The following is a 286,641-nucleotide window of genomic DNA, read 5'->3' as shown; positions in this document are numbered from 1 at the left end:
CAAAAACCTTTATGAGGCCGATGAAAAGACTGCAGAAGATGTGCACGTTTTCGAGGTCTCGAGATCCCCTCATCAGGTAGATCTGGCTCCATCTGCTGGTTGAAGAGATCAACCAGCAGCTCTTCAAGGCCCAGCAGCCACCTTAGTGTAATGCCTTCATCACAAAACGCTTGCACATGTTTTGTGATGAAGGCATTACACTAAGGTGGCTGCTGGGCCTTGAAGAGCTGCCACCGATGGGCAGAGACGCCAACGGGCCAAGGCAACCTCAAATGCTCCGAAGTATCAACGCGGTGCAGTGGCGGCCAGCTTCTTCTGTGCTCTCACCCTGTGTTCCCATCAACAGCTTGAACTGATTCCGGAGGGGAAACCGTGTCAGTCTGTTGCAGCAAGACCACGCTCTGTCCCAGAGGCTGAAAGCGTGTCGGGCTTTAAGCACCTCTGAAAGACGTGTGTGTTTATACAGACTTTCTCTGCCTTTCTCTCCTGTTCCATGCTGTTATTGTTTTCTAATGTTTTGAAGTATGTATTGCTTTCATTGTTCTTTTACTGTTTTTATATTGGCTTTATACTACATATATAATCACCTGCTATATACATATATAGAGATCTTGGGATATGAAGTGGTAAAAAAGTGGTCTAGATAAGTCCAAATAAAGAAATAGTCTTGTGGCACCGAGAATCAGTTTTGTAATGGGGACAATCCAGTCATACTTCTTCCAGGTGTCTCCTTTTTCCTTCCCACTAGACACTCTCTCCTTGCAGGGTGTGTGTGTGTGTGTGTGTGTGTGTGTGTATGTGTGTGTGTGTGATCTCCAGGCTCTGGGGCTGGCTTTCTGCCTGGGGGCTGCCCGTGGGGGGCTGCTGCCCTCCGTTGGCTTTGCAGGGCAGAACCAGCTGTCGTCTCCAGCTTATTCTTCCCTTCCTCCAAGAGGCCTCAGATCTGGGCTCTGCCGGCACCTGTTCTCTGCCAGCCTCCTGCAGCCAAGCCCTGAACTCTGGCCAGGCCCTGGGCTGTTTCCTCCTGGGGCCGCTGCTGTCTGGCCTGGAATAGGCCGGCACTTCCTGCCTTGGTCCTCCCGGCTCGGGGCTGTTTGCACCAGCCTTCGCCGACCTGGCGCCTGCCCTCCAGATGCATTGGGCTCCGTCTCCCAGCTGCTCTCAGGGCTCCAGACAAGGCTCCTTCCCAGCTCTCCCTGGAGGCACCAGGCTGGCCCCGGGCCCTTTGCACACCAAGGATGTGCTCCAGCACGGAGTGATCCTGGGCCTCCCCAAGGGGCGCAAATCCAGTGTGCGTTCAGCGAGGGAGAGCGAGGACTGGCACACGCTCTGGCGGGAGGCAGCGGTGGCTTGAGCACCCACTTCCAGGGCGCTTGTTTTCAGGGCCAAGGACAGATGCAACCCACGCCCACCGCACCAAGCCAGGCGCCAGTCTTCCCCACCCCAGGCAGTCACATGAACAGCCTGTCTTCTGCCCTGGCCAATCCATTCTCGTCGTGTGATGGGAGGTAGGAGGCTCGTTCCTGACCCGAAAAGAAATGCTTGTGCTGAGTTTGTGCTCAGGCACCTCGTCCTTAATTCTAAGCAGATGGGAGCCCCCCACCCCACCCCAAGACACTGGGCCGATCTACATTGCACCCACCATTGCAATGAATTTGGTGTCCCGTCGGGTTAAACGCTCTCGCATTAAAATGTGATTATTCACACCCATTTTCCCCGTTGCAGTGCTTCATCGAATGCACGAGCTCGGTTCACACTCGCGTGCTTGTCTGATCTCGGATGCTAAGCAGGGTCGGCCCCGGTCAGTAGTTGGATGGGCGACCGCCTGGGAATCAGGCTTCCTGCACTGAGCAGGGGGTTGTTCTATCCCTTCCAATGAGAGTAAGTTTTACCCCCTCCTATCCCCCGCTCCCAATGGTTTTTTTTTTTAAATTAAGGCGTTATCCTCGCAGAATCAAGTTTTTTTTTCTAATTCAGGCATGATCTTCGAAGATTCGAAGCTGTGAAGCTTCACAACTACTGATTGGGGCCGACCCCACTTAGCTTCTGAGATCAGACAAGCGCGCGCACATCCAGCCCTTTGCTTGTTGCTGAGGAAATGGGGGCTGCTGAGGAAGCTATGCGTTCAGTAGCCGGAAGAAGACATGGGGCTGTCGAGAGCTGTGATCGGACAGGAGGGAAATACAAACACCGCCGTATATGGACAGGCGGGGGAGGGGACTACAACTGGATACGGTAGCGAAGGCGGAAAATCAGAGCACATTAAGGGGAAATACCGGGATATTAGGGTATTGAAAGCGGGAGCACGGAAGTGGGAAATTCCAGTTCCAATTCGAGGCGGGTACTGCATAGTGTGAAAGGCGGGTGGTGGAACCTCATTGGAAGCTAAAAAAGGCGGTAAGTGTAGATCCAGCCACTATCTAGTAAATAGTTCCATTTTTGGAAGAAGCCTGGTGTGTCCTGCTGTTCTTGCATATACAGGAGCACCTATCGGATCTGTCACCTTGGACCCTCAGGGCAGTGGCTTTACAAAGTCCGATAGGAAGCCCGTTCCCAGAATTCCCTGCAGGCTCGCTGGACTGCTGCAGTGATTCCTTGGCCGGGGACTGTTAAGTCGGGACAAGCTGCTGCCCTGAGGGGCCTGGGAGGAGGACTACGCCCCAACTCTCCGTTGCGCTGTGCAGAGAGAGAGAACGGGAGATAAGCGGCATGAATTATGAGAACGCTCCATGGCACCCCCTCAGGTGAGCACCGCTCTAACGAGCTGAAGCCAAAAAGGATCGCCCAAGACCTGCCGCGGGGCACGCGAGGCGCAGCCAGCCTGTTCTGGCCCCAGCAGGAAGTAAGCTTGCTAGGCAGGTCTCTCCCGGTGACCTGGGCGCCATCCGATGCACGTGGGACTTCTTCCCTGCCTAACAACTCCCAGCAGGCCCCAGCCAGCCATGCTGGCGTCTTGCGCTGCAACGCCCGTCCACTGACAGCAGGACGGCCCCCGGGACGGGCAGGCTGCTATGAACATACGGCCTCGCGTAAAAAAAAAAATGTTTACATAGACTAAGACGTGACATTCGTGGTGGGGGGGAGGCGCTCCGTCCCTCTCCACTGAAATTCTGGCTGGGGGGGAGGCGCTCCGTCCCTCCCCCCCGAAATTCTGGCCGGGGGGGAGGCGCTCCGTCCCTCCCCCCCCGGAATCCTGGCTGGCTGGCTCCGCAAATGGCGGCTGCCGTAGCCGCTGCCATTTGCGTCCCTGCAGTCAGCCATGATAGGCTATGTAAATGTTTACGTAGCTTATCATGGCTGATTTAAAAGAAAAAAAAACGCGCGTACGCAAATGGCGGCGCCCATGGGCGCCGCCATTTGCATTCCTTATTTTGGCACGTCTTAGTCTACGTAAACATTTATGTAGACTCAGACGACGAAAATAAGGGGAACGCAAATAGCGTAGACGCTACGCTATTTGCGTTCCCCTTATTTTCACCATCTTAGTCTACGTAAATGTTTACGTAGACTAAGACGTGCCAAAATAAGGAACGCAAATGGCGGCGCCCATGGGCGCCGCCATTTGCATACGCGCATGTGTTTTTTTTCTTTTAAATCATCCGTGATAGGCTACGTAAACATTTATGTAGCCTATCACGGTGTTTTTTAAAAATCTAGCCATGATAGGCTACGTAAATCTTTACGGAGCCTATCACATTTTTTTGTTGTTTTTGTTTTTTACTGGAAATGGCGGCGGCGGCAGCCGGTCGGAAGACCGGCCGCCACAGCCACCACCGCCAAACCGCCGCCGAACCGCCGCCAGAGCCACCGCTGCCAGGAAGATCCGCCCAAGGTAAGTCCCGTCCCAGGGGGAGGGGCGGGGGGGCAGACTGTTCTGCCACCGATTTCGGGGGGCTGAATGCGCTGGCATTTGGCCTCCCCGAGATTCGTGGCAAAATTCTCTGACATCCCTAGTCCTGGCACTTACCTTGTGCGAATGTCCCTGGCGGTGGTGGCGGCGGTTCGGCAGCGGTTCAGTGGCGGCGAACCGCTTCCGACCAGCTGCCACCGCCGCCATTTCCAAATTAAAAAAAAAAAACACGTGATAGGCTACGTAAAGATTTACGTAGCCTATCACGGCTAGATTTTTAAAAAACACCATGATAGGCTACGTAAATGTTTACATAGCCTATCACGGCTGAGTGGAACACAAAAAAAACCCCGCACGTACGCAAATGGCGGCGCCCATGGGCGTTTCTTATTATAAGGCGTTCCTTATTTTGGCACGTCTAGTCTACGTAAACATTTACGTAGAGTACGGCGAAAATAAGGGGAACACAAATAGCGTAGACGCTACGCTATTTGCGTTCCCCTTATTTTCGACGTAGTCTACATAAATGTTTATGTAGACTAGACGTGCCAAAATAAGGAACGCAAATGGCGGCGCCCATGGGCACCGCCATTTGCGTACGTGCGGTTTTTTGTTGTTTTTTTTACTCAGCCATGATAGGCTACGTAAATATTTACGTAGCCTATCACGGTATTTTTAAAAAATCTAGCCGTGATAGGCTACGTAAATCTTTACGTAGCCTATCACGTTTTTTTGTTTTGTTTTGTTTTTACTGGAAATGGCAGCGGCAGCAGCCGGTCAGAAGACCGGCCGCCTCAGCCGCCGCCGCCAAACCACTGCCAAACCACCGCCGCAGCTGCCGCCGCCAGGGAGATTCGCCCAAGGTAAGTCCCGTCCCGGGGGGGGGGGCAGACCATTTCGCCACCGATTTCGGGGGGCCGAATGCGCTGGCATTCGGCCTCCCCGAGATTCGTGGCGAAATTCTCTGACCTCCCTACCTGGGGGCCGTCGAGCGAGATGCAGACGACAGGAGAGCCGAGTGGAAGGAGTCCATGGAGTGCCTGTGGCCCAGTTCTGCATTTCTGAGTGGGACAGCTAGTAGCCTGCAGACCCTCACAGAGGCCATTACCAGGCAACGGGTCATGACCTGCAGCAATAGCGCCAGTCCTGTCCCCTCTGAAGTAGTTGGCCCGAACAGGACCCACTCCCCAGCTTCTTTGCCCTCTGATATGAAAATGGCTGATCCGGCACGCATGCCGAACAATGCCAGACTACTGAGAAAGAAAAGGAAGCGGCTTCACAAAAAAATTGAGTGTGGCCCCTTATCCTTGGCTGTACGTGGCGACAGTGCTCCCAGCCATGTTCCAGTTGCATCCCCCCCCGGCCCCCACTTCCAAGGCAGCTAGAGGCGCTAATGCAGGAAAAGCTGTGGGGACCCCTGGCCCCGGACACCCACAGTTGCATGTCAAACCACTTTCAGAACTGAGAGGATCTTCAAGAGCATTTTGTGGTAGGGCGTGGGATTTGCTGTTGCAAGGGGAACACAGGCTTGTGAAAGTCCCTGTGGCCTTGTCCAAGCAGATGTGCGCCAAGCAGAGGATCTCCTGTCTGTGAAGCAAGCGGTGCCGCTGATTTCACAGGTCCTGCACAGACATTTGTTTCACTCTTACCTCATGCTTGCTCAAACATAGCAATGCGGCCGTCTGAAGAACAAGGTTGTTTGTGTCACACGTACAAACCAGATATTATTTTGTAGTTATTTAATGCAGTTCTGCAGTTTGTAATGTGCAGTTTTAATGTGTTATTGAGAAGGGATTTTTAACTGGAATTCCTGGAGCGAGAAAGAAATAGAGTTGGAAGCTTACTTGCTTCTTTTGTTGTTGATGTTGATCTGTAAACTGCAGCATACATTGAGGGTACAGAATAATAATGATGATAATGAAAACATGATGTCTCTCTCTAATCTGATATTTACCATGACAACACCAATGGGTTAATCAATATGATTAACAGATTACCTTGTAAAACAATACTCAGAGAGGAATTTTGCCTCACTGTAGTTTAAGGCAGCAGGGCAGGGACATAGGCTGCATTCCTGGGCACACTTCCTTGAGAGTAAGCCCTATTGAACTCGGTGGCACTTACTTCTGAGTAAACACGCGTAGGATAAGGCTGGGAGAGTTTGTTGGATATTGGGAGGGATCCGGTGAGTGTGAATCAAATCCTTGCTGCCGCTTGCACATTTAGAACACCCTGCAGTCCTTTTACATATTTACTCAGAAGCGGGTTGTTGGACTCAAATGTGCCTAAAATGTTCATGTGTTGATTTATGTTGGCGTATGCAAATGCAGAAGTAATTACTAGAACTTACCGACATGGCTGCCTCGGCTGCTAAGAAGAAGCCCACCCCCATGAGAAACCTTATTTCATCCTCGGATGCCTGACACCCCAGCCCTGCCCCCTTCCTCCAGCATGAGCAGGACCTCGTCAATGCTAATGTGGACCTTGCTTAGTTCTGTGGGTGTGGGACGGTGTGGGACGGCCACCCACCTCGCCTGCCCGAAGGCCAGGAAGCGGCAGGGTAACTGCAAGAACATCCCTTCTTCTGCAGTAGAAATAAAGATGGAATAAGCGATGGGAAAACACGGGAGAGGTACAAGGGGAAGACGATGTTGTCTGGAACCCCTGTAAAATTCTGTGCCTGAGGCAGGGCAGTGGCCCAATAAATGCCCCCTCAGGAAGCCCCTGACACATCCTAACCCATTCTAGGGGATCACGGAGAAACCCACACCTGCCCACGGAGGAAAGGGAGCGGCTGCTACAACCAGGCGTGCTCCCACAGAGGCAGGTCACAGACACCACGTCTTCTTCTGCCACTGCTGCCCACAAGACAAATGCAGTGGCTGCTGCTGCGGGAACGGTGGCGAGGGCATCCACCCCCCTGCCCATGGAGGCCCCCGGCTACGACGCAACATCATCACATTGACACAGCCTGGAGATATAAAGGCAGGGCTTAATCTTATTTGCGTAATTTGAATTTCCCAGTTATATGGACGGTGTGGGAGCACTTCTCCCAAGGCAAGGGACAGTCCTGAGTTACAGACGGCCCTTATGTTTCGGAAATTGCTTCTTTGTTCCCGAACGTGAGGTGTAATCTGGTACCTGAAACACCTATCGCTGACTAATTCATTCGGGCCGCAATCTCCATTTTAAGACTGAGTCTTAAAATTATCACTGACAATCACTGTGTTGCCACATAAATATATTCATATTAATAGGCTAGATGTTGAGATTGAGCATTTAAGTGAGTTTACGGGATTAAAAAAAACATGTTTTAATTTATGGCTCTTATACTCCGCTGTTCGTATAGGGAGTTCAAAAGATTTTACACCTGGTTCCCAGCCCATCTCCTACGCATGCAGCCAACACTAATTCACATGGCATGACAACCTATCATGGGTAACTAGCCATGGTGGGTTGTCGTGTCATCCGAACCTGGACCGCTTTCCGTAGGATGGCTTCTGTGGGGGCAACAAGCCACTCTAACAGCCCATGGCTTGTTCTAGGTGCTGTTGAACCCACGTTGGGGTGGCGTCTCAGCCGAACCCAGCAGAGCCAGCTGATCATGGGCTGGAGCAAATGGTGAGAGTGCTGCTCAGCTAGAGCAGTAAAAAACACTTCCATGCCCACCTGTGCCACCTCGAGCCTTTGCCTCAACGGCGGTCCCTCCAGTGATGGTCAAATGGCACTTTAGAGGGGCTGCCACTTGCTCGCCAACCCTTTTTTAAAGAAAAACTTGGGTTCTGAGAATTTGCTCACATGAGTTCGTATTTTTATTTTTGACAGTGTTTCGCAATTGCACACGAGTCCACTTGCGGCTACCCTATAGGTGTAGGGTATAGGGTAACCCTATACCCTATACTTGTCAATATCTTTGTCTGTTTCAGCTGTTAAACAGAATGCCATGCGGAGGGGGGGGTGTCATCTTGTTGTTGCTCTTGTTAAACAACTGGAGTGAGAACTCCGTGCTGATTTACTGCGCATCACCCAGGGATTTATCAGCAGATCTACCTTCTGCCCACCCTTGGGCTAAATGACCTCCAGATACTAGTTGCCAGAATGTGTATATGTATGAAAGCCAAAATCTGGGCTCAGTTGTAGGATTTATTTCAGCGCAGTTCTGAGAAAAAGTCAGCAGTAACCTTCTCGCATGCAGTGCGGGCTTGTAACTGTTCGGCCCAGGCATGCGATTGAGCTGAGCCCCGGACGTGCACCATTTTCCAGGGTGCCACGGATCCTCTCCCCAAAAGCCATTGTGGCAGGGCAACTGAAGGAAAAGGAGCAGGAGCAGGTAACCCTTTATCGCTGCCAGCACCAGTCACGACTGAATAGAACAGAGAGCTCTGGCTGTTAGTTCTGCCCCTGATGCCCCAGGGTCCAGCAAACCTGCCCCTGACCTCCCAGAGCTTCATGCAGCTATTGCAATTCTTCAAATCCAAATTGGAAACCCTAGTTTTTCAGACTTCGTCCATGCCCAAGCACGTTTAGTGATGGGCAATGTTTGGGGGAATGGATCTCTGTGCTCCATCCACCTCTGCTCAGACATCTCAGGCTGGATTAGGGCTCCCAGCAGATACTCTCCTCTTTGGAGCCCGTCTACCCACCCACACATCCAGCATCCAGCATTGATGGAGATGGCAGAAACACCGTGTGCTGACGCTCTGGTGAACCCAAATCAGAAAGGACCATGGAGTAGATACCGCTTTGCTGACCGGAAAAATTACCATTGTGATATGGACACGTAATAGTGGTTGTGTTCAATTATACCAGTGAGTTGGTCACATATTAGCAGTGGGAGGGGAGTTTTCTTATTGCTTCCTTTCCTCACTGTGGTGATTTACCACTTAGAATATGAACAACTCTTTATGGCCCAGTCTGATTTGTGCTACACTGGACGATCCCGGGGGCTGCTGCTTGGTTCTTCCTCTAAAGAAGTCGTATCAAGTCCATCAACATCACAAGATCATGCCAGGGGGACACAAGACGTTCCTCATCTCTGGCAAAGTGTCAGTGATTCACTCTTTGGAGAGTGTCATTCCTTTGTAGCCCAATCCTGGAACCTCGCAGAGGGTCCTGAAGGCAGAGGCTCCAGGACCCGCCAAGCCCACCTGTTTGGAAGTCCGTCCCATGTGACTGACCCCTTCAGGACTGGCAGGCCGCTGAGCCAGCAACAGCCCGCAGGTGGACTTTTGAACGGCGTTCCCAACGGTCCTTGTTGCCACAACGGCCGGTTGGCCAGAGCGAGGGTTCCGGCCTGGCTCTTTGTGGCAGTTGGCGCTGGTGCGAGCGGAGGCGTTTCTTCTCCGCTCCTCTACTTCGTTGGGTTTTACTTTTGTGGGGTTTACGTTTTTTGAATCTCTCGACGCGAGAACACCTTAACGTAAGTGGATTTTGCCAGCTTCACAGCAAATCTGAGTCTGAAGTAACCTCGAATGGCCAACCGAGAAACCTCAGGTGGAGGAGTGTGGCGGGCTTGAACAGGGGGATTTCGGGGGGAGGGGGAGGTCTTGACATCATGGGGACCGGAATGGACGTCCCCACCCGCTGACTCCCCTTGACAGCTTCTTGTCCATTGGAAGTCTTGGGGGAACTGGGACTAGCCGTAGGTCTCACCCCCCTCCACCCCTCCGACTGTACTGGTGTTTCTTGCTGGTACCTATGTGTAAATACTGGGACAGGGCGGGCTTCAGACAAGCAGCTCTAGGGCCGGGACACATGGCTTGAGCTTAATACCAGGGCCTGAATGTCCCACTGGGGGGCCAGAAGGAACGTTTCCCTCTACATTCACAGGAGCTGACAGTTCTGGACAGGACGGGGCTCCCTCCAGGGCAGGAGGCCGCCTCTGCCGCCTGCCCCGGTGCCCTGGCCCGAACTCCCCATGCACAGCGCTGCTGCCCCTGCCGCCACTTCACAAGGAGCACGAGGAGGTTCCGCCCCACACGCCTGGCTCCCCAGCAGCACGGTGCTCCCGCAAGCCCAGCTCAGCGGAGAAGCAGGGCGTGCGGCTTCCCAGAGCAATCCGTGACTCCGCAGAGGATGGCTCTCCCCACGCACCTTGTCTTCCTGCAGAACTGGCTCCCGCAAGCCGCCAGACAGCGGCTTCACGCCCCCCCTTTCCCAGCAGAACCGAGTGTGTTGGGAAAGAGAAGCGCAGGGGGCGTCACCCCACAGGCCTTCTTTCCAGCAGGAGTGCTGGGAGGAGGCAAGGCTGAAGCCCCTCCCTCCGTCCAGAGCTCTGGACCAGAGTGTGTGAAGTGGCGTGCGCATACGTGGGGCCACCCAATGCCACATGCAGCCTTTAGGTCCGTACAAGTGGCCCACCCCTGCTCCAAGGTGCCTGCTTTGGCTCTTGGGCTCAGTGTGCCACAGAGCTGGGGGCACGTTTAAACTCCTGGAAACCAGCATGGCCATCTGGGGAACCCAGGAGGGCCGGACTGGGACCCCAGGAGGGCTGGATATAGCCCCATGGCACCCCAGATAAGGGGGTTGTGTGGACAGTCCACCACCCAGCCCTCCGTCTGAGGCCAGGCCAGAGCTTTAAGCCTTAATTCAGGAAGCCCACGCTCCCTGCCTAGCGCTGCTGTGAGTTTGGCTCAGGGCCACTTGAGGGTTGGGGATGGTCAGTGAGGGCCCTTGGCCGTCACGGTGAACGGCTGGAAGATGTCAGCCGCTAGGGCCAGGTTCCCCACGAGGCCTCCCCCGGTCTCTCTCTGTTAGGTTTGTGCAACATGGGGCTGTTGAAGTGGCTCAGGAAGTATTTCTGCGGCTGCTGCTCATGCTGTTGCCGAAAGAAGAAGAAAGACAACACAGAAGCTTCGTTGAGTAAGTTGATTTGTCAGGTCTGCGCTTAGTCGTTTTGGACAGGAGGGAGCTGCAACAAAATGTTGCCATGTGAAGTGCCCCTCTTCAAGGTGCCAGCCAGTAGGGATGTCGGAGAATTTCTCCACGAATCTCCGGGAGGCCAAATGCCAACGCATTCAGCCCCCCGAAATTGGTGGGGAAATTCTCCGACACCCCCCCGGGATGAGACTTACCTCGTGTGAATGTCCCTCGCGGCGGCGGGTCCCGGCAGTGTTTCGGCGGCGTTTCGGCTGCTGCCATTTCCAAGTAAAGTGTAAAAAAACCCAAAAACATGATAGGCTACGTAAAGATTCCCCCCCCCCCCGAAAAAAGCTGCGGGACCAGGTAAGGGACTTTCGTCCATCCCTAACAGCCAGCCATGCCACCTCCCAGGATGCTCCGTTTCATCCCCCCCCCCCACTGTCCTTTCCTCCCCACCAGACACTAAGCATTCTGTGCCCAATGAGTGTGCTCGGTCCTTCCTGGGCAGTTTGGGGTGCCTTCCTGTGTTTTTCTTTAACTGTGTGTCTGTGCGCACATGCGCGTGTAAGAGAAAGAGAGACAGAGACAGAGGGCGCCATTTTAGCTACTTAAGGATTGGCACTTGGAGAATGTTTACTACTGCGGGTGGCCCGGTCACGGCTCCCATAGTTATGGTTGGGAACACCATTTTGCGCACTTTTCCCACAGGGGCAAAAGGTCAGTTTGGGGGGCACAGCTAAGCTTGTCCGATCCACCCCCAATTTTGCAAGTAGACAGCTATGGAAATGTGCTAGCAGAGAGCTCGGTTTGGTGCATAACAAATCCACGTATATTACAGTTTCCAGAAACCTCTAGTGAGCCTTCTCCTTAGGGCTACATAGTGCTGCAGCAATACAAAATCTTGTCTCTGAGGAACAGAAAGCTAGATGAGAGTAATCTGGGGAAGTACCTGCTGACGACCACATCAAGGGGCTTCCACACTGAGGTTTCTCAAGCATCCTGTGCCTCCAGTTCCACAAAAGGCTGTGAAATAGGCCAGGGGCCTCAGACCCCTCTCTGGCCCCAGAAGGCTTTTCTCTCAGCTTCCTATTGGGGTAGTATATCCCCTGCCCCAGTCCTTGACTTCCGAGTCTTGTTTTTGGCTCTGGGGTGTTCTCACTCAACAGATGCACAAGGGTTGGGATGGAAGAGGTATATTTTTGTTAGGGGGGGGACACTCAGCCCCTCCATTCTCATGGCCCTATTGGTTCATCAAAGGATGAGGCCAAACAATTAGTTTTTCAGCCAGAGGGAGAGAAGCGCACAGTAGATGCCAGCTTCAGAATTGCAAAGGCTCAAGTCAAATCCCCTCCCCTCGGACCTTTCATGGGACCCTCGTTGCCTTTCCTCTGACTCAGCCCCCTGCCTCAGTTACTGAGATCACTCAGGTCATGGCGGGAGGCACGGAGGGTGCTGATGCTTCATGTCTGCCGCTGGGAATACAGGTGGCCAGGAGGGGCATTTCTGGCCACAGGGAAGGCTGAGGGGGAACTCTCTTTTGAGCCTTGGCTTCTTTCATTCCGGGAACACTCGTCCTGCTCTCTTTTTCTGCAATAGGTCCAGGTCCAGGTGGCCAACAGAGAACAGCTGAAGAGAACAGCGAGATGGAGAGAAGGTGAGAAAGACGCTGGGGGGTTATGGGCATGCATTATTCTGCCCCCCCGCCCCGATCTGCAGCATGCCATGACTGCCCAAGGTGTGACTTACGTCGGGCCTCTTTTCCAGATCAGAGGGGACAGCGCTCACAGTCCAGGATTTCGATTTCCTGGCAGTCCTGGGACGCGGAGGTTTTGGGAAGGTAAATTACCAAGAGCAGAGGCGCAGCTTCGGATGGCAGGTGGAAGGGAGCCTGGGACTAAGACTCTCCCCTCTCTTTCAGGTCTTCCTAGCCAAGTACAGGCCACAGAAGACTCTGCTGGCTGTGAAGACCCTGCGGAAGTCCGAGATCTACGACACCAAGCAGTAAGCGGGAAGAGACTCGCTGCCTCTGCCGGATGAGTCCATCACTGCTATATGGGGCCAGAAAGGACAGGGCTCCGCGGGGGGCTTATTTCAGCTTTTGACAATGTCATTCTGATGGGCTGCTGTCAGCTCTGGACAAGCCAAGCAAGGCGGGTGCGGTGGGCAGTGGCTGGGTGCCCTGCTGGCAGACCACCGTTGGTGCGGAGTCCCGCCTCCCTGCTCACTTGTCCTCCTCTCCTTCTGCTGTGTTCACAGGCTGGAAACCGAGAAGCGGGTCTTGGAGGGCAACACGCAGGGGAAGCACCCCTTTGTCACCAAGCTTTTTGGGTGCTTCCAGACCCCGACCCACGTCGCCATGGCGATAGAGTATGCTCCAGGAGGAGACCGGTGGAGCTACCACAGGGGAAATCCCTTTAAGGAGCCCTGGGTCAGGTCAGTGACTTTTGAGCCACCCCACTTCATGTCCACAGTGGGAAGAATCGTTTCCACCACCCACCACTTTTCTTTACCACAGCAGGTTTCAAACTGCAGCAGTTGGTGCCTCGAGTGTGAGATCTGCTGGAATCTCCTCTAGACGTGTCTTCGAGGGAGAAACAATTACAGTTTGGGGTAGTGGTGGAGGGGGATCTGGGAAGACTGGGATCCATCAAATATGAACATCTGTGACCAGACATTTGGGGTTTCCTTCAAGCTCCTAGACTTCTGTCTAAATTTGTCTAATAAGGGTCAAAGATGTGTTGGACATGATGGAAACCTGGAAGTTCGGATTCTCCTGGAAATTAAGTGACAAATTCCTTCCGGCTGTTCTGCGTAGTTCCGAGTAGCATTTCTGCATTCTGGAAGTGAGACCCGTAAGTCATGTTAAGGGCCTTTTCGATCAGACCCAAGGCCTGTCTGCTCCAGCATCCTGCTTCCCACGGCGGGCAACTAAGTGGCTATGGAAAGCCCATAGGCAGGACACGAGGGACCCGGTGCTGTTTCCCAGTGACTGGTCTCTGGAGGCAAGCTGCTTCTGATCCTGGCGGTCACATAAAAGGGACAAATTCCTGGCGGATAAGGTTAGCAGCATTTGGTCGCCGTAGTCTACGTAAACATTTACGTAGACTACAGCGACTAAATAAGGAAGGCGAATGGCGGCTCCCTATGGGGGCCGCCATTAGCGTACGCGCTTTTTTTTTTTAAGTCACCCGTGATAGGCTACGTGACAATTAACGTAGCCTATCACGGCTGACTTTGCAGATCTAGCAGTGATAGGCTACGTTAATCGTCACGTAGCCTATCACGGGGGCGTTGTTTTTTTTTAAAACAATGGAGTTCGCGGCCGGGCGAGGCGGGAAGCCTCCTCCCCGGCCTGAATTTCGGCCGAGCGAGGCAGGAAGCCTCCCCCCCGGCCTGAATTTCGGCCGGGGCGAGGCGGGAAGCCTCCCCCCGGCCTGAACTTCGCGGGGGGAGCAGCGAAGCGCCTCCCCCCCACCGCGAACAAGCTTCGACGAAAGGTAAGTGCCTTTCGTCCACCCCTAGTGTCCATGACCCCAAGGTCCATTTGCTACTCAGTTTCAGCCAGCTCAGACCCCACCAGTGTACATGTGAAGTTAGCATTTTTTGCCCCAAATTGCATTTGCCATTGTCAAATTGCATTGATTTCCTGAGCGTGGAGACAACATGAATTTCTCTCCATCTTTTTGGAAAGGTTTTGTGGAGGCTGCATCACTCTTGGCCTGGAATTCCTCCATTTGGCTAAAATCATTTACCGGTATGATATATGCTTAAAAGAAATGCATGAGAGGAGAATGAGGAAAAGCCTTTTCTGGATATTTCAGTGGGATTCTGCCCGGATCGTATCAATGCCAATTATCCCTTGAAGGAAGGATTATCCGGATTCCTGTCATGTTCTGGATTCAGGTTCTGGATCCTTCCCTCACGGATAATTAATCTGTCTGGGGCTTATGGGGAGTTACAGGGAATTCCTTGCACTAGAGTGGTAGATTTCAACCTGTGCTCCAGGGTAGTTCAGGGTGACGGAGCCACGTCTCCTTAAAAGTCTGCTCATCCACGAGTACTTCGCTTCCCCCGCACTGCACAGCTGTGCCCAGCCAGCGCCCCAGCCGAGCGGAGGGCGAGGCACAGGGTCAGTTCCACAGACCCCGGCAAAGTGAAGGGGTTCCACAGCAGCCATGCCAGACTGCCGCAGCAGAGAAGCACCGGGATGGCAGGCAGTGAGAAGCCCCCTGCCCTAGAGTCCGGTGCTGCTTGCCGGCCGGATGGTGGAGCCGTTGTGTCTGCAGGGTCTGCGTGGGTGACGATCCCACTGCTCCAAGCAGCGTGACGAGCTCCTCTGTGGACCCTGGAAGGCTCGCCGGCTGCTGTGTGGAGTCCTTCCATAGCCACAACCCACGAGCCTGTGGCCTTCCTTGGCCCAGACAGACTCAGGGGGGTAGAATGGAAAGCGGGGCAGGGGGCCCGTTGGGGGAAGAGAGGAGGCATCAGGGTGACGCAGGGAGATAAGGGTGGACGGACAGGGGGCTTTCCTCTTGGAGACCTCCTGCTTACGGCATTCTCATTCTGCCTGTCCTTCAGGGACCTGAAACTGGACAACCTGGTCATAGACCAGCAGGGATACATCAAGATAACAGACTTTGGCCTGTGCAGAGAAGGTAATGGCAGCAGAATGTGTCGTCCAGCAGGCCTGGCACCTGTTGCATCGCTCAGACGCTTTTGCTGGAGGGGGCGGGGGGCAAACGGACACTGTCAGTTGGGGCACTTTAACGCCCTCCCTGACCGTGCTTCAGGTATTGGCTACGGGGACAGGGCTGTAACTTACTGTGGCACCCCAGCTACCTTTGCACCAGAGATCATCACCCACAAGCCGTACGGCAGATCCGTAGACTGGTGGAGCTTCGGGGTTGTCCTCTTCCAGTTGCTGACTGGGAAGGTAAGTCCAGGAGCCGGGGCTGTACCACACAGGCAGAAGCAAGCTACCCTGGACCCAGTCAAGGAGCGATCGGGGAGGCCAAGGCAATGCCCGTGCTGGGTAGAGCTAACGTGACGAGAGGGGATGGGGACCCCTGTCCCGCCCAGCCCAGGGTGAGGGGCTGAAGCAAAGGGACGCCGACCGAGCCAGCTGAAGCCGGCCACGGAGTCCAGTCGGAGGCGTAAACAACTGCTTAAGGTCACTCCCACTGAAATCCTTTTCGTTTCCATTATGTCCCAGGTGAGTGGACAAGTGCTGGACCCGTCAGACGTATCACTCTCTGGCGGGCTCTTCAGACCAGGCCTGGTGCCTCCTGGCGGGGAATGCAGCCCCCGAAGCACGTCCCGAGTGGGTCTTCCAGCCCCTCCCCCTCTGCAGCACCTCTCGAGTCGGGATTCGCTGAACCCCTCCGCCAAGCCCAGTTCTCACGTCGTTCTGGCTAATGCAGGTTCTGCAGCTCCGCTTCTCTTGGGAAGGACGGGGGCAACGTTTGGCTTCCGTTGGAGTGGTCTCTCCGTCCCGCTCGTGTTCTTCAGGGCCTCTTTCCCCAACAGGGCTGCGGGCTCCTTTCCTTTGGAATGAGCCGGGCTACGGGTGGCTGGACGGCCGTTGCTGAGGGGCTCCATACTGTTTTCTAGCTGATGAAGAAGAACCCCAGGCATCGACTAGGGAGCGGGAGGCGAGATGCAGATGAAATCAAGGGCCACGTCTTCTTCCAGGTATGTGGTCACTGATGAGGAGAGCAGCATCTACCCACCACTCCGGGTCCGTTGCTTCCTCCAAGAGCCCCACAAAGACTTTGCTGCACCGCCCCAGTGTTCTCCTCTTTCGTTCTTCTCTGCACGGTTATCATGCTATTTTCTCTTTTCTTTTTGTGTGTGTCTCAAGTTCTTCCCTGCAAACACCTTCGAACCCCTTCTCAAATCCCAGCTAACAAATGCTCCTTCCTCCATGCCTGGGCTCTCCAGTCCCTTCCCACCCTTCAGAAGACCCTCCTTTTGAAGACGGTATGGGTGGGGGGGAGATGACCCCAACACATGCCCTTTCAGGCAGTGATTCTAAGTGCAGTTGAGTAGAGATGGGCTCTATAGACATCAGTGGGGCCTATTTCCACAGCAATGGCGCTGGGGTGAGGAGAGGGGAAGAGCGCCCAGGGGAGGGGGGAACAATCAATCTAGGTTCTCCTACAACCCTGCCAAGAGAATGGTGCAAAGGCCCAGCGTCCTCCCGCCTTCCGAGTTCCCCCTCACCGTGGGCCTGCAGGCAGCGGCCTTGCTTCCTTCCACTCCCGTGTAATATTTCAGCTGAGTGTTTGCACCACCATATACTTTGTGACATGAAGCAGATGCTCAGCTTCTCCTGGGCAGCCCACGGGCTGCTCTTATCTGTTTGCTACGACCCGAAAGCCCCGTTTTCCAGTGTGAACTTTGGCTGGTATCGCTTCACTGTTTCCTGCTGGGGTGGTTACAATTGCCTTGGCTAATGAGCCTTCAGCCAATAAGTCACTGGCTGCTTTCCAGGAGTTCGCGTGGGAAGATCTGCTCCACAGGAGGATGAAGTCCCCCCTTGGTTCCGTGGAAAGGCACCGCCAGCTAGATCCCGAGTCCGTCCGCGGCATCTCCCTTCTCAGCCCCCGTGATGGAAGCTGCTCCGAACAGCACTTTGAAGGGTTCAGCTGCGTGGTTGAGGGGGTCTTCTCCATCAGCCCCAACAGGTCAGTGTCCTTCATGCCAGCGGCGATCAGGCTTGGACGCTGGGTGGCCCAGGCTGCATAGGGAGCCGACACACACACTCCTGTCCATAAGGCCCAGGATCCTCCTTCTCCCTGCAGTTTGTACCCTACGCTCCCAAAACAGGATACCTGAAGACCTGATGAGGCTAGCAACGTTCTGGAGCAGTTGCAGCTCCTGGGTGAGCTTTCCAGGCTCAGCTCATCTGCGAGGAGGGAGAACTGCTGCCTTCCTCCCTTCCTGTCAAACTGTCTTCATTTTGTGTCTTCAGGGTGAGCAGTGGCCGGTGGCGAACAACATCTGCGAGAGCTTGTTGTTTGCGAGGAGGCGCTGCTGAAGGAGGCCTCTGAGTCTAGAGAAAGCAGCAGCGCCTCCCTAGCTTCTCTGGGCCAGCTTCCATCTCTGGCTTCGTCTTCTCTGGGGCAGCTTTCATCTCTGGATTCATCTCTTCTGGGCCAGCCTCCATCTCTGGCTTCAAGCGCCGTCCCTTTCCGTGAAAGAGGCCATGTGTTTGATCTGCCCCGGCTGCCTCTGGCGTCCAGCTCTCTACTTCCCCCGACTGGGCTGGGCCACCCGCTCCTCCCCTCCCCCCTTGCCGAGACTCAGCTGTGCTTCTCCCTCCCTCTCTCCCTCCCTCCCGTCTGGGCCTTCTCCTGGCTGCTCGGAGTTGGTCCTGGGGGGAGCAGGCGAGGCCTTCGCTAGGTAGCAGTGGCAGCTGCAGAAGCAAGAGAACCAGATGAAGGTAACGGCGCAAGACGTGACTGAGGAAAAGGCCCTCAAGAGGGGCGTTTATTAAAATAACAGGATAAATGATGAATGTCATGGGTGGGGGGCCTTCGTTGGAGGCCCATTGTGTTCCAGGCAGCCTGAACTGGGGACACTTTGCTCCCAACCGATGGACTGGTTCTGCTTCAAGCCCTCACTGGTCCAATTTTTTCAAGGCACATAGGTGGATTTCACCAAGGAAAGACAGGCTCGAGAAGGGGAGAAACTGTACTGAGCTGAAGCAGAAGATGATCGGAAGTTAGGATGTCCGGGAAACACCATTCCAGAACACCCAGGAGCACCAGAAACGGCTCTTGTCAGGGCAGCAGCAGGTACAACAGTGCACTGGGATTTGGGGTAAGGGCAGGAGGCGAGGTGAGCAGCACCTTTGTGCCTGATATGGCACATTATGCTAGCGTTCACAGAAGCATGAATGTCATTCTAGACCTGAAACTCCCTTGTAGAACTTTCCCTGCTCGAGTTTGGAGGCTGGAGTTACCCGAAGACTCATCACCCGGATTCATATCCTCCCCCAGTCGCCAAAAGCTCTTTGCCAGCTGATGGAGGATGGGGTAAATGGGGTGGGGGCAGGGGATTGCATTTCAGCTCAGCCTGAATGGCTCAGCTGTTATCGGGGATCGGGGAAGGACTCTCAGAGAAAAGCGCAGAAACCTTATGCTCAGGAAACTGATGTCATCATTTAAACGACGTGTGATGAGAAATGATTGATGCCGCGTGCAGTCCGTTCGGCAGTGTCCTCCAGGGCTTGGCCCCATGATGTGCGGCTCCAGCTGCCTCTTTGGGATCCCAGCGCCACTAACTGCCACTCCTGGGAAAGATGCCGTCCCAGTGCTCAGCTGGGAGAAGGGGGACTCTGCAAGCAAGGCGAACCCTGGCACAGATGCGCCGGAGGAGCAGGGCTCTTGGGCCACAGCGCTCGCAGGCCTGCGCAGCGTGGAGTCAGGCCTGCTCGAGCTGTGACGTACCACGTCCAACGCAGCCCACCAGCCTTGTGGGGCGATCAGATCACCAGGGACTGAATAAACTCATTGCTGTTGATCGGCAGGGGTGTTTGTCAAGTCCCGGGCAGGGCCCAATAGATGGCAGGCAGGCTGCCCTGGGCTGGCTGGGCAACAAGTTATGCAGGCATGTTTTAGCCAAGCAGTCCTCCAAAAATGCCTTTCTTTGAAATTAAGTGATGTGTAGCTTACGTCCCAGAGCAATCCTTGCCTACTGGACAGCAAATTGCTTACGTCCCTTTTCAGGGACATGACTTCCGGCAACACTAACCCGGCGAAGTTCGCAAGCGGGGCCCTGGTGGACACCATCTTGAAGGCAGTGCTAGGCCAGGGCAAGTCATGTCTGTGGAAACCCTGTTCCAGCTAGAACAGGATTTGTGCCTGGAGACCCTCATAAAATGGGAAGCATTCAAATTCCGCACAGACCCGCTGAGACAGGCGAAAATTACTTACCCCTGGGTCATCCTGTCAAATTAATACTACACTTGGAAGGGAAAACTCACACCATACTACGTGAGAGGAGGCCAGAAACCTGTTGAAATCACTTAATTTGAATCCAGCAGAGGACGATGTAGTGAATGGCGCAGAAGATACGGATCTGGAGGCCGAGGACCCCCAAGCTGAGGGAAAATAGTGGACCGAACATCCAGATGATTCTGAAGCCCAGACAACCTGTCTGGCAAATGTAACTATTTGTTTAAGATGGGGGGGGGGGAGAGGAGGAGTTGGGAGGGCAGAACTAAGCCGTGGCAAGTGATACCTCTAGTAGGGCTTTGCACAAGCCCCCCAACCCAATTCGCAGGCCGTAGTCGATGATGCAGCGAATGGCGCAGAAGATATGGATCTGGAGGCCGAGGACCCCCAAGCTGAGGGAGAAGATTGGACTGAACATGCCACAAAACAGAAGAAGAAAAAAGTGGCACACTGAGCAGGAAAACCATCCGATTCTAACCAAGAAATATATGGGGGGGGGGGGGGCTTGACTTCACAATAGCTGGACAGTGTAAACTTAAATATGTTGTATAATTATTTGCTTTAAGAACTGCTCTTGAAAAATATGCTGGTGACAGGGAGGGGTTACATTCATTGATATGCTTCTTTTTAGAAGTTTCTTTTTGTATTTTAATTCTGTCTAATTAGAGCCAATATCCACCCCACCCCCACCCCCCACAAGAAGGCACATTGGTGTGTAAATGTGGCACAGGGGTGGCAAGCAGCTGATGCCTGGGCATCTGGAAGGTGGGGGGGAGTTAGTCCAGTTGACGTTAACGGTAAAAAATAGCTTTCTTACGTTACCTGAGGGAATGCAAAATATTATTCATAGAAGGAATGCGAAACTACAACACTGGGAAATAATAAGCAAGCAGGAATTTCAAAACCCATTATGCGCGAAGTGCAATGTTGGGGTTGAAGATACTCTCCTGGAATATAAGGGGTTTAGGATCTCCCCTTAAGCACAAATGAGTACAAGCCCTGCTTGAAAAAGAAAATCTTGACATCGCACTTCTTCAGGGAAAACATCACAGAAAGGGAAAGCTTGCTCTTAAAATATCCAGGAGTGGGTGACATATATGCAGCAGCAGGATTCATTAAATCTAGAGGGGTCCTGATAGCTCTTGCCAAGAAGTGTGACTTAGTTGTGACTGAAATGCTGAAAGACCAGCTTGGCAGATATATTAACAGGCACACCAGGAGCTAACAAAATAATGATTGGCTCTTTTGAATGATTCAAAACAAATGCAATTAAAGACAACCTTACAGCTTCTTGAATCTCTCAGGGAAGGAACTACTATAGTAGGAGGAGATTTTAATGAAATGGTTAATTAGCACCTGGACAGAAGAGGCCCAAGTAGTCCTAGAAGTATGAAAGTTCAATCACTCCTCTTAAATTTGCTACAGAAACAGCTTGACGCTGGATGCCTCTTACAACCCTCTGAAAGGGATTACACTTTGTACTCTAAAAGGCACAATTCATATTCCCATATTGTTGTTGTTCAGTCGTTCAGTCGTGTCCGACTCTTCGTGACCCCATGGACCATAGCACGCCAGGCCTTCCTGTCCTGCGCTCTCTCCCGGAGCGTGCTCAAGTTCATATTCATTGCATCCGTGATGCTATCTAGCCATCTCATCCTCTGCCGTCCCCTTCTCCTTTTGCCTTCAGTCTTTCCCAGCATCAGGGTCTTTTCCAGGGAGTTTTCTCTTCGCATTAGGTGGCCAAAATATTGGAGCTTCAGCTTCATTATCTGTCCTTCCAATGAGCACTCAGGGTTGATTTCCTTTAGGATGGACTGATTTGACCTCCTTGCAGTCCAGGGGACTCGTAAGAGTCTTCTCCAGCACCAATTCCCATATTAACCATCTATTAATATAAATGATTGGCATGGAGGTATCAAAGAGGCAAACATTTGGTCGATAATTGTCCCATAACCATAATAAGACAGAACAATGAAATGAATAGCAAAACGCATAGTTGGAAATTAAATCTGTTTTTAATTCTTAGGTAGGACACAAGAGACAAGTTTCAACAACATATTGTTAATTTTTTTCAAGGAAAATATACGTCCTGAAACATCTTCATATATTGTCTTGGATTTGATGGAAGCCATCTTGCAGGGATACTCTGTTAAGGAAAGGAGCTATATTTAAAAAATAACAAACAAACAAAAAAGTGTGAGGTTATATTACAGGAGATTCATCAACTGGAAAGTTTACATTAAACAAAAATTAAAAATGAACAAGTGTGAATGTCAAGCTCTAGATAGTTTGGATATTACATTTAAGGGTGCAATCCTATGCATGTTTAGACAGAAAAAGTCCTACAATTACCAGCACTCACTAGCCAGTCATGCTGGCCGGGGAACGCTGGGTGTTGTAAGACTTTTTTCTGTCTGAACATTCATAGGATTACATCCTAAATTGAATTATACAAACCTGAAATATTATGAATTTGGTAATAAAAGTTCTAAATTCTTTGTCAACTACATTAAGAAAAAGTGAAATGTTCATCATATTAATTCAATTAGAAATCAGAGAGGGGAGCAACTTTTTAATCACAAAAATATTTTGTAAGTATATTAATAAAATCTATACTTCCACTAAGCTTAAAACTGAGCATCTCATGAAAGAAGCCAACATGGACAAATTGAAGCCAGAACATGTCCAGACTTTAAATCAGGATATTCCAACAAGAAAATTGCATGATACAATTCAGAAACTAAAAAATTACAAATCCCTGGGTACAGATGGCTTCTCTGGCTGCTTTTACAAAGCTTTTGAGTCCCAATCTACTCCCTTCATGATTTCAGTGTTTAATCAAATCTTGGATAGTCATCCCACACTAGGCTAATGGCAGCCACCAGTAGCCCATCGTGGGAAAATTATGGCCGTAAATTGCATGGTTTATGGAATTTACGGGCATAGAACACTTCCTTCTACACACATTGCAGTGTAAAAGGCCACAATTTACAGAGAGGGAAGTGCTTCATGTTCATAAATGCCATAAACTATGCAATTTACGGCCTTACTTGTCCCGCAATAGGCTAATGATGGCCACCATTAGGCTATCGTGCCTTTTAGACAGCCAGAGAGCCTCTCTGTGAACTATGGCAGACATGCCAGGTAAGGGGGTACTGGTGTGCTGCGGATTCCAGAGGCTGGATTTCTGGGAGTCTGGCCTCATTGGAGTCCACAGTGGATTTCTCCAGCATCCCTAGCTATGGCACCTAGGGATGTTGCCAGCGCCTGTGTAGGGGGTGGAGTGTGATGGACTCCCCACGCCCCACTCAGCCCCCCCAGATGTGGCTCATCCAGCCCCCAGCCACGCCTGCCGAGCTGTGCGAGCTGCCGGAACTTACCAGTCCTGCCTGTGAGCACCCCCAGCTGGCCATTCTCTGTACGAGTTGCCATTATATGTAAAAATGGCAACTAGCTATTTTCCTTAAATTAAATCTTGCACACAATGGCCGGCACTTTCTGGCTGGCTGTTGTGGGCAAGATTTAATTTACAAAAAATTGCAAGTCACCATTTCTATTGGAGCCCATGTTGGGCTCATGGCTTGGCAGGCAGGGGCGACAATCCTTTCTCACCCTCCCACCCGGCTACAGTAAAGACAGCGCCTTGATGGGGGGAGGCACACAGACACACACACACACACACACACACACACACACACAGTTGATTAAATCATTACATTTTAATGTTAATGCCTGTAATTAATCAATAAAGTTGTGTCCAAGTTGTAAAAGCAAAGATCAGTGTCTGCCGCTTTCTTGCCAGCCACAAACATCAGACATGGATGGATAGAAGGAAAGGCAGGTGTGGGAATGGGAAATGAATAGGGAACAAAATGGGGGGAAGGAGGAGGGAGTGACAGGGAAGCATATGAATGGGAAATGGAGGCTTGGGGAGGGGCCAGACGTGGGTGGTGAAAGAGGCAAATGCATTGGGGGGGGTGTTGCCAAGCACACGCCAAGTGCAAGCGAAGGAGCAGGAAGGGAATGGGCAACAGAAGTGGTGGATGAAAAAGTCCAGGTGCTGATGAGGAAGATGATCATATGTACCATTTTAAACGGGACAGTACCGTTTTTTTTCATATTTCCCGACGGTCCCATCATTTTAATATAAATGTCAATTTTGTCCCAGTTTTAATTTTTTGTAAAAACCTGAACGCGTTTATCATAAGGCTCTATGCTAATCAATGCGTGCAGTAGAACTACTAGTGTGACGAAAGAGGAAGTCCCATTTATGTTATCCAGCCAGGGCCAGGCGTCTTGAGCTGGCGACGATCAGACGCCGCCCCCTTGCTCATCTGCAGTGGTGGGGAATTCAAGAGGCGTCGCTAAGCCCCATTCAGCGTGTGGGAGCCAGGAGGGGGAGTCTTACTGTTATTTCTACCAACATTCCGCCCATAGAGATTCTTTCCCTAATAAAACTTTTGTTATCGTCTTACTTTTTCATGAATATGGAATATTACATAAACCTGTCCCGTTTTTGTCATCCCAATATCCCGTTTTTGTCTCAAGGAAATATGGTCAGCCTACAGAAGGCAGGTAACGAAAGAAGCCTTTGGGGGCGGGGGGATTGGGGGAGGGACAGAGTGCAAAGCCAAGGGAACTCATGGCTGAAGTGGGACGGAGCAGAGAGGGCAGGTGAACCAAGCAACTGGGCCACTCAAATACCCAGGTGTTCAGTGTGTGGCTTGCCCTATTCTGGAGCTGTCTTTTTTGCCGTTGGCAGAGTGTTGTGGCATTTTCCTTCCCTCCCCACTTTTAGTAGGGCTGCTCTTTCTACAGAATTATTTTTTTTCAAAACTCCAAGCCATCTCTGGAGAAAGCTTGCTTCATTTTTCATGTACACAATTATTGGCAACATGATATTAGACAGAGGCAAATGCTTGCTAAATGATTACGTCATCATTTATTATTCTTAATAAAGAAACGTGTGGCATTAACGTCAAAAGCCCCTTCCCACCCCACCCTGTCTGAAATTATATCCAGTGCAATCCTAAACAGGATGGATACTCATCAGAAGTATGTCCCCTTTACTTTAATGGGACTTTCTCTCTTCCCAGGGTTCTTTGGGGCGGCCATTTCTCTCTGAATGTGTGTGTGTGTGTGTGAATCTGTGTGCCTGTGTCCTGCCCTGTCCTGCCAGAGGGAACGTTTCTGGCTTCATTCACTGCGACACCTGCTGGCCAGTGAGGCACATTGTACAATGTGTTTTTTTAAAATAAAATGTCAAAGCCCATGTGAATTTCCTTAGCCCTGTAGGAACGGAGTAATCCCCAGAACAAAGCCACCAGGCCCAGGGCCCCTTAGTTTGGAGCCATGCTAGTTAAAACAGGGTTGGCTGCCCAAAGGCAAACATGCCTTTGGGTAGACGATAGCAAGTACCTTCTACGATTTGCTGTCCTGGGACTCTGCCAGAGGTGCAGCTTTCTAAGCAGAGCAGCTGATAAATGCCTGATCCACATTATGCTGGAAGACCACTGCTGAACATCTGGGACCTGTATCCAGATGTGAGAACACGGGCGAGGCTTCCGGCTGGGACTGAATTTCCAGGAAAATGGAACAGCAAGCAAAGCACTGGACCAGAGGAATTCTGCCCCTGCCAGGATGGAGCCCACAGGCTAAGACAATTGTGCAGTCTAGGGGGAAAACAAAGGGGGGAGAATTGCAGGAGGGCTCTGTCACTTATCTATCTAATCTATTTTATAGATTAGTTGAACCACTGAAACAATTTAAAATAAACCTATATTCTATCTGTGAAGAGAACGGTCGGGGTTGCCCTAGCTCCCAGCAATGTAGGCAAGGATGAGAGGTTGCTCGGGCTGAACACCAACCCAGCAAAATAGGTTGCCGCCACCCTTACGTCCACCTCAGCCTGAGCCAGGCGACTCTCAGACCTCACAGGGCGTGCCTAGGGCTAAAGAAATAAAAGCCCAAACCGGCAGTTTCCCATTCTAAGTCCTAGACTTGAAACTTTAAACAGTAGCAATAACCAAGCAGAAGGTTCTGGACTTAGTACCAAGGTTTAATTGGAATGAAGCACGCACGTTCAATTATGATTGGTGGTAAGCTGATTTACAAAAGGGGAAGGGAAAAGGGATAACATAAAACAAATAGAACAGTATTTTTTACTTCGAGGCAAAAGAATAACAACAATGTTACCTGAACCTTTCTTTTACATTACCTAAGCCCAGGTCTTCAAATAGGACAGGGCCTAAACTGTGATCCTGAGAGTCACAAACCAAAAGCAAGCTGAAAGGTACAGATGAGGATGAAGGGCATTTCTATATGAGGCTGATTCTTTGCGGGATTAAGATTGTGCTTTTTTTCTTTCTCTTTCTTTCTATATGTTTCATTATACAACCACTAGATGGCAGTATGGTATAGTGAAATTGTGCAGTTATGGGGGAGGGGGCTTTATAACAAATTTTCTAAATAATAGTAGACTTTTTCTTGTTAGAGAAAAACCTGATAATGGTTGCAAAGAGTGGGAGAGGCCCTGGAGGATGAAGGACCTGCAAACTACCATGAGTGAGCAATTGCAAGTGCACAATAAAAGCCTTGTGTAGAAAGGCTTGAAGATAAGAAGCACCTCTAACCCCCTTGTTTTATATTCAAAAGCCTTTGACAAATGTGAGGTGAGCCTTCTTAGCCAATCACTAGCTGGCTGAATAGTTTCTTCAGGTGGTGGTGGTGTTTAGGAAGTTCTCACAGAAGCCCAGATGAAATCACTCAGTCTAATTGGCAAGAGTTCTGCTCTGGCCTTGAGGCCAGAACAGCACATGCAGGTGGTTTAATGAGTGCGTGCAGGCCCAACTTCACAAAATGGAGTTTTTATAAGGAGTTAAATCTCAAAAAGAACATGGATTTATTGACACCATCTATCTATTTGCCAGTTCCCAGCATCCTGGGACACTAGCATGACCAAAACCCAGAAGAGGCCTGTGCAGACAGGGTCTGGCTTTGTTCTGAGAGACTCCCCTTGAGTTCTACAGGGATAAAGGGCTGCACTGTGGAAGAGCTACCCTAGTCCTACCACTAGGCAGTGAGGCGGGCGGGGGGCAGTGAGTGGCCGTGAGGCATTGGAAGGCAAGGCTGTGTGTGCCATTGTGGCTTGCCCTGCGCTTGCTAAGCTAGCCCGATGGCCTCACTCTTATCAGGTGTGGTGGAGGAGGCTGTCCCCTGAGGGATTTGAGCCAAATCCCTAGTGGCCTTTACACAGACACCCTGTAAGTCTGAAACAGGAGGGGGGTCATGTGTAATAAGGTCATGTGATGCTTCAGTTGAAGGAATGTTGTAAGTTGCTGAGATAGTTTGAGTAAGTCTGGGAGAAAGTTCCAGATGTTTCCTGTTTTGCATTGTGCTATAGAAATGTCCTGAACTGCTGATTCTGCAAGACTAACTGTTTTCTGCCTGTGACAAATGTATGTTGAAATATGAACCAAGATTTGATTGGCTGTCCTGATTAAGGAAAGTATAAGAATTCCTGTGTGATGCTAAGCGGTTGTTGCTCGTCTTGATGCTGAACAACCTCATGCATGAAATAAAGGGTGTTTATTTCAACCTGGATCTCCTGCCTCATTCCTTATTGAGTGGAGAACGCAACAATTTGGTGTAGCAGTGGGATGGCTGGCACTCCTGGATAGCTTGTTTGCGGCGGGGGTCCTGGACACCAGACAGTGCACATGTCATCCAGAGGTAGGAGATCCTTCTTAGAAAATCTCCTGGTGCTTCAGCACCCCGTACACATTGTAGACTACTGTGGGCGGTAAGAGTCATTTCCCCCTAAAATTAAAATTGGGAAATGGTTGAGTTTCACCCTTATGGATTTAAGCTGACTATTTGTGTCTGGTTAAGGCTTTCGGGTGCTTGAGTGAATGAGAGTGTTTGTGCCCGGAAGATGAAACACTGCTGTGACGAGCCTCCCAAGGCTACAACCTGTGGGCTGACATCCAGGTTGAAAGAAACTAATCTAGGAAGCAGTTCCCTTCTGTGAACAGGCTCCTAAACCAGTGGAGTGGTGTGGTATGACCGATTGTGAGAAAGCTGATTGTAGGGGTTTGACAGTCCTAGACAATAGCTCTTTCTGAGCAATTTGCTGTGAAACTCTTGGATAGAGCTTCACCATGGGGAACAGCCACAAGGCTCACCACTCATGCAGATGGTAAACATTTATAGTCAACCAAGAAAATTGCCAGCAGGTCTCAGTCTCAAATGACTGCGGTTTTCTTTGTCATGTGTAGAATGGGTATACCCACGAAGACCCGTGTCGCCAGTGGCCAGATGAGGGCTCTTCCAAAGAAAGCAAGCTACCTACATTGTCCACTGTGGGATAATTGTGTGATTGTATCTGGTAGCAAAACTAGATATGTCCTAGTGAGCTTGTGGTTTCGGACAGGCATTCTGCCTGCCTTGTTGTTGTTGTTCAGTCATTCAGTCGTGTCTGACTCTTCGTGACCCCATGGACCATAGCATGCCAGGTCTTCCTGTCCTCCGCTCTCTCCCAGAGTGTGCTCAAGTCCATATTCATTGCATCGGCGATGCTATGTAGCCATCTCATCCTCTGCTGTCCCCTTCTCCTTTTGCCTTCAGTCTTTCCCAGCATCAGGGTCTTTTCCAGGGAGTTTTCTCTTCGCATTAGGTGGCCAAAATATTTGAGCTTCAGCTTCAGTATGTCCCTCCAATGAGCACTCAGGGTTGATTTCCTTTAGGATGGACTGATTTGACCTCCTTGCAGTCCAGGGGACTCGTAAGAGTCTTCTCCAGCACCACAGTTCGAAAGCATCGATTCTTCGGCACTCAGCCTTCCTCATAGTCCAGCTCTCACAGCCATACGTTGCTACTGGGAAAACCATAGCTTTGATTATACGAATCTTTGTCAGCAAGGTGATGTCTCTGCTTCTTACTATGCTGTCTAGGTGTGCCATAGCTTTCCTCCCAAGGAGCAAGCGTCTTTTAATTTCATGGCTACAGTCACCATCCACGGTGATCTTGGAGCCCAAGAAAGTAAAATCTGTCACTGCTTCCATTTCTTCCCCTTCTATATGCCAGGAAGTGATGGGGCCAGATGCCATGATCTTCGTTTTTTTAATGTTGAGTTTCAAACCAGCTTTTGCACTCTCCACTTTCACCCTCAACAAGAGGCTCTTGAGATCCTCTTCGCTTTCTGCCATTAGGGTGGTATCGTCTGCATATCGGAGGTTGTTGATAATTCTCCCGGCAATCTTAATTCCGACCTCTGATTCATCCAACCCGGCGTTTCTCATGATGTACTCTGCATATAAGTTAAATAAGCAGGGTGACAATATGCAGCCTTGTCGTACTCCTTTCCCAATTTTGAACCAATCGGTTGTTCCATGTCTGGTTCTTACTGTTGCTTCTTGACCCTCGTACAGGTTTCTCAGGAGACAGGTAAGGTGGTCTGGTACTCCCATCACTTTAAGAATTTGCCACAGTTTGTTGTGATCCACACAATCAAAGGCTTTAGCGTAGTCAATGAAGCAGAAATAGACGTTTTTCTGGAATTCTCTTGCTTTCTCCATGATGCAGCGAATGTTGGCGATTTGATCTCTAGTTCCTCTGCCTCTTCTAAACCCAGCTTGTACTTCCGGTAGTTCTCGGTTCACATACTGCTGAAGCCTAGCTTGTATGATTTTGAGCATCACCTTGCTGGCATGTGAAATGAGCGCAATTGTGCGGTAGTTTGAACACTCTTTGGTGTTGCCCTTCTTTGGAATTGGAATGTAAACTGACCTTTATGATGATGGCTTCACTGAGTTATGCAAGCCCCTTCGCCACAACAAGGCAGTGATCCATGAAGGAGTCTGCCTGCCTGCCGCCCTTCAAAAGCCCAGAGACTAGAAGGAAAAACCGAGGACTGTCCGTCACTCTGTTCAAATTCCCATAGAGTCCATTAGTTCAAAGGCACTCCCTGTGCCTGTCCCTCCCCAAAGGTATCTCAGCATGTTTTGCAGGTGCATTTGGACTTTCAGGGGAAAGGAGGAAGGGAAGGAGAGGGAGGGGGAAGCCTCTCTTCATAGCAAAGCTGATTCCTTTTAAAAAATCTGGTACTCCTCCATTAGCTTCTCCTTCCATTGTCATGGAAACATGGTCAAGGAGGCGGGAACGCTGATGAGGTAATCAGACCCAACCCAGACTGCAATCAGACTCCACCCAGCCAACAAGAAAATAATTCGATTAGAGCTCAGTGGAAACAGCACAGAGCTCCAGGCTACAGCAATCATAAGTCAGGTCTTTAAGGGCTGTGGAAACAGGAAAAGGAGAAGATGTGATTCCCGAAACATTGCAACAGAGTTGCAAACAAAGTGAAACTGATAGAATGGAAGCATGCCCCCGTTTAGCCCCTCTCCAGTTGAGCCCCTGAGTGCTTTGCTATACTTTCTCCCACATAAGTGAATGGCTACCATTCATTTGTTGGGCCAGGAGGAGGGGCTGAACTCAGGGACATCATGGGCAAAACCTGCCTGTTTCTTTCCCCATCTCTGCCCCAAATGCAGCTTCTGCTTTGGTGGAGGGGAAAGCTTTTCTGAACCCTGTCTCAGGGTCTAGAGACCAGGTTCAGTTTGGAAAAATAAAAGGCAGGACAGGTTTGGAAAAGGAGGCCTGGCCTTGCCCTGTGCTCTGCCTGAAGCAAGGGCCTCAGTGATTATATGAGGGAATGACGTTCAGCAGGAAGGACCAAGACTCTCCAACCTTCCGGTCCTCCTGTCAGACTTGATGGATCTTAGCTAGCGGTCAAAACAATTCAGGAATGTACAAATCGTATCATTAGCATTAGTCTTATTTGATCTTGGCTCTTAAATCACCACTGACTTGTTTATATTTGACAGAAAACCTGTTGGGTTTAATTTTCTTCTTTGAGCAGATTCTTCTTTCAAGATGTGGGCTCCCATTACAGGCCCTATAAATGCACTTCCCCAAACCACATAATTTCGCATTGGGACAGTTCATATGTCACAATAAGCTACGCTGAAAACAAGCCGTGGTGGGATAGGTTAATCGCTTGCTAAGCCACACTGCTGCAGACTTTCAGGCGCTCGCTGGCTTACCATGGTTTGTTTCCCCTGCCTGCTCCAGCATATATCCCAGAGGCCTTTGCAGCACAGCTCTGCGATGCCCCTGCTGTGATAAGATTCTCTCTCCCCCACACCTTCTTGCCTTGCAAAGCACCTGACCCGCATTGACATATATAGGCCATAACCTCAGAGGGTGGCGGTGGCGGCTTACCTTAACCTTTAGGATGAGGTGGTGGAGGGTTTTATTTTCTTGAACATTTAAAAAAAAAATCCTCCTTGGTTGCTCCTCACAGCCAGGGATGAGTGTCCTTCCTAGCACACGTATGCATGTATGTGTGATTGACTTACCTTTGGATAAGTGCGTGCAGCCCCAATTCGGGACCAAGGCGATTCAGGAGGCGGGATTTAAGCTTCTCTCCTCCTGTTTTCATGCCAAAATCCCCCCCCCACTACACCCCAAATATTCAAAATGCCGGTAGCCGCTGCAATGAAAACCCCCTTGGGGAAATTCACCCATGGCGGCTTCTCGTTACATGCAAACAGGGCCACTGTCAGCAAGAAGCCAACCTGCTGGGTTTGGACAACACAAGCCATTCTGAAACAAACAAGGCCGACAAACCACTGTGGGCTGTTGTGTGGTGCGAACCAGGTCATGGTGGGTGGGTTCCCATGAACATGGAAGGAAAATAAGCCATGGTGGCTTATTTTCCCTCCCTGCGTGTGCCAGTTCCAAGCTGCCTAATTAGCATAATTACCCTCAGGGCTGGCTTTAGGGGTGGGCGAGCTGGGCACTTGCCCAAGGCACCAAGCTGAGTGGGGAGCCAAGCTAAGCTGAGAGGGGCACCAAGCTGAAATGAAGGAGGTGCCAAGCTAAGCTCCGTGGCTGTTTTTTGCACATACTGTCTACAGTGAGCTAGGGTGGCAAAAAGCAAGTGTCTGTAACCTTTTTTTCAAGGTTCTACAGGTTGTTTGGGTACTATCTAGAAAAGTGATCTTTCAATTAGCTTTAAAGTATGTTTCTTTTTGCATGTCTACTTTGATGTCATTTGTACTAGGTAAAAATCAGCGGAACATAGCTTTACTTTCAGGCAATGTTACCGAGCACTTAGCACTACAAATACAGTCTGTGCATGCAATAATTCTCACATGTGGCCCCCAGCTTTGTACACATATGCATGGGTCCTTGTAGGGGGCAGTAGCAGGACCTCCCATCATCACACCTGCACCAAGCCCCATAAACCCTCTGCATGGCCCTGCGAAGCTGATCACAGTGGGGTGGGGGCACCAAAGGTACTCCTTACCCAGGGCACTATTTATCCTAGGGCCAGCTCTGATTACCCTTGGCAGTTGTGGGTTGCCATGATGTCTGAACCCAGTGAGGATGAGTAACTGGGGTGGTTTACAAACTGCCCTGATACCCATGGCTTGTTCTAGGATTTCAGAGTGATTTGTAAACCACTCTAGCCACCCACCCTTGCCAGATTCAGACATCACAACAACCCACACCCACTGTGGCTTATTTTCCCTTTGCGATCGTGCAAACCTGGTCAGTGACTAGGTTCATACATCATGCTAAGCCATGGTGGGTTGTCATAATGGGTAGTTGCAGAGTGGCTTAGCATAACATCTGAACCTGGAGCAGTCTTCCTGTCCTGAGAACCAATGGCTTGTAGTAGGATTGTTTAATGTGGCTTGTTCTGAGAGTGGCTTGTTGTAATGTCTGAACCTGGCAGGGCAATTTTTTCATGGGTTGTCAGGAACAGCTAGAGCTGGCTGGCAGGAGCATTGAAAACCCCTGCTGCTCCTTGCAAATTCGCAAGCTCTGCTGCCATTCTCTGTCAACCCTTCTCAGCATCAGGATGTTTTTTTTTTTTATTTCTAAGAATGACGAAGAAAGGACACCATCAAGTGTCCCAAATGCATTTGCAAGTTTTGTTTTTTGCTCCTGCACAAATGCACAGGAGTGAATGACTGTTGCTAGGAATTTTGTGCAAATTTCCCGTTTTACTGCTCTGCCATGAGATTTGTGCAAATTTCCCCTCCATTCTACTTCTCTGCCATGAGATTTGCGTAATTTTTGTGATCTCACTCACTGCTCTGTAACCCTCATGTACATCTGGCAGCTAACAATGAAGCTGGTGGCTGCAGGAGAGAATTTACAAAGACACTGACATAATGTTTTGTTTCATGCATGAAGCTTACTTCAGTGCAATGTGAAGCAGCCATTAAAAAAAAAAAAGTATTCACTAGAAAGGGAAGTGCCGAAGTGCAAGACATTATCGAGGGGGGCAGGGGGAGTCAAGAGGAGGTGCTACAGGAGAGAAGACGCTTTGGGGGCAGGTGTGCCTACTTGAGTGTAACGTGGAGCAGCCTTAAAAGAAAGTGTTTGCTAGCAAGGGAAGTGCCACAATCCAGTTTTCTCTGCACAATAGACTTGACTCTCCGCACCCGCTGAGGGTTTCGTGTATGCTTGTTTTGATTCACGATCACTATCAAATTAATTTCCCTGATTAGTGAATATATAAATTCTTGCTTGTTTAATACATTCCAGTTCTTGAAGAAGCCTGTGTGTGTGTGTGTGTGTGTGTGTGTGTGTGAGAGAGAGAGAGAGAGAGAGAGAGAGAGAGAGAGAGAGAGAGAGTCATTGCCCTCCCCCTCCTGCTGGATATTCTATTGCTGAAGTTGGAAAGTCCCTTAGTGAATGCATATCTTGAGGACATGCACAAGTTTATACACCTGCCTAGAGGAGCACACTGCACCAGAACATGGCAGCAGTCACCCAAGAACTAGTCCTACATCCCTCTGTTCAATGGGCAACATTGTCCTTCCCCACTTTTTTGTTTGTTTGAGGTTATGTCTCTTGCATTATGAGGACCTTTTGTTTGTGATGCTGTTACCTTGAAAACTAGAATCATTTGTTTCAAAAGTCAGTTGCTTCGGGTGCCCCACCTCTTGTGGATGCACCTCACTCTCTGGTTTTGATGGGAAACCACACGTCATCACAGGGGCTGTGCTCACGTAAATCAAGGGCAGACTGCAAAGTAGGTTAAAAATCTTCCGGTTTTATAGAAAGGAACTGCTTCAGCATACAAGTGGAAGAAACCACTTGTAGAAAACGTTTTGTCATTTGTACTGTTACAAAAATTTGAAAGGTATACAGTGTTTCCTCCCCTGTAAGAAAAGGTACAGCCTTAACTTATTCTTATCTTGTTCCTGTCAATAAAATTTGGTCTGTGTTACTAACACCACCTGAGAGAGTCAGAAGTCGATGTTGTTTTACTGATACAGCGTACTTGCTTGAGGTATCTGATGCCCTATTTTGGACCTTCAAGGGAAGTGAATTACTATAAGGATGGATGTAGATGTACTGGTGGCAGACCTAGGCCTTAAGGCAAGAGCCACCAACAATCACGTGTAAGATGGGTGTGGGAGCTCAAAGGGAGACGCAGAACAGGGGAGCGCAGCGTCGAATCCTTCCTTCGTCCTTTATCCCCCTCCCCCCAGCTGTCTGCACTGGACTCATTTTCAGTCTCTGAAACAACTAGGAGGAAAGCAGCTAGGGGAATTGGCAAGGAAAAACTGGGTACAGGAAGTATTTTAGCTCCTCACTCCTTTTGCCTATCAGCAGTCACCCCACCCCACTTTAGAAGTGTTTGATGGCAACTTGCATTTGCCTCATCACGTGTAGTTCCCCAACAAGAGGTGTAAACATGATGCTGGTTGGGCCAAAAGCACATACTTGTGCATACTATCATGTTTAAAGGGTCCTTAGCCCATGGGCTGGCCCTTACGTACGCATGCACTCCATGGTCTGGATGAAAAAAAACCTGTACCAGCCTGCTAATGCTGCATGCAAAGTCAGCAACCCTTTAAATGTGATAGCTGGTCACATGAAACCCTGCACAGGGTTGTACTCTATGTGTGCCCAGTATCTCATTTGAATTGGCTCTATATTTGGAATAACAAAAGTTGGAACTGTTGCTGGGCCACATGTCTTTTCAACAATGGTCTGTGGCAACTCTTAACATTGCTCATTTACCACATGATGGTACTTTATACCCCACATTTGTACTTGTGATTCTGCACTTACTTCCAGGACAAGGCAATTGGCCCTTTCCTATGGCAGATGAAAGTCCCCCCCGCCCCAATGTTTCTAAAACCTGGTAGGGAGAAGGATGGTTTTATGGGACATGGGTACTACTGCTGGAATACTCAGACTTGGAGTAACAGCAAACGATGAGGTTGTAGCCATAATAATAAAAAATATTTAAAATACTACTTTCAGAAAGGGAAAGACACCAACTCTCCTGGCCTCTGCCGAACATTTCTCAACAATACGTAGATTATATAAAATTGCCAGTGCCCGGCATTCTCTTTCATGCTTAGTACATGTCAAAGAAACTAAAGGCAGACAACCAGTTTGGGGGAGATGATGAAAGAAAGAGGAATTGTCTCTGCCCCTCAACCTGGAATTGCCTGTGTGTGAAGTTTCGCTGAGTGTTGATTAGTAAATGAATTGCATTACTTCCCCTATCCAATGCAACCCAGAATAAAACAGCAAGTCAAGCTTGGCTGGCAGTTCTTCCTCCTCTCTCATGCCCTTCAGCTCTCAATGGAAGAAAGAGAGGAAGTTTTGCCACACTATCCTTGCCCTTATCCCACCCCCATACCTCCAGCTGAAATGCCTCTCCCTGTCCTCTTGCCACAGCCTGGGCAACAACATGGATTTCCTTCTTAGGAAACTTCCTCTGAGCCTTAACTCAGAAGTAAGAATGTAATCCCTTCAAGATTTCAGTGTAACGGCAAAAAGCCTGTGAGTCACTTTTTGCTCACCCAGACTTCTGCCAGACTAACTGGCCTGACTATGTAGCCTATAGAAAAAGCCTAGCCATATATATCCTACCCTTGGATTAGATTGCCCAGTATTGCTATTTAATAAAACTGGGACAATACTGAAAAACTTAAACAATCAGTGGCCCTGTTCAGATATTATTTTTCCCTGGGATTATCCCAAGGAGAGATCAGGAAAAGGTTGCAGGTTTGCCACCCCGCCCTCTGGTCTCTTTAGCATGGTAGAGAAATGAGTGACTGAAGTGGGACATCCCATTGTTACGTGAATGCAGAATCTCTTGTCCCTGAAACATTCAATCCTCTTTAAAAGGAGGGTGTACAATTCTCTCCACTTTCAATCAACATATGACCAGGCCCAGCACTTATCTGCAAGACTGAGCTTCTCCTGAATGCTTCTCTACACATTAGTAAATAAAAAGAATATGAAAATTGCTGCAGGAATAAGCAAACATACATCAAAGGAGTGATGGAATAAGAAAAATCATTCTGATTAAAGAAATGAATCTAAGAGAAAATATCCATGAGGTTTTTGAGAAACACAAACCACTAGTTCTTGGTTCTTTGGATTTTTGTGCTACATTTTTAGCAAAATCACTCTCCGATGTAAGCTTATATACTGCTTTTCCATGGGTCAGCTTCTCAAGCAGTATAAACCATCATACAGCTTCAATTAAAGTCAACAACAGTTACCTACACAAACAGCAGGAGTGGGGGGTCCAATAATCCCCATTTCCTTCCACATGCTTAAAATACTACTGCTTTTCAAATATATGTAACACATTAAAAAAAAGGGTCTCCACAACTCTGAAATCACCTTCACAGGAATTCCACACCTGAGGATAACCACTGCCACAAGATTTGAATTTGAAGTAACACTATTTATGGCTGCAAGATGGCAACACAAGAACGCTCTATGTCTCAGTGTGGTATCTCATTCCAGTTCCCATCACAGAGTGTCTGACACCAGCTGTGCAATCAATTCCTGTGTGTCTTTCAAGCTGGAAGATATTTCAAAGCCATCTTTTGCCACGTGTGTACCAATCAGGAACACCTTTCTCTCGTCTCCAAGTTCAGATAATGCCAAAGCGTCATGGATATCTGTGATACAGTATGCACCTTCAAGATCCTGTCCAAGAAAAATGGAAAATATGTTATTATAACCTAATCTACCCATACTAGTTTTTCCAAAGCAGTATCAACCTAGCCTACCCGGCAGAGGTGCAAAATGTGGTACATATTGTGACACCGTAAGAAAATGATGTATTATGTGTGTCAGGACATTAGCAGTACCTTATTAGCTATACTGCCCTTGTAACGTATAAAAGTTGACCTTGCAGTTCATGATGCATCTCATCTTCAAAAGGAACACTACATTTTAAAACAACATAAAAGGAATGGTTCCATAAAAGAAGGAGCAGGTGGGAAGCGTACTACCTACAGCTTCACAAGGAAATGCTATACATTAAGAGAAAGGCTTTCAAAAACAGCTGATCGGCTTTAGAAGTAACAGGCTACAATGTACAATGAATTCATTAAAAAAAGCAGGCCTGCAATATTAAACTGTGTAATTGGTTACATTCCTCAATTAAAAAGTTTTTGCTCAATGAAAAAGGTGGTCCAGACTGATACGGATGACACTGCGGTTTGTTTGTTTTTAAAGGATTTACAAAACCAATGGTCAGCAGGCACCACCTCAGAAAAGATTTCCCCTCTTCTTTTGCACACGGGAGGGAACGCCTCTTCAGGAACAGTGCTGGAAAAAGTACCAACGGAGGCTATGCCACCCACCCACACCCACCCCAAGTTAATGTAACAATAGGCCTGGTTCGCTCCATGTGATCAGAACCAGAGAGCCAGTGTGGAATAGTGGCAAGAGTGTTGGGCTGGTAGCTGGGAGATCCGGGTTCTAGTCACCGGTCATGGAAGCTCACTGGGTGACTTAGGGCCAGTCACACACTCTCAGCCCCACCTACCTCACAGGGTTGTTGTTGTGAGGATAAAATGGAGAGGAGGATAATGTAAGCCGCCTTGGGTTCCTTGCAAGAGGAAAAAAGGTGGGCTATAAATGCTATAAATAAAATAAAATAAATCATGTGGAGGGGGGCAGCAGGGCCGTGCTCACCAGCCCTACCCTTGTGTTCTGGCTGGCCCCACCCCCCGCCGCCCATGCAGCAATGCCATCACAACAGCACTTTGAGGCAGAGGTTCAGGGTTCAGAAGCAGGAAGGCCCTCAAACGCAGCACAGACGGCTTGCCTCGTTTCGGAGGAAGGAACGAAAGGCGGAGGGGGTGGGGAGGGACCCAACTATTAAGCTCAGATTCTAAAATGGGGGTGCAGAACCTCAGGCCCATGGGCCAAATCCAGCCCTCCTGTGGTCCCAATCCAGCCCTCTGGGACTCCCCAGAAGGCCACGTCCCCTTCCCCTGGCCCCTCCTCTTTCTCCCAACCACTGATCGTTTAGTGGTGACCCAGGTCTTGTACAGTTTTCCCCGTTCTGAAAGTCTGAAATGCCTCTCCTAAGGCCTAGCAAGCACTTTAAGCTACAGTACGTTACTATTTGTGGCATTTTGGCCTTGCCCCCTTTTGCCTGTGGCCCCAGCGACCACTGGGGTGTGGCCCCCAAAAGCTTCTCCAAAATGGGATTCAGGCTGAAAGAGGTTCTGCACCCCTGATCTAAAATCACCTAAGTGCACCACTGCACCCATACATGGAGGCAGGGGGAGAATATCTGTACAGGGCCGCCCTGCTGTACACGCAAAGAATGGATCTGGGGCCCTAACGGTGTAGAGATCCAAAACACAGGGGGAACCTACACATGTTCAGCAGGCTCCCCCATGGCAGAATCTCCCCACAATTCCCCTGCTAGAACAGACCAAGGATCCACGTAGACCAGCATTAGCAGAAAAGGATCACGTCACATTTCAGATGACTTCAGAACGCGTTGGCATGTACAGCTAGTGAGGCAATCGCAACCACTAAAGAGAAAGCCAGGACGAGGTTTTTCTAGAACACACATTCAGTAACAGGCAGCTGCTGGGTCAACTGTGGCGTTGTCTCGCAAACATTGCAGTAAATGCTATCACAGCAAAAGATCACTGCACACTCCACACAGTTGCCTGTATCTTATGAGGTCAAAGGATTTGTTTTGTTTGGGTGTCAACCAATGCTGATTTTAGTTTGTTCTACCAGCCAGTTGCAGCCACTATTTTATATCTGCATTTAGTTTATATCCACTGTATGTACATCTTGTAAGGCAGGAATGTTGCACTTAAGGCCTGGGATTCCTTATCAGGGATAATGTGGTACAGTGGCGAGAATGCTGGACTTGGATTGGGAAGATCTGGCTTCAAACTCTGGTCAGTCATGAAGCGGACTAGTAAACCTGGGCCAATAATTCTAGGCCTAACCAACCTCATGGGACTGTTATGAATGGTACAACCCCATGTATGCAACCCCAAATTTCTTAGAGGAAAGGCAGGGTAAATAACAGTAACAACAACAAATAATACTGGCTTGAAAGGTGATGCCTTCAGTAGCACACATGACTGCTACTGCAAGCTACCTGCAATGCAGGTGGCATTGACCTTTTTCTTCCAGTGAAAAATTATGGGTCTTCCCCCTGGTCGGGGAATGTGGCCTTCCAATGCATTTGAGTCGACACCCCTACTGTAGGGTTCTGTTCGCCTAAGAGAGAGAGAGTGGAATAGTGGTTCGTGTGTTGGACTGGGACTCAGGAGATCCAGGTTCTAGTCCCCACTTGGCCATGAAGTTCACTGGGTGACTTTGGGCCACTCATTGATTCTCAGCCTAACCTACTTCACAGGGTGTCAGGGTGGAAACTGAGCCGATAGAACCCCAGAGCAGTTCTGATTCTGAAGAGGATCAGCAATCCGTGGGAGAGGAGCCAGCTCATCCCTCACAGGCACAGCAGCTGGCAGAGATTCCTCCTGCCGGCATTCCTGAGATAGATAGTGATCCTAGCAGTGAGAAAGTACGGGAACGGGGCTTGCTAGACACTCAACGCAGACAGCGACGAGCGATGGAGGGCGCGGAAAGGAGGCGTGGCGCCCATTTGACGCACAAGCAATGGCCGCCTCCCGTGGACCCAAGGGAAAGAGGGAGGATCTCTCCCTAGCCCTAAGTTCAGGGTCTTCAAGTGACTCTCCTTCAAACGGGGATCAACTGCCTACTCGGAGCATAGGCTACTCTGCTGTTCCTTGCTTAGTAGCTGGTGATTAGCATCTGAAAGACTCATTAAGTTGTAAAAGGATTAAAGCCTTGAAAATAATCCTTTCATCTGTGTCTTGAGTTGGCTATTGGAGTCTACTGAAAGAGGCTGCTAGGGCGCTCCTGACACAGGGTTGCTGTGAGGATAAAACAGAGAGGAGGACTGTGTAAGTTGCCCTGAGTTCCTTGCAAGACTAAAAAAAGCAGAACAGAAATAATAATAATATGTAATAATAAATAACATGTATGTATGTATCTATATGAGTTATGGGTGGGTATGTGCCATGTTATTTTAAGGCCTCCTTGACAGAAGGTTGCCAGATATGTCCCCATTCCAGGGTCTCTGCATTCTGAGTGCATTCCTTCCTTTCTGCCTTGCCCCACCCCCACAATCCTGTCATAGTGAACAAAGCAAGGAGCATAATCAACCACAAAATAAAGGGGATGGGGGAAAGAAGGACATTCTTCTGTATATCTTGCTGAAGAAGATATACAGAACAAGGCTGCCACAGTACCAGCACCTCTTCCACATGTCTGGTTGTGAAACAATATATGCCTTCCTTGGGTACTTTCTTTTGTTCTGTGCAGTGACGGGGACTCCACACAAAGCAGATAAGTCAGGGGGCTGCTTTGTCAGCCTGGTCAGAGATGCAATACAGAGTTTCTTCCTTCTCAAGACTGCTCGAAAGTTAAGATACCAAAATGAACTCCTGATAGTTATTACCTCCAATGGAGGGGTACAACCTACAAAAGATCAGCGTAGAAATTGCCTTTAGGAATCCAGATATGTTCCACAAGGACTCACTCTCTCATTGTAAAAGCCTACCCACTACGAATGCTGCCCCAAATTCTAGAGTTCACATTTACCTGCTTATTGGCTAGAATCATAATAGGCAAGGTGGGCCAACTCTGGACCAGCTGATGGAGAAGCTTCTTTGCAACAGGCAAACGTACATGATCTGCTGAATCCACGACATAGATTAGTAGCAGGACTCGTGGCAAGTACATCTTCCAGTAGTCCCGTAAATGCTCACTGCCCCCAACTGCAAGTCAATAGCACAGGAAGATAAGGAATCAGCAAAATTGTAGACATAAGGCCCTCATTCGTTGTCAAAATCTCTTCTCTGCAGGAGGCCTGGAGCCAATTTCCAAACCAATTTCCTAGGAACTGTGGGGTTCCTTGGAAAGATCTTAGTCATGAGTGTAGTGAGTTGGTTACTGAGCAAAAAAGTGGACTTCACAGCAGTCCTATATGCCGCTTGAGACCTGTGCAGTTTGACTTAGCCAGCAGCTTTATGGTTAAGTAAGCAAGCCTTTTACACCAGGCCTTAACTGGTTCGGAGCAAGTACAGCTCCATATGTCAACAATTGTACATTGCTAAGCCTTGCCCAATTATCTCATGAAATACAAGAGATAAGAGTGTCGTGCCCTGGTTCTCACCCAGAAGAGCTGGGAGGCTTCCCCCTCCCAGGAGCTAGAATGTTGAGGCCCTGGTCTCAGAGAAGGGGTGACTGATTTCCCAGCCTGCGATGCTTCGAGCCCCTTTGTGGGGGGCAGAAGCTCCCTTCTCCTGAGCGCATGTGTGCTGGCCTGTTAGCTCTTGAGAGGAGACAGGTGTTGCCTGCGGGCTCCTGAGCTAGAAGTGGGCATCTAGCAGAAAAGTGTGTAAGATCCAATCCACAGGCTTTGCCCTTTGGTCTCGCTGCAAGGGGCAACGTGTGCACTACCAGCTTGACTTTTGCAGGTCCTAGAAAAATGACTTCTTGTACTCTGTTGAGGGGTCCCAGCGTAAAAACAGTGTGGCAGAGAACTGCTTTCTCAATTGAAGAGAGGTGCGAGCTTTCTTTTCATATATATTCTAAATCTATTTTCCATCAATACACTGTCATCCTGTTGCACAAGTGGCTTGTTTCATCTTGGTGATTTAAAATAATCTAATTTGACTGGGCCTTGGCAGAATCAGGGCCCCAGATCAATACAATGTTATGAGTTCATGGATAACTGAGACAAGGTCTATCCACTCCTGAGATCATTCTGGTTGTAGTTAAATCTTAACTGGAGGTGTCAGATTTTGAACCTGGGAGGGTCTTCATGTAAAGCATGAGCTATACAACTGAAGTATGGCTCTTCCCCACTGGGCCAAAACAATGGGGATATTTTTAAGTACAGTCATTACAGGCCTTTAGAAGAGCCCTTAAGGGCACAATCCTATGGAGATAGTCATCCGCCTCCAAACTTGGAGGCGACTTACTATCCAATGCAGGGCTGGCAGAGCGCAGCGGGGATCTTCCCCTCCGCACTCCAGCTGCCCTGCATTTGTGGCTAGTCTGCCAATTTCAGCTGTCCAGCCGGACGGCCTCAGAGTGGGGAGGCCAGACGACACAAAGGAAGTGTTGTAACGGTGCTTCTGCCTTCCCCTCCCCTCCCCTGGGAACGCCCCCTTTCCCCCTGCTCCGTGCTGCTCTTCCAAGCATGGAGCCAGGGACGAACCACACCGCCTAGGTGGCAGGGGAGCAAGCATGGGAGTGCTGGCTCCGAGCCTGGTTCCCAGAAAATGAAAAATCCTATGGCCGTCTAGCCACTGTCTAGCGGCCATAGGATTGCGCCCTAAAACACATTTGCTTTCTCTGGCTTTTTCTTAAAATTCATTCATTCATTACATTTCTACACTGCCCAATAGCCAAAGGTCTCTGGGCAGTATATAACCATTAAAACCTTAAAAATACATTATCAAAACCATTTACATACAAACTTATAAACAGATAGCACACACAGAGACACACATATATCTAAAACATTTTAAACAATCAACACAAAGAAGACGGGTTTTGCAAGCTGCCAAATTAAAATGGAACCTTCGTTTCACTACCCTAACCAGCTCTGATGGCAATGGAAGGATGTCTGACCCTTTGCACTAGATGGGTAGATATGAATTTTGCCTATCATAGTGGAATAGTCTAATAATAGTCAACTTATGAGCTGGAGAGTGACACAGGTCTAAGATTACTACACAAATTGCTTTGTTAATGACATTTCAATGCCATTCATCCAAATCAGAGCATCCCTGACAGATGGCTGTCCAGCCTCATCTTGAACGCCTCCAGTGTGGGAGAGCCCACCACCTCCCTAGGGAATTGGTTCCATTGTCGTATTGCTCTAACAGTCAGGAAGTTTTCCCTGATGTTCAGCCGGAATCTGGCTTCCTGGAACTTGAGCCCATTATTCCGTGTCCTGCACTCTGGGATGATCGAGAAGAGATCCCGGCCTTCCTCTCTGTGACAGCCTTTCAAGTTCTTGAAGAGCGCTATCATATCATCATGACTCACGCGAAGTTGGGGAAGGGTCGGGGGGCTCTCCAGAAGCTGCCACCTGGGGGGGGGGTGTTTGTGTGTGTGTATGAGCACATATGGCCTTGGCAGGCTGCATGTGGCCCACTCCTGGTCTAAGTGCTACCTCAAGGATTGTACTATGGCTGCACATATCTTGTTAACAGAGGGTGGTGGGGTCGGGGGGGGGGGGAGATTCCTAATGCCTCTTTAAGCAAAACTTAAAATTGAAGATTTTTTTCAATGTTTTTCATTAGAAACCTATGCTTACTTTCTAGGAACTCCATCTTGGTTTCCTCTGTGCTGACACACAGTGCATTGAAGCCTTCCGTGGGAGGTGTGCTGCGCTTTACTTGGTTAGTTGCTAGTGAGTGGAGAATACTGGTTTTTCCGGCCCCATCCAAGCCCAGAACCAAGATCTGCTTGCTGGGTGGTTTATCCTATAAGGGATAAGGCAGAACAGCCACCAATGAAGACGGAAGGTTTTCAGTGCCAGAAAAAGTCACGCCAGAAAAACAAACCTATGTGAAGCATTTCTTATGGTTAGCAGCAACAAAACATTAACAAAGTAATGTCATTATCACCTTATGAGTCAAGGCATTGCATCTGTAGAAGTAGAGCGGTGGAAGGTCTCCCTTGCTCTTGGCACTATAGCAGGGATGACAAACCTTTACAGCCCAGGGGTCAAATTCCATTTCAGAGAAACTCTCAGGGGCCGCAGCTTGAAAACAAGCTAATTTTGATCCTTTGGGCAGTCCGTAGCTGCTCCGGACACCATTTTAATTTTAAATTCTTTGGCACAGCAGGAGTGGGGGGCTGGTTCACCCTGTGGGGGGTCTGGGAGGCCTCCCAAAGTTACCCACCCCCGATCTAGAACCACATCTGGTTGTCGCAGGCTGAGAGTGAGGCCCAGCCTGCCTTGCCAGTGTCCTGTGTCAATGGGGTGTGTACCCTAGAACAGGGGTCCCCAACCCCCGGGCCGCAGACCGGTACTGGTCCGTGGCCTGTTAGAAATCAGGCCGCAGCAGGGGTGTGGGAACCCCCTTTACCTTGGGTCTGGGGGGGGGAGGCAATCCACCCCCCCCAAATCCCAGCCAGCTCCACTCCATGGCGAGTCTGCGGAGCTGCTGGCCGACTCCGGCTGGTGGCGGACTTCTGGCCACTGGGACGCAAATGGTGTCTGCGCAGATGGGACACAAATGGTGTCTGCGCCGGCTGGCAGCTCTGCGGACTTGCCGCGGAGCGGAGCTGGCGAGGATTCGGGGGGGGGGCAGATGGCCCCCCCCACAGAACCAAGGTAAGGGGGGTTACCACACCCCTGCTGCAGCCTGGTCCCACCCACCCCCGGTCGGTGGAAAAATTGGTCCCTGGTGCCAAAAAGGTTGGGGACCGCTGCCCTAAAACATGGAGAATTCTCTGCCGCATACAGGCAGGTGCTTTTCCTGAAGACAGACCTGTCACTATCTCAGTTTAACCTATTCAAAAACTTTTTGCCATCCCAAACCATTTTTCCTCCAGGACAATCGTCAATTCTCCAAACAAACAAACAAACAAACAATCAGGAATGGTCAGCCAGGCTAGCTCCTTTCACATAGTGGGTATTGACCAATTCCTCTCAGTCCACTGTATGACACAGTTTGGATTTAAAATAAAACACCTATTCATCAGTGCTTATGAAACAAGAAGCTGCCTTACGCTCTAACGAAACCAAACCCCAGAGATGTATTACCAAGGGAAACTGCAACAGATGAGACCACGTTTTTTGGCAGTGCTTTTGCCTACCAGCTGTTGCACAGGCTGCATCTGAGAAACTCAGCGCATCCCAGTTCCTTCCCTTGGGGTATACTTCTGCCCATATAATCAGTGGAGGCTGAATTCACTCCGGGTTTCAGTCAGAACTCTAAAGGAGCCATCCGTAACTCCTTAAGAGTTCTAACTGAAACCCAGAGTGGATTCACCACCCCAGTGACATCAGAGCTATCAGCCTTCACTGCATGTAACTGTAGAAAGAGAGAAAGAGAGAGGAGAGATCAATGCTACGTGAAGTCTTCAGGATAAAGAAACTCTGGATCCAGCGCAGGGGTCATAGGTTAAAATTCAGTGGCAAGGGGTAACTTTAATAAAACACTGTTAATGCAAGTTAAAGCAGTAAGACTCTTATTTCTCATTGGCTTCTAGTTCCCCTCTCTGAGAAGAAAAAATTGAAACATGACCAAGAAAAAATAAGCATCTGATCCAGTTTTTTATTCAGGTTTTGATTATGTTTGGCTCTCTGCCACTATAGCCTAATACAACTAATATTCCTAGATTTCTGGAATAAGGCCATGATTCCAGAGCCATGTAGACCCCTGTAGAATTGTGTGTGGGGCGGGGATTGTTTTTCTGACGTGCACTATGTCACATTTAAATCAGGCACAAGGAAATGTCATCACTAAAACAATGGATTTCAGTTAACCAATCCTCAAATCAACCACAAAAAGAACCTTGCACCAGGAATTCCATGTCAAAGAAAGTGCACAGACCCTCCTCTAACAATACATTCAACATGGGCAAACATTAACAAGTTCACGTTGATACATATTTTTCTAAAAATATGTAGACTGGACGCGCAAAGGTGCTTGGGTGACTGACAAGCAATGGAAGCAATTGTGCCCCTGCTTCATTAATTTACCCCCATGGCATGTTGTGACCAATGAAGGGGAAAGATTCCTATGCTTTCCTCCCTTGTTAACTACAGGAGCTATAGACAAACTTCAGGCTTGTGGGATCCACAGGTGGAATTCCAGCCTTCCACTACTGAAAAAGCTCTCTCCCCTTGGGTGTCATGCACCACACCTCCATCACTTGCCACTTGTAGGCCTCTCCACCAGAGGGTTTCTGGCTAAGACCTTCCCAGCTGTGGCAAACTGCCACATTTCAGTGTAACATCTAACATTTGCTGATTTCGAGAGGCAAGAAGTAGTCCAGGGATGCAGCCCCACACATCTTCTTGCAGTCACTACACCACACGTACAGGTGGAAGAAACGCTGAGGTGTGTCACTGTCGCACTCCCCCAAAATCATGATTTTCACTGTACGCAGGCCTTTCTTCTACTGCATGTGAACAGCTGCAAATTTTTTCATGCCTTCTTAAGCACGAGAACAGGTCACATTGCTGTAAATACACACCTATACGTCAGAGATTCACTCTTCACATAAGGAGCCACTTTGACATCTTGCCCAAGCTGTGTTGTCCTGTATTGTGGCACCAAGGGGTGCACGTGTGCGCGCATGGAGCTCCTTCTAGATGGACATCTGCGATGTGTGTTGGTTTCCTAGGGTGACACCAACTTGTCCACAATGACACTTGCTCTAGTCGAGCAACCATTTCCACTCTTCTGCTGCTGCCAAAGGTGGCAGCAACACAGGTGAGGGGCGTGTGGCAGAAAGGGAGGTTAACTTGGAGAAGGAATTCATTTTTTCACATTAGGTGGCAGAATGTCTTCCAGCCCTTTAACTGTCAATAACAACAGGACATGAAACCTCATTAGGCACTTTGCTTTCTTCAACTAAGACCGGTGAAAAGGAAGTTTTGCTTTCATAACCAAGAGATCAAGAGAAATGGTCAGATTTTTACAGAATGAAAAGAGGAAGCCTTTGAAAGGGCGAAAACTGGTAAAAGACAGTTTTAAAAAAAACATATCCGAAAGGGCAATTAGGTGGCACAGAAGGATTTGAGGTTTCATTCTAAGACGAGAGACAGCACCTCTTAACTAGGTAATCCCCTGGTGACTCAATTACTAAACTAAGTTTAATCTTCCGGAAGTTCGTGTCATTAGGTCAGCTCTTTCATCCAGTGGTAAGAACATTAGGTGCCAAAGGAAGAATAGGGAATGAGCAGGCAAGCTGCACAGGGGCAAACTGCTGAAAATGACTCACCACAAAGGCAACTCTGCATTCAGAACACCCTGAATTGATTCATGTAATGGTGCCAAGGTAAAACAAAGGTGGAAGAGCCACCCCCAGGGGGCTTTCTATTCTAATCTCTTTCCACTCTGGCATTAATAGGATTCCATCTTACTGGTTTTAGTCTAATCCTGCCCTGGCCTCAAAGTGTCCTTGAAGTCTATAGAGTGCAAGACTTGCATCTCAGTACCAGAAGATAACTAAAAAGGATCAAGAGAGTATGGAAAATCTTAAGGCAGGTATTATAACGCTGGCTGGGTTTTCCTTCATGTGTATATGCCCAATGTTGGGTTTATAACAGCCTTGTAAGTAAGGCCACAAAAAGGACTAGCTAAAAGGTATTTTTACTAGCCCACCAGCCTGCTCACTCTAGTAGCAAACGCAAGTGGTGAGTGCCACCAGCTCTGTAGCCAAAATGGGGCTACTGGGAAACAAGGGGGAGGTATCAAGATGCTCAGGGCAACAGAGTTTTGCAGAAGTATTTTTTGTGCCAAAAAGGAGGGTACTCACACAAAATACCCAACCCAAGATGCTCCGCAGTTATACAATGTAAAGTGCCCACTGAATAAGCAGAACCTGAGGTGGAAATGGAATTCTTTGTTTCAGGATAATATTCTGGCGACGGAACAGGCAGCTTGGCTGGCACACCTGTTAGAGGTGGTGATACACTGCAGTGTTTTTTGCAGGTATTGCAGGTATGTATCAAAGATATCTTGTATATATCTTTGTTAGTCATTTTTGTAACCTTGATGGCCAGATAACAACCAATTCCGGCCTGATAATAACCAATTCTATCGGTTAACAAAAGCTTCCATTCCTGGTTGTTTCAAGTGACTGTTATGAGCCAAAGGCAAGTGCCTGTTTAATGCATAAAACAGGGTTTGTTTTGTGTTCCCACTTTATAGCCTCACTTCACTTCATACTACAGGGTGCTTGCACAGCTACTCTTTTGGCGCTACATATAGGAAACCGCACCAGAACAGTTTACAGCAGGGGTTTCCAACACGTTGCCTGCAGGGACCTCCAATGGCACCCATGAAGCTCTTCACTCCCTGCCCCTTCAAAAAAAGTTTTTTTTTTAAAGAGATAAAAGCCTTGAAAAATGCTAAGGTACCAGGTGTAGTCCTTCCTATTTCTGAAGATCAGCTGTTTGGCAGGGAGGCAGAGAAGCAAAGTGTGATTTCTTGCTCCAGTCAATCTTCTGCCCACGCAGACCTTTCCCCTTTGCACACACTCTGTCTCTCTCCCCACTCCCAGTCTCTAGCCTCACCATTTTTCTCCCCGCAACCCCTTTCCTTGCTTTCTCTCCCCCTCTAGCCTTGCTCTTTCTCTCCCCCTCTAGCCTTGCTCTTTCTCTCCCCCTCTAGCCTTGCCACTTCCCCCTCCCTCCCAGTCTCTAGCTTCACTATTTCTCTCCCCACCTCTTTATCGCACTGTTTCTCCCCTCCCCAGCCTCTAGCCTTGCTCTCCCCTTTAACCTTGCTATTTCCCCCTCCCAGCCCATTTCTCTCCCCTCACTCTCCAGCTCTCTTCTGAATAGCCAGGCCCCCAAGGGAGCCAGTATGTTACTAGCCACATCCTCCATGGGAAGCATTTTGTGGTGGCGCCCACGGCAATTGCTCAAATTCCCAAATGTGCCCACAGGTCAAAAAAGGTTGGGGACCCCTGATATACAGAATGAACCATGGCAATCTCCACAGGGATTTGCGTAACCATGTAATAATTTTGTAAAATATGAAGTAGCTTTCATGCAGAAAAATGAGGATTGTTTTTTTCTTGGCAGTAGTTGCAAGAAAGTATGCTTACAGTTACAGTTCAGCAGTAAATTCTGGTGAATTCAAGGGTTACTCCCATGGATTCAATCACAGCACCAAATTTTAGACTGAGAGCTATCAAATTTCTGAAACTTTTGCCACACTTCCCAGAAAACATACACTGGGTTGATCTGGTCTCTAGGATGTCCCCCACCCCCCCTGAACAAAATTACAATCTTTCAAAACCATGACCTGACCTTCCCCTCCCCATTTTGGGAGAAGAGATTACAGCAACAAATGTTTTACAGACAATAAAATAAAAATATAACCACCAACCAGAAAGGGAAGGAAACGGGGATGTATACATTCTAAGACTGCATTTTGTTTAGAGTGGTCCATCCACCCTATCCATATTTACTTGAAAATGAATCCTAGTTGAGAGATAGTTCCCACAAACGCAAGATGGCAAAATTCTGTTCGGTGCGTAACACTTCAGGCTGCACGTGGCAGCTCGTGTGATGGAATACGTAGAAAAATAACATGTCTAGCGGAAGATTAGACGAAACAGGCGCCGTTTCTCCCTCGTATGCTAGCTTTCTATGTACAGGACAACCCTCCCCCCCCCCCCCCGGGAGATGGAGAAGCATCCGATCACGCGAGTCCTCGCCTGCAGTCTGAAAGTGGTGCAACCAGAGGCAGGGATATCGCCTCATGTGCCGTTTGTGGGGACCGGGCCCCAGATCCGAAGGGATCAACTCCCGCCGTTACCGGGCTGCGTGGGATTGTTGCGGTCTCGGCCAAGCCGCCGCCCCTTACCTGACCCTGCGGCGGCCCTGTGCAGCCTAAGACGGCTCCTCCTTGCGCGCTGAGCAAGGGCGGCCGCCGCCGCTGCTCGGGCCCCAGAGGGACCGGGGGCGAAAAATAGTTCTTCCAAACAGCGTAGGCGACCCCACCAGTGACGGCCACGGCGGTGCCCACGAGCGCGATCTGCCGCAGGCGGCCCGCCATGGCCCGGGGGAGGAAGGAGCTCAGGGCGCGCCCGCAGCAACGCGCGCCGCCGGCCCGGCGCGGCTGGAGGCATCGCCCCGGCAAAGGCGCCCCGCGGCGGCCGGCTGCGCGCGCGCGCCCGGCCCTTCCCTCTGCTCCGCCCCTCTCCACCCTTCCGCCCGGCGCAAGAGTGCCGGGGAGCCCGACCCTCGCCGTGCGCGCCGCGGAGGCCCACTGACTGCCGCCTCAGTGCCTTCGCGCGGTCCTCGGCCCGCTTTCGTAGGAGTAGCCCCCGCTAAGGACTGCGGGCCTTAGCTCGGAGTAAACGCGGGTAGGATGAGGCCCCGCCCCGCCGACTTCACTGGCAGCCGCTCTTCGGCGCCGCGCAAGCGGCGTGCGCCGGCAGCCCGGTTCTGTGCGGCTGCTCGCTCCTTCGCTTTTCTGGCTTCGGCAAAGAACGCCCTTGCGATGGGATTAAAGAGCTGCCTCGATGAAATGGACTCCCAGAAGGGTGGCTGCTTCCCGAGCCCGAGCGAGCGCACAGCACTCCAAGGCTCCAGCATTGGAACATGCGAAAAGCGCCTCTGAACATGTTTAAGAGCGCAGCTCCCTGCCTCACAAGGCAGGTAAAAATGCTTCCAGGGCAAGATTCCCCCTCCCCCCAACTGTAAATGCATGTGTTTTCCACTGGTTATGGCAGTGGTTGCAGGGTGAATCTACGGTGGAGGCACTTACTGGCTAGTGCCCATCACTTCCCTAATGACAAGGAACACAGCCTCTGCTTATGCACACATCACTTTTGACCTTGTAAGAGTCTCCTCTCCTCCCTTCTATTACTGAGCTCAGTGAACAACTAGGACACATGGCATTTGCTCCTAACCATAGGTAAAGGTCTCTTGTTTATACTTGGGGTATCTAGTCGAGTATTGGACTGGGACCAGCCACTGATAGCCTAACCTACCTCACAGGGTGGTTGTGAGGCTAAAATGGAGAGGAGGAAGATTATGTACGCCACCTTGGGCTCCTTGGAGGAAAGGCACCATATCAATGCAATAGAAAATGAAGTCATGCACTGCGACACATAGACAAAGGGACACAGCTCCCCTCCTCAAACGCTTTGCTGTGGTTTCAGGAAGGGAGATGAAATGAGTTATTGTGGCATGAAATGCCACTGCTCCTCCTGCCACCTCTATGTGGAACTTGCCAGGAGCAGTACTGAATATTGCTACACAGAATTTGTTGTTCGGTCATTCAGTCATGTCCGACTCTTCATGACGCCATGGACCATAGCACGCCAGGCCTTCCTGTCCTGCGCTCTCTCCCGGAGCATGCTCAAGTCCATATTCATCGCACCGGTGATGCCATCTCATCTCCTCTGCCGTCCCCTTCTCCTTTTGCCTTCAATCTTTCCCAGCATCAGGGTCTTTTCCAGGGAGTTTTCTCTTCACATTAGGTGGCCAAAATATTGGAGCTTCAGTGTCTGTCCTTCCAATGAGCAGTCAGGGTTGATTTCCTTTAGGACGGACTGATTTGACCTCCTTGCAGTCCAGGGGACTCGTAAGAGTCTTCTCCAGCACCACAGTTTGAAAGCATCAATTCTTTGGCGCTCAGCCTTCCTTATAGTCCAGCTCTCACAGCCATACGTTGCTACTGGGAAAACCATAGCTTTTAGACGGACCTTTGTCGGCAAGGTGATGTCTCTGCTTCTCACTATGCTGTCTAGGTTTGCCATAGCTTTCCTCCCAAGGAGCAAGCGTCTTTTAATTTCATGGCTACAGTCACCGTCTGCAGTGATCTTGGAGCCCAAGAAAGTAAAATCTGTCACTGCTTCCATTTCTTCCCCTTCCATATGCCAGGAAGTGATGGGGCCAGATGCCATGATCTTCGTTTTTTTAATGTTGAGTTTCAAACCAGCTTTTGCACTCTCCTCTTTCACCCTCAACAAGAGGCTCTTTAGATCCTCTTTGCTTTCTGCCATTAGGGTGGTATCATCTGCATATCTGAGGTTGTTGATAATTCTCCCGGCAATCTTAATTCCGACCTGTGATTCATCCAACCCGGCGTTTCTCATGATGTACTCTGCATAGAAGTTAAATAAGCAGGGTGACAATATGCAGCCTTGTCATACTCCTTTCCCAATTTTGAACCAATAGGTTGTTCCATGTCTGGTTCTTACTGTTGCTTCTTGGCCTTCATACAGGTTTCTCAGGAGACACCTGGTCTGGTACCCCCATCTCTTTTTCTGGAATTCTCTTGCTTTCTCCATGATCCAGCGAATCTTGGCGATTTGATCTCTAGTACCTCTGCCTCTTCGAAACCCAGCTTGTACTTCCGGTAGTTCTCGGTTTGCATACTGCTGAAGCCTAGCTTGTAGGATTTTGAGCATCACCTTGCTGGCATGTGAAATGAGCGCAATTGTGCGGTAGTTTGAACACTCTTTGGCGTTGCCCTTCTTTGGAATTGGAATGTAAACTGACCTTTTCCAGTCTTGTGGCCACTGTTGGGTGTTCCAAACTTGTTGGCATATTGAGTGCAGCACCTTAACAGCATCATCTTTTAGGATCTTAAATAGCTCAGCTGGAATACTGTCATCTCCGCTAGCTTTGTTGTTAGCATTGCTTCCTAAGGCCCACTTGACTTGACTCTCTAGGATGTCCGGCTCAAGTTCAGTGACCGCACTATCATGGCTATCAGGGACATTAAGGTCTTTCCTGTATAGTTCTTCTGTGTATTTTTTCCACCTCTTCTTAATCTCATCTGCTTCTGTTAGGTCACTACGCAGAATACCAGCTCTTAACTCAGGTACTCTAATTTATGGAAAGGAACAGGGATACATTAGGTGGTACAGAAATTAATGAAGTTTGCAAAGAAGCCAGAACAGACACAAGCTGAATAGGGTCACAGTTTACTTGAGTGTTGTTCCTGTGCAAGAAGCTGACCAGGTCAAGATTATAGCGGAAGGAGATTTGTTCCCCAAAGTTGTCTTTTGAATTTTGGTGTCAAATATTTTTTGAGCATTTGGTATCTCACCTCAACATTAAAAAGGATTTGAACTCCATTTAATACTGACAAGTATGTGCGAGTAGTATGTGGTGGTATTTAATATCTTAACTGACATCTTGAGATTTTGACTGAGGTCTGCCAAAGTTAAAAAAAAATATATCAGGAAAATGATTTTGAGGGAAGTTTAATATCCAAGATAAAAAATATTAACTGAAATTATGAGTTGCAGAATTTGGAGTATATGTGAAAATTCAGTTCAGCTTTAATAAAGATACATCCAATATTTACCACTAGGTGCTAGGGGTATTTGCACAATTCAAGGAACAGTTTGCTAAAGCAGCCCAGGAGGCTAAAGTAAGTGAGAAACATATGCTAATCAGAGGTCAACTGTTTTTCTCCCCTACCAGAACTCCACTAAGGGGAAATAACTTGCAGATCCTACATATGGAGAGAAGTTAGGACCTTGAACTTGGGAGACAGCATGCAAGCCATTCTTTCTCTGTGGATGCAACAATCCTTAGTCTCCTAGAGAAAAAAAAAAATCTCTTGATCACTTAGGCCCTGCACAGAGCCAGTCTGTACTACAGTTGCAACAATTATACATTTTGAGTGCGGGGCCGGGGGAGATGGAACATTGTAAGTTGCAGTCTGTGTTATGTGCTGGCAGAACTGCACTCACACCAATGTGTAGGCAGAAATCAAAGACAATGCAGAGAACACTGAAAGGGGCCAACATTCCTGGGGTGAAGTTTATTGCCCTTTCATGCAGTTTTTATAGGATCATCTTCAGAGCTTACAGTGCATGACCAGAAGCAAATGAAGCTCAGAAGGCAGCCTGCTTTGCATTGTTTTAAGTCCAGCTATACTTACACAGACACCATTGATATGCAGGGATTACATGAAATCTATAAACGCTTTGTGAAAGATTCTCCCTGCAAACGAAGTAGGGAGCAGCAAACAGCTTAACAGAAAAGCCAACTGGGCTTGTAAAATAAGAGCAAAGGTACATGTTCACTTTTTGTGTGCGTTTAAGCAAAACAAGAATGATGGTATTCATTGTGCTTTTGCTCTGCAAAAAATGAAATACTACAGTAGGTACGCTAGCATTGTTGGCCAATACCTGAAATAAATGGAAGTTTAAACACAAATCAGGTCTTAGAAAACCTCATCACTCACACACACACACACACAGACACAAGAGAGAGACACCCTCCCGCACAGATGTACCTGGTGAAAAAAGCTCACAGTAGCATCAACCATGAGCATGTGCACATAACTCTCACACTCAGATAGGAGACTGGTCCTTCCTTCACTCAGAGCTGATGGTTACATCAGTACTGCATACTTGGAGAGCAGCTAAGGATCTGAACTGGGTTATCCAGAGATCTTACTTCCACCTGTTGCCCCTAAAGTTTACTCTGTTGAGATTGCTACTAGTTCTTTGAAATGGGTAGGTATCAGGCACAAGGGGGAAAATCCAACGTAAGTACTACTTAGAGTAGACCCATTGAAATGAATGGGTGTTTCCTTCTAACAGTAAGTGGCAGCTTTGGTCCGTGTGTGTTCAATTGTAAGGTTTCAGTATCTCAAAAAACACCTGAACTGAGGTTTGGTAAAATGTAAAATATTAAATGTAATTTTTACCAAATCAACCAACAATGATTAGCTGATCAGTGGACAACACTACTTAACAAGTGGCATAGTTACCAGTGCAGTACTGAAAAATGTTCCCTTAAGGTGTGGATCTGGTGGTAGATGATAATGCCACTACCCATAGGAAAGGAAAGGTTCCTCCTGTGCAAGCACGGGGTCATTACTTACCCCTAGAGGGATGCTTGCTTACGCTGGCATTTTCATGGCAGACTATAGCGGGGTAGTTTGCCATTGCCTTCCCCAGTCATGCCACCCATAGACACTGGTACAAATAGTAAAAACAGAAGGAACATCCCCCTTAACACTATAGAGAGAGAACATTTTTTTAAAAAAAGTCACATCCACTTTTGCTTTTGTTTGACTTTTATTAGGCTCTTAGCATCTGCAGCTGTCAGACAGTTTCCATTTAAACAGCCTGCTTGCCATGATCACCAGCCTCCTTTCCCACCTTTCTTTTTCTTCTGCTGCTGTTTCTTCTTTGTTGCTGCTGCGCCAACAGGCTTTTGGTGCCGTGGTGGAATCATATTGCTTGTTGATGCAGACGGGACTGCTGTTATGGTGCCAGGTCTTGGGGATGTAGGTGGGCTGCTTGCAGTCTTGCTAGCATCCCTGAAGACAAGGAGACACAAGTAGGATTGTTGTCAGAGTTCAGATGTACAGTATGTTTTCTGTTCTCCGGCCAACAACAACCAAACAAACCAGAAAAGTTTAAACCTCTTCTTGTAAAGACCCCGCACCCATTACTGCTTGCCATGAAGAACCTTTATCTAAGATACAAACATCATATATGGATTCTAGTTTTTACGGGAAAACTCTACAGAAGCAGTGGCTTGGGTTAAGGACTGAGCCACAGCTAACTGGTATTCTGCAAATACTAAAATTCATACAGCTGCATGCCATCCATGAAGGAAGCTGTTTGGTAAGTTTTGGTCTTTGAGAATCTGTGCCTGAATTCAAAGCATCCCCCAGGCAAATTTGGCTTTAGCAATGCAGAATGTTTATACCTGATAAAAATACTGACAAATATTATGACTAAATTAAAGAATGCCCACCAAATGGTGGGAAAGTTGTTGTGATGGTTTGTTGGTCACTTTTCTATGTCACATTCATTATGGACCCTTTGCTCTCAGGTCAACTAAAGGTAGCAGTCTTTGCCCTATTCCCTAGTGTGGGGTGTGTTTGATTAGGGTGATCAGTGTAACGTAGGCCATTGTCCCCAAAGGTGCCACTGGCTCCCTAAAGCAGGAGAAAGTGATATTCCCCTATGCAGTTCCCTGGGGTGAAGAGGCAGCTGGGGGCTCATCCCATGGTGAAGACTGCACATTCCCAAAATACAGGCTATTGACTTACCCTCCCCTCCCAGCTCTGGCAAAATGGTTCAACAGAAGGCAAAGAGAGACATGGACAGAAGTAGAGATGTACGAGACATTAGAATAGAAGATTTATACCTCAAAAAATGTTTCCATCCGCAAGTTGAAAATGTTCCCAAAGCCTGGCTTTTTGCACCCTGCTTCCTAGGTCCATGCCTTGGGGTTATTCCACAAGGACTTGCTCTGAAATCATGGTTTTCCTTCAGTTTCCCCATGTGCTGAAGTTGCAAAAAGGGTGTGTGAACCCACCTGCCTCACTTCCCTGGTTATTTGCGTTTGAAGATGAAACAGTCAAGAACAAGCCACACCTAGGTGACTTCTAACCACCACCACCCACCCACCCAAGCAGGGCACAGGTGGTGCTGGCACGGTAAAGCATTGTCAACAGCTTTCAGTACACGCATTGTCCATGGGCTTTTAGGGCTACCCTGCCTCCCACTTTTAAGAACCCAGAGCCTAATATGGCACAGGAGCCTTTTGGACATCTGCAAAAACTCCTGCAGATGGGACATGTAGTAGGAAACTAAATGCTATGGGAACAACTTATAGCAACTACTGTAAAGGCAAGCTGCAGCTGGGGATCCCTTGCAGGAGCTGGCTTCTGCTCTCCCCTCCTTCGCCCTCCTACAACATAATGCCCTCTGTCAAGTATCAGTGACAACTTCAGCCAGATTTGTTGTCCTTTCCGAGTCCACTGTGAATGGGTAGCTACAGAGGAGTCCCCCTTCTTCACCTATCCCGCTAGAAGCGTCATCCAGTCTGCCAGTTGGTCTGCCTCTTCCCCAAGAATGCACATGAGAGCCACCTGTCTCTTAAAGGGAAGTAGCTACTTCCCTCTGATTCCTCATTACTTGCCATGGGACACGGGTAGGACTGGAATCAAAGCCTGCCAGGTTGGATTCAGTTACTCACAATTCAGAGGAAGCTGCTGTCACTGCTCCCTGCGTTCCTTTCCCAATCTGGTCCTTCTTCTTGCCTTTCTTCCTCCCACGATAGTAGGAGCGTTCCCGCATTGGAAGCCAGCGTTCAGGATCAGGGGTCATCTTAGGATCATAGTTCTTTGGCAGTTTTCCTAAGTGGTATTCAGCATAAGACAGTCATTTACACATGCTGATTTAAGAACAGCTGCATTGCGGGTAAACTATCTGTCCAAAGCTGTACATCATTCCTATGGTCAGGGACAGACAACTCAACCACTGTCTGCAAGCCACATCAAATACTGTTTTTAAAATTTCCTTTCAGCAATAAAGTATGCTACAAGTATGTAACATACTATACCTAGGATTAAATACTGGCTTATGGGGAACTGGTTTTGCTTAAGAGACGTATTAAAAGTTTACAACATGTATAGGAAAGGCCATGCTAGGTCAGATCCAGCATCTTGTCTCCAACAGTAGTCAGCCAGAAACTTCTGGGAAACCCAGAGGCAGGAAAAGAAGGCAACAGCCTTCTGTGATGTTTCCCTCCAGCAAGTGGTATTCAAAACCACACTGTCCCTAAACAAGACCTACACCAAGGATGCTACTGTTAATGTTGCACTATGCCCGGGAGTTTCTAACTCCTGCTAAAAATCAACTTGATTTGAACTTAAATTTTTAACGTTCTACCCTAGGCTGGCAACCAAGTCCCGTCCCCAGGAGGAATCTTAAATCACAGATGCGAGATAACGGAAGGATTCCCTTCCAACTGGAAAGGCAAGTGGTGCACAGGGGAATGAATCCCACATTATTTCCATAAGTATCAAGGGGGAATGCTGACGCAAACAACGCTAGAGACTCGACCAACACTCCTCCCTGCACTCGCCAAGTCTTCCTCTCACTGGCCCTGATGGGGATGGCAAGAGGCATGTGGAGGCAGCAGCTGACTCAGCTGGCCCTGGGAGGAGTTCCTTCTCCAATGCCAACTGAGTCTCTTTCACTGGGCTCCCAGCACAGAGGAAGGCAAATGGGCGGGGTCATGATATCAGTGTCTGCAGCCACACCCACTGGCATCATCTGGCCTGCAGAGGACCCAGCAAGGGGGCAGTTTGGCCCACCTTAAAGTATCTCCCCACCCCTGGTTTAAATCCTCCTAGCCAATACCCCCAAGAGCAGTTTTTGATGCCAAAGCAACGTCAGGTAATGCCAACAAGGCACTTACCCTTCTTCTTCTTCTTCTTCTTCTTGATATCCCCTTGGCTAAAAAAAACACACCCAACAATGAACACATATGAACCTGCTTGAGATGAGAAGCAACAGAAAGAACAGAGCTAATGGATTCCAAGGGAAGAGTTTTTAGGGTTCTGTTTTAGAGTTAGTGAGAAAAAGATAGGGCAATTTGTAACTGGAAGATAGTGAACTCAGTTCTACTGATCAACATTGCTTGAGATGATGAAGCATTTAAAAAAAGCTCTTTTACCCTTGTTCTTTTTCCTGGCTCTCAGCTGTAGGTTTCCCTCCTTTCTTCCGAATATATGTAGCCCCATGAGAGTTTTCAAGTGCATCCACATCTACTTTCAAAGACATTGTGTCCGAGGAGGGCAAGTGTTTGCTGAGACTATTGTATGGGAGGCGTTTAGGAACAATGATATGCATGCATTAAGTAAGTAAGAACAAAAAGAGGGATTATTTTCAAGGATACAGTATCAGCAGATAGAAACAAAGAGCATGAAGGCAGGAAACTTGAAGAATTACTTGAGTGTAGGAAGGGAATATTGTAGGATGGGGTGATGGGTTTCCATCTATCTTCTGGGGTGGAACGGCAGACTATGAGGTCTGAGCTTCTAAAAAGGAAGGGAGGGGCTTGTTGAAGGCATTTAGGAACCAAAAATCTAGAACAGGAGTATGTATCTGTGCGTGGTAGAAACCTGAGGTTGAAAGACAAGGTCACTTACCCACTTCTGCTGATGTTACTTTGCAATACATGGCTGGACGTGTGTGTTGTATGAACTGAGCATGTGTCCTATGAGACAACTGTGAGGCTCAAAAGGCTCAGCCAGTATCCAGCATGAAGTGTGAGTCCTAGAACGTGCCCTATAATCTTTTACAATGCACAAGAGTATTCTGACAGGCACTTAAGTTCTTCAGCAGTTAAGTCAATATGGCATTTACTTCAAAACGTAGAAACTGTGAAAAGCATCAGTATAGTAAATATGCTACACTTCATGGGAGTGGCCAAGGAATGCCTCCTAGTCCCATCTTCCTCAGCCACATGATGAAGGATACACTTTTGCTTTCTCGCCATCAACCAGAGAGTATGCAGAGATGAGCTGGGCCAAGGTATGGACATCATCTGGATTTTGTCTACAAAAGTAAAGAGGTGCAACGTCATACAGCCTCTTCTAGAGAAAGCAGACAGCCCGCTGCTGTACACTAGAGGAAGACCTCCTGCAGGCTAGCAACCAAACAAGGCATCCCACCTCCATCTCCCATGGAAGCCACAAACGGTATTTCAAGAAGCATATGCTCTCTGTACTTTTAAAAAAAATAACTGCTGCAGTTCAGAGCTGCTTCAGCCACCCATCCTCAGGGGGAACAGACAGAAAGAGAATCCAACTGGAATGAGAAAGTTACTCACTCTGTGGGTGTTCCTGCACCACCTAGTTTTACTGGGGCAACACCCATTCACATAGATTCTTGCTGGGGAAAAACAGTTTGTCCAAGGCACAGAGTGAAAAGTTGGGCACTAACCGTGAAGTTCCATTCCGATTTAGTGTGCAGGAGACATCCATCATGGGTTAACTCCTCCCACTGCCCAGGACAGGCAAGGAACACGTGACCAGGCTTTTTGCCTTCATCCTGGCCTCTGTGGCTCCTCCCAGCAAGTTCTTTTCTAACCGAGCTTTTAGACAGAGTAGTGATTGAAGAGCCAGAAACAAAGGAGGAAGAAAATGTAGAGACAACCAAAGAGACAGAACAAAACCCCCATCTCTTATAGATTGGAACACTCCCTTCGGGGGGAAAAAAGTAATTATTGAGAGTACTCAGCCTGCCACAGGGTGTGTTATGGATATCTCCTGTGCACTGAATGGGAATGGAACTTCACAATAAGTACCCAACTTTCCATTCCCATCTGGTGCAAGGAGACAACCATCATGGGATGTACAAAAGCTACTATTCCCATAGGGTGGGCCCCAAAGCAGGCTGAACCTAAATTTGAGAGAATGTGTTATAATACTCTATGTCTGAAGGCTGTTTCAGCCTAAGCATATTTGTTCAGTTTATAACACCTAACAAATGTGTGATGTGAGGACCGGGTAGCTGATCTGCAGATCTCCACTAAAGGAGCGATAGCCAAAAAACCCTCTGAGGCCTTGGTAGAGTGTGCTGTGGCGTGTGCAGATTTAGGAAGTGTTTAAAACTCATAGGCCATAATTATACATGCCTTGAATCACCTACAGAGGGTGGTAAGGGAGGGCTGCTTTTTCAGTGCAGGAGGATGGAAACAAACAAACAGGGAATCAGAATGTCAATGTTCCTCAGTTATTTTAGGGTAGTTTTTGCTGGCCCTCCTCACATCTGGGGTGTACCACACCCACTTAGAGGGGTGAGAAGGATTAGGGCAGAAGGAAGGGAGAACCAGCTTCTGCGTTCTGTGAAAATCAATATTAATTTTGTGAACAAAAGAAGGGTCCTGTCAGGGTTGGATTGGAGCCCATAGACCCCCAAAGCAGTTCTGATTCTGAGGAAGAGATCGAAACCATGGAAGAGGAACCCGCTCGCTCTTCAGAGGCGCAGCTGGAGGGAGAGTCCCTCCCTGCTCACATTCCTGAGAGTGACAGTGACCCTGGCAGGGAGAGGGAGATACAACTGGAGCTTCTGGACGTGAGGCACCAGCGCAGGGACAAGTGAGAGGTTGCGGGCGCCAAGAGGAGGTGCTCAGCCCACTTGGCGTGACAACAACAGTGCGCCCCGATGCCCCATGAGAAAGGGGTGGACTCTCTCCTCCTAGCCCTTAAGTTCAGAGGCTTCCCACCCTTTCCCTCCAAACGGAGACCAACTGACTCCCTATGGCTAAAAACCCCTGGTAGGCTGCTCCCTCTTAAATTTTCCTCTTTAGGCTAAGGCAATTAGCATCTGTAAGCATCATTAGGTTGAATGGAAATAAAGCCTTGGAAAAGAGCCCTTTTGTCTGCATGTTGATTCTGAGCTACTTGAGGATTTCAGAAGGCAGCAAGGGCGCTCCTGACAGGTCTGTCTGAAGAGTGACAGAGTCCTTGTTGAATGAACAGAGGTGATCCCTCATGGAAAGTACAGCTAGTTCAGAGACCCTTTTGGCCAATGTTATAGCTACCAGGAATGACACCTTGAGAGAGCGAAAATGTAATGAGACAGTCCTCAGCAGTTCCACGGTGGAACTGGTAAGAGCTAATAGTATTCCAAGTTGGGAAGAGACATATAACTGGAGGACTCAGGAGTGTTGTCCCTCTGAGGCATCGCTGAAGGTGTAGGTGAGAACCAGGTGGCTTGTGGCATTGCCTTGAGAGGACATGTTTGCTAGAGACATCTTGTAGCAAAAGAAGGAAAAGCCAAGAGAAGGAAAAAAACAAACTCTCTTTTTTTAAAGCACAGAACTGGGCAAGAAGAGAAGACAAACTCCAAGGTTTGTAGAGATAAAGAATAGCAAAAGAGAATAAGACAATAAGAGGCCTGAGTAGATAATTTGTTTTAAGGAGAAACTAGAACAAACTCTGTCTCGGCTGGAGGCAAGGAACAAACTGGCTGGGAGGAGCCACAGAGGCCAGGACCAAGGCAAAAAGCCTGGTCACATGTTCCTTGCCTGCCCTGGGCGGTGGGAGGACTTAACCCATGATGGATGTCTCTTCACACTGGATGGGAAGGAGACACCACTATCAAAGTCAGTCTGGGACATCTGAATGCAGGCTAGAGGGAACTACTTCTAAAGTTGCCTCAAAGTATCAACACACACATGGGTCCAAACCCACGTATTTCAATGCCGATCGCCAATAGCCCCTTGCATTCTAATCCTTGATTTATCTTTCAAAAGATGTCTAGCCAGGCTGAAGAGCTGGGAGAGTGACTCTTTGACCCAGCTGCCCCCACATTTACACTAAAACTGGAGCATATCTGAAACAATGCTCAGTATTCCAGCTATTACTTTTTTTGCTTTTAATATGCTTTATCTTATTTTCAGTATATTTCCTCCAGAGAGATACTTCTGAATACTACTGAAGTAACTGTCAGCAATCTCTTTCAGAAGTTAGTGAGCCCACTTAAATTCTCTTCCCACAGGACTCACTTTTCAACTCTCAGGAAAGGACTTACTTCCACAGCTCCTCCAGGTCACTGATGGCTTCCTTCTTCCGGCCGTGCTTTAGCTTGAAGTTGGCAGCTTCCCTGATTAGTGACAAATGAACTGGAGACTTTGGCTGAAAAACATGATGTTTGCTTACAGTTAACTTTGAAAGTAACCAACATCTTGATGTGAGTGACCATCCTTTTACATGGCTGAAGAGACTGATTCATGCTTGGAGCCTTCAGAGTTCAGGAATCTCTGTAAGTCTATGTCTGAGCTGCAAAGCTGCAATCACACCATAAACCTCAGAATATAGCCTTTAAAAAGACTTTTGTGTTATACTTGTTTTATTTAGCTTCTTGTAAGTTGCCTTGCCCCTTCATGGATCACTGCCTTGTTGTGGCAAAGGGGCTTGCGTAACTCAGTGAAGCCATAAGCTATGCCGTGCAGGGCCACCCAACAAGGAAAGGTCATGGCGGAGAGTTCTGACAAAATGTGGTCCACCGGAGAAGGAAATGGCAACTCACTCCAGTATTCCTGCCAAGAAAACCCCATGGAACGTATCACAAGGCTAAAAGATATGATGCCGGAAGATGAGCCCCTCAGGTCGGAAGGTGTCCAATATACTACTGGGGAAGAGCAGAGGGAATTTCCAAGTAGCGCCAGAAAGAGTGAAGCGGCTGGGCCAAAGCCGAAAGGACACTCAGCTGTAGATGTGTCTGGTGGTGAAAAGAAAATCCGATGGCAAGACTGAACATCGACATCTTGGGAATCAGTGAACTAAAATGGACAAGCATGGGCAAATTTAATTCAGGTGACCATCATATCTACTACTGGGGGCAAGAATCCCTTAGCAGAAACGGAGCAGCACTCATAGTCAATAAAAGGGTGGGAAAAGCAGTACTGGGGTACAATCTCAAAAACGATAGAATGATCTCAGGACGAATCCAAGGCAAACCATTCAACATCACAGTAATTCAAGTCTATGCCCCAACCACTGAGGCCGAAGAAGCTGAGGTTGATCGGTTCTATGAAGACCTACAACACCTTCTAGAACTAACACCAAAAAAAGATGTCCTCTTCATCATAGGGGATTGGAACGCTAAAGTAGGAAGTCAAGAAGTCACTGGGATAACAGGCAAGCATGGTCTTGGTGTACAAAATGAAGCAGGACAAAGGCTAATAGAGTTTTGCCAAGAGAACACGCTGATCATAGCAAACACGCTTTTCCAACAGCACAAGAGGCGACTCTACACATGGACATCACCAGATGGTCAATATCGAAATCAGATTGATTATGTCCTTTGCAGCCAAAGATGGAGAAGCTCTATACAGTCAGTAAAAACAAGACCTGGAGCTGACTGTGGCTCAGATCATGAGCTTCTTATCGCAGAATTTTGGCTTAAATTGAAGAACGTAGGGAAACCACTAAACCATTCAGGTATGACCTAAATCATATCCCTTATGAATATACAGTGGAGGTGACAAATAGATTTAAGGGATTAGACCTGATAGACAGAGTGCCTGAGGAACTATGGACAGAGGTCTGTAACATTGTTCAGGAGGCAGCAACTCAATCCATCCCAAAGAAAAAGAAATGCAAGAAAGCAAAGTGGCTGTCTGATGAGGCTTTACAAGTAGCTGAGGAAAGATGGGAAGCGAAAAGCAAGGGAGAAACGGGAAGATATATCCAACTGAATGCAGATTTCCAGAGAATAGCAAGGAGAGACAAGAAAGCCTTCTTAAATGAACAATGCAAAGAAATTGAGGAAAACAATAGAATGGGAAAGACTAGAGATCTTTTTAAGAAAATTGGAGATCTCAAGGGAACGTTTTGTGCAAAGACGGGCATGATAAAGGACAAAGAAGGCAGGGACCTAACAGAAGCAGATGAGATTAAGAAGAGGTGGCAAGAATACACAGAAGAACTCTACAGGAAAGATCTGAATGTCCCTGATAGCCGTGATAGTGCGGTCACTGAACCTGAGCCGGACATCCTAGAGAGTGAAGTCAAGTGGGCCTTAGGAAGCATTACTAACAACAAAGCTGGCGGAGATGACAGTATTCCAGCTGAGCTATTTAAAATCCTAAAAGATGATGCTGTTAAGGTGCTGCACTCAATATGCCAACAAATTTGGAACACCCAACAGTGGCCACAAGACTGGAAAAGGTCAGTTTACATTCCATTTCCAAAGAAGGGCAATGCCAAAGAGTGCTCAAACTACCGTACAATTGCGCTCATTTCACATGCCAGCAAGGTGATGCTCAAAATCCTACAAGCTAGGCTTCAGCAGTTTGTGAACCGAGAACTACTGGAAGTACAAGCTGCATTTTGAAGAGGCAGAGGAACTAGAGTTCAAATCGCCAAGATTCGCTGGATCATGGAGAAAGCAAGAGAATTCCAGAAAAAGGTCTATTTCTGCTTCATTGACTACGCTAAAGCCTTTGATTGTGTGGATCACAACAAACTGTGGCAAATTCTTAAAGAGATGGGAGCACCAGACCACCTTACCTGTCTCCTGAGTAACCTGTACGAGGGTCAAGAAGCAATAGTAAGAACCGGACATGGAAGAACCGATTGGTTCAAAATTGGGAAAGGAGTACGACGAGGCTGTATATTGTCGCCCTGCTTATTTAACTTATATGCAGAGTACATCATGAGAAACGCCAGGTTGGATGAATCACAGGTCAGAATTAAGATTGCCGGGAGAATTATCAACAACCTCAGATACGCAGACGATACCACCCTAATGGCAGAAAGCGAAGGGGACCTAAAGAGCCTCTTGTTGAGGGTGAAAGTGGAGAGTGCAAAAGCTGGTTTGAAACTCAACATTAAAAAAACGAAGATCATGGCATCTGGCCCCATCACTTCCTGGCATATAGAAGGGGAAGAAATGGAAGCAGTGACAGATTTTATTTTTTTGGGCTCCAAGATCACCGCAGACGGTGACTGTAGCCATGAAATTAAAAGACGCTTGCTCCTTGGGAGGAAAGCTGTGGCAAACCTAGACAGCATAGTAAGAAGCAGAGACATCACCTTGCCGACAAAGGTCCGTCTAATCAAAGCTATGGTTTTCCCAGTAGCAACGTATGGCTGTGAGAGCTGGACTATAAGGAAGGCTGAGCGCCAAAGAATTGATGCTTTCAAACTGTGGTGCTGGAGAAGACTCTTACGAGTCCCCTGGACTGCAAGGAGGTCAAATCAGTCAATCCTAAAGGAAATCAACCCTGAGTGTTCATTGGAGGGACAGATACTGAAGCTGAAGCTCAAATATTTTGGCCACCTAATGCGAAGAGAAAACTCACTGGAAAAGACCCTGATGCTGGGAAAGATTGAAGGCAAAAGGAGAAGGGGACGGCAGAGGATGAGATGACTAGATAGCATCACCGATGCAATGAATATGAACTTGAGCACACTCCGGGAGAGAGTGGAGGACAGGAAGGCCTGGCGTGCTATGGTCCATGGGGTCACGAAGAGTCAGATATGACCTAATGACTGAACAACAACAACAAGTTGCCTTGAGTTGGCATGGGCTTTGAAAGGCAGAATACATTGTTATATGCAAAAAACCTATGGTTTCTAATCCTCATGTTCCAAGACAAGGCTGTTGTAGGTGGGCTGTTGTACTAATGTCTAAGGCAGATGGTACTGCTCAAGAAATCTTATAATCCAGCAAGGACAAGGATTTTGTTCTGCAGAGATTCTAAACCTTCCTCATTGTCACTACTCTCTGTTCCTCTCCAGCCACCGTCTTCTTCGCCAGGTCTGGGCCAAAAAAAGAGGAGGGGGGAAATGTTCCGTAACACCATCTCATAGCTGTCAGAAAATCAGTTCACATTTCTTCTCCAACAGAGTCCTCCACCAAGCTGTGGATACAATCAGGATAATTCTAGGCTACAGAACAGCACTTCACAGACTTTTGATACCTGGGGCATGCATTTTTCTTCAATTAAAACTGGAGGCACATTTCACCTCACACAAACACAAAGGTCTACATTACAGTGTATAAAAGTAAGACTGTTTATTTTTTATACCGCCTAATAGCTGAAGCTCTCTGGGTGGTTCACAAAAATTAAAACCAAAAAGCACAGGATAAAACAATATAAACTATCCCACACTAGAGGAACCCTCCCTCTGTATTTCCGTGTGCACCGCACTGAGGGCTGGTAATTCTGATGTCGCTGTCTTAGGAGCAATTTAATTATCCAGATGACATGCACTGTAGGTATGTGGCATAATTACCACATATTACTCAGTGAAGGGTGATTGAGAGGAGACAAGACCAGAATAGTACATCATGCAGAGATGCAACAGGCAGCCTCTTTTGTGTGTGGGTACTTCGGGCTCATGGGAGATGTTCATTCACTCTTTCATTTAGTCTTTCTTGCAGCACAGTAGCAGTTCCCCCATGGTTCCCAATTTGGGAATTATTGTTACTAGACTATTTAAGAATGCACGACATCGGCAGATTCAGAGGATTATAAATGCTCTTTTAAATTATAAGATACAGAATGATGTACTGAACATGGGACTATTTCTGTTTCCCCTTTGATTACTACTATTCTGGTTTTTGGAGGGTGGGGGAAATAATGGAAGCTGAAAACAAATCCTTCACTCACAGCTTGTCTGCTTCCAACGTATCAGCACTCTAATACTTGCCTGGAATTCTTGATACCATTCAATAGCTTGTGCCAAGACCTCTATGGCACTATCAATATCTTCTTCATGACTGTACATAGTCACCAATGCTGACACCTGTAACATTCAGATCATCATTACATTCAGAAATGGATAACAAGAAGATACATTTATAGAATAATAAATGCTGGAACCAGGAAGTATGATAGTGAAACCATTTTTAAAATTTTAATGGTAACTTTATTATTGTAAATTGAATCTCATAAGCCATTTTTAAAAAACAATAACACTGATGAAGCAATTAACTTTTTTTTTTTTTACTATTTTACAGAGTATCGCATGTGCAACATCCAAAAGTAATGGAATCAAGTGGCAGTACTTAGGAGATGAAGTAGCTTTGAGTACTACTAGAAAAGGAAGAATATACGTTTTATAAAAAGAAGAACCAACCTTATTATTACATACTTTGTTCCTGCAAACAAATAATGGGTTGGATCCAGATTTAGTAACAACTAACTGAAGTAACCATTGACTTAACCACTAACCATTGACTTAACCAATAGTAACCATTGACTTAAATGGTTCTATTCTAAGTGTGACAAAACATGGATCCAACCCAATCCAACATCTAAACCTGGACAGTCTGGTTGTTCATGGGTTAAACAACTCAGGGTTCACTTGTGATTTGTTCTGGGGTTAACTCTGGATTGTTTAACTCATAAATGGCCCAGGGTGTTAGGGTTCAGCCATCACACTAACAACTTACAAACGAGGCTTAAAACCAGAAGTGGCTTGCTTACCCCCGCAAATCGTGGGTCAATTAATCCACAGTTTGCCACCATGATGTGCTAACAGGCCTGATATTTTTCTCAGTGCTCAAGCATTCGGCTTACGTTTTCTCAATATTCTTACAACCACACTTTACGTAAGTATCACATCTTACGGACCACTTGCTCCCATACAGCAATTCCTGCCCAGGAATTAAGATCACTGGTAAAATCCAATGGTGTCCATCTACCAGTGGAACACCATTGCTGGAACACATTCCCCCTCCCCCTATGTACCCCCAAAATCTGCTCTGGAAAATCCTTTGGAGCAGATCTGGGGGACGTGTAGGGAATGCAGGGCAAAGGAGAGGAGAGGGAGGGGAAATCCCATTGCGTGAGGAGAGGTTTGCTTGCACAAGATAGGATGTCACCCACTGTCAAGGACTTGGTGCCATCTCTGGAGATTTGGTAACAGAGCAGCAGAGACAGGGAATTCTTTGTGGTGGTAACTGCTACTGTGAAATGCTCTCTCAATTGAAATTTGTCTGGCTCCCTCTTTGTGTGTCTTTCACTAAAAATGGAAGACACTTTTATTCTGATGGGCTTTTAATGCGTAGCACCTAGTTTTACTGCTGCAAGTTTCAGCGTATAAAAACTTTTATCCTTGCTGGTGTAAGGTTTTTGCTTTTTGTTTTGCTGGTAAATGTTTGTTGCATTAGTGTTCTTTGTTGCTGCTTTTAGAAATTGATTGTTAGCTGTACTTATGCCTAATTATATTATATAGAGCAGGGCTACATCTCTTATCCAATGGCATTAGATGTGACTACAGCAAAGAAAATTAGAGCGAGAACTTTGAATGAGATGGCAGTAGACTGTAAGGGGGATTCAGTGATCTGATAGGGCTAACTTTGTGAGGGACTTTAGTAAGTTTCAAGGTCTATTTTAAACTTGAGCAAGTTTAAGTGTAATTTTATTGCAAACTGCAAGTGTAATTTTATCTTATTTTTATCTCAGTGTTTTTATTGGTGGTGATTTCACTGTCAGACTTTGTGAGTAATTTTAGTAAGATTCAAGGTGCATCCAAAATGTGAAGTTTTTAAGTTGTATTTCTAAATGTGAATGGCTTTAAATGAAATGTGTAATTTTTCTCCTTTTGTTTGTATTTGTGTATTATGCTGATGGAAGTCTTTGTGTTTTGTTTTTCTGCAATGGCCTATGGCTAGAAGCAATAAACATGAGATATTATATGGTTTGATGATTACGCTGTATATTGCTTTCGGAACTTTTAGTTCTCCGTTCTGCCTGCCTCCGCCACCTCTGCCCACCACCATTTCGCCTGCTTGCCCGCTTCCTGCTTCCTACTCCCCCTCCCCACTCCCAAGCTACCTGGCAGTGTGCCTCTCTGCAGTTCCTGTTAGCTGTCTCAAAATCATCCCAAATGCAAAGCCAACAGCGACATGCCCGGCATTGCATTTGAGGTAATCTTAAAACGGCGGACAGCAGTAGCAGAGCTGAACAACTTTGCTCCCATTTAAAAGTGCTACTACCCCACCAGGAAACTTGGTGGGGAGGAGGGGGAGGCAGCAGGCAGGCACGGCATGTGAAATGGTGGAGGTGGCAGGGCGAGCAGTGGTGTGGGGGAGAGGCAGGTGAAATGGTGGAAGTAGAGAACGGGGAGGGGGAGGCGGCGGGTGAAATGGTGGTGGAGGAAGAGGGGGGCAAATCAACTGTGGAAGAAGAGGCAGGCAGGCAACGGGCAGGCACAAAGTGGAGCCAAGCACCATCTTGCCTCCCATTCAAGAATGCAGCTGCCTGTCCCCCAGCCCTGGGGAAACTTTTCATTGGGATGAGTGGCTCTTGCTTTGTGCCTGCCATCTTAGGGGTTGACATAGTCAGGGATGGGCCCTTCTGTGCCCATGGGTCTTTGGCAGCTGTCCCACCATACCAACCCCTGACATGGGGCCTGCTCAGAGTTCATAGCTGAAGTGAGATTTTGACTTCCGATTGCAGAGTCCATTCTCTTAACACTAGATGGCATAAGATGCTACTGCTCATGACTGAGACCAGCAAAGGAGCTGTATTATTCAAGAGAAAATAATCTTCAAAAGCAACATGCTGAATCTTGATGCTTTAATACAGACTATATTAATAGCATAGCTATTAGATTTGCCTAAAAATTTTATTTTTATGTCTTCATTTCCTCAGAATACTTTCTAAAAGAATATTTTGCACACTGACTCAATTTTTTGTGGTGCCTTGAAATGAAACATTTTCTTTTTTTAAGCTGCTGCTAAGAAGATCATGCCAAGATGCCATTGCAGCAGAGAACCTGTGCTGACTTGTACTATCAGAAGCCACCAGTTATTAGCCATTGTTTGAAAGGCATTTGTAACTAATATATTCAAAGCAGCTTCAAAGTTAAGATGTGAACATAGGCTTGGCATTCATAATGTAACCCACCCTGTATTTCAGAAGTTAAATTATGTTAAAAGATCCCATTCTCTTAAAAATCCACAATAAAATGGTTCCATAATTGGGGGGGGGGGGCAACCTTGGAGTGTTCACGCAAGCTAGAAATGAAGCAAGTTGTCAAAACAATGTATACAAGATCACAATATTTGGGATATCCTGGTGCAGAATTTTGGTTATTTACAACTCTGTTTCAGACCAGCTCACAAACACTGCTAGATTATCAGATAAAGAAATCTTCCTGTTCTTGGTTTAACGCACCTCTAGCGTGTGCAGACTAGAGAACCCAAGAAGTCTGTTACTGCTAAGTTCTGTGGATCAGGATATTACTGACCAAGAGACCAAACCAAACTTGAGTACAAGCCACCTAGACAAATATGAATGTAACTGAGCTATTTGTAGTCTAACCATAAGGCAAAACCAAGGTCAGAATGGCACAGGAGAAGCATAAGCTATTGGGGGGAAAGTATCAAAAGGAGGCATAAAGCTCTGCATGTATTTAGATTTAGCTGCAACTCACCATGCCTGGCTTGTGCCTTAGCTCTTCTATAGTCCTCAGGATCATGCATGCTTTGGTGACACTGCCTTTGAGAGAGAACAAGAAGCACAGTTATCAGTAATTTTCTCCAGCCCCCTATTAGGGCATCACTTACCCCATCTAAGAACCCCTCTTTTCTGTTGGACAGGGAGGGAAGGGCAGGGATTATAGAAACCTTCAAGCAGGGCTGTGTATATCCCACAATTCTGCAGGAGTCAGCTTCCTGAGAATCTCAGCCTTCATTTAAAAACAAAACAAAAAACAAGTCCCTAGCCCTTATGATTACAAAAATATGCTTGAAAGCATGTGGGCAACACCTGAAGTCTCAGAAGCCCAAGGGATAGCTGAATAAGAATTCCATTAGTCACACATTCATGTCTGGTATAGTTCCTTATCCTTTCCCATGATTAGCAAAACCAGAATTATGCAAACTATTAAAATGGCAGTACTATAAAAATTGAGGATTATACAAATGTCTTTATATAGGATAAAGAATTCAGATTTTCTTGATGTGGAATTTTAATTTTTTTAGTACAGAGTATGCACCTCCCTGCCTTTAATCTAAGCATCTCCCAACAGGCTGTCTCCTTTTGAGAAAAAATAAAGAATGAGCATGGTAGAAGTACTAATTATGTGGAAACAGCATAAAACTGTTGAATGTACATTACGTTTATTTCCAAAGGCAGCTAGCCTACAGTACCTTGAGCAACTTTCAACTGTGCCATGGTCAGCTTAATCTCCACTGCTTTCTCAGGGTGCTGATCAGCAAACTCCTGGGAGTCAGAAACAGGAACACAAATTAGGAGGCTTTCAAGCAGGATCAGCTTCATAATTTACAGAACAGGAACCTTACACTGAATAACCATTGCCTTATGGAATCTTATGTCACCTGACGTCCTTGTAACAAACCCATGGGGACACACTCCAACGATGTGTCCATTCAAGTGAAACACTTTTACAACGCAATTAAAGACCTGAAAGGCCCGTTGACAACAGCCCTATGCAGACAAAGTTTAACTATGGTTAAGCATCATTCTTGGCCGGTTGCAAACACTGCCCGACCTGCTAACTATGACTCTGACTGCTTTGCAGGTTCATGCACTCCATTCCTTTCTTTCCTCTGACTGTCACTCTCAAACTCCACTCCACCCACCACTGATTTTTTAGGATAACCAAAGTGCAACATCTACACTGGCATTATTGCCAACCCTGGTTGGTCCAGTTTGTAAGTTTGCTTCTAAGTACATTAAATAAAGCTAACGGGGGGGTTTAAAAGCCACTGCAGAAATAGCACTGCACCATACTTTAGCTTTGAGATGAAAGGTAGAAAGGAATTTGAGCAGGAGAAGGAGGGAGGAGAGATCCACAGCATTATGTCTGCATTGGACCTTCTGGACTAAGGCAGCAACACATGGTTCATGCTAACCATGGTTAGGAACTCTGCCTGCACAGGGCTGAAGCGAAACAGAGAATGGAGAACTATGTGCACTCACAGTGCTACGGTGAAAAATAAGAGGAAAATAATTGAGATCAAACAGAATCCAGTTTTTAAAGAAAGGTATCCAGATGCACAATGATGGTTGAGAGTTCTGTCATCTCCTTTGAGGAAATCTGCTGCTTATTTCCTCCAGCAGCCAACTAAGCCTACCTGCAGGAGCTCTATTGCCTTGGCATATTGTTTCTCTCGACACAACTGAGCTGCCTGGATTAACGCAGGGAGGAGGTGCTCAGGACTCTGTGACTGTAAACTTGATGAGAGTTTGCGGCATTGATCTGCCTAAGGAACAAGAGAAAGAAATACAGCTAGTTAGGAATACAGACTCTACAGGAAGAGGGGAAGATATAGAAGTGTTCAGGCAACAAACGATCATCTTGAAATTAGAGGAACAGCAGGTCCAGTTTGTGGCAGCTACTCCCTGCGCTGCTCAGGAACAGCCCACAGATACAGTATATGCACAGCTATTCTACCAAAGGATTTGGTGAATTCTATGGGGACTTGCTATAGTTTTAAGAACTACCACATATCACCCCTGTTGTAATCACAATTATCTTCGAACACTGTACTAACTACAGCAAGGGCTTTCAAACTGTGCTCCAGAGAACCCTGGGGTTCTTTGGAAGCAAAGCAGGAATTCCTCAATGAGAAGGTTAGTTATGGCAAACAAGCTTTCCTGAAAGGCAGCTGTCTCACCACTACTGGACTTCCCCTACAACGGGTGCAGAATCCTGGGCCCAGGGGCCAAGTCCAGCCTTTCCAGAGTTCCCAGTCTAGCCCTCTGGGGTTCCCAGACAGCTATACCACGTTCCCTTGACCACCAATTGTGTGGTGGTTTCCTGGCTCTTGTGCAGTTTTTCCCCCATTCTAAAAGGTTGAAATGCCTCTCCTTAAGATTAGGTTCATGGCATTAAGAGTTTTAAGCTGCAATATGCTGGCATTTTGGATATTTTAGCCCCGCCCCTTTTGCCTTTGGCCCAGTTCACAAGTGGAAGCCCCTGAGAGGTTCCCCGAAATGGAATTTGGCCTTCAGGCTGAAAGAGGTTCAATATACCTGCCCTACACGGTACAGTTGCAGGGAAGTATTGGGTGCCTTCTGGAGAACACATTCAGTTCACAGTGGTCGATGGTGTGGCCTAGCAGGGTGGCCTAAGTGTGTGCCCTACACGTTGCCCCAGAACTTTCTGTAATGCACAGGAATTCCATGGTAGATGATCAGAGATCCTCTGGAAGATAAGTCAATGTGGAAAGGACTCCCTGGAGGTAAAATGTTCGACAGCCAATAGGCAAAAAGAACTGATGCACATAGCCCCACAAAAGGGAATGCAATAGCATAAGAGAAGTTACCGTTTTTAGGCTGAGATCACGTCTATTTTCCTTAAATGATATAGAGACCGATTACCAGAAAACTTAGAATTCCTTGTTCTGGTTTGCACGATCATCGTGGGTTAAACAAGACACAGGGGCTTATTTAAGCCGTGGCACATGCCAGGTACAGTTTGCCTCATCATCAGCTAGGGTGCAGCTTGTCGTGTCGTCCTAACCTGAGTGGCATAGCTTGCTGGAGGGGGAAACAACCCTCAAATAACCCATGGGCCAACAAGCCATGCTGCCCGGGTTCGGACAACACAACAAGCTGCGCCCAGGTGATTAGGCAAATAGCACCTAGCATGCGCCACAGGTTAAACAACTCACCATGGCTTATTTAACCCACAGTGATTGTATGAGCCAGCCCTTTGGGAACAGACATACAAGAACATTTTGGAAACAGAAATATCACCGCTCTGGCTGTATGTGGAAAATTGCTGCAACCTCTCAGAACACCCACATATTTTGCTGAACTCAAAGGCCAAACAGGTCCCAAATAAAAACTTCTCTTAAACATTAGCTGAAGCTTGCCAAGTTTGTGGAACCACACTGAGAAATCTGTAAGACTAAGGACCTGTATGATCACGATGATCTAGATTTACAGTGTTTAACTAAGGGTTGATCTACATGCTTAAGAGAATCATATCCTACAACCCTCCTAGGATTGTATCACTTCAGAATTGGGGTGGGTGGATCTCATGAGTGAATGCTCCCTTATGTCACAAGCTCCCTGCTGTGAAATACTTGCCTGCCAGGGATAAGAGTTCTTGCCTAGCCTTCCCTTAATGTACTAGTTTTCTATGTGCTTGACATTTAGGACTGTACATCGTGAAATGAGCAGCTTGGCTCTAGGGTTAGACAGACCATGTTAAACTAGGATAACATTACCTGGTTGGTGTACATAGCCAGCAAAGCTTTATTAAATTCTATTGCTTGGAGCTGTTTCTTGGAGAGTTTATGCTCAACACCTTCTGCACTGGTTAGCTTCACCTTTTTCTTTGAGTCAAATACATTTTGGTCCTGAGGAAGGCAACAACACAAGATGCATTGCTCCATCAATATGGACGTGACATTTCTCCTTTGCTACAATCTTTACATACCACACTCCAGCCTATCTTAAGGAGCGCCTCCAGCAACACCAGACAGGCCGTTTAACAAGAACAGCCTCGGATGGCCTTCTCTCTGTCCCATCAGCCAGGACAGCTAGACTGGTGGGGATGAGGGAGAGGGCCTTTTCTGTGGTGGCCCCCACTCTGTGGAACTCCCTCCAACATACCCCCTCTTTAATGAGCTTCCACCGTGCATTAAAAACGTGGTTGTTGAGGCAGGCAGTTGGGGTGGGTTAGGGTATTTTAGAAAACATTTTTATTGTAGAATTTTATTGTTTTAAACTGTATTATTATATGCTGTCCATCGCCCAGAGTGGCTGGGTGACCAGCCAGATGGGCGATTAATAAATTTAATTAACAATAATAATAATAAGTGTGGTGCAAATGTTTACAAAGGTGGTGTGTGGTATAGATGTCGGATTACAAATACAGGTGAGGAATTACCAGAATAATTCTATACCTTGTTAATGGTAATGATGTTATTGGCAATGACAGCAAGCAATCCCACATCTGTTGGCCTGTAGAGAACAGGATATATTCACTTTTGTAAATTTCTGTTCTTTTTAAAAGATGCTAAGATCACCACCACAGTTTAGGGAGACACTTACTTCAGTTTGATTATCTGATTGTAAAGTTGCAGAGCTTCCTCTGTGTGACCTTGGAGCTGCAAAATGTAAGCCATCTGACCATGAATAACGGCCAGTTCAGCCGCTATGTCTTCTTCGGTCACATCCTAAAGGACAACATTTTAAAGTAATTTTTCAATTTGCAGTTAAAAAGCACCAGTTATAGTTTAGCTACAAATCAATAACTGCCAGTATACTGATTGGTAACTAACACACTTACTAGGAAGTCCCACTGAACACAGTTGGGCTTACTTCTGAGTAAATATGCATAAGATTGCACTGCTGAACCCATTTATCTCAATGACAGTGTAATACAAGCACTTGTATCTTACCCATTGCAATCAGAATTAAAAGTGCTTCACAGTGACTACACCAATACCCAATGCAAATTTCAATATTTAAATACTTTTTTTGGCTTTAAGCAGGCAATAAAAGTTCTACATTTGATTCTCTACAGTCACATTTTTGGTGAAGGCATTCATGTGAAGGAGGCACACTAATATTTATAGATGTACAAGGCAAAAAGTGCTAATTTATAGCACCTGAACTTTAGCAATATGAGGGCAAAACAGACAGACATAACATAACCCAAGTGGATTTATACAATTAGCATACACATATATTGCAAATATTCACATTTATTTAGCACAAGTAGTACATTTCTCGGTGTAAGAATAGCAACTTACTGAGTCTTCTGAGAGAGACTGACGACACAAATCTACAGGGAAAGTGTGACAAATTAATTTTGGCATAGATAAGAGCCACAAATCATGAGATTCCACCAGTGATTAATATATGCCTATATTAGCCTCACTTGCATCACACAAGTGCAAAGATAATGGCATTTCAAAATATCTTTTAAAATTAAAAAAATATACCCATTTTACAAAAAAAGAAAATGTACAAAGTAGTAAAATTCAAGTGCAAATTTTTCATGGAACAACACACAATGATTTTTAAGACAATGGCCATGTTCATATGCAACAATAAGCCAGAATTTCAGAGAATCCTGGCTTAATCAGCTATGTGGCAAAGCCCTGCTACTAAGACTACTAAACAATCCAGGAAAGCTTTCTTTAGCATGTCATTCAAACCAGAAAGCGTAAGCCAAGAAATAGCCTGGCTTGCAATTCTAGCTTGTAAGGAACCATTCCTAGTTTGTTTCGCAGTTCTGCTAGCGGGAGGAGCAGAGCCAGAAAGAATGGGCTGCATGCACCAGCATGCAGCTTGTTCACAATAAGCCAGGGATCTAGCATATCACTGCATGCAAACACAGACAATATTTATATATTAACCTAGCACCCTGTAATCTTACAGCATCATGTAGTCATTCTCCATATCTAATACCCAGTTTGCCCTTAATATATTTTATCGGCTTATGGGTAGCTGAGGCATTAATAGATTCCTAGGTTGAATTTAGGGAGACAACAATCTTCCCTTTCTATATTTTCTCCACTTCATTGTTCTAGAGGAATCAGGTCACTGCTTCCTTCCACAAAGCAGAGGGGAAGCTTATAAGGAAAGGACAAATTCAATTTACCAATCATTACCTTCTGCTTTCTGTAGGCTTTTCATTGCCTCATTCAGCCTGCCTTGCCCAACCAAAGCACAAGCAGCATTGTAACACAGCTCATAGGTGGCTTCTTGAAGGCCCAGATCTTCCTAGATAGAGCAAAAATAACTGTGAATTATGAGAAACCTAGTTTTGAATTACAGTGTAAACTGATTTGCTTAAACACTTACAGTAAGATGGCTAAACATATAGCAACATATATACTCTTCCAAAACACGAGTTCCTACATGAATATGCAGTAAATACAAAACTTCATAATCCACAAGTGGGTTATGTGGGAGACACATGCCAAAATATACAAGCAAATCAAATTATTCTAAAATATAAAATTCCTTTCTTAATATTTGCAGTAAAGGTCCAATAAATCCATAGCACAAATCAACAGCATTCAGCAGGATGCTGCAGTACCATATAGGGTTGTGCACATATTCTGACTAAATCATTTAACTGCGCTATTTTCTTTCGGCATTTCTGTCTCATCTTTGAAAATATACTCAAGGCAGTACAGAGAATAACCACAAAATCTAAAAAATGTAAAAATGTATTAAAAGGAATAAGTTTTACCTGCTCGCCAAAAGATAAGCAACAATGAGGTTGCGTGAATTTCCTGGGGTAGCACATCCCATTGTGTTAGTGCCAAAAGGCCCCGCTCTTTGTGTCGAGGGTGGGGCTGGAAGAATGTAGCAGGACCTCAACAGATGATTTTACGTGTTGGACCACTTTGGGCTCAGCACTGGAAGCTAACTCTAACAATTATGGAACAGCTTCTAGATGTTTTGCAAATTTGCCAAGATGGCTATGTTATGATGCACATTTGAGGATCTTGGTATTTTTATAGTGTTCATGCCGTCCATCTGTTGCAGAGTCAAAATAAGGAGGGGTGAAAGGAAGACACACACACACTTGCACATATAAATACCACCACCACAAACTTACTTACTGGCACCACTTTTTCCCAGGTGCTCTGTGCAGCAACAACTGCAGAAAGGTTTGTTTTCCGTTCTTCTTCATAGTCATCCTGTGAGTTGCGGATGAGATCCCGATACACAGCTTGGCAGTCATCATAACGCTCTAATCTGTACAACTAAAAGGGAAAAGCCACATAGTTGAATAAACTGGACGTGTAAAGCAAATGCATACAATCAAACCATGAGACAATATGCTTCTCTTCAAATGTGCATCATAACATAGGCATATTGGCAAATTTGCAAAACATCTAGAAGCTGTTCCATAATTGTTAGAGTTAGCTTCCAATGCTGAGCCCAGACAATTCTAGCTGCTACCAGAAACTTCTCTACTAAATTTTACCACCCCTTGATCCTCAACCTATATTTAAGAGAGAATCAAATTGTATTCTTTGCTCTATTATTCAAAAAATAATTTGAGGCCAGTAGGTTTGCATATGCATAATGCCACCATATTTGAAAAAGAAAAGTCATGTGGCCATATTGACCTTTAATACATAAACATGCTGGTGTTTAAAATCTTGTTCCATTTAGGTGGAGTGAAATACCAGTGAAATATCATCTTAAATTTTGATTTTCTTAAAGTAGTACACAAAATTGAATTGCATTTTCTATTTAAAAATGTTTCCTATTTCATAGCAACTACCCACAAGAAAAAGGAAGAAGGCAAAATAAGAAACAAAACACAAGCCTGCTTAGTTAACAAAAAACACTTGTGAGGTTCGGATGATCAGCAAAGGAAACAACGCGGTGTCGGTTGTTTCCGCTATCCCTACATGTGCCGGTCATGCAACCAGGACTACTCTAATTCCCCGCGCTGTGGGTTGCCATGTTATCCAAACCCAACGGGTGTAGTGACTTTTCACCCACCCTACAACCCCTACTGCAAGCCACGGTTGTAGGGTGGGTGAAAAGTCAGTACATCTGTGCTGCGCACCAGGCTTGGACAACATGGCAACCCGCAGTGCGGGTAATTAGGGTAATCCCAGTCACGTGACTCAAATGCACAGGGAAACAACCAATGCTGTGTTGTTTCCCCCTCTGATTGTCCAAACCCAGCCACTGTATTTTGTTGCTGACATTCAATACGGCCTTGGTAGATTAGCTAAACACTTCAGCATCGTTATAGGACTATACTGTGACTGAACCATTTACAGGACTGCTGTTGTTGTTGTTTAGTCGTTCAGTCGTGTCCGACTCTTCGTGACCCCATGGACCATAGCACGCCAGGCCTTCCTGTCCTGCGCTCTCTCCCGGAGCGTGCTCAAGTTCATATTCATTGCATCCGTGATGCTATCTAGCCATCTCATCCTCTGCCGTCCCCTTCTCCTTTTGCCTTCAGTCTTTCCCAGCATCAGGGTCTTTTCCAGGGAGTTTTCTCTTCGCATTAGGTGGCCAAAATATTGGAGCTTCAGCTTCATTATCTGTCCTTCCAATGAGCACTCAGGGCTGATTTCCTTTAGGATGGACTGATTTGACCTCCTTGCAGTCCAGGGGACTCGTAAGAGTCTTCTCCAGCACCACAGTTCGAAAGCATCAATTCTTCGGCGCTCAGCCTTCCTTATAGTCCAGCTCTCACAGCCATACATTACTACTGGGAAAACCATAGCTTTGATTAGACGGACCTTTGTCGGCAAGGTGATGTCTCTGCTTCTTACTATGCTGTCTAGGTTGGCCATAGCTTTCCTCCCAAGGAGCAAGCGTCTTTTAATTTCATGGCTACAGTCACCGTCTGTGGTGATCTTGGAGCCCAAGAAAATAAAATCTGCCCTGAAAGAGCACACAATTAACTTAGGAAAACTGCAGTTAATAAAGCCACATTTTAAATTGATGATAGTCTCATACTGCGTCACACTGTAGGTGTAGCCCAGTATTATCTACACCGGGGTGGTGGTGGCACCCTCTTTTGGTCTGGAGGCTGGATTGTCCCCCAGACCAAGCTTGGCAAGCTGGATAGTGTCAAGGGGGTGGGGCTCCATCCCAAACCCAGATAGTCCGCCCCAGAGGACTGATGGAATCCAATGGTTTTCTGAATGCTTTTGGGAATTTTCCAGTGGAGATTGCTGGTGATCCAGCCGAGGCCCTAGCCTCACTGTGGAACAGTGAGATGCGGAAGGTCATTGACTTGATTGCACCTGAGTGCCCTCTCCAGCACTGTGGAGCCCATTCTGCTCCCTAGTATACTAGGGAACTGCAGTCAGTGAAACAGGCTGGACGTCAGATAGAGCGCAAATGGCGCAAGACTTGAAGTAAAGATGACCGAGCACGCTCTAGAGTGTATAATTGTGCCTATTGCATGGCAGTGCAGGCAGCAAAGAAGGTTTATTTTGCTGCCTCCATTGTGTCCTCAAGTAGCCATCCAGCGGAGCTCTTCCAGGTGGTCTGGCTGTTGTTAACATCTTCCCCAGTAAATGGGGCCCTGGCCCCATCGAGGACCTGCTGTGACCTTTTTGCATCGCACTTTGAGGACAAAATCGCTTGTCTCCGCAGCGAACTCGATGCTGTTGTTAGTGCAGTACCAGTCAAGGTGTCTGATACCACCATCTGCCCGATTTTGTAGGATCAGTTCCAGTTGATATGCCCGGATGATGTGGTCAAGATGCTTGCATTAATGAGACTGACCACATGCCCTCTTGATCCCTGTCCCTCCTGGCTAATAACAGCTAGCTGAGGGGGTATGACTGGGTGGGTCCAGGGATTGATAAACGCTTCCCTATGGGAAGGGGTGGTCCCTGCTTAAGGAGGCAGTAGTGCAGCCAGTCCTGAAGAAGCCCACTCTGGACCCAACGGTATTAGACAACTACCGCCCAGTCACAAATACCCCTTTTCTAGGGAAGGTACATGAGAGGGTCGTGGTGGACCAACTGCACTCCTGGAGGATACTGATTATCTAGACCCATTTCAATCTGGGTTTCGTCCTGGTTATGGGACTGAATCAGCCTTGGTCGCCCTGATGGATGACCTTTATCGAGAGAGAGAGACAGAGGGAGCGCAACCCTGTTAATTCTGCTCGATCTCTCATCAGCTTTTGATCCCATCGACCATGGTATCCTCCTGGATCGACTCCATGGGATGGGTATTGAAGGCACTGTGTTACAGTGGTTCCAGTCCTACCTACGGGGCCGATTTCAGAGAGAAACATTGGGTGACTATTCCTTGGCCCCTTGGCAATTGAGCTACAGGGTGCCGCAGGGTACCATCTTGTCCCCAATGTTGTTCAACATCTATATGAAGCCGCTGGAAGTGGCCATTAGGGGATTTGGAGCTAAATGCCATCAGTATGCTGATGACACGCAGCTCTATCTCCCTGTGACATCTGAATCAGGAGAGGCTGTGCAAGTCCTGAATCAGTGCCTAGACTCAGTAATGGGCTGGATGAGGGCCAATAAACTGAAGCTGAATCCTGGCAAGACAGAAGCCCTGTGGGTGAGGGGTTTCCAGGTCCGGGAGATAGGCTCACTGCCTGTTCTAGATGGGGTTGCACTCCCTCTGAAAGATCAGGTCCGTAGTCTGGGGGTACTCCTAGATCCATCATTGTCGCTGGAGGCCCTAGTGGTTGCGGCAGCTCGAAGTGCCTTTCAACAGCTTCAGCTGGTTCGCCAGCTACGGCCTCTCCTGGTCAGAGATAGCTTGGCCACAGTGGTACAGGCATTAGTAACCTCAAGACTGGATTACTGCAATGCGCTCTATGTGGGGCTGCCCTTAAGGCTGGTCCGGAAACTGGAGCTAGTGCAGATTGCAGCAGCTTGGCTGTTGTCGGGAGATGCCCCTTTTCAGCATGCAACTCCTTTGCTGAGGAAACCACACAGGCTGCCTATTCACTACTGGGCCAGGTTTAAGGTTCTAGTACTAGTGTACAAAGCCTAAACAACTTGAGACCAGGATACATGAGAGAGCGCCTCCTTCTTTACCAACCTGCCTGGTCACTGAGGTAATCAGAGGGCATGTTCCTGGTGGTTCCACATGGCCCCATGGCCCAGTTGGAGTCCACCAGGAAAAGAGCCTTCAGTGTGGTGGCCCCCTTCCTGTGGAATTCCCTGCCTTTAGAGGTCAGGCAGGCGCCAACATTGTGTTCCTTTCAGCACCTCCTGAAGATGTTATTTCAAGAGGCCTTCCTTGCATGACCAGCCGTGGCTTGTTAAATTCCACTTTGTTGGGGTTTGTCTTTTAAAAAAATGTTTTAACTCTTTTAACCTGCTGTTTTATTCTTTTACCGTGTTGTTTATCACTCCGAAATCTTCTGATGTGGAGCGGTATATAAATATCATAAATAAAAATAAATAAACCCCTCCCCCTCCCATTACATCAACAGCGCAATGTAACCCACTCCCCCACCCCACCCCACCCCATGCAGAGAGAGGCCCTACATTGACTGGCAGTGGCTCTTCAAGCCTCAGAAGGGGGTTTTCCAAACCTGCCACCTATGATTTTATGTTTGGTTGTTTTTTGTAAAAAAAACAATGGAAACCAGTAGGAAAAAAAAGCACAGAACCACCATCAGGTCAAGTACACTGAAAGAGACAGAAATACGTCAGTCTATATATCTGTCTAACCGACTGTCAATCAGCACATATTATCATAAGTAATGCTGTATGTTGTTTTGCCCTCCCCTTTGCCACTGATAACATCCCCCCAAGACTACCAATGATCTTTTAATTAGAGATGCTGGGGACTGAACCGGAGACCTTCTGCACGTAAGGCACATGCTCTACCACTGAATTATGGACTTTGCTTCCTGGCAGCAGCTGAAGGAAGCTGAATAGAAGGGTTGGAAACAGAAGTTACATTGTCTGATAGCCTTTCAGATTCTAGCATCACAAGGTAGAACAGAGCTATGACGTATCATCAGGTTATTTAACTGCCCCTGTCCAAAGCTGATTTGGGATTGTGGTAAATGGCTTCTGATTCCTTTTTTACATATTCAGTAAATTTATTCCAAACAACATAAAGTGTGTCTGCATTTGAATTACCTCTAGCAAAGCAAAGAAGACAAGCTAACCTTTTGGCCCAGGGTATGACCCATACCCTCTGGAACAAAACCGCCAGTGATAATGACCAATGACCTTTCTTGTCTGACTGCCACCAGGAGAAACACAATTAGGTCTTTAAACAATAAGTCTCTATCAGGACTCTCAAACAAGTTGAGCAGCGTCAGCTGTGAGGTTAACAAAATGTGCTGTTCAGTGATCCTTGCTAATTTGGTTTGCACTTTATTCCAGAAAATGTGGGTTACTGGACATTCCTATCACATCACTGCCAGCGTACTAGCAAGCGTGAACCTGTGATATGGGAAAACCTGCAACTTGTTTTTCAGTTGAATTTCTGTTATTAGTTTATTTTGGGTGAAACATTCTTTAGCCTAGAGCAGGGGTAGGCACCTTGTGGCCCTCCAGATGTTTTGGCCTACAACTCCCATCAGCCCTAGCCAGCATAGCCAATGTTGAGGAATTATGAGAGTTGTGGGCCAAAACATCTAGAGGGCCACACGTTGTCTACTCCTGAGCTACAGAAACCTATTTCTTCCCATTTTTGAACTGCTGGTGCCCCTTTTTTTAAAATCAAGACTTAATTTATTACACAAGGAAGAGTTTTCAAAGCAGTAATTACCACTTGTCCATACAGCTCCTTTAGCTTGTCTGTCTGCTGACTGGCTCCTTGAATGGTCTTCAGAGCATTTTCAATCCTGTTCAACCTGTACTCACAATAAGCCTTCTCAAAGGCTATCAAATCGCTGCAACACATAAGCCAGAATTGGAATGTTATTTCTCAGTATCTATTCTGCAAAAAGCACTTTTACTTTTAAGACTGGTTTAACTTACTGGACCACTGGCATTGCACTGAACAAACTATACAAAGAAGGAATACAAACAGTTTACATTCAAGAGACATTTCAGAGATTCTCAGGGTGTAATGTACAACATAATTAATATAAGCTTCAGCAGATCAAATAACACTGGTGAAATTTCTCATTGTCTCAGTCTAAGTTGGAAAAAATGCTCAATGTTAAGCATATTAATTCAATGTGATATTATCATAAGGTACTAAAGTTATCACACAGTAATAAATTGAGGAAGCCAAGACAGACTCATGCACAAAAGGAAGCATGTTAACAAATTAAAGGCACAGCTGCTTTTCTCTTGAACACTAATTAAATGTGTGCAACACAGGTCGGAATTAAGACTGCCGGGAGAATTATCAACAACCTCAGATACACAGATGATACCACCCTAATGGCAGAAAGTGAAGAGGATCTAAAGAGCCTCTTGTTGAGGGTGAAAGAGGAGAGTGCAAAAGCTGGTTTGAAACTCAACATTAAAAAAACTAAGATCATGGCATCTGGCCCCATCACTTCCTGGCATATAGAAGGGGAAGAAATGGAAGCAGTGACAGATTTTATTTTCTTGGGCTCCAAGATCACCACAGACGGTGACTGTAGCCATGAAATTAAAAGATGCTTGCTCCTTGGGAGGAAAGCTATGGCCAACCTAGACAGCATAGTCAGAAGCAGAGACATCACCTTGCTGACAAAGGTCCGTCTAATCAAAGCTATGGATTTCCCAGTAGTAACGTATGGCTGTGAGAGCTGGACTATAAGGAAGGCTGAGTGCCGAAGAATTGATGCTTTCGAACTGTGGTGCTGGAGAAGACTCTTACGAGTCCCCTGGACTGCAAGGAGGTCAAATCAGTCCATCCTAAAGGAAATCAACCCTGAGTGCTCATTGGAAGGACAGATACTGAAGCTGAAGCTCAAATATTTTGGCCACCTAATGCGAAGGGAAAACTCCCTGGAAAAGACCCTGATGCTGGGAAAGACTGAGGGCAAAAGGAGAAGGGGACGGCAGAGGATGAGATGGCTAGATAGCATCACTGATGCAATGAATATGGACTTGAGCACGCTCCGGGAGAGAGTGCAGGACAGGAAGGCCTGGCGTGCTATGGTCCATGGGGTCACGAAGAGTCGGACACGAATGAACGACTGAACAACAACAACACTGTGTAAAGGATGCTGAAGAGGGGAGTTAAATAATACAAAGTGGGTGGGGGTGGAGACAGACAGCATGCATTTCCCATGACTCAGCTCCATATTTAACAAAACCAGGGCTTGAGGGTTGCCTGCATGCATCTCTCTGCCCCTGGTGTGGAAGGACAGCAACTAGCTTCTTAATGATGAAAAGAAGCATCTGACAGAAAGAGCCCAGCACTTAAAGCAGGGAAGTGGAACCTCTGGCCCACAGGCAAAATTTGGCCCTCCAGACGCCCATATGGCTCATGAGGCTCCTCCCCAAATCCTTGCCACCTGTAGGCTAGTGGGGTCAAGGCACCAGATGGAGGAGCGCTCCCCCAGTCAGCACCTCAGCTGGGGACTGAATGATGTCAGGGGACATGACCCAGCCCCCTGACATCGTATGGCCTTTAGAGGATTAGGTGGGGGGTTGTCATCCAGGCCCCCACCACAGAAAAGTTCCCCACACCTGACCTACGTGGCTAGGCATGTTTTAAAATTGAGAATAAATTAAAAGAAACAATGACCTAAATCAAACATGGAGTTAGGCATGCTTAAGCATCCCTCTGTTGGATATATGTCACTATCCCCAAACATATCTCCCTTGAAATTCCCATTCTCACAGAAGAAACATAGGCAGTCACTGGGCAAGGGCTGGGAAAAATATTCCCTTTCAAGATCTAGAGACCTTTTATATGGTTATTTTGTCTTGTGATTAAATATTCATTTTGAAGACTAATACCTAAATTGCCAGTGTGGGGTAGTGTTTAAAGTGGTGGAGAAGTTCACTGGGTGACTTTGAGCCAGACACTGATTCTCAACCTAACCCATCTTACAGGGCTGCCATGAGGCTAAAATGGAGAGGAGGAGGACTATGTACGCTGCCTTAGGCTCCTTGGAGGAAAAGGCAGGACATAAACATAACGAGCTACCTACCTTTCAGTACTTTCGAATTAGGGTTTTTGTTCTATAATGTGTTAATATGCAGGAGGAATCAAAGCTTAAAGAGACAGAAATAACTTGAAGGATATGCTGCCTGAAAGTTATATATTTGAGGATTTAACCAGCCAGTAAGAAATGAACTGAAAGAGTGGGGAAATATTTAGGAAGACAAAGAGATATATGGATTTATTCATGGAAATGTGTAAATATAGCCAAAAGCAATTATAAAATTATAATACAATGGAAAAACATCCCATGGAAAGTTAAGAAGATCTATGGGCAGGCAGATAGAACATGTTGGAAGTGGCTTCAGGAAACCCCTCTTCAATTAATGTATGGCTTTCTTAGGTGTGGTAGACCCTTAAGGTTCTGAAAGTAACATCATAGACTATACACTTTGGACTAAAGGACAGGATGGTCTAATAGCAATCCAGTGTATGTTTATCAGAAGTACTTCCTACTGTGTTCAATGGGACTTATTCCCTACTAAAAGTGCTCACAATTGCACTTTAAGTTCACACTTTTTATATCCACTATAGAGTGGCAGAACTTGCAAATAAGGACTTGAGAATAGTGTTATAGAGCAATAGTGGTTTTTTTTTATGCTGTGTGCATCTGAAGTGTATTATTCTTTATTTTGCAACTCTGCTTCCTTTTGTGTATTTTGAAAAAGTTATTTTTTAAAAAGCTTGTGCTTCTCAGGGGCATGTTGTCTAATAAGTAGCCAATAGTGAACACTTACCTAGTTAATACTTTAGTGTGGGTGTGAATCACACTGAGGGCTTCTTTAAAACTTCCATTTTGGATAAGACAAACCACTTTGCAGTGTAGGGCAGTCGCATCATCCTTGCTGATCTGCAATACTAAAAGAAGTAAATGCAATACATTAAACTACTACAGGGATCTAGTCACTGCTATTCATGTCTTGCAGCCTTCCCCCACCTGGAACCCTCCAGATTTTTTGAACTACAATTCTCATCACCCCTGACCCTTAGCCATGCTGGCCAAGGCTCATGGAAGTTGTAATCCAAAATATCTGGTGGACACCAGTTTGGGGAAGGCTGGTTCACAGTGTTTTTCAAACTGAAGTCCAGGGAAGCTTATTAGGGATTCCTTAATGATCATTAATGGTGGAGAAGCTTTTACTGTTATATTATACTGGAAACTCATATTGTCCTCTAACAATTCATCTTCCCCTGCAATGTGAAGCAGCAGAGTATTGACTATATTCTAGGGCTCATTCTCAGTTCACACTGTACAATGCTGAGGCTCAACAGACTTGGCCAGTGTCCTGCATTAATTGAATGTGACATCTAAAACAAAGATTCTCAAACTGTGGCCTGTAGACCACCGGTGGCCTGCAAACTCCATTCAGTTTGTACATGGGAATGTTGTGAAGCAATCAAGAATATATTTACTTGGCCCTCCACTTGATTTATTTTTTTCTGAAGAAGATAGAAACTATTTTGACCAGGCTAACAAGGCCCTGACACAGAATTTGTGATTTTCATAGTAGACTACACCAGCACCGTATTAATTTTTTCCTAAAAATTTATCAGTTAAAGGGGCCCTCCTCAGCTGCCTGACTTAGGGCCTTCGATTTTCATAATATAGCACTAGTTTTGATTATGTTGAAACTGAATAAAAATGTTATTAAAATATGAGTTATGAGCTTTGATTTGTAGAACAAATAAATGTATGAAATGGTCTGCCAAGCCCCCCTGCAATTTTCAAGTGCTCTAAAAGGGGGGGGGCACAATCCTATGGCCTCTAGTCAGCGGCTGGACAGCCATAGGATAGGTCAGTTCCCTGAGAACCGACCTCCACCCCATCCCGCGCTGCCTCATAGGCAGCGCGGAACAGCCCTGAGCTGGGAAGAGGAGTGCGGAGTGATGAAAACGGGGCATTCCTGGGGGCATGCCAGGGTGGGAGGAAGTGCCATTCCGATGCTTCCTAGGCGTCGTCCGGCGCCTCCCCCCCCCCCCCCGCTCTGAAATCAGCTATCTAGCCGCGAATGCAGGGCAGCCAAAGCAGAGAGGGGACGATCCCGTCTGCGCTTCTCCTGCCCTTCATTGGATAGGTGGTAGCCTCCAAGTTCAGAGGCGGCCGCCTATCCCGATAGGATTGCGCCCTAAATATGTGAACTGCTGCCCTAGAACACGCCTCGGTGTTGGAGTAACGTAATCTGGTGCATGCTATTTAGAAGCAAGTCCCACTGTTTAGTGGGGTTTGCTACTTAGAGTGTTTAAGACTGCAGCCTCAATGCTGGAGTAATGTGCTCCCTACTGCTCATCCTGGTGTCTAGCTGGGCTGTTTATTCTTGACCACCTGTAGCTTCTGCCATGGTATAGCAGGTTGCAGAGTGAGAATCCTCTGCAAACTGCTGGTACCATGGCAGACTATTCAATTTGGAAGGGTTGCTTGAAAGCAAAAGTCTGAAAATAAGATTAAGCATTCTGTCCTCAAAATCACCCAGAGAGCTTTCTAAACCACGCAGAGAGCTTCAGCTACTGGGCAGTATAGAAATGTAATGAATGAATGAAAACAGTTTGGAAACTACAGGTAGTCAAGAATAAACAGCCCAGTTGGTTACCAGGATGAGCAGTAGAGGGGACATCACTCTAATACTGAGTGCAATCCTAAAAACATGTACTAAGCAGTAAGCCCTACTCAACAGTGGGACTTACTTCTAACAAGCATAGGATTACACAAGATGTTGCACTGTTTAGTGTATGAGGGTGAGCTTAACTCAACATAGTGATTCTAATATTCAAAGCCTAAGTCTGAACATCTATGCATACTTACTTGTGAACTTCACTGAATACAGACTTAATTTTTGAATAAACATAGAAAGGATTGGGGTGTTACATGGTCAGGAGGAGAGCATCTTAAAAAATGCCTCCTGCCACATGAACCCCACTTTCTCAATCAGTGGGCAGTACCGAATGGTAGTCTTACCCAGATTAGGCCCATTCATTTCAATGGGTGTACTCCGTGTAGGAGCACCATTGGATACTGCCCAGATCATCAGCTGGAGCCTTGCTCCAAGTGTAGGGACCTTTTGAAGCTAGGTTGGCTGCCACAAGGAACAGGGCTTTTTCTAGTGAAGTCCCTCTACAAGGAGACTCATCAGGCTAGCTCTGTTCAGGTTTTCAAAAGAATAGTGAAGACCTCTTTGTTCTGTACATCATATGGAAAGAGTTAAAGGGATTTAGTTGGGGTTATCTGACAGCTTTTGTTGTTCTGATTTTGATCTTGGCTGCTATTATATTACTTTTATTACATAGAGCTGGCTTTTATTCTATTTTATATTTTTATTATAAGTCTCTTTGAAAACCTGAATAGAGTGGAAATGCAATTTTTACATTTAAAAATATAAATAAATACACATGAGACCAAGAAAGCTGTGTCATCATAGATCCAAACTGATATACCTGGAAATGAAGCATCTAGTTTCAACACAGTTTACTTTTGAAGTATGAACAGCATCACACGTTGTGAAACTTCTGCATTAAGAAAGAAGGTAACAACCTACCTGCAGATTTTTCAGCAGGCAGACATATGATAAGAATTAGCAATTTGACACAGATGCAGTGAAACCCCACACACATCCAAGGGTCACCAGTGATAACATGCAACCTGTGAGTAGCTTATTTCCCATATAGAAGTGCCTTCTGTGTAGGAACGTTGTCATGTGAAGCAGCCATACATGTTTTTAGGATTACAGGCTTGTTTGCTTTTACTAGCTGTAAAGGCACGAACCAATTCTCTGTTTTGCAGAAGACAATACCAGACCACCAATTATTCAAATAAAATAGGGTGGCCAGATAATGAGGACCGGGCTCTTGTAATTTTAATTGTTGTGCAGAAGTGTTTTTTGGCAGGTAGAGCAAATAAAAAACCTGCATCTAAAGCTCACTCTTCTAAATAACTATTAGGACAGAGGACCCCTGCTCCCTTTTACACTTGATCACCCTATTCATGCCTACCATTTTGTGAACTTAATGGGGTTTAAGCTGAATTGTTTGGAGAATATATCCTCTTATGCTGGACAATTCTGCTTTGGGGAAACACATTTAATAAAAAAACAGGAGTACAGCTACTGTCTCCCATTAAGCTACTGTCATAGAAAGTCATACCTGGAAGGACCACACAGCAGCCAAACATGCAACTATGTCATGTGCAATGCAATGATGTAAGAAGGCCTTACAGCTTGTTGCAGCAGCTACAGATAACCCCACAATTCATTTTCCATTAACATTTGTGTCAGAATTCCCATAAAGGATTTTCACTTTGTTTTTCCTCAGCAAGTCTGCTGTGCCTTTAACAGATTATACCAAGCAGTAATTCAGAAGATAAAGCTTTTCCCAGCATGCAGGTGCAGTGATGGGAAGGACCATACCATGAATTCCTGCCTGTCACACAGCTGTTAAAACCAGAGGAGCTCTGCCAGGAAGACCCCACCCCCCAATACTCAAGTATTTATAGGATGCTTTGGAATGTTCAGAGTGCTTATTACCTCATTATGTTTCTTACAACAAGCCTGCAAGATAGGGCATTATTGTCAGCCCGATATTACAGGTGCAGGGGCTAAAGTTGAAAGAAAGGGGGCTGCCTAAAGCCATCCAGAAGAAGCTTGCGACCCTTGCCATCAATGAAAATCCAGATGAGAAGCGAAGCTCAACACAACAGCATGAAAAGCAATGCCTACTGCCAGGCCACATCTGAGAGCAACTGGAACGGAGCGGCCAGAAGAGAAGACAACAAGCCTAGCCATCCCAAATAAAATCTCACCTCAGCCACGAACTCATTTAGCTGGCCTTAGGCAAGACGATATTGCCTGAGCCCTACCTCATCTGCAATGTGGCTATGAGAGTACAGTCTTACTTCCCAGGGTTACCGCAAGGACCCCACTGAAGATCGTATATGTCAAACACTGGTCTGTGTCGCAATCAGCACTATTGCAACTATCTACCCTAACGAGAGAAAAGGGCGTAAGGAAAGGTTGCAAGCTCCAGGCTGGTCCTCCTCGCCGGGAGAGAAAGCGCAGGCTGACCACCCTGAAGCGGAACAGAAAACCGGCCGGGGCGAGAGATGCGGCTTCCTCTCCACTCACTCACTCTTATTGACGGACTTCAGTGCGCGCCCGAAGTCGCCGTTCTGGCCGCAGCGATTCACTTCGCTCCAGAGCGAGGCTACCGAGGCAGCCCCCGCCGCGCCGGCGCCGCTTCCGCCACCCGCGCCCGCCGCCATCTTGGCAGAGGTAGAGAAGTAATTGGGGATGGATGGGTGGGAAGCAAACTGACCGTGACCTCCCGACCCGGAAGTAGATCTACGTGGCCATTAAGTCTACGGTGCGTTGTCGTGTTCAAATCACCTCTCTTTAGTGCAAACGGAACTCGGCACGCGGCGATTCAAGCGCATGCGCAACCAGGGGAGCATCGAGTTGAGATTGCTCTTCCGAGGAGCGCGTAGGGGTGGCGCGTGCGCGCACGGGGGGAGAGTTTTGTGGGTCGGTCACGCGTTCGGTGGCGGGCGCGTGCTGCTTTGCGGAGCTGCGGTGCTCTGTATTGGGTGTCTTCCGATACGGGGTTGCCAGCTTTTCTTTATAACATTTCTGCTACCTCATCCTGGCAGCCTCTGGGCATATGGAAAGTTATTTTTCCTCAAACGGTCGATAGAACTGCAGCCTCGTCGTCTCTCTCCCCTTCCTCCTGCTGAAACATCCACCCAGAGCTGATCTTCATCCAAAGCATCAGCGGCTGCTGCTTGCATCCGTACTCTATGTACATATATTACTGCTGTCATTATAGTAATAAGCCAGAAAGGGAGAGCATGGGCAACGTTGTTCCCAACTCTTCTGCATATTTGCGGTCACCTTTCCAAGCATCTGTCTTCCATTTCCAGCAAATACAAAAATATTTTGCTCACACAATCACCAGCTTTGATGGGGAGAGGGGACTAGTTGGAGGACCTGTTATTTTCCTCATCCAAGCTATGCAACCCACATAGCCTTTGGGAAAAAACAAAACCCTTTATCTTAAGCATTTGTTGTTCAGTCGTGTCCGACTCTTCGTGACCCCATGGACCATAGCACGCCAGGCCTTCCTGTCCTGCATTCTCCTCCGGAGTGTGCTCAAGTTCATATTCATTGCATCGGTGATGCTATCTAGCCATCTCATCCTCTGTCATCCCCTTCTCCTTTTGCCTTCGATCTTTCCCAGCATCAGGGTCTTCTCCAGTGACTTTTCGCATTAGGTGGCCAAAATATTTGAGCTTCAATATCTGTCCTTCCAATGAGCACTCAGGGTTGATTTCCTTTAGGATTGACTGATTTGACCTCCTTGCAGTCCAGGGGACTCGTAAGAGTTCGAAAGCATCAATTCTTTGGCGCTCAGCCTTCCTTATAGTCCAGCTCTCACAGCCATACATTACTAGTGGGAAAACCATAGCTTTGATTAGACGGACCTTTGTCGACAAGGTGATGTCTCTGCTTCTGACTATGCTGTCTAGGTTGGCCATAGCTTTCCTCCCAAGGTGCAAGCGTCTTTTAATTTCATGGCTACAGTCACCGTCTGCCGTGATCTTGGAGCCCAAGAAAATAAAATCTATCACTGCTTCCATTTCTTCCCCTTCTATATGCCAGGAAGTGATGGGGCCAGATGCCATGATCCCCCATCTCGCTTCTGTGCCACCAGAACGCCCTGTGCATCTCCACAGCCTCCAACATATTGCAGATGAACAGTCAAAATACGCTTTTGTGAGCTTGTTAAACTGCTTTACGCCACCTGCCCGTACACATTACAACAGTTATATAGTGTATTCATTTACTTTGACATATTTATGATACTAGAATTTGCTTATGGCAGAGAAGATATTTGAGAGGGGGTAGGTAATATCTGCTGAAATCTCAGTAGTGGCTGAATGCGGGGGGGCAGCAGAACCTGTGTTTGTTCTCTAAGACTAGCAAGGCCAGTATCACATAAAATAGTAAAGAATAAAGTACACAAAATACAAGAAATTGTGTAAATTTGGCCCTCTTTTCCCTCAACTACCATCTTTTAGCTGCCATTCCACCTGGTTGAAATAGAGGGAGCCGACTACTGAAAGACCAGCTCTATTCCGTTCCTCCTCTCTCTGAACTATTTTCATTCAAACTCATCATTACAAGAACTTTGTAAATTTAAGAACTGGTGCCTGAGTTTGCACATCTCTTTTTCCTTTTATGTCGTGCCTTTTAGGTTGTAAACTTGTAGGCAGGAACTGTTTTCTTTGCTATTGATCTTGTAAAAACTGCTTTGGGAGCCTTTTCAACTGAAGAGCAGGGAACAATTCCTAAACAATGATTTGCAGAATTTGGACAGGCTGCAGCAGAATTTTAATCCTTAAAGGTGCAATCCTATGCCTGTTTAGACAGAAGTCCTACAGCTCCCAGCATTTCCCATGTTAGCTGGGGAATGCTGGGAGTTGTAAGCCTTTTCTGTGTCTAAACTTGCATAGGACTGTGCCCTTAATAATTGTCTGAACCAATTGCATCATACCTTTGGGACACGACAGCCCAATATATCTCACAGAAAGCCTAGATAAATAACTTCCTGCTATTCAAAAACAGAAATCTACTTCACACATTGTCTGGAACAAAGTAAGTTTTCTATCTTGTTATTAACAGAAGATGCTTATTAAAAAGCCCAAACAATCTGATACTTAATTTTTTATTGTTTTCTCATCAAAATTTCTTTGTAGAAGGATGGCAATGCTTCTCAGTGCATATTACATGGAAGAAGGACATACCTCTCAAATGTCTAACCTGATAATTGGAGACAGCACTATGTCTAAAAATAAGCAAAATTGCCACCACAATGCTGTCCACACAATTAATACACAGAAAATACACTCATATTAAATATAATAGAGTTGGCACCCAATTGAGGAGTAGCCGGTCATTTCACAAATAAAAGCAACAAGTACTACAGGGAAGAACAGAACCCATATTGGTATAGTACATGATTGGGAGGATCACAAAGAGTTTGTATCCATCTATGATGGCTATACCATCGTCAGTGCAGGGAGTTTCCAAAGGAGCTTCAGGGATTTGAGAGCATAAATCTCAGTGTTATGCAGTAAAAGTTGTGCTTCCAAATCCCAAAGATGGATGTGAAAAATGGTCAGATATTTAAAACTTGGGCTGGGATCCAAATAATTGTGCAAGTTCTTCAAAACCCACTTATACAGGTCCATCCTCTGCTCTTAACTCTCAGGAAAAAAAATGTTTTTGAAGTCAAAATATGCATGTCAGTCATGATCACTGGGCTTCAGGATTAGTTTTGTATTTTAAGTCAGTATCACATCTTTTAAAACTACACAGAAACACTGCATCACCTATGTGTATGCATAGCAATGCACTGTTAACTACAGTCTCTTAAACAACACCTTATGCCTGCAAATGTAAGGCATGATCCAGCCTCACTCCCACGGATGGAGTTCTGTCAGTGAAAGGGGATCAGTAAAGGGCTCCATTCTTCCTTCCCTCCCTCTCCTCACATGCCCCATATCGCCGTGTACCAGGCATTAATTGCAACGGAAGACCAGTGCACGCCACTGTTATATCCATCCAGCTGTCCCTCAACTCCCCAAAATCTTGGGGAGGTGAGTGATGGCTAAATGGGTATACAGGTGCAATGTGGAGTGTACTTCCCTATGGACCAGTCATGGAGGGAGCGAAGAAGGCTTCATTGAGCTTGCCCACAAAGGGATGGATCATGCCCATAGTTTGGTAATTGTCTTTAAAAAGGGAATATGTTTAGGCGACTGCATCAAGTAGTCAAGAGTTGGCTCATCTGCATGAATGCACAGAGTGCAGGCAGAGATTAAGTATCTTGCTATGGAGTCACCAGCAAACCACCACTCTAAAAGTATGTCTGCAAAATATGGTAATTTATGGTTAATGGAAATGACAATTAAGAGGTATGCAACAAATATTAAATATTGCAAATTACATGTGATATACTCTTAACAGAACTACAATTATGATCTAACATTTAATACATTAATTCATAAACTGAAACATTGACAGAATCAATATAAAACCTTCACAGTCAAAGATCTGCCAGGTAGCCAAGCTTCGACTATATATTCATACAGTAATTGATCTGTCAGGTAAGTTATTAACAACAGTGAAAGCTTTAATCTACATTTGAAAAGCTTTTCTATACAATGTATAACATAAATTAAAAAAGGGAAGCAGAAATTATTTTATTCTTTGCAAACATAGTGGGTGCAATCCCTGTGCAGTTCTCCTGTGCAAGCCATGGGGACAGCGAAAGTGAGCTGGACATGAGAACTACCTTTCATTTCCATGTGGCCTGTGAAGAACTTCCTGCTGGGTTGTGCCTATAAACAGTAGTCCCACGGGTGCTCCCTTAACCTCCCCATTGGTAAAACATAAAAACAGTTGGCATAGAATGTCAAATTATACAATGCTTATACAATAGAAACATTTCAAAGCGAGTTTTTATAAAGTGGATTTTAAAAGTCAGTTGTCTTCCACCCCCCACTGAGAGATCAGATTCCTCCCCCACTTTAAAGTATCAACAAAGAAAAACTTGCAAAATATGTGTACAATGAGCACAAATTTTCAAAATAATTAAAACTTAGGAATCCCATTATTGTTCAAATCTATCTCATCCCCATACCAACGGCATTACCATGTTTTCAGATGCATACCGGAATAAGCAACACACTAATCAGCTGTTGGGTACTTTTCTCTTCAGCTCTTTACACATCACTACCAAAATCCCACAACCATGTACACATTTGCTAATTATTAGCACAATCCAGCTGTTTTAAGTCCTGTTTATTTCAAAAAGGAATGGGAGTGTTGAACACATGCTTAACTCCTCCTTTGAGATCAACAGGACTTGTACACAATTCTATGCACACTTACTTGGGAGTAAGCCCCACTGAACTCAGTGAGACTTATGTCCAAATACTCATGCCTAGGACAGGGCTTCAAAAATCACTTACCTTTTACTGGATTGTGTCCTCAGCTTGTTGCCAATTTGGCTATACAATTGTACATTACAGCTTAAAAATAACACAATGGTCAAGGGATCAATTTTATATATAAACACAGTTATGATGTTCTTCCAAAAAAAAGAGAAACATTTAAACGTCACATTTAAGCATTCTGGTTCCCACATCAAAATAAAGCCTTAAAAGAAAACAGCATCCACAATTTTAAAAGTTTAACTAAAAAAAAATGATAAAAGTTGCATGTGAAAGGAGAGGAAAAGTGACTACAGAGTGTCCTATACTTAGGGTCCCTCTGTGGAAACAGTACATTCACTTTATTGCCCATTCTTTCTGTTCTATGGATGGCCACTGAATGACAAAAGATGCCGATAGTTCTCTTTCCAACTCTTTTCACCACTGTTGCCAGCTGAAGTCATCATTGCTGCCGAAAACCAAGAAAAACCCTAGGATGGTAGCAAATATGACCGTGTTTCCCGTGAGGACAAGCGCACAAGCGCCCCAAAAAATCTATGGACAGGGAAAAGAAAAGAGTTACATATACAAAGAAATAAACACATACACAGAAGTTACACTACTCACTGGGTTGCCTCCAGCATAACTGCTAAGTAGACAAAGGATGCTCCATCCATTCACAGAGCAATTACACTGGATGCAACACACTTTTTAAATGTGTTATTTGTTTACATTTAGAACCCACTGTTCCTCTGAGACAGAGGTGAACAACCTGTTTGGCACCAAGGGCCACCTGTGATGCTGGCTTGGGGCTCGGGCCACACACACAGACACACAGCCATGGACATGGACACACTCACGCGCATGCACAGACACCCCCGCCCCCCGCAATCCCCATACAGATCACTCTTTTCATGAAGGGAAAAGAGTGACCAGTACAAGGATCTCTGGGGGAGGGAGTGTAGAGTACAGACAACAGGGAAATCAATTGGGGGAATATAGTGGGGAAGGCAGAGCACCCTTGCGGGGGCCACAGATTGTGCACCCCTGCTGTAAGGAGCTCAGATGGTCTCCCAGTGAGATCCCCATAATTTCAACAAGTTGATGTACCTTCAGACCATTCCCTGGGCTATTTATCTGCTATCTCTTCTGTCATGCAAGAACAAGTTAGCGGTTTCCAACTGGCACAATATTAAAACTATCTTGCTTATGTGAAAGAGGTCCAAATCTCCCAAACATAGCCCATGTAACAAAGATAGCAATTAAGTAACTCTTTTTGAGTGTTCAAAGTAGTTTCACGTTATCACCTCAGGAATCCTCACAATAATTCTGTCAAGAAGCTCTGCGTCATTGTTATCATCATCCCCATATTGCTGATGGAGATGGCGTACATGAGACTAATGATGGCTTGTTTGAGGCCCCCTGCTAAATTCATGACATTTGAACTAGGGACTTCCTGGCACACTGCTCAATCAGGTGGGTGGGTCTCAAATTTTAGGAGGCATCTGGGAGCATTATGGGGGCTAAAGTACTATGGATGGCTTTAAAAACTCCTAGTGAGCACACAGAATCCCTGCATGTGGCCTTTGGGATCCTGGCCCCAAGTCCATTGCTTGGAAAAGACCCAAGTATCAGTGAATTACAGTGCAATCCTATACATGTCTACTTAAGAGTAAGCCCCTGGCTCTCTTCCAGGTAAGTGAGGATAGATTTGCAACAGCGTAGCAATGACTTCCTATGTTCTCAAAAGGGAAGAATGCCACTTTTGTGTACTCCAAACACTTCACAGATGTTCTCAGTAATACTTCCAACAGTTCTTGTCATATTGCAAAATGGGATCTAAGGGTGACCGATTGTGGCTGTGGTGGAATGTAAACCCAGGGGCCTTTCAGCCCATAGTTAATTTTTAGGGACTACATTTTAACATTTTAACATGTAAAATTTTGTTACATTTTAACATGTAACAAAATCTTGTTAATTTCTGCTCTGAAGACCGACACCTGATGAATTTGCAGGCAAGGGTGGCTCTATCATGCAGACAGATAAGGGAGCTGCCTAGGACAGGACAATTCAAGGGATGCCTGCCATGCTGGAAGTTATCACGCCACATCCAACATGGCTGACTCTCCAAATAAACCGACTGTGGTCCAGAATCCTTTCCAATCTTGGAGCAGGATCTGGGACGCACATTCAGTTTATATGGAGAGTCAGCCATTGTGGAAGAAGTGCTCAAATCTGAGTTCTCTGCAGGCTGCCCACAAGCATGGAGAGTTCCCTGGGATCTTCGGCAACAACCCAGGAGGTTCCAGTACACGGTTCACACAGGGATATCCTTCCTATGGTCAAAAATAATCTAGCATCAGCCCTATGAGCTCTTTAAACCCACCATCTTTTTACCTGTTCTATGCCTCTTGTTTTTGAAGCAAACATGGAATGCCATAGCAAAAAAACATGCTCTAAAGAGGAATCACCTACCAGCTCTGCTCTGGCAAATACAATTGGAAGCCCAAATGCCGAGACAACAATGCCCGTCGTAAGGAATATGGCAAGTTCCTTGCAGGCGTTACTTGTAGCATCTGTATCTTCAACTACTCTTCTTGATATACAGTATGGAATTGGAGAGAGGGTGTAGAAGAATAGAACAAACAGGGGCCAATATTGGCTAGGAGTAAAGAAAAAAAGTTAAAAGTTTGTTATTTTACATTCTTCCTTCTATATTCTCTTCAGTAAAGTATGCCACACTACCCTTATGGCAAATACACTTGTTTTCAGCAGCGTTTCTATTTATTCACTGGACACAGTGTAAACAGAACACTCAAGATTTTTCCTTTGTTTTAGTGGTGTTTTTATCTAGATTTAAACAGCACTCCCTAGATGCTTCCACTGGAGCAGTCAAAAAGGAACTGAGCAGGAAGGTGGGAGCCATGGCCCCTAGAATGTGCAACTAGATGATTTAGTTTTTAGCCACTAAAAACTCTAGTCTAGCTATAGAAGCTTCCCAAAATAAGCCCTACACAGATGCAGCACTCATATGTGTGACTGTGAAGGAGAAACTGGTGAGTGGGAAAGGGACTTTGGCAGCCATTTGTAAGGGTAGAAATTAACCAGAGTTCCTATTAATAGCTCCTTCCCCCATTAAAATCAGTAATGTCTGAAGAAAAATTATGCATGTGGCCTCTGGGTATCAGCTGAGTGGGGAGTTTGGTCCTCCAGCCCATTTGAGATTGATACTTTTAGAAACAGTTAATAGTAGCATCTTCACTTTAATGAGAACGAATTCCTTAAGCACATAAAGAACTGTTCTTCAACCATAACAAAAATGATTCATTGAAAATAGTGGGACTAAAATGTCATATACATTTTATACTGTTTAAATTGATTTTATCTGTATGCTGCCCTAAGATTTTAATGATATAGGTCGAGATACAAATGTTTTAAATAAATAATACTACTAATAAAATATACCCAAGTACTTCTATTTATAACTGAATTATGGATCAGCCTGGAAGCCACACACCATATTATAGAGTAGACTGAAGCTCTGTTGGAAGTCATTCAGTTTTACTATTCTGTGGCTCTTCAGAAATATATACTTGGTGGATTACAATTCGAGAGGCTTTCTATATCTGAGTTTTAGTAGCAGCAAAGTACAAAAACAATTTCAGCACACAGCTGAGAAGAAGCTGTGCTCAGCCAACAGCAAGCATTACTGGCTTCTTTCTCCTTTTCCAAGCTTCGAAGGGTTACTGGTTCTTTGCAAGATTCAGTATTGATTTTGTTTATTTAAACCAGGAGTGTCCTTCCAGATGTTTTGACCCACAACTCCCATCAGCCCTAGACAACATGGCCAATGGGAATTGTAAGCCAAAACATCTGGAGGGCCACAAGTTGCCCACCCCCAATTTAAACCCACTAGGTACAGAGGAAAAAAGAGTCAGAAATTAAAAGGAAAGTAAGCAGTGAACAGGGATATGTAAAAATATACATTACTTGTACTGTGGAAGGGCACAACCAAGCATTAGGAACATTAGTCCAATAGCTCCCCCAAAGGACAGGCTAATCAAAGCTGTAAAGACAGACATAAAACCATATCAGTCCACCAAAATATCTGTTCATTTTTTTTTCCCTACAGGCAAGAACTACAGGCAGAAGGGAGACTAGAGTACTACTTCTATTCTCCTCACCCCACAACCTTCAGTTCAGCCACTTTGAATTCCAAAGATGTGGAACACTGAAGGCAGATTTTAACACAGCGACTCTAGCTTGACGGGAGGAAGGGGAAAATGCAGAATAGTGTACAATGCCCCCATCACCAAGAGTCGCATTTAGATAAGCTGTAGAATGGCTTGACAACTTCTGATATAATCATATTTATGCTAATAATATAGGTAATGCATGATGTAAGATGAAAAACAGCTACACATGCAGATTTACACTTTATAATAAATATATTGATAATTGGGGTATTGTGAGTGTTCTGTTGTATTTATTTACTGCTGGTGATAAGTTGATATTTGCTGGGTTGCTACTGATTTTATGCTGTTTTATTATTGCTGTGGATTTTCAAATGCAAATGTGGGACTTCAATAACTAATTTAGTAACTGATACTGCATTGTCATGAATGCAAGAGCTTTTCTGTTCTAGCCTAACAACTTCAGTATTTATATAGCACCTTTAGTGTTCAAAATACTTCACACGCATTACCTCAGTCATTATTACAACATTCCCATAATGTAGGTTAATATTATTTTCCTCAATTGCAGGGAGGGGGGAAGATGAGACAAAGTAGCTTGCTTAAGGCCACACAGTGAATTCATGGCTGAAGTGAGAGCCTATATACACAACTGGGAATAGGTCACATTGAACTCAATGGGACTTACTTCTGGGTAGACATCTGCAGAATTGTGTTGTTAACAGTAGGATGTATAGTAGACTAGCTATAGCTAGTTATACAGTACATCAGCCCTTCTGAACCTGGTGTCCTCCAAATATGTTAGACTAGAGCTCCAATAATCACCAGCCAGCATGGCAAATGGCTGTGGTGGCAGGGAATGATGGGAGCTGTAGTCCAATACAATCATTTATCTCCTCTTTTCCTGTAATTTGTTGTAGTTACTAATTTTCACTGGTACTATGCTCTTCACAGTTCATAAGGTCTTTATAGGATCACCCTGGTAGAGAAAAAATGAAATCAAAGCATTGTGTGGGTACACATTTGTGTCTACACACAGACTGCCACCACCCCACTGGCAAAGTTGCCTAAGCCAATTAGGGATGGGAATCCAGCTAGAGCAAAATGAATGCTGTTATTGCAGGGGCTCCCTTTTATGTAGTTTGTTTATTTATTAGATTTATTAGCCGCCCATCTGGCTGGCTACCCAGGCACTCTAGGCAGCGTACAATACTAATAACAAATTTACATAATCAACTGAACAAAACAACGTAACACTGCTCTAAAAAGCCCTAACTCACCCCAAATGCCCGCCTGAACAGCCAGGTTTTTAAAGCCCAGCGGAAGCTCATCAAAGAATGGAGGGATGGAGTTCTATCCACAGTACCATATGATGCATGGCTAAAGATCTTCTAGAAGCAGGTCTGTTAGAACAGCCTTGTCAACTTTGGGCTGGAAACTCCAGATAGGAGACATCACATGACACAATTGCCATGACATCCTCTATGGCATTTCTCATAAAGACACCCCACAGTCTTATAGTCTTGCCTATTTATCATACTTAGCCCAGCCATCTTTCAACCAAACAGATACAGACAGACACTGCTGTGGGTGTTCACAGTTATATGATTAATGTTGTGAGCCATTTCAAAATTGGAGAAAAGGAAGTTAGAAATGTATTTAAACAAATAAATACACATTAAATGCATTGCTTGCTTCCTTTGCATCTTTTATACAACTGAAGAGCCCTAACTGGAACAGATGTGCAGTTCAATCCTATGCACGTTCACTCAGAAATAAATCCTACTGACTTCAACTGTTTTCAAAGGAGTAGGAATTTCCAGAGGAGTAGCTGTATTAGCCTGTGGCAGCAAAAACAGCAAGAGTCCTGTGGCACCTTGGAGATTTGTGACTGGGGCTTTTTGTGGAACAGTGTCCACTTCATCAGAATGTACTCTTGTCTCCAAAAGCTTATGCCGCAATAAATCGGTCTTTAAGGTGCCGTAACAATGAGTTCAGCTGAGGCCACTTCTACATTTTAGGAGTGCAGCTTAAAAGTTCATCTAGTGCAAGATTTCATTCTGTTTCCAGCAGCTGCTCCTCACCATGCTTCTGGGATGAGGGCAAGCAGGGCATAAAAGCAGCAAGAGCCCTCCCGTTGTCCACCCAGTATCTGACACTCAGAGGCATAACATCTCTCCACACGGAGGGCCTTTTTAGGTGTCATGGCTAATAAGCGCTGATAAACATTTGCGCCACGAATCGAATCATTAAAAAGAAAGTCATCTAGCGCCGCAACCCGTTTAAGCTTACTTGGATGAAAGTTAAGTCCTACTAAAATCGATTGCCCTTGCTTCCGGGTAAGCATTGCTGCGGCCGCCGACTAATCCAGCCCATGCCGCGGGACATCACACACAGACGAGGGGAGGGGAGGGGAGGGGAGGGGGCGCGGGCCGAGGCGGGGGGCTGCATGTGGGGGGAGACAACAGGGCGCTCTCAGCCTGCGCGCTTCCCGGGCTCAACAGCCTCACACCCAAGCAGGCGCCCGTTGCTATGGAAACAAAGCTCCCCCCACCCCAGCACCGTCGGGGTACGTCACCGCCAGGGTGGAGGGGCGACGATCTTCCCCGAGACCAGCGGCCTGGCCCGGGAGGCCCCGTCCGCCCTTCCTGGCTCGCTTCATCCCTCCCCATGCCGCCCCTCCACACCACCCCAGCGATGCTACCTTTGATGCCGGCCATGATGCTGCTATTATTGTCGCACAGGCCGCTCCCAGCCAACCACGAAGTGGAAGGAAGGCGGCCAGACAAACCCCGGAAGTGCGTGCTCTCAGACTGGAGAGCCAGCTGGAGGTCACGGGCACCATAGACTTAAGAATTAGACTGACACTCAAGGAAGAACATCTGGTTCCTGTACATTTTTTTTTCCTCCCCGGGGCGGAAGTGACAGACACTCATAGAGATCAAAGAAACCCGAAATGTTAGCGCACCTGTGATTGGACACCACTGTGTCCACCTGGTAACAAAAGGTAGCAGCAAAGATAGGAATGCTCTCTCTTTCTGACTCACGTCTTGTTTTGTGTGGGAAATTTTTGTAATTTTTAAACATTGACAGGGCAATCCTACACATTTCCACTTAGAAGTTAGTGGAGGCTGGTGGCTCCGATTTCGGTGGGGCTATAAATCCATTCTGGGCTTCAGTCAGAACCGGCCAGACCTCTGAAGGAGCTATCCGAAGTGCTGAACCCTATCCCCAAAATGGGTTCAGCACCTTGGATAGCTCCTTTAGAGTCTGGTTGGTTCTGACTGAAGCCCAAAATGGATTTACAGCCCCACCTAAACTGAAGCCACCAGTCTCCACTGTAAGAAGTCCAATTTATTTCAATGAAATTATTTTTTTCACTTACTGCCAGTGAGGAGAGGATTGCAGTGAGTATAAGATTGCAACCTTAAAAGCATACAATGTCAGGATACAAGTCAGTAGAGCACAAGGCTCATAACAGTTGAGCACCACATTTGGGTTGATAAGAGGTCGGGGGGGGGGGATTTAATGCGATTGACCCCTGCTGCAACCTGAGGGGTGTTTTGCATCCGGGATTTTTGGCTGCAAGACTAAACCAGTCTCAGCCCCACCTCTAACCTGCAATATTAACGATGCCCTCCTTTGCAAGGCTATCATAAATCACTCTCCCCCGGCCTCCCAGTACAAGATTGTCGCATGGCCCTCCTCACACACATATACTGTGATCCTATCTCATACATACAACTCATGAGTCCCATGGTGGGACTTTTCTATCGTGTCCCTGAAAGACCTCTCTGTTCTTTTTCTTCCTTTGCTGTTTTTGTTTAACATAACATCCAGCCTGAAGAAGAGTCCTACAAAGCTTGCTGACTATTTTGTAATATCTGTTTGGTCCTAATAAAGGTATTATTTATCCTTATTGATAAATAAAAGCCAGCGTGGTTTAATGGTTAGAGTGTTGGACTGGAACTTGGGAGATCTAGGTTCTAATCCCCAATTGGCCAGGAAGCTCACTGGCTGATTTGGGGCCTGTCACTGACTCTCAGCCTGGTTGTTGTGAGGATAAAATGGAGAGCAAGAGGACTATGTAAGCTGAGTTCCCTGCAAGAAGAAAAAAAGGTGGAATAAATGTGATAATAATACATTATCCTGTCAGTCTTTAAAAAAACATTCCAATTGACCAATCTCTGCAAATTGTTTTTTATAAACAGACCAATAATTTTTAAAGCTGTATTTTTCTGGCTAATGATGCTATTAATCGACTGTCTTTTGAAAGCATTCAATAAAGGTTTGCACGATGTGTCTGGCAGCTTTTTTTCATTGTCAGTTACCAGATGAAAGACACAGTTTCTATACTGAAAGCCTTATCATTTTGTTTTTGTTTTTCTTCATCTACTTCCCTAGCTAGTGTATTGCCTGAGCCAGGCCAAAAAAAGGCCTTCTCTGTTTTCAAAGACCTGGCTGACTCATTGGTGTCCTTTAGCTTCTTTTTAGTTCTCTTCATTGAATCTCCTGGCTGCCTGATTTGTATTTATAGCCAGACATGGCAGTATGGTGTGTGTGTGTGTGTGTGAGAACTAGACATTAACCCACATATATTTTGGGCCTATAAATCTGTCTTAAAACAGGGCCTGATCCACTCAGGACCCCACCAAACAGATTTGAAGGTACCAATATGACTGCGGTCCACTTGTGTGAAAGAATGATACAATTTATTGATGGAAAATGCAGATAATACAAGCAAAGAAAAGCTAACAGACCCCCTCAGCTCAAAGCTGTAGCTACTCCCATTCCCTCAAAGTAACAGGCATTGCCCCAGGGCAGGTTATCTGAGCTGGTTATAACTTTCCCCTCTCAGATGAGAACAGGTAACAGGCCAATCTGCCCAGGATTTTATAGGGCTTGTCTCGTCTAGCTTCAGACTGTCAGAAGGCACACACACACACACATCCCTCCCTTCACCAAGGAGGAGAAAGTGAGGCCTTAGCTTTCTTGGCAGGAAAGAAAGTTTCTCACAGCAGAGAAAAGAGTATTCTTATCAGCAAGAGAAGTACAAACTGTGCAAGGAAGCTACTGTGCATTATCTAGCTGTTGTTAGTAGCAAAAGTGCTGATCTTCACTATGCAGCTATAAACCCCAACTCTGACTTCATAACTGTTGCCAACTTTTCTACCAAATAAGTATGCATATGCTACTAAACACCGCATATGACTCTGTGTAAGTTCACATCTGACTCATCTCTGTTCTTCCGAAACCAAATCCAATACCAAATCCTACCAGCAGCACCGGCTCTCACTGTCCTTCAGATTAATGTCCCCAGTTATGATGGTGCTTTGTCCATCCCACCAGCTGTCCCTCCTGCCTGCCTATGTATAAGGACCACTGGGACTTCTTGAGAGAGCATGTCACATAGAGAGATTTATGCTTCCCTGCTTCTCAAACTGCAAGTACTAGTTTAACTGCACAAATACACTCTCTCTGTTCTAGAGAAGAGCCTAGGCCAGCAACTCACTGTTCAGAATGTTGCTCGTTTTGCTTGAATACTGCTTCTGGTTGGCTCAGATCTCAGAAGATGCAGACAATATGCATGTAGCTACAGGGAAATAGGTTTCCATAAGTTAGATTGTGGATGAGGGGGCTGACCTGGTATGTATCACTGGGACCTGGGGGGGGGGGTACTCTCTCCCAGCTGTGCCTCCTGGGTACTCGGTGTAGCACCAACACTGACTCGAGGGTTGGGGGGGGTTGCTGTGGTCTATAGGAATATGATCTCCCTCTCTAGGCTTCCTTTTCATCCAAGTGCAGATCTTGGGTGTCTGTACCTTGTGTTGGGTACCCAGGACATATTAGGGATTGTGCTGGTATACCACCCCCCTGCTACCCATCAGACTCCCTGTCTGAGCTGACACAGGTGGTCTCAGATTTGGTGTTGAGGACCTCTAGAATTATGGTTCTGAGGGATCTCAGCTTCCATGCCAAGGCTGCTGTATCCAGGGCAGCTCAGGACTTCATGGTCACCATGACAACCATGGGGGTGTCTCAACATGCCCAACACATGTAAACAGGCATGTGCTTGATCTGTTTTTCTCTACTGGACAGGAGGATGGTGATCTGAAAGTGGGGGAATTAACATCTGTCCCCTTGTCATGGTCAGATCACTTCCTATTGAGGTTTAGAATCTCAGCAGCCTTTCCCCTCTGCAAGGCTGGAGGACCTATTAAAATGGTCCGCCTTTGAAGGCTAATGGATTCCGATGGTTTCCATGGGGGATTTTCCTGCTGGTGTGGCTGGTGCTCCTGTTGAAGCCCAGGTTGCTCTGTGGAACGCAGAGATGTCTCAGGCAATCGACATGATCACGCCCAAGCACCCTCTCCCTCTGAACAGAGCCTGACCAGCTCCTTGGTATACACCTGAGCTGAGGGCAATGAAGCAAGAGGGGAGATGGCGAGAATGCAGGTGGAGGAAAACCCGTGCTGAGTCTGACTGAACACAGGTTAGAGCTCATTATCAAGCCTACTCTGTGGCGGTGAGGGTGGCAAAGAGACAGTTCTTTTCCACATTGATTGCATCTTCTCAGTGTCATCCAGCAGAGCTTTTCGGAGTGGTTTGTGGTCTGCTACACTCTGGGCCAAGGAGACAAACTGTCGAACCCCTGGGAACATGCTGTGATGAGTTTGTACTGCACTTTGAAGACAAAGTTTATCAGATTCATCATGAATTGGACACCACAATTAATGCAGTTCTATTAATAGAGGCATCCAGAGCACTGTCTGGTCCAGTTTTATTGGATGAGTTTCAGTTATTGAGGCCCAAGGATGCAGACAAGGTGCTTGGCCAAGTCCGATTGACCATTTGTGTGCTTGACCCTTGCCCTTCATGGCTTATTACATCAAACAAGGAAGGGATGTCTGGCTGGGTCCAGGAAAGTGTAAATTTCTCGAGAGAGGGAGCCGTGCCAGCCTCTTTAAAGAGGCGGTAATTAGGCCACTCCTGAAAAAGCTTTACCTGGACCCAGAAGACGTTAACAGCTTTAGGCCAGCAACTAACATCCCCTTCCTGGGCAAGGTGCTTGAGTGGGTGGTTGCAGGACAACTCCGGGAACTCTTGAATGAAACTGATTATCTAGATCCTTTTCAATTGGGCTTCAGGCCTGGTTATGGAAACTGCCTTGGTTGCCCTGTGGGATGACCTTTGCCGTGAGAGGGACAGGGGGAGTACGACCCTGTTGATTCTCTTGGACCTCTCAGTGGTTTTCTATACCATCGACCATGGTGTCCTTCTGGATAGGTTGTCTGGGCTGGGACTTGGAGGCAATGCGCTGCAGTGGTTCCACTCCTACTTGGATGGCTGATCCCATAAGGTAGTGTTGGAGGATTATTGCTCAGTGCCTTGGCAACTATGCTGTGGGGCTCTATTTTATCCCCTGTGCTGTTCAACATCTACATGAAACTACCGGGGAGGGTATCTGGAAGTGTGGGCTGAGGTGTCATCAATATGCAGATGACGCCCAGCTCACTGTCTCTTTTTCATCAAACCCAGGTGAGGCAATGGCTGTTCTGAATCAGTGCCTGGGCACGGTAATGTGTTGGATGAGGGCCAGTAAACTGAAACTCCATCCAGACAAGTTGTTAGTGGGTGGTTCATCTGCCTGCTAGGTTATGTTCAACCTTTTCTGGAGGGGGATGCACTCCACCTAAAGGTTTAGGTCTGTAGTCTGCGGGTGCTCTTGGACCCAGAACTATCACTTCGAGGCACAAGTGGACTCAGTGGCATGGACCACTTTTTATCAGCTTAGGCTGATATACCAACTATGCCCTTATCTGGACAGAGATAGCCTAGCTACAGTTATCCATGCTCGGATAACCTCTTGTCTGGATTACTGCAAAGCATTATACATGGAGCTGCCTTTGAAAACAGTCCGGAAACTTCAGCTGATCCAAAACAGGGCAGCAAGATTGTTAGTGGGGACTGGCCAACATGATCATATTATACCAGTACTTTCCCAGCTGCACTGGCTGCCAGTCCCTTTCTGGGCCCTATTCAAATTGCTGGTATTAATATTCAAAGCCCTTAACGGCTTGGGGCCAGATTATCTGAAAGATCGCTTCCTCCCATATGTACCTGCCCAGACCCTAAGATCATCTTCAGGGGTCATTCTCTGGAACCCCTGCCAAAGGAAGTGAGCCAGGTCGGTACCAGGAAGAGGGCCTTTTCTGCTGTGGCGCCCCGGCTGTGGAATGAACTTCCTAAAGATGTTCCCCTGGTGCTTATGCTGAACTCTTTCAGGAGCCGGGTGAAGACCTTTTTATTTTCCCAGCATGTTACCATTTTAGTGTTATAGTCTTTTAACTTTGCTATTTTAAATCTGCTACTGTATTTTAAATCTCAGCATTGCTGCTAGGTTTTATTCTGGCTGTATTTTTATACTGTAGTTTTAAGCTTTTATAATTTATACTGTTTTTAGTCTATACTTTGCGGTTTTCGTTTCTGTCAACTACCCAGAGAGCTTTGGCTATTGGGTGGTATAGAATTGTAATAAATAAATAAATAAATAAATATCTTCAAGCATAATCTACAATTCAGCCTCATTCCCTCTGCTACCCACCCACACATACACAGGGTTGCAGCCTAGATCCTGTAAAGTGCACTCTTCCTCCCTGCTGCCCCCCCCCCACACACACACTTGGGCCCTGGTTGTTGTTGCATTGGAATTGGAAGAACAATTTTTTAAACACATTCATATACATTTTTCATATTATTTAATAGTTTCAAAATAATTTCAAAATAGTTTCAAAACAAAAATCAATCAATCAGTGAAATGACCCGAGTTAGAAAAAACATGAACTCCTGTCTTTAATGTTACCTTTGTTTTGGGGCGGGGGGGGGACGATGACACACAACTCACTGCTGCCCAGTCACTACTACACTAAAATCCTAGACTTCTCCATTCTATAGGCAGCTGTCACTTCTGCCCTTGGGGACAGCTTTAAATGGCTTCCACCATTCACCTGGAAGTTCCCTACTGAGGCAACAGATTACTGAAATATTTTCTTATTTTTGTGATTGATAATATTCAGACGTAATGCCTATCAGGAGCTTGGTAGCGTCTAAACTCTGTATAATGGGGAACTGCATAAGTAGAGATGACAGGGAAGCAGAGAACAGCACATGAATCTTGTTGAGGCAATAAAGGGGAATGCTGGAATTTACACAACCTTTGAACCTCCTTTTTCACACCCATTCCCAGTTCACCAAGCCTCATTACTTCTTGTAAATACCACTCAAAATGTTTCTGTGAATCACTCCCAGCATTCTTCTTACTAATGTGATGTGGTTGGAGCAGCTTTCTTGAAGAACATGTGAAAATACTTCCTATTCCCCCACCTACCTACCTGTTAACTTCACAAGTTAAGATATACCAAAGAAAAGCAATGCAATGCATTTCAAATTGAGTTCCAGGGAACCTGGGAGTTCCTCAGAACCTAATGAAGGTTAATTAATGATGGGCAAGATTCCCTGTACAAAAAAAAAAGCTTGCTCAACACCAGCAACAAGTGACCACTTTATCCATTTTCTATATCTCAAAGCAGCACAGACTTCCTCCTTGTCTGGGATTCCAACATTCAAGAGAAGTGTGCCAAATGAAATTAGCACTTCTACCAGTGCCTGGGTTTGTTTTTGGAAATAGCCCATGATTATTCCAGGAAAATTATCAATCCACCAAGTCCAGAATACATATAGAAATTTCCCTGGGACATACAGAACGGCCCTTGATAATCGTTATGTAATTGTTGTGTTGTTTAAAGTGTATACACCCTATAAATAAAGCATTCAGAAAGCAAAGGAAGATACAACTGAATATACAAAGTGGAAACTAGAGCTCAAAAACCACCATAATTTGATCTTGTGTTAAGGCTACAATATTATGGGTACTGTCTTGGAAGCAAGTCCCATTGAACAAAAGGAGTAAAAATGCACAGGGACTGTGCAATGCCACACTTATTTACCTCCTGATTTGTAACATTTTTTTTTCAGAAATAATTCCCTTATTTCCATAGGATTTATTTCCTAGTAAGTGTATTAAGGATCGCAGCCATATATGTATGGTAAACTTGGCTAGGATCAGCTGTTGCAGTCCAATCCCTTCCATATTTGCTTGGAAGCAAGCCCCACAATGGGGCTTACTTCCAATTTCCAAGGGAACATAGGATTGTATTTTAGGCTAACAAGTGCAACCTAATCCCATACATTAGAATTTGGGACTTACTTCCAAGTGTATATAGGATTGTTCCCTTAAAATGCAATCCTAGCCTGTTTACTCATAAGTAAATTCAACTGGTTTTTGGTAAGATTTTTTTTTAATGCTTAGTGTTTCAGCCTTCCTAGGAACCCTGTCCCGTTGGGTCTGCGTTTGCTAGCTTTTTAATTGGCTCCTGTGCCTTCACCAGCAGCTTCAGCTAGTGATATTTTATATCACTAGGAGCAGGCCAAGGCTAGACAGTTGGACGCCATATTGCACACTTGGATGCCATCTTACATCATACATATTCATCAACGTCACGGGCTAGACCGAGCATTTGACCAAGCGGGCTCTGGCCTACGAAACCTGATGCCATACCGCGTTTGACTTTAATGAACGTGCCACAAGGTTCTTCGCGTTCCAAGCGATTAAAACAGCTCCTCTTTGGGAACTTGGGCTGTTGTTCCAAATGACGACGGAGCTCTGGAGATTCTCATCATTCTTAGGCCTTTGTTCACTAGCAATGAATTACTAGAAGAGGCCACGGGCCTTAGGTACGCCCAACACAAGCCCACTGGTTCTAGTCTGTCGTTCGACCCTTTTTGGGGGCCCGGGCAGAGCCAGGGACGGGAGAGGGGCCAGCAAGCCAACAGGGCCGGCGGACAACTAGCGACGCCCGGCCCGCCCACGCCCTGCCGGACAAGCGCCTGTCCGCTCCCTGGCTCCGCGAGCGCGGAAGGCGGGAGACAAGACGACGACGACGCGCCCACCTCCAAGAGGGCGCCGGCCGAGGGCTCCGCCGGCTGACGCCGAGCCGGGCGCGGCCGAGGGCGGGGACAGGCATTCGGCGGGCCAATCAGAGCCGCCGAGGACGTCGCCGCGTTCGCTGTCGCCGCAGCCCGTGAGACGATTCCGGGCTGACTCGCTCGCGGAGGTGCGGTGATGTTGGCGCCGCGGAGGCCGCCGCTGTTGCCGCTGTTGGTGGTGCTGACAGGAGCCGGGTTGGCGTGGGGCTGGGCGCCGCAGGGTGAGTCCGAGCCGGGTATGAGCCGTCAGCGGACAGGCCGGGTGGGTCTCCCTCGCGAGTCCCTTCCCCCCGCACCGGCCGTTGACTGCGGTTGTCGTCATCGTTATCAACAACGATCTCTCAGTTGCTATGAGCCGTGGAGGCCAAATGGGGCCTCCAGGGCCAGGAGCAGTTTCGGCTTCTAGGCCCTACTCGGCCATGAAGCTCGCTGGGTGACTTTGGGCCGGTCACTGACTAACCTACCTCACGGGATTGTTGTGGGGATAAAATGGACAGGAGGACCGCTGTGAACGCCACCTTGGATTCCTTGGAGGAAAGGGGGGATATAAATGTAACAAATATATAAATAAATTCACCTCTGAGCCAGTGGAGGCTGGTGGGTCCAATTTCGGTGGGGCTGTAAATGCATTCTGGGTTTCCTTCAGAACTCTAAAGGAGCTATCCAAAGGGCTGAACCCTATCCCAAAATGGCTTCAGAGCCTTCACAGGGTTGTTGTTGTTGTGAGGATAAAATGGAGAGGAGGAGGAGGAGGATAATGCTCATCTCTCACAGGCACAGTGGCAGGGAGAGATTCCTCCTGCTTGCATTCCTGGGAGAGATAGTGACCCCGGCAGCGAGAAAGCGGGGGATGGGGCCTTGCTGGACGCTCGGCGTAGACGCAGGGAGCGGCGCCAGATGGAGGGCGCCAAGAGGAGGCACTCTGCTCGCTTGGCGCTAAAACAATGGTCTCGTCCTGAGGACCCAAGGGTAAGAGGGAGGACCTCTCCATAGCCCATACATTCAGAATCTTCCTGCCCTTCTCCTTCGAATGGGGATCAACTGTCCTACCTGGAGCTTAGGCTACTCTGCTAACTACCCCAGTGCAGTTCCTGGCTTAGTCATTGGTGATTAGCATCTGAAAGAGTTATTAAGTTGTAAAAGGAATAAAGCCTTGGAAAGAATCCTTTTTGTCTGTGTTTTGAGTTGGCTATTGGAGGGGACTGTAAGAGGCAGCTAGGGCACTCCTGACACAGATTGTGTGTGTATGTTAAATTAGGTATACCTATTAAATCAGCATTTGGGATTGCCATAGGGGGTCAAAATATCACAATAGGCAATTATTCTGAGAATTTCACTGTTGGCTTTTAATGCTTTATTCTGGAAAAATGTTTATTCTGGAAACAGTCTTAAGATATTCATTGTCAACTTTGTATAGTGTTCCTTCAACTGTTATGTCATTCATAGTAGCATGTCAGGGATGCTCTGACTTGGATTCCTGCACTGAGCAGGGGGTTGGACTTGATGGTCTTGTAGGCCCCTTCCAACCTACTATTCTATGATTCTATGTATTCTTCCAGAGAAAATTTTGTTGCGAGAAATCCAAGTCCTGACACTCTATCCAGGCAAGTACACGAATTATCGGCGGACATCTCCAGTCCCTCAGTTGCAGTGCACTGGAGGCTCAGCTGGATGCAGCGCATATACCCCTGAGGTTGTCCAGTGTTACAACAAAGGCTGGGATGGCTACGATGTACAGGTATGTTTATTTGAAAACTTGCATGGAGGATGTAGCCCTGGCCTTGGGACAATGAAATTGTGTATACCTTCTTGGAGTATTCTCTTGATAAGTTAAAAAGGACTAGATTACTAGGTCTTGGGGTGGGGGAATAAGCATGTTTGTAGGACTCTGTTGCTACCATTTGTTTGGAATAAAGGAACTGTATACAAATTCCGGAAAAGATTATTTATGACCTGTTCTTCAGCCACAAGAAAAAACTAGTAGAATATATTAAAGTCTTTTTTTAAAAAAAACCCTGATGATTTTGATCCAAATGTTAGATGTATAGATCCGTAAGGATAATTCCTTGGTCTACTGCAATCTTTAAAATAGTATAGAGAACAGATATTTTAAAGAAACCATATTACTTGTGGCATATGGTAAGTTTAGATAGGATATTTGTAGTTCTGCTGAACTGGTAGGAAAGTAAGGGCACAGTCCTATGCATATTTGGACAGGAAAACGTCCTACAACTCCCAGCATCTGCCAGCCAACCATGCCTAAGACAAGCTGATTCTTTTCAGGCTGGTGTGGAGCTACATAGACTGTACATCATGCTTGCTAGTTGACTCTGAACAACATTTTGGACACTTCCTCTGCCAAGTAATTTGAAACCCAGTACTCCAGTTTTGATTTTTAAATTTTGTTTTAAAACTTTGTTTTAAAAATAATGATTTAAAGGTGTTTGACTCATTTTTAAGGATGCTTCTAAGCCCAGGTTATTAAATTTAAAAATCTCTGAGGATAAACTAATCTACCAAAAAAGCAGTATATTAAGGGTGCAATCCTATGCATGTTTAAACAGAAAAAAAAATCCTAATACTCCCTGAATTCCCTAGCCAGCAATACTGGCTGGGGAATGCTGGGTGTTGTAGGGTTCTTGTCTGTCTAAACATGCATAGGATTGGATCCTAAGTCAGTGTTTGAATGTTACAAAGCTCAAACCTTACAAAAAATGATACAAAGCTTCAAATCTTAAAAGGGGTGCAATCCAAATGTATCAATCCTTTGAAGTTTTTTTTCTCTTGTGAACCCCCCCCCCCCCTTGAGAACTGGACTGAAGTTGCAGACTATAAAAATACTGTAACTGCTTATTTTGAACTGGTTATTAAAAACATTCTGTGGTTAATTTTACTGTAAAAATCACAAACGCTGTTTCCCTTTTTCAGTGGGAGTGTAAAGCACATATGGATTTTTCATACCGCTTTGGGAAAATCGAAGTAAGCTGTGAAGGCTATGATTACCCGGATGACCCTTACATATTAAAAGGATCATGTGGCTTGGAGTTCACATTAGAGTTAACAAAGGACAGACAGCAAAAAGCTAACTCCTTTGGTGGGAGCTACTATTCCACAACTTCTCATGATTCATTAGGTTCAGGCGCTGGACTGGTCCTGGTAATATTATTTGTGGTCCTTGTTTACGGTGTCTACAAGCTATTTTTGTGTGATAACCGGCCACAACATGGTTTCTCTTACGATGATGGGCATTCAGGAACCAATTGGCAGGATCATCCAAGCCCACCTCCACCAGGATTTAAATCAGATGGCCAGGATTATCAAAGCCCACCTCCACCAGGATTTAAATCAAACTTTGCAGGTAAAGTTCTCGCTTATATATGGCAACAGGAACATAAACACTTTGGGATATCATGCCCAAAGGTGGACAGTAATATTCCATCCACAGGAGTTGTCTACAATTCTTCATTTGTCAGGCCCAAGCCCAATTCAGGTTCACAATTCACTGTTATAGTCTAAACTATAGTGCAGGCAACAGTGCCCACCAAAAGGATTTTGAGGTGGAAAGAACACAAGAAGAGCCCTGCTGGATCAGACCAAAGGCCCATCTGTTCTAGCATTCTGTTCCTACAGTGACCAACCATATGCCCCTGGTAAGGCCGCAACAGGACTTCAGTGCAATAGTACCCTCCTGCTTGTGTCCCCCAGCAACTGGTATACAGAGGCATACTGCCTGTGATACTGAAGGTAATATATAACCATCATGACTTGTAGCCATTGTGACGTAGACTGCACCACCCGTGCTGAGTCTGAACTCTTATCTACCCCTTCTGCACTGCAGATTGGTGGGAGATCAGCATGGGTGCTTTATGGCTTGTTTCCTGTAGATAAATCCTTCTCTAGCCTTAGTTCTTACTTCTATATTTATAACTCCGTATGGGAAGATGTAGGCCCAGAGGAAGATGTTGGCAGTGACGCAGGTGTATGTGTATTGTTGCTGTACCATTAAGGTGATCTATCTATGCCATTCAAACCTCAGTCTCTGAAATGGAGAACAATAACTTTAGAATTTGAGCATAATCGTGTTGCCCCCGAAATACATAAATGTAGGTTTTCTATTGGCAGATCTAGAATCAATGCAAAGGCAAATTGGAATGCTTGTTGGTTGTACCCTTTCTGTTAATGCTGCAGTTCCTCTAGTGCTGCAGTCCTAACCAGTTTATTAGGAAGTAAGTCCCATTGACGTAACTGAATCTTTTGAGTAAACATATTTAGGACAAGGCTGTTAAACTTTAAATTGTTTAGGTTTCTAGCAGTGGAGATCCTATTTTTACCTGCATTGCAGTGATGTTCTTATTTTGGGCTAGTTCACATCATCGGATGATTTGCATGGGTAAATGAACATCACGGACTCATCACTGCAGTTAAAAACATATCACTCAGTGTCACCCCAAACAATATGTTTTCAGTGGAGCACATTCAGCTGGGTGCATGTGCATGTATCAGCCAGCCTATTTGTGGATGTGCATGTATCAGCCAACCTATTTCCCCTCAGAATCATTCCTTAGAATTCTTCAACGGGGCTTGATTCAAAGCCTGAAATCACTGGAGAGCATGCCAGGTTTTTTTTTAGTGGTATGCTGAGGCAATTTGCCCACTTACTTGTAACTTTAAAAAATGTGAAAGAGCATTGATTTCAAAGATTTTTTTATCTAAATCTCTATTACGTTATTTGAATTAAGGAGGTGCTTGTGGTTCCAGTTATCAAACAAATTCAGGACCAGGTTTCTGGACTGGATTAGGTGCCGGAGGGCTACTGGGATACTTGGCTGGCAACCGAAGGTAATCCATCTTGTTTTCTCTTGGTAACAATCCTTCCTGGTTCTAATGGGCTAAATACATTTACATAAAACATAGGTAGAAGGAGAGGGGAATGGAGTCCCAGGGGCCAGATGGATTTTGTTTACTACCAAACTTTTAGCATTATGCAACTTTAATTTTGGTCATTTTTTTGCTTACAGATTCACTTCTAAACAAAAGGAAGGTTTTGATTTTAAAAGTTTTGAAATATTTATCCCACATTTTAATGTTGCTTTTCTTAAGGCAGGGGTGGGGGTCCTTGTCCCATGAAGGGCTGAAGGAACAGTCAGTCAAGTGCTGCAGTCAATGATGTTCAGAGCCAGAGCCAGTGACTGGCAGAGCCAAAGATAAAAATGGGTGAATGGTACAGCATTCTCTCTCTGTGTGCCATCCTGCATGAAATTAGGCCGAGGGCTACAGGTTTCCCAATCCAAATGTTTTATATATAGCGCTCCAATCAGTAGTTATTGGGAGACGTTATCATGGTGCCTGACCACTTATGAAGGAGTTGGGTTCTGTGCAGGTGCAGCTAGGAATTTGGTGGTGGGCGGGCAAAGGGCTCCTCCTCCCTCAGCTGTCACCACCAGCAGCCATTCCAGCAGACTCTATGGAGGGAGATGAGATGGAGATCAGGGCTCCTTGTATGTCATGTTTTTGTATATGTACATATATTGTAAGCCTGAGTGCAGGGACTGTCTTATTATATGTTAGTTGCTCTGGGAGCCTTTTTGCCTGAGGAGCGGCATAAAAATACTTCAAATAAATCATCATCATCATAATTTTTAAAAGCATTTATTTTCTTCTTTCCCCACTGCCATCCCATGCTTTACAGCTGTACTACTTCTACATTCCTGATATGTTAGAGCAAAATAAAAAAACCAAATTGTTTGCCAAACCTCATAAAAAAAGAAGTACTCTAAGCGTGTGAAGTTTCACATTTTAAACCTGCTTCAATTATAGCACCATCATGATGACAGAAATAAAATGGAGTTTTACTCTGCTGCCCTGCTGCTAAGCATATTTACCTGAGAATAAGCACCATTTTATTGTAGAGAAGGATAATATATTGCTAAAGTAAGAATAATAAAATGAGTATCTTTAACCATGTATGTGGCCAGCCAGCTGCCCCCAACTATAAAATGTTTTTTTTAGACATGGAAGTGCTAATACTTTTTAAAAACAACGAAGTGTTTGCTGCTTGTCCCCATCACCTGCCTCTCTCTTCGTGGGCAGTCATTTAGGGTGGCCCTGGGCTGCAGGGCCCTGGACCTTGACCCCAAGGTCCACCACCCCTAGTGGCACCACTGGTTATGTGGCAAAATATGCTTACCTGGCAGGGAGAATTTTAAGGTGACGCTCATCCATTGCACTCCAAGTGTGTTTTCCCCTGACCCCTGTGATTTCCCCAAATGCAGGAAACTCAGTTGTATAATTTGTGGCAATGGGGGACTGCATTTGCTCTTTCCTTTGAAAAAATATTTTTAAAAATATTCTTTAAGCCCACTGTCTGGAAAATGGATTGGGCACCAGAGTATGTAGACGCTGCCTAGCCTTGACATACACAGCGCCCCATTAATATTGCTCTTTCCCTTGCAATTTCCAGAGAATAGTGTTAAATGGTGGTTGCTTTCAAATGGCTACTGCAATAGAACGTGTTTCCTAAACTCTGTTTTGCTTGTTTTGTATTCTCTTTTGCTTTGGGGTGGTGGGTGGGGCTTCAGGATCAAAAGGAATAGTACAACTATTCTCATAGATACACATAAAATAATGAAAGGTTCAACTTGATTAATGTAATGCCCCTCCCTATTCCTAACTTAAACCACTGGTATCTATTTTATATTCCTGCTGCCTGCATCATTTTTCTGTATACAAATACAGTCACGTTTCTGTCTTTCAATTTCTGTTAACTGGTTACTTTTTCCTTTCCACACTTAGTTATGATTTTGTTACTTACTTATGCATGTACTCCTCTCTAGCTCCTCCTACTTCTCTTACATCTCAGGTTTCTTTTTATACATTCCTCTCCAGACTCTGGGTTCTTCTGCTTCTTGTCACGCCTCCCCTTCCATTTTGCATTTTCATGCTTTTTCTCTTACTGCTCCTTCTTTATGGAACACTTTATGCGCTGATGTTCATTCAGTTTTCTTGCTCTTTTAAAAAAATTCCTTAAGATTCATTTATATTGGTGAGTTTACATCAAATTAGTTTTGGATTTTTTCTCAGTTTTCAGTTTTATTTTTGCTATTTTCCGAGGCTTGTGGAGCACAGCTTGTTTACAGACCCTTGAAGTTCAATCCTGTGAGATCCGCCCTTGATGTTCATAAGCCTCCAAACTCAGAAGCTTACGAGCGTCTGGTGCAGATCGGGAGGCATGGCAGAGGCGATCGCTGCCTGTGCTGCACCTCTTGCTCTGCATTTTAGCTGGATGGGCTTTTTTGTCTGTCTAGCTTGGGTGCTGTGCAGGGGGAGGTGAGTAGGTTCAAGAGGCCTGAGGATACTGCATAACCTGGCCTCTCTGGTCCCCTCCCCACCCATGGAAACACCCCCTTTACCTCCTCTCCGAGGTTGCTTTTGTGCTCTTGGAGAGGCAGCCGGTGCTGTTCTCTCTGCGACAGCTGGGGAGAGGAGGGGCGGGGAGTGCGGATTCCTGAGTCTGAGGTCGGAGCACTGTCTCTGACCTCGGGTCCAGGAATCCAAAATATCCTGTGGCCCCCCAGATGCTGTCTAGGGGCAATAGGATTGCTTCCCCCATTTTTTTAGGTTATTTACAAATATTATTTACACAACTCGTTTGACTTTAGTTTTGTGCTGGATATCTGTGTAAATCTAAATGGCTTCTGGGTGACATAAATCCTTTGGGATGCAGTTGTCTATCTTCACAACCTACTATAATTGCTCTGCCTTGGTTAATTAACCTATAAGGGACCAGATAAATCCCAAAGCTTTCTATGGGGAAGTGCCGCTTCAGTCTTTACTTTTTAAAAAGATTATGACCTTCTGTGCAGACACCTTCTCTCAAGCTTAAGCTACAGCTTGGCTTTTTAAATGGTTGTTATGGCTTTGGATTTTTTAAAAATGTCTTACTATGTTTTTATCTGGTTATAGTGTTCATTTTCCAAAATCTTGTAAACTGCCTTTGTTGGCTTTAGAAAGGTGGTATAGAAATACAGTAAATATTGAATAAATAAAATACGCTTCATTTGTTTCTGTGGGCAGCATTTCTGAAAGTTACGCTGGTGGTTTTAGGTATGTTCATCATCTTCCTGTGTTTGAAAATCTTGATATAATTTGTTCCTAATTATGAGGCATGGATCAATGGTAAATTGGTCACTATGTTCCTTGGTGATATTTGTTGTTGTTGTTCAGTCGTTCAGTCGTGTCCGACTCTTCGTGACCCCATGGACCATAGCACGCCAGGCCTTCCTGTCCTGCATTCTCCCCCGGAGTGTGCTCAAGTTCATATTCATTGCATCGGTGATACTATCTAGCCATCTCATCCTCTGCCGTCCCCTTCTCCTTTTGTCTTCAATCTTTCCCAGCATCAGGGTCTTTTCCAGAGAGTTTTCTCTTCGCATTAGGTGGCCAAAATATTTGAGCTTCAGCTTCAGTATCTGTCCTTCCAATGAGCACTCAGGGTTGATTTCCTTTAGGATGGACTGATTTGACCTCCTTGCAGTCCAAGGGACTCGTAACAGTCTTCTCCAACACCACAGTTCGAACGCATCAATTCTTCGGCGCTCAGCCTTCCTTATAGTCCAGCTCTCACAGCCATACGTTACTACTGGGAAAACCATAGCTTTGATTAGACGGACCTTTGTCGGCAAGGTGATGTCTCTGCTTCTTACTATGCTGTCTAGGTTTGCCATAGCTTTCCTCCCAAGGAGCAAGCGTCTTCTAATTTCATGGCTACAGTCACCATCTGCGGTGATCTTGGAGCCCAAGAAAGTAAAATCTGTCACTGCTTCCATTTCTTCCCCTTCTATATGCCAGGAAGTGATGGGGCCAGATGCCATGATCTTCGTTTTTCTAATGTTGAGTTTCAAACCAGCTTTTGCACTCTCCTCTTTCACCTTCAACAAGAGGCTCTTTAGATCCTCTTCGCTTTCTGCCATTAGGGTGGTATCGTCTGCATATTGGAGGTTGTTGATAATTCTCCCAGCAATCTTAATTCCGACCTGTGATTCATCCAACCCGGCGTTTCTCATGATGTACTCTGCATATAAGTTAAATAAACAGGGCGACAATATGCAGCCTTGTCGTACTCCTTTCCCAATTTTGAACCACTCGGTTGTTCCATGTCTGGTTCTTACTGTTGCTTCTTGACCCTCGTACAGGTTTCTCAGGAGACAGGTAAGGTGGTCTGGTACTCCCATCACTTTAAGAATTTGCCAGAGTTTGTTGTGATCCACACTATCAAAGGCTTGGTGATATTATTCTTTGTTAAATTGAAATGCATTATTTTAATGGAACTACAGGAAGGTTCACCTTCAATTTGTTGTGATTATTGAATATCCATTGTTGTTGTTCAGTCGTTAAGTCGTGTCCGACTCTTCGTGACCCCATGGACCATAGCACTCCAGGCCTTCCTGTCCTCCGCTCCCTCCCGGAGTGTGCTCAAGTTCATATTCATTGCATCGGTGATGCTATCTAGCCGTCTCATCCTCTGCCGTCCCCTTCTCCTTTTGCCTTCAATCTTTCCCAGCATCAGGGTCTTTTCCAGGGAGTTTTCTCTTCGCATTAGGTGGCCAAAATATTTGAGCTTCAGCTTCAGTATCTGTCTTTCCAACGAGCACTCAGGGTTGATTTCCTTTAGGATGGACTGATTTGACCTCCTTGCAATCCAGGGGACTTGTAAGAGTCTTCTCCAACACCACAGTTCGAAAGCATCAATTCTTCTGCACTCAGCCTTCCCTATAGTCCAGCTCTCACAGCCATACATTACTACTGGGAAAACCATAGCTTTGATTATACGGACCTTTGTTGGCAAGGTGATGTCTCTGCTTCTTACTATGCTGTCTAGGTTTGCCACAGCTTTCCTCCCAAGGAGCAAGCGTCTTTTAATTTCATGGCTACAGTCACCGTCTGCTGTGATCCTGGAGCCCAAGAAAACAAAATCTGTCACTGCTTCCATTTTTTCCCCTTCTATATGCCAGGAAGTGAATGTGCCTTTCCTGTGATGGTTTGTTTGTTTATTGCTGGTGAGGGACTTTTCAGTAAATGACCTTCCACTTCCTTTCTAAGTTATTTGGCTCTTTAAATGGTATATTAGTACACAGAGGAAAACATTGATAATTACCGTTTATGGTGTAAGTATGGTTTAAACCATTTTTTTTCCTCCAGGTCACCGTCATATCACTCACATTCTCCTTACTACAATACATGGGCTGGTCCAACTGCTCCACCTCCTGCATCTGGCACTTCAAATAGCTCTTCAGCACCTTATAATACAGGGACAAGGTCGACCTCTGGTACGTTATAAGCCGTGTTCACTTTGGTTTTCCTGGCTAACTACAGGCAGTGTGATATCAACCTCTTAGCTTCAGTCCAGAGAAATTTGTTGTATTTAATTTCGGTTAAAATCCACAGGACTTAGGCTAGTGACAAGTAATCTAACCCAGAGTTTTCAAGAGGACTTAGGCCTAGTTCTCACTGAGGCAGTAAATCTTTGTCTGGGTTATACAACTTCAAAATGCAGGAGTAGGTTTACATGATTTGATGCTTTACACAAAAAATAACGAAATCACTGCATATCGAAAACTGGTATGTTGGGGCGAAGGCTAGGGTAGAGCTGATTTCCACCTCTTTTCTAAAGATCCTATGTGTATTTACTTAAAGGAAGCTTGATTGAACAGTGACTTCCGTCTGAGAAAACATATTGTTTGGTCCCCTTGCTACTGAACCTTTTGCTGTCTGTTGAACTACATGTACTCTCATGGCCTGGTAGCTTGAGTTCTGCTTTGTGTTTATCTCCTACAACAAGGAAAAGAAAAGAACCATGGGGGAAAATCTGATTTTTGAGCTCAAGCATGTTTGAGCCCAAACATCATGAATATTTCTGATTATAAACCAAACAGTGTGGACAACTACTTTCTATTTCATGGAGAACCACTGTTCTGCCCAGTAAGTATAAATTGTTGCCTCTGGATAGTTCTGGGCATTTAATCCACATTAGAGTTAAGCATGCTTGAGCTCACTGGACTCAACTGACTTAAGTACACCTAACTCTGTGCTATACTGTGACACTTGTCATCAGTAAATGATCTTGCTTAGTGTTCTTGAATGTCTACATAGAGAGCCAAACAGAAATTCACTAATTTTGTAATTGTTACCATTTTCTTTAAGCAGATATAATTCTGTGTATCACAGGGCATGTGTGCTACATTACTAGAGGTTTTAAATAAAATTATGCTCCGAGTTAGAGGCTGAGACAACTGTCCATCCCTGAGGCTGCAATCCTGTATCCACATACCTGGCAGTAAACACAACTGAACTCAGTAGGACTTCTTTCTGAGCAGATCTGTATAGGATTGCACTGTTAGCGACTAAACTTTTTGCTGCTCTTAGCAAATTCTATGTAAACTCTCTTATTTGGTAACATACCCTAATGAAATTACTAATGAATCTAGAGGTATGGTGTATAGATCTATCATGAATATTACATATTTAGTATAATGATTCTATTTAGTTGCAAAATTATATATTTTAATTGTTCTTGCAATCATGTTATATAGGAAATACACAATGTAAGATACTTGATTTAAATCTATGGACCGGTTTGGACATTGTTTAACTCAGGAACTGGTGTGACTACATGGGAGCAAGCTTCCTGTCTGCTTGCCACTTCTTCTTTCCAAAACAGGTTGCTATCATGATGTCGGAACCCAGAACCCTGGGCAATTTGGGCAATTGTTGGGTTGGCTCTGGGTTGTTTAACCCCTAAACAACCTGGGTTTGGGGTTCAGACATCACAACAAGTACGGGGTGCTCCTGTGTTGTTTTGGAAAATGGAAGTGGCGAGTGGGAGGGAGGCTCACTTCCATGTGGCTATACCAATTCCTGCATTTTTTAACCCAGAAATTGGCTGTTATCACCAAACCAAGTCAATGAGCCATTCACACATACTACTAAACCATGCTTTAGTGTTACAAGGATGAGATGCAATGAGCCTCAGACTTATGCTGTCCCCCCTCTTCCTCTGGCTCAGCCTCGAGGAAGAATTTCAAACCTTTGTTTCCATTTTTGATTAATCATGGCTTGTGTTGATTAAACCCAAGAAACTGATTAATCTGAACCCTGGCTAGTTATGAAGGGGGCTTATTTCCCCCAAAGGTAGTTAAGATTAGTCGCAGTTTTAGGGTTTGGATGACAAGGTGAGCTGTGTGTCAGTCTAAAGCAAAAGTGGAAGTTTCCAGTCTCCTTTTAGGCACACTGGAGGGGGAGGAGGGTGCATGTGGGATAGCTGTGGTTCATCTTGCTAATATAATTCATGGTCATAAATATAAATAAAAAAATAAATCTACTCTGTTACCCCAGCTATTGGCTATTGACTAATAATATTTTTCTTTTCCTACCTCCCTTAGGTTTTGGAGGCACGAAAAGACGATGAAGCTCAGCTCCTGAAGCTCTTGCCTGAGCAAGTGAATAAAAGCAACATTCCAACAATTCTGAAACCTGTTTTAACTCTGTTTACAGGATTTATAACAGTCCAGCTTTGGATTCAGTTGCACATATTTGTATTTCAGTTTTTTAAAATAATGTAGTTAAAATTTAGGCTTAAAGAGATGCTGTTTTCGATAATTGTGTGGAAAGGGAAATGTAGGAAAGGCAGATGCAGAAATTCAGTCTGTAATCATTAAGACATTTTTTACTCTTCGGAATAGGGTGGCCAAGTAATACTTGCATAACAATTTATACCTGCTAACGTTCCCTCTTCTCCACGACTATTAAAGGTGCAGGAGCCTGTCCTCATTTGCAGCTGGCCATCCTAGTCATGCACCACTAACTGTACATACTAATCTGCATCCCAGTCTCCATCAAAAGACACATCCAGCAAGTTCAATGGCACCTGGACGAGCATTAGAACATGCATCACATCCAGATGCACATCTGCATCCACATCAGCTAAGGCAGAAAATGGCTTTCCCGCAAGATTCTCCCTTGCTGGATCAGGGTGTTACTTTTTTTCACATGGCAGGATATTGATAACATAATATTCTTTGGACACTTTTTTCATTGGCAAACAACCTTTTCAGTTAGACAACCTTTCTTCCTAGTCTTACTGAGAGTGAAAATGGTGGATGTTGTCTTCGCTCCCCTTTCTCCTCCCCTCTGGAAAAAAAAATCCCCAATTGTTTGCATTTTAAACGTGCTAAAATAAAGTCATGCTTTGATGTTAACGCTGTCAAAGCAGTGTGATTTCTTCTTCTAGCAACTCTTTAATACTAACATCAGCCCCAGCTAGCATGGCAAATGGTCAAGTATGCTGGGAGTTGCAGTCAAAAGCATCTGGAGGGTACCAGGTTGGGGAAGGCTGTACTAACAGACAGGTATACCAAGAAGCTCTCTCCTGGCAGCTGCATTAATTTAATTGAAAAATCCAGTGTCGCTTGTATTACACTGATGGCCATTTTGGGAAAGCAGTGCTATAGATCTAGTATCTGATATTTTTACACAGTTGTGCTCTTCTGGACAGTGGCCTGCTTTCCTGTATGCTGAAGAGTAGCATGGTGAAGGAAGGCAGTGGAACACTGTCTGAGATCTTCCATCGACTGAGCATTGTTTCTAACAGACATAACAACGAAGAGAGTTTGTACTTGGAACTGTGCCCTTTATTCAGCCTTTTCCATGCTCCCTTTTTTACATAGTAACAGACTAGTTTTAAGCAGCAAATATTACAACAAAATGCAGAATTGAGAAGAACTTGTGCAAAACTAAAAATGAGTACTGGAAATAATTTTTTTTCATTATAGAATTCTGAACATTCAGGAGGAGGGCCTAGCACATCCCTGAGACAGTCAGACCCTCATATGGGCTTCCTTGACTACTGTCCTGTAAAAAAAGTTGATTCCCTACTTCACTTTAACCAGCATGAATAATACTATGTTCTCTTAGCAGGACTACTTCAAGTTGTTCCTGGCTAAGTGGATTATCAGAGTTAGTGTGGGGTGGATGGAGGTATATATAACTGTCATGCTCTGTGTGTTACATTTCCTCTGCAGCCCTTCCCTTTCTGGGTCACTTTTTCTCCCAGCCTGGCTGCAAGAGCAGGTTTTCCAGTCAAGCAGGGAAAAGCAGGAAGGAGGGGAAGGAGGAAGGTTGCAGAAAAAAAGCAGGGAATTAAGCACTCCCTCTCTTACCTACTGCTTCTCCCCTGCAAATGCCCTTCTCCCCTACTTTGCACTTTTGAGACAGAGGCAAGATTGGGAATCCCATGTTCACTGTCGAATATCTAGTTCTGGCCTTGTCTGTAAGCCAGCTTTCCTCAGATGTTTTGAACTACAGCTTTTGCTAGCTCCAGCTGGAGTTTGTGCTTGAGAACTTTCTGAAAGATTGTGTCTCATGTTAGTGGATAGGATCCCATCTGGATTTTCCACCTCAGGCACCAACATGTTTTGAGCCAACTGTATTTCTTGTAGAATCTAAGGCTGTGATCCTAAGCACCCTTACTAGGGAGTACAGTCCATTTTACATCCCATTGAGGTTTTTGGAATAAATATGCCTAGGATGGCACTGTGTAAGTAATCCTGGTACACATTATCCAAACTGTGATAACTGTAAGTTCCAATGAAATACCTAGCCATTAAATTAATATAATAGCAGTTTTTTGCTATTAAGGCATCCTCATGGGTGCCTTAAAGCCCATAATCAAAGCACTTTGGAATTCCTTACTAGAATATTCCATCTATTACCAAAGTCAGTAGTATTAAACCCAAGCTATTTAATTGCTAAAAATATGAGACCTTGAAATGTGTGGATATATAGTTCTGCAATGTTTACATCTCAAGTTGGCCAGTACTTTCTAGCATCAGAACATACCATTTCTTGCAACAGACACAGGAAGCTCTCTGCTGTCTCCTCCATTTTATCCTCACAACAATGCTGTGGCATCGGTTAGGCTAAGAGAGGGAGTCACTGGCCCAAGGTCATCCAGTGAGCTTCATACCTGTGGGAGACACAACACTAGCAGCCACCACTCCTCTGTTTCCCAGTTCCCAAGAGATCTCTGGAATGTGCAAACTGGGATTGTCTTTGTGAAAGGCAGGAGTTTAGCAAGTGATCAAGCAGGGCTTTGAAATGCTAATCTTCTCTGAGTCATGCCTTATTTGCCCCATCTAAAGTGAGGCCGCACTAGTCAAAGTAAAATAACCAGATTTTAAAAATCAGTAAAGCCTTCCAAATTATCAAGTAAATTCCAACCCACGGATCGATCTATCTATCTATCTATCTATCTATCTATCTATCTATCTATCTATCATCTATCTATCATCTATCTATCCATTCATCCCAGTTCCCAATGTTCGATCCCAATTCTTACTGTAGTGTAGGCAGTGGAATCTAAGACGGGGCTCTGCAGATAGTAGGTTTAGCCCCAGCTATTGCACTAGGGTATCTGACAGACTCTCATCTCTCATATGAACCTGCCCAGTTACTAAGATCATCTACCTCTTAAACAAAATAAAACATTTATATAATGAAAAAAAAAAGTACTTCGTGTCAGTTCCAAACCTAGATTTGGCTGGGGCAAGGGAAATAAGTCCTTCTCTGTTGACACATCCAGATTTTGGAATCCCCTACCCCGGGAGGTTTGCTTTGTCCCCTCTTTGTTGGCCTTTGGGGGCTGGATGTTATTGCTTGCCTGCCTGAATTATATGCAACTCTTCTACTTTTTAACTCTGGCTTTTTATTATGTTTTAGGATGTTTCTTACTGTGGTTGTTCAGAATTTGTTTTATCGCTGACTGTTATTTTTGCTTGTTATTTTTTTATATATTCCTGTTTTTATTACATTTTGTTATTTTTGTAAGCAGCCATGCAGTCTTTGAGGAAAGGTGAGCTATAAATATTTTCAAATAAATAGATAAAGGTTTCCTGGAGGGCACCACTTTATTTTATCTGGCATATGTGAAGGGTTGCCATTAATTCCTATGGATAAAAGTAAAGGTCTTCACTTGGGGTCAATATTGTGACAAGAGAAAACCTGCCATCACCCTTGACAGGGATAGCTAAGCCACTGTTAACAGGGAGACTGCGGGTGGGGAGCAGTGTCTGTCTTGTCCTTTTTTTGAAGGCAACTCCAGAATTATGGACAAGGGGGCAATATGTTTCTGGTACTTGCCTACCACCCCCATGCCCAAGGAGCTGGGGAAGAAACTCTGGAGGAGAGCTGTGGTTTTGTGGGGGGGGGGGGGGTCCAGAATCATCTAGTTAGCCACTGTAGGACAAAATGAGGGGTGGTAAGCCTTTTGGCTCCTGAGGTGCACATGGGGTGACGGGCTGGTGGCTACGTGTATGTGCACACATGCACCATGTACACTCATATGCACGCACACACATACAGACTTCCCCCCATGCACACATACATATACACTCATATGTGTGCGCACACGCTTCCCTCCCTTCCCTGCGCATCACCTGTGTGCCCCATTTCTGAGCAGAATCGGGCTGCTGCCAGTCCATCAAACAGCTTAGTGGGCTGGCAGGAGCCCAATTCTACTGGGAAACGGTGCACAGGAATGACTTTCCTCACATGCCGTGTTTCCAAGCATTTTCCCTAATTGTGCTGGGAAACAGGGCACGTGAGGAGAGCCATCCCCTCGCACACTCTTCCCTAGCACATTTGTGGTGGCAGTGGTGGCGTGGGGTGGCTGGAATTGGGGAAAGTCTGGGTGATCGGGTACCTATGACTGGCTGCATGTGGGCTGCCCACCCCTGGACTTGATGAGCCATTCATCCAATCACGCAGGGCTTTTCTTATATTCTGATCTTGGAGATATGGGGGGTAGTAGCTCAATTGAAACATAAACTCAGGGTGAGGTGGTGGTGAAAAAGACACCATTCCTACTGGGCATTATTAAAAAGATGTTGAATATAAAATGGCCAGTATCATTGCCTGTACTGTATGTAAGTGGATAGCACTGACATATTTGGAATACTGTGTATAATTCCATCAAGCTGCCTGTGGGAAGAACTGCTTTGCTCTGACCTCCTGACCTGGACATTGTTATCTGCTCCGCTCCCAGATTGGGGACTGCTTTTGGAAGGGCTTGTTGTTTGTCCTGCTGCCACTGCTGAGGCAGTGCTAGAGGGCAATTCCGAGGGTACCGGCCCTCCAGAGAACCTAGCGGTTGGAAGGAAGGTAACCCTCAAAGGTGAAAGTCCCATCTTCTAGGTAACACCCAGTGTGGCTTCTATTGACTTTTTTTTTTAACATAGTGTGCCACCCAAAATTAATCTTGACTTTTGCTAATATAAAAACAGCGATGTTTCGCTTTACTTTTGTTCTCTGTGCTTGTTTTGTCTAAGGGTGGAATCAAATCCAAGTAACAACAGGATTTTTTATATTTTCAAAAATGGAGCTATCAACCATTATGGCTTAGTCCCAACAGTCCTAGACATAGCTTGACACCTGCATGGCACTAAGATGAGCCTAATCCATTTAAGTCTGGGCCTCCTCCACTCCATCTTAAAACTCTGACCATGCAGACATCATGACATCAACTTCAAGTCAGCCTCCCTCTCCCTCCACTTTTTGTAGCATCTTGCCTGATGAAAAGATCTGGAGATCTCAAAAGTTTGCCCACAATTTTGTGTATGTTTATTTGGTCCTAATAAAGGTATTGCTGGACTATGAATTTTGGAATTAATTGGTTTAGTCGCTGCTAGATGCAAAACAATTTCAAGAGGCAGAAGCTGCTGGAGCAAAGATACAACCATGGCCGTTCTCCTATGTTCTGAAAATATAAAATGCTGTTGGATAATTCTTCTATTATGTCAATTTTGACAGGTCTGTTCATTGAAAACTCTATGCCAAACTTCTGAGTACTGTTTTGAGTGTTTTTCAGGGGAGGGTGTTCCTACTGTCCATATCAATCCTGTATTTACTGGGATACAAAATAAATTCTGCTGATAAGAGGAACTAGACATTGCCAAATCTGTTCTCAAATCTGTATTTGGCAAGATAATGCAAATATACTGGGGGGGGGGGTTCCATGACAGGGCAAGGACACAGTTGGTATGGCAGAATAATGGGCAAATGGGAAGGACTGTTAAACCTTCTCACTGATTATCCCTTGGAAATATCACACCCCCAGGAAAGATCCCTTGACTTAACATTTGATTTCAGATACTGACTGGAGAAGGAAAAAAATAAAAGCAGATTCTGTTTCCATACTAACTTTGATTTCACTTTTTTCACACAACTTATCTTCCACTGCAGTGCTGCACAAACACTTAACATTCATATCTGCAGAATGTCACATTTTGCAAAAATCATTGTGCATACTACACACAATTTCCAATGCTAACATCTATTATTTCACAAATCATTATGGATTATTTATTCTGTACTCTTTATCTCATATCCCAACAGAGTAGTGGAATGAAAAGCTGAACAGCATGGAAACCCATAATTCACATTACTCATAACTCCCATTAGCTATACATACAGGTTATGTACATAGCATTCATATTGTTTCATGCTCCTCCTTTCCCAAACAGAGTAGTATTCATTTCATTGAACTTGATTTGAGCTGAAGTACAAATAAAAAAATCCCAATTTACTTCAAATAAAGCTCCACTTTACATGTGATATTAGTTATTCAAAGCCCTTAAAAACAAATAATAAAATAGAAACACATTAACATGGACAGCGTAGTAGGCTGAGTTGTCTACTGTGTGCAAAAGTAAAAAAGGTTAGACTGGTTTCTAAGGGGGGGAAATCCTTGTGTGCTAAAGACAAAAAGATTTAAAAGAATGTAAAAACAAGAAAACCTAAGAGGTTTTGATATGCTTAAAAATACAACAGATATGTAAACTAAGCTATACAACAAATTGGCTTTTTTGTAGAATAAAACAGACAATATCCATTAAACGGAGTAGAAACCTACATTTTGTAAAACTATAGCAAACTGTCTAGGATCCAAAGAGCTACTTTTAGGTATGGCTAAGAGCTTGGGAGTGCCCCCTGGAATTTTTAACTTTTTATTTTGAGGGCAAGCCCTCTACAGGCCATCTCACAAACTTTTTGAAAGTACCCCAGGGGTGGAATTCTAACTCAAGAAAAGGGTGCCCCCCCCCCCCCGGATATGAGGTCACAGCAATCATTCTACCAGAATCCAGACTAGTATGATGAGCCACAAGCACAAAACAAGATTTAGAAATAAATATGTGCAGAGCCAATAACATAAGCACATGGTCTCAGCAACATACTAGACATCAAATCACAAAACATGGCATTCATACATGTAGCATATTGTCAAGGAATTAAGCATTACTTCAGTCTATCATCTCATGTACATAGGATATATTCTATGTACTGGACTTTATTTTTATGTTTCTATTTGTGTACACGGCTTTAAAATCTTTAGATGTCAGTGGTTTAAAAATACAAGTAAATAAATAAATTGTAAAATGGAGGCAGGCTAGAAAAAAATACCCATTTTACAGATGGAGTCTTGGTGAAGCTTACTTTCCAAATGCTTCTTTTGTTTTCTGTTAACCTAACACAAGTAAAGTGTTAAATCACCAAGACCCCAAGATGCAAATAATCAGGTATGCTGGGCCTACCCATTAGCTAGATAGATCAGGTCCGCCCAGCCCCCATAAATTCCATCTGTGAAATACCCTCCATTATACTAGCGATAAAAAACAAGTTTTTGCAGAAGAAGGAAGTCCACCTGGCAAGGGCCATTCAAGCCCTGCAAAATGTCAGAGATAGGTAGGACATGGAATATAATAATTAGAAACCGTACGCACTGCCTAATGGATTTGGCAAATTTATCTGCACCTGAAGCGAGCATTGACAGTTTGTCCCCCTCCCCTTTCCACCACAGAAGGCTTCCCCACTGTAGAACATTGTGAAATCTACATCCTGCAGACTGCATATCTTCAATGAAAGCACAACAGAAAGACAGTTGGGAGGAAAGTGCCTGAGGGCTAGGCTGTGTGGAGGAAAGCCACAGGCAGGGCCAGGGTTTGGCCCCTGGATCACATACCCCACCCCCGCTCTTCAGGCTGGACCTCCTGCCCATATTTTACACATGATTGGGCAGAGGCTGACTCACATTTAAAGAGTCAGCTTTGCCACCCTCATGCTTAGTTTTTAGCACACATTTTAGTAGAAAAAAGAAGAAAAAACCCTTTTTCCTAACTTAGATTTATCTCCCACCCCGATCTGACTACTACTGTGTACTACTAAGTTATCACTGAGGCAAATATCTGAGAACTTCCTTTCATTGTTTCCCAAGAGTATCTGATATATTCTGTTTTATTCTTTTGGCCACAGGATTTGCCCCTGAGTTTGAGCCCCAAGAGACCTCAAAATCCTACCTAAATCCCAAACCTCATTTCCCAAGTCTCCATTGCTTCTCCTGAGTTGCCCTTTCAACTCCCTGGTTCTTGCTTTCCTAGTTTCTGCTTCCCTTCTTCCTCCTTCCATATACGTCTGCCTCTGTTGCCCCTCTCTAGGATCAGAGCTTAGCCAATGGCAGCCAGAAAATTTATTCAGAAAAAGTCAAAGTATCTAAGCACCTAGACTCATTTAATTAAAATATTACTTAGCATTTACATAGCTTTTTAGAATGCTTTAAGTGATTTACATATATTAACTCAGGAAAGGACATGGCTCAGTGGTAGAGCACCAGCTTTGCATGCAGAAGATGCTAGGGTCTATCCCTGGCATCTCCACGTACGGCTAAGGAAGACTCCTGCCTGAAACCCTGGAGAGGGGTGCCAGTCAAGTGATGACGATTCTGGGCTAGATGGACCACAAAGGTCTGATTCAATATAAGGCAGCTCCCTATGTAACATTTAGGGACAATGATTGAAATTGAAGGTGCAATCCTATGCATGTTTATTGTTTAGACAAAAAGAAGTCCTACAATTGTAGGACTTTTTTTGTCTAAACTTGCATAGGATTGTACTTTTAGTGGCTTAACCTGGCTTCCCTATAGGTATCCTTTCAAAACATGGTTTACGGATTTCCCGGTTTATCTCTCACATGTGGACTACAACTTCATGCACATTCACTCAGCAGTAAGCCCGACTGAATTCAATGAGACTTCTTCATAAACATGGATAGGATTATGCTAAATGTTTCATTTTGTTCAATGGAACTTAGGCCCATACTAGGCATGTCATATGATTGGCTCATTCATGCTTGTTTTTTTCCTTTTCTAAAGAGCAGCTGGGAAGGGCAATCTGGATCAGCACCATGGCATGGAGGGAGGGGGATTTGAACCATTTGTCCTCAGGCCCCACCATAGTCTTTATCCAGGTCCCTCCTGCCTTCTATTTACATTGGGAGGGAAGCTCCCATTGGCATTAGTGAACTGTATAGTTTCCAAGAGCTGTAGCTGTTCTATTTGTGCGGCACAGTCCTAAATATTTGTATGCACACTCCACTTCTCTGAGTGATGATTCCAGGGGCATAGGGCTTATGCAGGTTTGGTTTCCTGTGGAAGGAGATCGCTGGGGGCTTATTGGCATTTTGTAATCTTTACAAATACACAGGTTGAGTATAGGTAGAATCATAGCTTAAACACTGTCACAGACAGCCAAAGTCCACTGCTCCCACACCAGATTTCTAGGGAGACAGCCAGAACCCCAAATACGATTTCAAACTCATCTCTTTCTTTTTATCTGTGTTTCATCTTGTGTGATTGACTCAAGCTGCAGTTTATTTATTGTACCTTTCACACACAGGCACGGCACTTTCTCCCCCTAGCTGTGGGTGGGGGGTATACAGATGAGTAATCTCCAACTATCAGCTAGCCTTCTCAGACCACCTTAACTCCCATGGAGACATATCTCAGTGAACATACAGGCTTATCAACCCTCTTTTGTCAGTGCTGGCCAGGTAGTACCCTGTGCAAACCACACTTATAGCCCTATTCATAGATATCTAATAGGAAACCCACAACAATATGCTTAGAATCAAGTCTCACCATGTTCAGTGGAGTTTACTCCTAGGTAAGTGTGAAAAAAAATTGCAAGCTGTGAACATAGATGACTTAGGAGATGAGTCTGTGCGAATATCTTTTAATAGAAACTGTGGAGGCTGGACCTTTTGTGGGGAAAGTCGTACTGGAGTGGGGGAACAAAGGATGATCCTTGAACTTCTAGGGCAGGTGCAGCTCGAGTGTTGAGGTTGGGCCCTAAAACAGCAAAAGGCCCATCAGCAGAACTGCTGTTCTCATTTCACAGGAGCACCCAAGAAGATAGCACAAGGAAACCTTTAGTTTGCAGCCCTGCATTTTCCAAGTGAAATGGGCCCACAGACACATCTTTTGCTGGAGTCCCCAAGTTTATGGATCCAGTGGCAGTCAGCTATACATCTGCATGAATTATGTACGTTCTTCTGAGATGGTGGCCGGGCCGGGTTAGCGAGGAAAGCATGGTGGGAGCGAAGCGGCCGCTGAGTACATGGGAGGTAAACTTCGCGTGAAGAATGAAAACGGGAGTCACCTAACTCAGGACTGCACGACTTTGCGACCCACCAAACTGAACGCCCCCAGCGAGAGGCTTGATAAACCTGTTTCTGCTGCTTGCCCGGTATTGCAAAAGCAGGAACGGGGTGCGGGTGCGGGTGTGGGGGAAGAGACACCCAGCATCCGGCCGGCCACCAGACACGGCTGGTGTTGGTCTCACATCCAGCTTGGTGGGCCACGAGTCGCGCAGGCCTGTTTGGAGCCAAACCAACCCTGACCTGGCACAAGAGACAATGTGAGGGGACGCCATGAGAAAGGGGGCGGGGCGAGGCAGGGCCGGGCCGGGCCGGGCCGTAATTGGATTGCGCTGGGATGGGCGGGGCCCCCTCTCGCGGCGGCTGCCGTTGCCTCTGCCACGCGCGTGGTGAGTGCTGGAATGCGCGCCGCCGCCGCCGCCGCCGCGCATTGCCGCCGCCGCCCGCTGAGGACTCGTCGCCCCGCCGCCTCTTGACTCCCTTCCGTCGCGCGAGTGGCGCAGCCGACGGGCGGGAACGAAGGTGAGCGTCTCGCCACCGGAGCGCTGTCGTGGTGGGTGGAGGGAGGGGTGGAGGGAGCGGGCGGGCGGGCGAGCTTGTGGCGCTGTCCAGGGCTGATCTGAACGCGGCGGCTGCTGCTGCGCATGGGACGGCGACGGAGGGGGTGGAGTGAGCGGGCGGGGGAAGCGCGGCCGGCGGGGAGGGCTGGCTGGCGAGCTGTTTGGCGACGGGGCCTCTCAGGAAGGAAGTCCCCGGCGGAGCCCCCCCGAGGAAAAAGGCTCCCTTCTGCCGGGGAGACGCGCCACCCCCAGCGGGCCGTTAGTCCTCTGTGGCAGACAGGAAGAAAGGAAGTTTGGTAGGGAGAAGCCGCCGCCGCCGCCGCCTCCCGGGCTGAGAGTTGCAGAGGAGGCCGCAGCAGCAGCAGCAGCCGCCCTGGTTGGAGCTGGACAGCGATTTCTCGCCCGCCCCTCCCCGCTTGTGGGCCCTCACAAGTGAGTTGGGGGTTGGGGAGGGGGTGACCTTGGGCTCTGCGGGGGGTGCGCGCTGAATGGATGGATGGGGCTGAGCAAGGCTCTGGCGTCGCCTCCTCCCGACACCCTCCGAGAGGGTCGGAGGTGTGAGTGGGCCTCGACTTTCTCCTCCCCCTCCCCGTTTTCCTTGGAAGGGGAAAGCAGGCAACCCCCCCCCCCCCGCACATACGGGCTTCCTTCCTGAGCCGTAGTCGGTGGGATCCCCCACCGCATCTGTTTCCCCAGGCCTCGTGTGTGTGTCGAGGGGGAAGGGAACGGTTGAAGAAGACTCATTGCTCCAAACTAGGCGTGGGGAGAAGCGTACGGGGGGGGGGGGTTGCAGAAGCAATTAGGCGACAGTCTCGCTCTTCTCTCGCCCCTCCCCTATCGTTTTCTTGGCTGGGGGGTGGGGAGGCTGTCTCAGGAGAGAAAGGAAACGTCCCACCCCGCCTTCGCTGCCGCCTTAGGGGGGGCGGCGACTGCGGATCTGTGGGTGGGAGAAAGTTGGGTAAATCTTCGCCCTCGCTGACTTTTTGGGAGCCCAATAAGGGAAAGTTGTTGGGAAGCTTCAACTTTAGGGAGGGGGTGAGGGAAAAAAAGAGGAGTCCAAAGGGGTTGGCGAGAAGAGGACCTTGAGCAGCAAAAGCACCGACTTCGGTGAGTTGGTGTGTGTGTGTGTGTGTGTGTGCTGCAGGCAAGAGTTTTGCAAAGAGAGCTGCTTTGTGCTTCTACTTGGTATTTGAGAAAATGGCCGAATGCCTATTTCTGGAATGCAGGAGCAGCCGATGGTGGTTGGGCTGATGGTGCACATTAATTTAGTCGTGGGCCTTTTTAATTGCAAACTTTTCGGCGGATATCTATGGCCTTAAGCTTGCAATTCCTTTGCATACTTACTTAGGAGTAAAAACCCGGTGGGATTTAACTTCCTAGTAAACATGTGTCTAGGATCAGGCTGCAAGCCTCCAAACGGCCCAGGAGTTCGTTGGCTTGATAAAAAGACTTCATTCGGTATTTGAAAATTTTCAAACTTTAAAACTGAGTTGGTTTTCCTTGCTTTCCATCTTGATAGTGAGTTCAGAGTTGTCTATGTAGGTTATTAGGTTCGTTTGCGTTTAGGCCAAAAGAGACCAGCATATTATTTAAGTAAAATATCTCCCCGCCCCTGCTATTGGTTGGCTAATTTCAAGCCCAAACAATATGACCAGCACAGTTAGGTTCTTGAAGAACAAGTGTGCATGTGTTCTGAGTCTTCAGTACCTGAGCCGAGGAAGTCTGTGTTGGGTTTTTGTTTTGTTTTTTGAAAGTTTTGAAAACAAATCCTTGATCACACAAATCCTTGTGCATCATGGATAACTGTCCCGTTTTGTTAGGACTCTGTATAGTAGGGGTATATTTGGTCTGGAAGTAGTTACTCTGAATTAACCCAGAGTATGTTGCCTTAGGGAGCTTCAGTGCCCTGCATTTTACTTGTGGAGTGTCAAATAATTACTCTGGGGTAAGAGTAGTTCATATGGACAGGGCTTCAGACATCTGACTACTGAAGTTTTTTGTAGCAACTGAACTGTTAAGCAGTATAACAGGAAGTAAGGCCCAATGCAGCCTTCTACAAACTGCAACAGCATACTACAAACAGATCTTATGCAGTAGCAACAGGGCTAGGCTGTTGCCTTCATACCTGGCATGTGGGCTTCTGTCTGGACACATAATGCTGGATTTAGATGGATCCTTTGTTCTGATACTGTGAAGCAGTTCTTATGATCTTAAATATATGGAGTATTATAGGAATCCAGTCCCCTCATTTCCTCTCCCAAGAATGTATGGTCCAATATTACTCAACACAGGCCAGTTCAGCCTTTAATGCACTTTAATCATCCTTCCATATTTGCAGTGTGGGTAGCTATTTTCCAAAATATGCCTTTTCCAAAAATAAGTTTATTTTAATCCATATTAATAATTGTGATCCTACAACTCAGGAGGGATAGCTCTTTGGAGTGAGAGACAGTTTGCCTTTGTCTTCTGGGAATTGGCAACTTATTTTCTTTAATTATATATACAGGCAGATTTGCGCAGACACCCCATTCACACCAGCAGCAGATAGTCTCTATGTGACATCCCCTGTTAATTTGTATGTACATGCATACCTATACGCCCAGCCCTGCTCTGTGACCTCTACTTCAGCCATGACCTTAGGTTTTCTTTTAATTCAATCCCGTCCTCCTGCCCCCAGTTCCTTCTGTGTGTTGTACCAAGAGGCCCACTTAACTCCTTGCCTGGTAGAGACTTCTCTGTGCTGGAACATGTGCATTACAACAAGCTGTGACAAGTGACTAGTGCTCTGGCTTAGAAGATTTTAGTGTTGAAAAATTAGGTATACTGGGCAGCTGATAGATAGAAGTATACTTAGTCTTGGCCATTGTCTGGTTACTCTTTTTCTTCATATTTGGTGCTGAAAGTTGGGTGTTTCGTAAGCAGAGGACCAGTGGCAACTAATTACTGCTGCTTAGTGTACAAAGATAAGATGAGTGGCCACCTTTGTGCTGAATTATTAGACTCATGATCCTATATATATATATATATATATATATTCCTTGTGATAGCCTGGAAAAGACAAAATTAAAGCATTGTTCAACTGTTATCAATGAGTGATCATAAAATTACACAACTAAAATATCCCTTGTATTGGTCTTCCACTTCAAGATTTTCAAATAATTTTCACAGTTCTATCCTAGACACATTTTAAAAGTGATTTTATAAATCCTGTTTGCGTTGGTCATTTAAGTGGTCCAATAGTGATAAAATATTTAAAGCGTTAATTTGACAGCATTATAAAAGAGGATTCTGTGGTACTAATTACAGCCTCCTCCCCAAAAGACTGTTAATCTTTATGAAACAATGAAATTAAATTCCAAGTAATTATAAACAATTATTTATAATAAATAGCATATAATGAATTTACATAAATATAAAATGAAAGTGAAATGTATTCAAAATATTAAACAGTTCTCCTTGGATTTTAGTCCAGAAACCAAGTGATAGCAAGCAGCTGCAAAACTTAAAAAGGAATGAAAACTTTTTAAAAAAAGATATGGCTGCAGTACAGGGCTTGCTCTTAAATTAAGTGTACTTGGATGTGTAGGAGGGAAGGTCTCCAACTGCAGCAGAGCTGGGAAGCTATGAGTCTTCATTTCTGCTCTAGTTTTATTTGTTTATTTCAAGTATTTTATCCCGCTTCTTGGCCAAAAAAGGCTCCTGAAGCGGCTTACAATCAATCAGCAAAAAACACAGCCCCTGCCTGCAGGCATACAATCTAAAAACTCACACCACACAAGCAAAATGAGATGGGGAGGGAAGAGGAAAAAATTGAGCGGACTACCAGCAGGGCTGGTGGAATGGCCCTGCATCCCCTTTCATCTCCTGGGGGAGGGGCAGTCCAACTAGAGCAGGCCCTGATGTTCCCTTTGTTCGTGTCTCCCTGGCTCCTTCTTCTTTCCCACAGGGCAGCTGATGTTAGTTAGCCCTGTGAAGAGGGTGTTGGGGAATCCAACTGAAGATGACTACGTTATGCAATTAAAAAGTTTAACTTGATTAAACAGTCATTATTATCTGAAGTGGCTTCAAATTTGGATATTATAGAATGGCTTTTTCATAGGAGCACAACTTTAAAAAGCTTTTCTTTTTCTTTAACAGAATTGTTATAATGGCAATGCAAGTGCTGGGGCAGTCTGGTGGCAGCAGCCTGTTTCCTGGCAATGCAAACCTTGGTATGCCATTGTCAAACGACATGTATGACTTTCCTGAACTTTCCAAAGCTGAACTGGCAGCTCCTCAGCTTATTATGTTGGCAAATGTGGCCCTGACGGGAGAAGTTAATGGCAACTGCTGTGATTACATGGTTGGTGAAGAGAGGCAAATGGCTGAACTGACAACTGTAGGCAACACCAACTTTTCAGACAGTGATGGAGAAGGAATAGATGATGCACAGGGTGTGGAGACTGACCGTGAAGGACTGGAAGATGTGGATATGGGAACCCTTGGAGCTCCTGAGGTTCGTAACGTGGAGACTGCAGGACTGACAGTGTCTTCTGTTCCTCATGTTTCTATTCCCCATGTTTCTATTCCCCATGTGAGCCCAGACAAGGGCTACCCATTGGAAATGTCAGTTGTTCCAGAGAGTGCGGATGACAAATGTAAGAGTTTGAAGAACAAGCCATTTCGTTGTAAGCCATGTCAGTATGAAGCAGAGTCAGAGCAGGAGTTCGTTCATCACATTCGTTTACACAGTGCCAAGAGATTCATTGTAGAAGAAAAAGCTGAGAAGCATGGCCAGGTTAAAGAAACTGACTCTAGCACTACAGATGAGGTTGATTTCTCCAAGGGTCCCATAAGATGTGATCGATGTGGCTACAACACTAACAGATACGATCACTATCTGGCTCACTTAAAACACCACAATAAAGCAGGAGAAAATGAGAAGGTCTACAAATGCACCATCTGCACATATACAACAGTCAGTGAATATCATTGGAAAAAGCATCTAAGAAACCATTTTCCACGGAAAGTCTACACATGTTCACAGTGCTCCTACTTTTCAGACCGGAAGAACAACTATGTGCAGCATATTCGAACTCATACAGGTGAGTGTTGTATTTCCTTTTCTTATGCTTGGCTGTAATATACTCACAATGGGCATGTGTATACTGGATTTGATTATATTTGTACTTGTGCACCATCATATTCGAAATTGTGCTATAGAGATTTAATGTTTTCTGGTTTTAAATAATTGGTTGTGTAGCCAACATTTTGAGTTGATTGTATGCTATGGCTAATGGATAAAATAATAAAACTAAACTTGAGGTGCAATCCTATCTAGATAGGCGGCCGCCTCCAAACTCGGAGGCGACTGCCTATCCAAAGCAAGGCAGGAGAAGCACGGGGGAAATTGTTCCCTCCGTGCCTCTCCTGCCCTGCTTTTTCTCAGCTGTATAGCCGCGGGGGGCCAAGCAGGAGAGGAGGCTGCATGTATGACACATAGTTCCACTCTCCCTGGAACACCCCAAGCCCTGCCCCTTTTTAGCCGCTCCGCGCTCCTCTTCTGAGCGCAGAGGGTGGGGATTCTCCACGCTGCCTCGGAGGCAGCGCAGATTTGGGGGGGGGGTCAGTTTTCAGTGAACCAACGGTTCCTGGAAAACAGCATATCCTATAGCCATCTAGCTGCTGTCTAGCGGCCATAGGATTGCTCCCTAAATTGATTATATTTGCAATGACTACTCCACTTTGATAAAATTGACTACTCTTATTGTATTAGCAAGTTCACCAACTGGGCAGAAACTCATTCTTGAAATATTTTTTTAATTGAAGGAATGAATAGAACTATTTGGTTTTCTTGGAAATATTGAGTGTTGTGTCTGTTTTACTCATGTTTACTGATCTGTACAGCAGTTCACTATGAATAAAGTGTGGAAGATACATTTTTCTTTTTGGTGCACTTGGAATATCTGGGTGCACAATGTTGGAGAACTACCTGACTTCATTTCTTCATGGCTTCATGCTATGGAGTTCCTTACTTAGGAGAAATGAAAGTACGCACATATGTTTTGCACTCATTGATTTGAATGAAAACCTTAAACCTCAATCTGGAATCACTTCATTATAGAACAATGTTCGACTTTAATAGAATTACTCTGTATCAAATTGTTGGTTGAATACAGACCTAAAGTAGATATATTAACTCGCGTTTTAAGGTAGTTTTCATAGTGCAAGATATGGTAATGGTCTCTAAATTAGATGTTTTTTTTAAAGAGGATCAGACCAATTTGAGAAGGATAGGTTTATCAACAGCTATTAGCTGTGACAGCTGAATGGAATATTTCTGTTCAGAGACACTCTGAGTAGCAGATGTTGGGAACAGATAACAAGGGATGCCTATTACCATCATGCTCTGATTGTGAGCTTCCAGAGGTATCCATCTGACCGGTGTTGGAAACAAGAATGCTGGACCTGTTGAGCCTTGGGGCTGATCTAGCAAAGCAATTCATGTTCTCATAGGGTTTCCGCTATAATTAAATAGAGGTTATAGTAAAGTTAGACTGCCTCTAATTTTAATTGAAGTTTATAAAAGGAACACCTCTTTCCCTTACATGTTGACATCAATATAATTTAGACCTGAGATTTTTGGACATTTCAAAGCATAGTTCATCAGTGTTCCTTTGGGATCTCATTGAAACTAAACTTCTGTTGTGTATCTTGCTTGTTCTGTTGGGAACTGTATTTAATGCTATTACTATAAACACCATGTGCAGGCTCTACCGCTTAGTGCTATTTTATTTTCTGCTTTAGTGTTCATTCACGTTAGAAAGTACAGCTGTATTTTGTTACATTTTAGGTAAAGTCAACTTTAAAGAAGTCCAATCAAATAATATTTATATTCTGAAAATTAACCCTAATAAAGAAACAATTATGATTTGTGCTTTTGAAAATACTTTGCACAGTCAGCTAATTTGTTTTTCTCTGCTCAGCCTTTTTCTCCTTGTTTGTGTAAATTCCTCACAAAACATTTGGGAGAAAATATTTTTTTAAGCAAATGCAGAAAAGGGAAATAACAAAATTGCCTGAAATAGATTTGGTATTTGAACCTAATTTTATTCTGAAATGCAGTCAGAAATCATTTTTCTGATGGCTAAACTACACAATATACTAAATGTGTTGTGTGCAGCTTACTCTGTGCTCCTTTTTTTACTTATTAGTAAGCATATGGGCCTGTACTGTGTATGGGTAGGGGAGGCTTGAACCTTTTCTTCTCAGCTTCTTGTGCCCCCCCCCCCCCCCCCCGGAGCTACAGAAAGAAAAGAAGCCGCAATTGGTGCCAGTGATAGCTTTTTGCTTTAGTCCTCTGTGTGTGTGGTGGTGGTGGTGGGGATACATTTAGGAAAACAAGCCACTAGAAGGCTTAAACCTCCCTTACCTGTGCACTGTAGTCCCAATCCAGATCAGAACCCACACATTTCCTTGTAAGTAAATAAGAAAGAAAGGGTAAGCAGTGTATTTGTAATTTAACCCTCAGTTAATTGTGACAAAGGTAGCTGGAATCATTTAAAGTTTTTCTCCCTTTCTCATAATACTAGAAACTGGGGTCATCCAATGAAACAGAATGGTTGGAGATTCAGGACTGACAAAAGGAAGTTCTTCTTCACATAGCGCATAGTTAAACATTGGAATTTGATACCATGAGATGTAGTGATGGCGGCCAACTTGGATAGTTTTAAAAGGGGATTAGACAAAAACTGGGTTGCATGATAACTGCAGCCCACCATGGTTTATTTAAGCCATGATGGGCTGTGGCACATGCTGGCGGCCATTTTGAATATTCAATCCCCAGCAGGAGTTGCCATGGTTTTTTGTGGTTGTTTAACTCTCAGACGACCTCTGCTACCCAGGTTGGGATGACACAGCAAACCTTGGTAACTGCCCCCCCCCCCCCCGGTTGAATATTCAAAATGGCCCTAGCATGCACCACAGCCCTCCATGGCTTAAATAAGCCACGGTGGGCTGCAGTTATCATGGGAACTGGCCCAAATCATGGAGGATAAGGACATGTGTGGCTAGTAGTCCCAATAGCTATATATTGCCCACAGTATTAAACAATCCTTGGGTTGTCTTTACATGCAAACTAGGCCAGTGAAGGAGAGGGCTGGATGTGCCTGATCTGATCTCGGAAGCTAAGCAGGATCAGCCCTGGTTAGTAGTTGGATGGGAGACTGCCTGGGAATCAGGCTTCCTGCACTGAGCAAGGGGTTGTACTCGATGGTCTTGTAGGTCCCTTCCAACCCTTCTGTTTTATGATTCTATAAGCAAAGGAGCAACACTAGAAAGAAAAAGAGAAGACAAAATTGTGAACCGCCCAGAGAGCTTCAGCTATGGGGCAGTATAGACACATTTTTTTTTATATATAGATATATAAAATTTCAGTGTGCATTTTCCTGTATTCTCATACTACAGCCTCAATACTATACCCAATTAGGGAGCAAGCCTAACTGAACTCAGTGGACTTTATTTCTCTCTAGGATTGTGCTGTTAACCTCAAACGGGCATGTGAGCTGGTCATTAGACATATTTTTAAGATATTCAATCTATAGGTAAAAAGGAAAGCATGCAAAATATATACAGTGAGACAAAGAGATGCACAGCCTGCTGTAAGAATGAAACAATGTAAATAATACTTCATTTAGTTGTAAATTAACATGGCTTAGTGGTCAGATTTGCACCACTGTTCAGGAAATATATTTATTTATTTACTTACTTGCAAACATTTGTATACCGTTCCACATCTAAACAGATTCTGGAGCGGTTGTTTTTTTAAGAATAATTTTAATATCATGATTCATTCTTCTTATCGCTTGTTCATTTTATCTCTTATTGCTCACTGCTTTTATGATGGACCGTGTAATTTAAAACCTGTTTACTCCAGAAAAAACCCAGTTGGCTTTATACTTTGGTGCAAATGGGATATGGCCAGCATTGTGGCTAAAAACAGGGGTCCACAAATACTATCTTAGGGCTTAATCCTATGGCTGCTAGACAGCGGCTAGACGGCCATAGGATTGGTCGGTTCCCAGAGAACCCCCCTCCCCTGCTGCCTCGTAGCAGTACGGATCAGCCCCGTGTTCAGAAGAGCAGCACGGAGTGGGGGAAACGGGGCTTTCTTCGCGGCAGGGCAGGGAGCTTGGAAGTGCTTTCAAGCAGCGGTGCTCAAGCTGGCATGCTCCTGTCCCAGCTGGGCCTTCCTTTGAAAAGGCCACTGTGGGGAAGCTTGCCTGGAGACAAGGGGTTGCAGGAGTGGGCTGGCGACTACAAATTTTGTTTTAGTCAGGCAAGATAGTAGATTCCTGTTTTTCGCTATCCCCAAACCTCAGTACAGTGTTGAGAGAACTCAGCGTCTCTCTCTCTTGTCTTCTGATTTTGGTAGGGGGCTTGAGGGGGAATTGAAATTTTCTATTTGTGCTGCAGTTTGGAGAACGTTGGAAACACTGGGAGACAATACTGCTGTTTCTCACCTTCTCTTGACTGCACCACAAATTAGATCCTGTGGGAGGCTGCTGGGTGGACTTGCCAGATAACCAGAGGCATTTGCTCCCGCTGATTGGATTTTGTGGATGCCTGGCTAAGAATATGAGCCAGGAATCCCCTGATTTAAATTTTGCATCAGTCATGAATTCACTAAACAGCTTTAGGCAAGCCACTGATCCTCAGCAGCAGTACCCATACCCCTTATTGGCAAAATGCTGATAATAATACTGACTTGGCTTACAGGGTTGTTGTAAAGTTTTCAAACATAATGAGTATAAATCACTTTAAACACTCAAAGACTTTATAAATACAAATATTATAAAATGGGTGACTGTCATGTTAACATTTGTAAATAATCCGAACCTTTTTCTTTTCAGACTGTAAGACAGTGACCCAGCTCACATGATTTAAACAATCCATGTTTTTTTCTTGGGTTATTTCTCTGTGGTTCTTACTCGACAACCCAGAGTTCCAGGTTCACACCTAATGAGCCATCCCTGGGTTGTTTAGCACACCAAAAATGGGCAAGTGGTCAGGAGCCAGCTCCCAAACAATCCACCGTTTGTTAACCATGGGTTGTTCATTATGTACAAGCCAGATCAGTCAATCCATTACAGGAGAAAAATGTTTTGAATGGAAACAAACCTAGGTTGGATCCAGATTTAGTCATGCTTAGAGTAGATCCATTGAAATCAATGGGACATGCATTAGTCATGACTGTCTTAAGTCCCATTGATTAACTCCCATTGATTATTTGGCTTCATTTACTTGGATATGTCTGGCAACAGCCATAATTATAAAGGAGGAGAGTTAGTCTTTAGGTGAAAGAAGCCAGCTATTTTAAGGCTAATTTATATTAGAAGTATTTGCCAGATACATTGGACTGGGGGAATAAGATGTCTAAAGCAGAATGCTTAGTCCTGTTCTAAAATGAAACAATAAGTTTCTGCCATGTTTCTCATAAAATTGTCTGGCTCAGTTATTTGGAGTATGACAGTGTGATTTTCTAAGCAGCTTAAAGATTTTTAATTTACCATATTTCGCATTTAATGCTCTCTCTCTCTTTTCATAGGAGAACGTCCTTATTGGTGCTCCATGTGTCCTTATTCAAGTTCTCAGAAGACTCACTTAACCAGGCACATGCGCACTCACTCAGGTTGGTAAAAAGGCATTTCGAGAGCGCTCTGGTGGTCAAGATGATGGCTATATTCATTACATACCAGTGCAGGGTAAACATTATAAAGTCTGCAGGCCGTGTACGGTCTCCAAAGGGTTTCCACCAGAAACCACTAGAGTTGCTAAATGGTAGTAGTGTAGGGCTCCATGGGCCAAAGAAAAAGCTTTGGCAGGTTGTGTTGCTAATCCCTGTTATGTGTTAAATGAGTTTAGTGGTAGTCACACATCAACTAGCATTGCTAGAAAGGTAAGCTAACTTTCAATAACTCTTGAATTTTTTGTGAAGCTTAACCCCACCCCCACCTCCCCAAGACCCAGTGCTGGCCCAAATAAGTTTATCTCAGATTATTTTAATATGTCTAAAAAGACACATTTCAGTTATATAACAGTTGGAATTTATGATAAAATAATGCCTTATTTGAAGGTGTTCTGAAAAAACAACAACTATAAAGACAGCCAGTATAAAGAGAGCAGTTGCTGTTTTTACATCTTCTTTAGCCCAGTTCCTGGCTTCTCTGCTGGACCTTGGAGCCTTCGCTATTGGACCTGCTTAACTACTTCTTCTTACTACTACTGCTGCTACTAGACTACCACTCTCTAAGACTGACCTCATAGGTAGGAATGGAACCACTGGAGTCCCCTCAATATCCATGCCACAGAGCTTATCCAAGAGGATACCATAGTTGACAATATCAAAACCTGTAGAGAGACTGAGTAAAAGAAGCAAAGTTGCACTCTTCTCAACAGGGCAACCAGGGTTGATTCATGCCCTAAACCAGGCATGAACCCAGTCTGGAGTGGATCTAGATACTTCTCACTTGCCAGATTCCTAAATCATACTTAACTTGTGGCTGACTGTGTATCACTGCTTAATTGTCGCATGCTGCATTCTCTTGCTGTATCTTCTCAGACCCAAGCTGTCAAATTCACAGAATGCCCATGAGCCTCCACGTTTTGTGGGCTCTGTGTGGAGCCTGCTTCAGGCAGTAGTTTTGGTATTAGGCACAAGAGCAGTTTGAAGGGATGCTGCTGCTGATATGTGAGCAATATTTTCCTTTGAATTTCCTTTGAACGGTCTCTTGCCTAATCCCCAAACTGTTTTTTAAATGAGTGCTGAAAGAGAAGTTTAGAACAAGGGGAGAGGAGGCAGCTTCTGAAAGGAAAAACTAGGGCATGTGGAAATAACTTGTCTGCATGCTCCTTTGGTCCCAGTGGTTAATGCATGGTTTGCTGTTGGGTTAACTGATTGGTTATTTAACCTCTAAACAACCCAGTGGTCCGGGTTTGGATGTCAGCTGCACAACCTACAAAGGAGCCAATTGGGGGTTGTGCGCTAAAGTGGAAGAGGCGGGTGTGCTTCAGGCAGTGTGCCCATTTGTTTTAATTGCAAAATTGTTTTCCAGATGCTGCTTATTTAGTTTGCTTAACTAGAAAATTTTGTAATAGCTTCAGATCACCAGCTGTGGTCAACGTGTGGCCCTCCAGACATTTTCACCTACAAATCCCATCATCTCTTTCCATTTGTTATGCTGGCTAGGGCTGATAGGAATACTAGGACAAATTTCTGGAGGGCCACAAGTTGACCACTCCTGATTTGAAGATGAATTGCTGCAGTAAATATTAATATGATCGACTCCTGTTTTTATTGCTATTTTACTCTCACATTTAATGTTCTGAACAGTCATTCATCACCCCAGTAGGTCGTATCTTCCTTCTAGAACTATGTATTATGTTGGGGGGTGGTATAGCATTGCAGAAATACTTTACCTTTGTGATAATACAATTTTTTCTGGGGTATGGGCTGAGGTTTAATATTGTTTAAGACAACTATTCATCTGTAATTTCCATTTTTCTACCCTGCCTTCAATGGACCAGTTTGGTTTGGATTCCATTTGCTAATATTACTGTAGAGTGATCTCTCCTGGTATGTATTTATCATAGATGGAATGTGTGGTTTAGTTATTGCTTGCATGTCTGTTTTTGTTCCTTTTTTTTGTATTTTGTTGGTGTCTTTTGTGAATGTGCTCAGTGTAAAATCAATCAATTTTTAAATTCAAGAAATACAAAAGCATGAACTGTATATATCTGTAACTCTGCAAATAAGTTAATTTGCTTTTTGTAGTGTAATAAATCACTGGTAATTTCCCCCTTCCTTGCCTCAGGTGAGAAGCCATTTAAATGTGAACAGTGCAGCTATGTGGCATCAAACCAGCATGAAGTGACTCGGCATGCAAGGCAAGTTCATGATGGGCCCAAACCGCTGGCCTGCCCCCACTGTGACTACAAGACAGCTGACCGAAGCAACTTCAAGAAGCATGTTGAGCTTCATATTAGCCCACGGCAGTTCCTTTGCCCAGTCTGTGAATATGCTGCATCTAAGAAATGTAACTTGCAGTATCACATCAAATCCAGGCATCCTGACTGTTGTGACATCACAATGGATGTCTCAAAAGTAAGACTACGGACTAAAAAGAGTGAAGTAAACACTGCTGAAACCATTAGTGGTGATAGCAATAAAGTGGAGCAAGAACAAACAAAGAAGGAGTTGACCGAAAAGAAAAGTGAGAGAGCTGTAAAAGAAGAAAAGAAAGAGAACCTGTCAAAAGAAAAGAAACCAACTGGTAGTGTTGGTGTAGGCCAGGTGACAACTCGAAGTCGCAAAACCGTGGCTGAAAGCAAAGAAGCAGATGTGAAAACTGGTAAAACAAAGAAGAGAAAAAGAAAAGCAGAGGCCAACTCTGTTCCTTTGACAAAAGATTCTGCAGCAGACACTGATGCAATCGTGAAAAAGAAAAAGAAAACTGAGAAAAGGTCCCCCAAATGTCAGAACTCTCAAAAGGGTGAAAGCAAATTGGAGGTCACCAAAAAGCAAAATTCTTGCCTTAAGAAAAACAAAAAAAAGAAACATCTGAAGAGTAAGCCTGATAACAATAACAAAAAGCTTGATTGTGAGAAGATCATAGATGAGGAGTCTGTTCCTAAAGAACCTCCTGCTATGCCAGAGGGAGAAAGTAAGACATCTAGTTCTTGCAATGAGCAGCAGCCTGTTGTTTCTCCAGATGATAGCGGGAGTCAGTGTGTCCCTGGGGAGAACAGACAGGATCAAGAGCCACTGCCTGCACAGCATGTGGCCAAAAACATGGAGCTAGAGTTGAGAGACCAAGAAATGCCCATGGCAGAAGCGGAGACTGCAAAAGCTGTTTCTCAGAATGAAATTGAGATAGAACTGGAAATTGTGTCTGGGACCAGCTCTGAGGACTCTAATACCACCTTGGAAAAAGAGACAGATGCGCAAAAAGACACTTTACCAGATTTGGCCCAAGATATTCAGACATCACAAACTTCTGAGATGGAAGTCGTGAATCCGGATTTAGTACAAGAGGTTCAACCAATGCAAACATGTGAGATAGAAACTCATAGTCCAAACCCAGAAGATGACAGTTGTCTAAAAAAATTGCAGGCTGAAGACCCAGCAGGAGCTCCATCATCAGAGATGCCAGAGAAACTAGAGCAAAGCACTAAAGCAGACCTGGTTTCAGCATCACCCAGTGGCACAGTAGTGAATGAAAATCAGGAAATGGAAGAGGACGAGGGTATCCACAGTCACGATGGCAGTGATATAAGTGACAACATATCAGAAGGCAGTGATGATTCTGGGTTAAATGGTGCTCGGACGGCACAGGAGAAAACAAGTCAGAAGCCATCCCAAGAAGTGGCGGAAGCCAAGGCCACAAAGGAGAACTATGTGTGTATATTCTGTGATCGTTCATTTAAAAAAGAAGGCGAGTACAGTAAGCACCTGAACCGTCATTTGGTAAATGTGTATTATCTTGAAAAGGCAACAAAGGGGCAAGATTAACGGAACTGTGGTTTAATGATAGCTTATTCTTCCTCTGTAAGATCTTCTAGAGCTTAGGTACAGTTCTTGTAGAATCTTTGCTTAAGCTCAATTTGCTCATACTTTTAAGTTGTTGGTTGTTGTTTTTTCCTGACCTTTGATGAAATGTTGAACTAATTAACTATTTGTATCTCTTTGATTAGAGAGGGCAAGTAGAGTGTGTAACGCTATGGCTTGTTAAATTGGCATAAATCCCTGGGATATAGCCCTGGAATCACTTGGGTATTTCTTTTGACTTACAACAGAACTATACACAGTAGGTTTAGGAATGGTAACCTCAGGACACTGAGAGTGTCTCCTGCACAAGCTCTGTAGAAATGAATGGAAGAAGTGTGCAAAAGCACTGTCATGCTGTTGCAGAGTCATTAATTTCCATAGAGCTTGAGTGGGAGATGTTACCAGTTGACTGATCCCACAGTCTGGGCCTGTCCGCTCATTACATTCCAGTGAGACATTTTCAATCTAGAATGAGTCTCAGGCATATTGTGCTCTTCTCCTCCTCTTTACTATTTGGAGAAAGTCAAATGTTAATCAGGGTTTATTTGAATGTAGTATCTTCCTGATTTCCCAGTTTGGGCCCCCTTTCTTTTGCCTCTTTATACTCATATACAACAGTATTGGGCTACTTTACTGTGGTGGATTACATGTCACTGCAGTATGTGTGTGAACACTGGAACCATGTGGACAAGGCTAGTTGTGTTACTTCTTCCCAATAATTAGGAAAGGCCCATGTGACTAGCTCTATCTATGTGGCTCTGATATTCAGAATACTCTGCATTGTGTGAATGGGGTCTTTCTGGGGACAGATTGGGTGGTCAGGGAGATAGCGTGTTCAATGAACATAGCACAGCCTGGTTCACTCAAAGCTTTCTCTGTGAAGGGGAGGGTATGAGTCTTGGGTGTGAAATCCTGAGAGTCATCCCTGGTTAATATCTCCTTGGAAGGTGCCAAGGCCATCTGTGCTTGTTGAAGAAAGTGTTATATCAACAGAATCTTAGAAATGGGAATTATATTGCTCCAATGCTTCTAGAAGAATCTATCTTGTTTATCTTAACCTGTTGGTATGGTGAGTGCTTAAGGAACTCATTAGCTGAACTGCAAGATATATGGTGGCTTATTTTGTAAAAAGAGCACTTTGGGAAAAATGTTGAGGCTGGCTAGCAGTAAACATAATCTCATGATCATATTTTTAATTTGCATATACATTTCAGGTCCCCCAATCATGATCAGCAAGCCAAAATCTTGAAGTTCTTTCCATCTATTGATTGGTGAATCCATTATTTGGTAAATACTACTTTAAGACAAGGTTATTCCTTTTGTGCTTTAAAAGAAGAAAAATATTGCACATAATTTTTATTTTTACCTATGCAGTTTAAGCCTTTAGCAGTTTAGTGTTTGTGTTGTATTTGTACATTTTATATATGCATGTTTGGTTTTGTTAATGGATTTCCTTCCCTTACTGTTGACATTTTCAGGTTTGTTGCTTATCACAGCCAGTGTTCTGCTCCTTGTGGCTACAACTTCTAGTTCTATATTGGTTGTATGTTCTTTTGTAAAAGGTTGTAGACTCACCTTAGTAGCTTTAATTATTCGTTAAATAAATGATACTGTGGGCAGTCTGCAGAGAAGTTATCCTGCATAGACCCCATTTAATTGAATGGGAGCTCTGTAAAGAGCTAAGTAGTATTCATGCATAGCTTCCACTCACTCCAGTAGGGTTTGTGCAAGGGGAACTTCACTGTAGACTATGCCTGCTAATAAGAGATGGGAACTTCCCCCCAAGAAGGCTATTCATACATATCTCCATACATACAGTTGGATTCTTGATCTAACCCATAATATTTTTATATAGTCTGTGTTTTCATGCAGATAATATTTCTGCTCTTCTTCTGCATTTTGTTATTGCTTTGGAAATGCTGTTATTGGGGGGGAATCTTTCACAGGCCCCATTAAAATGAATGGGAGATGCACAAGAATATAGTTTGTCTTTATTTCCTGTTCCTTTTAAAGGGGGATTATATGAGAGAAGTTTCCAGGGGAATGTATTAATGGGTGATGCTTGTTAAGTTCTAAAACATCACTAAATAGCTTTATAAATGGAATATCCAAATTAGAACAAAACAATATCATTTCCTAATTCCCTGTATTTGTATATGAAAAATTTGGAGCACAATCCACCTAGACAGTTGGCTTTTGCACGGCTTGCATTTATTTCAGTGGGTCGTGTGCAAAAGAATTTCCAAGTGGATTCTGCTGCTTGTCTGCTTGCATTTTCATTGAAATAATCCTGTTGCTCTTCTAAAATTCCATGCATCAGAAAAATCCTGGTAAGCAACAAACCTTGAATTAGGGCAGATGTAGCAATTCCCGTTCTTTATTCAATCAAGTTTTAATTACATTAATTACCATGGTCCTTTTATAGTTGGCATAAAGGGAAATTGAAACGATTGGGTATTTGGATTATAAATTGTAAACTGGGGGGAAAGTCACAAGTAACTTTCAAACTGGTTTATTCAGTTAAGACTTGCTTGAACTTTTTGGAATACACCAGCAATGGACAGACCTGCAGTTAATTAGCAAAATTGAGCGAGCAACCTTTCCTGCACACTCATCCCCTTTCAAATAATTTTTTTCCCGAGGTTTCTGGATATAAATGTTTTTTGTAACACAGCAAAACAGCAGACATGGAAGCTTTGCATTGTCAAAGGGCACAATCTGCTGAGACATTTTCCAGCACAAGCCCAATTACTGTGTTCTTGTCTTGTTCTGATTCATTTCTTGGGGCTTGTGCAAGAGAACGTCCTGGTAGATTGTGCCCCCAAATGGCTACCAGTATAGTTTTATGTCCTACTGCAAACATATTAAAGCAAACTATAATATTTATTTTTTCCCTTGGAGACTGCTGAGCTTGCATTAGTTTCAGTTGCATTTAGTCTCCCCCTGCCCCCCTCCCTTTCTGCTGGAATCTTTTGTGGTTCCATTTCAACAAGACTTGACTGAATAGAGGAAGCTGATACTTCTGTGTAAGGGTGGGGGTGGGAGAGTTGTAATAGGAGGCCAAAGAACTGAGGGAGAAAATCCCTTTAGGGCAGAAATAAATTGTATAACATTAGTTATTTGTGTGTTCAAGACTTACCTTCGCTGTGACAATCATTGTCAACTGAGAATCAAGTTGCAACTATATTTATGTTGAACCATTAAACACTGCTGAAATGTCTTCCTAACCAATTAGCTCAAATAGTATTAGACAGAACTTTATTGTCGGATGTAAAAATATTGTTGTCATTTTGTAAGTGGTTTGGACAGAGGCTGGAAACTCCAGTACTGTGTAGACAGATTTTTTGGAACTTTTCCTATTTTTAAAGAGATGCTTCCATTTTGTAAGAGCCTTCATGGCCCAAGCTACATTTTTGATGAATCTTTTTTTTTTTTTTAAACCAAGTTGGTTGAAAATATAAAGGCAAACAGGTGGCAATAGTGACATTAGATGACATTACATAAAAAGGCTGTTATGTTGCTCAGAACATGCTACTAGCAAATGATAAGGTAAAGATTTCACACTTGGAAAAACTGTAGAAGACAGTACCTGTGTTGGGCAGTATTCTTGAGCATGAGAGTGCAAAACACTTAAGTATTAAAAGAACAAATCTTACAGTGATGTGATCATTGTGTGCTAAGATATGTTGGATATTGCGACTGACTCGAAATTCCAATTCATGCTCACCATGTTGTCTGTTTAGGATAGAGTGAGCTAAATATATCAACTGGATGGTTTTAAGGTATAACAGTAAAAGATTAAATGTCACTGAATGTTAGACATTGCTAATGGATAAGCAAAATTAGGGTTAAAATGTAGATAACTTACTATGTTTCTGACTAAAGTAGATATTTCTTAAATTGAACACGGGGGTCACAGGAATTTTGGATATACCTTTCCAGCTTCTTCCTTACTATAAAGGGCTTCTCTCAGCAGCAATCCTTGTCAGAATATTCCAGTCTGACCCATACTGCAGTATCTCATGTTGTTGGTACCATGTTGGGCAGTGTGGCTAGTAGAACTTTTAATGTTTGTGGAAACAAACACTAAAACCCAATGCTACAAGTCACCTAAAGAATGGATAACTAGGAACTTGCAACACATCTTAATATTGCTGCTATTTGAGGGTTGATTGACCTAAGGGCTGGAACTTTAAATCCTTTTTACAGAACAAACTGACAGGTCAGTTTACTCATAACATTGTTAATTTCAGTATGTTACATTTTGCTGATGAGTTGTAAACACAGGTTCAAGTTAGATGTATTGAATCTTGTCTTTGTAGGTAACACACTGAGATACAATATTAATTACATCCAGGTAGCTTAAGGAATTGTTTCACACACGTGTGTGTATATATATACCTTTTCCTTCCCTAAAAAGAAAACACACTAGCTAAAGAACTTTTTGTAAGCTGGCACTGAAACATTTTATGTTTGGTTGCACCGTGTTTGAAGCTTTTTACAGTGCAATACTTGTATTATTCTCTCAATTTAAACCAAAGGTAATTTTTTCATGCTTTCTATCTACTGTAGTGCATGAAGAGCTTTTATACAGTTGTAGTAGATGTAAAATCAGAACAGATCACATGTCCTGGGTTTTTATTTACCTAAACTATGTACAAGCCTTTGTCCAAAATGTAAGGTGTTAAACTAAATTGCATATTAACCCTTGAGTGTATTTTCCTAAGCATAGTTATAAGTCAATAAACTTTATTAAGGAATGTGTGTAGCTTTAATCTGTATTTTATTAATATTCAGCAAATGATAACATTAGCTTTGGCCACAGGATATATGCTCCAAGATCTACATTGGCTTCATGGGGGAGGAGGGGATGCTCTCATTTGCCTCAAGACATAGGAAAGTCAGAGTAGTTGCATTCTGGTGGTCAAGTCAGTCTCATGCTCTTTCTTGTTCTCTCATGGTCCTGGCCCAGTCCAGAGTGGAGCTTTTCAATCAGATGGCTGCACCAAGTGAAGAAGCAGGTTGCAACCCACTTGCTTTAGAGATAGAAAGTATACAATTAGCAAAACCATTTAGGTTGACAACTTCTCAGGTTCTTTAGTAACAATGGCATTAAGCCACATTATGCATATGTGATGCTGTTTTTCTAGCGATACACATTCTGGTCATTGTTGAGCTCTTTCAGGTAAGAAAATTTATCAGAGAGGCTTAGTATTAAAAGTAAAACATTGAACTTAGGTGTGAGGACATTACAATGAAGACTGTGTATACTGAAGATCTTCCAAGAGGAGATGGTGTAAACATGGGACATAATCCAGCCAAAGTTACAACTTTAAGCATCATTTATTAAAATAAGAGTTAGCAGATGTTTAAATGGAACTTACAGCACAGTACTACGTTTATTCAGAAGTCCTATTCAGTTCAGTGGTTCTTACTCCCAGGTAAATAGGGATATGATTGTAGCCTTCCTGGTGTTTAACTTTGAATGACTTTATTTACACTGAAGCAGAGACCCATCAACCAAGCACAAACTCAGTTCATTCTGTTTTCAGTTATGCCTTAGGGTTTTTAAAGTTTGCATTTTTCCGAAATTCAAAGCCTTCAAATGATATGATCAAGGGTGATTTAATAGCAACTGCACTGTGGGTTTCATCCAGTTAGTGGTCACTTATTTGTGTTTAATGATTAATAGTGCATTTTTTTCATCATGGTGCTGTATTTCTCTGATCCATAATGTTTTTATTTTTAGGCCTATAAATATGTTGAAATGATGTTCAGTCTCCACTTGTTGCTTATCGATCGATGGGTGTTGGATCGCCTCACACCTATAGCCTCTTTCCTGTGGCCAGAGAGTAGATGGGTGAAATATCTTTTTAAGCTCTGTGAGGAGGAATTTGTGGGTCTTTGGGGCTCTTCCACTCTCTTTCACTCCTTAAGTAGTGGGGAGGATACAGCAGTGTTGAAGGAGAACATAGCAGAAACGGTGCCTCTTGCCCATCCAGGAAGTACACTTATCCACAGCAGTGCTGGGGCAGTATACAATCTCACAGTTTCATGGAATCTTCCCACTTCCCTACCCTGTCTACATTTGTCAGCTGGTAATGAGCAGGAGTATATTCAAGATCCTTGAAATCCACTGGAAGTTACAGTAATACTAGTTGTAAGGCAGTGACTGTCAAATGTCATCAAATTGTCTGGCTTAACATCTCCAGCCAAATTACAAAATAAAATTACATGGAGATGCACGGGGCTTGTTTTCTAGTAACATATTTTGGATCAAGCTTGTAAGACCTTCAAATAAGGTGCCCAATTAACAAATGAGGGTATATTTTGGCTCACCTGGTGTCTCTAGTAAGCTGGTGTTCATTGCAGAAGTTAAATGAATTTTTCTATCACTTGAATAGGCTTCTCTGTGATTGTGGATCACCAAAAAATCCAGTTCAAAACTTCCTACTGTGTATGCTTAAAATATCATTGTACCCAAAACATCCAGTATATCTACTAGGAGTGAAAAACTAAAATCTTGGCAGTCAGGAACCCAAAACAGTAACTGAAAGTAAGAGTGCAATCCTAATGGGTAGCCACTCTGTAGACAGGGTTCTGAGATCAAAGCCCTCTGTCTATCCTATGCCTGTCTGTGCTATACCCATCCAGTTTGCTGGCTTACCTAGATGCGTGGCTGGGAACAGAGGCTTGTGGCTACTGCAGACCCATGTTCTTTCCATTCCCTCCCCATCCACCAGCATGCCTCCTCAAAAGAGAAGCTGCTGTAGATCTTACCACAGCAGTTGCGGGGGAGGATCCCCTTTTGGATTGTCATACCAGCATCTATGGCCTTGGGAGGGGAACTCCACTATATGCTATGGTTCCCTGGGGCATTATCCCAGGGACCGTAGGATTGCTCTGTAAGATGCTTCCATGGCAAGCTGGAAACTGCTGCTTTCCTCCACTATAAATTCGTTATTTTGTGTTTTCTGGGTGGACACTTCTCTTCCCTCATTTGCTCCCTAATGTCTCTTTGCCTTTAACTTGCTCCCCAGTCATTGCTCCCCACTGATGATCTTGCAGTCTTCAGGGAGAACTACTGCTTGCTGGAGTTGCAAGCCCTTGTATGGAGGATTGAGCAAACCTAGATGCTTCTATAGACAGGTGCAAAATTGAGTCGTGCACCTGAAACATAGCTGGGCAAAATGAGGCATAATCTCCAAAGCCAACTACTACAATATGACCTGGTTTGCATGACACAATAAGCCACTGTGGATTATCCCCGTGGGTTGTTTCAGGGTAGCTTGTCGTGACATCTGAACCGAGAGTGTTTTTTTCATCGTGGGTTGTTTTCCATGAACAAGCCACCCTGAGAATCTTTGGATTGTTCAGGGTGGCTTGTTGTGATGTCTGGATCCAGCAGGGCAGCTTCATCATGGGTTGTCAGGAATGGCTAGAAAGCTGCCCCGCAAGAGCAGTGCAAACCCCTGCTGCTCCTCACAATCTCACTAGTGCTGCCACCCGTGTCAGTGCCCTCTGCTTTCTTCCTCATTCTCCTAAAAACCAAGAAGGGACACCAGGGAGTGTCCTTAACGTGTTCTCAACCTCTTTTAATTACTTTGGTTTTGCACAAGTGTGCATATTCGAAAATCCATTGCGTAGATTTGTGTAAAATTTGTGTAATTTTCCTGTTTTACTGCTATGCCATGAAATTTTATATATTTACTGATCCCACTTGTCTGCCTTAAATTTTGTGTATCTTTACCAATCCCCCTCACTCCCTGCTCTGCCTTGTAATTTGTGTATCTTTACCAATCCCCACCACTGCTCTGCTTTGACATTTGTGTACCTTTACTGATCCACCTTACTTCTCTGCTCATATATTTACTGATCCCCGTTGCTGCTCTGTAACCCATATTTATATCTGAGAGCTAACAACAGAGAGCAGTGGAGGGAAGCAGCAAGCATGAAGTGGGGGTCAGGGGGAGCCAAAAGCAGCTGCTGGCTGCAGAAGGAGCTTTTCAGGCCAGCGTAATTACTTTGGTAGGATGGGAAGCAGCCTTAAAAAAAAAAAAAAATGTTCACTATCAAGACAAGTACCCAAATGGAGATGAATTTGACAAGGACACAAGAGGGGGATATCGGTATGCTGGATTAAATAGAAGACAGGCGGTCTTACACTCCTGCACGCTTGTGCAGGACCCTGAATATATATAAACAAGGTTTATGAACCTGTTACTGTGTTCATAAGGGCTCAGAAAATTATATGCATTTAATGATCTGATGTGATGCGAGAGTGGGAGAAGTTTTCCTTGTGAGCTGGCAACCCCAGTGAACCAATTGCAGAAAGGGTGCTGACATAGGGAAGGAGAAAAGAATTTCTGCTGCAAAGGTGCCTAGGATACATGCCGGGAGTGGGCAGGAGGACTAATGGGGAAACAACCCACGGCAAGTCACAGTGCACCCAGTCATCTATCAGGAGTAACGGGTTATCGAGCGAACAACCAACCCATGGTGGCTTATCTTCGGATGGCTTAGCGTGATGTGTGAACTTGCCCAATGACTTTCGGTGAAAATACAAATGAAGCGTCCGTGAAAGTTTGTCAGAAGAAATCTGTTTGTCATTAAGGTACCACAAGACTACTTTTGTGTTTGCTAGAACAGACCTAACAGCCACCCTTAACAGAACTTACAAATAAGAGTTTGTGTCCTAAAAAGCATCCCACTGACAAGCTGTACATATTGATATCCAGGACTGTGTACTCAAAGCTTTAGTATTAATCATTATTAATAATAAGTAATAACTGATTTAAAAATCTGAGGCGAGTAGTTCAAATTCTGCCCTGAGGAGTTGCATTCAACTTTAGTACATTTCCATAATGTCTTATTTTGCAAAATTTAAACTGGTTTTGCTAGTTGTAGCGAGGGACAAGGACCTATGCAGGGTACTGAAGATCTGCTTTCTTAAAATCCTATTCAGCGACTCCTCTGTCTTCTGAAATTTTCCTGGGCATTACCTACACAACTTCAAGCATATTTTCACAAGCTTAAGTGCTAGAATGTGTCATTAAAAGTAAGTTGAGACTTGAACACAAGCACATTCTGTATTCCTGTGGAATCACAGCATCCATAGAATCCTGCTGATGTCCTAGACACTCTGGTGCATAATGCTGAATACCATAAAATCACAGGGAACTCAGTCCAATTCCTGCCTTGTCAGGCAGAACATACTTTCCTAGTCAGCAGAAAGATCGATTTATTTGTTCAGTGTGGGTCAACAATGTGAAAAACCCAATACCAGTGGGGCTTGAGGCACCCTGGTGGGTAATGAAGTCATTTTCAAACAGGCAAACTTATTTATTTAAAACATTTCTATCCCACCCTATATCATTAAGATCTCAGGGTGGCATACAGATAAAATCAATGTAAACAATATAAAACAAATAATTTAAACACCTAAAAACATATAAAACTATTAAACAAGCTAAAACCAGTTAAAATCTAAAACAATAAAACAGTTAAAACAATGTGCTGACCTGAGACGCTCTCCATAGTTGCTGTGAGATGAAGCCCTTCAGTGTTGCAAGACAGGTGGGATCCGGTGCTGCTGCTGCCTTGCTGGAGCTCTACCTCCACCTGGGGGACTTCTACTCTGCTTCCTTGCAGACCCAGACCCAGGTCCAGCCAAGCACCACCCCACTCCCAGCTGCGACACCTGTGGGAGCAGGACCGCTGGCGGGGGTGTTGCCACTGAAGGGTGCGACACCAAAGGGGTCACCCCTTTGGGGGAGCCACTTCAGGGGAGCACAAGGGCGAGGGCCTGTCCCCCTGCTTGAGAGAAGGGGACAGTTTGCCTCAGTGTGGCCTGCTGGACTCCCTGCACTAGACAAGTGTTTTTAAAGAAGCGGGGAGGTGTTGGGAGCCAAGGAACGGACATTAAGGTTCTACAGGGTAGAGGGAGATACGGAGGGGAGAGACAGTCGCACTCTAAGGACAGGGTGTGTAACAATAGGGTGCTGACTGTCCCTAAACTGTCCCCCAGCTCAACCTAGATGGCCCTGGCAACAGACACCCTGGGTTGAAACTGCTGCTGCTGAATGCCAGGTCGGTGAATGGTAAAACAACTGCTATCCAGGACTTGATCCTGAATGAGCACACTGACCTGGCCTGTATTACAGAGACCTAGCTGGATGAAGCTGGGGGGGGGGGTTAATCTCTCTCAGCTCTGCCCTCCAGGTTCTCTGTCCAGCAGCAGGCAAGACCTGGGGGGTGGGGAGGTGGAGTGGCAGTGGTCTATTGGGATTCAATCCCCCTCACCAGGTGCCGTATCCCGCAGTCTGCTGGGTTCGAGCGTGTGTATTTGAAGGTGGATGCCCGGGACAGAATAGGGATTCTGTTGGTGTACCGTCCACCCCGCTGCTCAACAGTCTCCCTTCCTGAGCTAGTCGGGGTAGTCTCAGGGTTTGTGTTGGAGACCCCTCAGCTTGTTGTGCTGGGGGATTTCAACATCCATGCTGATGCTGCCCTGTTGGGAGCGGCTCAGGACTTCACGTCCACCATGAGAACCATTGGTCTATCCCAGAAGGTATCTGGCCCCACCCATGCTGTTGGGCACACTCTGGACCTCGTTTTCTGTGCTGGATGGGTGATAGTGATCTGAGACTGGAGGAACTCTCTATAGTTCCGTTGTCATGGACAGATCACTACCTGGTGGGGTTTAGACGTGCTGGCACTCAGAACCTCTCTAGGGGTGGAGGGCCAATTAAGATGATCCGCCTAGGAGGCTGATGGATCCAAATGGTTTCCTGATGGCTCGTTGGGGATTTTCCTGTTGCCTTGGCAGGCGATTCTGTCAAAGCCCTGCCCAATCTCAGGAATGATGAAATGACCAGGGCCGTGGACACAATCACTCCTGAGCGTCCTCTCTCACAAAGTGGAGCCGCACCAGCACCCTGTTTTCTGGGGAGCTGGAGGTGATGAAGCGAGTGAGAAGACGACTAGAGCGATGTTGGCAGAAAACTGGGAGTGAATCCGATCGAACGTGGGCTAGAGCCTAATTGAAGCTTATCTATCTATCTATCTGTGGCAATACGGGCAGCAAAGAAAATACTTTTTTTGCCACTATTGCGTCTGCAAAGAGCCGTCCAACGGAGCTGTTTCGAGTAGTTAGGGGTCTTTTACACACCAGCCCGCAAGAGGATAATTTAAACCTCTCGACAGCCCGCTGTGAACAATTTGCTCAGCACTTTTCAGACAAAATTGCTCGGATCTGCTCTGAGTTGGACGCTATAGTTGATATAGACCCAGTGGATGTAACTTTGGCCCCTGCTTGTCCAGTGTTGTTGGATACTTTTCAATTTGTACAGCCTGAGGATGTGGACAGGATCCTGGGAGAGGTGAGAGCCACCACGTGTGTTCTAGATCCTTGCCCTTCCTGGCTCATAAAAGCAGCCAGAGGTGGACTGGCTGAGTCGGTAAGAGGTGTGGTTAACGTCTCCCTCAGACAAGGCAGAGTTCCAGCCTGCTTGAAGGAGGCGGTGGTGAGACCTTTGTTTAAAAAAAGCCCTCCCTGAACCCCACCATACTGGATAATTATCAGCCAGTCTCCAATATTCCATTTCTGGGCAAGATACTGGAGCACGTGGTGTCCTCCCAACTCCAGGGATTCCTGGATGTGACAGATTATCTAGATCCATTTCAATCTGGCTTCAGACCCGGTTATGGGATAGAAACAGCTTTGGTCACCTTGGTGGATGACTTATGCCGGGAACTAGAGGGGGAGTGCGTCCCTGTGGGTTCTGCTGGACCTCTCAACAGCTTTCAATACCATCAATCATGGTATCCTTCTGGGCCGCCTCACTGGGATGGAACCTGGAGGCACTATTTTGCAGTGGCTCCATTCCTTCTTGCTGGGGCGGACCCAGAAGGTGGTGCTGGGGGACTCCTGTTCGACTCCCTGGCCTTTGCCTTGTGGAGTTCCTCAGGGTTCTGTTTTGTTCCTCATGCTATTAAGCATATACATGAAACCACTGGGAGAAGTTGTCCGGAGTTCTGCGGTTCGGTGTCACCAGTACGCTGATGACACCCAACTCTACTCTTCCTTTACATCTAATTCCAAGGAAGCTGTTGGGGTGCTGAATCAGTGTCTGTCGGCATTAATGGACTGGATGAGGGCAAACAAATTGAAGCTTAATCCAGACAAGACAGAGGTGCACCTGGGCAGTCGAAAGAAAGATCAGGGAATAGGGATTCAGCTTGTGCTAGATGGGGTTACGCTCCCCCTGAAGACACATGTTTGCAGCTTGGGTGTACTTCTGGATTCAGCCCTGAGCCTGGATGCCCAGGTTTCAGCGGTGGTCAGGAGTGTATTTGCACAGTTAAAGCTAGTGCGCCAGCTGCGCCCATTCCTTGAGATGTCTGACTTGGCCACAGTAACACATGCCTTAGTTACATCCCGTTTGGATTACTGTAACGCGCTCTACGTGGGGCTGCCTCAGAAGAGTGTTCAGAAATGTCAGCTGGTTCAAAGAGCTGCTGCCAGACTGCTGACTAGGGCTGGTTACAGAGAGCATACAACTCCCCTGTTAAAACAGCTTCACTGGCTCCCAGTCTGTTTCCGGGCACAATTCAAAGTGCTGGTCATGTCCTATAAAGCCCTATATGGCTCGGGTCGAAGTTATCTGAAAGACCGTATTCTCCCCTATGAGCCTACTCGTGCTCTGAGATCTTCAGGGGAAGCTCTTCTCGCTGTCCCACCACCATCACAGGCACACCTGGTGGGAATGCGGGAGAGGGCCTTCTCGGTGGCTGCCCCAAGGCTCTGGAACTCCTTTCCCAGGTAGGCAAGAGTGGCACCCTCCTTGATATGCTTTCATAGGCATGTAAAAACTTTTTTTGTTCCAGCAGGCCTTTGGGGATAGTCTGGACCTGTGAAAATATGACGGAGGGATACTATTTTTCTTGTTGTCTTTTACTGTTTTGATATTTTTACAATTTTAATATTGATGATTTAATTATATTTTTAACTTTTGTACACTTGTATTTATATTTCTATTTATAAGTTTTAATTGTATAAGTTTTAATGTTGTAAAGCCGCCTTGAGTCCCAGTATTGGGAAAAGGGCGGGATATAATAACAACAACAACAATAATGTGCTAGGGAATGCATTTAGCCCTCAAAGGCTTTGGTAAAAAGCCACGTTTTTACTTGGTGCCGAAACGAGACCAATGTCTCTGCCAATCAGGCCTCCAAGGGGAGGGCATTCCACAACCAGGGTGCCACAGCAGAAAAGGCCCTCTCCCACGTCCTGCTATAGTGTATGTCTTGTACTGGTGGGATGCAGAGGACTGCCTCTCCAACCTCAGTTCTCGGGCAGGCATGTATAGGGCGAGGCGCTCCCTCAAATACCGAGGTCCCAAGCCACTTAGGGCTTTAAATGTCATCACCAAAACCTTGAATTCTGACCGGAAGTGTATTGGCAGCCAGTGCAATTCCTTTAAAACCAGTGTTATATGGTTTTTATGAGGTGTTCCGGTCAGCAGTCTAGCTGCTGCATTTTGCACTAGCTGTAACTTCTGAGTCGTCTTCAAATGCAGCCCCATGTAAAGTGCATTGCAATAGCCTAATCGGGAAGTTACCGGCACATGTACTACTGTGGCTAGGTTATCCCTGTCCAGGAAAAGCTGAAGCTGGCCCCGAGTACTCCGGGCCACGGAGTCCACCTAGGGCTCCAGTGGCAGGGATGGACCTACGGGTACTCCAAAGCTACGCACCTGCTCCTTCAGTGGGAGTGCAACCCCGTCCAGGACAGGTCGCTTCAATTGCAGGACTCGGGAACCACCAATCCGCAGAGCTTCCGTCTTGTCAGGATTTAGCTTCAGTTTACTGGCCCTCATCCACCCAACCCTAGTCTGCAGACTGGGGGTCATTTTGGACTCCCAGCTGTCCATGGAGGCTCAGGTGTCAGCTGTGAGCCGGACAGAGCTTGTCAAGGGCTCCTTGGAGGGCTCTCTCAGTCTAATCCAGTAGCCAAGTCCAGACACAGACAAAGGGATTCTTTTCAAAGCTTTATTCTTCTTTTACAACTTACAACTCTACAGGTAGCAACTAGATCTGAGCAGCAGCATCCCTATGCCCTAAGTTGGAACAGTTGGTCCCCGTTTGAAAGGCAATTACTGGCAGACCCCTGAATATAAGGACTAGGGAGAATCCCTCCCCTTTTCCCTTGAATCCTCTGGGCGCAATCGTTCTTTGAGCGCCAACCGGGCGCTACGCCTCCTTTCCGCGCTCTCCATTTGGCGCCGCTCTCTGCGTCTGCGCCGCGCATCCAACCAGTCTGCTATCGGTGCTGAATCACTCCCTGGACTGCTTTCTAATCTAGGAATGTTGGTGGGGGGAATCTCTGTCAGCTGCGGGCCCTGGGAAAAAGGGGCGCGCTCTTCTCCCAGGAGCGACTGCTCTTCCTCCGAATCAGAACTACTCTGGGATTCTATGGGCTCAGTGTCCACCCTGACAGCGCTGTATCAACTCCATCCGATACAGCGGCTGCGCCCCTTCCTTCCCGACCACCTGCTGCCATCGGTAATACATGCCCTGGTCTCCTCTCGTTTAGACTACTGTAATGCGCTCTACGTGGGGTTACCTTGAAGACAGTTCAGAAGCTGCAGCTGGTACAGAACGCGGCGGCTCACCTGATTAAAGGCAGCCGCCGGCGAGATCACATCACTCCAGTGCTGAAGGAGTTGCACTGGTTACCAGTTGTTTTCCTGGCCAAATTCAAGGTGTTGGTTTTGACCTTTAAAACCCTAGATGGTTCCGGCCCAGCCTATCTTAAGGAGCACCTCCAGCAACACCAGACAGGCTGCTTAACAAGATCAGCCTCGGATGGCCTTCCCTCTGTCCCACCAGCCAGGACAGCTAGGCTGGTGAGGATGAGGGAGAGGGCCTTCTCTGCGGTGGCCCCCACTCTGTGGAACTCCCTCCCTAGGGAACTCCGCCAGGCCCCCTCTTCAATGAGCTTCCGCCGTGCATTAAAAAGGTGGTTGTTCAGGCAAGCATTTGGGGTAGGCTAGGGTATTTTAGAAAATGTTTTTATTGTAGAATTTTATTGTTTTAGACTGTTTTGTTCTATACTTTGTACATCGCCCAGAGTGGCTGGGTGGCCAGCCAGATGGGTGAATAATAAATTAAATAAATAAATTACAGCCTCCAGGCACTGGTCCAGTACCTTCACCGCCTCAGCCGACTCCAACAACAAGGAAAAATAGAGCTGAGTATCATCAGTGTACTGGTGACACCCCACCACAAAACTTCTAATGACTTCTCCCGACGGCTTCATATAGATGTTGAACAGCATGGGGGACATCACCACATACTCAGAAGTAAACTGAAATGCATTGTTTTATTTAAGAAAATTACCAAACAAAATTAGCTCAGTGGTTATATGGCCATAGTAATTGCAAAGCTGGCCCTACAAATGTAGCAAACAAGATGGAAAAAATTTCCAGCCCTGCCTGGAGATGCTGGGGATTGAACCTGGGACCTTCTGCATGCAAAGCAGGGGCTCTGCCAGTGAATTATGGCCCTTCCCCTAAAGCAGGAGTAGGCAAACCTTTGAGTCTGGGGCCACATCTGGAAACTGTCCAGGGCACAGCCACAAAATGGCTGCCATAGATGGGCATGGCTAATCACAAAAGACAAGTAGCCTGCCCAGAAGCATTCATGGGAAATTAAGATGGCAACAGCCAAAGCCTCTGGCTTTGCTTTGAAGCAACTCCAGTTGCCAGTAAGAGAATAGAAAAATATTTTTAAAATAAAACTTAGGAGTAGCGTGTCAGTGGGCCCTAAGGGGGGTGTCTAGGGGCACAGTGGTGCCTGTGGCTACCATGTTGCTTGCCTACCCCTGCCCCACATGGGAGAAAGTAAAGGGGAACCTGTTCACTTCCCCTGCTGGTTAAAGCCACTGAGAATCAAGCCCACTTTTATTTGTATAACCCTTATCCTAGGTTATTAGCTGCACTAAAGACTAAGAACTTGCTTGTTATCTAAGATTAATAAAATACTTAGCATTTATATAGCACTTTCATTTTTACAGTGCTTCAGATACATTATTTTGTCCTTATCACAAACCTGCAGAGTAAGGCAGTGTTTTTACCTCCCATGCTACAGCTGAGTGTCTGAGGCTGAGAGTGGCTTGGCTAAGACTACCTCAGGAATCCACTATAGTGTAGTTAATAGCTGAACCTCGTGTTTTCTGGCTTCACAGCTCAGTCTCTTAGTGAATACACTACATAGCTCAGATACTGCATTTTTATGGAAACTGTGGTTTAAGTGCTCAGGAGATTAATTTCACCCTCTCAAATTAACTGAAGCTACAGTAGCTAAATCATTGCGGTTATCTTATGGAGTAACATCCAAATGACATATTAAGAACGTTTTGGGGGTGCAGGAGAGAGGAAAGAAGGTGTATATTCTGCAATGGCCTTTCCTCTGCTTTGATGCTGGTGAACTCTGTGGAGTTGATAACATTTGGGCAATCCACAATAGGTTCACAGTCAACTCCAACTCAGCACTCAAAAAGCTTCCACAGAGAACAGGAAAGTCAGCATTACTTATCTAGGCTGGTGTATAGTTGCTTTGAACATCTCATATTTCAGGATATACTTCAGCAGCTTTATTATTTCATTGTGAATACTGAAAAAGGAACATCTGTTTGCCACCAGTCCAATATTACAATAAATAGAAAATACTGATTAAAAAAAACACACAGAAGCAAGCTGTGTGTCTTTGGTCAATTAGATACTACGTATGCCTTTTGTCGAGTTTCTGTAGTTGACAAAGGGCATGCTATACTAGGAAGTTCTCTGGCATACTATTACATGGGGCTTAGGTTGAATGCTGTTTTGCATCCTCTGTACGGCTTTCCTTTTCTATATTTATGACAGTTCATGAAGGAAATCCTTCATGGAGGAAAAGTTAGTTCTGTATGTATTTTAGGAATTTATCATGCTTAGCTCACCTGGTGGAACTATTTGTCCTGGGGTTTGGTAGCACTCTATGGTTGGCATATTGTGAACTGGATTGCAGAGGTGGTAGGTGAAAACTATTCTGCTGGAGCGGGGGTGGACAACTTCTGGCCCTCCAGATGTTTTGGCCTACAACTCCCATTAGCCCTAACCAGCATAGCCAATGGTGAGGGATCATGGGAGTTGTAGGCCCAAACTTTGGAGGGCCACAGGTTATTCAGTCCTGTCTAGAGGATCAAAATGACTTTCCAAATAGGAAATTTGGGAGGATTGCAAATCCATTAACACATACTTAAGACAGAAGACATTCTAGTTACAAGAAGAAGTCTTATATGGACATGGTCATGCTTTAAAATCATCTGCACTATCATTCTTGATTGGTTCAAGGTACAGGAAATGAGTCTAGCAGCATACAAGTCAAAGGCACACAGATAACAGCATGTGGACAGTAAAAGGATTTATACTTTGCCTGGCTTTCAATTGTTTGTTTGTTTATTTTTATGTACAATATTTATATACTGCTCCACATCAAAAGATTTTGGAGCAGTGAACAGCAAAGAATAAAAGAAAAAATTGAAACTTATTGAAAGACCAAATTTAATAACCTGTAGCTGGTCACTCATGGAAGGCTTCCCAAAACAACATCTTCAGGAGGCACTGGAAGGAACACAACGTTGGCATCTGCTTGACCTCCAAAGGCAGGGAGTTCCACAGGAAGGGGGCCACCACACTGAAGGCTCTTTTCCTGGTGGACTCCAACCAGGATCCAATTAGAATATTTAAGTTAACGTCTCCACTCTCTTTGCTTTTAAACTTTGCTCTTAATCTTTGTTTAGGTATTGCTTTTAATGCACAATTATTTTATTTTAGTGTACTGGAAGCTGCTTTGGGGCCAAAAAGCAGTCTTAGAAATGGCCTTATAAACGAAACAAGTGCTCCCTTCCCAGGTGCATTATGCATACTTCCAACTGTACAAGATGCTGGAACAGGAGAAACAGAGGAGTGGTTTTATGATGCATCTTGTCCCACATTTCTCAAGACAGAAAGAGCTAAAAGTCTTAGACCAGCAGCAGCTCATCCGAAGCCTTTTATAATTAGTAGCATGTAGACAGCAGTTGTTTATAACCAGTTTCCAAGCTTTTAATCAGCAGACTTAAGACTATAATCATGTTTTTCTATGGGTAATGGTGCTTGTTAGGTAAAATCCTTAGGAAACCAGAGAGTGTTATGTGATCTCTTTAACCTGAAGACTAAATAATTCCAATCTCTTTTTGTCGGGGGGCGGGAGAGATACCTTAATTCACCTTGTGTACCTTAGTAGCTAGAGTATGCTACAAACATATATATTAGTAAAATGCTCAAGAATTTAAATATGAGTAGACAATCAAAAGTAGAATTCAAAATACATTCTTTTTGAAGTCAGTTCTTATTAGGCCCTAATAACTGGGGGATCACTTCCAGTAAAAAAGCAAAATATAGCAGCCCGATTTTTACCTTTTGTCAGAAAGTAAAAACTGTGATAAAAGTATACCCTCCTGACTGACAATTCTTTGTTTGTTGATTCACAATATTAACACGATACCGTTCCACACTTTACTAGTGGTTGGGCATTCTCCAATTTGAAGGTCTTAGACAAGCAGAGTGGCTTTAATGTAACTAATTCAAATGTGAAACCAAAGCCCTTTGGGTATATTGTACTGGATTTCCTCTCCTACAGTCCTTCTTGGATTTCCCTCCCTCTAGTTCACGTCTTAAGTAGCTCACCAGGTTCCATTCCACAGCTGCCTGGACACACACTTCCTCTGCCTGATAGCCATGTTCTTTTTATTTTCGCTGCCTGCAGATGGCAGCAAGGGGTGGGTTCTGGCTTATTAGAAGGCACTTGAATCTCAAAGCATAGTATTTAAAGTAATTTAACTGCATTTCACGGTTATCACAGGTAATACTTGATGGAAAAGCCAACGTCGTTGATCTCTATAAACTTTCACCAATCCAATAAAAATAGCATTAATTGTTTTCAAGACAGTTTTGCATGGCAGTAAACAGAAATGTCTTTATATACATCTTACAAGCACTGATAGGATGCTCTGCTAATGCTCTGTATACACTGGAGCTGTAACAGAGATAATCCTTCCTTTTTTGACAACACTGAACTAAAACAAATCAATTAGAAGGGACTCCAAACTGTTCTGCCAAAGACAGGAAGTGTAAGTAGCAATATTGCAGACTGCAGCACAATATTGCAGTTTTCAATGCTACATGGCCATTATAATTTCAAATCTCAAAACATTTTACAAAGCTTGTTGGGGTTTTTTTTAAAGTCTAAAATAAAGATGTGTTTTGGACAAACGACAGTCTGCTGTCTCTGGGTAAATGTTACATTGAGAACTTCCATAATTTACAACTTGTTACACTCTGAACCCTTTTTTCTCATTTACATTTCCTTTTAAATTCTCCACAAGGGCAGGTGGTCTTTTAGTCTGATAGGCTGGACTTCGTTTTATACGGGGCCCTCTGATGTGAGCGATGTATGGCAACAGAGGTGGTTTACGTACTGTCAGCATTGTCCCTTCAGGACTGTAGCATCTTAGATGTACTTTGTTGTTTGAATGAGCTGTAACTGCAACCCAACCTGTACAGAAGAAATACTTGATCACATAACATCTAAACAAAATGAAATCAGAACACTGGAATTACTGTGAAATGCTTGGAAGCAGGACCATGTCAAATTAGTTTTCTTTTTCAGTGTTAAAACAAGATGACATCTTCAGAAAATGCTCTTTTAAGCCTGTCCAAAAGTCTCCACATTCCATAAAATCAACTTGCTAATAGATTTTGACTAGGAGTGTGCACCAACCTAGAGATATGACAGCTCAGAAAAGAACAAGCAAAAAACATTTTTCTCCAAGGACCCCCCTGCCCACCGGCCAAAAAACTGAAGAAGATAGTATTATGGAGTATTTTCCTTTACATTAATGAATAAAACAAGGTGTTCATATATTGCTACCCAGCCTTTATACCCCCAAAATGATTTCTGAGAACTACGTATGGTAAGACTAGAGATGTAAAATTTCTGGAAATTTTGAAGCCATCGGAAGAATGGTTTTTAATCCTCTCTGTAACATTCCCAGCATAGTTATTTCTTCCATTCCTTATTAAGATTATTGACTTAATGTAACTTTTACTGATAGGGTTGTGGAATCTTGGGTTGTCGTGATGTATTAATGCAGCTACGCTTCAAAAAACAGACTTGGTCTGTTAACCATGAACAAACCAGAAAGGGTACCAATGGTTTGTTGCTGGGTTGTGAACTCTGGGGTGTTTAAACCATGGCTTGTTGTTGTGTGCGAACCCAGAACCCAGGGCTGTTTCGCAAAGCTACAGAGGCGGCAGGCAAGAGTGGTAAAAAAAACCAGCTGCTCTACTTGCCAGAACTACATTGTTACAAAGGCATTTGGGATACAGGGAGGCAGCTGGAGAAGGAGGAGGGAAGAAACAACCCAGGGATTGAAAAACAAATCATGGTTTGTTCGATCATCTGCCAGACAAACCATGGGATAATTAAACTATAGGTTGGCGTTATGTGTGAACTGGGCCATTGTACATTATCCTGAAAAGGTGCTGCAATATATTACTTCAACTACCTGCCCCAAAGCATTGGGATTGGATAGCCCTGATAAAGCCATTCACTATGATTAGAAGATAGAGCTGCCAGGCACAAAACTATATGCATCCCCCTCCCTCCCCTCTTCTCTCCACCCTTGCATTTTCCTTATATGGAGAGCTTGAGGAGAAATACCTCAAATTTTGCAGGCACCGTCTGGGTCTCTCTGAATCACTAACAAAACTCCAGGAGGGTTCAAAGGAGCCCTACAACAATTTTGACATCTCCCTAATCTTTTCAAATCAGCCCAGTTCTGGGTTCAGCTAAATCTGAAGCACACCCTTATTCTGAGAAATCAGGACCCACTTTTTCAAAAACGTTACTGCACCACAACAAAACAAGAAGTGCCTTCATTCCAGTACAAATTGCTACTCTACACAAGAGAACATCTCAGAAGATCTGAGAAGTTACCAGCAGATGAAAGCTTTATGTCAGCCACTGCCTCGGCTTCACCAATTCCTTCCAACAGCACATCGTGAGGAACAAGCGATGGGAAATCTTTCATTCGTTCTTCACCTCCCATGGGAACCTGGTGGTGCAAGTCAGAAATACAATCTTTAAACGTTAAAAATAAAGAATACGAAGATTTGTCTGGTAAAGTTAATTAGTAAATCACAAAATAACTGACAGCAGTTCAATTATTCTCTTAATATTTTTCAAGCAGTAAAGTACTTTATGTAGGAAGTCCCTGCAGACACATTTACAATCTGGAGTAGACATAAAACGTGAGGAGGGAAGGGACGGCAAGAGACACTGAAAAGCGGAGATTTGGGAATAAGCTTAATGGTTGGGAAAAAACTCCAGTTAATAAAAAAGGCACGAGAGCTCGTGTAAATTTTAAGTTGTCTTTGAAGGCAGATACAGGTGAAGCAGTAGAGATTTCGGGGAATTTCATGAGTAACAACAAAATATGGATGGATATTGGAAAGATGAGAGAAGACGGGATTAAACAAGAAGAATAGAACAAACAATAAAGGTGTAGAAAGAAAGCAGAAAGTGGAAGTATTGATTTAGAGGTAGCAGCTTAAGTGAATAAGAAAAGTGAAGAAGGAGAAAGAAGGTGATGTGGTTGAAATAGAAAAAGCAAGCTGAATGACAGAATGAAGAGAAATGAGAAGCTGAAGATAAACAGGCAAATCAGTGAGAAGAAAACTGCAATACCGCAGACGTGAAATAAGATAACTTTAGTACAAACTGTCAGATATTGGAAGAAAAAGTGGTTTCACATAGTTTAAAAAAGAAACTATTTAAAGCAATGGCTTGCCCAGACTATTACAGTGATGGAGAGATTGCAGGAACTCTGATCCTCAATGCACCAGCCCAAGCCTCCATTTACTGCTCTACAGTTGTGCCCTAACAAAGTAACAGATGCTTCTGAGACAGAGATCACAACATGAATGCCCTTTCTTTTAGTCAACAGTCAGGGTGTAGGGTTACAGAAATACACCTAAGCCACAACTTCTATCAATATTCTGGACTGAAATAATATTGTTTTCTCCCAATTACCAGTCAAAAGGGCTGATGTGGGCAGCATCAGTGTGTGGTACAGTGGAGAGAGAATGAGGCTTTGACATAAAGGACCTAGGTTCAGATGGACCTACCATATGACTTTGACGAAGTCCTTATTTCTTAGCAATATTTTTCAAATGTATCAAGAGAAAATAAGATCTAGATTGTACTTCGTATGTTTGAAGTTTATATACACTAACAACAGTAAATTTTAAACCACCATATATCTGGTTCCTGATGTAGCTCATCTCCTTGCAGGAAGACCACCTTTTAGTATGGCTTTAACAGAGAATAATCTTTTGCACTAAAATTCACAGAGAGCTATTTAATTCTACTATTTACTTTCCAGAGATTGGATAGAAGCAAAACAATGTGAAGTATTATTTTCTTCTTGCACGAAGTGGAAGACCACCAAGATAGGGAGAACTCATCCAAGACAATGCAGTCATGGTGGTGGCTAAGAGCCGAACAAAGCCTGCCTTGTGCTAGGCCCAAGAGGCAAAATAATGAATGTCTGTGGAATGAGAGAGATCACAAGGCATTAGCCCTCATAGATTCTCCAACGGTGTACACTCAGTGCTGGCTTACCTTCAGTAATGTTTGACCCGCATGCTTTTGATAGACAGCATCAGCTTTTTCTACTGAAGTGATGTGCACAGGCAACAAATTAGATGCCACAACAGAAAACCAGGAGGGCTGGTCCCCCTAAGAAGTAATAATGCTGAAAATTAAAATAAATTCTACTAAGTTTAAAAGGCGGCTTAATTAACAAATTTAAAGCAAGCTTAGCTAACAAGTATTCCATTCTCTACGGTTGACAGTGGCTTAGCTTTTGACGGCTGCTATCTGAATATAGCAAAATGGACAAACTTCCCATTCTTACAAGCATTCCAAGATCCACAGTTCCTAAAAAGGGATTAGAAAAACCGGATTTTCACTTTGATAGTATTATTTATATAATTATTTCATCCTTGCCTTTGATGAAACATCCATGGAAAAATTCAAAAGCCTTTATCTGGTCTCTAGCTTGGGAATTAATATCATAAAATATAGCAAACAAGAAAAACTGTCTTTTAAGAGCGATTTATCTAAGAGAACATCTGAGAGGCCATAGGATAGTTCAGATTCCCAGATCTGAGGTAGGAGACAGCACTCTGACCGCAGAACTGGGAGTCAGGGCTCTGACCCCACCCCTGCTCTGCCAGCTGCTCTCCAAGGTTGGGAACTCAACCTTGGGAGGACAAGGAAAGGGGCATTTTGGTGGGCAGGGAGAGGCCAGGATACAGCTATCCTGAAGCCTCTCGAGCCTCCCTCCCCCTCTGAGACACTTTTGCTAGATGGCCAAAAAAAGCTGTCTAATGAAAATGCAGGGTGGGAGGACAGGGAGGCGAAGATTGCCTCTCCCACTCCTCCTGCCTTGCATAGGATGATGGAGGCTTACAGTCATCGCCATAGGATTGCGCCCCACCTTGCATTATTCTGGTTTTATTGTAACATGGTAATTCTGAACCTGGCAAGCATGCACACACCTTTTCATATTATAGTGTCAAAAAACATAAAAACGTTGAGGTAACTAGTTTACCTTTTTCCTTTTGCTCAGAAAATACACAGACAATTCTATTTCGGACACATGGAAGAGGCAAAGAATTGTCAAAGAAGGTGAAAAAATGTTTGGAGAACTGAACGAATAGACATTGCCTTATTAATAATCCCTGTAACACGTTATTAATATACTAAGAGTAAATCTTGAGATTATAAACAATGGAAAAGGCATAATTGCAAACCATGGTCTGGGGTTATATACATGAGGCTTTGGCACATGCCTACCTTCTCTCCCTCCGCTTGGACCTACCTGATTTCCTGTTTCACGGCGAAGCATAATTTCCTGCTACACCCAGGAATGGCAAACTATGGCTTGCCACGAAAGAGGAAGTCAGAGGAGGAATCAGAGTGCACAAGGGGAAGAGGAGGGGAAAATGTGCGAGCCTGAGACTCCTCCATGTAACACCAAAGCATGGTTGGCCATCACATCTGAACTGTGAATTGTGACCCATGAAAATGTTCCCCCAAGGGTTGGGAGACACTGAATGGAATGAGCTGTGGCACAGGTTCTCTTAACCTTTGGGGAAGCATTTGGGGTAAAGCTCTGGGGATGGGAAAAAAGTGAGCAGCAATGTTTTTACTTGTCCTCTTCCATGGGTAGTCCTCTAGGTCCAACTCCGTATTTCCAGCCTCTTGTTATTTTAATGCCTATTTGTGAGAATACTAGGATTGTGTCATGTACACATGAGGTCCTGAGGAGCCGAATGGAAGAATACTGGGCTCTAGAATATAATAGGTGGAGTTAAGAAAAAGCTAAGAAGGTATGATAAGCCCTTTGTTAGGGGAGACGAATATACTCAGACAACCAAGAGAGACCAACTTTCAAGAAGCTTAGTCTGGAAAGAGAGGAGGAAGGTCTTCCACGGCAGGTGAACACTCCCAAGATCCACCCATGGACAGAAAGTAATCCAGAACTCTACAATATTTAATGTATTGTGCCTGTCTAAAAGACCACCCATTAAGACAAATTAAAAGGCCCAGGGAAATATGATTGTGTTTATGACTTATGTTATTTTTTCTCTTCACACACATGTATAATTTTAAATCTTTCCCCCAACTATCTTGTAAGTTTTTGATATTCTTACATTCTTAGTAAAACATTTTTTTTATTCCAACCTAGGTGGAAATATAGTTTCTGCTAACTTGAAATTTTTTTTTACTTGGATTCACACTGACCAAACTAAAAGGACAGGAAGACAGCCTTTGTTTCTTTTCTTTTTTTTTTGTTAGCCCAGAGGGACTCCCATAAACTTGATTCCTGCCCAGAGTAAATTGGGGGAAGAGGGATCGGGGGAGAGTACCAGGGGCAAGCAACTTGAATGGACGTGAAGAGGGGAGTAACTGTATGAGCAATGGCATTTAACCAGTAACCCTGTCAACCTCTGGTAGTGAGGGAATAGGACAGGGAAAAGGGAAAACTCTCCTTTAGAGTTGATAACCTGGGCTCTCAATGTGTCTGGAATATACCTCACCCAGACCAGTTACACCTTGTAATACATACCACAAATAAGACCTTGATATCTGCCTCTCTTACCTGTAAATAATCTATGCGTCCCAATGCACCCAGAAACAGGGTCATCCCAGGCTTAAGTATAAATGTCCTTGGAACAATGGCAGAGGTTGGCAAGACAAGTTTGATTTCTTTTTCATTTAGGAGGTTTAAAACCTAAAAACAAGCCAAAGGTATATATAAGACAAATATACCAATTTTCCTATTTTTCCCTTTTTATAGCAGCGTAGGTAACTTGAGATCTTGCATAGCTATATGGCAGTTTAAAATTAGCTGATAGGAAAGATGATGATCCAATAACACTTCTTAGGCCACTGATGGCAAAACAGCACTTGTCATCTAAATGCTATTCAGGTGCAGGAATGCCTAGTTAGTTAAGACTGACTTAATGAGAAACAATGGCCTTAATCCAAAGGATTGAAGAATATGCATACAAGGGAGCTGCAACTCTCTACAGACTTACAAAGGGCCAAATAGCTTGAAAACTTATTTCCTTGCTAAATACTGTGCAGCTAAGTTCAGTATGCTCTAGAGGCTTTGGATTTGCATTTCTTGAACAACAACTTCCCAATAATGCATAGCAAACAGTTTTAAAAAAAACTGGGGAAGTTTCACAAAATTTTTGATGGTGTAGGGGCCTATTCTTCAGGGAGAGAAAGGGAGTGAGGAAAGCGCGGGGAGGGGGGGAGCTAAAAACATCACTAGGTAGACCCAAATCCTTGAGTGTATGTACAGTAACTCTTTGGAACTCAGCTTGCATTTGTATCCTCCACCTTTCCAAGGAGCTCAAATTGGTTTTTAGCTGCCCACCCATCCTGCCAGGTTGGTTAAACAGAGACCATTACTGCCCAAAGGAAGCCATTGAGTGTCTTAGCTGAGCAGGAATTAGCTAGACCTGTTTGGTTCTGGGAACCGTTGGGGAGTGGGATGAGAAAGGAAGCCCGAGCTGCAAGCTTGGTTCCCTTCCATTTGTCTGGAACTTAGTATCAAGTTAAATCTTAGAAATGTTAACATTTCCCCAAAGTGTTGTGATTTAAAGCTTGAAAAGGAGATGACTTCAGAATCTGAAAATATGGACACTCGGGATTTAATTATAGAAAGCCTTGCAAAATGAGTGCAACCCCATGCCCGTTACCAATATTTCAAATAAAGACATTGCTGGTACTGACATGGAACAACAAACTAACCTGGTTTGCACATAACAAGAACCCAGAGTTTGGGTTGACTATGGGTTGTTGAATCCTGGGTTGTCATTACATGCGAACCCAGAACGATGGGCTAACTCTGGGTTGTTAACCATGAACAACCCAGGAAGATAACCCATGGTTTGTTATTAGGTTGTGAACTCTGGGTTGTTTCAGCTATAGTTTGTCATGATGTGTGAACCCAGAATCATGGCTCGTTCATCGGTTGTTTTGCCAGGCTACAGAGGCAGCAGGAAAAGTGGTAAAAAACCTGGCCATTGTACAGGTCAGTACTACAGTGCCACAAAGGCATTTGAGATAGAGAGAGGGAGCGAGTGAAGGAGGACGGAATAAAACAACCAAGGAATTGAAAAAACAACCTGCATTTTGCACGATCATCTGGCAGACAAATCATGGATAAACTCTGGATAAGGCAACAACCCATACTCTGGGTTGCTGTTATGTGCAAACCAGGTTAGTGTGTTAGAAGAATCCCACTGTGAACCAGCACTACACCTTAGAGTAGTGGCATGGGAAGGCTACAATGTGGTAGTCATTTCTAGCAATCTCTATATGATAAAGATAACATGTAAACAGACCAGCTCTTGGGGTGAACCATACAAGTTGAAGCCTGTTAAACACATAAAGTGTATCTGTTAACATGACGCAACCATTCATATGAACATGGCTCTAATCACTGGAGAACTCAAAATTTAAGTTAGGATGAGCTTTTCTTTTTCACAGGACAATTATACTGTGGCTTTCCGTATATATTCTTTCTGTTGCTGTGCCTACAGTATGTTCCTTTCTCAAGTACCAGATCAACTTTCAGCAAGAAGGTAGCATTTTTGAATAGTTAAGTTCCAAATATTTCATAGCTCATTTTACTCCACTAATGTGAGTAAATTTTGCAAAGGAAGAGGATCACAAACAACATATTCTGCAGGTGCGCCACCTCTCTAGCCAGATGTAGCATCTCTGGAAGCGTAATGAATTTTGAAGTACAACTTGGCATGTCATCCCTCTTTTGCTTAACACACATTCCAAATTAAAGTCATGCACAGGTAAAGTTATGGAAAATGACTGAAGCAAACTCTATTCACTCATCTCCTGGCCCTTTCTGAAGGCTTCAAACAACAGTACTCTGTGTAATCAATAGCTACTCCGCACAAACTAGTTCAAAGCAAACAATTTGCTTTACAGAGAGCATTAAGCAACAATCAGTCATTACAAGATCCAACAGAGCACTGTGGGAAGCTTTTGCTAAAGTCTATGAGAATTTATTTGTAAAAGGTGCCCAGCTTTGAACTAAGCAGACGTGCTTTGTACTAACAAGCAGTTCATTAACTAGTCTTAATTAAAAAATTCACTCTCAGACCTCCCTCTATTTTCTTGTGATCTTTTGGTTTCCAAAGTGAGTTTTCTTTCTCTGCATTTTTAGGTGTGTGCACATGCTCCAACACCCCCACCCCAATATAGCATTACTGTCCAGTGCTGCTTCTATCTTCCTAGAGCTCTGGGTCTTTATCATCTACTAAGCCTATACAATTTTTCACATTAAAGGAATGAGCTACAGGATTAATTTTACAAAGTAATGAAAGATTTCTGTTAAATCTACCCAATACCATTCATTTATATGTCTTTTAAAAATCATGAGATACCGTTACCTTATTTAAGTTTTTTTGTTAACTACCCTCAAAGGGTTGGGTAAATTTCAGGGTTAGGGTTTTTAAATGGATGAAACATGACAAATAGAATACTGTCAATATGTCATGGTTGATTCTATGATTGTTTTGTTACTTCATTGTTAGCTGTTTGAATTTCTGAATTCAAAAGAAAAGTAGGATGTAAAATTGTAAAATAAAAGGCGAAATATTGGAGAGGCAAATGAGATAAGCAATTGTACATTGTGAATATTGAGCCTGTGACTCAAATTTCCTTTCAAGTGAGCTCAAACACTGAAATAATTTAATGTTGATGTTCACAAGAATTCTGCACCGCCATTCATAATTTACACCCCGCTGGGTGCCAATCTGAATAGCTGCTTCAATTGCAAAGCTTGCATTTGAAACAACAGAAAGTTTATCCAGGGAGAGAAATATGACAATCTGCATATATTTTGAAATCTGTGTAAGCTTCAGTCAAATATTATTTGAAAAGGTGTTCCACAGACAACAGGTAAGTGGAAGTCTAGAATCTCCCAAAAAACTATACTAGTAGATTATGCACAACAATGTGCTTATATATACCAATATGTGCTGTAAACAAACATTCACAGCACATATTCTCAGTTCCATACCAATATTTTCTAGGAAGATTTTATCAAACCAATTTAGGGGCAAATTATAATCCCATAACTGCATGATTTTAAAACTTTATGTATTAATCCTGGGTTTTGCCAAAATGGATGTACTAACAAGTATCTTTTATTATAAATAACCAACAAGTTCCCTGCCTCCTCGAATGACAATGATGTAGGCTTTCTTGAAAATTTTGAATAGGAAATATCCTAAATCAACTCAGAACCAATGTAGCATGCTTGACTTGCATTTAGTAAACAAAACTGTAACAAGTAGGCCACATTAATTTTATGTGCTGTATAAATTATACCTGGGCCAAAACGTTTGACACAGCCTTTTCAGAAGAAAATTGGGAAGGGGTGGAGAAAGAAAAGAAAAAAGATTTTCAGGTGGCATGAGAGCTCACTGAAACAAGCTGTAGCAGTTGCCCCCCACCCCATCTTTTAAATTGCTCTGTCATAGCAAGCAGCAATGGAGCAATGCAATTGGTGGTCTGACAAGTCACGATGTTACCCCACAATGCCTTGGTAGGAATGATGTCAAATCATGCATAGTGTTGTTCCAGAGGCATGGGGGGGGGGGCGGGGAGATGATGGCTGAATGACCATGGTTTGATCCTGGCTTGTTTAAATTAACCAGAGAAGGGGAGGCAGGAGCACAAGACTGGGAAGCAAATGTGGTGGGGAGACACAAATGTTCTGCCCAGGTAACAGAGATGCATCCTCAGTTACCAGAAGACCCAGATGTAACACAAGGAGCATATCAGCTGTCAAACCTGCCAGAGCTTATTTAAAGTCTGGCTAGGCACACACCAGGGAAAACTGTCCCTGGAGCAATCTCATGGCCCAGAGAATGGGAAATAGGAGAGCTTGTGAAGAGAGGAACACAGTAGGAAGCTTAAACACACCCCTCTATTCTGAGACCTGCACGAGAGTGGCAAAGGCAAGGCGTGGGGTCAGTGGACAATGCCTGCAACTTCAGCAGCGGTGGGGGATCAGTTTGTATGGTCTGCCCCAGAGACTCAGCCAGCAGTCCCCCCGAGGTCTTGGTCACCGCTCGGAATGAGGGGATGACCCAGGCCATCAATACCATTGCTCCCATACATCCTCGGCCAAATTATAGAGCTGGGTCAGCTCCTTGGTACTCTGAGGAACTGAAGCCTGTAAAATGATTGGGTTGACAACTAGAGCCCAAGTGGCAAAATATACAATAGCAAATAAGATCATTCACAAGTCAGAGCCCATTATCAGGCCTACTCTTGTGGTGATGAAGGCAGTGAGGGAATCTTACTTCTCCACCACAACTGCATCCACACAACTCTGGCCAGCACAGGCACCCCTTTGCTTTGTTTACCACCTTGCCTTATGAAGAGTTCTGGAGAATTCGAAAGCTTGCACAGTATTTTGTGACCTTGGGTTGGCCTAATAAAGGTATTACGGTGATATGGATTTTGGACATTTTCTTTTGGCATAATAATGTAATTCATTTACTGATTCTAGAAATGTTTACCACAACACTGTTCCTATGTACTTTTACTATTGGGCTGGTTTGCACGATCACTGTGACTTAAACAAGCCACGGTGGCTTGTTGAGAGCTACGGCACATAATTTAAATAGTCACTGCCTGGGTGCGGCTTGTCGTGTCATCTGAACCCAGGTGTCGCGGTCGTTGGAGGGTTAAATAACCGTCAAATAACTCATGGGCTGTTGTAGGGTTATTTGATGGTTGTTTAGCCCTCGAACAAGCCTTGGGTTCAAATGACATAAGCCGTAGCCAGGCAGTGGTTCTGCAAACTGTGCCTGGCATGTGCCATGGCTCTCAACAAGCCACTGTGATCATGTGAACCTGCTGATTGCTATCGCATTACATGGAGCTAACTGTTGTTCCTATGTAGGACTTATTTCTAAGGCCAGGGACTGAGTTTTCCAATATACGTCAGATGTTTCAATCATGCAGAAGCAGAGTTTAATACAGTAATGGCATGGATAGCACAAAATCCTTATTTAGAATGACTTCTAATATGACCCGCTGGTAAGCCTCTAGGATAAGGGAGAACACCTTTCTACACATCCTTTTACAAATAGCACAAAGATGGTATAATCAAGGGAGCTTTCTCATCAACTGTGGAGTCAGGGGATGAAGGCAGTTTCTTATTTCATGGATAATGGAGCTGAATGTAGTTTTTTAATTTAATATTGGACCTTAGCTATTTAAAAGTGAAGGTGAAATTCACTCACAGATGTTTGTCTTAAGAAAATTATTGGTTGAATCAGAAGAACATTGAGCCTAAGGAAAATAGCTGCTAGCACTGTTCTGAAAACACCTGTGGGAGACTTTGCACAAGAGCTCACACAATGCTATAATAAGGAGGTTGTTCTGCTTCTCCTTGCACAAGAGGTTGTGCAAGATCCTGACAAGTTTGTGTGAGAAGAGCAACACTGTTGGACTTGGTTTTGCTTTTCTCATGCAGTGCTCTAGTGCAGGGGTGGGGAACTAGAATTGAGGGACTCTGTGACCTCTCTGCCCAGACCTCCACAGACCTGATGGCCTAATTTGGTTCCTGACTGAAACACCGTCTGAAGCTCCTCCAGCTGGCACTTCATTTGGGGACCTGACTTCGTGTGCCTTGCACTTTCCCCTGTTAGGGAATACATGGTGCGAGCAAAGCTCTTAGTGCACCACTTGCCCTCTCAATTGGGATGGCAAGCAGCAGACTAAAGGAAGCTCTGCTGTTATCTCCGATTATGGATCAGAGATAACACAGGGGATTCCCTTAAAGCACCGCTTGCACTCCTAACCGGGAGGGGGACTGGTGTGCAGGGGAATCCCCGCTGTTACCTCTGATCAATTATCAGAGATAACAGTAGGGATTCTTCTCCCTACTTGCCCTGCAGGGGCAGGGCTTGTGGAACACACAGAGCTTGGGGGAGGGGCCTCAGTTAAGGCCCTATGGGTTGACCTAGTGGGCCAAATTGGCTCACGGGCCAGAGGTTTTCAATCTTTGCTCACGTGAGGTGTTAACCAAACCCTTCTGTGAATGGAAGCCACTGTCAGATCCAGCCCAAAGCCTGAAACAAAGATCTTATTCCCAGGGCACTAGTAGCTAGTGAAGTACTGCCCTCTTCTCTGTCCCACACATCAAACCTCTTAAAAGTAGAAGGGGTTACTTACACAGCCATCTTTTATAATCCCTGGAGTGTCATAAAACCAGCGAGCATCTTTCACTTCATTGTATGTGAGTTCACATTTCTTGGTAGCAGTTTTGGATGGAAGGGAAGGTTCTTCCTCCATACTAAAAGACAATGCTTCAGCATCAAACTCGATTTCATTTTTTCCCCCTAGCTTTTTTGGTTGTTGAAATGTTCTTCCAATTCTGCCTGCATCAAAAGAAGAAAACAAGCAAACAAATTATTGTTTTTCTTCAACTGGTGATATTTTTTTCCTTACGTACAACTCATGGTACAATATTCTGGAGACAGCAGCTGCAGCAGCATCCAGACTGTGGTTCAACATTTGAAGTCCAGATTTCACTCTAAAAAGTCTTACTCCAGTGAACAATCACCCCTCATGGTCTATCTTCCGATGTCTGAACTAAAAAATATGGGCCAATCTCTTTACTGCATCCTCTTTTAGGACACAATCTTATTAAAGTTTAAAGAGAAAGAAGTCCTATAACTCCCAGCATTCCCCAGCCAGCCATGCTGGGAGTTGTAGGACTTCTTTCTCTCTAAACATGAGTTGGATTGCACCCTTAACGTGTTAATTCTATCCTGTAATCTCCTAATCTGGCATGCTACTAATACAATGGCCGGGATTCAAAGTACCATGAAACTAGTTCATTAAGTCCAAGGGGCTTTAGGCATTTACCCCAGGCCCCTAAACTGAATTCCTCTAGCATATGCCAAACTATTTCTAAAACTGAGGGAAGTTTCAAAAACAATCTGTGATACTGCATAGGGGTTAGCTGTACAAAGTTAAAAATAAGACTGTGCTAACACAAGACCCTTGTGTTAACCCAGACAGGAATTTGGACTCTGGCTATTATGATTACACTTGATTTTAGTGGGACGTGAATCAAATGCCACCTTTACCGCATAATCCTATGCATGCTCACTCTGAAGTATACCCCCATTATGTTCAAGGTGCTTCCTCAAAAGTAAACATGTACAGGATTGTAACCATAATCCTAAAATTCCTTTAAGGAAACTGTATACATTAAAACACATGTGATATTAAATAGAAGCATCTTCAGTGTGTTATTTCAATGACATACAAGAAAAACAGTTCACTGTTGCATAAAATCGATAGGTTCAGAAACCCTTTGAAAGTTTAGCTATGCCACAGTAACCATCAAGGCTTACAGAGAATTGGATTGTGATTTAGGAACTTCTATAAATACCAATAAATCATATAGCATATAACAGGGCACATAGCATTTTTGGTCCTGAAAGCTGCCTCCAGTGTCAGCAGGAGAGCTGCGTATGTGTGTGCACACACACCAACACCCACCCTTAGCACCAGGAAAACTGCAATCCCGGCAGCTTTGGAGTTGCTGGGGGAGGCTACCCCCGTACACTCTGACTGGGATTGCTGCTAACAGCAGCACAAGAACAGCAGTCTTTTCCCTGCAACCCAGCTGATTTGTACAGAGAGCGGTAGAGGGGTGCATGCAGCCGTGGGTGGTACACTTAGTAAGTCCATACCATAGTAAACACAAGAAGTTATATGTTCACAGAAATCCACCACCACCACCACCACCCTGGCCAATTTTAGTGATCTCTAAGAACATCTTCACTGAATGTGTGTGCATTCTTACAACGTACGATTCACGTACTAGAAACTAGGTATGTGCATCACCCCCGCTTTGATTCACACTTTGCTTTGACACTTCAGAAAATGGTCCGTTTCTGCTCGGACCAATTTGGAGCTAGTCCACTTCAAGTTGGTACCCGGCCTAAGCAGAGATTGGCCCGAACAGAAGCAGGTCCTCTTCAACTCAGTAATGAACCTGAGCTGAGATTTGGAAAGATGCCAGGTACCTGGCTGTCTCCCTTGCTTTGTTTCCCCCCACACACACCTGTCTGTGTAGCCAATCCACAGCATAGCTGAGTGCATACTTATTTATTTATTTAAAATATTTCTATCCCACCCTATATCATTAAGATCTCAGGGCAGCATACAGATAAAATCAATGTAAACAATGTAAAACAATAAATAATTTAAACACCTAAAACATATTAAACTATTAAACAAGCTAAAACCAGTTAAATCTAAAACAATAAAACAGTTAAAACAATGTGCTAGGGAATGCATTTAGCCCTCAAAGGCTTTGGTAAAAAGCCACGTTTTTACTTGGTGCCAAAACGAGCCCAATGTCTGCTCCAATCGGGCCTCCGAGGGCATTCCACAACCAGGATGTCACAGCAGAGAAGGCCCTCTCCCACATCCCACCATAGTGTATGTCTCGTACTGGTGAAACACAGAGGAGGGCCCCTCCAACAGATCCCAGTTCTCGGGCAGGAATAAATAGGGAGAGGCGCTCCCTCAAATACTGAGGTCCCAAGCCGCTTAGGGCTTTAAATATCATCATCAAAACCTTGAATTACGACCGGAAGCGTATGCTCTGAGATACACTTCAGGAAGCTTGGAAGGGAGGGCCCTGTTGGATTAGGTGGCTAGCCCCCAGCACTGGAGCTGTCCCACTCCCCTGGAATGGGCAGTTACTAGTAGAGGTGTTTGTTCACCAACCCCCAGCTTCAACTTGGACTTTGGTTTGGTGCTGCAGAAAACGGCCTGCTTCTACTTGGACTCAGTCTGTTTTGGCTTGGGACTGAATTTAAGCAGAGATTCGAAAAACCAAGGCTTTTGCTCCCACTGACTATCATGGGAAATCCAAAAGGAGCTGTAACTATTTTATCTTGGACAGAATTAGATAGTTACGAGCATAATGGTCCCTTAGGAGGGGATCATGCCTGCCAAATGTCAGAAAAAGTAGGTGCAGGCTTTTTTGTGCTATGTGCCTTTATATTTCGATTTATTTAAAACGGAACTGCCACTAACCTTTGTATTTCTGTGCAAAATTGGACAAATACAGCAGGGATAGTTGCCCCCTTCTGAGGGAATCAAGCCTGCCAAGTTTCAGAATGATAGCTGCAGCACTTTTGAGGGGGACACACTTATCCTCCTATGTTCCCTGTGAACTGTTGCTATGAAAATGACAGACAGCCTAGAGGTATCCCTAAGTAAGAAACCTCAAAGTTCAGAAGAATAGGTGTAGGAGATCACATAGAAAGGCAGTCCTCAGTTTTGAGGGGGGAACTGATTTGCTCTGCATTTCATCCATGTTTTGGGGGGCAATTTGTATGAAAGTTGCACACTTCAGAGATGTTTCCAGGCATGAAACCTGCAAAGTTTCAGAAGGGGCTGGAGGTTATGATGATTGAAAAGCAGTTTAAGGCATTTTTGTAGTGAAGTCTGGTAGCATTTGCAGGACATCCATCTCATGGTCCCATCCTTGACCTGCCCAAAATCATAGTGATTGGAGAGCCCCTGGTAAAACAGCCTTATGATTAGAAGGCGGACCTGTCAGTCACTCAACCCCACTTCCTCCCCCACCCATCAGTGTTTAGAAAAATGAAAGCAAAAGACACTATTTTTGGAGAGGCGCTGTCTGCCTTCCCAAAGCTGAATTGCGAACAAAGCCTCAAGGAGGATCCAGCTTCAGTTCTGATCACTTTGGAGGGAAGCCTGCTTCACCTCAGGAAGCACCAGAAATGTTCTGAAGGGGCCCAATTCAGCTTGGGCTTTGACCAAATCCAATGCACATCCCTCCTAGAAACTGTAACAAAAATTATAAAATAAAGACCAATCAAATATTTGTGTGCTGCAGTACTTGCATAGTTCCCAGAAACTACATACCTACTAAGTAGCTTTGCTTTTTGAGCATAGTAAGCTGTTTCTGTTCATCTTCACTGAGGTCTTCCTCTGTTTTCTCTGCATCTGCCATTAATCTTGCTTCCCTTCTGAATATTCTGTAAGGTGTAGGATTAATAATGGGAAATTTCAGAAGGTTCAAGGTAGTTCCTAGGGGAAAAAAACACCCACACATCCATAGTTAGGCCTACATGAAACCAACTGAGAATCAAGATTCTGAAGTAGGTATAAGCAATATATACCCCCAACACTATTATGCAAGGCTGAAAGCTCTTGGTGGCATCCCGATAATCTTTAGGCCAGGCAGCTGCAGAGAGAATATTTATTTATTTACAGCATTTTTAGCCTGCTCTTCAGCCAAACAAGGCTCCCAGAGCAGCTTACAAAAATTAATAATGAGACAGTCCCTCGGGCTTATTATCTAAAAGACATGCCACAAAAGGAAAAGAGATTGGGAGGGAGGGAGGAAAAAGCAAAACTCAAGCACCAGTACTTAGTTTCAAAGTTTTTATAAGTGTTATTTCTGGCAGGGAAGGGTGAAACCAGCTCCCTGCAGCTGTTTCTTCTCTGGTCAATGTATGGGGCTAGGCTGGTCTCCTCCTTGCCGTGATGTTATTCCTGGGAGGCATGAGGTGCAGCCTCCCACTGCCCCTTTGTTCTCTGGTCAATGGATGAGGCCAGAGTCTGCAGTCCCAGGGAACTGTCAGTTGGAGCTTTAGATGTCATGGTGATATGATGGCAAGATCTCATTCCAGTATTTATCACTTTCTGAGCTCCCATGTTCTCTAGAACTGGTATAATGTAACCATGAGCCAAGAAGTTCCCAGTTCAAATCTCTCCTCAGTCATGGCCTTATGAAATGCCTCAGGCAAGCCACTATGTCTCAGACTCATTCCACCATATTGCAGTACCAGTTTAATATTGACTTACTGTCACGCCCGCACTGGATGTCATGCCCTTACTGGAGGAGTCTTCCTCAGAGAAAGAGCTGGAGGCCCCATAAGCCCAGGGCACCCCAGACCAAGGACTGCCACCAGACCCACAGGAGCCTGAGTCCTCAGGGGAGATGGTTGCAGGGCCATCCCTGTCAGGAGAAACGGACCCTACCTCTGAGACAGAGGCTGAGCAACTCCCTGGCCCCCAGGGAGCATCATTGCCTCAGGTGACAGGCTAGTAGGGCTCTGATGAGAAGGGGTACTTGCCTCCAGAAAATATCTCCTCAGGAGTAAGGCTCTGGAAAGGGAGTTTTGATCCTGCAGTTAGAATTTGCTCCAGGCAAAGCATGACACCTACCTTACATTGGCCAGATGTAATTTCAAAATATGTTTGTCACACATGAACTGCAGCAAGCTTTGGGCTCACATACTACACCTCCCTTTCCTCCATCCTTCATGTAAAGGGGGAAGAAATGCAAAGTTCCAGTTGTGGTTTTTAATGATCAGTTTACTGTTTCATCCTGTTACAGAAAACTGTGATTTATACAAACTATAGTTACCAGAATCTGGTCAATGTTAGATGAATGGAAGATAAACACATGTAATAAAGGGCACAATCCTATGGGCTGTGCCCTGAGAACTCGTAAGCCCCGAACCCAGAGGCTTATGAGTATCCTACACAGAGAAGGAGCGCTTTGCACCTTCCCTGCTGCATTTTAGCTAGACGGGCGATTCCGCCTGTCTAGCGGAGGCTTTGGGAAGGGGGAGGGAAGGAGGCTGGGGTGGTGAGAGGAAAGGCCCCTTCCCCTTCCTGCCCCCAGGAATGCCTCCTTTCCCCATCTCCACACTCCATTTACCAAGCGCAGAGAGGCAGCCAGTGCAGTTCTTTCCACACCAGCTACGAGGGGGAAGGGGAGGGGTGAGGAGCACAGTTTCCTGGTTCTGAGCTGGGGGCCCTGTCTTCAAGCATCGAGCCAGGAATCTGAAAAATCCTATGTCCCCCAGAGATTGTCTATGGGACGAAGGATTGCTTCCTCCAGAATTGAAAGAAACAAATAGTATTCATAACTGTCAGCTCATATTGATCAAAGGCTTACCTACATATGTTTAGGCCTGAGTTAGATGAACTGACTGCTACAGTTGTAGAAAGAAAATAATTATGGTGTTACCATTGGACTAATGAGTGAATTCATAGGCCTGTTAAAAGCCACCCAGTTCAAATCTCACCTCAAACATGACCTTATGAGATGGCCGTGGGCAAGTCACTAAAAAGGATCACGATGACCTTCATACAAAAGATGTTTCATATCTAATTGTGACATTACTGCACTACTTAATACAGTTGTGTCTGCAGCATACTGAAAAGCTACAGAAAGACTGAACTATCTTTTCTGCTTTTCTTGTATCCTTCTTGAGATAGCACTGTGTTCTAGGTCCAGGTTTACACAGCATTACAACATTTTCAATCGTATTTTCTAATCATCTCCGATGTTCTATTTTCTTTTGGGGGGGATGTACAACAACTTAGTAAGAGGTCAAACTCAGTAACTACGTAACTACAGCTATGATCAGTTTTCCCAACAGAAATATTCTGCAATCAGTAATACTGGATTTCAAACTCCATTAGCTGCCTAGCAAGAGTCATTCAGTCTTTATACAACTCTTTCATCTCCTTTAGATATAACTTAAAGTACCATGGTAATGTCACAACTTTGTATGGTGCTATCACACTGTAGTTCTATTGCCCAACATGCACATACATGAGTTTATGATGGGTCATAATATGGGTTTTATCCACTGTTAGTCCTACTTAAGAGCAGGGCCACTGAAATGGGTAGGAGTCCAATTCATTTCAATGGGTCTACTCTAAGTAGGACTAACATTGGATACAACCCTATGTGAGTGAATTATCAAAAAAATGTGACACATTATACATTTTAGGATCTTGCTGCCTTAATATATGAACAGGAATCTGCCCCCCACCCTTTATGCCAGCACTTACCGAACATGAGACACAGCAGCTTTGCAAAGAAGTCCTCAGAAGGTACTTGGCTGCTTGTCACCCCAAACCTATGCAAGTCATTTGTATCCTATTGACAGTACGAAGAATTTTTTTTTTACTCTCTTGCAATTTACAGAACATTTCCTCTCTGATTGCCTGGAGGTAATCTTGACGCACTACAGATGATTAGACAGGTGGTTATTTACAAGCCAGACTTCAGGTATGTCTAGAAGGCCTTTAAAAGCTGGTGTAGCATAGTAGGAAAGAGACTGGGCTACAAATTAAGCTGTCTGTGGTTTGTATCTCACCTCTGCCATGAACTCACAAAGTGGCTTTAGGCAAACTACTCTCTTTAGCCCCACATCCACTTGCAATATGGGGATAATAATACTGGCCACTGGGTTAGAATCATAGAATAGTAGGTTGGAAGGGGCCTATAAGACCATCGAGTTCAACCCCCTGCTCAATGCAGGAATCTAAGTCAAAGCATCCCTGACAGATGGCTGTCCAGCTTCATCTTGAATGCCACCAGTGGGAGAGCCCACTACTTCCCTAGGTAATCAGTATATAGGATTTCAAATCAATATAGGAAATTTAGCTCTACTACTACCTCCCCCAGCACTGATCTTTGTCCCCTAGCACACAGCTGCCCTCCAGCCATACTTACCATATAGTTTCCCCCAATAAATGTAGGTCTTCCTTTTCCTGTGTAAAGTCCTCCCCCAGGTTATCTTTCTTCATGGACCCTCATTTCCTCAACTCCTTGCCTCCTTTCTTCCACCATTCCCTTCAATGTTTCCCTGTGGTTCCACCTTCTCCCCTCTACCCACTTCCTTTCAGACACCCTTTCTTCTCTTTTATCATAACAGTACACTGGTGCTTCTATATCTAGACCATGTGTAAGGTTTTCTCCACTGAAAGTTACCTATTACTTCCCTCACTGAAACTGCATCATTCTGTACACTTTATCCTTTTCCCTTAGCAGTCAGAATATTTATAGCCATTCTGCAGCATCACAGTAATTCAGCCAATAGCTAGAAAAGTTCACAGGCAGCAGCAAGCAAAGTAAAAATAACAGGAATTTAATCCATTATATTTATATCACACTCCCTGTAAGTGCGTATGCTGCATGTAAATGCACTTTGACCCTAAATTGGGGGGAGGGGGAGAGACAGTATAAAGACCCCCTAACTTTGAGGGGGTAAAATACTGGGAAGGGGGTTTACCCTCTCCCCAATTCCAGAAAATGGCAGGGATGAGGGCTGTGTATGCACAGTGCCCTCTTTCTGCCAGGGAACCCTTGAGAGTAGAGCACAGTGCACAGGTACAAGCCCTCAGCCAGCTGGGGCTAGGAGTTAGAAGGATCACAAAATAATATATGTGAAGTGCTTTCAACACTCTAAAGTGCTATACAAAATTTAAATATTGTTTAATGTGTTCAAATAACCTATCAGATCTCCACAGTCCAGACACATCAGAGCTTCAGCCTCCCTTCGTCTTCCAATCACATGGCAGATAAAGATACTGTATGACGTTCTAGAAGAACAGCTGTATTTGTTGTTGGTTTTGGCTATAAAACAAACTAAGGGTGCAATCCTATGCATGCTTTGACTGAAAAAAAGTCCTACAACAAGCGTACCTGATGGTACCTTAAAAGATGGAGGGCGCAATCCTATGGCCGCTAGCCATAGGATATGCTGTTTTCTGGGAACGGAGCCCGTGCGCCGAAGTCGGTTCCCAGAAAACTGATCTCCCCGCACTTCCGCGCTGCCTCCAAGGCAGTGGGGAAGAACCCCATCCTCCGCACTTGCAAGAGGAGTGTGGAGGGGCTGGAAAGGGGTGTGGCTGGGGGTGTTGCAGGGCAGGGAGATCATAGCTGCCTGTACAACACATCCAATGTCATCGTACAGCAGCCTCCTTCCCCACTCCGTCGTCCCACGGCTAGACAGCCGCAATTGGCTGTCTAACAGAAAAAGTAGGGCAGAAGAAGTGCAGAGGGAACAATCCCCTCCGTGCTTCTCCTGCCCTGCTTTGGATAGGTGGTCGCCTCCAAGTTTGGAGGCGGCTGCCTATCTAGATAGGATTGTGCCCTAATATGTTTACTGTGGCATGAGCTTTTTTTTGCAAGAGCCTATTTCACCTCATCAAATGTGCTTTCCTACAAAAGCTCATGCCATGCATTTGTTGGTCTTTAGTTGCCACATGACAATGTGAAAGCTGCATCTGTGCAATCTGCATGGCCAGCTCCCAGCCATATGTATGTTTGGAACAGGTATTGGTCTTTGCTAGGTCACCTCCAGCATCCTTGGACCTGCACTCCAGAACTCAAACTTAGGAACATAGGAAGCTGCCTTATACCAGACCATTGGCCCATCTAGCCCAGTATTGTCGACAGTGACTGGCAGCAGCTCTCCAGGGTTTCAGGCAAGATTCTCTCCTTGCCCTACCTGGAGAAGCCGGGGATCAAACCTGGGACCTTCTGCATGCAAAGCATGTGCTCTATCACACTGAGCTACAGCCCCTCCCCTTAATCACACAGACACTCCCATGCAGGCTTCCCTGCATGGTTTCAAAGGGTAAACGTGCAGTTGGCAAAATCCCCCAATTTCCTCTGACCTGGCCAAGGCGAGATTGTTGCCCTGTTGATGGCATCAGAGGCTCTGGACTTGCAGTAGTCCGACTGCAAGAGAGTATTGAAGAGGGTAGACTTTCCTGTGTTGGTGGCTCCCACGAGGTACACGTCCCCATTGAATTTCCAAGAGCTCTGCAACTTGGAGATCAGCTCCTCCACCCCATAGCCCGTCTTGGCACTGATGAGGTGCACACCAACCACACGCTGCTGGTTCCTGCTGGGCTGACTCAAGTCCACGAGGCCAGCATGGGCGCAGGTTTCCAGCAGCCGGTCTCGGAGGCGCTTCAGGTACTTTAGGGAGTCGCCGGGCAGCAGATCCACCTTGTTGCCCAGCACAAAGACGTGGGCCTCGTTGCCCACCAGCTCAGGCAAGTCGGACACGATCGGGTCTGGCAGGTCCAGCACATCCACCATGCAGAGCACCAGGGGCGGGCGGCCGTGGCGAGGAGGGCTGCGCAGAGCAGCGCTCACCAGGCTGCGGTAGTCTTCCCGGGACATTTGCACTTGCAGGGCCCGCTGGTGATGCACCAGGAACCAGCAGCGCTGGCACACAGCTCCCTCCAGCGCCTGCTGCTCGTAGCTTGGCCCCTCCTGGGCGGGATCCCGCTGCTGCCCATCCTTCAGGTCCTTCCGCTCGTCGCTACCTTCCTCCTGCTGCGGCGGCGGCTCTTGAGGCCCCACTAGGCTCATGTATTTCTCGCTGGGCAGGTACCCGGGCACGGCAGGGTCCCGGCAGTGCAGCTCCGCGCCGCAGCCCGAACAGCTCACTCCGCTCGACGGCACCGAAGGGTCCGGCCGCCCCTTCACCTTGTGGCCCTCCCGCGCGGGCTCCCCGCGTCGCTCGCAAAGCTGCTGTCGCCGCCGGTCGCTCCGAGCCCGCTCCGGCCCGCCCTCGGCGCCCCGCTGCTGCTCATTTTCCTCCTTGGGCGCCGGCTGCTTCTCCGCAGCGTCCGGCTCCTCAGGGAGGTACTCGGGAAAGACGAACTGCTCCTCCTCTCGCTCATGTGGCGCTATCGCCGCCGCTTCCCAGCGCCGCAGACCGCCGGCTGTGGGTCGCCGAGGCAACGCGCCGCTGCTGCGGCTTCCGCATACGGGCCCAGGAAACGGACGACCCCACAGGCGAGGCAAGCCCAGCAGCACAGCGCGCCGGAGACCGTTCATCGTCCCCAGTAGGCAAAGCGGCCCCAAAAGCCGAGAGCGCATGAGGTGAAGGGAGTGAGCGGGCGGGCGGACCAGAGCGGCCCCGGGCCCGCGGTCCTCCAAGCACTCACGCCCCCTGTCGGAGAAGCGACGGCGCCGTCAAACGGGCGCGCGGCACTCTTCCTCTTTCAGCTCTGTCCTAGCGTAAAACAGGTTTGCTTCGGTGGAGCCTGGTGGTTCCGATTTCACTGGGGCTGCGAATCCGCTCTGGATTTCAGTCAGAACTCTAAAGGAGCTATCCAAGGTTCAGCACCTAGCTTCTTTAGAGTTCTGGCTGACACCCAGCATGGATTCACAGCCCCATTGAAATCGGAGCCAGCAGCCTCCACTGGTTTATTTTGAAGGCTAAAGTTGCATTCGTGTGTGCGCTTACCTAGGAGTAAGCCCCATCGGACATAATGGGACTTACTTCCAAGCAAACACTCGTAGGGCTGGACGGCACACCCCACTGAATTCCATGGGACTCGCTAGGGAGAGCGGAAGGCTTCTCTCCTCACATTTCGGATGGGGGCTTAGGTGTATAGTGGCTTGAATTGCTGCCCACTACTTGATCTTTATGGGTAAAATACAGCGCCACAGCTACAGGTCTGCAACACAATACTGTCCTGTGCACACATTAGAATACAGCTATTTCAAGTGAGGATCTAAAGAGCCTCTTGTTGAGGGTGAAAGTGGAGAATGCAAAAGCTGGTTTGAAACTCAACATTAAAAAAAAAAACTAAGATCATGGCATCTGGCCCCATCACTTCCTGGCATATAGAAGGGGAAGAAATGGAAGCAGTGACAGATATTATTTTCTTGGGCTCCAAGATCACTGCAGACGGTGACTGTAGCCATGACATTAAAAGACGCTCCTTGGGAGGAAAGCTATGGCAAACCTAGACAGCAGAGACATCACCTTGCCGACAAAGGTTCATATAATCAAAGCTATGGTTTTCCTAGTAGTAATGTATGGCTGTGAGAGCTGGACTATAAGGAAGGCTGAGCACTGAAGAATTGATGCTTTCGACCTGTGGTGCTGGAGAAGACTCTTACGAGTCCCCCGGACTGCAAGGAGGTCAAATCAGTCAATCCTAAAGGTAATCAACCCTGACTGCTCATTGCAAGGACAGATACTGAAGCTCAAATATTTTGGCCACCTAATGCAGAAACAAAACTCACTGGAAAAGACCCTGATGCTGGGAAAGACTGAAGGCAAAAGGAGATGGGGACGGCAGAGGATGAGATGGCTAGATAGCTTCACCGATGCAATGAATATGAACTTGAGCATGCTCCGGGAGAGAGCGCAGGACAGGAAGGCCTGGCGTGCTATGGTCCATGGGGTCACAAAGAGTCACACGCGACTGAACAAGAACATTTCAAGTGAACACATTTCGCTCATACTGGCCACGTGTCTAAACTCCCTGACACCATCACATTCATGTTGAAAATCACCAAAGTAAAGGAAATCCCACAGAACACGCTTCAAGTTCTAGTAAAGGTCAATCGAGCTAAATTGCCCCCCACCCCCCAAGCCAGCGCCCCATTCGCTTGTATGCAGACAGGTTGTGCTTTTACCACTCAGTAGGGTAAAGTGGAGATCCCAAACCAAACAGGAACCCAAGACTAACAGGTTTAGTATGGCAGAAGCTTCTCTGGCCTACTGCTTCATCAGATGCATGGAGTGGACTGCAACCCACGAAAGCTTATAAATCTGTTAGTAGCAGCCTTCCCCAACCTGGCGCCCTCCAGGTGCAAGTCCCATAATTCCTGGCCAAATATACGCCAGACTCTTCGTTGTTTTTGCTGCAAACAGACCAACCGCCCGCCCCTCTGAATACTGCCCTAGGGCGCTATTCTAAGCACGCGTAAACTGCTGGGAGTTGTAGGGCTTTTTCTGCCGAAACATGCATAGGATTGCGCTCTTCATCTCTAGGCACTACGACGCACGGGATTGGGGGGTTGCGCAACGTGCGCTCAGACGACCGCTCGGGGTGCGACCCCGCTCGCGGCCGAGGCATCGACGCAATCCCTGCTTTGACTAATTACGCAAGCGCACAAGCTCCGCCTCGCACAGCCGCAGAACAGCCCAGGCGTATTTCTATGGGGAGACCAGCAGCCTTCGCGCAACCGTAGCGTGGGCGGAAGTGACGTTTTGAACGAAGGGGCGGTGGATGGGAAATGTGAGCTGTGCGCAGGCGCAGTTATAATCGGGTGGTTGTGCCTAAGAGCGCTGTTGTCTCTGGTCGTAGCGTGCGAGGGGTCCGCGCGAGTTACCTTCGCTAAGAGTGTGTGACCTGCTGTGAGGCGCCTTCGTCAAGATGTACGATGCGGATGAAGGTGAGCCCCCGCGTAAGGAAGCCGAACGGGGGGTGGGGGTAGCCCGCCTCTGCCTGTGCTGGCCCAGTCTGATGTCATTCTTCGCCCTTAAAGGCAGCCCCATCTGTAGGGCTGCAGGAAAGGCGTATGAAGCCTCGTCAGTAGTACGACTGCTGAATACTACGACTGCTTCTTGAGGGTCCATAGTGTTTCGGCCGCACTGCTTCAGTCATCCTTACGATACCTCTGTAAGGACACTGGGCACTAAAGGGCTTGCAGTGTTGAAGGCTGGGAACGTCCTTTTAAGTCAGGTGGATTAACCCTCATAATTAATGCGCTATGAAACAGTGCCTGGAACTGTGTGCAGTTGTGGTCTCCTTCTCAACCAGCATACAGTAGTAAGGTTGGGAAATCTGTCAGAGGTTTTGGAGAGCTGCTGTTGTTTGGGGTTTATTGGCTGGAGATCTTATGAAATAAGAAATAAGCCACTTAAAGTGGATTGGTTGTATGGATTTTGTGCAATTCTTTGCATGTTAAGGTTTAAAGAAACTACCATTGGAATTATTGGTCTTCCCCCTTTTTGGTAGATATGCAATATGATGAGGACGATGATGAAATCACTCCAGATTTGTGGCAAGAAGCATGCTGGATTGTCATCAGGTAACTTTATAAATTTGTTCTGATCCAACCAAAGTTAAGCTTATATATGTTTACTCACCCCTTCATAGATCACTGCCTTGTTGTGGCGAAGGGGCTTGCGTAACTCAGTGAAGCCATAAGTTATGCTGCGCAGGGCCACCCAAGACGGACAGGTCAGAGAGTTCTGACAAAATGTGGTCCACTGGAGAAGGAAATGGCAACCCACTCCAGTATTCTTGCCAAGAAAACCCCATGGAACGTATCACAAGGCTAAAAGAGATGACGCCGGAAGATGAGCCCCTCAGGTCGGGAGGTGTCCAATATACTACTGGGGAAGAGCAGAGGGAATTTCCAAGTAGCGCCAGAAAGAGTGAAGCGGCTGGGCCAAAGCCGAAAGGACACTCAGCTGTGGATGTGACTGGTGGTGAGAAGAAAGTCCGATGCTGTAATGAACAATATTGTTTAGGAACCTGAAATGTCAGATCAATGAATCAAGGTAAGCTGGAGGTGGTCAAACATGAGATGGCAAGATTGAACATCGACATCTTGGGAATCAGCAAACTAAAATGGACAAGCGTGGGCAAATTTAATTCAGGTGACCACCATATCTGCTACTGTGGGCAAGAATCCCTTAGAGGAAATGGAGTAGCACTCATAGTCAACAAAAGGGTGGGAAAAGCAGTACTGGGGTACAATCTCAAAAATGATAGAATGATCTCAGGACAAATCCAAGGCAAACCATTCAACATCACAGTAATTCAAGTCTATGCCCCAACCACTGATGCCGAAGAAGCTGAGGTTGATCTGTTCTATGAAGACCTACAACACCTTCTACAACTAACACCAAAAAGAGATGTGCTCTTCATCATAGGGGACTGGAATGCTAAAGTAGGAAGTCAAGAAATCACCGGGATAACAGGCAAGCATGGCCTTGGTGTACAAAATGAAGCAGGACAAAGGCTAATAGAGTTTTGCCAAGAGAACACGCTGATCATAGCAAACACTCTTTTCCAACAGCACAAGAGGTGACTCTACACATGGACATCACCAGATGGTCAATATCGAAATCAGATTGATTATGTCCTTTGCAGCCAAAGATGGAGAAGCTCTATACAGTCAGTCAAAACAAGACCTGGAGCTGACTGTGGCTCATATCATGAGCTTCTTGTTGCAAAATTTCGGCTGAAATTGAAGAACGTAGGGAAAACCACTAAACCATTCAGGTATGACCCTAAATCATATCCCTTATGAATATACAGTGGAGGTGAGGAATAGATTTAAGGGATTAGACCTGATAGAGTGCCTGAGGAACTATGGACGGATGTCCGTAACATTGTTCAGGAGGCAGCAACTAAATCCATCCCAAAGAAAAAGAAATGCAAGCAAGCCAAGTGGCTGTCTGATGAGGCTTTACAAGTAGCTGAGGAAAGAAGGGAAGCGAAAAGCAAGGGAGAAAGGCGAAGATATATCCAAGTGAATGCAGAGTTCCAGAGAATAGCAAGGAGAGACAAGAAGGCCTTCATAAATGAACAATGCAAAGAAATCGAAGAAAACAATAGAATGGGAAAGACTAGAGATCTCTTCAAGAAAATCGGAGATCTCAAGGGAACGTTTTGTGCAAAGACGGGCATGATAAAGGACAAAGAAGGCAGGGACCTAACAGAAGCAGATGAGATTAAGAAGAGGTGGAAAGAATACACAGGAGAATTATACAGGAAAGATCTTAATGTCCCTGATAGCCATGATAGTGCGGTCACGGAACTTGAGCCGGACATCCTAGAGAGTCAAGTCAAGTGGGCCTTAGGAAGCATTACTAACAACAAAGCTAGCGGAGATGACAGTATTCCAGCTGAGCTATTTAAAATCCTAAAAGATGATGCTGTTAAAGTGCAGCACTCAATATGCCAACAAATTTGGAACACTCAACAATGGCCACAAGACTGGAAAAGGTCAGTTTACATTCCAGTTCCAAAGAAGGGCAACGCCAAAGAGTGTTCAAACTACCGCACAATTGCGCTCACATGCCAGCAAGGTTATGCTCAAAATCCTACAAGCTAGGCTTCAGCAGTATATGAACCGAGAACTACCGGAAGTACAAGCTGGGTTTCGAAGAGGCAGAGAGGAACTAGAGATCAAATCGCCAACATTCGCTGTATCATGGAGAAAGCAAGAGAATTCCAGAAAAACGTCTATTTCTGCTTCATTGACTACGCTAAAGCCTTTGATTGTGTGGATCACAACAAACTGTGGCAAATTCTGAAAGAGATGGGGGTACCAGACCACCTTACCTGTCTCCTGAGAAACCTGTACGAGGATCAAGAAGCAACAGCAAGAACCGGACATGGATCAACCGATTGGTTCAAAATTGGGAAAGGAGTATGACAAGGCTGTATATTGTCGCCCTGCTTACTTAACTTACATGCAGAGTACATCGTGAGAAACGCCGGGTTGGATGAATCATAGGTCGGAATTAAGATTGCCAGGAGAATTATCAACAACCTCAGATACGCAGACGATACCACCCTAATGGCAGAAAGCGAAGAGAATCTAAAGAGCCTCTTGCTGAGGGTGAAAGAGGAGAGTGCAAAAGCTGGTTTGAAACTCAGCATCAAAAAAACGAAGATCATGGCATCTGGCCCTATCACATCCTGGCATATAGAAGGGGACGAAATGGAAGCAGTGACAGATTTTATTTTCTTGGGCTCCAAGATCACAGCAGACGGTGACTGTAGCCATGAAATTAAAAGACGCTTGCTCCTTGGGAGGAAAGCTGTGGCAAACCTAGACAGCATAATAAGAAGCAGAGACATCACCTTGCCAACAAAGGTCTGTATAATCAAGCTATGGTTTTCCCAGTAGTAATGTATGGCTGTGAGAGCTGGACTATAAGGAAGGCTGAGTGCAGAAGAATTGATGCTTTCGAACTGTGGTGCTGGAGAAGACTCTTACAAGTCCCCTGGACTGCAAGGAGATCAAATCAGTCAAATCCTAAAGGAAATCAACCCTGAGTGCTCATTGGAAGGACAGATACTGAAGCTGAAGCTCAAATATTTTGGCCACCTAATGCGAAGAGAAAACTCCCTGGAAAAGACCCTGATACTGGGAAAGATTGAAGGCAAAAGGAGAAGGGGACGGCAGAGGATGAGATGGCTAGATACCATCACCGATGCAATGAATATGAACTTGAGCACACTCCGCGAGAGAGCAGAGGACAGTAAGGCCTGGCGTGCTATGGTCCATGGGGTCACGAAGAGTCGGACACGACTTAACGACTGAACAACAACAATGGATATTCAATAATCACAACAAATTGAAGGTAAACCTTCCTGTAGTTCCATTAAAATAATGCATTTCAATTTAACAAAGAATAATATCACCAAGGAACATAGTGACCAATTTACTATTGATCCATGCCTCTTAATTACGAACAAATTATATCAAGATTTTCAAACACAGGAAGATGATGAACATGATGAAAACCACCAGCGTAACTTTCAGAAATGCTGCCCACAGAAACAAATGAAGCGTATTTTATTTATTCAATACTTACTGTATTTCTGTACCACCTTTATGCATTGCTTTATGCAATGAATATGGACTTGAGCACACTCCGGGAGAGAGCGCAGGACAGGAAGGCCTGATGTGCTATGATCCATGAGGTCACGAAGAGTCGGACACGACTGAACGACTGAACAACAATGTTTACTCAAAACTAAGTCACACTAAGTTCAGTAGGAATTAATTCTGAGTGGATGTTCCTAGGATTGCAGCTTTAAAATGCTTAACCTGGGCTGTGTACATTGTTTCTAATCCTAGTATTGTCTGTATGAATTAGATGGAGATAATAGGGTAGCATACAGTATTATGACATTTTAAGACTGCGAATATAAAGCAGTGGTTTCCAAATGATTATGCTCATGAGAGACTTGCATTTTAGAATAATTTAGTTATACTGTGACACCGCAGTCTGTATGCTGCTCAAAATGACACAAATGCCTAGAATTACTGTATTCTGTTATCTAAAAATCACTTCAACACTAGACCTAGTATGAAAGGTTAGCCTTTCACTGTACACGTGATGCAAATGCTTCTGTACTCAATTTCAGATGCTTGTAGCAGGACTCATAAGATTAACAGCTGAATCTCCTCAATGGTTTTGCACCTCTGCATGGTCACTTCTTTAAATTCATTACCATGACTCTGTGTTCTAGTACATTTTCCCCCATCATGTTTTTACTAAGAGCTGGTGTGTCTATACCCCTTGATCCTTATCTACTGGTGAGACGCCACTGCTTACTTGCCGCATGGTATGAATGGGCAAGAGTCACTTGGACAGGGATTCCATATCTGTAAGTGTAGTTCTTCAAGTGGGCCAGGCTGGTCATATTCGTCTCCCCTCCATCATTTGGCTTGTTCCACTAGAAGCACTTGAGGAGAAAAATCAGACTTTCTCAGAGCTCAGCAGTTGAGTGTGGAGTGAAGAAATGTAGATGGCAATTGCCATCTTAGAAGATGCATTCCCCCTTCTGTCTTATACAGGAGGGAATGTTTCTTCTCAGATTATACATGCTATGATACACATGTGAATCTAAAAATGATGATAGTGTGCTTTTTACTTTGGAACTCTTGGTTTTACTCATACGCAGATTCAATCAATTGTTCAATGTCTGAATTTTGGTCAATCAGATGACGTGATAAACTTAGTACTTAGTGATAAACTTTGAAGTAACTGTATTTTGAATACATTAATATTATAGTTTGCATTGGTAATTCTTATTATTTAACTGCCTCTAAACTATTTCCCAAAGCTCCTATTTTGATGAAAAAGGCCTGGTCCGACAGCAGCTGGATTCTTTTGATGAGTTCATTCAGATGTCTGTGCAGAGAATTGTTGAAGATGCCCCACCAATTGATCTACAAGCAGAAGCTCAACATGCTACAGGAGAAGTGGAAGAGCCGGTAAGAGGCAGTCTTACCATCTTGTATTTTGTTCTAAGTAAGGTGCAAGTTTTGCTTATGCTCAAGTCATATAAATGTGCACTTTGCTAATAGGGGATGTATGTACTCTGTACTAAAAAAAAAATTAAGTTCAGTGCCCAAGTAATCCAAATCCTGTACTAAGCAAAGGTGAATTCTGCTGTCTATATAAATTATGCAAATTGAACATAACTTTGTTCTTTTATTTTATAATAAAATAATTTGTCTTTTGCATACTTCTGCAGCTTTGTTATTTTTGCACGATTCTGATTTTGCTAATTATGGAGGGTATGCCATGCAAGGCACTGAAGTTCATTTATTTGCTTATAATATTTATACCCTATGTTTCCATTTAAAAAGCCAGCCAAGGTTGCTTACAACATGTAAATCAGTTGCAAAAAACAAGCAATATAAAAATAGCAATAAAAAACTGACTAACCAAATAAACAGTCGATAATCATGAGGGTTAGAAACTTTTTAAAACAAAAGGTGATATTCTCACTGAATTCTGCATTCATCACCATGATTGTGATTTTGCTGCACTTTTACAGCATTTTGGTATGCACCTTGTCTTGCTCATAACCAAGAAATAAAATGAGGATGTTTGAAGAAGCATCCAGTTCTCATATAAAATGTTTAATTGAAGCCATACGTTTCTATTATTTTCAGCCCCGATATCTTTTGAAATTTGAACAAATTTATCTGTCCAAGCCTACACATTGGGAAAGAGATGGTGCCCCTTCACCTATGATGCCAAATGAAGCCAGGCTGAGAAACCTTACGTAAGAAATATCTACTTCTATCATTAACAATATTATATGGTGAAACCTCACTTCTGAAGTACAACGTAGTAGTACAAAAGACCCTGGGTTGTATTGATATTGTTTAAATTGCCAAATTACCTGGGTTATACTTGTTTAATATTTAATTAAAACTTTAATTATTCCTGTGAAACGCATGTTAATTTCTCTTCCAAAGGTATTCTGCACCATTATATGTGGACATAACTAAGACAGTTATTAAGGAAGGAGAGGACCAGTTGCAGACACAGCATCAGAAAACGTTCATAGGAAAAATTCCTATCATGCTGCGATCTACGTATTGCCTACTAAATGGCTTAACTGACCGTGATCTTTGTGAACTGAATGAGTGCCCCCTTGACCCTGGTGGCTATTTCATTATTAATGGATCAGAAAAGGTAAGGGTTAGGAATTCTCAGGAAGAAATAATTTATGCAGAAGTGTTCGTGTGTTTGCTACATGGTGTTTTTAGTCTGTTTAGTATGCCTATCTTCACTGTTAATGTTACATCACACTAATTAAAGGATGTGCACCGTGCTAATGACGGATGTATCTACTCTGTGCTAAAAAAAACCCTAAGAAAGAAGTCTCACAATTCTCCCTACTTTCCACCAGTCAGTGGTCCAAGACACTGGGTTGTTCCTTCAAGGTTTCTGAGATGGTATAATTTGTGAGGATGGGGTGGGTTTTTCACAACCATTTTATGCTTATAACAAATCTGGGAGGGAAGCTAGGCTAGGCTGGAAGAAAGTGGTTATCCCCATAGGATTGCTCTCTTAGACAGACATCTGCCTCCGAACTTGGAGGCAACTGCCTATCGAATGCAGGGTGGGAGGAGCGTGTCTCCTCCGCACTCCAGCCACCCTGCGTTCGCGGTTAGACAGCCGATTTGAGCTGTTTATCCGCAGCACCTCGGAGCATGGGGTGGGGTGACCAGATGATACATAGGAAGCGTTGTACTGGCACTTCTGAGCTCCCTGCCCCCAGGAATGCCCCGATTCCCCCGCTCCGCACTGCTCTTCCAAGCACGGAACGCGGGGCTGATCAACGCTGCCTACAAGATGGTGGGGGAGGGGGCGGAGGGTGGTTCTCCAAGAACTGACCAATCCTATGGCTGTCTAGCCGCCAAAGGATTGCGCCCTAAGGTACGCAGTGACTGCTTCATTGCAGAGTGTAGATTTTAACCCAGGCCTCCTTGTGCAAGTATTGACCTTGATTAACACTTGCTCTACCATAATGCCTTCCACTAGTCTCCAGCTCAGAGATCTCTAATGACGCGTTTGCCATATTTTAGAAGAACTGTGATCATAAATGTGTTTAACATTATAAAAATGAACTCTAAAACAAACGTCCCCTTTATGCTTGCTTATATTCCCTAAACAGGTTCTGATTGCTCAGGAGAAGATGGCTACAAACACCGTGTATGTGTTTGCAAAGAAAGATTCTAAATATGCATACACAGGAGAGTGTCGTTCTTGCCTGGAGAATTCTTCTCGGCCAACAAGTACTATATGGGTTAGCATGCTGGCCAGAGGTGGGCAGGTGAGCATTTTTAAATAAATGGCTAAAATCTGAGGATTGGTAGAGGGTAAGAAGACCTACGCAATTGTAAAGCTATCAGTGAGTGCCTTTCTTCCTCCCTCCCTTCCTGTATTGTATGTCCTGATTTGGGAGGGTAATGGTTTTCCTCCCAGTCAATCCAGTATTAGCACCAATGCCCCTCTGAACTGGTTGGGGGGGGGTGCGTGCATGTGGGGGGGGGGAGTTTGCTAATTTTCTAAACTTGGCTGGCTGTTTTTTATATCTTGTATTTTTTATATACAGTTTGTTGAGCTTGGGAAAGGCAGTAAATTATAAATATTTTAAATAAATAAATCATAAATACTCTGCTTTGAAAAAATACCTTTGATGAACGTTATATGAACGTTAAAATATTTTAAAATGGGCTGTGGGGCAATAATTTTCATAGGTTTCTTGATTCTCTATGGCTCCTTCATATAACTTTAATCAGTCTGTGTACTAGTGTACGCTCTCGCCTTTACGCCTCTCTTCTCTCCCGCCCCCCACCCCAATTGTGAGCTTTGCCAGTTAAGCCATTTCAGAGGGAGAAGGGAGGTTCAGTAGTGGTGGGGCTCCTTCTCTGCCTTGGGATTATTAATGTATGGAGATAAGCATTTACGTTTTTGTAAACCTTTTGGGCCAGTTTTCATGATTAAAACAAGCCACGGTGGCTTATTTAAATTGCAGCACATGCAAAATGTGATTTCTATAAATCATCGCCCATGTTTAGCTTGTTTTGCCATTTGAACTTGGGTGGCTTGTTGGAGGGGGAAACAACTCTCCAATAATCCATGGGTTGCTGTAAGGTTATTGGAGGTTTGTTTTCCCCTCCAACAAGCCCTGTTATCCAGGCTTAGATAACGCGACACGCTGTGCATGGGTCGTGATTATGGAAATTTAAAACCCTTTAAAACTCTATATGGTTCCAGCCCAGCCTATCTTAAGGAGCGCCTTCAGCAGCACCAGACAGGCCGCTTAACAAGATCAGCCTCTGATGGCCTTCTGTCTGTCCCATCAGCCAGGACAGCTAGACTGGTGGGGACGAGGGAGAGGGCCTTTTCTGTGGTGGCCCCCACTCTGTGGAACTTCCTCCCTAGGGAACTCCTTCATGCCCCCTCTTTAATGAGCTTCCGTCGTGCATTAAAAATGTGGTTGTTCAGGCAGGCATTTGGGGTGGGTTAGGGTATTTTAGGAAATGTTTTTGTTGTAGAATTTTATTGTTTTAAACTGTTTTATTGTATGTTGTACATCGCCCAGAGTGGCTGGGTGACCAGCCAGATGGGCGATTAATAAATTTAATAATAAAAAGAAATAAATTGCGCCCAACATGATTTAAATTATTTAAGCTACCATGACTTATTTTGATCGTGCAACCCAAGTCACTGATTTACAGTCCAATCCTAACCATGCTGACTCAGAATTAAATGGCATTTAAATTGATGGGACTTTCAGAGTAAACATTGTTAGAGTTGGGTTCTTTATGGGAAAAGTCTGAGTTACTTGTAACAAGAACTTTATCAGATCCATTAATCCATCTCAGAGTACTTTGTATATAGAATCAAATTTGTAAGAGAAAGTTCTGTAATGTTTGTACAGTCCTTGCACATGCCCAATGGCATTTTTTACTCCTTTTTCATCCTTAAGAAAATGACTTTTTAACTCTTCATGCAGCAGCAGCATAAACTCCTTTTGAAATCCCTCTTAGTTTCAAAAACATTTTTTCCTGCAGCATCAGGAGCTGCAGTGCAAGAAACAGAAGTCTGAAGCCCCCTTGTGTTCACAGAACTAGTTGAGTGGTTCTTTGGATCTTGACCCAAATATTTAGCCTGAATTAGACCCAAATATCATAATTCTGAAAGATGAGTTGGAAACTATGTAAATGTAATATCATAGCAATTGCTTCTCCTGAGATCCTTGGAGTAAAGATTTGTTTTGAAAAGTTATCTAACTAGAACATGTGGGATATAATATTTGCTTAAAATAACAATATAGTTAAAATGAATAAACTCATATGTGCTACTTAAAGGCAAATGTGTTGAAATTTTGTTTTCTTATCTTTAGGGTGCAAAGAAGAGTGCCATAGGTCAGCGCATTGTGGCAACATTGCCATATATCAAGCAGGAAGTGCCCATCATTATTGTCTTCCGTGCATTAGGGTTTGTCTCTGACAGAGACATATTGGAGCATATAATTTATGACTTTGAAGATCCTGAGATGATGGAAATGGTAATGTGCATTGACTTTGTGTTGATTCATGACTTAGAACAATATATATTTTTAGAAATGTTTTTCTTGTATGACGAAACCCAAATGCAAAACTGGTTGCAGGCTATTTCACTTTTAGAAGACCAGTTATGTGTATATGTTCATTTCCAATATCTAACTTCTAAACTTTGCAGGAAGCTCCTCAAGCTGATAATGCCATTTTTTATTTTATATGTGATAGGTTAAACCTTCTTTGGATGAAGCATTCGTCATCCAGGAACAGAATGTTGCATTGAACTTCATTGGCTCAAGGGGTGCAAAGCCTGGAGTCACTAAAGAGAAAAGAATAAAGTATGCAAAAGAAGTTTTGCAGAAAGAGATGCTTCCACATGTTGGTGTCAGCGACTTCTGTGAAACCAAAAAGGCTTATTTTCTTGGGTATGTAAAGACAAATAATACTGTACATGTGGAAATGTATTTGTCCATGAGTTAGATTAGTGTTAAAATGTGAAGCCAGAAGCCTGTAGAAACATTCATTTAAAAATGCAGCTTGCAGGGGAATATTTAGAAGTATAGGGGATCCCAACAATTTATTTATAAAATGCACTGGCTTATTTTCCAGTACCTTCGCACAGTGATGTAATTGCACAATATAAGAAAAATCCCACTTTTAGACCAGGTTCAGACTATCAGCAGGGGAAACAATAGAGTGTCGATTGTTTTCCTCTCCCCCACATGTGCTGGTTGCACAACTGGGATTACCCAAATTACTCACACCACATTGTTCGACCCCCATCTGTGGTGCGGGCATAGTTCATTTTCACCCACCCTACAACCCATGGCTTGCAGTATGGGTTGTGGGGTGGGTGAAAATGAACAATGCACACCCCGGGTTCAGACTACATGGCAACTTACAACACAATGTGAGTAATTAGGGTAACCCCAGTTGCGTGACTGGGGGCAGGAAAAACAATTGATGTTGCACTGTTTCCCCCACTGATCATCTGAAATCGCTCTTAGTCTCTTAGGGAGCAATTCTGTGGCCACTAGACACTGTCTAGAGGGCCATAGGATATGCTCATTTCTGGGAACCAACCTCCTCGGAAGAGGAGCACGGAGCGACTGAAAAGGGGTGTTCTGGGGGTGTTCCGAGGTGGGGAGAGCAGAGATGCGCATATGACACATCCAACGTGTCATACGGCAGCTTCCTCTCCTGGTTCCCCCCCCCCCCCCCGGTCGCTAGACAGCCGAAAACAGCTGTCTAGCAAAAAAATAGCAAGGCAGGAGAGGCGCGGAGGAAACAATCCCCCCGTGCCTCTCCTGCCTTGCTTTGGTTAGGCGGTTGCCTCCGTGGTTGGATGCGGCCCCCTATCTTGATAGGATTGCGCCCTTAGAAAGGAAAACTGACTTTCCCCTCCCTAAATGTTAATCCAGTAGTCCAAGTGACCAAGCTTATTCCAGGCAAGCAATATTGTTTTAGTCTTTTATTTATCTTTACACATTTCTGCCACTCTGTAATTGCAAACAACATTTTGAAAACATGTGCCAGAAGCAGTGTTTCCCAATATGCTTAATTAGGACATAATATTACTGTACAATAGTAGGAGCCCCAGGGAGAATATCCATCAGTGTAGGTGCAAGGAAGGTTGCAGTCCTGTAGCCAGAGAAGCCACCATCCTACCCCAGCATAAGTTTTAGTCTGGCAAAGGAGCTTGATGAATGTGGAAAAATGACTTGTTCTGGCTAAGTTACAGGGGGGAATCTTCCTCTATCTGCTGACAGAGATGAGGCAAATAGGGTCAGGGATTGGCAGGTATAGGCTGGAAGTAGCAGTGATACCAGAGTCAAAAAGGGCTAAGTAGGTTGCTGGTCATATGAGGGATAGAAACAGAGGGCAGTATCCAATGGAGCCTTATGCAGGTGGCCCAAGACCGCTGGCCTTGGTGTGTATGCGGCTGGCTCTGCTGGCAGCGTGTGCGCAGCCCCTACCGCCAGTGGTCACAATGTAGCACTTCCAGGGACAAGTGCCGCAACAAGCGGAAATGCTCATTTCTGGAAGGGGCACAGCCTGCCCCTTCCAGAAACGAGTCCGCTCATTGTGGCGCTTGCCTCCAGAAGTGCTACATCGCAGCTACCGACAGTAGGGGCCACACATGTACCGGGGCCAGCGGGCTTGGGCCACCAGCACAATGGTTCCCTTGGACACTGCCCAGAGGCTGGAAAGTGGCCTTCTAAACGTGTGACTGGGATTGTGCTATATTAGAACTAGGGGGCTTTTGATAGCAGCAGCATTCCGTGTAACGTAATGGCATAAATGCTCAGAGAGCTTTGTTTAGAATATTTGCCTTCATTTGGGATATTTTTGCTGATCCATACATGTAGTAGAAATCTGAATGTCCAACTGCCTTTAAACAAGCTGCCTCTGTTTGTTAGGTACATGGTTCATAGGTTACTGCTGGCAGCCTTGGGGAGAAGAGAGCTCGATGACAGAGATCACTATGGCAACAAGCGGCTGGACCTTGCAGGGCCATTACTTGCTTTCCTGTTCAGAGGGTGAGTGCAACAAGTTGCTATAGTTCCCTAATTGTGGTCGACACTGGCTTGGATCCTGAGAAGCACCAGCAGAAGGGGATGAGAAGAAGGTGACTTTCCTGGCTCCTCCTCCCCCTGGCAAACCCCTTCCCCCAATGCATAGCAAAAATCAGGTGGGACGAGGAGAGCATCATGCCTAAACTACTTGGCTGATTTAACATAGTTTATGTTAATGAATACGTAGGTGAAGGTTAAGCCTCTTCTGATACTTCTGAGTTCCTGGTAGTGTGGTTGCAGGGCCTGTTGGCTTTGCGCCCAGTGAACTCTCAAACTGTGAGTCTTGGGTTCATGCCTTTTGGTGTTGGAGAAATTATGAAGTGAACTGAGCTGTACCATGATTATCTGAACATCGTGTCACTCTGGATCTCACGTGATTGAATCCTTGCCCCTTGTTTTTAAGGATGAATTGGGTGGTCTGGGAGGTACCATATTCAATTTGTATTTTGTTTACTGTCTGTGGAGGAGAGCCATGAAAGAGCCTCACACTCATACTGGCTGAGAGTTCGTCCTAGAATATCACAGCTGAAGGCTTCATGTGTTTTGTTTTAACTGAAAAGTGTATTTTTATGATACCGAGATTTGTCTTCATTAGTATTGAAGGCTCTTTCTCAGGCTCCAGTCACAATAATTAGTTCAATGTGGTTTAATGCGGCTAGGTTTTTTGTGTGTGGATTTGGGCCTTTATGTTCAATACTTTGCAAGGAGCTTTGTGGTTAAAGATGGAAAGCTGTACTCATCGAAATACTTTTTTTTTTTTTTTACTTCAACAGAATGTTTAAGAACTTGCTGAAAGAAGTTAGAATATATGCACAAAAGTTCATTGACAGAGGGAAAGATTTTAACTTGGAGCTAGCCATCAAAACTAGGATTATATCGGACGGTTTGAAATACTCATTAGCTACAGGGAACTGGGGAGACCAGAAGAAAGCTCATCAGGCCAGAGCTGGAGTATCACAAGTAAGTGTTGGTTGGTCTCATGAAGCTGTATGTTTTTCAGGTAAATATGACATTTGAATTTAAGCTCTCTGACTATGATTTTGTTGGAATCCTGTTACAGAGCTACAACTATCTATTTGGTTTTTTGGTTGTAATCCGCAACAACAGTTCTCCTTGCTTGAGGTCCCCTTTCAGGGGCCTCAGCTTCTCAGCTCTTGGCCCTTCCCCTTCCCTCTGCCAGCAGCTCAGGCCCTCCTGTTCTTAAGCCCTTGTTTCCCCTATCTGAACTGACCTTTCATCCAAACTTTCCTTGGTAGCAGCTGCACGCTGTATCAGTGCTGTGTCGTTTCCTTTCCCCTCAGTAGTTTAAATTAGCATTGTATAATACCACAGAAGTTCAGCCAGTTTAGGGGTGGGCGGGGCACAGGACACAACCAGTTTTTCATCCCATTGGGCAGAGCCCTTAGTTTAATAGAGGCCTAGATTTCCTTAGATGTTCCTTAGATATCTCCATGTTGTAGCTCATAATTGATTTTATTTTTCTTAGTGATGCCCAAGGAATTTGCTCAGAATTTTCCTTTTAATGTTTGTAATTACGATGGAACTGGAGAGTGAACTTACCTGGGCAGTGAGAACTTAATTTAATTGGAGAACTGAAGCATTCTTACATGGGGCTTCCAAGTAGTTCCCATATAAGGAACTAACAGATCTACACTGGCTTAGCTACACCATCAGTTGCTCCCTGGCCATTCACTGGGTCTGGATTGAACCCTGTTACCTTAGTAAAATGTAATGGTCAAGTTACCTCTGATTGATGTTGCAAGTGAATGTATATTAATTGTAAGCTAATTCTAGCTCTAAGTAACTGAATATTTAGTTCTTGATTATATTGACAAAATCTAGATTATATATCTCATGAGTAACTCTAAATGTATTTTGTTTAATCTCTTGAAGGTATTGAACCGTCTCACTTTTGCATCTACACTTTCCCACTTGCGTCGCTTGAATTCCCCCATTGGTAGAGATGGTAAACTAGCAAAGCCCAGGCAACTGCACAACACCTTGTGGGGAATGGTCTGTCCTGCTGAAACTCCAGAGGTAATGCACAGATTGCATTGAAATAAGTGTACAGTGTATGTAAATGTTTCTGTAGCTTGCATCCATATCTTTTTCTCTTTTCAATCACAGTTTGTTTCATTTTTAGACTTCATTAATAAATTTGATAATTTGAAAACAACTGGTTTAGGGAAATGTATACCAGGAAACCCTTTAGTTTCTTGAAAACTTACTGGGGTTCTTCAGTGTGATGATATGTAATGGCAGCTAAGCTTCCATGAAAGATACCTTCCTTGCCCATTGCTATCCTTCCCCTGTAATACTCTGGAGTGCTAAGCAGGTTTTTTCAGTTTAGGCAGGCCCTGGCCAGTACTGCCTGTGAACGTAGTGTATATCCTAGAACAGGGATGAGCAGATGGTAGATCTCCAGATGGAACTTTGGAATTTCCACTCCCAGGAAGCCTCTGCCAGCATAGCCAATGTTCAGGAATGCTGGGAGTTGAAGTTGAAAACATCTAGAGATCTACTTTTTGCCCACCCCTGTCATAGAACACGTCCCAGAATCCTCTGCCTGTCATGGAACCACTGTGTTTGCAGAGTTCCTTAGCAGAAAAGTCAACATGGACATTCCATAAAGGCAGAGGTTTGCAAGCCTTTCCCTAAACAATGTCTTGTCTTAGATAATTTGTGCCTTATGAATCTCAAGAAGTCTGTGCAGGATCTTGAAGAGATACAAATGTGAAAACACGTAATTCCATGTGTTATTAGGGTCATGCCGTGGGGCTTGTGAAGAATCTGGCTCTAATGGCCTACATCTCTGTGGGGTCTCAGCCATCCCCAATTCTGGAATTTTTAGAAGAATGGAGTATGGAAAATCTGGAAGAAATCTCTCCAGCAGCCATTGCAGAGTAAGTATAAAAGGTTGTTGAAATTTGGTTAACTTCCACATAGCTCAATTTGGGACAACATTCTCACAACTTTTTCTTTTCTGAAGTGCCACAAAGATTTTTGTGAATGGTTGCTGGGTTGGAATACACAAGGACCCAGAACAGCTTATGAACACACTGAGGAAGTTGCGGCGTCAGATGGACATCATTGTATCAGAGGTAAATATTGGGTTATAATTCTAGCTCTATGACGTAGAATGCAGTAAATGCAATGTTCATTTAGACAGCTGTCCTATGGCCTCTGGACGAGCATCCCAGGGACCATAGCATGGCTCTGATTCCCCACTCCAGCCTCGGAAGGGGGAATCGGAGATCTGCCCCCTCCCCCCCACAGCTGGTGCAGAGAGAATCGTGTCAGCTATCTCCGCTAGATGGGCTAAAAAGCCTGTCTAGCAAAAACTCAAGATCGCCCCCACCACTCCTCCTGCCCTGCCAGCTTCAGTCTGGCAGGGCACATTGGAAGCTTCGAAGCCTCTGAGTGTGGGGGTTTCTGTACTTGAGGTAAAAATGGTTGATCTTGCCTCACTTGGGCAGAATCCATTTACAAATAACTGGTCAGTTCAAGCACGTTCTGTTGTATGCACTAAAGCTTTGTTAAGAAATTTTGTCAGTCTCTACTTTCACTGTTGTTGCTGAGAGTGGTATTTGCTCATGCAGGTGTCCATGATCAGAGATATCAGGGAGCGAGAAATCCGCATTTATACTGATGCTGGCAGGATTTGCCGCCCACTTCTAATCGTGGAAAAACAAAAGTTGCTGCTGAAGAAGAGGCATATTGACCAACTGAAAGAGCGTGAATATAACAACTACAGGTAGGCAACCCTCCAAACTGTTTCTGTTCCCATTCTTTATTTTGAGGGAACATGCGTAGGTTTCTTTCCTGCTACTCCAGCAGTGTTAGTGGGAAGGTACACTTCACGGTAGAGGAGGCACTTGATGCATCACAAACTGGAAGGACGGCTTGTCAGTGAAAGTGCATTGCCAAATGAGTGCTCCTCTTGCAGACAACTGTGTGCTTCTGTAGTGCGTACAGATGGGAAAGGGCTTAACAATAGTGCTGTGTCATTGGCTGCCTAAGCCAAGATCAGCCCAGTCATATGAGAGGCTGAAGGGCCTGCACTTGGAGTGTGATTTAAGGGAGGACAAACATGTCCTGAACACTTTGCCCTGAGTCTAACCTGAACAGCTTGTCTGTTGCAATGGCAGCAAAGCACCTCTCAAGATGGCATTGGGCATGTCCTGGAGTGACTGACACAAAGCCCACTCAAATAGGTCAGAAGAAACCCAGACAATAATTTCTATTTTCTCAAACCTAACCTTCTCTCAAACCAACACCAGAGGACACCTAAAGGCTACTTGTTAAATGAATGATTCGGGTGACTTTAAGAAAATGTCTATCTGCTTCCACTCCTGCTGCTTTAGGGGAGAGAGCTTATCTTGGAGCAAGGGCATCTACGTTGTATGCAGAAGGTCTTGGGTTCAATCTCTGGCATTTCCAGTTAGGCAGCAGGCAGCAGGTGATGGGGAAGACCTGCTGTGTCCAAGAGCCTGGAGAGCTGTTGCCCTCCAGGGTAGACAATACAGAGCTCAATGAACAAATATTCTCACCTAGTATAAGGCAACTTCCTGTGTTCCTATTTCCTGGTTGTTGCTGTTGTTGTTGTTCAGTCGTGTCCGACTCTTCGTGACCCCATGGACCATAGCACGCCAGGCCTTCCTGTCCTCCGCTCTCTCCCGGAGTGTGCTAAATGTTTGAGTAAATGGCTTGCAGGGAAACTGAATGCAGAAGAAATGGATTTAGGATGGCTCTTGTGCTAATGCCTAATTTGCTACTCAATTTGTTACCTGCTATGCAGCATTTAACTTCATGGGGAGAATTATCAGGCTACACAAGTGGGTTTCAGAAAATGGAGTAGAGGCAGGGTGGGGTGGGGGAACACCTGTGCAAGGTGTCAAGGGAGGGGAGTTCCAGAGAGGAAAAAGATCCTGCACCTGGCAAGACTATTCTCCTAGCAGCAGAGGTTTAGTGTTTCAGCCATCTAAACTGCTGTGTGCTAACCCTGGAAGTTGCCAAGAGGCAGCTTCTGGATACAGTCGCTCCTCTCCTTTCTGTTTCCTTCCCTGGCTGGTTTTAGGGAGGAGCCTGAGATGCCCGGTCCCTGTGTTCCTCTGACAGTGATGTTGGATTAATGCCCACAACTTCTTATGTTCATGGAGCTTTGTGCAAGGGTTCTGTGTACTTGCCTGCCAAAAGAGATAAGAACATAAGAAGAGCCCTGCTGGATCAGACCAAGGGTCTCTCTAGTTCAGTAGTCTGTTCACACAGTAGCCAACCAGCTGCCTGTGGGAAGTCCACAATCAGAACATGAGTGCTATAGAACCCTCCCGTTTGTGTTCCCTAGCAACTGGTTTTGAGAGGCATACTGCCTCTTATAGTGGAGATAGTATATAGCCATCATGACTGGTAGCCATTCATGGCCTTATCCTCCATGAATTTGTCTAATCCCCTTTTAAAGCTAGCCAAACTGGTGTCCATCAGTACATCTTGTGGTAGTAAATTCCATAGTTTAATTATATGCTGTGTGAAGAAAGTGGCTGCCAATGGATTGGAGTACTCAGAAGATAGAGCAAGTTTAGAAAGGGCCCTGAATTTTAAAAGTTTGAGGTTCCCTGGACTCCGCATTCTAATGAGACGAACATAAAAGACAAAGTACTGAGGGGCTGGGTTAAATAAATGAATACAACTGATAAAGGGAGGGGCAAAATATGTGTAGTTTCACCTCAGTATGTTTTATATATCTTATAGTATGTGTACAAAATATGTATTTCCAATCTCCTTCCTTTTTTGTTTTCATGAATCTAAATTATATGCAGCTTCTCAGCACTCCGCTTGAGACACACACAATCTATCAAATTTGTTCTAGGACTTCTGAACAGTTTGCAGCTGCATTAATAAGAACAATTCCAAATGCACAATTCATGCTTGATATCAAATCAGTTTTGGGGACCTAAGATCATGGTGGTGTTTTGTTTAGCTGGCAGGATCTGGTAGCCAGTGGTGTAGTAGAATACATTGACACCCTAGAAGAGGAGACTGTTATGCTGGCTATGACTCCAGATGACTTGCAGGAGAAAGGAGTTGCATACTGTTCAACTTACACGCACTGTGAGATTCACCCATCTATGATCCTAGGAGTCTGTGCATCTATTATCCCATTTCCAGATCACAACCAGGTTTGGAAGATTTTGTTTTATGGCTGGCATAGAAGCTTATAATGTCATATTTTCTTTATGCATATATTTTAAAATGCATGAAGTTTTTTTTCTTCCTAACACTGTTTCTTTTACGTTCATAGTCTCCTAGGAATACATACCAGTCTGCTATGGGCAAGCAGGCTATGGGAGTTTATATCACCAACTTCCATGTTCGTATGGACACACTTGCTCACGTGTTGTATTATCCTCAGAAGCCCCTTGTGACTACACGCTCTATGGAATACTTAAGATTCAGAGAGTTGCCAGCAGGTATGTTTGCAAGTTGCTCATTAGTGTACAGAAACCTGGTCTCCAGGAGGGCTACTCTGACAAGTAAGTCCCAGCCATCACCTCTTAAAGTGTTCTGCAGACAGATCTCTTGGCGCACATACACCATTATCTCCAGACCTCTTTAGTTTGGGGATTGGCCGTAAAGGGGCCTGAGCGCACCTTCAAGGGCCCAAGGCCTCCAGTTATTAGCCTTAGTGTCAGAGCTTCGGTACCAATAGCAAATGCTCACTGGTAAGTTTAATGGGATGCTGTGGGTGAGGTATAGGCACTAATGGCTCGTTTCACTCAACTGGTGTTTTGCTGTTAGCGGTTTTGAGATCTTTAACTTTGGTAGTGGGAGAAAGTTATTAAGCTCTGTGCAATTTTGAATTGCAGCAAGATTAGCTATCAAGAGCGTTTTTCTTTTTGCTTTAATGCAAGATTCGTTTAGTCATCTGTCTCTCAAGCTCCCACTGTATCAGAAATAACAGACACTGAGCAGGTGTGCCTTATACCATAAAACAAGCCTTTATTAAGATAGTTACTTAAACAAATGCATATCAGCAGCCTGTGTAAGTTAGAGAGAAAATGTGTTACATATTCTTAGCTGTGCAGCAGAACATGTCTCTGGTGTGAATAGGTGGATCTTCAGAGTGTATTTTGAAGAACTGGTAGTTTTTCTGTTTCTCAACGTGTTCCTGTCTATCTGTTCTGACACAAGAACTGTGTGACCTTCACGTTTATTCTAGATAGTATGGAATATATCTAAAACATATCTTTGTGATCTGTTACTTAAGTGTGGTGTTTTTGTTTGATATCCAATACATGTGTTGGGTCAGAGTGCTCTTTTGGCATACAACCATAGTGTAGTCATGATTATCAACTGGTATCAGCGTTCCTTAGGTACATTCCTCATGGTAATCTGTCTTCTCTATGCCCATCGTCTGAGCCTTCGTTACTGCTTGTACTTGGGTGTGCACTTTTGTTAAGATATTACTGGTTGTTTCCCAGCATTTAGCAAGCTTAAGGTATTTCTAGAGTTCAAGCTGTGGCCTAATTATCCAGACTAGGAATATGGTTTATTAGGCTCAAGATGGACCATTAAAGGTGAATCATCTCTTAACAAGAGCCCAACCATAGTTGTTCAGTCATTTTTTCTAGTGTGATGAACAGAATACCAGTGTTTGGAGGTGATGGGCAGGAGGAATATTTGAGTTGGGAGAACATGTGATGTTGCAAAGAAACTCCGTGGCAGCTCCACACTGGGATTATAAGGTTCTACTTCAATGGTGATGTTTCCAGGATCTTCCACAAGGGGTCACAGCATGTGTTCATCAAATGATTTCAGTATTACTGCATACATTTGTCCCATTGTAAATATATCCATGCAAGAGTCAGACGGTGTGTGTGTCTGTCATGCCTGATGCATGTTCTTGAATCCCTTATAGGCATCAACTCTATTGTGGCCATAGCTTCATATACTGGTTATAACCAAGAGGACTCTGTCATTATGAACCGTTCTGCTGTTGATAGAGGCTTTTTCAGGTCTGACCTTCTAAACTGTTAACCTTGTATGTGTAATCTTTACAATTAAATTAAAGCATGTTACCTGCTGTCTTGAATTGTGCCCTGCAGCTTCATGCAAAGGAAGTTCATTGTTGTAAGCCAGTGACTTTCAAGCTTTCTCCCTCCTTGACACACTCCTTTGTACTGTGTCTGCCAACCCTGGATGTTGCAGATGGTGTAGTAAGGTATATTCTAGGAGGCACTCTCTGTGCATGCAGGCTGCTGGCTGGGCCTCCTCGATGCAAACTGAGAGTACACCCTAGACAATGGTTAGCTCTCTCCTGCAACTGTATGTTTTAGGGCAGCCTTCTCCAATCTGCTGACATCCAGATGTGTTGAACCAACTCCCATCAACCCCAGCCAGCATGCACAATGGACAGGAGTTCTGGGAGTTGTAGTCCAAAACATCTGGAGGGCACCCGGTTGGGGAAGGCTGTTGTAGGGGAAGATCAGCAATTGCAGACAAGCTGTCTTATCGAAATATTTGTCTGCTGCTACTGCTTTTCCCTGATACACTTCTGAGGAAGCCAGAATGCTCCAGATCACACTTTGAAACCACTGCAGAAGATAAATGAGCTAACTGGAGAGCAAAAGCATGTGAAGATAGTTGATAATGGCTTGGATGGTGATGCATGAGTGGATGTGTACGTAGCCATATGCTGGAGGGGATCTTTCCCTATTATCTGGATAATTCTTTTGGTAGATGAATATAAGCATTGTGACAAAAATGTACGTGCTGCAATTTGAGATCGGTTTTTACTAATGCAGTTGGCCTTCCCAGTTCTCAGCAGACAAGTTGTTCCCATCTCATTGCAGGTAGATGCAAATGGGGCCTTTGGATGTTATTTGTAGCCCCCTGATCAGCAACTAATTTTCCTGAAGGACCTATTTGAGAAGGCAGTAAGGGGTGGTAGGCCAGTGCTGCAACTTCTATCCCCTGAAGTTATTTTGCCATAAATGCCATTTTCTCCATATCTTTTTAGTCTGTTGGTTGATTGTGGGAGTGAATTTGACCCAGGGGCTTTCAGTTGCTGACTCCTAATATGAATACTTAAGCACAGCTCCACTTAATTATTTAAATGTCAACATTGCATCCCATTTTTTCCTGTTTCTTAGCTATACTATATATCAGACATGTTAGCTCATGTCTAATTGTGACATCTGAACTGGAAGAATGCTGTTGGACATGGAGCTAATGGTACTTCCATTTTTCCCTCATCAGATCTGTGTTCTATCGTTCTTACAAAGAGCAGGAGTCCAAGAAAGGAGTCCAAGAAGAAGTGTTTGAGAAACCCACTCGTGAAACATGTCAGGGTAAGAATAAACAAGTTGCCTACCAGCGCATCTTGAGGTCTTGGCCAAAAGGTGGCTGCTCAGTGATAAAACACAGCAAGTTTGACTGCTTTATGCTCTTATAAATTGCAGAGAACATTGTAACTTCCCACTCTGATTCTACACATTAGATGCATTCAGTTCATCACATCTTGGCTTGTCCCATATGCAACTGCTTTGCACAAACCCACAATCAAGCCAGGAGCTCTTCAGTTAAACAGTAGTTTCCCATTATGTCCAAACAGGAAAACAACGGTTAACAGCTTCTGAACAAGCCAGGATATGAAGCCTTCTTGGAACCATGGCTTCAACGGCATGCTAAACCCGTGTTTGTGTTTAAAATTTAACTTAACACAGTCTGGTCAGCAGCACAAGCAGTTGCAGTGGATGTAACAGACCTCTGATTTGATTCTTTCCCATGCATGCATCCATACATATAGATCTGCTGGATCATGGTTACCAAGGACAAGTGCAGAATCAGGATTTGAATTCAAAACCTTCCACAGAATGGCCTTAAGAAATGTGGATGTCTTCAGTACAACCATGTTTATGAACTGTCTTTTCTCGCTTATTTGAAGAGTGGAGAACCTAAATCAGTCTCGCACTATTTTTGACATAGCCTGCCAGTTTCGGGAGCATACCACACATTTCTTCTCAAATTCCAGACGGGAAACACGAACAGGGTTTCCTAAGCCCCTGTTGGGTTGATATGGTTTTGTTCAGCTTGGTGAGTTGCAAGTTGTGCAGGTCTGATTTGGATGCACTCTCCGTTTCTGTTTATTTTCCTCAGGGATGAGGCATGCCATCTATGACAAACTGGACGATGATGGCTTGATTGCACCTGGTGTGCGTGTCTCAGGGGATGATGTCATAATTGGCAAGACAGTAACTTTGCCTGAGAATGAAGATGAACTGGAGAGCACCAATCGCCGTTACACCAAGAGAGATTGCAGCACTTTCTTGCGGACTAGTGAGACTGGCATTGTTGATCAAGTCATGGTTACCTTGAACCAGGAAGGGTACAAGTTTTGCAAAATTCGGGTATGCATAAGAGTTGTGTGATTTTTTAAACACACAAAAAAAGCCAGCATTCTTGAATAGCTTGAGTAACTGTCTTCCCTTATCTCTAGGTACGCTCTGTGAGAATCCCACAAATTGGAGATAAATTTGCCAGCAGACATGGTCAGAAAGGTACCTGTGGTATCCAGTATAGACAAGAGGTAAAAGCCTCCAATTCTGTTTGTTTGATGTAAAGGAGAATCATGCTTAGAAAATTGTATTCAAAGCAACTTATCAGCTTTTACATTATATATTCATTGCCTTTCAAACTCCAGGTGGTGGTCAAACATAACCTTAAAGATAAATAAAACAGTATAAAAATAGTGATAATGCCTTTCAAAATTCCAGCCCCAGCATAATGTCAAAAGTTTGATCTTCGCCAGCCACCTAAAGCTGGCTAATGGGGAGGTTTTGTGGGCCTCTTTGGGGAGGGTGTTTTGTAACTGTAGCACTAGTAAGAAGGCCCCACCCTGAATACTCCACAAGTCAGAAAAGAGCCTTCAGGAAAGTCTGCACAGAAGGAGGCATTCCTGCAGAGACACTGGCCCCTAAACGGCTTAGGCCAGCCTTCCCCAACCTGGTGTGCTCCAGATGTCTTGGACTTCAATTCCAGTCAGCCCCAGCCAGCCTGATCAGTGGTCAGAAATGCTGGGAGTTGTAGATCAAAACATCTGGAGAGCATCAGGTTGAGGAAGGCTGGCCTAAGCTGTTTAGGGGCTTGACAGATATAACCAGCTTCTCTAAAACTGGAGTTGGCAATACACTAGAATCCAGTGAATTGAAATACAAGAATCAATGTAATGCACTTCCTGTGACCAGTCCCTGTTAAACTGCAGAATGTTTAGCTAGCTGAAAACATCTGGATTGCGTTCAAGAACAGCCCCATGTAGAGTGTTTGCAAGTGTAAGAAAAACAGAGTGCATCAAAACAGAATGAGCACACAGCAGGGGAAATTCAAAACTGATCAAATACCTGGTGGAACAAAAGCAGTGTTATGGCCTCCTTAAACCCCCCAGTAACTTGCAGTATAGTATAGAGAAGTAAGGTTGATTAGCCTCAAGTAATCTGTAGTCAAGGTTAGACTTGCTGTTAATTGTTTTGAAGGCAGGCGGTATAACTAGTATCTTTCTTTGCTGTCTTTAGGACATGCCTTTCACCTGTGAAGGCATCACCCCTGATATAATCATCAATCCCCATGCCATCCCTTCGCGTATGACCATTGGTCACTTGATTGAATGTCTGCAAGGGAAGGTAAGAATATGTTGCGGCTTGGAGTTGAGGCACCCCTCCAGCTTGCTCTGCTTGTGAGCTTTGGGGGCATGTGGTTAGCCACTGCTTGCAACAGAATGCTGGACTAGACAGTGCCTTGGCCTGCATCCAGCACAGGCTGTCTTGCTGCTGAGATTTAGTTAGTTTGTCTTTATCTCTTGTTGTAGTCAGGCAGTTTTTATTTTGTGGAAAAAAGCTGCGGGCACAGTCCAGAAAGCTAATCTAAGCAAAGGTAAGGAGCTCAGAGCAGTGTACAAGGTCCATCCTTTCACTTTCATCCTCACAGTAACCCTAGGGTAGGTGATCCACTGAGCTTTCATGCCTGGGTAGGGATTTGAAGTTGAGTCTCCACGGTCTTGGTCCAGCACTTTATCAGCTACACCATGCTGTGTTTTGTGCTGCAATAATGAGGTACTGAAATTCTATTATTCTGGCTTATTTTGCAAATGTTTATGCAATTCAGTACTACTTCCCTTTCCCTTAGGTGTCTGCAAATAAGGGAGAAATAGGTGATGCCACACCTTTCAATGACGCAGTCAACGTGCAGAAGATTTCTAATTTGCTGTCTGACTATGGCTACCATCTGAGAGGAAACGAGGTATGTTATTATCACAGTGGCAACTGTGAGATTGATTGTTCCTGTTCCTTGTGTGGGTGTGTCACTATGATTTAGCGTTCACAGAGTGTTTTCCTTTCTCCAGGTTTTATACAATGGCTTCACTGGTCGCAAAATCACATCGCAGATCTTTATTGGCCCTACATATTACCAGCGGTTAAAACACATGGTAGATGACAAAATTCATTCCCGTGCAAGAGGGCCAATCCAAATCCTTAACAGGCAACCCATGGAAGGTCGATCTCGGTAAGAAACAGGTGCATTCTTACATGGCGGCTGCTGCTGCTGGTTACAGCCAAAAGCAAGGAGATCTGTAGGGCACCCCTGGAAATCATACTCAGTAATGCCTCTGGCTGCTGAGATTTTCAGCAAACTTTCAAGCACGTATTTGCAACCATAAGGACTAGAAAATTCCTTTAAAACAAATAAAGGTGTGTGTTGGAGGGGGATGCTATCAAGTAACTGGATTCTTTGGCTTTTCTACACTTTGTAGTATACACAATACCATAATTTGAATGTAAAACTACATTGCAGAAGGTATCCCTTTGATTCCCTCTCATATTAAATCCTTCATTGTAAGCACTGTGACATACAGCACAAATAATGTGAGAGATTCCCATGCAGCTTTTAGGTGTTTTATTAAAAAAAGCATTAACTTCCTGTGGAAATAATTTTTGCATGCAGCCTTGATTCTGCTCCAGTGGTTTATTATATTAAAAGGGGGTGGGGTAGGGTCAACACAGTTGGCATCCTTCTAGCTTGACAAAATATGGAAGTAAACTTGTTTTCTTTTCCCCAGTGATGGTGGCCTTCGTTTTGGAGAAATGGAACGAGACTGTCAGATTGCTCATGGAGCAGCGCAGTTCTTAAGGGAAAGACTGTTTGAAGCATCAGACCCATATCAGGTTCATGTGTGCAACCTGTGTGGCTTAATGGCAATAGCAAACACCAGGACGCACACCTATGAGTGCAGGGGCTGCCGTAATAAAACACAGGTATGTAAAGAGATGGGGGAAATGCAACCTATTCTTCTCCTTGCAGTCTGATCAGTGCACTAATGGGTCCTCTCTCATCCTTTGAGTTCCGTCTTGGCTCCACCTTCAGGGCTTCTGCCTGACACTTCTTCTTTCCCTTTAAACCTCTCTGCAAAACCCATTTCTTCTGCCATCTATTGTTCACTATCTGCTATCCAGAATTACCTCTGAACCCTGTATATGCAGGGTGTTCAATTTTGTTTCTGCCATGAACTCTCTGATGGCCTTGGGCAAGTCGCCATCTGTTTCAGCTCCATCTGCAATAAGGAGAGATTAATACTGACCAATATTTTAGGGCTGTTGTAAGGATTACTGAAATAATATAGGTGAAGTTTTAAAAGGTTCTAAAATGCAATATACAAGTAGATACCCTTACTTAAAATACTAGGTTAAATGATAAAACACAGTTTCTTTGTGATAGTTTTTGCTGAATTGGGTAGATTTGCATAATGGATAGTAGGGTAAGGACACCCATCTCTACTTCTCATCAGATTCAGATAAGGCAGTGGAGGTGCTGAAGCACTGTACTGGACCAGTAGTGGACTGGGTGAGGGCCAATAAACTAAAGCTCTGTCGAGACAAGATGGACATTCTGATAATGGCTGGTTTGTCTGACCAGAGAGATGGTGCTCAACCTCTTCTGGAGGGAATTGACCTCTCCCTAAGGGGTCAGGCTTGTGGTTTAGGGGTGCTACTCACCGGAGGTTCAAGTGGCATCTGTAACATATGCAGCACTTTATACCACCTAAGGCTGCTACGCTTCCTGCAACCCATCTTGGACAGAGTTCTGGTTATCCATGCATGTCCTGGTATCTCTAGATTAGACAATATTGTATGTGAAGTCCAGACACGATTCAAGGTGCCGATGTTCACTTTGAAAGTCCTGAATGACTTAGGAGCCTGGTACCTCCAAGACCACGCAAGCCTCCTGAAACGTTGTGTTCATTGTTGGAGGCCCTCCTGTGAGTCCCCCACTCTCTGAACGTTAGGCAGATGGAGACTGGGCAGGGGAAGGCTTTTCCAGATATGGCATCCTGTATGAAAAAAGCCCTCTGCAGGGAAGTTTGCCTGGTGCAGACTTTGCCCTTCTGGTACCAACTTCGCCCTTCTGGTACCAGGCAGATTCAGTCTTGTCTGCCCACACTTCCCACCATTATTTATCATTTATTTCTTTAGTACATTTCCAGTTTCCCCAATAACTAACATTCTCTGGGCGGATTACAACCAGTGACTATGTCACTGAAGCTGGTTTTAATTGATGGCTTTATTGGTTCTAGAATTTCTCACTCTATTGCTTCCTGCAGATTTTACCTTTAGTTTTATATTTGTTTTTCAATGGTGTTAGCCACGCTGAATTTTTTAAACTGAATGGTGACATAAAAGTATTTTGATTAAAATAAATATTTTTTGCTAATATTTATTAAACCGTTTTCAGATTTCTCTGGTGAGAATGCCGTATGCCTGCAAACTCCTCTTCCAGGAACTGATGTCAATGAGTATTGCACCTCGAATGATGAGCGTCTAGCCTTCAAAAGGTTCCCCTTCTCTTAGCCACTACCTGATTTTTACTTTGGGTTTTTAGTTGCATGCTCCACTTTAAATGTTTTTAAATCCCAACATCTAATGTGTGAGCTTTTTTGTTTTTGTAAATAGAAATAAAAGCTTTTCAGTCAAGCTTTTTATTTGTCAAATACTTTATTGGTATTTCAGCAAAAATTGTATAGGAATGAGTGATTAGAGAGGCATGACTGGTTCAGAAAAGAACACCAATTTTCTAGAAGATTAACATAAATTTGGCAGAGATGAGAGCCTCTACCTCTCTATAGAAATATACAGTTTTCACCTTTCACAGCTCAGCACTTTCTCCTGCAAAGAAAATGGTACAACGCTATAAATTCAAAAGGTTTATGTTTTTCTTGAAAAACAGGCTAGAGAATTAAGAAGCTCTATAAATAGTTCATATTTCCTTAAAACAATGCAAAAACGCTTAATATAAGGAATATCAATCTGTAAAGCACCCCCCATCCACCCTCTGGTAATATATAAACAAGATATGTAGGCTGCATTTATGAAGGTAAGATTCCCTGCCTTTACTTGGAACCTCTTGCAAGCAATATTGAACTTCAGGAATTCCAGTGCTCTTGCATGCTTCTCCATAACAGGCTCCTGCCAGCTCCTCCTTTGTGTGTGAAACCCTGTGATCTCCCTGTTGGGTGACTGCAAGCACCAAGGCAAGTGGGAACTATTCCCCTGCTTGCCTCCCCTTGTTGTGTTGAATTAGTTGACAAGGGAAGAAAGGAGATGGCTGCTCCAGACCTATGAGTGTGAATTGATCCCATCCTCTTGATATCTTGGCCACGTGTCTATTAAGACCCCCTCTATTGCTATATACAGATGTATGTATATTTGAAAAACTCAAAAAATAAAAAGGAAGATCCCCTCTATTCACAATCATCTGATATTAAGAACACCTGTTTAAACCCTAATAAGATCTGGAGTACTGTGTCCAGTTCTGGGCACCACACTTTAAGACAGATGCAGACAAGCTGGAGAGGGTTCAGAGGAGGGCAACAAAGATGATCAGGGGACTGGAAACAAAGCCCTATGAAGAGAGACTGAAAGAACTGGGCATGTTTAGCCTTGAGAAGACTGAGGGGAGATATGATAGCACTCTTCAAGTACTTGAAAGGTTGTCACAGAGAAGAAGGCCAGGATCTCTTCTTGATCATCCCAGAGTGCAGGACACGGAATAATGGGCCCAAGTTACAGGAAGCCAGATTCCAGCTGAACATCAGGAAAAACTTCCTGACTGTTAGAGCAATATGACAATGGAACCAATTACCTAGGGAGGTGGTGGACTCTCCCACACTGGAGGCATTCAAGACGAGGCTGGACAGCCATCTGTCAGGGATGCTCTGACTTGGATTCCTGCATTGAGCAGGGGGTTGGACTCGATGGCCTTGTAGGCCCCTTCCAACCCTACTATTCTGTGATTCTAAGATATTGGGCCTGTTGCATGACACAACAGCCCTGCCAGCTTAATTTACCTGCAGGGCCTGTTGCATTGTGCTGGGCGTCCATAGGTGCCATTTATACATGGTGCCCGTGGGCACCCAGCCTGCTGTGTCTTGCTTGTGCAAATGCAGGTGGCAGGTGTTGCTTGAGGGCGAGACAATCCTCAAATAACCCTAAACCAAGCCATGGGTTCTTTGAGGGTTGTCTAACCCTCAAACAACGCCTGCCGCCTGGGATTGCAGAACACTGCAAGCTGGATGCCCACAGATGCCATGCAAAAGTAATGCCTGCGAGCACCCAGCACAATGTGAAAGCTCCCATAGGTAAATGAAGCCAAGGTGGGCTGTCACATCATGCAAACCAGGTCACTGAGTTCTTGCTCACAAATTTTCTGAATTCTTGTTTATGATATACTGACATCACTAATCAGTTAACAGACCATCTTTTGGATCTAGTCATACATTTACTTTCCGTTTCATATCAGTCCTAATATAGCAACATGCTACCTACTTACCTTTTATTGTGGGTATTTCATGTAAAGAATTAACCACAGTAATTCTTGCAGAGGCTGTGGCCTCTCCTTTAGAGTTTGAAGCATGGCACTCGTATTCTCCAGTGTCATCTTTGCTCAAAGGGGATATCTATCAAAATAGAACCATAGCCTGGTCTGAACATTTTTAGTTAATCTAGCTTGCAATGAGTGGAAAGCATTCTGAGACTAGTGTTCTCTCCAGTTCTTCAAGTTCAGTCCTACTCCTGATCTTTGTGGTGTGAGGGAAGATTGAACATGGCAATGTCTTGTAACCACTGACCATACTGGCTGGGGCTGATGGGAGTTGCAATCCAACAACATCTCGAGGGGCACAAGTTCCCCTCCCCTGTTTTAAGATGTAGGAAGATATATTGTATTTGCCTCTTTTTCTAGAAAAGATGTGTAGAAAACCACTGGAAGCCATTAGTTTAGATGGAAAACATTTCTTCTTGGATTTAATTTTTATGGTATGGCTCCAAAGTGCTCCATGTTAGAGCAGCAAGTGCTTCCTCTTGTGCATGGGTGTGTCAATGATCCCCCCATGCACACATCACATGCCGTTCTGCGTGGTCCCCTGAGCCTCACACAAAGCTTTGGGAGGAAGCCATATGGGGCTGGGGCAGGCAAGTAAGTCCCAGTGCATGCCTGGAATTCCTATATATGTTTCTTTGGAGCAGAGCTGTAACTTATAGTCCATCATTCTGCCCTCCAGGCTTTTTAATGACCTCCCAGTACAATAACTATAAAAACAGAATGTTGCATATTGTTTACATCTGCAATCAGCAGAAAATAAAATAAAAATGGCAGGAATCCAAAATATAGCCTGCCAGAAATGGTAAGGTTTTTTAAAAAAGAATTCTTCTAAGGGCCCCTTCCCAGAGCTGGCTTGGTGAGCCTCTCTGTGAAGGGAGCCGCTCTAGGAACAGCACCAATACGCACAGTGCCTTGCTGCTTGTGGTTGTCAGAAGGCAAAGTCATCTGAAGCAAGGTCTCACCTGAAAAATCTTAGCATGTATAGGAGGAATCGGTGTTCATTTGGCATAAGGTGCTCCCTGAGATAGCAGGATGACTATCCTGACTGACTCATTCAAAAGGTCTACAGCAATACTGATTTTAAAACTTACTTTCTGCAGTGTAGCTGCAACACATGTATAGGGCCTCTGTACATAAAATTCAGTGTGTATAAGCTTGGACTGCACGACTGCAATCCTACAGACAATCTGGGAATCAGCTGCATGATTCAGGCTTATGCATGTTTTATTGTATGAAAATGTAACCTTGACAAAGGTTACACCATCTAGCAGGCCTAGAAAAAAATTCATTCCCACCTCATCTCCCCCACCCCCTTTTTGTCATGACAGTATACCTATGTACGCCAGTTGCTGGGGAACATGAGCAGCAGGGTACTACTGCACTCATGTCCCGCTTGTGGGTTTCCTGTGGGCAGCTGGTTGGCCATTATGTGAACAGGAAAACTGGACTAGATGGTCCGATCCAGTGTGCCACTTCTTATGTTGATTGTATGTCACCTCCATGTGCCATGATTCATCCCAACCACCCCACAAGCCTATTTCTTTCCTAAAAACATGCTGCCGTTCTATCAAAATTATACAGAATTACTTCAGATTGTAAGAGAGCTGGTACTTACCAATACCCACCCAGTCACTTCATGTTTCTCAGGACCACCACGTGTCTGGATGGCTAAATTGTCCCGATCTCCTGGAAGAAGTTCCATTCTTTGGACACTGTATTGTCCCCTTGTTATCTGACATAGGAGGGGAAAGGATTAGGGTTAAAGGCAAGGTTTTTGCAATCTCTCAATTTCCTAGTTCCTAATGTTGCTGCCTAAGTAGGCCACATGTTTAAAACAGTTCAAGTCTTATACACTGTGAGAACTTTATTAATGTTGGCCAGGATCCAAAGTACTTTGAAACTAGTTTCATGAGAGCCCAAGGGCACTTGGATTAGTTTCCCCTCTAACAGCAGCTTTTCGCCTCAAACAGCTACATGGAAAACTGCTTTTTAAAATAAGTTGAATTTCAAAAGCAGTTCAGGGAGGGTGTCAGTTGTTCAAAGAGAAACAGTAAAATAACAATAATTGGATTGCACAAACTACCTGTGTGAACATAAGCATTCGTTGGCTGATTGCACTCTTCCAGTATGGAGGACTAGGGGCCAAACTAAACATTCCTGTAATCACACATAGTGGAAATATGTGTAATTGTTTTCCCTACTCTCACAAGTATGCATGGTGCCTATTCAGAGTGGGACTGTGGCATTTCAGGAGGGTTTAAGCTTCCCTCCTCACCTGTATTCATGATGAGGAGAATGTTTAGTTTGGCCTTAGATCTACCAAATAGTACTTCATAGATAATTATGTTTCTCCCCGCCCGCCCAGGGATGATAAGCAGGGGGGCACTGAGAGTGGGCTTTAGCTTTGCAAGTCCCTTTCCTTCACTGGGTGGGCAAGGTACCAAATGAACAAGAAGTTCTTGTGTCCAAATAAATGCAGAGTCTCCTGCATCTCTGAGAGATCATACCTTCTCCTTGTGGTGAGCAGGGACTGGAGAAGGACATCTGAACCTGAGGCCTGCTGCCAGCCTCTCTCTAGATACACTCCAAAATGAAACTGCTGCAACAACTAACGTGCCAATGATTCCTTTTGGAGAAAATAAAAAAGGAATACTAAAATGTACATCTCCCCTGACAAAGAGCTACATGCTCAGAATGACTTGGGATCAGTGCTGATTCAACATTACTGCCCCCATACTGCAGTTGGGAGGGCTCAGGCTGCAAGAGAATAGTGGTTTGCTAAGGTTACTGGGTCAGTTTATTAATTTAGTAAGATAATTTACACCCTGCCCTCCTCCTATTGCAATAGCAAAACTCAGGTGACCTGTAGGAAATTAAAAATTACACAAAAAATCTCTCTTTTTTTTCCTCTGTTTTATTAATTGATGGGTCCTCTTAAGAATACTGCAATGCTGGAAACTGCAGAAGATGATTATGTTGTTGGTGCTGGTGTTCTTTATTTCATTTACAAAGATAAAAGTAGAATAAAAAGTATTAAAAATACACAAAAATCAAACAGTAAAACACTACGAACACTAACAGACACCCTGGAGACAGTCTACTAAAAATTCTTCATCCCAGCAGGCCAAAAGGCTGCTAGAACAGACTAAGCAATGAACAAGAGAGGGGTCCAAATGGGCCTCCCATTGGAGGGAGTTCCCCAGTGTGGGTAAAGCCACATATATTTGTAATAAAACTAATCTGGGTTGCAATATGGCATGGCTACTACTGTGACATCAACCACAGTCAACTATCTTCCATGTCCCAACCAGCCGTGCCTCCATTACCATCAGGATACAGCGTCCCCTGCAGATCCAGCATGGGCAGGCTTTATTGATTGTACAAAACGGTATGTTTTTTTGAGGTATCCTGGGTCTAAACCATTTAGGGCTTTAAAGGTGATAACTGGCATTTTGTACTGTGCCCAGAAACTAACAGAACAGCGCAGCTATTGTAAAAACCAAAGCACCGCATGCTTCCAAAGATGAGACCCATCAAGACCTTTGCTGTGGCATTCTGGGCCAGTTTCCAAAGATCCTTCAAAGACAGCCACGTGTAGAGTGCACTGCAGTAATCCAACCTAGAGGTAACTGCGGAATGTGTCTCCCTGGCCACTGCTGCTCTCTGAGCACAGCTAGATCTGAGTGTACTCCGAGCCTGTGAAACTTTTTCAAGAGGAGAGTTACCCCACCCCAAATAAGCTGAAATCCCATTCATAGCTAGGGGAAAGTCAGAAACAAGGGAGGCTGGGCAGAAGTTGGGAACCAAGGACTTTCTGACACAATGCCCAGACTCTTAGCCATTACAATATGACCAAAGGCCACTTATGTTATCTAGTTTTGTTCTGAAACAGCAAGTCCCCCCTCCCCCCATGTCTTTGTCCTCCTCGGTGCAAGATCACTAGCACCCTTGCGTACTGAAATGTTTTCAAAGCCTCCAGATCTTGCTTGAGCTCACAGAAAGACATTCCTTAATACTTGCTCCTCTTCTGTATAGCGACCTAATATGGTAAAGTGTAACAGATTGTTTTCTAAGGAGAAACAGAAGCAAAACTAGGACTTGCAGGAAAAAAGTAACTGAAAAGAAGAAAAAACATGACAGAGCTGGGAAGCAAGGGAAAAAACCCTGCATAATCGCTTTTACTCAGAGAAGTTAGCTCTGCTTTTGCAAATGACTATTTTAAGAGCCTCTCCTAGTAATTTAAGTTATGCTTGCAAAGCTCTGAGGGAGTGTTTGGCTTGGCAGTGCTTTAGGTTTCCACCCCGCCCCCCTTTCATTCTTGTTTTGTCATGTTTTGTTTTAATCCTCTCCCCTTGTACATCTGGCATACCTTGATGATAACTGTTTACTGTGATTAATTGCTTAAGTATTTCTGAGCTGCCTAATTTCTCCTGTCCTCCTGTGTCCCTCAACATGGAATCCTTACCTATTAGGCTATTGTTAGCAGAAAAGGTGCTGCTGCCAAGCCATCAGAAAGTACTGCACAAGACTCACTGAACTGAATGGGAGCTTGTGCAGGAGAACCTGGTAGTGCTCCTGTGGGGACCCCATTTAATTCCATGGGATTGCATAGGATAACTTGGCAGCACTCTGGTATAGCACCCACTTATTTCAATGGGGCCTGTAGAGAGAACCTGCTGGTGGATCATTTCCAACATCTGCACCAAAGGTCACTGACCTTGTTCCAGGTGAGTACTGGGGTTGGAACTCCAATGACCTCACAACTCAGGTAAATCTGAGCCCCAGTGACGTTCCAGATGTCTTTAGGGGGTGTCACAATGGATGGTCCTAGAAGCAAGAGCAAATCCTTTTAGAAGGTTAAGCACTGTATGCGTTAACAGGGTGAAGTATCAAGATGAGGGTTTTTAAGTTAACAAACAATATGCAGTCTGGTTAAACTTGAGATATAACCAGTATCATTTCATTACTGATCCTGTGACCCCCAAATGACACCTGACTTTCCTCTGGTGATATCGGTTATAACTAGGACTAGTTATAACTAGTAACAGATATTTTATTTGACTGAGCATCTGTCATTTACTCAAATATGCAGAGGTTTCTTTTTGAGGCAGTGCAAGATACCTGTAGCCCTGGGACTACAGAAGGAAGGGGAAAGAGTGCTCTGATCCTATCCATCGGCCAAAGGAGCAAGAGCCACCACTTGCTATTCAAGCAAGAACAGCAGCAAGGAAGATCAGCCTGGTCTGAACAGGGTATGTTGCTTATAGCAACATTGTTCTGGCCTTGAAAATCTGATCTCCCTCTTCTTCCTTTTCCCTCCACAGCCCTTCCCTTGTGTGTCTTGTCATTTTAGCTTGCAAGTGCTTTGGGAAACAATAATTATCTGAAAAGCAGGATGAAAATACGGCAAATAATTAAATAAGTAAATGCCAAGTGACACAATGCAGAATAATTTTCTAAATTCACATAGTATTGCACTGGAAAAAATATGATTCTCCCTTTAAAATATGAGATTTTAAAGGTCCAAATTCTTCAATTCCATCTGATGAGAGACTAGTCCATTTGCTCATTCCATAGTCTTAGTCATGAGCATACAGTTACCACAAACACCAGTAACACCCATGTGCTAATTCCTTTCCCTCAGTGTATTGACTAGTGACAGAGAACGGTCCATATTTATTAGTCACTCATCTGAGAGGCTCTATGGTACAGTATTGACTTACTTGCAGCATGCTGGATATTAACAGAGGTTCTTAAGTCCTTGTAGCTCATCCCAGTGAGCTGTTATATAATTTGAACAGTAAAGATGCAGCCTTCAAGCCAAATGAACTATTCTTTAAGGTCTTGCTTTCAACAATAAGCAACTGCTCCAGAAATATCCTAGACATGTTTAGTTAACTGTTCTTCCTTGTGTAATAAAGTTTCAAAAGTCAGAGCTGAGCCAAACTGCTTGGACTCTCCATGGAATGTTTACCGTAGGGCATCGCAGACCTGTTATTGCTCAATCATGGGTGGCTAATCACCATGTGTTGGACGGGCAGCATCCAGCTTCTCAGAGGCATTCAGCTGCACTATGAGCAATGATCATATCACTTTCTATGCTATGAAGGAGAATCTGCATCTTGTCCCTCCGCACAATCACTTTTGGTGCAAAGGGAGGGCCCAAAACAGCATAAGAAGCCTCAAACATCACAGGAGGTGTGTGTGAGTGTATGTTTACGTGTGTGTGGGGGGGGGGTGGACTGAAGTTTCCCACTAAGAAATGTTTGCCTTGCTTTTAAGTTCCATTCCTGGGAAACGGAGGCCCTTCCCATCCTATGCTGCTGTGATATCAATGTATGATGTAAAATAATTGCCCTAGGATTTCAGGTTGAAAATATAAATAAGTCCTAGGAGGAAGAATGCCCTATTTATGTCAAAGTGTTGCTCCAAAGTCTTATGTAGCATAAAGCACAATGCTGTTCTTTAGATCTTGGACTAGAATTATGAGCTTCTTTCTTGGCTAGCTGAAGTTGAATTGGGTTGTGACCCTTTGTTCTATTTTGCTTGGATCTGCTTCAGCTTTGGAGAGGAAGTGTGTCCCTCAGGCTGCCTGACTGCCATGGGAAGAGACAGACCTTCAGACTCAGCTACAGCTCTCTACATGGAGAAGAACTGCCAACCCAAAGCATCCAAAAATCATGAGTCAGAGAGCCCCAGATTAAAAGGCTGGATTAAAGATGTGGGGTTTTCATACACACAAAATATGTCTTGGGTTTGGGTTTTTTGTTTACTTCATCCACAGGCTCTTAGGGGCAGATGCCCAATACTGACATATGTTCGGTAGGATTATCCTCAGTGCAATTGCACTTGGGAAAGGAGCTTCCTCCTTAACCTTCACCTCATGTTGCAGACAGGACTGGCCCAAAACATTTTGGTGCCTCAGGAAAATATAAATGGCACCCCCACACACACACTCTCACTCACTAATTAACGGCACAATCCACAACTGTGCGCTTCATTACCTCCCATTCAAGTGAATGAGGTGTGTGAAGGATTTCCCAGCGGATTTTACCGTGCATGTCAAGAGATATTTGCCTCCCACTCTGCCATCTGAGGCAGTTGCCTCACTTTGTCTCATGGTAGAGCTGGCTCTGGTTCCTCAGTCAGTTAGAACTTAACCTCAATGCGTTTCTGTTCCAGCTGCACCATGTGTACAAATATTTATAAGAGGCCTGATGCTATATTTTTTGTAAATGTTTTGTGTTTGTATCTTTCCCAAAAGGTCAAAGTGGTGTACAAATAATACCACAAAACACTCTGAAATCACGTATCACAGACATAAGAAGGTCCCAAGTTCATATGTCGGGCAGAAGAAGGTTCCCAGGTGAACAATGATTCAGCTTGTGGGGTCAGCTGACAAACAGTCAGGTAGGCTGGTACTGCAACCTAGATGGTGCCCTTGCCCCACAAAGCTGTTTGCCAGGTTTGCAGAAGAGGCAAAGTGCCAGTGACACAGGAAGCGCAGTGCCAGATCCTTACTGCTTAGAGCCTAGTGTGAGACACACACATACCCCTGAAGCTTTACAGATGCTCTGTTAAAATTTTGTTAGGTTGAATTGCTAGAACTGTCATTCTTCAGAGTCCAGCTTCCTCTCCAGGGTCTCTAGAAGTTAAATCACAGACGGAGCAATCTTATGGCCGCTAGTCAGTGGCTACATGGCCATGCGATATGTGGGTTTCTGGGAACTGACCTCCCCCCCCTTCCGCGCTGCCTCACAGGCAGCATGGAACAGCCCCGCACTCCGTGCTCGGAAGAGGAGTGCGGAGTGGCCAAAACGGGGCGTTCCCGGGCGGGGAAGACGGAAATGGCGGTACAACACATCCTATGTGTCGTCCGGCAGCCTCCTCCCCCACTCTGCCTTCCCACAGCTAGACAGGCGAAATCGGCTGTCTAGCTGCAAATGCAGGGCAGGAGAAGTGCGGAGGGAACAATTCCCTCGGTGCTTCTCCTGCCCTGCATTGGATAGGCGGTCACCTCTGAGCAAGGGCGCAATCCTATGAATGTTTAGACAGATGAAAGTCCTACAACTCCCAGCACTCCCCAGCCAGCCACATACTAGAGTCTAGTATGTATGCATGCATGCACATGGATACAATGGCATCATGGAGTGCATAGGCTACCATTTCACACACTACAGTGGTGAGGTTCACTATTGTGTGCTGTATTATAGGAGAATCGGTGTCACAAATGCACAAGATATCCCTATTTTTGTCTGTGAAACAGATGAAGCATGCAGATCAGAAGTGCATGTTACATTTGCTACACAAATTGGAACAGCCGTATTTTGAGGAACTATTATTATTATTTAAGAAAGTTATATACCGCTTACCGTATTTTAAATTATATATATCTGACTAGCAGAGAGAGGGATTCAGGAAACAGACTGAGAGCTTCTTAGGAGAGATTGTGAATGGGAGCTCTTCAAATCAGGCCAACTCAATGGTCAGTAAGGGCCCAGGATAATCAGCAAAATCCTCAAGAACACACCATCTCTTTCCCCTGCCCCAGATCCTTGAGACAACAGAGTCTCAGATGTGTGAGCAACTTGACATAACTCCATTTTCCAGATTGCAGTCCTGTTCTGCTTACTCCATGCAAGTGGAGCGAAAGTGCAGATTGCCTTAAGTTTTGTTCTCTGTTGCATCTACTTGTCCTACCATTGTAATGATCCTTCCTTTGCCTTGCCTTTAAGTTTTGGTTTTTGGGGAACGGGACACAAGATTCTAATGAATACTGGAAAAGAGATGACGAAAGCAGCATGCCCCTCAATATCCTTCAGCTGCTTTTGGTTTAATGCAATGTAGCACTTTTAGAATACTTCAGACAGCTGAGGATGTCTCTTTGAAGACCACTGGCCTTTGTCCCCTTGTATGATCATGATCGACTGAACAGCCTTCCCGAGACAGAAAGGAATTCAGACCTGCTGGGACTCTCTGAGAAATTCAAATACGTAGAGTCAAAGTCTGGGAAACCAAGAAATTCTCAGGGTTCTACACTGGAAATAAGTTACATTTGTGCAACAAACACTGTACTCTCTTTAGCCCTAGATTTCCTGTGTTCTTCTCAAGCCCTCCTGTAATCAACAGTTCAGCCATTGATCTATTTACATTTGAGCCAAAACATTGCTGATGGTGGATGAACAGCTTTAATGCTTTGCTAAACTGAGCCTACAGTAACGCTGGTTTGCAAATATTTGCTAGACTAATTCGCATGTGGACATACGCTTGCAAATTAATTCTTCAAATAGGAATTTGCTCTACATAGAGAACCTCATAGCCTATCCTTTGCAAATAGATGATTTACTGGTAGGCTGAGGCAAAAAATAAAGGATAATTTGTAAGATCATTAGATGTCATGTAGGACAGGGCACATCCATCATCCATGGGGTGAGAAAACACCTTTATTCTGTATCTGCTGGAATTGCTATTTCCATGCAACTCCGCGAAGCGCAATTCTTCTTGGAAACAAGACGCACACTCCTGGCATACTTTGTTTCCTTGCTAAACCAATGTGATTTCTGCCATTGCTGCTGCAGCATATTTGGAAGTGGGGGTGGGGTATGGCCCCCGGTGGGTTCAGGGAGGTCAATGCAGGCCCCTGACCACCTGATTAAAGGGCACAGGTGCTCAGTCCTTCCTTGCATCTGCCACCCTACCTCAAAGGCATGTGGCATCAATCTCTGTAAAATCTGGGACATGTCAGGGTTGGATGTCTCCTGGGTTAATCTTCTAGGAACATAAAAAGCTGCCTTATATGGAGTCAGACCATTTGTCCATCTAGCCCGGTACTGTCAACACTGACTGGCAGTGGCTCTCCAGGGTTTCAGGCAGGATTCTTTCCTAACCTTACCTGGAGGTGGCGGGGATTGAACCTGGGGCCTTCTGCATGCAAAGCAGATGTTCCACCACTGAGCAATGCCCCACCCTCTTTAAGAACATAGAAAGCTGCCTTATCTCATCCTCTGTCATTTGGGCACTGTAGTGTTCATATGGAAATACAAGTAGTTATGTTTTGTTTTTTAAACTGGGGTGACCAGATCCAAAAGATGATGCCAGGCCTCCTGTGCTTTAAGAGTTGTGCAGAAGATGGAATTTCAGCAGGTGCCATTTGTCATGAGAAGAGGTGTGCCAGCCAAGATTTCCTCTTCAGCCCAACCATTAAAGGCACAGGAGCCCTGTCCTCCTTGGATCCTAGTAACCCTTGTTAAAAGAAAAAAAATACAATTCTTCTGCAGTACTTCCCATACATCAAGGTTGTTCTGGACACCTGACAACACCCAGTTCAGGTGTAAGTGAAGCTTAAGATCTGGCTATGCCACTGAAACTTCATGTTGGAACCAGGTATTTATGAAAAACAGCTAATCATCAGTCGATTTGTGCCCAAGACTTGAGACAGCAAAAAATTTATCTTGTGTACCCATTAGTCCCCTCTGGCTAAATCTTTCTGCTAAATTAAATTTAAGCTAAATTCATCAGTAACTCTGAATTGCTGGGGATGTGGTAAAAGTAAGAGTAATCTCACTTGCATGTTATGATCCCATAGAGTCCTGGGAAAGTTTTGATCCGAAGTAGCTAAACAAATTAATTTTATCACAAGCTTTTCTTGTTCCTTGAGATTCAAAAACTTAATTATTGACTATTATTCCAAAAGTATGGGTGCTGACTGGCTCATAGCAAGCTTGGTTTCCATGTGCTAGGCATTTTGCCCAATGTCTGGTACTAAAAACGTGGAAAGCCAAGGATCCCTCAGAAATCCAAATGGTCCATTTGGCTTCTGAAGCAGACAAGCTTTACAAACAGGTGGGGAAATCTGGAATCCATTCAGAAAGCTGAGACTAAATGCTTGGCTGCCATAAGCCACAAGGATTCTCCCACTTTATGTTTTTGCGCGCATGTGTGTGTGTGTCTACATACACAATAATAATAGCAACAACTATTATTATGATTTATGTCTCACTCTTCTATTGCCATACTCAGTGCGGAAAAGGGCAACTAAGCTAAACAGGCAACTCCCCTTTGAGGAAAGGTTACAACATTTGGGGCTTTTCAGTTCAGATTTATAAAATTAACTGAGAAAGTCCTGAGGGAGAAGTTTTCCCTCTCCTTCATATTACAAGAATCCAGGGTGATCCAATGAAGTGAAATGCTAGGAGATTCAGGATGAATAAAAAGAAGTACTTGTTCACACTGTGCTCAGTTAAACTATGGAATCTGCTACCACAAGATGCGGTGATGGCCACCAATGTATATGACTTTAAAAGGGACGAAGACCCTTCTGGTGGAAAGGGCTATCAATGGCTACTAGCCCTGCTGGCCATATACTGGCCCTAGTATCAGGAAGCCCCAAGACCAGTTGCTGGGGACGCCACTGCCCTCATGTCCTGCTCGTGGTCTTCCCTCAGGAATCTGGCTGGCCAGTTTGGGAAGCAGGGTTCTGGACTACATAGGCTTTCGGTCTGAACCAGCAGGGCTGTTCTTATGTTGTTAGAGCAGCATTATTTTACATACAGAAAATAAAATCATAAAATCCAATTAAAGCAGTAATTAAGAGCAGCAATTCAAACCATAATTAAGACTAGACTAAAGCTATTGCCAGAACTGAGGCAATAGCAGGACTGATCAGTCAAACAAACACTAAAAGCTTGTTGAAAAAGCTCCTTCTGTTGGAAGGAGCTTAGAGGGGGAGCCTGACGCAACTCAGATGGAAGGGTGTTCCAAAGCCAGGCCACCCATTACTCTTGAAAAGACCCTGTCCCTCATACTTCGTGATGGGACTGAGAGCAAGGCCTCCAACTCTTGAATGCACAGGCAGGCTTATAAGGAAACAAAAAGGAACCTGGTCTCAGACTTTAGGGCTGTCAAGGCCAGTAACAGCACTTTAAACAGAGCCCAAAAACAAAGAGGTAACCAATGAAATCGATCCATCCAAGGTTGGTGTTATATGTTCTGATCTGCAAACACCTGATTAAAGTCTGGCTGCTGCATTTTGGAGCAACAGAAATTTCCGAATTGTTTTTAAGGGCCATGAAATAGCAAACATTGCAATATGGGGTGTGTGTGTGTGTGTGTGTGTGTGTGTGTATGGTTGCCAAAATGCACAGACTGTAATAAAGGCTAGTTACTTTACTGGAATTGTTTTGAAATTTATGCAAAGTGCAAATGAGGTTATTCAGGGCTATTTTTCCATGCATTAAAAGCAACGGTGTCATCTTCATGGAACAGGAAATTACAATATAGTTTATGTTTCTATGGAACAGTTTGACAAACTCCAGGATGTTAGTGGAGCACTTGCATCCTGTCATGTTGTGCTCAGTCACAACTGTGAAAGGCTACACTGTTCTACAACATAGACCATTCCACTCCAAAACACAGGGAACACAAACAAAAACTTTTTGGTCCCACTGATAAATGGTTTGCAAATGTAGTTTCCTGTGCCTTACTGAAAGCATCTCAAATCAATGTTTTCTCCCCTAATTCTCTCAAGCACAACTTCCATTTTGGACAATACAAGCAGGTCAGTACAAGTAAGTCATCCCTAAGCCAATTCAGCAGGCCAGCAGAGTGTCCCAGGTCATGCCAAAGTAGAGTGATACTAGTTGCAATCCTATATAGACTTAGGAGCATTTAAGCTCATTGGTTTCAATGGGCTTAGATGTGCCTAAGTCTGCACTGGATTATTTATTTATTTAAATATTGGCTGCCTTTCAGGGCAGAAGCCTTCCCAAGGTGGCATACAACAACAACAAAAAAACACATAATAAAAACCAATACAGTATTAAAAACACAGTTAATCAGCAACAGTAGCAAACATTCTAAAAAACAGTGAACAGAAGCATAAAATAAACTTTACAACTGGAGCTACAACCAGGTCTGATAAAACATAATCAGGGGAAGGCCAGAGTAAAGCAGTACGTTTTCAGGGCCTTCTTAAAAGCCTGCAATGATGGAGCCTGGTGGACCCTCGAAGGCAAATTATTCCAGAGGTGTGGGGCCACTGTGGAAAAGACCCTTTCTCAAGCAAGATTGAGCTGTTTGTCTGGAAAATGTGTACCAAACCCATCATAGCAGCTAGAAATTATTTCTGGTGACAACAGCAGAGGCAGAGAGTTTACCAACCCCTTCACCACCTGCAAAAATATTGCTGAGTAGGGCTTTTTGAAGAAGCTTTGACTGGAGCGAAGAAAGTTTCTCAGGATGCCACTATGGGAGGGATCTGTGCCACACACAGCAAAGTGGACCCAGTACATGCCCATGTAAAATGTCACTTGTTTTCTCAGTTGTTCTTTCCACTTGCATCAGGTGTGCCCTCTTAATATCATTCTACAGTTCATCCAGCACACTGAGAGCAGACTTGCACATGCATGTGTACCACTTACTGACTGCCAAATAGTGCATGTGGGGTACTTTGAGCACTTAGAAAAAAGCATTATTATAATTATGTGAATCTAGGAGGCAATCTATATTTCAGCTACAATCCTGAATACACTTTCTAGGGAGTAAGTAAGCGCCAGGTGACTTGTCTCTAAGTAAACATGCAGAAGATAACATTGCACAATACTTGAAATGACAATGACTGTGTTTCCTGCAATTTATAGAAGTTACAAACATGTTTTTAATCTGGCCCTACTACATAATTTTTGCTGGTGCAAAAATAATTCAATTGCTGCCTGGCCTTGGCATGATGCTAGAGCACAGAGGAACCCATTCCCCATGAGAAGATATATTTGATGTAGTCATATTTGGGAGGTGTTGTTGTCCCCAGTGCATGGTAACTACCACAAAGAACAATGTTTTCAAAGCTTGATTAGGGCTACCAATGGTGGATATAGTAGCATCTGCCATTTCTGTTCCCAGAAAGACTTAAATAGTCTACTGAACATCAACTTTCTCTTTCAATAGTTCCCAGAATGGATTCATGCCAAGATGAAGAACAGACAACTGCCCTGTGCTCTTCTTACATTGCTCCTTTCATTACATAAAATTGGGTGCAGATTGTCAATTTCAGCAGGAATTAGAAAGGCAAAAGTACATTCTTCAAATCAATGTTGAATCTTCACAAATTGGAAGCTAATTGTGAAAAGCAAGACTGTTTTTTTGCAAACCTTTTTTACATTTTCATTACACCTTGCAAAAAAATTGCTTGATTAAATTTCCCTCACTTGCCCTCACTCTCAATTGCCCTCAGTAATAGTAATCATTTAGACCTAGCATCAGGAGTCCTGATTGGGTGGGGTTTTCCATGTGACTAATTTAGGAAAGGGAAGAAGAAACAGAATTGAAGAGGAAACAAAGGCAGCAGCAGTAGTCAAGGGAAACCATGGTGACTATTTATATAATTGAAGTATTTTGTTAAGAAAAGTTTTGCCAAAATCACCAGTTTCAATCCAGAAATCAATTGAGTATTTGGCAGAGCCCTAGCGAAAAGCAGGCAAACAATAACATGTTCTAATTAACAGGACATGCGTCTTGAACAAAATTTTGCAAACAGATTTGACCCTATGTAAAACAAAAACTCTATGGTTACAAAGTTGCCACATTAAGGAAAGTGAACAGACATGGCTGGAAATCATCAGCTACAATAGTAAGCCTCCACCGTACTTCTTGGAACTTCTCCCCAGAAGACATCGGTGACCACTTTTAGTTTTCTCTATTATTTGCACTGTTCCCAGCAAATAAACTCATTTTGCTTACTTATTCTACAATGATGTTCCATGGGAACGCTTCATTGTTTTCATTCCAGAATCACACCCACCCACTGTAGCGTGTGAGCCACAGATCGCAAACAGCAAGATTAACATGCAGGCCTTATTATTGTGAAATTATGTTTTGGCATCTGGGAGGTCAAGTCAATCAGAACGCCCTCTCATTTCAGGTGAGAAAAGAGGGCTCCGTAGGGAGATCCCTTGATCTGCAGCTGAGTATAAAGTAGTTTGTGTGGAAATATTGTCAGCAAGATTTGCAGAAGACTGACAATCCCTCTTAAATACCTTTTTCTATTGGACTAGAGGTTTAGTCCCAACAAAAATGCAACATGGATTAAATGAGGAAAAGAAATGACGACCTTATCATAACCCCAAGGAGTTTGTGTACTGGGCATCATTCCAACGTCCTGATTCAGCAAAGGTCATATGCATGCTTTTCTGAAAATATTTGGAATTAAAGCACTTATTTAGGGGCTTATTGGAACCAAATCCCTGTTGCCCTGAGTGACCAGTTTAGTAGCATTACAGAATAGCAAGGAGCCTTTAAAAGCATTATAATTTTCTCTTCCTCCTCCCATAGCCTAATACCACTGAGTTTCATTTAAAAGTTAAGGCAGAACTAGATGGGTTAACTGAAAATAGCATCCTGTACCAAATCTCTCTCCCCATGCCCACCTGCTGCCCCAGTTTAGACACAGTTCACAACCCAACAGCAAACCATGGGTTCTCTTCCTGGATTGATTAACAACCCATAGTTAACCCATAGTTCCAGATTCACATGTAAAAACAACCCACAATTCAACAAACCATGCTTTGTTGTCTGTCATCATGTGCAAACCAGGTCAGCATCTCAGGATAGTGAACTAATGCTTTTTTAATGAGCTAACACTGCCAGTGTACCTACTTGCTTCTCATCTGCTCATCCCCTAAACCTATAAATAAGCAGATATTTCATAAACTCTAAAAAGTCTCTCACACTCACAAGGAAACTCATCCTGTGACTTTTATTGCCAAGGAAACTGAGAGGGTGAAACATTTCATAAAACCCCTTGACACAAGCCTAGAAAAATCTCAAGTGCCTGATCTCTTAAATCCCCATTCAGAATGTTTTTTCATCCTTCTTATAGAGGCTGGCAGTGGCTTCTGGTGCCTAGGAATCTGAAACTTTTTTGATTGCGATCCTGCCAGTTAATACTTCATGAACATGATTATACTTTTGCCAAGTATGGTACAAGGATGAATTTCTCTTAAAATGGGGTCTAAAAACAAGTTTAGATTACATCTGTTTGGATAATCTCATATTTGCAGCTGTACACTTTATAAATTGATGCCACACATAAGACTAGAGGCTGGAACAAACTTTAACTAACTCTTATTAAAACTTTATTTGCAAATGGCTGATAACCTAGGTTTCAATTCTCCTTAGAGACAGAAAGACTAAAGTCATACGTAACAGCTAGTTTCCAATTTGACTTGGAATGTTCATTTAAATAAATTGAGGATAAAATGAAGAGGTGGAGCTGTGTTGGTTTCCTTGGAAGAAAAAGGAAGAATATAAATGTAATAACTATATTTCACCTATGTGAAGGATAAAAGCACAATGCATTTGCATAACAGCATAAGGAACACAGACAGCACAGCTGCATGCAATTCAACACTGCACCCTGCATTTGCAGGGGGATTTGAGATGATGTAGGTGGCAGTTTAACTAGATCCATCTGTACTGCACCCTGAGGATTTTTGTAGATAATATCTTTTGCTAGGAACCTACAACAGCCATTAATAGAAAGTGACTAGGTTAGTTAGGGGTATAACTTCTACTGCAATATTTTTAAAACTTAACGAACTATCAATCTCAAATTCCCTAAGCCACTTAAATTGGAAGTCACACCCTCCAACCTGGAAGTCCATCTCCCTAATCCTAGATTTATGGGAGGATTGGTAATGATCACACTGGGATGGGAGAATGACATTCTGATGAGATCAAATCCGCCCTCTTTTTATTGTTACTTCACCTTTTCATAGCTGAGACCTGGAACTGATAACAGGTTTGGAGACTTTGCTCTGGGGGGGTGGGTAGTGGATTGGCATATACCACAATAATGTGCAAACTCTGCTCACCAGCAGTGGCTAAATGTCCCTCAGCTGTTCCTCAGAAGTTAGTAGATTTCCTTATTGAGAGCGCTGCTGACCTACCTCCAGGGATAAACTGCAATGGCTCTATGAAGTTTCCTTAGGGACCTTTCTTTGGCAACTTTAAAGCAAATCTCCATCCTGTGTGGTCCCTTTCCTTTGATCTGTATGTTCCCAGCCCATGCATAAGACTGAGCACTGCAAAATAACCAATAATTTGATTTTATTTTGTTACACTGAAAAGTGTAAAGCTCATTTTCAGGAGTTATAGTGATTCACTGTGACAAAGATACTTGAAAGCTCAACAAACAGTCAGAGCAGGGTATCCTCTGGGACTCTGTCATGCCCTTGGAGGGAACCTCAAATACCAGGACTTATTACCTGGTACATCTACATTTTCATGAAGGCAGAGACAGTTAAATTTTTTGCCCAAATGCAAATAGCAAGCACATGGAAGGCAAATCTGCATAAACTCTACCCTCAGAAACAGCTTGCCTCAAGCAGAATACACTGTATGATGATGCCCTCTGTTAATCTGGTTGCTGGCAAGTTGGTGACTTCATGCTTGCTTCCTACTTGCTCACTGCTCTCACCTCTAATCATTTATCAGTGTCGCACTACCTTCTCCAGCCATTTTCTTCAGTGGCACAGCAGGGTATAAAAAACTATCTACCAACAGCCTCATGTCATACCAACAATAACAGGAACACTCACAAGTGTGAATAATGGAATCAAAACAACAGACACATGTTCATAAGGAAAGTTTTGTGTTAAAATCAGTTAATTGTCCAGTCACTAATAGCCTGTTACAAGACTTAAATACAGGAGTTTTCTTCTTAAACAACATGGTATATACAGACTTTTGAAGCAACTTTTTGAAGCAATAGTCAGAGAAGATCTAAGATTAAAAAAACACAACTTCCAGCACTGGCACATGAAGCTGGGTTGTGCTGTTGCACTAGGTTAGGATCCTGCCACTTGATATGGGCTGCAAGGGGTACAGTGCCATCCTAAGCATGTTTCCTTGGGGAAAAGTCTCACTGAGCTCAGTAGGACTTCTCCAACACCAGGAGTGGCTCTGTTGAGGACTGCAGCTGTAAATAGTTGAAAATCTGTAAATCAGTCAAGTAAAAACTTTATTTGAGTTATTGCTGATGGTCAATTTTATTTGATAAAGGCACATTTTAGTGAGGCTTTGCACACACTTGTGTGGGGGGTTTGGGGGGGGTTGTTGCTATTTTGGTACTGGTGTGCCACAGTAATTAGGAATGTAAAAACAAAGCAAGGAAATGTTAAAGCTACAATCCAAACACATGCTGAAGTCCACTAATTTCAATAGGTTAAGCTCACCTGTATTGTGGCCAAAGGATGGCCTTTCCTTCTAACAATGCATGGTAGCTTTTGTTTACTACATGATTAAAGATAATGCTATCTTGCAGTTCCTTCAAAATATTTAAAAGGCACTTGCACTGAAATTTTGGTAAGACGCAACTTGATTTAAGTTGGTTAAAGGGCAGATAATGAATTAACTAAACATTCTTTAATGGGTGGCCTCCCTGAAGTACTGTTTTCCAAGAGTTCAATGACATCTTTCCAGCATGGGGTGCTTTTTCAAATTCATGGCATGACAAGCAACTTATCCTTAACAAAGCAAATTGTTCGTCTCTTGTAAAAAGAGGGTTTAATTCCCTTTCGTCACACTTCCTGTGGAAAATATGCACAGCAACAGAGGTTCCAAAATATCATGTGAACTGTGTCCTAAAAAGAAGGCATCTGTTAGACCTAATAGCTTCAACTGCAAATAATGCTTAACTTGGCCTGTACTGTGGGTGCTTTTGCCTGTGGAACCCTGCCACTGCAGAAGATCAGACCAGACAAACCTTGAGATAACTTTCAAACTTCTATGACAAATACCCACATATTTCTATTTTTTAAGTGCAAACCAAATGTGGAAAAATATAATATACTATAGTTGCCCCAAACCAGGATTTTAATAACCAAGGAAGGGTAAGAAACACGGAGCTTGGGGACACATTGCATGCACTAGCTGGTCACCAGACACAAAATATGCATGCACACTATTCAGATTAGCGTACACATACTCATAGAAGAATAATAGAATAGTAGGGTTGGAAGGGGCCTAAAAGGCCATCGAGTCCAACCCCCTGCTCAATGCAGGAATCCAAGTCAGAGCATCCCTGACAGATGGCTGCCCAGCCTCTTCTTGAATGCCTCCAGTGTGGGAGAGCCCACCACCTCCCTAGGGAATTGGTTCCACTGTTGCATTGCTCTAACAGTCAGGAAGTTTCTCCTGATGTTCAGCTGGAATCTGGCTTCCTGTAACTTGAGCCCATTATTCCATGTCCTGCACTGGGATGATCGAGAAAAGATTCTGGCCTTCCTCTCTGTGTCAACCTTTCAAGTACTTGAAGAGCGCTATCCTATCTTCCCTCAGTCTTCTCTTCTCAAGGCTAAACATGCCCAGTTCTTTCAGTCTCTCTTCCTAGGGCTTTGTTTCCAGTCCCCTGATCATCTTTGTTGCCCTCCTCTGAACCCTCTCCAGCTTGTCTGCATCCTTCTTAAAGTGTCCAGAACTGGACACAATACTCCAGATGAGGCCTAACCAGTGCTGAGTAGAGGGGAACTAGTACTTCCCGGGATTTGGAAGCTATGCTTCTATTACTGCAGCCCAAAAGAGCATTTGCCTTTTTTGCAGCCACATCACATTGTTGGCTCATATTCAGCTTGTGATCGACAACAATTCCAAGATCCTTCTCGCTTGTAGTGTGGTTGAGCCACGTATCCCCCATCTTGTAACTGTGCATTTGGTTTCTTTTTCCTAGGTGCAGAACTTGGCATTTATCCCTTTTAAATGTCATTCTATTGTTTTCTGCCCAGCGCTCCAGTCTATCAAGATCACTTTGAATTGTGTTTCTGTCTTCCACGGTATTAGCTGTCCCGCCCAATTTTGTGTCATCTGCAAATTTGATCAACATTCCCTGCACCTCCTCCTCCAAGTCATTAATAAAAATGCTGAACAGCACTAGGCCCAGGACTGAGCCCTGCGGTACCCCGCTCCTTACCTCTCCCCAGTTTGAGAAGATCCCACTGCATGCATGCACAGTTTGATAATTACTGCCACAGCAGCACTACTAAATTTCTGAATTTTGCACAGCAGCCAGATGTGCTCTTTCCCAAAGATCACACAGGTCTTCCCCCACTGTTGTTTTCCACAGCCAGGCTCCCCCCAAATCACAAAGCTCCTTGAGAAATTGCCTTTCAGTTCTGATCCTAAAAGCGTTTACTTAGACGTTAAAAGCAGTCCTAAGCAAATTTACTCAGAAGTAAGTATCTTTCTATTCAATGAAACCTACTCACTAGTAAATGTGTTTAGGACTGCAGTCGAAGAGCCATTTTTGCAACAGGACTTACTCCCAAAAGGTTATGCTCAAAATCCTACAAGATAGGCTTCAGCAGCATGTGAACCGAGAACTACCGGAAATACAAGCTGGGTTTCGAAGAGGCAGAGGAACTAGAGATCAAATCGCCAGCATTCGCTGTATCATGGAGAAAGCAAGAGAATTCCAGAAGAACATCTATTTCTGTTTCATTGACTATGCTAAAGCCTTTGATTGTGTGGATCACAACAAACTGTGGCAAATTCTTAAAGAGATGGGAGTACCAGACCACCTTACCTGTCTCCTGAGAAACCTGTACGAGGGTCAAGAAGCAACAGTAAGAACCGGACATGGAACAACCGATTGGTTCAAAATTGGGAAAGGAGTACGACAAGGCTGCATATTGTCGCCCTGCTTATTTAACTTATATGCAGAATACATCATGAGAAACGCTGGGTTGGATGACTCCCACACTAGAGGCGTTCAAGGCGAGGCTGGACAGCCATCTGTCGGGGATGCTCTGACTTGGATTCCTGCATTGGGCAGGGGGTTGGACTCGATGGCCTTGTAGGACCCTTCCAACCCTACTATTCTATGATTCTATGACTCACAGGTCAGAATTAAGATTGCCGGGAGAATTATCAACAACCTCAGATATGTGGACGATACCACCCTAATGGCAGAAAGCAAAGAGGATCGAAAGAGCCTCTTGTTGAGGGTGAAAGTGGAGAGTGCAAAAGCTGGTTTGAAACTCAGCATTAAAAAAACAAAGATCACAGCATCTGGCCCCATCACTTCCTGGCATATAGAAGGGGAAGAAATGGAAGCAGTGACAGATTTTATTTTCTTGGGCTCCAAGATCACCGCTGACGGTGACTGTAGCCATGAAATTAAAAGACGCTTGCTCCTTGGGAGGAAAGCTATGGCAAACCTAGACAGCATAGTAAGAAGCAGAGACATCACCTTGCCGACAAAGGTTTGTATAATCAAAGCTATGGTTTTCCCAGTAGCAACGTATGGCTGTGAGAGCTGGACTTTAAGGAAGGCAGAGTGCCGAAGAATCGATGCTTTCGAACTGTGGTGTCTCGAGAAGACTCTTACGAGTCCCCTGGACTGCAAGGAAGTCAAATCAGTCAAATCCTAAAGGAAATCAACCCTGAGTGCTCATTGGAAGGACAGATACTGAAGCTGAAGCTCAAATATTTTGGCCACCTAATGCGAAGAGAAAAGTCACTGGAAAAGACCCTGATACGGGGAAAGATTGAAGGCAAAAGGAGAAGGGGAGGGCAGAGGATGAGATGGCTAGATAGCATCACCGATGCAATGAATATGGACTTGAGCACACTCCGGGAGAGAGCAGAGGACAGGAAAGCCTGGCGTGCTATGGTCCATGGGGTCATGAAGAGTCAGACACGACTGAACAACTGAACAAGTGGGTTTAAGACTGGAATTACTGAACACCCAGCACAGTTAAGCATGGGGCTGGGCAAGGTGGACCAACTTAACACAGCAGACTTGGGGTCACCTACACATGTGATTTAGTGTGGAGGGAGAACACTTCAGCGTCATTCACGTCACATGATGTTGTTGCCACCCCACAGCAACCCTGTGGTTCCCCCCTCGAAAATGCGCATTTTAAAACTAGGATGGCTGGACAGCTGGAATTCAGGTACAAAAGGAAGTACTTTATCACATAGCACATGATTCGATTAGGGAATTCACTGCCACAAGAAGTGATGATGTTCGCTAGCTTAGAGGGCTTTAAAAAGGATTAAATGCATTCCGGGAGGATGGATCTATCAATTGCCACTAACCACAACAGCTGAATCAAGCTTCCACAGTCTCTGAGGCAATAAAAAAAGAATGGTTGCAAGAATGGTTAGTCTTGTAGCCTCCCAGCAGGACTCTTCTTACGTTCTTATATCCCTTGATCTCCACTTCCTCCTGTCTGAGGCCATGCTCTTCTTTAAAGAAAGTGACATGACGTCATACTGCTTAGTTATGTGTGTGTTTTTAAAGTTATCTCTGTGCCTTTCTCTCACCATGGAGCAACTACAGCCTGTCGGCAAACACGTAGAATTAAGGAACAAGACTTCCCTCTGGGGGAGATGGCAGGGCTCCACGTAGGCCTAAGCCCTTGCCCCCACCTTGACAATGTTCTGAGAACATAGTCGGGCATTTAAACTTTTAAAGGTTACAGCTTTTTTCTGTACTTTGTGCCTGATCTTCCCCACTCACTTTCATCACTACTCTAAGGACCAGACTAGGAGTGGTGGTGGTGGATCGTTTAAACACAGACTTGTCTTAATCACACAGGGTTGGATCCAAGATCTGTTTTCCATGAGAGAAAGGGACCTTCTGTGAGGGGAAGGGCTCTGCTCATGGAAAGTCCCTCTGCCTGATTTTTGGGGACCCCCCTCCCACATTCAGCTCATCCCATTCAGCAGGGTCTCCTGACTCCCTGTGTAGCATTTTCAGGGGGCTGAAGGGGCTGCCGTGGGAAGAAGGGCAGACCCCTCCTGCCGGTACAGTTGATCCAGCATAAATCTGGATCCATCCCACAGAATTGGACATTTATAATATTAAAAGGGGTGTATACATCAGGCAAGGTGTACAGAATCCACATCATGCCTGCTGCTTAAACTCCCCCTCCCCCAGCTCTTTTCAAGGATTTTCTCCTCAACTGAGCTCTGATACTGGAGGGGTGCTTAGCTGAGAGAAAAGTCCTTGGAAAGAGGGGCTGTGGGAGGTAAGCAGCAGGAAGGGAGACGGCTCACGCCTTTTACCTGGCTGTCTCTTCTGGTGTTAAAAATGGATAACCCCAACCCCCTCTTTCTAGATGTCTGGGGCAGATCCATGTTTAACCACACCAACCAGAATACTGGACTATAGGAGGCTCTTTGATCTGACCTAGCAAGGCAATTCTTATATCATGGACCAGATATACGATTACCATGTTTGGAGTACTGCCCTGCCCCCAAGATGATGAACTAACCACACTTTAATTTGACTTAGGAGATGAGAGCAGTCCTGCTGGACCACACAACCTCTGCATGCAACATTAGATGAGATCACATGTATTGATTTAAATTCTGCATAGGATCAGGCTGTATATAGCATGTCCCATTCCAAGGGACATTGATCAGTAACAAAATCTGTTAATTACCCTACCCAATTCCTGGCTGCCAAAAGATACACAGGCTCAGGCAAATCTCGAGAGTAGAGAATTCCAGAGTTGAATGACAGCCACTGACAATGCCCCTCTGCACAACCTTGCTGTCCTGACTGGCACATGGACAAGCTAGGCTTCAGCAGTATGCGAACCGAGAACTACTGGAAGTACAAGCTGGGTTTCGAAGAGGCAGAGGAACTAGAGATCAAATCGCCAACATTCGCTGCATCATGGAGAAAGCAAGAGAATTCCAGAAAAACGTCTATTTCTGCTTCATTGACTACGCTAAAGCCTTTGATTGTGTGGATCACAACAAACTGTGGCAAATTCTTAAAGAGATGGGAGTACCAGACCACCTTTCCTGTCTCCTGAGAAACCTGTATGAGGGTCAAGAAGCAACAGTGAGAACCAGACATGGAACAACCAAGTGGTTCAAAACTGGGAAAGGAGTACGACAAGGCTGCATATTGTCGCCCTGCTTATTTAACTTATATGCAGAGTACATCATGAGAAACGCCAGGTTGGATGAATCACAGGTCGGAATTAAGATTGCCGGGAGAATTATCAACAACCTCAGATAAGCGGACGATACCACCCTAATGGCAGAAAGCAAAGAGGATCGAAAGAGCCTCTTGTTGAGGGTGAAAGAGGAGAGTGCAAAAGCTGGTTTGAAACTCAACATTAAAAAAACGAAGATCACGGCATCTGGCCCCATCACTTCCTGGCATATAGAAGGGGAAGAAATGGAAGCAGTGACAGATTTTATTTTCTTGGGCTCCAAGATCACCGCTGACGGTGACTGTAGCCATGAAATTAAAAGACGCTTGCTCCTTGGGAGGAAAGCTATGGCCAACCTAGACAGCATAGTAAGAAGCAGAGACATCACCTTGCCGACAAAGGTTTGTATAATCAAAGCTATGGTTTTCCCAGTAGTAATGTATGGCTGTGAGAGCTGGACTATAAGGAAGGCTGAGCGCCGAAGAATTGATGCTTTCGAACTGTGGTGCTGGAGAAGACTCTTACGAGTCCCCTGGACTGCAAGGAGGTCCAATCAGTCCATCCTAAAGGAAATCAACCCTGAGTGCTCATTGGAAGGACAGATACTGGAGCTGAAGCTCAAATATTTTGGCTACCTAATGCGAAGAGAAAACTCCCTGGAAAAGACCCTGATGCTGGGAAAGACTGAAGGCAAAAGGAGAAGGGGACGGCAGAGGATGAGATGGCTAGATAGCATCACTGATGCAATGAATATGGACTTGAGCACACTCCGGGAGAGAGCGCAGGACAGGAAGGCCTGGCGTGCTATGGTCCATGGGGTCATGAAGAGTCGGACATGACTGAATGACTGAACAACAACAAACAATAAACTAACAGTGACTCTGAGCAAGTGCAGAGTGCCCCAGCCCCTCAAAGAATTATCACAGTCTGCTCATGCATATTTAATGGGCACAGTTTCTTTTAGAAATGAGTGGCTGGGGTTGGCTGCTACTTAGGCTTTCAAAGTGGGTGAGAGCATTGTGGGAAAAATGAAATTGGTGCCAACAGGTGCCTGATATCGAATAGTGGACTAACCACCAGATAGATATTTTTAAGGGTGCCCGCCCCAGGACAGTCAGCTACAGAGCGCCCCATGGGCTGAGAATGCTGGTGCCAGGCCTGCACTCAGAAGTGCCAAGGAGTTTATTCCCAGGCATGTGCATAGGATTGCAGCCTGGCTCAATGTCCCTACTCAGGCATGAAAATCTTGGGAAAGTCATTTTCGCTCAAGCATCATGGTGTTGTTGTGAGGATGAGGTGAAATAACCTCACATGCTCAGTAAAATGTGTTTGAGTTGCATCTTTTGTGAAATTCAATATTCTTAAATAGGTTTGTTGTTAAGGTGTGTGTGTGTTTTAAGAAAACTCTTTAAAAGCCAGTGTGCTATAGCAGTCAGAACACTGTACTGATACTCGGGCGATCCGGGTTCTAGTCCCCACTCGGCCATGGGGCAGTCATTGACTCTCGGCCTAACCTACCTCACAGGCGTGTTGGGAGGATAAAATGGAGAGGAGGACCATGTGGGCCACCTTGGATTCATTGCAAGAGGGAAAAAAAGCGGGATATAAATGTAATAAATAAATAAATGAATAACTGCACATAATTACCGCTGCGCTCCAGAAGCCAGGGCGGGACAGGCTAGGCAAGTGCACATTCGACTGCCAGCACGCACGCGCAGCTGTGCACGTTCCCTCAGGGTGAGAAGCAAGGCCCACCAAGTCCAGCGGGGCTTCAGCTACGGCCAGGTTCAAGCGCGCGCGCGACTCTGCCGCCTTAGCTTCGCCAAGCCGCTCGCGGTCTGCGCCGCGCCCTCTCACCCCCGACCTTCCCTCGCGCCCCGCGCGCAGGCGGCGGGCCCTACCTTGCTCGCAAGGCCCCTTGTTGCGCTGCCCGACGGGGCGCTCGCCTCGGCTCTCGGCGCGCAGGCTGGCCGCCCGCAGCTGGCAGGGGCTGGGATAAGTGAGGCCGTCGCTGCCGCACACCGGGTAGCGGCTTTTGCAGACGCACACGCCGGCCGGCCGGCCTTTGGCTCGACGGCGGCACTCCAGGCCGGCCGCGCAGCGTCCCCAGACGACGGTGCCCCCGCCCGAGGTGCCGGTGCCGCACGCCTCGCCCTCGCCGCGGGCGCAGCGCCAGCAGCAGCCGCAGCTGTCACGCACCTTGCCCAGCGGGCAGCCCCGGGGCGGCAGCGCGGGGCACTCGGCCGGGGCGCAGGGCGGGCAGTTGGCGGGGGCGTCCGGCTGCCCGAGCGCCGCTGAGCAGCAGTAGCTGAGCAGGAGCAAGCAAGACGGGCCGACCCAGAGAGCCGGCATCGTGCGGAGAGGCTGGAGGCGGAGGGGATGTTGCTGGGGCCGGAGGTGGATCTGAAACTGCTGGCTTAAGGCAGGACACGAAAGAGCCCGGACTCGAAACTCCACCTCCGCTCCCCGCCTGCCTGTGCCTGCAAGTAAGACTCGACCCAAACAGAAATTATGCGTGGTGGGGAGGGAGGGAGATGTATTTTTTTCTCCTCGGGGTTACCCGAGGGGAAATTGGCAGGAGGCTGAGGAGGGATAGGACGTACTCCATCGCACATCGCCTCAGTCCATTTGTGGGATTCACTGCCACACGATGGCCATTACTTTTCAGAAGGACTGGACAATTTCATTATTCATCAGGGGCACTTCGTCGTGTGTGTGTGTGTGTGTGTGTGTGTTTTATGGTTGTTGCCTTGAGCTTCTGGAAAGGCAGCATTGTTCTCTGTCAGAGCAGTTCAGAATTGTTCCAGGACAATCATAATTTCTGGCAATCAAGACGCTGGATAACTTTGCTGCAGCCAGAATGGATTTACATCACATCAAGACAGTTTTTTTCTAATTAATTTCATAGTTGTGAAATTTCAACAAAAAACAAAACAAAAAAGCGGGGGGAATGTAGCTACAAAAATGTGTATATATCGATTACGATACATGCATATGAAATGTACGTATATATGGAAATATGGCTTTCTAAGAATTATACATAAAAAGCAGACCAAAGATCCAAGTAAGTATCCATTCGCAGGTGTGAATACCACCCGTTCAAATGTTGAAAGAGTTGTAAGGTCTTCAGTCCATTGCATTATAGGAGGTGAGCATTTATCCTTCCAGTGTTGTAATATCGGTCCTTTAGCTGTCAAAAGGGTGCAGAGAATCCATTTGCACCAACCATGCATTAACTTCCAGGAAGCAGGTAGATAATTTAAAAGGACATGTACATCAGTAAATATTAAAGAGTGTATCTGTATAATAACTTCCTCCCAGAAAGAGGCAACTATTGGGCGTTGCCAAAACATATGGTTAAAAGAAGCATTAGCTGTGTTACAGCTCCAGCAATTAGCTGACTTAGACAAACCCTTATTGAAGAGATGTTGTGGCATCCAATAGACACGGAACAAGAGTTTTTGCTGAATGGATTAACCTGAGATCCATAGATGCTTCAGGTACAGATTTTATTGATTTATTTATTTCTATACCACCCAATATCCAAAGCTCTCTGGGCGGTTCACAAGAATTAAAACCACAAAGTGCAGCATAAAACAATATAATAATATATATTTTATATTTTATAAAATATAAAAGAAAACCACAATATAACAGTACAACCAAACCTAGCCACAATGCAGAGATTTAAAATACAGATTTTAAACCCCAAATGCTAAAGTGGTGTCCACTGATTAGGCAAAACGGGACAAGGCCAGGCCTCCTCTTCCAAACCTGTCCTGCCTTCCCCTCCCACAAGGCAGAAGCTGCATTTGGGGCAGAGATGGGCAGGTTTTGCCTGTGATGTCCCTGAGTGCAGCTCCTGTCCTGGCTCAACAAATGAATGGTAGCCATTCACATATGTGAGAGAAAGTATTGGAGCCTCAGGGGCTCAACCGGGGTAGAGATGTGAAGGCCCAGAAAAAAATCAGAAAAATTTGGGAAAAAAGTTTTTCCCCCCATTTTTTATCATGGACCATTTTTGTTTTTTACAAAAAATTGAACAGCTTTGGATTTTGATTTTTTTTTAAATTTAAGACAAAGTATTTTTATATGGTTACCCAGCCTTTACTCTCCCCCAAAATGATTTCTAAACTCTATGTAATAAGAACACTTTTATTGAAGGACTGGAGATGTAAAATGTCTGAAAATAATGAAGCCATGGGGGAAAATGTTTTTTCAATCCTCTCTGGAAGATTCCCAGCATAGTTATTTATTTCAATCCTTATTAAAATTATTGCTGTAAAGTATATTTTAGTGACAGACAGTTATGCCCAGTTTCCCAACATGTGAGTAGAGTCACCGTTGTGCATTCTTGAAAGTTTGGGTTTGGTTCTATAGAGTCCTGTGTTTCTCATACAGTAGCAGTCATTTTGAGACAATAATTACAAATTTACTAACTGAGTTTACAGGCGCTAAACAGAATTCCTGCCCCTACCTGTAGTGAAAAATCAAACAAGATTTGATTTTTCAGCTGTGTGTAACTGTGTTCTTTTCATTACTAACTTAAGTCCTATTCATTTCAATGGGACTACTGTAAGTAGGACTAAAATTGAATTTAACCCAACACATTTTGCTGCCTGAGGTGAAGGATTCCATGTACAAAAACCTACTGCACTGGCAGCTGCTTCTTACTTCAACCTTGGTGAGGGGACAGTGTCTCCACCACACCCACTTGCAGCAAGATAGCTTTCAGGGTGCAGGACGGCTGCCCAGCACACATAGCTCTGCCCTCCAATACCTCCCTGCCATTCCCTGCCCGCCCACCCCTTCCAGCATCCACCTCCTCACTCTGCCTAATGGCAGGGCTGGCCTGGCAGTTCCGCACTGCAACCTGTTTACTTTGTCTCATAGAACTCAATTGTTTAAATGATTCAACTAATACGATAGATAGATAGACAGATAGAGTGACAGAGCCCTCCTGCAATTCTCCCCCGTTTGTTTTCCCCCCAGACTGCACAATTGTCTTGGCCTGTGGGCTCCATCCTGGCAGGGGCAGAATTCTTCTGGTCCAGTGCTTTGCTTGCTGTTCCATTTTCATGGAAGTTCAGTCCCAGCCAGAAGCCTCTCGAGTTGCCTCACGTCTGGATACAGGTCCCAGATGTTCAGCAGTGGTCTTTCAGCATAATATGGATCAGGCATTTATCAGCTGCTCCGCTTAGAAAGCTGCACCTCTGGCAGAGTCCCAGGACAGCAAATCGTAGAAGGTACTTGCTATCATCTACCCAAGGGCATGTCTGCATGACAGGTTGAAACCAGCCAACCCTGTTTTAACTAGCATGGCTCCAAACTAAGGGGCCCTGGGCCTGGGGGCTTTGTTCTGGGGATTACTCCATTCCTACAGGGCTAAGGAAATTCTAGGGATGTTAGAGAATTCCACCGTGAATTCCAATGAGGCCGGATTCTAAAGAATCCAGCCCCTCGGAGTCCATGGCAGAACGGACCATCCACCTCCACCACCCCACGAAGTTGCCCCAGAACGGATCCTACCTGCCACCGGCCAGGTCTGGTCCATCCGCAGCCAGTCTGCGGAAGAAAATGGCGTCCAGCGTAGCAGACGCTATTTACGTCCCTTCTCTTTGCCGTGATAGGCTACGTAAATCTTTACGTAGCCTATCACGGCAAAGAGCAGGGACGCAAATGGCGTCCGCTACACCAGACACCATTCGTGACTGCAGACCCGCAGTGGACAGAAGTCCGCCAGTAGGCAGAGCCGGCTGGCAGCTCCACGGACTCGCTGTGGAGCCGGCCAGCGAGGATTCCAGGGGGATGGGACGGATCGCCTCCCCCCCATGGACCCCCTGCGGACTCCAGGTAAGGGGGGTTTGTACCATCCCTAGGAAATTCACATTGGCTTCGACTGAGTTTTTTAGAAGTACAATGTACAATGTGCCTCACTGGCCAGCAGGCGTCGCTCTGAGCGAAGCCAGAAACTTCCCTTGCCTGGGACAGGAGTCACAGGGCTTGAGGTCCTGGAGTTTTGCAGCAAAACAGTTCTGTGGAAAGAGCAGCTCTACCAAATGCGGGGAGAGAGGGAGCGAAATGCCACAGCGCTCCACCAGCGGGGGGCAGAGGCAGCTCTTAAGCAGGACGAGCCACACACTGGACACCTGGGGGCTCGAGTAGCCCAGTTGCTTGGCTCAGCTCAGCTGCCCTCTCTCCTCCGTTCCACTTCAGCCATGACTTCCCTTTGCTCAGGGCTCCTTTACTCTGAGCTTTTATCCTTTGAAATTGCTCCTTCACGGAAGTCATTCAAGGCATCTCCTGCACTAAATGCCCTTTGTTCCATTTTTAAATGGATTGCAGATAATGAGCTATCAAATTACTCTGTTGTTTCCGCTTCAGTTTCCTCCATGAAAAGAGTTAAAGCGGCAAGAAGAGGAGCGAGATCAGTGAAAGATAATGGAAGACTCAGCTACGGGGAGAAGGAAGGGGAAGGGGGTGGGGGGAAAGAAAGCACGTTGTGATCCTGCATTTAAAACAGAAGCAGAAAGCCCCATTTTAAATACAGGATTTTAGGCTGGTGTAGTTATGCCCTCTGTGTGTGTGTGTGTGTGTGTGTGTGTGTGTGTGTGTGCGAGTGAGACAGAGAGAGAGAGAGAGAGAGAGAGATTGAGAGAGATGGCTTCTCTAGGCTACTGTTCCTACCAAGGAACTGGTCTGGCGACCCAGCTGCAAATAGCTCTCGGGGGCCATGCCGAAGCCCTGCATCTTGCCATACACTTCAGCGAAGTTCCGTTTCCATCTCCAGCAACCATCCAGCCCTGCTGGGCTGTCCTTACCCCTGCCATCCTGCACAGCCACTGAACAGCTCCCCGACGTCTTATGCTAAGCGCATTGGGACAGGGCTGGAAGAAGCCCCACAACCTGTGGGCCTTACTCCTCCCCCACTCCTGTCTCGCCTGCCACGTTGTGGGGGGCATTAGCGAAACATTCCTCAGGATCCACCCCTGGCGTAAAGAAGTTACCCCGAGGAAGGTGAGGAGACTGCCCCTCCCCAGCCGATCAGGATGGCACGAAAGAAGTCCTTCTGGGCCCTTCAAGGAGCAACCCGCTAAAGGCTGAGGTTCCCCACAAGATCAAGGATGGGTGGGTTGCACTGCACTGCACTGCACTGCCTGCTGCCCGCAACTGAGGCCGGGCCACGCAGGGAGAAGCCCTCACGTCTCACCTTCTCCTGCCAGCTGGGAAATCCTGGCCATCATGAGACTCCCTTCCAGCAAACGTCACAATCTCTGGGAAGAGCTGGTGAGACCTGATTGTCTTTCGGAGTCTGCTCTTGCCGCCAAAAGAGGTGGGCATATGGCAGAGTGTCTGCATCAGCGATCATCCTCCACCCCGGCAGGCTTTTGCCACGGGGCAGACGGGGCTCATTGCCCTCTCTCCCAGCTGCCAGTGATCTCAAACCTCCCCCTCCCACTGCCCTCACCCACCCCAAGATCTCTCCCCACTTCACTTCACCCACCCCAAGGCAACTCCCCTCCAGATTGCCCACCCCAAGGCACCTCCCCTCCAGATCACTCACCCCAAGGCACCTCCCCTCCAGATTGCTTACCCCAGGACATCTCCCCCCCAGATCACCCACCCCAAGACACCTCCCCACTTCACTTCACCCTCCCCAAGGCACCTCCCCTCCAGATAGCCCACCCCAAGGCACCTCTCCTCCAGATCATCCACTGCTGCCGCCCACCCCAAAGCACCCCCCTCCAGATGGCCACTGCTGCCGCCCACCCCAAGGCACCTCCCCTCCAGGTTGTCCACTGCTGTCACCTCTTAAAAGCCACCTTTCCGTTCCTAGGTCTTTTCTTAGCACTTGTAGTTCTGTCACCTCTTTTGCTTATTACTATTTGATATTCAGAATATACGTTTTCATATGTCACATTCCCAGGAGTATTTCAGCACTTCATTTTAGCTCCATAAATGACACAAAGGCCCTCCAGTCCAGCTCTCCACCACAAAGCCAGGCCATCTGCATGCAACTCGGCCTCCTTCCTACTTCTCAGTCCAGGGAATCCCTCCAGACCACGGTGTGGTGCACAATCGGAAAGCAGGAGGAGGAGGTACAAATGAAGGAAGGATCTTGAGGCACATACATCTGGATGGCAGATGGCTGAGCTGAGTAACATGTAGTGGAAGAACAAGAAAAACTCACCGTCATGCCAATTTTACCAGAGCAGGGGAGTTCCTTCCCTTTCTCTTTAATTATTTCTTTATTAAGGTTTCCTAACAAACATCATATAACAATTCATCATTAAGCAATCAGCAGTACAACCAAAGTAATTCCAGGAGTGCTATCAACTGTTACAGATATTTCATATAACAACAGAAAGAATTAATTCATCTGTTAATTTAGTAGGTCTTTCCATGAAGTACCATGAGTATCATGCAGACAATTTGTGTCCTTATTCATATTTGAATAGTCAGTTCATTGGTGCCATGTGTCATAAAAATTGTTTGTACTTTGACAAAACCTTGAGCTCCAAATTTGCTTAGTTAACTTAGTTAAGAGACCACAAGCTATTAGTCCAAAGGAGAGTGAAACTTCCAAGTTGCCACAGTGTCTCACCTGGCTGGCACCCACATAAACATTATTTTTTTGTTCAATAACTCCCTCATAGATTGTTTTTTTCCCTCATAGATTGATAGGAGGCCAAGTACTGGTGAGAAATCTACCACTGGTTTCGTTATTTTTTTCAGCTTCTTCAGAAACCTGTAGGAAGAACCTATTTGCTACTGGGCATGTCCAGCATGTGGAAGTTCCTTTCTCTGCACAACCCCTCCAACATGTTTGAGCGGTAGTGCAGGAAATAGAGAGAACTGAGCTAGCTATGAGGGGATGGGGCAGGGACTGCGGTTTCTGGGAACCAAGGTCGCAGAAACCTGAAAATCCTATGGGCCTCTAGACAGTGTCTAGTGGCTATAGGATTGCTCCCTAAGTCCCTTTTAGCATTAGCCAAAGTAAGGACTATATTATCTGCAAATAAATTTATTTGCATAGGTTGCCCATTCACAACCAATCCCTGAATGGAATGGTCTTGTCTCATTTTGTTTGCTAGGAGCTCTCTAGCAAATAAAATTTAACCGCAAGGGGTGTCCCTGTTTTGTTCCCCTCTGTATAGGGAACGGTAAAGAATCTGTATAATTGGTTCTAAATAGCATTTGATTGGAATGGTACAGAGGCAGAGCCTGTAAAGCATCTAGAAATGTATGTTTTAGTCCCATTCACTGCCCTAGTCCCAGTATGAAAGGCCATTCCAATTTGTCAAACGCCTTGGTGGCATCAAGGGAGACAATGGAGCATGGCTCTTCGTTGTTTTTGATCCCAGGTATATTATAGTGAGAAGCTTTTGTATCGATTCTGCCATCTGCCTTCCTTTAATCAATCTGTACTGATCAAATTTAATATAGTCAGATACAAGGTTCTTTAAGCAACTCTGGATAACTTCCATGTGCCAGGTATGGGATGACTATCCAAGATTTGATTAAACTGTAAAATCATGAACGGAGCAAGTTGAGGCTAGAAAGCTTTGTGAAAGCACCCATCTGTACCTGGGGATTTATATTTTTTTATTGTCTTATTGTATCATGCAATTCTGTTGTTGTAATTTCCTGATTCAAATTTTGCATATGTCCTGGCTTCAATTTTTCCATGTTGGCTGGTTTCAGGATTTTCATGATATGCCCAGTTTTAGGATTAGTGGAAGTATACATTTTATTACAATATTTATAAAATAATTCATTTATTGTTTTATGATTAAATAGTTACTCCCCTCTCTGATTTCTTCTTGAATAAATATGATTAGCATTTTGCTTTTTCTTAATGTAGTTGACCAACAATTTAGAACTCTTATTACCAAATTCATAATATTTGTGGTTTGTATAATTTAATGTAATTGCAATATCCAACACTTTTTAATTGTTGTAGGTTTTGTGTTTCTCCCTTGCTTTATGTAAACTTTCCAGTTTATGAATGTCCTGTAAAGATGGTCTCATTCTTTCTTTTTTTTTTTAAATCACTCATTTCCTTAATGCAGTATCCCCACAAGATGGCTTTCATCAAGTCCCAGACAATATATGAAAATGATATTTTCGTTGAAAAAGTTAATATATTATTGAAGCTTATCTCTTGTGTCTTGTCTAAGAATTAAAAGCAGATTGAAGTTCCAACTATGCATTTTGCTGTCCATTTCATTGTTCTGTATTATTATGGATATGGGGACATGGTCAGAGACAATTATAGACCTAATGTTTGCCTCTTTGATATTTCCATTCCAATCATTGGTCAATATGGGAATATAAACTGTGCCTATCAGAGTGCAGTGTAATCCCTTTCAGAGGGAAGTAAAAGGCACCAAGTGTCACATGATGGGTGATGGAACTTCCATACTTCTAGGACTACTTGGGCCTCTTCTGTCCAGGTGCTCATTCATCACTTCATTAGAATCTCCTCCTCCTGAATTCATTCCTTCCCTGAAAGATTCAAGAAGCTGTAGGGCTGTGCCCAGGAGCTCTATCTTGTTTACCTCAAGATAAAATGAAAGCCTCTCACAATATGAATCCCAGGAGATGGGATGACTGACATCAAAGTCTTCAGCACGCTCCAGAGCAGCCATTTTAAGCACAGAGGCTCAAAGGGCTGCCAAAGTGATCAGGGGGCTGGAACAACTCCTCTGTAAGGAAAGGCTTCAGTGTCTGGGATATTTAATTTATAAAAAGGGCAAATAAGGGGGAAGGTTGATAAAGGTCGATACAGTTCCATGGAGCTGAGAAAGTGGAGCAGTGCAATAAATAAACACTGAGTTCAGTGCAACTTACTCCCAGGTAAGGTGTACTGCAGCCAAAGAGAGGTGTAACTTTTTTTCTTCCCTTACTGAGAAGAGCCTCAGGTCATCCAGCGAGGCTGAATAGTGGCAGATTCAGGACAGACAAAAGGAAAGTACTAGCAGGGAAGGGTTATTTTGCACTTTAAAAAACTACACCAGACACTGGGGATAGTGACCTCCTAATTGTCACCTTACACACCACCTGATTAGGATCTCAGATCCCCTGTGTGGCTTGACAGGGTTTTTTTTTTCTTTTTGATTTAGTTCTTGAGAAAAGGAAACTTTATGCATGGCTAGCTCAAAAGCCACTGGACCATACTGTCAGAAATTTGGCAGGTTCAGTCACCTCCATAGGTGCTGCCACGGAACATTCTATGTGGAAGCACAAAAGAATTATAGCTCTTTGCTTTGACAGATTTCCTTGAAAAAAGCAAATTTTACCCGTGGCTGCCACAAAAACTACTGAACCCATCTGATGGAAACTTGGCGGTTCAATCACCGACAAAGGTCTCCAAACTGCATGTATTTATCATGAAAACTTAAAAAGTGATGGCCGTTTCTGTTCTTCCATTCAAGTCAATGGGAAAATGTAAAATCCAAATAATTTGGATTTCCCAATCTTGATTTGGATCCGGGGTCCGGATCGGATCCAAATCAGTCTGAGGCAGATTGGGGCCCAATCTGAAGCCCTAAAACAGCCTCCAAATTGGGTTGGGGGGGGTTATGCACAGCCCTACTAGAGATGTCACTTGCCAAGGCTCACTTCTGCCCTCTCAGCTCCTCCTCTCCCCCTCCCTCATCTTAAACAAATAGTTACATTTCTCAGACAGGATGTCTAGGCTTCAGAATTGTCTGGATGTTCAGTCCACTCTTCTCCCTCAGCTTGAGGGTCCTCGGCCTCCAGATCTGTATCTTCTTCGCCATTCGCTGCATCATCCTCCGGTGGATTCAAATTAAATGATTTCAACAGGTTTCTGGCCTCCTCCGTGTAGTATGGTGTGAGTTTTCCCTTCCAAATGGAGTATTAATTTGACAGGATGACCCAGGGGTAAGTAATTTTCGTCTGTCTCAGCTGGTCTGTGCAGAATTTGAATGCTTCCTGTTTTATGAGGGTCTCCAGGCACAAATCCTGTTCTAGCTGGAACAGGGTTTCCACAGACAGGACTTGCCCTGGCCTATCACTGCCTTCAAGATGGTGTCCGCCAGGGCCTCGTTTGCGAACCTCGCCGGGTCAGTGTTGCCAGGCGTCATGTCCCTGAAAAGGGATGTTAGCAATTTGCTGTCCACTAGGCAAGGATAGCTCCATAACTGGGGGCGAATATGAATCCAGGTGATGAGTCTCCATGAAAGTCCTGTCCCCCAAACTTGAGCAGGAAAAGTTCTACAAGGGAGTTTCAGGTCTAGAACTACATTCATGGTGGCTCTTCCTCCCTCCCCTGTTTTACCATCACAACAACCCTGTGAGGTAGATTAGCCCGAGCAATAGTGGCTGCCACAGGGTCACCAGCTGAGTGTGATGCTGAGTGAGGGTCTGAACACAGGTTTCTCCAGTCCCACTCCGCCCCTGTCACCCCAGAGAGTGTCTAGGTCTGTGCGAGAGGAGCACGGGCCTGTCATAGCAGGCGTCCCGTTACGCGAGGCTGTGTGTTCATAGCAGCCTGCCCCTCCCAGGGGCTGTCCTGCTGTCGGCGGACGGGCGTTGCAGCGCAAGATGCCAGCGTGGCTGGCTGGGGCCTGCTGGGAGTTGTTAGGCAGGGAAGAAGTCCCACATGCATCGGATGGCGCCCAGGTCACCGGGAGAGACCTGCCTAGCAAGCTTACTTCCTGCTGGGGCCAGAACAGGCTGGCTGCGCCTCGCGTGCCCCGCGGCAGGTCTTGGGCGATCCTTTTTGGCTTCAGCTCGTTAGAGCGGTGCTCACCTGAGGGGGTGCCATGGAGCGTTCTCATGATTCATGCCGCTTATCTCCCGTTCTCTCTCTCTGCACAGCGCAACGGAGAGTTGGGGCGTAGTCCTCCTCCCAGGCCCCTCAGGGCAGCAGCTTGTCCCGACTTAACAGTCCCCGGCCAAGGAATCACTGCAGCAGTCCAGCGAGCCTGCTGGGAATTCTGAGAACAGGCTTCCTATTGGACTTTGTAGAGCCGCTGCCCTGAGGGTCCAGGGTGACAGATCCGATAGGTGCTCCTGTATATGCAAGAACAGCAGGACACACCAGGCTTCTTCCAAAAACGGAACTATGTACTATTGCAGCTCATTAGGAAAGCCAAGGCAGAAAACTTTGGACAGGTGGAAAAGAAGAGCAACTTCACCGAGAATGGTCACTGGTTCCATCAGGCCGAGGGCTGTTCCGGCCCAGGAAAAGGTTATACGGGCCCAGTCCCTCCTGCGGGGTTCTGCTAAAAAAGTGGAGCTGTTTCTTCCAGTTCACTCCCACGGCCTGCTCATTCTGCTTTGGGTCTTACAGAGACATAATACAACGGGCGCAGCCTGGTGTCCACTAAGCCTTTCAGTACGAACAATGCACTGAGGACCCTCGGCCTGGTGGGGCCCAGGGCAGTTTGCCCCTTTTTTCCCCTCCTGCCCTCTGCACCCCTGACCAAACCTGCTAAAAGCTGGGCGTGGGCTTTTTCGAATGTTCAGGCAAGCTAACAGTCCACGCAGAAGCGGGCATAAAAAGAATAAATGGGTGAAATCCCCAGCTTGTTCGGAGCAAGAACCCAAACCTGCGACCTTATGCATCCTAACCTGGGAGTAAATCAAGTGAACGCAGTGGGACTTCCACCCTGAACATACTCGCCTTCTAAAGTTTAATTAAGGTCGAAGTTTTGTCCACAGTTTTGCTTCTAAAGCAAAAGGAGAGAGATATTTCAGTTGGATGAGAATGAGACAGAGCACTGTAAAGCTCTTACTTGGTTAGTCAAAATAATGGAAGAACCATTACATCGGACCGGCAGCGCGGCAGGGATAGCATAAAAGAGATGCAGACACAGTGGGAATGGGCCCTCATGAGATACGGGGGCTGCCCAGTCAGTCTGTGCACAACGACGAAAGTCCGGCATTTTCCCTCCTCCCAGCCTGGAGTCGTATAAATGAGGGTATACAGTTTAAAGTCACTTTTGTTGCAAATAAGACAACTGCGCCACCTAGTGGCTGTGTAATGAAACACATAGCAGTTTAGTTTTTAAAAGAAGCCACGTGGAAAGGACCTGATCTAATCTCACAGATCCCGGAAGCAGAAGCCCCGGTAAACTGCAGGACTTTTAGCCTTGTGTGATAAAGGCCCATGTCTTGGTGCACACCGCCGAGGCAAGAGTACCTTCCGGGAGATGGTTGCTTGGATTCGGATGCCTTCAGTGGCGTCAGGCTTCGACTGATTTGCAGCTTAAGTGGGGAAAGGGGGACTTTGACTGATCGGCCCTGCCCTGACATAGCGATGGCTCAGAATAACAAGCATGGAGAAGGGAGAGGACCAGGGGAGAAGGGTAGGAAGGCCACGCTGAGCCCTCCTCTGGTCGTCACTCTGGCAGAAACTGAGCTCGGGCAGCGTTTGGACATGGAGCTTGCAACCTGGCAGAGGTTTCCGTGGAGGATGCCTAGGGGAAGGGTGTTTTTAAACAACACCATGATTGTTCAGAGCACAATCCTATGCAAGTTCAGACAGAAAACCATCCCCCAACTCCCAGCATTGCTACAATAGCTGGCTGGGGAATGCTGGGAGTTGGAGGACTTTTTTCTGTCAGAACATGCATAGGATCGCGCCCTAAGAAGACCAGCACCAGAAAGGAAGAGAGATGCAGATAAGGGTGTTTCTGTACTTGATGGCTCTTAATGATTGCAGCTTAGCAACGGGAGAAGAGACGTTGGCAGGTTCCCCTCAGGGGCTCCCATGGGCCAGTCCACCAACTACGTCTTGGATCTGGGAGGCAGCATCTGGCCCGGCAGAGAGGGTGACACTCGCATATTCCCGGAGACACTCCCTGTGCGGCGCGGAGGAGAACCCTCCGTGAACTGATGCGCCCTGCTGACTCCAGGAGTGCCCTGCGATGGAGCCCTCCCGCCCTTTGGCCTGAGCCATGGCTGAAACGGAGAAAGGGCCGAGAGAGCGCAGGGCCCATCTCAGGAGGCTGCCAGGCAAGCCTGGAGGGGCAGCTCCCCCTGGCCCACGGCCCTCCCATTGCCCCAGGCGTGCAGCTTCCCTTCTGGCGGCCGGGCAGGAGCTCTACAGTGTCCTTGGAAACGCCACTGCTCATCTGCGCTAAAGCCTCCATGGGTGAGGTTCTGTCGCAGTTTCATGTGACCCAGCATTCCCGCCCGCCCACCCACCAGTGAGCGCGTGACATCGCCTGCAGGCAGCTCTTCGTCCCCTGCAGCACGACTGGCCCTCACGCCTCCCTTTTCAAACCCTGTTCTGCAGAACCCCGGGGTCCCGCAACAGGTTATCGGGTCTCGGACAAAAAGGCCAGCCAGACCTGACGCGTGGCGGCTCTGCTTTAAAAAACGTATGAGACCCTCGAGATCCGCAGCCAGCGTGCCAGATGGTGTCTGGGGGTGGGGTGTGGGGCTCCTGTCTGCTTAGAATTAAGGACGAGGTGCTTGGGCACACGTTCAGCACAAGCTTTTCTTTTTGAGTCAGAAACGAGCCTCCTGCCCCCTGTCACATGACGAGAATGGATTGGCCAGGGCAGAAGACAGACTGTTCATGCAACTGCCTGGGGTGGAGAAGACTGGCACCCAGCTCAGTGCAGTGGGCATGGGTTGCATCTGTCCTCGGCCCTGAAAACAAGCGCCCTGGAAAGCGGCAAGTGGGTGCTCAAGCCACCGCTGCCACCCTCCGGAGCGTGTGCCAGTCCTTGCTCTCCCTCGCTGAATGCGCACTGGATTCGCGCCCCTTGGGGAGGCCCAGGATCACTCCATGCTGGAGCACATCCTTGGCGTGCAAAGGGCCCGGGGCCAGCCTGGTGCCTCCAGGGAGAGCTGGGAAGGAGCCTTGTCTGGAGCCCTGAGAGCAGCTGGGAGACGGAGCCCAACGCATCTGGAGGGCAGGCGCCAGGTCGGCGAAGGCTGGTGCAGACAGCCCCGAGCCGGGAGGACCAAGGCAGGAAGTGCCGGCCTATTCCAGGCCAGACAGCAGCGGCCCCAGGAGGAAACAGCCCAGGGCCTGGCCAGGGTTCAGGGCTTGGCTGCAGGAGGCTGGCAGAGAACAGGTGCCGGCAGAGCCCAGATCTGAGGCCTCTTGGAAGAAGGGAAGAATAAGCTGGAGACGACAGCTGGTTCTGCCCTGCAAAGCCAACAGAGGGCAGCAGCCCCCCACGGGCAGCCCCCAGGCAGAAAGCCAGCCCCAGAGCCTGGAGATCACACACACACACACACACACACATACACACACACACACACACACACACACACACCCTGCAAGGAGAGAGTGTCTAGTGGGAAGGAAAAAGGAGACACCTGGAAGAAGTATGACTGGATTGTCCCCATTACAAAACTGATTCTCGGTGCCACAAGACTATTGCTTTATTTGGACTTATTTGGACCACTTTTTTACCACTTCATATCCCAAGATCTCTTAAGAGGTCATTATATATATAGTATAAAGCCAATATAAAAACAGTAAAAGAACAATGAAAGCAATACATACTTTAAAACATTAGAAAACAATAACAGCATGGAACAGGAGAGAAAGGCAGAGAAAGTCTGTATAAACACACACATCTTTCAGAGGTGCTTAAAGCCCAACACGCTTTCAGCCTCTGGGACAGAGCGTGGTCTTGCTGCAACAGACTGACACGGTTTCCCCTCCAGAATCAGTTCAAGCTGTTGATGGGAACACAGGGCAAGAGCACAGAAGAAGCTGGCCGCCACTGCACCGCGTTGATACTTCGGAGCATTTGAGGTTGCCTTGGCCCGCTGGCGTCTCTGCCGATCGGTGGCAGCTCTTCAAGGCCCAGCAGCCACCTTAGTGTAATGCCTTCATCACAAAACATGTGCAAGTGTTCAAGATCTCTTCAACCAGCAGATGGAGCCAGATCTGCCTGATGAGGGGATCTCGAGATCTCCAAAACGTGCACATCTTCTGCAATCTTTTCATTGGCCTCATAAAGGTGTTCGACTAATATGGATTTTGGCATTTTTCTGATGACCAACACAGCTATCTTTGCTTTTCAAAATCTGGGCTAGTCTTTTCCAGCCCTGCCACTTGAAAGGTTCTGTCGCTTAGTGACAGAGCACATGCTTTGCCTGTACAAGCTCCTAATTTCAGCCCCCAAACCTTCAATGGGTCTCGGGTAACAGGGCTGGGCAAGTCCCCCGGTCAAGACCTCGGAGTGCTGCTCCCAAGCACGGAAGACGATACTGGGTTTAGATGCCCTGGTAATGCAGCTTCTTAGGTGGCCCTTTTAACTGGAGATCCCGGGGGGGTTAGGCACGCCCTCTATCACTGAGCTACACTCTGCCCATGGCACAGATGGCTGCTGCACCGGGGAAGGTGGGAACTGGAGCCAAGGTCAGCTAGAAGATGAGGACAATTACCAAAACGAAACCCATGATGGACAACAGCTAGTGTACCCACACATGGGGCTGGAACCGGCATCCCCTGCTCTGGCTGGAGACCTGTTGATGCCTCACCTGTTGTGTGCATGCTAGAAAAACGAGGAAGAATCCACTAACTGGTGCAAAATAATTTCACCCCAAGCACAGTTTTGTCAGAGAGCTAATTATGCTGCCATGATTTGATTTTAATGAGCCATTTGTACCTACTGCAACACCTAAACCGATGCCCACTGGTATGATGCACAAGGGACTACAGATCATTTTCCAGATGAGGAAATGGAAACCAGATGCAGAAAGACAAACGTCCTGGACTTATGCAGCTAAACAGGTGCGTCATGCCAGAGGGTACTGCAGTCACTGTTGGCTGTATATAGAAGGGAAGGGAATCCATCCGATCAGCTAGAGAAACTGTCTCCTCTTCAAGATGTCCACAATTCTCTTCATAACACCTTTTCCGCTTGCAATCACAGGTAATTCCCCAGAATTAGTAGTGCTTCAATGGCCTGAGGGCTGGTTCACACATCTGTTGATCACTTGATGTCTGTGCATTTAATGCATTCTGCTCACACATACAAATTACTACTTCCTTCGTGGCAAGTGTGATGACTTGCATGTAGGAAACGGCCATCACAGCTCGTGTCTCCGCAGTCACAAAGATTCTCAGCCAGACCAGTTCAGACATTCAGCTGCCAGTCATGAAGGCTATAGCAGTCACAGGGAGGAAAGTCAAGTAGTGTGCATGCATGTTGTGTGAAGATGCCCTCAGGGTTCACACCTGCTTGATGGCTGTGGCCTCAAACAGTGACTTGCATGTGCGAATGGCCCATCGCATCTCAGACGCCACAGACTTCACATGAAATGCTTTTCCGTGGGGCTGGCTGACACATTCAGTGGCCTTTCATCACATGCTTAGCAACCCAGTGATGTACAGACAGATGCATACCGGCCCTTAGGGATGAATGAGACCCCAGCGGTCCCAAAGTCCCCGTTAACTACATAACGCTGACATTGCGGCTGGGAAGGCATTTGCGGGAGCGAATGGAGGGACGGAGGTGCTAAACCTTTCCCTCGCCCACTAATTCTCCCCCTGCGAATTAGGGCTTTTGGGGAGGCAGCGGAATGGTGCCCCCCAGTGGTGCAACAATGCTACATCCAAGGCATTCTTGGGGGGGAAAACTGGTGGCTGCCTGATGGTGGCAACATGGGGTACACGGGGGAAGGAACACCAAGCTGCTGCAAATGAACTGGATGAATTTTTGCCCCACACCCCAGAACATTACCCTGATGCCATCCCCATGCTTACTGCCTGCAAATGGAATGGCCCCTTTTCTCTGTCCTTAGGGGCACACCTCCGCGTTCCTCCTCCCAAAGGCAGCTCGTCTGTCCACTCCTGCTTTAGCACTTCCAGGAAAGAGGTGTTCATGGGCCATCCCTTTCAAGAGGCGCACTGTTTGGGTTTCACGCCACTTGATGAGAGACTTCAGATGCTTAACTCTGGCTCCCTCTGTTAACATGGTCAACACTTCCTGCGTGTAACAGAGGGAGGACTTCTTCTTGTGCCTGCAGAGGCGAGGTGGGTAGTGGCCAGGGATGGGGCATTTTCTGCCCAACCATTGAAAAATATCTGTCAGAATTTTACAAATACAACAGCTCATTAGACAACATAACCTTGTGAGGTAGCATTAAGTACATCCATCCCTCCTTGCCACATTCCTGTTTGCATACCATTGCATTTCCTTATCTGACCCCATAGCTTTGTCAACCTGTGCTCTGCGAGCAGAATACATCTTGCCATAAAAGCCCATGTGTCTGTTGTGGCTGATTTGACCCTTGCGCTGTATAATAAAGTTTATACAATCACTGCAGGTTGTGTTGAAGTTCTCCACATGGTTCACATTTCCGCAGGCCCTTCTTAGTTGGGCAGTTTTTTTCCACTGGGGCTGTCGACCATAATCGGAGTCTCCATTGCTAAATAGCTGGCTTCTGAGGGGGCATTTCCCGGGGTTCAGCCCCAACTACAGAGGTCCCTCCTGCTAGAGAGCCAGTTGGTGCCTCCACTGTTGTCTTCCAAGCACCAGGCAAAGCCTGCCCTCTTCTTCTGGAGGACAGTATGCTTTGCTGTGGGCTTCTGAACACTGCTTTTAACTGCCCCATTCGAGGTCCTGCCCTCACTGCACAGCAGGCAAATTGTCTTGTCAGATGTTTTGAAATTTGAAGGGGTACATATGTGTGGGATGCCACAGCCCCAAGATCAATACACACCTTAGCTGTCCCCTGCATGGGCCTTCCAGCCAAAATCCTCCCCCTCCCATAAAGTGGGCTGCCAGAAAATGCTGTTGCCACGGCCACGGCCACCTCTGCACTCCTCTTGCCTCTCAGTTGGCAGCAAAGGGTAGAGGTGGAAAGAAAGAGCTGCTAACAGGGTCTCCCTCAGCAGAGCCTCCAGGTGCTGACCTCCAGCTTGCCCAAGCTCACAGCATGACTGCCAAGGCCCCTGTAGTAGAATGAGAAGATGAGAAGGAAGAACCTGGGCAAGTGTGGCAACTGGTGAGCCAGGGGGTCTCCAGACAAGGCTCATATTGTGCAATAGTCCTGCCTGATTCATGGAACTTCATGGGGTCCGGGTGATATCATCTTCCATTTGTAGCCCTCCTCCATTTTGCCACCATGTCTTCTAACCTTTTTCTTAGCACTCTCGATTCATTGCCCGGCTCTAGCAACTCCGGGCAGAATTCATGTAGCCAATCAAAGCTCAGCCCCTGAGCTCACCACCCTCACCTCATAGGAGGTAGGATCTTCCCAGCAGACAGAGCTGTTATCTCTTTCCCAATTGACACGGACTGAGCTCGGCCTTGAGCAGCAGGGCCGAGGAACTGCTAGATAACAGCCAGCTCCAGGTGGTTACCTTGCATGTGACAGCCCCACCTATTCCCATGGCAGAGAGCAGGCCTTCATGCTTGACACTCCCCAAGAAGCCGTGGAGACTGCCCAGCCCTACCAAGAGGCAGAAGGGAGATGCCCAGGGCAGTCCGCCCTTCACCAGTCATTGCCTCGTGAAGGAAGACAACAGCATCATGATGCCGAAGAGCCAATTCGTGATGCCGTCCCAGGGCAGGAAGGCAGTGACGGCAGAGCTTGCTAGTGGACAGTAGTGGTCGCCTCACTCCTGGCTGGTCTGGAAGGCCCTCAGGGACATCTTCCTCAGCAAACGGGACACCGGTACAAGCCATGGCCTGCACAGAGACACAACGAACAGGTCTGGCTCAGGAAGAGATTCTGAGCGACGGCACCAGGGCACAGCGAGTTGGACAACACAAGCTCGCACCTCAGGTGGAGCGATGAGGCAGAGACCTGTCTGCGAAGTGGGGAGCCCCTTGAAGAACAGACATCTGGGCAGTGGCCCTGGAAAACCTGGGATGGTGTCTCCGCAGCAGTTAGGGAGGAACGGTGGCGAGGGGACCTGGTGAGCATCTTGGATGGATTTCCCATAGATCGACTCTAAAAGATGATAGACAGGACTATCAACTTTTAGATGTGAAGAAGAAGTGGCTCTTGTCTTTGCTGGAGCGAACCACTTATTAACACTGCCTGTGACTGAAGGGACACCCCCCCCGCCCCCATTTCTGTTTTCCCCATGGCATAAAACCTGGCACAGATATGCACGCTACGTTGTCCCACTCAGCTATCGGTACACACAGGTCTCCCCAGACCCCCTCCCAGGTGTACACTGCTCCAAACAGCTGCCACTTCTTGTGCCTTTAACAACAGCAGAATGCAGAAATTAAAGCAGGTGAACCTTTCTCCATCGCTGCATCTCCATGCCAGGAGACAAATGCACAACTAATGGTGCAATCCTATGGCTGGCTGGGCAGTGCTGGGAGCTGTAGGACTTCTTTCTGTCCAGACATACATAGGATCGCACCCTAAATTCCTGCACGTCGAGTGCTATTACAGGCCCCAGGAACAATGCAAGAACCCAATGGAGCTCCCCCAACAGACTCTGCTTTTTCATCCATGTAGGTTTGCCATTTTATTTTAAGGGGTACAGCTACAAGATAGGCAAAGCCTTTCCACGCTTACAGTGATGAGAGGAATTTTACCTGCTTGTTTCTCCCTGGTCACGTGGCGGCTAAAGGCACAGAGCCTCCGTCCATTAAGAGGAGACAACTCTGGCAACCCTGATCCATGATATGCCCATGATGCAGGTGCTGCAGGCACAGGAACTCTGCCCAAAGACAATATTTAATGGGTGAAATCACCCATCTGCATGCTAAGAAGAGCCACCGAATGTCTGCCTTTCATTCTGCTAGTAAAGGAACAAAATAGCCCAGCAAGAATCGTGATCAGGGAGAGAGCCTGTCACATGCTAATGCTATTCTTCCCTTAGAGCATGTAGCCCTCACCCCACCCCGCCCACCTATTCTTTGTAGCATCGCCTTGCTGCCTACTCTTTTCTAATCCCATGGTTTTGCCCCCGTCCTTCCCACTGGCCACTGTACTTGGCACCTCCCACACTGTGAATCAGGGGCTTTAGCATTATACTTGATGGGCCCCAAAGATGGGATTGGTAGTGGTGTTTCCATACCTTGACATGCACAGGTGGGTCAAAGAGTAAGGAGAAACTGCTGGATTGTTGTGCGGAATAGGAGTCAGTAGGAAAAGAAGAACTGGATCAGTAAGATAGGCAAAAGGGAAGAAACAATGGGCTGTTGCAACTCAGTTGGGCTCTCACGTGTGCCATTTCAATTGAGGGGGAATCTCAGTAAATTCTGATGTGGGCATTCAAAGGCAAGCCTCATTCAGTACAATGGGAGAAAAAAAAAACCCTGACTGGGTTCATGGGCTGTGTTCTGGTGCTTATTTTCAATGCTGTTTTAAAAGTTGATCCCTAGGCATACTGCTCCAAAATGGCAATGAAATTTCCATAAAATAGGGAGGGAAAGGGTGGGGTCACTGTGGTCAGAGCGACATACCCACAAAGGCTGGGCTACACACCCCATGGGCAGGACTATGATACCGAACTCGGTGCTGTTGTGGAAACATGTCAGTAATGGAGCTGAAGTAAGCTGGAAAAGTCGGACTATAACCAGTCACAGAAGAAGCAGTATTTCCATGTTAAAATGCGGGGCTGGTGCTGAATGGCCATGACGACATGGAAACACAGGGACCTCACTGTGCAGCCAGGTTGGAGTAAATCGCTGGTGGAAACAGCCCAGGTAGGAGTGCCAAGGTCACTAGGCTGCAAACCTAAATATATGCAGTGAGCAGATGAACCACCTCATGTTTTAGGCCGTAATCCTGCACAAAATTAGGTTGCTTAAACGCCGTCCATGTTGATATGGTTTTAAGCAGCTTTGCAGAACTGCAGCCTTATGCTGCATTCCTCCGGACACTTACCTTTCTCTCATTCCTCTTGATGACTATCTATCCTGCTGCTTCTTCATGCCCTGGCTCCTGATTTCCTAAGCCCGTGCTTCATTTATCCTGTGTGGGTCAGGTATGGAAGGACAGTGTGTGTGTGTGTGTGTGTGTGTGAGAGAGAGAGAGAGAGAGAGAGATGTTTTTTGTTTTTTTCTCAGGAACATCCAGAGAAAGGGACTGGCAAGAGGTTGAGGAGAGACAGTCTGTACTCCATTGCGCACTGCCTCATTCCACTTGTGGAATTCACTGCCACATGATGGCCATTACTTTTTAGAAGAACTGGACAAATTCATGATTGATCTGTTTCAGACCTGGGACCCATCTACACCGAGCTTTTACTCCGGGGCGGGTGCAAGTCGAGGTCCGTCGTGATAGAGCCATCCATGGTTTTCACCCAGAAAAAGTAGAGTTACAAGGAGTCGTTTTACTGTGAATTTTTGGGTTTGCTTCAGGTTCCCCCATGGTTGCAGGCCATCTGCTCCCTACCCAAACTGACTTTGCATCTTACAATGGGCGTGTTGTAGGTGTGCATAGTGCCTGTGTCACTCTATGATGCCCCTTTGCTCCCCCATCCCTTCGCAGCTGCCAAGTTACAGAGGCACAGAGGGGCATTTTCATTTATTTAATCACACTTTTGCACATTTTTGCAGCTTCGTATCTTTGCAACAGCTGCTTTTGGACTCAGTGCCCAAGGGCTAGGGAGGGTCTTGAGGGAAGGACCAAAATCGCTCCGGGCACCATTTCGGAGTGATGGCTAGGCACGTAGCGCTCATGCTTGTGAGTGCGAACCACCGTGAGAGTCTCAGGCAGGGGAACTGACAAACTGATGGTGTGGAAAGCACAAAACACCCAATTATTACTTAAAATAGGGTCAGAATGGCACAGTAGAGCCCCTGAAATATAAAACAGCCTCTGAAGTGTCACACCCCCACACTCATGGGACTGCACAGCTGCGCATTTCAGTATAATGGCAAAAAAAAAAAGGGCACGGCGAGGCTCTTAGGGAAGTGCGCAGTACACCGCAAGTGTATTGCAGGACATGGTGATTCGAAGCCACATTGCTGCGCAGTTGCGACAGGGTAGGGGGTCAAAGTGGTGCCATACAGATGGGGCTCAGTCCAGAATTGTTCCAGGACAATCATAATCTCTGTCAATCAAGACACTGGAAAACTTTGTTGCAGCCAGAATGGATTCATATCACATCAAGACAGGAAGTGTGGATGCACAAAAAAATTACAGCTCTTTGCTTTGACAGATTTTCTTGAAAAAAGCAAATTTTACTTGTGGCTACCACAAAAACTACTGGACCTATCTGTCTGAAATGGGGCAGGCTCAATCACCTCCATAGGGGTTGACAGGTTTCCAAATTTCATGTATTTTCATACAAACTGAAAAAGTGATGGCCGTTTCTATTTCAGGGGTCTGACTCCGATCCAGATCAATCTGAGACAGACCAGGGCCCAATCTGAAGCCCCAAACCGGCCTCTGAATTGGGTTGGGGGGCTTGTGCAGAGCCTTACTAGAGGTATCACTTGCCACAGCTCAATTCTGCCCTCCCAGCTCCTCCTCTCCCCCCCCCATCTTAAACAAATAGTTACATTTGCCAGACAGGCTGTCTGGGCTTCAGAATCATCTGGATGTTCGGTCCACTATTTTCCCTCAGCTTGGGGGTCCTCGGCCTCCAGATCCGTATCTTCTGCGCCATTCACTACATCGTCCTCTGCTGGATTCAAATTAAGTGATTTCAACAGGTTTCTGGCCTCCTCTCACGTAGTATGGTGTGAGTTTTCCCTTCCAAGTGTAGTATTAATTTGACAGGATGACCCAGGGGTAAGTAATTTTCGCCTGTCTCAGCGGGTCTGTGCGGAATTTGAATGCTTCCCATTTTATGAGGGTCTCCAGGCACAAATCCTGTTCTAGCTGGAACAGGGTTTCCACAGACATGACTTGCCCTGGCCTAGCACTGCCTTCAAGATGGTGTCCACCAGGGCCCCGCTTGCGAACTTCGCCGGGTTAGTGTTGCCGGAAGTCATGTCCCTGAAAAGGGACGTAAGCAATTTGCTGTCCAGTAGGCAAGGATTGCTCTGGGACGTAAGCTACACATCATTTAATTTCAAGGACGGCAAAAGGAAAGGCATTTTTGGAGAACTGCTTGGCTAAAACATGCCTGCATAACTTGTTGCCCAGCCAGCCCAGGGCAGCCTGCCTGCCATCTATTGGGCCCTGCCCGGGACTTGACAAACACCCCTGCCGATCAACAGCAATGAGTTTATTCAGTCCCTGGTGATCTGATCGCCCCACAAGGCTGGTGGGCTGCGTTGGACGTGGTACGTCACAGCTCGAGCAGGCCTGACTCCACGCTGCGCAGGCCTGCGAGCGCTGTGGCCCAAGAGCCCTGCTCCTCCGGCGCATCTGTGCCAGGGTTCGCCTTGCTCGCAGAGTCCCCCTTCTCCCAGCTGAGCACTGAGACAGCATCTTTCCCAGGAGTGGCAGTTAGTGGCGGTGGGATCCCAAAGAGGCGGCTGGAGCCGCACGTCATGGGGCCAAGCCCTGGAGGACACTGCCGAACGGACTGCACGCGGCATCAATCATTTCTCATCACACGTCGTTTAAATGATGACATCAGTTTCCTGAGCATAAGGTTTCTGCGCTTTTCTCTGAGAATCCTTCCCCGATCCCCGATAACGGCTGAGCCATTCAGGCTGAGCTGAAATGCAATCCCCTGCCCCCACCCCATTTACCCCATCCTCCATCAGCTGGCAAAGAGCTTTTGGCGACTGGGGGAGGATATGAATCCGGGTGATGAGTCTTCGGGAAACTCCAGCCCCCAAACTCGAGCAGGGAAAGTTCTACAAGGGAGTTTCAGGTCTAGAATGACATTCATGCTTCTGTGAACGCTAGCATAATGTGCCATATCAGGCACAAAGGTGCTGCTCACCTCGCCTCCTGCCCTTACCCCCAATCCCAGTGCACTGTCGTACCTGCTGCTGCCCTGACAAGAGCCGTTTCTGGTGCTCCTGGGTGTTCTGGAATGGTGTTTCCCGGACATCCTAACTTCCGATCATCTTCTGCTTCAGCTCAGTACAGTTTCTCCCCTTCTCGAGCCTGTCTTTCCTTGGTGAAATCCGCCCATGTGCCTTGAAAAAATTGGACCAGTGAGGGCTTGAAGCAGAACCAGTCCATCGGTTGGGAGCAAAGTGTCCCCAGTTCAGGCTGCCTGGAACACAATGGGCCTCCAACACAGCCCCCCCCCCCTCATGACATTCATTTATCCTGTTATTTTAATAAACGCCCCTCTTGAGGGCCTTTTCCTCAATCACGTCTTGCGCCGTTACCTTCATCTGGTTCTCTTGCTTCTGCAGCTGCCACTGCTACCTAGCGAAGGCCTCGCCTGCTCCCCCCAGGACCAACTCCGAGCAGCCAGGAGAAGGCCCAGACGGGAGGGAGGGAGGGAGAGAGAAGCACAGCTGAGTCTCAGCAAGGGGGGAGGGGAGGGGAGGGGAGGGGAGGAGCGGGTGGCCCAGCCCAGTCGGGGGAAGTAGGGAGCTGGATGCCAGAGGCAGCCGGGGCAGATCAAACACATGGCCTCTTTCACGGAAAGGGGCGGCGCTCTGCTCCGGCGCTCGGACCTGGGAGCGGGAGAGAACTTACGTGTCTTCATGAAGCCCCCTGGCCTTCCTGCGGCTCCTCCGCATGGTCCTGAGAAATCACTGCACAGAGAAGGAGCAAGAGCATGACCGCCATCCGCTGAGACGAGGCTTCCCCCTGTCCGTTTCCCCTCCGGCCTCCCTGGGGCACAGGGGGCGGGTGAGGCCAGTGTTGGGCCCACAGCCCTTGGGCCGGCGGAGGAGCATCTGGGCCAGGCAGGCTTGCCCGCTGGAAGAGGCCGCTCCTGCTCGGTCCTCGAGGGGCTGCTGCCTGGAGGGCTATTTCTTTACTTGTCCTTGTCCTTGAACAATGGCTCGTCTCTGTGTCCCTGGGGAGCCCATCTCCCCCCGAAGACCTAGAAATGACTCTTACCCGGGTTTGCTTCCGCCTCGAAAGGCGCTTGGCCGCCTGAGCTGACGGTTGGTTTACATGATTCTATGACTGCAAAGTGCGCTAACTGCTTTCAAAACAAAGGATAACTAATAAATAGTACCGTTGTTTGGCAGCTCAGGGAGCGGCGTGGAAGGCACGGAGAAGGGTCCTGCCGGCGACCAAAGCTGCAAGAAGAGCAATTTGTGTAAGGGTCCCTCCGTCCCGTTTTAGCCTGTGTCCTGCTGAAGCGAGTATGATAGATCACAGCCCACTTCCGCTCTACGGCAGGAGTAAGACAAGCCTAGGTGGGGAAAAAACTAGGCCAGCAACACAGCAACAGCCTGAAGGGATTCCAGGACCGTGGTGCTGAGAAGGAGCAGATGGGAGGCAGGAGTGGAAGAGCAGGAGGGGACGAGAAGAGGCCCTGCAGACCAGGAAGCGCCCCATTCCCCTGGGGGCAGGGAGCCACCCGTTGAGAGGGCACACAGCAGACCTGGTGGGAGCCATTCAGCTCCGTGGAAGGGCCCTTTCCATGGGAAAAGGGATACAGAACCGTACTTGTTTGGCAGACTCGCTGTTCGGGCCCCTGCGCAGTCCTTCTTCCTCTCCGAGTCCGTCCGGAGGCAGCAGCCGGGGCTGAGGGCTGACATTTGGAACATGGGTGGAGTGGCGGCGAGGCTTGAAGCCAGAGATGGAGGCTGGCCCAGAGGAGACGAAGCCAGAGATGGAGGCTGCCCCAGAGAAGACGAAGCCAGAGATGGAAGCTGGCCCGGAGAAGCTAGGGAGGCGCTGCTGCTTTCTCTAGACTCAGAGGCCTCCTTCGGCAGCGCCTCCTCGCAACAAGCTCTCGCAGATGTTGTTCGCCACCAGCCACTGCTCACCCTGAAGACACAAAATGAAGACAGTTTCACAGGAAGGGAGGAAGGCAGCAGTTCTCCCTCCTTGCAGATGAGCTGAGCCTGGAAAGATCACCCAGGAGCTGCAACTGCTCCAGAATGTTGCTAGCCTCATCGGGTCTTCAGGTCTCCTGCTTTGGGAGCGTAGGGTGCAAATTGCAGGGAGAAGGAGGATCCTGGGCCTTATGGACAGGATTGTGTGTGTCGGCTCCCTGTGCAGCCTGGGCCACCCAGCGTCCAAGCCTGATCGTTGCTGGCATGAAGGACACTGACCTGTTGGGGCTGATGGAGAAGGCCCCCTCAACCACGCAGCTGAACCCTTCAAAGTGCTGTTCGGAGCAGCTTCCATCACGGGGGCTGAGAAGGGAGATGCCGCGGACGGACTCAGGATCTAGCTGGCGGTGCCTTTCCACGGAACCAAGGGGGGACTTCATCCTCCTGTGGAGCAGATCTTCCCACGCGAGCTCCTGGAAAGCAGCCAGTGACTTATTGGCTGAAGGCTCATTAGCCAAGGCAATTGTAACCACCCCAGGAGGAAACAGTGAAGCGATACCAGCCAAGGTTCACACTGGAAAACGGGGCTTTCGGGTCGTAGCAAACAGATAAGAGCAGCCCGTGGGCTGCCCAGGAGAAGCTGAGCATCTGCTTCATGTCACAGTGTGCAGGGTGGTGCAAACACTCAGCTGAAATATTACACGGGAGCGGAAGGAAGCAAGGCCGCTGCCTGCAGGCCCACGGTGAGGGGGAATTCGGAAGGCGGGGGGACGCTGGGCCTTTGCACCATTCTCTTGGCAGGGTTGTAGAAGAACCTAGATTGATTGTTCCCCCCTCCCCGGGGCGCTCTTCCCCTCTCCTCACCCCAGCGCCATTGCTGTGGAAATAGGCCCCACTGATGTCTATAGAGCCCATCTCTACTCAAGTGCTCTTAGAATCACTGCCCGAAAGGGCATGTGTTAGGGTCATCTCTCCCCCACCCAATACCATCTTCAAAAGGAGGGTCTTCTGAAGGGTGGGAAGGGACTGGAGAGCCCAGGCACGGAGGAAGGAGCATTTGTTAGCTGGGATTTGAGAAGGGGTTCGAAGGTGTTTGGAGGAAAGAACTTGAGACACACACAAAAAGAAAAGAGAAAATAGCATGATAACCGTGCAGAGAAGAACGAAAGAGGAGAACACTGGGGCGGTGCAGCAAAGTCTTTGTGGGGCTCTTGGAGGAAGCAACGGACCCGGAGTGGTGGGTAGATGCTGCTCTCCTCATCAGTGACCACAAACCTGGAAGAAGACGTGGACCTTGATTTCATCTGCATCTCGTCTCCCGCTCCCTAGTCGATGCCTGGGGTTCTTCTTCATCAGCTAGAAAACAGTATGGAGCCCCTCAGAAACGGCCGCCCAGCCACCCATAGCCTGGCTCATTCCAAAGGAAAGGAGCCCGCAGCCCTGTTGGGGAAAGAGGCCCTGAAGAACATGAGCGGGACCGAGAGACCACTCCAACGGAAGCCAAACTTTGCCCCCGTCCTTCCCAAGAGAAGCGGAGCTGCAGAACCTGCATTAGCCAGAACGACGTGAGATCTGGGCTTGGCGGAGGGGTTCAGCGAATCCCGACTCAAGAGGTGCTGCAGAGGGGGAGGGGCTGGAAGACCCACTCGGGACGTGCTTCGGGGGCTGCATTCCCCACCCAGGAGGCACCGGGCCTGGTCTAAAGAGCCTGCCAGAGATTGATACGTCTGACGGGTCCAGCACTTGTCCACTCACCTGGGACATAACGGAAACGGCTTCCTCTGACAACACTGCTGGGTATTTTACTTCGGCTGCAACGATGTTGGCCAGCAAGCGCAAGTTGTCCCCGGCAAACGGGCTCTAAAATTCAGGAGCAGGCGAGACGCAGGCCAGTCATGGAGGGGAGGCCGCAAAGCCCCTCAGAGTCACCAGCACGGGAGGCTGGGCCAAGGTAGTGCTCAGTCACCAGCACCATTCGCAAACCCAGCTTGGGAACCGGTCTCTTCTTAGCTCTGCGGAGGTGGATCCTGCTTATTTCAGGCACTCTCCTGGGGCTGAACGACAGGCTACGCGAAAAGTGTAGTGCCCAGGTGATCCTAACCGTTTATGTTCAGTTTAGCAGAGGCACGTGGGGGCCTGATCCAGATCGGGACCATGGTGTGCGGGTAGCGGGGGTTAAGCCTTCCCACCTCCTCCCCTGCCTAACTTTGCCCACTCCACGCAGGGGCCAAAGAAAGGAAGAAAACTCCCCTGGCACCAATGGAGGTTTTCTTTTTTCTTTCGCCCCGCATGCCAGGAGGAGGGGCATTCAAAGAAAAAAGGCAGCTGGGTGGGAAGGTTACCCCCTCCCTGCGTGCGGTAGCCCTGGTGCATCTTGGGAAACTCTGCGCGTTTACACAGAAGAGAACAAGAACGTTGGGATCAGCTACATGCTACGCCTTGAACTTAGTGTGCAGTTTAGCCCTTAGCTGGCCGGCCCGGCACCACCCCGAGCAGAATGCAGCCGGGCAGCCGGGTGTCTCCCTGGAGCTGTAGTGAACCAGCCCCACCCCAAAAGCCCCATTCTGGATGCTCAAAAGGATCTGTTGAGGAAGAGGGAAAACGGTCCCCAGAAAATTAATGCATAGCCATTCCGAGCACTGCTTGAACAACCCAGTTTAGTTCACCCTGGACGTGACCCACCAAAGTGTCGAAAAGGATTTCAGTGGGAGTGACCTTAAGCATTTGTTTACACCTCTGACTTTGACTCCAAAGCCGGCGTCACTTTGCTTCAGCCTCTCACCCTGGGCCAGCCGGGGCAGGGGTCGCCGTCCCCTCTCGTCACGTTAGCTCTACCCAGCACGGGCATTTCCTTGGCCTCCCCGATCGCTCCTTGGCTGGCTCCAGGGTAGTTTGCTTCTGCCTGCGTGGTACAGCCCCTGCTCCTGGACTTACCTTCCCAGTCAGCAACTGGAAGAGGACAACCCCGAAGCTCCACCAGTCTACGGATCTGCCGTACGGCTTGTGGGTGATGATCTCTGGTGCGAAGGTAGCGGGGGTGCCACAGTAGGTTACAGCCCTGTCCCCATAGCCGATACCTGAAGCACGGTCAGGGAGGGCATTAAAGCGCCCGGACTGACGGTGTCCATTTGCCCCCCGCCCCCCTCCAGCAAAAGCATCTGAGCGATGCAACAGGTGCCAGGCCTGCTGGACGACACATTCTGCTGCCATTACCTTCTCTGCACAGGCCAAAGTCTGTTATCTTGATGTATCCCTGCTGGTCTATGACCAGGTTGTCCAGTTTCAGGTCCCTGAAGGACAGGCAGAATGAGAATGCCATAAGCAGGGGGTCTCCAAGAGGAAAGCCCCCTGTCCGTCCACCCTTATCTCCCTGCGTCACCCTGATGCCTCCTCTCTTCCCCCACTGGGCCCCCTGCCCCGCTTTCCATTCTACCCCCCTGAGTCTGTCTGGGCCAAGGAAGGCCACAGGCTCGTGGGTTGTGGATGTGGAAGAACTCCACACAGCAGCCGGCGAGCCTTCCAGGGTCCACAGAGGAGCTCGTCACGCTGCTTGGAGCAGTGGGATCGTCACCCACGCAGACCCTGCAGACACAACGGCTCCACCATCCGGCCGGCAAGCAGCACCGGACTCTAGGGCAGGGGGCTTCTCACTGCCTGCCATCCCGGTGCTTCTCTGCTGCGGCAGTCTGGCATGGCTGCTGTGGAACCCCTTCACTTTGCCGGGGTCTGTGGAACTGACCCTGTGCCTCGCCCTCCGCTCGGCTGGGGCGCTGGCTGGGCACAGCTGTGCAGTGCGGGGGAAGCGAAGTACTCGTGGATGAGCAGACTTTTAAGGAGACGTGGCTCCGTCACCCTGAACTACCCTGGAGCACAGGTTGAAATCTACCACTCTAGTGCAAGGAATTCCCTGTAACTCCCCATAAGCCCCAGGCAGATTAATTATCCTTGAGGGAAGGATCCATAACCTGAAGCCAGCACATGAGAGGAATCCGGATAATCCTTCCGTCGAGGAATAATTGGCATTGATATGATCCGGACAGAATCCCACTGAAATATCCAGAAAAGGCTTTCCCTCGTTCTCCTCTCATGCACTTCTTTTAAGCAGATATCATACCTGTAAATGATTTTAGCCGAATGAAGGAATTCTAGGCCAAGGGTGATGCAGCCTCCACAAAACCTTTCCAAAAAGATGGAGAGAAATTCATGTTCTGTCCGTCTGTTTTAAGGTCCTGTATTGGGACCGGTGCTTTTTGACTTGCTCACAAGTGCTTTGAAGTTAGGGGTGGCCAAGTTTGCCGATGCCACCAAATTACTGAGGGTCGTATAAAGAAAAAGGGGTTGTGGAGCGCTCCAAAAGGATCTCTCCACACTGGGGAAAGGGGCACTCCAGTGGCAAAGGCAGTGAAGTGTAAGTTAAGTGTACAGTAATGCACAGTGGGGGCAAAAAATCCTAACTTCACATGTACACTGTTGGGGTCTGAGCTGGCAGCAACTGGGTAGCAAATGGACCTCGGGGTCATGGACACCCACAAACAAGAAGGTGACTTAGCATGCAGCAGCTGTGAAAAAGGTGAATTCTGTGTCAGGGATACGTAGGAAAGGGACGGAAAACAAAACTGCCGATAGTGTAATGCCCTAGTCTGTGGTGCAACAGAGTTGGAATGGTGTGCACAGCTCTGGTCACCACACCTCAAAACGGATATCGTAGAGCTGGGAAAGGTGCGGAAAGGGGCAGCCAAAATGGTCAGGGGACTGGAGCAACTCCTGCATGGAAAGGTTGCAACATCTGGGGCTACTTAGTTAAGAAAGAGGGTGAGCAAGGGAGTGTTTGACAGAGGTGTCTACAGTTATGCATGGCATGGAGAAAGTGGACAGGCAGGGGATTTCCTCCCACCTCCTAATACCAGAACCTGGGAATAGTGGAAGACTCAGGACAGAAAAGAAGATGTATTTATTTATTTTATTACTAACATTTATATAATATCTTATCTGCTAAAAAAAAAAACACCCCAAGGCAGTGGCTTCTTCACACAGTGCATAGTTAAACGTTAGGATTTGCTTCCACAGGATGTGGTCTGACCACCAACTTTGGACAGTATTACGGGGATCAGACAAATTCCTGGTGGATAAGGTTAGCAGCGGCTACTAGTCCTGTGGGCTGTATGTGACTTCCAGGATCAGAAACAGCTTGCCTCCAGAGACCAGTCACTGGGAAACAGCACCGGGAGAGGACTCCTGCCTTCGTGTCCTGCCTGTGGGCTTTCCATAGCCGCTTGGTTGCCCACTGTGGGAAGCAGGATGCTGGAGCAGACAGGCCTTGGGTCTGATCGAAAAGGCCCTTAACATGCCTTATGTTTGCACTCGTCTCATTTCCAGAATGCAGAAATGCTACTCTGAACTACACAGAACAGCCGGAAGGAATTTGTCACTTAATTTCCAGGAGAATCCAAACTTCTAGGTTTCCATCGTGTCCAACACACCTTTGGCCCTTATTAGACCAATGTAGACAGAAGTCTAGGAGTTTGAAGGAAACCCCAAATGTCTGGTCACAGATGTTCATATTCGATGGATCCCAGTCTTCCCAGAACCCCCTCCACCACTACCCCAAACTGTAATTGTTTCTCCCTCAAAGACACGTCTAGAGGAGATTCCAGCAGATCTCACACTCAAGGCACCAACTGCTGCAGTTTGAAACCTGCTGTGGTAAAGAAAAGTGGTGGGTGGTGGAAACAATTGTTCCCACTGTGGACATGAAGTGGGGTGGCTCAAAAGTCACTGACCTGACCCAGGGCTCCTTAAAGGGATTTCCCCTGTGGTAGCTCCACAGGTCTCCTCCTGGAGCGTACTCTATCGCCATGGCGACGTGGGTCGGGGTCTGGAAGCACCCAAAAAGCTTGGTGACGAAGGGGTGCTTCCCCTGCGTGTTGCCCTCCAAGACCCGCTTCTCAGTTTCCAGCCTGTGAACACAGCAGAAGGAGAGGAGGACAAGTGAGCAGGGAGGCGGGACTCCGCCCCAACGGTGGTCTGCCAGCAGGGCACCCAGCCACTGCCCACCGCACCCGCCTTGCTTGGCTTGTCCAGAGCTGACAGCAGCCCATCAGAATGACATTGTCGAAAGCTGAAATAAGCCCCCCCGGGAGACCCACGGAGCCCTGTCCTTTCTGGCCCTGTATAGCAGTGATGGACTCATCTGGCAGAGGCAGCGAGTCTCTTCCCGCTTACCGCTGGGTGTCGTAGATGTCAGACTTCCGCAGGGTCTTCACGGCCAGCAGAGTCTTCTGCGGCCTGTACTCGGCTAGGAAGACCTGAAAGAGAGGGGAGCATCTTAGTCCCAGGCTCCCTTCCACCTGCCATCCGAAGCTGCGCCTCTGGTCTTGGTAATTTACCTTCCCAAAACCTCCGCGTCCCAGGACTGCCAGGAAATCGAAATCCTGGACTGTGAGCGCCGTCCTTTCTGATCTGGAAAAGAGGCCCGACGTAAGTCACGCCTTGGGCAGTCATGGCATGCTGCAGATCTGGGGGTGGGGCAGAATAATGCATGCCCATAACCCCCCAGCATCTTTCTCACCTTCTCTCCATCTCGCTGTTCTCTGCACGTTGGCCAGCTGGGCCTGGACCTATTGCAGAAAAAGAGAGCAGGACGAGTGTTCCCGGAATGGAAGAAGCCAAGGCTCAAAAGAGAGTTCCCCCTCAGCCTTCCCTGTGGCCAGAAATGCCCCTCCTGGCCACCTGCATTCCCAGCGGCAGAGGTGAAGCATCAGCACCCTCTGCGCCTCCCGCCATGACCTGAGTGATCTCAGTAACTGAGGCAGGGGGCTGAGTAAGAGGAAAGGCAATGAGGGTCCCATGAAAGGTCCGAGGGGAGGGGATTTGACTCGAGCCTTTGCGATTCGGAACCTGGCATCTACTGTGCGCTTCTCTCCCTCTGGCTGAAAAACTAATTTTTTTACCTCATCCCCTGATGAACCAATAGGGGCCATGAGATTTTGTATTGCTGCACTATGCAGCCCTAAGGAGAAGGCTCACTAGAAGTTACTGGAAACATGGATTTGTTATGCACGAAACCGAGCTCTCCGCTAGCAAGTTTTCATAGCTATTTATGTGCAAAATTGGAGGCAGATTGGACAAGGGGGAGCTTAGCTGTGCCCCCAGAACTGACCTTTTGCCCATGTGGGAAAAGTGCACAAAATGTTCCCAACAATAACTATGTGTGTCACGACTGCCCCACCCACAGTAATAAACTTTCTGCAATGGATTTCTGCATTGAGCAGGGGGGGTTGGACTTGATGGTCTTGTAGGCACCTTCCAACCCTACTACTCTATGATTCCAAATGTCAATGTTATGTAGCTCAATGGGACCATCTCTCTCTCTCCTTCCCTCCCTCTCTCTCTCTCTCTCTACCACACAGTTAAAGAAAAACACAGAAAGGAGCCCCAAACTGCCCAGTAAGGACAGAACATGGCTCATTGGGCACAGAATGTTGAATGTCTGGTGGGGAGGAAAGGACAGCGGGGGGAGGTAGAATGGAATGGAGCATCCTGGGAGATGGCATGGCTGGCTGGCACCTTGAAGAGGGGCACTTACATGGCAACATTTTGTTGCAGTTCCCTCCTGTCCAAAATGATCACCTTAAGCACAGACCTGACAAATCAACTTACTCAATGAAGCTTCTGTGCTTTCTTTCTTCTCCTTTCGGCAACGACATGAGCAGCAGCCGCAAAAATACTTCCTGAGCCACTTCAACAGCCCCATGTTGCACAAACCTAACAGAGAGAGACCGGGGGAGGCCTCGTGGGGACCCTGGCCCTAGCGGCTGACATCTTCCAGCTGTTCACCGTGACGGCCAAGGGCCCCAACTGAGCGTCCCCAACCCTCAAGTGGCCCTGAGCCAACCTCACAGCAGAAGAAGGCAGGGAGCGTGGGCTTCTTGAATTAAGGCTTAAAGCTCTGGCCGGGGCCTCAGGCGGAGGCCGGGTGGTGGACTGTCCACATGACCCCCTTATCAAGGGTGCAGACCCTCGGGCCCAGGGGCTCAATCCAGCCTTCCTGGGGTCTTGTTCCAGCCCACCTGGGTTCCCCAGATGGCCACGCGGGTTTCCAGGAGTACGAACATGCCTCCAGCTCTGTGGCACACTGGGGCCCAAGAGCCAAAGCAGGCACCTTGGAGCAGGGGTGGGCCACTTGTACGGACCTAAAGGCTGCATGTGGCATTGGGTAGCCCCACGTATGCGCACGCCACTTCACACACTCTGGTCCAGAGCTCTGGACGGAGGGAGGGGCTTCAGCCTTGCCTCCTCCCAGCACTCCTGCTGGAAAGAAGGCCTGTGGGGTGACGCCCCCTGCGCTTCTCTTTCCCAACACACTCTGTTCTGCTGGGAAAGGGGGGGCGTGAAGCTGCTGTGTGGCGGCTTGCGGGAGCCAGTTCTGCAGGAAGACAAGGTGCGTGGGGAGAGCCATCCTCTGCGGAGTCACGGATTGCTCCGGGAAGCCGCACGCCCTGTTTCTCCGCCGAGCTGGGCTTGCGGGAGCACCGTGCTGCTGGGGAGCCAGGCGTGTGGGGCGGAACCTCCTCGTGCTCCTCGTGAAGTGGCGGCAGGGGCAGCAGCGCTGTGCATGGGGAGTTGGGGCCAGGGCACCGGGGCAGGCTGCAGAGGCAGCCTCCTGCCCTGGAGGGAGCCCCGTCCTGCCCACAACCGTCAGCTCGAGTGACTGTAGAGGGAAACATTCCTTATGGCTCCCAGTGGGACATTCAGGCCCTGGTTTTAAGCTCAAGCCATCTGTCCCGGCCCTAGAGCTGCTTGTCTGAAGCCCGCCCTGTCCCACTCTTTACACATACCTACCAGCAGGACACACCAGTACGGTCCGAGGGGTGGAGGAGGGTGAGACCTACGGCTAGTCCCAGTTCCCCCAAGACTTCCAGTGGACAAGAAGCTGTCAAGGGGAGTCAGCGGGTGGGGACGTCCATTCCGGTCCCCATGATGTCAAGACCTCCCCCTCCCCCCGAAATCCCCCTGTTCAAGCCCGCCACACTCCTCCACCTGAGGTTTCTCGGTTGGCCATTCGAGGTTACTTCAGACTCAGATTTGCTGTGAAGCTGGCAAAATCCACTTACGTTAAGGTGTTCTCGCGTCGAGAGATTTAAAAAATGTAAACCTCACAAAAGTAAAACCCAGCGAAGTAGAGGAGCGGAGAAGAAATGCCTCCGCTCGCACCAGCGCCAACTGCCACAAAGAGCCAGGCCGGAACCCTCGCTCTGGCCAACCGGCCGTTGTGGCAACAAGGACCGTTGGGAACGCCGTTCAAAAGTCCACCTGCGGGCTGTTGCTGGCTCAGCGGCCTGCCAGTCCTGAAGGGGTCAGTCACATGGGACGGACTTCCAAACAGGTGGGCTTGGCGGGTCCTGGAGCCTCTGCCTTCAGGACCCTCTGCGAGGTTCCAGGATTGGGCTACAAAGGAATGACACTTTCCAAAGAGTGAATCACTGACATTACTTCAGAGAGATGGAAAAGAGAGAAAGGATGGAGTCCACTTTGCCAGAGATGAGGAATGTCTTGTGTCCCCCTGGCATGATCTTGTGATGTTGATGGACTTGATAGGACTTCTTTAGAGGAAGAACCAAGCAGCAGCCCCCAGGATCGTCCAGTGTAGCACAAATCAGACTGGGCCATAAAGAGTTGTTCATATTCTAAATGGTAAATCACCAAAGTGAGGAAAGGAAGCAATAAGAAAACTCCCCTTCCCACTGCTAATATGTGACCAACTCACTGATGTAATTGAACACAACCACTATTATGTGTCCATATCACAATGGTAATTATTCCGGTCAGTAAAGCGGTATCTACTCCATGGTCCTTTCTGATTTGGGTTCACCAGAGCGTCAGCACACGGGTGTGTAGGTTGGTAGATGGGCTCTAAAGAGAGGATTATTTGCCAAGAGCCCTAATCCAGCCTGAGATGTCTGAGCAGAGGTGGCTGGAGCACAGACATCCATTCCACCAAACATTGCCCATCACTATATGTGCCTGGGCATGGACAAACTCTGAAAAACTAGGTTGCCAATTTTGATTTGAAGAATTGTAATAGCTGCATGAAGCTCTGGGAGATCAGGGGCAGGTTTGCTGGACCCTGGGGCATCAGGGACAGAACTAACAGCCAGAGCTCTCTGTTCTATTCAATCGTGACTGGTGCTGGCAGCTATAAAGGGTTACCTGCTCCTGCTCCTTTTCCTTCAGTTGCCCTGCCACAATGGCTTTTGGGGAGAGGATCCGTGGCACCCTGGAAAATGGTGCACGTCCGGGGCTCAGCTCAATCGCATGCCTGGGACGAACAGTTACAAGCCCGCAATGCATGCGAGAGGGTTACTGCTGACTTTTTCTCTGAACTGCGCTGAAATAAATCCTACAACTGAGCCCAGATTCTGAGTTTTATACACATACACATTCTGGCAACTATTAACTGGAAGTCATTTAGCTCAAGGGTGGGCAGAAAGTAGATCTGCTGATAAATCCCTGGGTGATGCGCAGTAAATCAGCACGGAGTTCTCACTCCAGTTGTTTAACAATAACAACAAGATGACTCCCCCCCCCCCTTACATTCTACAGCTGAAATGAACAGTGTTTGTGGAGGGGGGAATCAGGAGGGGATTTTTGTCAGGAAAAGTGTTGAGCCCCATTCAGTTCTGGTCCTAAAAACACACCACATCCCTTGCCTCAGAATCCTTTAATTCTAAGTGCATGTCTTTTGTGCCTGGCTCTGGTTGGTGGATCTTGGGATTCTAGTAAAAAACAAAGTAAATCACACATGCCTGACGACTGCACACTCCTGATTTAGCAACCTCTCCACCCCCCTGAGCCTGTTACATGGGTGACACTGGTAATCTTCCAGCCAATACAGCATGTAGAGACAATAACACCTCTCCCTGTTCCCCATACTAGCGGGAGATTGCCTGGCTCAGGACCCAGGACATTTTCTGAAAAGAGGGGAAACAGGATCTAACAAGAACAGAAGGCCTGGCCCTTAATTCTAGACAGGAGGAGGACTGTCGTTACTTAGTTGAGGATGGGGAGAAGGCACTGTGCCTACTCAGTGGTATTTTGTTAGGCATATTCTGGAAATAAGTCTAGACTTTACATAAACAAAGAGTTCAGCTTGTACAGTCTAATATCTTTTGTGTTAGCTGCATGGATAGCAGACAGTCTGGGAACCAGGTGTAAAATCCTTTGAATTCCTCATATGAAGAGCAGAGTATAAGAACAATACATTTAAAAAATATATTGAAATGCTCACCTAAATGCTCAATCTTAACATATAGCCTATTAATATTAATATATCTACGTATCACCACAGTAATCATCAGTAAGTATCTGTAATGCATCCACCACTTAAAAAGAAAGATAGGTGCACTGGTCCATGAGAGAAAAAATCCAAAATCCACAGTTAGGCAATAACTTTATTAGGACCAATCAAAAGCCACAAAAGAGTTATCCAGAACTCAACTCTTTTGAGTTCTGCAGAACACTTTATCAGGCTAGATGGTACAAAAAACAAGGAGTTGTGGTGGTAGTGCTGGTGGGAATAGGACAAAAAAGTACAAAAATTAGACCAGATATTGAGGTGTGCAACTTCAACTCAGTCTCAAGATGGAGACTGCAGAATGCATAAATTAGGGCTTTTGTACATGAGGCATTTATCATGTGCTCATTGTTCTGTACTCACCTTTGTTTACAGATTTTTTAGATGATGTTGTGATCCTCCACTTTCGCTTCTGTGTCTAAAGAGCACTTTTGGCAAGGTTTTTTTTTTTAGAGCAGGGAAAATGTGGTATTTAATTGTAAAAGAGAAAGAAACCACTTCTTTGCACTATTCAACAGTGCCACCTAGAGGTTCCTTTTCAGGAAAGGAAACACTGTTCATGTATCGTTTAATTCTGTGACAAAACCAAAACTAGATAAGTGGATTAACAGCCAATTAACAGCCTTGCGCAGAAAAGCT

At 45.7% G+C, this 286,641-nt stretch overlaps 8 protein-coding genes across 20 annotated transcripts; 3 read left to right on the top strand and 5 right to left on the bottom strand.

The window, feature by feature from the left end:
• Nucleotides 1–33,781: 33,781 nt before the first annotated feature.
• Nucleotides 33,782–49,941, bottom strand: ARL9 (ARF like GTPase 9). Its single transcript, XM_084835086.1, has 4 exons — nt 49,662–49,941; nt 43,418–43,586; nt 40,687–40,862; nt 33,782–36,717 (listed from the first exon to the last, which is right to left on the bottom strand). The coding sequence occupies exons 1-4, from the start codon at nt 49,851–49,853 to the stop codon at nt 36,538–36,540; spliced, it is 717 nt and encodes a 238-aa protein (XP_084691212.1). The 5' UTR covers nt 49,854–49,941; the 3' UTR covers nt 33,782–36,537.
• A 4,891-nt stretch (nt 49,942–54,832) lies between these two features.
• Nucleotides 54,833–90,855, bottom strand: SRP72 (signal recognition particle 72). 3 transcript variants are annotated; one of them, XM_084835080.1, is made up of 19 exons: nt 90,707–90,855; nt 86,329–86,449; nt 83,249–83,372; nt 77,617–77,760; nt 76,654–76,765; nt 75,790–75,821; nt 75,086–75,210; nt 74,938–74,995; nt 74,257–74,388; nt 72,154–72,282; nt 71,206–71,278; nt 70,488–70,552; nt 66,753–66,848; nt 62,122–62,225; nt 59,062–59,139; nt 58,256–58,393; nt 57,998–58,035; nt 56,771–56,930; nt 54,833–55,097 (listed from the first exon to the last, which is right to left on the bottom strand). In XM_084835080.1, exons 1-19 carry the CDS (start codon nt 90,837–90,839, stop codon nt 54,917–54,919), a joined length of 2,043 nt encoding a protein of 680 aa, XP_084691206.1. In that variant the 5' UTR covers nt 90,840–90,855; the 3' UTR covers nt 54,833–54,916. The 3 variants fall into 3 exon arrangements, with proteins under 3 accessions (XP_084691206.1, XP_084691207.1, XP_084691208.1); XM_084835081.1 differs by having other exon boundaries at nt 56,771–56,931; nt 58,002–58,035; XM_084835082.1 differs by lacking the exon at nt 77,617–77,760.
• Nucleotides 90,856–94,499: 3,644 nt separating this feature from the next.
• Nucleotides 94,500–102,516, bottom strand: LEPROTL1 (leptin receptor overlapping transcript like 1). Of its 2 annotated transcripts, none has more exons than XM_084835084.1 (4): nt 102,056–102,516; nt 99,561–99,636; nt 98,046–98,232; nt 94,500–96,125 (listed from the first exon to the last, which is right to left on the bottom strand). In XM_084835084.1, the coding sequence occupies exons 1-4, from the start codon at nt 102,108–102,110 to the stop codon at nt 96,009–96,011; spliced, it is 435 nt and encodes a 144-aa protein (XP_084691210.1). In that variant the 5' UTR covers nt 102,111–102,516; the 3' UTR covers nt 94,500–96,008. The 2 variants fall into 2 exon arrangements, with proteins under 2 accessions (XP_084691210.1, XP_084691211.1); XM_084835085.1 differs by having other exon boundaries at nt 102,468–102,516.
• Nucleotides 102,517–110,906: 8,390 nt separating this feature from the next.
• On the top strand, nt 110,907–126,751 carry SARAF (store-operated calcium entry associated regulatory factor). The gene is made up of 6 exons (XM_084835079.1): nt 110,907–111,030; nt 112,369–112,547; nt 113,738–114,167; nt 115,549–115,648; nt 121,007–121,134; nt 123,247–126,751. Exons 1-6 carry the CDS (start codon nt 110,946–110,948, stop codon nt 123,270–123,272), a joined length of 948 nt encoding a protein of 315 aa, XP_084691205.1. The 5' UTR covers nt 110,907–110,945; the 3' UTR covers nt 123,273–126,751.
• A 6,896-nt stretch (nt 126,752–133,647) lies between these two features.
• REST (RE1 silencing transcription factor) lies at nt 133,648–153,249 on the top strand. 3 transcript variants are annotated; one of them, XM_084835071.1, is made up of 4 exons: nt 133,648–133,867; nt 138,043–138,989; nt 144,491–144,574; nt 146,757–153,249. In XM_084835071.1, exons 1-4 carry the CDS (start codon nt 133,683–133,685, stop codon nt 148,451–148,453), a joined length of 2,913 nt encoding a protein of 970 aa, XP_084691197.1. In that variant the 5' UTR covers nt 133,648–133,682; the 3' UTR covers nt 148,454–153,249. The 3 variants fall into 3 exon arrangements, with proteins under 3 accessions (XP_084691197.1, XP_084691198.1, XP_084691199.1); XM_084835072.1 differs by having other exon boundaries at nt 133,845–134,337; XM_084835073.1 differs by lacking the exon at nt 133,648–133,867 and adding an exon at nt 134,012–135,012.
• On the bottom strand, nt 153,221–191,665 carry NOA1 (nitric oxide associated 1). Of its 4 annotated transcripts, none has more exons than XM_084835077.1 (8): nt 189,755–191,665; nt 184,187–184,351; nt 180,440–180,645; nt 173,808–173,939; nt 171,260–171,376; nt 169,574–169,691; nt 168,054–168,130; nt 153,221–153,525 (listed from the first exon to the last, which is right to left on the bottom strand). In XM_084835077.1, exons 1-8 carry the CDS (start codon nt 190,971–190,973, stop codon nt 153,478–153,480), a joined length of 2,082 nt encoding a protein of 693 aa, XP_084691203.1. In that variant the 5' UTR covers nt 190,974–191,665; the 3' UTR covers nt 153,221–153,477. The 4 variants fall into 4 exon arrangements, 3 of the variants coding, with proteins under 3 accessions (XP_084691203.1, XP_084691201.1, XP_084691202.1); XM_084835075.1 differs by lacking the exon at nt 153,221–153,525 and adding an exon at nt 161,112–161,401; XM_084835076.1 differs by lacking the exon at nt 153,221–153,525 and having other exon boundaries at nt 163,857–168,130.
• A 1,474-nt stretch (nt 191,666–193,139) lies between these two features.
• Nucleotides 193,140–230,193, top strand: POLR2B (RNA polymerase II subunit B). Of its 5 annotated transcripts, none has more exons than XM_084835070.1 (26): nt 193,140–193,289; nt 193,997–194,403; nt 198,716–198,866; nt 199,554–199,666; nt 199,863–200,082; nt 201,068–201,226; nt 203,306–203,470; nt 203,691–203,887; nt 205,883–206,002; nt 206,812–206,998; nt 207,932–208,075; nt 208,802–208,941; nt 209,028–209,139; nt 209,638–209,792; nt 212,016–212,214; nt 212,337–212,505; nt 213,954–214,050; nt 215,294–215,385; nt 216,194–216,444; nt 216,534–216,623; nt 217,606–217,713; nt 218,216–218,329; nt 218,433–218,593; nt 219,147–219,342; nt 220,817–220,916; nt 229,523–230,193. In XM_084835070.1, exons 3-25 carry the CDS (start codon nt 198,780–198,782, stop codon nt 220,904–220,906), a joined length of 3,366 nt encoding a protein of 1,121 aa, XP_084691196.1. In that variant the 5' UTR covers nt 193,140–193,289; nt 193,997–194,403; nt 198,716–198,779; the 3' UTR covers nt 220,907–220,916; nt 229,523–230,193. The 5 variants fall into 5 exon arrangements, with proteins under 5 accessions (XP_084691196.1, XP_084691193.1, XP_084691194.1 ...); XM_084835067.1 differs by lacking the exon at nt 193,997–194,403 and adding an exon at nt 193,856–193,928; XM_084835068.1 differs by lacking the exon at nt 229,523–230,193 and having other exon boundaries at nt 220,817–221,798.
• On the bottom strand, nt 221,050–249,388 carry IGFBP7 (insulin like growth factor binding protein 7). The gene is made up of 5 exons (XM_084835078.1): nt 248,808–249,388; nt 227,679–227,788; nt 224,577–224,693; nt 222,911–223,037; nt 221,050–221,247 (listed from the first exon to the last, which is right to left on the bottom strand). The coding sequence occupies exons 1-5, from the start codon at nt 249,256–249,258 to the stop codon at nt 221,228–221,230; spliced, it is 825 nt and encodes a 274-aa protein (XP_084691204.1). The 5' UTR covers nt 249,259–249,388; the 3' UTR covers nt 221,050–221,227.
• Nucleotides 249,389–286,641: the final 37,253 nt, after the last annotated feature.

This window comes from Heloderma suspectum, chromosome 2, assembly GCF_057233095.1.
Source record: "Heloderma suspectum isolate Gila_16-S chromosome 2, 16-S_ref, whole genome shotgun sequence".
NCBI classification, from domain to species: Eukaryota; Metazoa; Chordata; class Lepidosauria; order Squamata; family Helodermatidae; genus Heloderma; species Heloderma suspectum.
Note: the sequence above shows the minus strand (reverse complement) of the source record. Positions and strands in the feature narration are given on the sequence as shown.

Bases quoted from the DNA above. Each gene is read 5' to 3' on its own strand.
- NOA1 (XM_084835075.1), bottom strand. From the start codon at position 190,973: ATGCGCTCTCGGCTTTTGGGGCCGCTTTGCCTACTGGGGACGATGAAC. The intron at 169,692-171,259 runs GTAAGCCAGCAC...TTGCACCACCAG, and splicing joins CGGGTCAAACATTACTGAAG to GTTCCCATGGGAGGTGAAGA. The intron at 168,131-169,573 runs GTAACTTCTCAG...TCTTCTGTACAG, and splicing joins CATAAAGCTTTCATCTGCTG to GTTGGGTTGCAGTTACAGCT.
- SARAF (XM_084835079.1), top strand. From the start codon at position 110,946: ATGTTGGCGCCGCGGAGGCCGCCGCTGTTGCCGCTGTTGGTGGTGCTG. The intron at 112,548-113,737 runs GTATGTTTATTT...TCCCTTTTTCAG, and splicing joins GGGATGGCTACGATGTACAG to TGGGAGTGTAAAGCACATAT. The intron at 114,168-115,548 runs GTAAAGTTCTCG...ATTTGAATTAAG, and splicing joins ATTTAAATCAAACTTTGCAG to GAGGTGCTTGTGGTTCCAGT.
- ARL9 (XM_084835086.1), bottom strand. From the start codon at position 49,853: ATGGCGGGCCGCCTGCGGCAGATCGCGCTCGTGGGCACCGCCGTGGCC. The intron at 43,587-49,661 runs GTAAGGGGCGGC...TATCCCTTATAG, and splicing joins CAGGGCCGCCGCAGGGTCAG to GATAAACCACCCAGCAAGCA. The intron at 40,863-43,417 runs GTAAGCATAGGT...ATTGACTTGCAG, and splicing joins CAAGATGGAGTTCCTAGAAA to TTGGGGGCAGTGAGCATTTA.
- REST (XM_084835071.1), top strand. From the start codon at position 133,683: ATGGGCGGGGCCCCCTCTCGCGGCGGCTGCCGTTGCCTCTGCCACGCG. The intron at 133,868-138,042 runs GTGAGCGTCTCG...TTTCTTTAACAG, and splicing joins GCCGACGGGCGGGAACGAAG to AATTGTTATAATGGCAATGC. The intron at 144,575-146,756 runs GTTGGTAAAAAG...TCCTTGCCTCAG, and splicing joins GCACATGCGCACTCACTCAG to GTGAGAAGCCATTTAAATGT.
- IGFBP7 (XM_084835078.1), bottom strand. From the start codon at position 249,258: ATGCCGGCTCTCTGGGTCGGCCCGTCTTGCTTGCTCCTGCTCAGCTAC. The intron at 224,694-227,678 runs GTCAGTGACCTT...CTCCTATGTCAG, and splicing joins CAGTACTCACCTGGAACAAG to ATAACAAGGGGACAATACAG. The intron at 223,038-224,576 runs GTAAGTACCAGC...CTATTTTGATAG, and splicing joins AAGTGACTGGGTGGGTATTG to ATATCCCCTTTGAGCAAAGA.
- LEPROTL1 (XM_084835084.1), bottom strand. From the start codon at position 102,110: ATGCTTACCCGGAAGCAAGGGCAATCGATTTTAGTAGGACTTAACTTT. The intron at 98,233-99,560 runs GTAATGTATATT...CTTTACTCCTAG, and splicing joins TGTGCCCTTCCACAGTACAA to CCAATATTGGCCCCTGTTTG. The intron at 96,126-98,045 runs GTAGGTGATTCC...CCCTGTCCATAG, and splicing joins TATTTGCCAGAGCAGAGCTG to ATTTTTTGGGGCGCTTGTGC.
- SRP72 (XM_084835080.1), bottom strand. From the start codon at position 90,839: ATGGCGGCGGGCGCGGGTGGCGGAAGCGGCGCCGGCGCGGCGGGGGCT. The intron at 72,283-74,256 runs GTAATGTTATCC...CTTGTTCCTTAG, and splicing joins TGGCTATGTACACCAACCAG to GCAGATCAATGCCGCAAACT. The intron at 70,553-71,205 runs GTACTGTAGGCT...TCTCTCTCAAAG, and splicing joins ACAGTTGAAAGTTGCTCAAG to GCAGTGTCACCAAAGCATGC.
- POLR2B (XM_084835067.1), top strand. The intron at 209,140-209,637 runs GTAAATATTGGG...TTGCTCATGCAG, and splicing joins TGGACATCATTGTATCAGAG to GTGTCCATGATCAGAGATAT. The intron at 215,386-216,193 runs GTAAGAATAAAC...TATTTTCCTCAG, and splicing joins CACTCGTGAAACATGTCAGG to GGATGAGGCATGCCATCTAT.